The sequence below is a fragment of the Numenius arquata genome, chromosome Z (assembly GCF_964106895.1).
Source record: "Numenius arquata chromosome Z, bNumArq3.hap1.1, whole genome shotgun sequence".
In the NCBI taxonomy this organism is placed as follows: domain Eukaryota; kingdom Metazoa; phylum Chordata; class Aves; order Charadriiformes; family Scolopacidae; genus Numenius; species Numenius arquata.
The window spans coordinates 41,380,025-41,633,692 of record NC_133616.1 but is presented as its reverse complement, the minus strand read 5'-3'; the positions used below and the strand labels follow the sequence as shown (position 1 = coordinate 41,633,692).

The following is a 253,668-nucleotide window of genomic DNA, read 5'->3' as shown; positions in this document are numbered from 1 at the left end:
TTTAATTTTTTAGAACTACACTGAATGAATTTGCAACTAGTCAATCATTTTTAAAGCAACTTAACCTATGTTTATTAGTATTTACTACAAAATTGCATTTGTGTTCAAAGAAAATTGTTAGTGGGGTGGGAATTATTTATCCACCAAAGAAATAAAAGACGATTCTTTTTTTTTTTTGTCGTCCATGTGCTAGCACAGCAAACACGGTCACCATGAATACTGTAAAAACAAAGAAGCACTTAGCAGATTCTAGAAGTCGTGTAATTCCCGTGTATGGCTTGCCATTGGCAAAGGGTGTACACCTTTCCCAGACTTCAGTGTTAGTTACAGGGTCACAGCACATTTGAATATCAAATTCAGAAGAACAAAACAAAAAATACTCTCTACTTCTTGATTGAATTTCCATCCTCCCTGGACTAGCATTCGAGTAAATTACTTGCATTTGTCATTTTTACTAGTTAGTGCTGAAATTCTGTCATGTAAGTGCCTTGGCACTGCCTTCATAAGCCAACCCTCACTGTTGCTTAACCTCAGGATAAGCACCATTTTTTGTGGCACAGGAGATCTAATGGCAAATACCACAGTTCTAGGACTAGTGGTGGCCCTCTGAATGGCATCTGTTGACCTTGGGTCTTTGCTTACTTCTTTGTTGGGGTAGAAATCTAAACATCTAGTCCCGAGTCCAGGATTTGAGGGCTGCAATTCACTCTGATTATCCAAGGAGTCTGGAGATCAGTACTAGCAGATCTGCTACAATTTCACAGTGAGCGAGCCAGGAAGCTGATAGCTTTACAGAAGTGTAGTCCATTCTGTTTACAGAGAAAACATGTTGCAAAAAAACACACCTGCTAATGAGTCATCCACAAAAGCCCCTGACCGTCACTGTACACAACAGGCTCCTCATAAGACTCTTAACAATTTATACTTACCAAATTCCAAGACAAAAGGTATTTTCTAATTTCTGATGGAACTGTAGGGACTGCTTGGATGAGTGTTCCCACTTTAAGTACCAAAACAACTCAGTGCCTATGAAAAATTAATTAAACGTGCTGTTATGGAGGTTATTTCACGCCTTGCCCTCATTTCTCGTACTTTTTTCACAAATTTTACCCGTGCTCAGTGGGCACAAGTCAATGTTTAGTAATTTTAAGATTTCACCAGTAAGTTGTAAGAATATGGTATGTCAGTCACTTTTCCAAAACAAAACTGAAGGTGGTCAGGTAGGAGGATGATGGAAAATCATGTCAGAAATATGGAGGAGATTTTCTTCCTGGCAGAAAAATTAACTATATAAGCCACCAAAGATGCTAAAGATGTAGGAGTTAAAGAAGCACCTATTTCTCATAAATACATCAAGATAGGTGTTTTTTGGTAAACTCAGCAATCCAGACTTTGATAAAATTTGCTATTTAAAAGCTTCTTTCTTAAGAAAGACCACATTTTTTCAGTGGATTCCTCTTTTTCCTCCCCCTGTAAGCCTTGCACACTATGAGTAATCACACACCAAAAGGTGCATTATTTCTTTCTGTCTTGCATACGGCTAAAACCATCTGATAGTATCTGTGGCTGTTCAGGTCAATTCACTGAACTTTTAAAGATAAAAATATTTCCAAAAGGAGAATGTCTAATTTGACAATGATTGGTATCACGATAACCAGACTCTTAGTGTAGTTTTATGACAGTAATTAAAGTATACACTCTACAGAGCTTCAGGGAAGTATTTCAGTAACCCTGTTAAAGAATATCTTCATGCCGAGCACCTGTGCATCATCTACCCCTAACACTGCTCTCACAGACACCACATATCCTCTATCAGGCTATGTCTTCTGATTATCTGTCCTTCTCAATTCTTCCAACCCTTTGAAAACAAATCTCAAGTTTCTGAATGCCACCTTATCAATATATTTTGCCTACTGAGACTAGCAGAAAGCAGGTGTTGCAGAATTTAAATGAGTCAAATGCATGGATACAGACCCTGGGAGAAGGCCATAAACTGCATTCACAATGCTTTGGTTTGTTGACTTTAGAGATTTTAAGACTGCTGTTGGACAGACAGACAGTGAAAGACTTACTGGCATGAAAAATTTCCAGAAACTGAAAGCCTACAATTCTGAATAGAAAAAGTGGCAGACTTGATTACAGTTTAACTTAATATTTTCCTTCCAAGGAATATAAAAACATCACTTTTCAGTACAGATCTATAATTTTAAGAAGTTCTACCTAACGGGGGCCTACAAGAAAGATTCAGTCTCTATTTATTTCAGCTATCTTTATTTGATTATTTGAAATACTCTACCTTTATTCACAATCCCAATTTTATATTTTAACAGTAGCTTACAGAGCTCTTAATCTAATATGGTTTACAACTTATATATGTTGATTTTTGTAACCTGGCTTATATGTGATGGAGTGGCTTACAGGAATGGAGCAGATATATCTGATTACAACCTCTACAGTAAAAAGTGTACATAAACCAGGCTGCTCAGCATTCTTAGTTGAACACACCTTTTCTCTGTCTTTAGTACCTGATAACTGAAAGCTTTGAGGATCTAAAATGAACCAATGCATTAAATAAAAAAAAAAGCCAAAGCTGGCAGAATTAGACAGGGAGGGAGGGAGGAAAGATACTATAAACCATTGAATTAAACAAGAATACAAGTAACTAATCTTAAATCTCCTGGTGGTAATGTATTAGAAGATTGTGTTCGGGGGAAGATGAACATATCTAGTAAGAAACCTTAATTTCTTTTTCTAAAAATTATATGCAGGAACTTTCAAAACAGAAAATCTGCACACAATCTAAAGCAGCCTTTTTAAAAATTGAATTCTGATGAAGAATATTAGTTATCAGACTAGAAGGCAGTTACTGTTAAGTTACCTGTAATAAAAAAATGATTAGAATCATTTAGGTTGGAAAAGACCCTGAAGATCATCAAGTCCAAACATTAACCTAATACTGCCATGGCCACCATTAAACCATGTCTCTAAGCACCACGTCTAGGTGTCTTTTAAATTTCTCCAGTGATGGTGACTCAACCACTTCCCTGGGCAGCCTGTTCCAATGCTTGATAGCCCTTTCAGTGAGTAAGTTTTTCTTAATATCCAATCAAAACTTCCCCTGGCTCAACTTGAGGCCATTTCCTCTTGTCCTATCACTTGTTACTTGGGAGAAAAGACCAACCCCCACCTCGCTACAACCTCCTTTCAGGTAGTTGTAGAGAGCAACAAGGTCTCCCCTCAGCATCCTTCTCTCCAGGCTGAACAACCCCAGCTCCCTGCACTTATTATGGGCAGGAGAGGAGAGTTCCTGGAAGTAATCTACATACCTGATACCTCAAAAGTGACAAATTACCAAAGCTAGGAAAAATTATGAGTGAGGTATAGAATAAAAATAAGCACAGAGTATGGCAAAGAAAAAACACAATTTTTGAGAAATTTATTAGATAAAGGAAAAAAGATTCAGTAACAGGACAGACTTGGCTAAAAGTTCACCTTAACTCAGTAGCAAAGGGAAGGGAAAGAAAATGCAGCACATAGAAAAAATGAAAAAGCTAGTCATAAATCACAGCAATTCAAAGGTAGGGACTACAGAAAATGTTAAAAGGAGGTTTAAATACCAATGGTGCTTAAGGACAAGGCGACTCTAAAGCCACAGATATTTTAAACTACATTAGAATATATTAGCAGTGTTATAGATCCTACGTGATTTCACACAAATGGTAAAACATGAGGATGAAGAAATTATGAAGCAGACATACCAGATGCTGATATCTGGTATATGTCTGAAGGGAACATAACGAGATGCTGTCACATGAGCATGATTAAAATACTTTTTAATCCATTAGTAACTACGGATAATTGTGAATAATACTGAGCAGGAATTAAAACAGGCCTGATAACTTTCAGCCAAAAATTCTGAGGAGGTCTTGTTCCGTTTGATGTGAAATTTTAATAAATCATGAACTCCAAGAGAAATACCAGAAGACTGGAACAGTGCTGCTCTTTTGCTACTATCAGCTGTAGTTTAATTAATTAAACGCTGCCAGCAGTCAGCACAAGTAAACACCTGGATAAATTTCCAAACACATTTGCCTGAATGTTACTGAATGCTTTATGATAAACTGAAGAACAGGATGAGAAGTGATATAATCAGGCTTCCCGTTCCAGCTCTGACATAGACACGGTGTGATCAGTGGAAATGGATTCATTATTCTCTTGCCTTTCAGATAGGGGCGGTGGAGCACAATGAGTAAAACCAGTCCATCCAAACAGGCTTTTGTGGGAGGTAATGCATTAATTTTAGTGAAGTTTAGACTACACGATAGAAGATAATATAAAAATGCAAAACTTTATTTTATTTGCCAGCAGCAGAAACATGTATTCTTTTTTCCAAAACATCTTTTAATCCGATATGTTTCTAAGACCCGCTTTGAACCTGCAGTTACTTCATGTGTTTTTATCAGTGCTGTAAAATGCTTGAACCTGACAGAATTTGAAGACTGCTGTTAGGGCTCATTGCTGTAACAGGACATGGTGTGTTTAATTTCTCCATAGATATTGAAACATTTATGTAACATTAATTCTAATTAGTAGTTTTAATAGTAAAAATACAGGATTTTTTCCTCATACAACAGAGTTGTGGGCTTGTAGTTAAATGTACATTAGCTTCTTTATTCCTGCACCCCATAAGCCTTTACAAAACACATCAGTAAATCTTAACAGCAGCACACACGTGTGGGGTAACTCAGGAGAATTTTCCTATAGGGTCAAACCTTTAGGATTTAGGAGAGGAGTCTTTCTCTTATCCTCCTGCTTACAAGAATGATAATCTGAAAATTCCTTTGCCTCCTTGTTTGCTCATCTTCCTTATCATCTTTTTATTTCTTTCATGAGATAAGGTACACCAGCAGTTTTGTTTTACTCTCATAATTTTTTGTTTGTTTGTAGTGTTAGGATAGTGGGTAACTTCACATTACAAAAATGAGATTAACCTACCATGCAATTAAATTAGCAAAATCTGGCTATGATAAATCTCAGGCATCTGTTAGAAAGAAACCTGAGCTGCTGCTGTTGGTTGTTTTCAAAGTACTCCTACTGCAAGGACCAGTTTTTACTTTTGAGAATTAGGCTGGTTTGTGATTTTCATCCAATTAATTGTTGACTTTCTAAGTACTACTTTAATTGGTATCCTTTAATCCAGGAATCTCTGATGAAGGGTAAGAGTATATTAAATAATGTGTACTTGGAAGGTGGTTGAATCTGGGATATTTTTCACTGCACCAGTATTTGGGGTCATTGAACCTGTCAAACTTGTTTGGGCCCGTAAAAAAGTTTCTCTGAGTCTACTCCTTTTAAGGAGTGCAGCTACTGTGATTTACTAAGCAATGACATGCACAAAGTACACAGAGTGCCAAAGAAAATAAACAAGTCAGCTGGAGTGAAACTTAATCACTGTGTAAAATAACAAAACAAATAGAAACTAAACCACCCACCCTAAAGAGAAAGCCACACACGAATGTTAGTGCAAACTTTAGTTTATTTTAATGTCCCAATTTTGAAATATGCCCAATATTTAGAGTCTGTTTCTCTTTGAATCTCTGTATCCTACATAGCTGTTTACTCCTAAGAAAAGTGGATATAAACCACTACCAAATAAAAAATCTGTATCCATTTTTCACAGGTTAAAATGACCATGGCCTGTGAAGGCCCAGAAAAAAAAACGGATTTCTCATTTTTTCAGTATTTCTTGAGTGAATGACAGCAGGATGTCCCATGGTCTTTTGCCACTGTTCCCTCTCATGGTAGGTAAGAACATATTCTTAGAAATAGCTAAGAAAAAGTGTGTAAGTAATTTAGGAGTAAAACTGAAATATTATTGGTATCAAATATTCTGCCTTTAAGTTCTCTCACCATACCAACAATACCCAAAAAGCCACTGAGAGCCATCAAAAAAACCCCACTTTTAAAAATAGCAAAACTGATGTCACTTACCTCATTGAACCTACAATGATAAGAGTTTTGCTCATGTTTTTTCTGGTGTGATCTGCCCCCGCTTCTATACCCATTACCTTTTTTATTCAACAAGCTACTTCCATATAAAGCACACAACAAAATACAAGGTTATGAAACATAAGTTCCTTCTACTGTAGCTGTTCTCCAGGTTCCTACCTCTACCCAAAACCACAATATCCACTCTCTTCCTAGTTTTCACAGAGCACTGTCTCTTGGTCTTTTAATTGGTACCCTCCTGATTTGAAGACGATTTGAAGATGATGCTCACTCTTATGGAAGCATAACAACGAAAACCTCATCAGCAGAAAAGAGCAGCATATGATTTTGTGTGCCTTTGCTCATGAAGAATAACAATGCGCAGGCAGAAGAAAGAGGAAAGTACCTGTAGCTGGTTTATGCTTTTGTTACAAGATACTCACTGAAAACGACTTCTGGCTGTCCTCCATGAGGTCAAACATAACTACCACCCCACTTAAGAAAAATGACTGATTTTAAACTTTTCCCAACTGTTTGTGAGCAGAGCTTTTTCAGCTACTTTTCATGTAACTTGGGCGATCAGACATTTGAATTCTAAGCATTTTTACATCACAACAGATTTTTTAAAATCTCAAACCTGCCCTTATCAAAACATGCACTTTTAGCTGGGGGCAGAATTTTCACCACTGATGGTTATTTATATTGTAACCAGCTCTCAAGAAAAGCTGTACTGACACCAACCTTTTATGTACCCCTCAGTTTTTGGCAGCCTTCTCAAGAGTGTTGGGACTTCATACACCTGCGTCTGTGGGAGTGGGCACGTCTGGTTAATGGTGGATCAGCCAGAGGCGTTAAAGGGAAATGTGCTGGATGCTAATAGCTGGTCTAGAACATGTCTCAGTCTTACTATACTGCACAGCCTCTTGGAGTATAACTTAACAATAAAACCTGGAGGCTGCTACAGACAGAAGTGGATGCCAGGTACTTTGAGTGGTTGTATTTCTCTTCAGCTGCACCACGAGAGATGTAACAGCATTTCAGATAAACAAAGTCCTCAGGAGCTCGTTAGAAAATATTGATAGCCTTGTAATCTGCACAATTCTATTACTCAGCTACAGGATAATCAAACCGTAAGCAGTGCGACTTTTTTCAAGACTGCAACAAGTTAGCTGGAAAGATAGCACTGGTGATTGGAAGAAAGCTTAAGCAAATCTTGTAAATGTTAGTTCCAGGCATAAATTGCCCGAAGGATTTCCTACATTATACTAACTTGTTCCTAGATGAAGAAATAGGTGAAATACAGTATAATATGTAATATTTAGGGAACTCCACAGTCACTGAGAAATTGTTTAGAACTTGACTGCATTATGGCACAGCCCTCCCTTATCTAGAAGCCTCACCCTGCTCCCGTAAGAGATGGGAATCTGTGCAGCTTCCCCTCCTCTCCCTTCCTTTGGCTGTAGCATTATGACGCGCTTTTTTTGTTGTTGTCATTGCTGTTAAAGAATCACTGATGAGGGAATTGGGACTCTCCTTCATTGAAAAAAGATTTTTTATTGACACTTCTTAAGTGAACTGATATAATTCTGTGGAACCATGGAGGAAAAACTCATATAGTACAATCCTAAAAACTCTTCTGTAGGTATTTATTTTTTGCTTTTGAATAATGCTAATAAAGGTAAGAGATATACAGTAAAAATAAATGTGGTCTTTGAATCTTTGCCTTGAGAGCCAATTGTAATGTGGGACCAGAGATATGATATGAATTTTCAAAGTTGTTAGCGTAGTGGGAATTATACTGCTGTGCACACCTTTGTGTAGCTCACCAAAAAACCCCGATTCTGAAACTTATCTCAAGCTGTATGTACTGGTCATCAAATACTATTAGACAAGGCAAATATTTACTTGCACTAGCAATGAATAACATTCTTCAGAGAATAGCCACATTTGTATGAAACTCCAGGATCCGCAAACTCAGAGGATCCTGACTCCTTTAAAACCTGCCTGCATTCTTTCTCATGCCAGGAAGGTATTCTAAAAAGTTACCACCACTAAAATGTACAAAAATATCTAGCTTTCAAATTATGAAGCAACTGCTTTATAATTACTTACTCGTATATTTAATTGGTAAAGGTGGAGACAATTGTTTTCCATGGACCTAGAAATACTAAGCTTTGATTTTAAAAAATATTTTACATTCACAGTATAAATACACGCAACTGCCTATGGGGAAGAAATCAACAAATCAACCACTTAAGCTTGTTTAAATAAATATTTGCTTATCTTTATATTTTCTAATGGTTTCACCTATCACTGTTGCATAAACTTTGAGTCAAAAGCTTGTTGCTTGTTATTAAACGCATTTAAAACTCTGCAAGTTCAAAAGTTCAAGTATTCATTACAAGGTTTGTTTTATTTAGAATAAACCAGTAGAGAAAAAAATGGTAGGATGATGACAGAGTAAAGAATTAAACTCTAAGGACACTTTGAACACATGCACAGAGAAAGTGAACTGAGAAAAAAACTTCGTTTAATTTTTAATGCATATATAGTGTTAATATAAATCTTGAGGATCGAGCTTTGATGTAATAAGTGTTTCTTTCCCCCTACTACCCTTACAAAAAACCCCACAAAAAAAAAAAACACAACCCAGAAAAAAGTTTTTCTACACCTGAAATAAACTTGAAAGAAGCTTTTAAAATCATGTTATTTTGCAGACCTTCAGTAGAGTTGCAAGGTCATAAATATCATATTCTCCACTGTTTGAAAACTTGTAAATGAGTCTCAAACTCTGGGACGTGGATTATGAGGTAGTGTTACACTAGCAGGTGTGTTCTAAAACAGCTATGGAGATGATTCTGTCCGGAGAACAGAAAAAGCCGAATTGAAACAAATCCTGATGCCATGGGATCTGTAGCCTGAAGGAGTTCTCACCTCAGCATAGAGTTATAGTTATAATTTTAGCAAAAGTGACTATGTAGCTATTTCTCTTGGCAGTACAGTAGCCGAGCAGCTTGCTCGCAGTTCTGTGCCCTCGAAGGAGATTGTGATAATTATTTTGTAATAAGTCAGTGTTTTCTATATAAAGGAATAGCAAACATGCCTCTTGTAATACTGCTGCTAATTGCTGCGGACCTGTATTACCACAGACCTTGAACTACTTGTAGCCAGCCGAAGCAAAGCAACTGTTGCCTTACTGTGAGATATGGTAGGCTCCCAGCACATGGATAAGGCACCTGGAACAGCCTCCTGGGAGTGCTTCACAGCTGCTCTGAAGGATGCTAGTTTGACTACTGCCTGCATGATTTGGATGTGAAAGACTTTTCAAGACTACATTCCTTACAAAATGCAAGCCAGTAAGTTAAATGCTAGATTCGACTACGTAAGCAAGGAGTGCAATACAGCTAATTCCACAAAAAACCTCCGAAATGAAATCCAGCCGACAGCCAAAGGCAGGCATGTCCCCCCTCCCTATCACAGCTTCCATCCCTGTGGCGTGGCAAAGGTGTTAGGTGGGAAAAGGGAAAGGAAGCCCCAGACACGGCACTTCACAATAGGGGTCGCCCCTCTGCCCTCGGGCAGCCCCCTCCGCCGGCACCCCCCCACCCCCGCGCCCCCCGGAGAGCCGATGCTCCGCGGTGACAGCTCGCCGTCCCCTTCCCCTCCGGCCTCCTAACCTTCGCCAAAGGGTGTGTGCCGTTTGGAAGCTGGTTCATTTATTTTTTTGCTTTGGTTTGGTTTTGTGGGGTTTGCGGGTTTCGGCTTTTTCATGGTTTGTCGGTTTTGGGTTTGGTTTTGGTTTTCTTTTTTGGTTTGTTTTTTTTTGTTTTGTTTTGTTTTTTTTTTTTAAGTTATTTCGGGGGGTTTTGCGTGCGTATGAGGTTTTTTTTTTTTTTCCTGTTGTTTCGTTTTTAAGTTTTGCCGGCTACCCTTCGCTGCCTGCCCCCCCGGGAACCAGCCGCGGCCCGCAGCCTGTCCCTTCCCGGCCCCCGCCCCGGGCTGCCGGCGCTGCGGGAGGGGGGTCGCTCCCGCCCCGCTCCGCTCCGGCCGCGCCTGCGGGAGGAGGCGGCACCTGCCCGCCCCGGCCCCGCGGCCCCTCCGGCGGCGGCAGGGGAGGCGGCAGCCCCTCGCCGCGGCGGGGACGGCTTTTCCTCCGCACCCCTCCGGCGGCGGGAGCCGGTGGCCATGGCGGGCTGCTGCCTCTCCGCCGAGGAGAAGGAGTCGCAGCGCATCAGCGCCGAGATCGAGCGGCAGCTGCGCCGGGACAAGCGGGACGCCCGCCGGGAGCTGAAGCTGCTGCTGCTGGGTGAGTGAGCGGTGGGGGCGGGCTGCCTCCCGCGTCCCCTGCCCCGGGGCGGGGAGACACCTCGGCCGCTGGCGCGGAGGTCTCCTGCAGGTGCGGGTGTGAAGTTTCAGCCGTCGCTACCCCTTGCAGGGCTGGGGAGGAGCGGCACGGCAGATTTTCACAGTCCTGCGTGGGTAGGGTCGCTGCCTGGCTGGTTTTCTTGCGAGAGAAACCCAAATCAAACCCAAACGCACCCCGGCACTCGTGAGGAGGCTGCAGCATGGTGTCGGTGGTGCTGTGGCAGGGCATGGTGAGTGAAAGATAACTGCAAGCTCAGGAAATGAGATTTACACGCCTTATTCCAATGAGTGGCCAGTCCCGTGTCTGGGAGAGCAGTGTGGCTCTTGGCACTGGTGTCCCCAGCTCCGTGTTGAAGGCCTCCTGGTGAAGAGCGGGTAGAAGCAGTACCAGCCTGCCTGGCCCTGCTCGCTTGCCTCTGTCTGGAGCGTCTCTTCTATCCGGAGCATCATTTCCTACATCAGCCGCTTGACTTCTTCAATGAGTGCTGTTTCATTGGTGGTAATTCAGCTTGGCGGAGGTGTCGGTGAGAGCAGATGAGGTTGGCAGCTTTAAGCCTTTCTAGCTGCTGCTGCAGCTCCACGCAGATGCCAGACACACCTACAGCAGAGTTCCTGCTGTCTTTACACCAGCTGGGGCGGGAAACTCAGCCCACAGCAGTGGCTGAAAGAAAACAAGAAACTTGAAACCATCTGGTACAAAATCTTAAACTGAGGCGCAGCAGCCTCAGCTTAAGAAAGTTTTATTTCTCTGAGGCAGCTGTTTGTGGCTAAAGAGCTTGATGCAGAAGCTCTTAGGCATTAAAGCTCCCAGTGTGGGAACAGCTTTTCTTGCTATAACCTGTGGCAGAGGAGAAGTCTTCTGTAGTGGAGTGAGTTGGTGAGCTAGTGCTACCGTGTACTAGTCCTGTCGCTCCCTTGCTAGAGATCTGCCTTCATCTCAGCTGCAGACGGGTCGAGGTATTGCAGCTTGTGTAACTTAGCTCACCAAATAACCAACCAGGCTTCAAACAGTAAGTTTTTAGGAAGACTGAACAAAACTGTAGATCAGAAACTAAGTTTAAACAGGCTTCTTTCAATGCTGAATTACAAAATACTGTTAACATGAAACATTTTAAAAAATGAAAACCCAGAATACTGACTTGCCCTCAGTGCCATTTGTCTGGTTTGCTATTGCCTTTGCCTATTACCTGTGTAAAAAATCTGTGGTTGACTGATGCAACAGTCTAAACTGGTAGCTGTTGGATTTCAGATTTTGGCGTGAATATTTATAAGAAACAATAATTGTCTGTTAAAAACTCCTCTAGTGCAATGTTTTATCTGTGCTGCTGACGTCTTGAAAGATTGTGAAGTAACTTTTCTTCCAATTTGCTTTTCTTCAGCATAATGCTCTACCTTTATGCAATTTAAATGTTATAATCTTTAATTTTTCTTTCTTCTCTGTTTACTTTTGGGATATCATATACTGTTGCAATGTTGCTTTGCTTTAACTGAAAACAGTGCGAATGTTTTTCTATATTCATTTACTGTTTTTACCAAGAAATTAGGTGAGCATGAGAACAGTTCACTTTTTGTTTTGAAAAACATGGAACCAACAAAGAAAACTCCATAAACCAAAAAACTTACATTATCACTCTAAGACTGCTAACCTGTTGAAGAAGCAGTATGCTTTCAAAGAAGAGACCTTTCAAAAGCACTAATTTGTGGCAGTACTCATGGGTCTTAGGGGAATACCAAGACTTTTTTGAAACTATACATTGCAATAAACAAACTAAAAATTCATTCTCATGTAGGCTAATTTAGCAGTTCCTTTAGTTTTTTACATGACAAGAAAAAAAAGTGGTGATTCTGGATTACTATCCATCCAGCAATGTTTTGTCATCAAAAACCAGATCTTCAAGGAATGATGTAGAAATGGCATAAACATGGCTTCTCTCCTTTCCCCAGCCTGTATTCTCAGCTTCCAACTGCTCCTGTCTCAGCTGCTCCAGCTGCTCCTCTCTCTGGAGCTTGGGTGTGTGAACAGAAGCACTGGATTGAACCATGAACTTCCTTACAGGTAGATGAAGCGCTTTCTGGCATTCATTGCAGTAGCAAGACACCTCTTTGGACCTTTTATTTCCTTAAAAGAAGCCATTACATTTCTACAGGAAGCACAAATTAATCTCTCTGAGAACAGAAAAGTTCTAGATGTGTCAGCACGGTTAATTTTTCTGATGGCAGTGGGCATGCTTACATTAAATGATATGGTAAAATACAACTTATTATTTTTGAGTAGTGGCGTAGGAATAAGAAACCTGTCTATGATGAATCCAATTTGAATTTGCACAAGTCAGAAGGGTACAGAGGAAGGAAATACCAATCTAGTGAAAGTAGAGTCCATCTTACCAAAGTCCTTAGTAGATCTGTCCGTATTAATCTAAACCAGCAGACTATATAAATTAATCCAAAATAAACATCTTTGGATTTAATCTAAGATCAAAGAGGCAAGACTGAGCATCTAGAGCAAATGGCATTTTTTTTCTCAGCATGCTAATAGCTTTTGCATGTTGGTTTGTCAGTTTTCTGCTGTAGCCCTCACTGGGTTGTAAATACCAGAAACATTTTAATGGAAGATATTTTGAAAGCGGCTTTATGCATCGTTTTTATTACTGTCAGTAACCGGATCTGTCTGTGGTGAATGAAAGGCTGGTGAAAACCTTAAGGGCTGAGAGAGACCTGAGTTACTCAGTGAGCGTGACTGTACCCACGTGGGTGTTGGAGGACAGTGTCAAGGCTTCAGCCTGTGCAACTCCTTAATTCATTGCAAATACAGACACGTGAAAAACTGCTCCTGTGCCTCAGCTCCTCACTGTTAATGGCAATAATGGCTCTTGGTTTATCTGGCCGGTATATGTGCACTAGAGGAGTGCTTATATCCTAAGGCATGAGGGCGTATCTGATGGTGATTGCTTGCTTTTCTGCAGCCTCCCTCCTCCATGCTGTCTGCCTGCCTTTGTCAGATGTATTTACTGTATCTGTGTTGCCTTCTGTGAACAGATTTTATAAAAAACTGAGAAATCCCTCTGCTTATCTGCCTGGTAAATTTGTTCTTTTTCTTATCTGTTGGAAGATTAATACCAAGAAGATACAGTGTAAAACTAATCTAGCTTGAATAGACATGAAGAGAGGAGGCTGTTTAGTCTGAAAAAAAATATTTTGACATGAATGTGGTTAATTCTTGTTCATTTTGTTTTAGTAGTTTGCTAACACAGGATTCACAAAATTGACTCTAGTCGATTGAACAAGTGCTGGTTCTGGCTTGAGATTCTGATTGTGTACTGCAGTTTCTAAGAGTAAATGACATAATCCATTTCTTTAGAAGCTAATCAGCGCAAACACTTGATACAAATCACTTTAAGTAGCCACAAGCTTCATTATGATGGGTAGTTGTAGAATATTTATAAACTGTTTGGATTGTGCAGACTAGCGGCATGAAGTCCAGAGATATGTAAGCATATGTAAGAACAGTTCTACCAGTGTACAAATACATCTTCATTCTTAATTATTTCTGAATCACATTACAGATAATTGGATCAAGGTAGCATCTTCTTTTAAATTAGAAAAGCTCAGTGTGCTTTAATATTGAGAACCTGATTTTGCAGGGCTGAAGGTAGACTGGTCCCTGGATGAACATGCTGAGTAGCAAAACCAATCATAATTTAAAGCAACTAACTCTTTGCTCAGATTTTTACCCATCAGTATGCATGTCAAGACAGTAATTTTATTTGAGAAAGGTATGTTGAAGCTGTCAAATGATAATTTATGAATTCTCCCCATGTACCTTTAATAAAGACACTGCTCTTTAAATAGAACAGTTTAAATCTTTCTCTTGACATTATCATTATGTGGTTTTAAAAGTTTTAAGGATTGTATTAAGGAAACATTCCTTTGGAAGTTTAGCAAAATGATCATTAAATGCCAGTGCTTTGTGCAAAAAACGATTTTTTGTCTTCACTGGGTATTAGTTGAAAATACAAGTTATTTTCCAAATCTAGTATGCTCTGTGCTTCATTTTGGGAGAATTTAACTGTTGTGTTTCTACACAGAAGAGATGGGGAGGGACTCTTTATGAGGGAGTGGAGCGATAGGACAAGGGGTAATGGTTTTAAACTGAAAGAGGGGAGATTTAGATTAGATATTGGGAAGAAATTCTTTACTGTGAGGGTGCTGAGACACTGGAACAGGTCACCCAGAGAAGTTGTGGAAGCCCCGTCCCTGGACGTGTTCAAGACAAGGCTGGATGGGGCATTGAGCAACCTGCTCTAGTGGGAGGTGTCCCTGCCCATGGCAGGGGGGTTGGAACTAGATGATTGCTGTCCAGTGGGACCTGGACAGGCTGAAGAGCTGGGCAGAGAGGAGCCTGCTGAACTTCAATAAAGGCAAGTGTAGGGTGCTGCACCTGCGGAGAAATAACCCCATGCACCAGTACAGGTTGGGTGCTGACTTGCTGGAGAGCACCACTGAGGAGAAAGACCTAGGGATGACTATGAGCCAGCAATGTGCCTTTGTGGCCAAGAAGGCCAATGGCATCCTAGGGTGCATCAAGAAGAGTGGGACCAGCAGGTCGAGAGAGGTTATCCTCCCCCTCTACTCTGCCCTGTTGAGGTGCCATCTGGAGTACAGTGTCCAGTTCTGGGCTCCCCAGTTCAAGAAGGACAGGCAACTGCTGGAGAGGGTACAGCAGAGGGCTACGAAGATGATTAGGGGCCTGGAGCATCTCCGTTACGAGGAGAGGCTGAGGGACTTGAGTCTTTTTAGTCTGGAGAAGAGAAGACTGAGTGGGCATCTGATCAAAAGAGGGGTAATGGGTACAAGTTATTCCTGGGGAGATTCTGATCGGACACAAGAGGAAAATGTTCCACAATGAGAACAATCAGCCATTGGAATAATCTCGCCAGGGAAGTGGTGGATTCCCCTTTATTGGACACTTTTAAGATTCAGCTGGAGAGGGTGCTGGCCCATCTTGTCTAGACTGTGCTTTTGCCAAGAAGGTTGGACCAGATGATCGTTGAGGTCCCTTCCAACCTGCTATTCTATGATTCTGTGATCTTCTGCTGGTAATAGTGGTGACTGTATGTGTATTTTAAAAGAAGCTTTTTCAAATATATTTACACTGATTCTATTTAACCTGCAATTTTATCAGTCCAAGCCAGTAGTTATGAAAAAAAACGTAATAGGAATGAAGTTCTGCAGCTTTGGTAGGAATCAATTCCTTCTGTGTGAAAACACATTCTGTATTTTTTATTTCACTAGAGGCAAAAATTGTGTGAATGATAATGTGGGAGATGATGGTTTCCTTCATATGACATATTCACTTATTTCCAGGCTTTCAAGCACTGATGATCTTTCTGCAGACAGAGTTCTTGGCACATAATGCAGGATTCTGTCTTGAAAACTATCCTTTCCATATGATTAGGATTATAGAAAGTTTTCTACAACAGTAGCGTGGGTAAGCAGATCTTTGCAAAAACCTTTGTGCACAGTGACACTGCTGTTCTTTATGGTTATCTTCTCTTATTGTTATGGAATTTCAATGTGATTATGTTAGGAAGTTGGATTTAGCTTAGAGAATTATTGTTCAAAGCAGTATTCCAACTTTCTAAGAGAAAAGGTCATGTATACTTGTAATGAATACTAAATATGAGTTAATAAAACTTTATTAAAGTTCAGGAATACATTGAGATATTTGGTGGGTTGACCCTGGCTGGATGCCAGGTGCCAACCAAAGCCCCTCCATCACTCCCCTCCTTAAATGGACAGGGAAGAGAAAATGGAATGAAAGGGTTTGTGGGTCGAGATAAGGGTGGGGAGAAGTTGCTCACCAATTACCGTCACAGGCAAAACAGGCTTCACTTGGAGGAAATTAATTTATTACCAATCAAATCAGAGTAGAATAATGAGAAATATAAATTAAATCTTAAAACACCTTTCCCCCACCCCTCCCTTCTTCCTGGGCTCAACTTCACTCCCAATTTCTTTACCTCCTCCCATGAGCGGTGCAGGGGGACGGGGAATAGGAGTTGAGGTCAGTTCATCACACATTATCTCTGCCAATCCTTCCTCCTTAGGGAGAGGACTCCTCACACTCTTCCCCTGCTCTGGCATGGGGTCCCTCCCATGGGAGACAGTCCTCCATGAACTTCTCCAATGTGGGCCCCTCCCACAGGCTTCAGTTCTTCAAGAAATGTTCCAGTGTGGGTCTTTTCCAGGGTGCAGTTCTTCAGGAGCAGACTACTCCAGCATGGGTCCACCATGGAGTCACAAGTCCTGCCAGCAAACCTGCTCCTCTGTGTGGGTTTCTCTGTCCCTGGGTCCACAGCTCCTGCTGGGACCCTGCTCCAGCATGGGCTTCCCATGGCACCACAGTCTCCTTCAGGCATCCACCTGCTCCATGATGGGGTACCCCCCACAGGCTGCAGGTGGGTATCTGCTCCACCTCCATGGACTGCAGAGGAACAACCTGCCTCACCGCGGTCTTCTCTATGGGCTGCAGAGGAATCACTGCTCCGGCTCCTGGAGCACTTCCTCCCCGTCCTTCTCCATTAACCTTGGTGTCTGCAGAGTTGTTTCTTTCACATATTCTCACTCCTTTCTCCAGCTGCTATTGCACAGCAGGTTTTTTCCCCTTCTTAAATATGTTATCCCAGAGGTGCTACCACTATCCCTGATAGGCTCAGCTTTGGCCAGTGGGGGGTCCCTCTTGGAGCCGACTGGCATTGGGTCTATCAGATATTGGGGAAGCTTTTGGCAGCTTCCCACAGAAGGCACCCGTTTACCCCTCTGCTCTGAAAACCTCGCCACGCAAATTCAATACGGAAGCTTGTTGGGTTCCTCAATAGTAATGCTCCTCAGTACTGAAATAACCTTTTCTACTACGAAGGTATTAATTTAACACCACCTTTTTATTTCTCAATGTTGAGCTGGTGCTGAAATAGCTTATTGGAGATACCTTCATTTGCTGTCTTCAAACTGAAGGTACTCTATGGAAAAAAAGCATTCTTGTAAAATAACATTTAAATATAAAGGAAGAATTGGTTTCCAGATGTATTATGTACTTGCAATGTTTTATGGTTCCACTGCTAGCCTCAGGGCTCCTGTAGTTAATTTCTTTTAAATGTGATTACTTTTCCTAGTGCTTGTATTTGTGCCCATCTTTTGCTCAGAAAGCATTAGAACTTTATGCAGAGCATCTTGGAAATATCTGAAGTTAGCCACTGGTTGGGAATTGCATGGAACACTAACTGAAAAGCAAAACGCTGCAAGTAAATAAAAGTATGTGTCACAAAATAAGCCTTCTATTTTTTTTAAAAAACTTACAAGTAAATACTTTTTATACCTAAATATTTCCAAGTTAATTGTGCCAAGTGCTTATCCTTTATCCTTTATTTTAAAAAGCATGTGAGTTCCCAACCTGATATATTTCCTTTGGTAGGAAAGGCAAATAATTCATTTCAGCCCTTAGGACATATTCATTTCACAATTCCTAGCTTTGTGTTTTAAATGAAAATGTGTTTTGTATAAAAACTTGGCGTTCATTACCCAAGCAGGAAGCTTTTATGCTAAACTTTGTTTTATTGTTACTTCATAATCTGAAAGCCACGTGTCAGCCTATGTTTGTCCTGAGGTTGCACCTTCTGTGACACTGTGCTATGTAACCTCCGAGTAGGAGCTGGTACCTCTTACTTTACAGTAGGCACACAGGGGTCCTGATTTCCAGCTGGAATTCTCAAATGCTAGCATAATGGATGTCAAGACAAGGAGTTTGCAGGCCTATGTTGGGGAGGAGTTCCTGCCAATCCCATAGTGAAGAGTTGCCAGACCTTCATTCTGCATGTGTATTAGTGTACTGTAGGTTTTCCTTTCTTCCCCCCCCCCCCTTTTTCCTTTGGTAACTTTTGCTCTGTCAAGCCTTTTAAATTCTTTCCTGGTGCTTTACGTGCAAGTTCGTGCCATCTGCATGTGTACCGTAACCTCACAGCACAGCTGTGTTGGCAGGTTACTGTTAAAATGGCACTTGAAAAGTCCAGTTCTTATTGGTAAGAGGAAGAAGAATGAGCAAATGTGCTGCTTAGAACTACGAGCTGACCTGAGCACTGGCAGTCTGTCGCCAGGATTAAATTGGTCATAATTTCCCATGCAAAAGAATTGAGGGCCTATGAAATTTCAGGATGGCAGTTTATCTGGGGTAGAGCTGCCTACCATCCTGTTACTGCATGAGACAGAGAGATTTCAAATGTTTGTTCTTGTTTTGAAATTGTTTACATGCTGAAGTGCCATATATGTGAGTTAAAGGCCGTTCTAAGGATTTAGGAGTATGTCTTCTATATAATGCCAGTAGGCCCAGTGAAACTTTGGCGAATTTAGATGTTCAGGTGACAGCAAAGCTTTTTTTCCTTCAGAGTGCATTTTTAAAAGTGAATCATAAAATGAGTATGTTTCTAAAGGGCAGCAGTTTCTTACAAAACTGTTTTTCATTTCAACATAAAATAGTCTGTTAATGTACTCAGTGCAAAGTATGCTATTTAGTACTTTTAAACTTAATGCAGGAGAAATTTCTGTTCATGAGATGGACTTATCTCCGTAAAATCAGAAAAAATTACTTTTAAATTTGATGTTGTTTTATTTTGTGCTATTGTGTCTGGTTTTATTCTTGCTTTTTATCAATGCAGTCTTCAACAATGTTTAATTTGGTAATACCTCATACTTTAAATACTGAAGTTCTCATTAGCTAATTGTTTTAATGCCTAGATGTTTGAAAATCCCAGTTCAAGCACCAGGAATGATAAACAAGGGATCTTTTGGGGATTGCATGTTACTTGAGTTTTTCATTGGCTATGGGGAGAAACAGCTGGTTCTCTGAAATGCAGGCTAAACAGAGCAACCTGCTTAGTATTTGCAATCTTTTTGTCATGTATGTAAACTATTTCACACTTTTGAGCTTGTATCTGAGGTAAAGGTATACATATTAAATACAAAACAGTATTTCTGGTATATAGAGGATTGGTAGAAGTGTGATGATAATGGAAAAGGAATGGTGGTACCGTATTTCGCTGGCATGTTTCAAACCTTGATTCAGATGTTTTTGAATTACGATCTGTGAAAACAGATGAGATAGGGAGATTGTGTATTGATACTATTAGCATCTAACATAAAGAATATGTAGTAGTCTGATCACAGAGGTCTAATATTTTGCTGCTTTGGAGCAGATATGTCTCTTATTACCTTCTGAGGAAAATGCTGTGTGTATGACCAAGTACTGTTGTGTGAGTTTATTTTTTAATTATTATTTTCTGGAAGAGCTACTGGGTGTTTTGGAGCTCAGCACTTTTCTGCTAGTGACATTTGCTGTAATCAGGCTCTGGTTTTGAACATTTGACAGTTTTCATTACAGCCAGTCTCAAGGAGATCAGTAAGTAAATTTTATCCTAACTGTGTGATTTATGTAAGTACATATCTAGCATCTGTTAAAGCAGTTGAATGGCTTCTATGCTCAGTCCAAAGCTGAGTATGCAATGACTTAGAGTGCAATCCCTAACTAATATCTATTTTACGTAGTAATTTACCATTGCTAGGAGTAATTGTGTGGCTATATGCTGGCATGAAGTACGTATTTTATCACTTTTTGCTTAGTGAAACTCATCTGTCCAGGAGTTACCTGTGTTCACGTGTGCAGTTCAGGGACTTGTGTGGAGGTATTTTTTCGAGCTCACGTATTGCAAATATTTAATTCTGGGTAAAATAATATTCTCGGTCTGGAGTGGGATTTTGTAGTTGTTTCTTAAGTGCTATACATGATGTATATTGAAAAGGTTAGCTATAGACTTGTTATATGTAAGGGCCTGTATGGGTCTGGGGGCTCTATTTTTTTCACTGCAAATTGTAAACTCTAGATCTGAGTTACAGTCATTTCCTTAGGAGGATTAAAACTCTGTGTTTCAGGAACATTGATTTATTATCCTCTCTTTCTCTTTGGTAAGATCCATCCAGCTATGCTCAGTTTAATACAACAGGCACAGGAAAGCAAATATTAACAGGCTGACATATGTTTATATTCTCTGGGAGCCAGAGTAACAAAAGATAATTCTTACTATAAGTTCTTTTACTCATTTTTTGGGGAGGAATGGGGGCTTCTACTGCTTTGCCCTTTGGGTTCAACCGTTAATAATAACTGTTTTGTTTTCAGGTTACAGTGGTTTTGATTAAGCACGTGACCCCAGATCTTGTGTATTTTTTTGCCAGTTTACATGGGTGTAAATTACTGTATTTCAAATGGATTTATATTATTGTATTTACATGTCACTGGGTACACTTACCTGTCTTAAAGTCCCTTAAGAAATTTGTAATGGTTTGTTCTTATACTTACAATCTTTTGAGAAGTTCTTTGGCCTCCTGAGTGCCCCTGAAAAGCAGCTCTCTTTCATAATATAGCTGTATTTCTTGGCTAAGGTGTAAGTTTGCACAACACTCAGTACTAATCTTAGTATTCACATAATAAATACAAGTGAGGGATTTCATGAGGACTTTCAGCTATTAAAATTAAGCTCAAGAAAGGTTCAGTACCAGTAGATGGTTTTTGACTTCTGCTTAGGTTCTTAGCATTAAACTCTTACTCTATTTTTTAGTTATGCCCTACAAGATCCTGGCTTTTTTGAGGTTTGGCAACAGTTGTAGGTTCAAAGCCTAAGTCTGAACTTAAAAGTTAGAACTGAGGACGCATTGGATAACTATATGTTTGGTGTTCACAGCTGAGGAGAACGGTGTAAGTATAAGGGACGCTTAAGCCTGAAGGAAAGATGCTAACTGTTAAGTGTGTACAAGTGTTATATAATTTGACATCTTAATTTAGTGATCAAACTTGCCATTGTGACAGTACCTGCTGGGATGTAAATCTAATATGGTCTATGAAATGGTGAGGGATATTATGGTCATAAGTGGTCGCAGATGGTTGGACGGGCATGTACCAGCATGTGGTTCCGGTGCCCTGGAGAAACCAGAGTCATAGTCAAGGCACTGTAATAGCAAGTTATTGTGGCTTATGTCAGATCCACTGCAAAAGCTCTGGTTTTGACACCTACATGCCCATTGAAGGACTGCATGGCATTATTCAGTGAAGACTAGCTGGGAATTGACTGCATCTAGTAAGGGATACCATTCAGGATCTGATCTGCTGCAGTACTGTACTGGGACCTGGTTCTTTAGGTGCAGTGATCCGGTCCTCTGGGGCTGGGAAGATATTTTGGTCTCAAATCAGAGATTTTGGATGTAGGGACAGAAGATTTGAGAATCATATCTCTTAGAGTCAAATTTATTTTTTTAACAGCTCCCTGAAACAGCAAAACCAGGAAAGACAGGATTATCACCAGCCTGAATTAATTCACCTTTTCTGGATCAACGGGCCAAGGGGATGAGGTTTAATAAGGCCAAGTGCCGGGTTCTGCATTTCGGTCACAACAACCCCAAGCAACGCTACAGGCTTGGGGAAGAGCGGCTGGAGAGCTGCCCGGCAGAAAAGGACCTGGGGGTGTTGGTGGACAGCCGGCTGAACATGAGCCAGCAGTGTGCCCAGGTGGCCAAGAAGGCCAACGGCATCCTGGCCTGTATCAGGAATAGCGTGGCCAGCAGGAGTAGGGCAGTGATGGTGCCTCTGTACTCGGCGCTGGTGAGGCCTCACCTGGAGTGCTGTGTGTAGTTCTGGGCCCCTCACTACAGGAAGGACATTGAAGTGCTGGAGCGTGTCCAGAGGAGAGCCACCAAGCTGGTGAGGGGTCTGGAGAACAAGTCATATGAGGAGAGGCTGAGGGAACTGGGCATGTTTAGTTTGGAGAAGAGGAGGCTGAGGGGAGACCTCATTGCCCTCTAGAACTACCTGAAAGGAAACTGTAGAGAGGCGGGGGTTGGCCTCTTCTCCCAAGGGAATAACGACAGGACCAGAGGAAATGGTATGAAGCTGCGGCAAGGGAGGTTTAGATTAGATATTAGGAAGAATTACTTTACTGAAAGAGTGGTCAAGCACTGGAACAGCCTGCGCAGGGAGGTGGTGGAGTCGCCATCCCTGGAGGTATTTAAGAAACGTGTAGACGTGGCTCTTCAGGGCTTGCTCTAGTGCCCGGGATTGTGGTTTGTGGTGGGGTGTTGTGTGTGAGGTTGTGGGTGTGGGGTTTAGTTGGTGGGTGCTTTTTTTTTTTTTTTTTTTTTTGGGGGGGGGGGGGTTGTTGTTTGTTTGGTTTTGTGTGTTGTGTTTTTTTGTTTGTTTGTGGTTTGTTTTTTTTTTTTTTTTTTAATGTGGTTGGACTCGATGATCTCAAGGGTCCCTTCCAACCGCTAAGATTCTGTGATTCTGTGATTCTTTGCCTTGCTAAGCTATAGAATTTTAGTAAGGTGTAGGTCTGATTCAGATGATTTTCCTAGGAAAGCACACAGAAATGAAGGGAGTACAAAAAAGGCACCTGCATATGCACAAACTGTATGTATTGTGTGTACGCATCTGCATACGTACACACGCACCTCAAACAATGGGTGTTGGTCTTGGGAACATCTCACCTTAAAACTGTGTATTTAGATCTAAAGTAATTAACTTCAAGAATGTCCTACACTTTTTTACAGTGGTTGGAGAGCTTGCTTGTGTATAGCAAATAAATTGCCACATGGAAACCACAAACAGGCTCGTGCCGCTTTTGTGTCTTCTGATGCCAAAGCTTGAACTGCAATAAGGAGGTTACCAGGTTTCTTGTGTGGTAGCAACCTCACCTCTGGAAGTCATGCCTGGCTAGCGCCTGAATGGCAGGTTATTAGTTGAGGCATGCTGGCGTCCAAAAATGACTCCGCTACTTCTGAGTACAGGGTAGTAAGTTAAAACTGTTCCAGTGTGTGCGCTTGCTGGAAGGAGTCTCTGCTCTCTTGGTATGTTCTCACCAGGTTCAATGACCTGCAGCAGCAACAACTTGCTAACTGAGGAAATGGGATTCTTTGAAGCAGCTATGGATAGAACAAGGGGCTGCTGCAGATGAAATGGGAAGAATACCATCATCTACTTTTCTTGGGTATTTAAAAATAACTTCAGAATAATTGCCCTATATTTCTTCACCCTTGTAAACGGCAAGCAACATTTTTAAATTCTTGAATGGAAAATAAAAAGACTAGAAACTTTTATTGCTGTTTGTTAAAAATCAGGAAAAAAATACTACTTTTGAAAGCAGATTTTGCTAGGATTTATTATTACTGGTTGCTAAAGCTTTCTATAACTCAGTGCAAAGACAACGCTCATCATCTTGTGCTTGCAATGGAAGATTGTCATGGTGTACAAAGCTCACAGTTGTAAATAGTGGCTGTCATCCTATGATGTTAAAGTTTGAAGTTATATAAGGTAACCTTCAGAGCTTGCCTATATCTATATTAATGTGGTGTGAGTATGGATTTTTCCTTTTTCACCTCCTCTTTTCCAATAACATTTAAAAAAGAAAGCTGTGGGGCTGCTGAATTCAGGGAGAACCGAAAAAGTGGAGGATGAGGACAGTCTATATAATTGGCAGTTAAGATTAGTATGTGGGGGCTTGGGGATTTTGTTTGTTTTGTTTGTGCTTTGACTAGACACTAAGTTTGTTTCTAGCAATCCATAGTCTTACTGGCAGATTCCAAAATGCCTACCTGCTATCTTTTCTGATATCAAGTCAGTACTTTTATCCTTTTTTTGACCATCAGTAACTACATAGTACTGCTAATCAAAGAAATCTGTAGGAGAGTAGTGGAAGATCTGCAATCTGTGGTCCAAAAACCTACACTAGATTTGGGTGGTATGCAGAACTGGATACGCAGCAGCTGTGATTTGATCCCAATCAGCCCCTGAGGTGACTGTTTCCATTTAGTCACTACTCCTCTGGGCAAGATCCTGTTCTGTCCATCTCTCAGAGCTGTGCAGGACTGGTGGGGTTCAGGTTCTTCTCTTGTCCTCTTTGTGACCCAAATAGCCTTTCCAAGCTCAATGTTATTTTGGGTGAACGGAAGTCTTATACAAGGTGCCCCTGCCTCTGGGGACAGTGTTTCAGTCAACTTCCAAATTCTCCCTACCCCACTGCTATGTTCTTTTGGGCTGTGTTTTTATCCACCCCTCTGTAGAATCACAGAGTCTTGGAGACTGTATTGTCCATGCCCCTGATCAAAGCAGGGCCACCTGGAGCAGGCTACTCAGGACTGTGTCCAGTTAGGTTTTGAATATCCTCCAAAGACAGAGACAACCACCCTGGACAGACTGGTTGCATGTTCAGTCACTTTAACATGAAAAAAAGTTTTTTTCTTGGGTTTAAACAGAATTTCTTGTATTCCAGTATATCTTCACTGCCTCTTGTCCTGTCATTGGGCACTGCTAGAAGAGTCTAGCTTCATCTTCTTTACTCTCACCATCTGATATTTATACACACTGATGAGACCCCCCTGAGACTACTCTTCCCTAGGGGAAACAGCCCCCGCTCTCTCAGCCTCTCCTCATGTGAGATATGCTTCATTTTAGGGGACCTCCACTGGACGTAAACTTCAGTATGTCTCTCCGTTTTAATGGGGAGCCCAGACCTGGACCCTGCACTCCATACGTGTCTCATCAGTGCTGATTAGAGCAGAAGAATCACCTCCCATGGCCTGCTGGCCACACTCCTCCTAATGCAGCTCAGGAGGCTGTTGGTTCATGTTCGACTCCGTGTCCACCAGGACCCCAAGGGGGTCGTGCTGCTTTTCAGAGGGGTGTTCAGAGGGGTGTCGTGCTGCTTTTCAGGGGGGTGTTCCTTCCCGTTTGCCTTTGCTGAACTTCATGAGAACAGGTCTGGTTCTCCGGCCTGTTGAAGTACCCCTGAATGGCAGCACAGCCATCTAGTGCATTTCCAAGTTGTAGATCTCTCAAAGATATAAGGTAGTTATGTTTAGAAGACAGAGCTTATTTCAGGTAAACCTCAACAAGCATGAGTTCCGTGCCATCCCATTTAGTGCTGGTAAATGTAACAATTTAGAGGCACTTTTCCCTTTTCTTGAAGTTCTGCCCTTCCTTGCAGTCACCATTGCCAAACATACTTGTGAGAAGTAACCTAATAATGCTTAGTAAATAATATTATGCTTACTAAGTAGTATTCAGCATAATTTTCTACAGTTAGACTACTTTTTGTTAATTTGTTTTCCTGTTCTGCTTTGAAGTTGAATTTCAAAACTGTGTATGATCAGGAAGCATCTTTGCCACAAGCTGCCTGTCTCATATTAAACTTCTCCCCTGAATATAAGATGTTGCTTTAAATCTAACTACTAAATTAACTAAAAGATAGTTCTTTAAATAGTTCTTGTGTCCTGGAACATGAAGATCAAGTGTATTTAACCTTTGGTTATAAGTGAAGTTGCAGCATTTCTTCCTATGAGATGCTCTGATATGTTGGATACTGGGGGAGCATAGAGTTTGAAAAATAGAGGTGAAATGTCATATATAAGCCCACAAAATTAAAGCTCCCTTTAAGTGGATTTCTTAGCTCAAAATACAGTATTATGTTATTCAATGACAGGAGGAAAATTCTTGTTTGCATTGTCAAAAAGTTAGACCCAGTCCCTCCGCAGATCAAACTGTTTTTTCATGGGTTTCTATAATTTATTCCATTTCAGTTGGTTGGATTCTGGCAAAACCTAGGCAAAAACAGTTTTGGGTGTTTTTTTTTAAGGAAAGCTTATTTTACAAAATATTCTATTAAAAACTCTAAAGCCTTTTGAAAATCCTGTTACATGATCCTGATCACAAATGATTAGTTGTTTACTTAGCATCTCTGGTGACTGCAGATGACATGTGAGTATAGTCAAGTTCTCCAGAGTGTCCCATTCTTTGGCAAATTTGCAATGTAAGGGGTTTCCTGCTCTTTTTAGTTTACACTTTTTGCAAGACATGCGCTCTTAACATATGCTGTTGCCAAGTACCATACAGGAGTTGCCTAGTTCAAGATGTTTGATGATGCTACAGACTTAAGGAGTTGCTGCATGCTTTCTGCTTCCTCGACCCTAAAGGATTTGGAGTTACTTTGGCTCTAGGATGTCAAGTGAGAGGAGAGGATGGCTGGAATGGGATTTTGTCCTTGGTGATGCCTAGGTAGCAGAACTGGTCGTTAAGATTGAAAGACTGAAATTCAGATGGTGTTTGCATTTGTCATTCAAAGACTGTGTCAGTAAACATTGCTCAGTACAATTTAATGATTCAAAGCTATGGGAGATCAAAAAACTGTTAATATGTGTGGAATCCCCTTTAAGAAAGTTATTTCACAGCCAAAAGTGTTTGTCCACTTTGTATCTGTGCATATAAGGTGGAAAAGTTAGAAGAAATGTTTTGAGAACAATTTTGTTTGTACTTTAAAGATTATTTGGTTTCAGCTTAACATTTTGGATGATAAATTCATTGCTTATCAGCAAATTGATAAGCAATCTAGTAAAGTTCTTTGGCTTTTTATAAATACTTAAGTACTCTCTTCCTGAAATGGGAATTTGTATCTTTTCTCAGTTGTATGTAAGTACCCATAACAGAGTCCTGTGTTCCCTGCACAGGACCACGATGGGAGCCGGTGTTCTCTCTTTTTGGAAGCAAATGAAAACATAACTGTGGCAACAGCAAATTAGTGTCCTTGTGTTCAGCAGCACAAAGTGGTAATGTAAGGTCTGACTAATTAAGGATAATATCAGAAAATGCTTTAGAAAAACAATTTGCACTTTGTGTATTTGAGCAATATATTATTACTGTACAGGGTGGGAGACTACTTGTGATTTAAAGGGAAGTCAAGAATAATTAGTGTTAAATTTTTTTTTAAATGATTTCAGACAAGTGTCTAAGTTTCATATAAAGTCAAGAGAACTTAGGGTGCAAAATTGCTCAGATCTTTCAGAAGCTCTATGGGGAGATCTTTCAGATCTCAGATTTCAGATCTTTCTCTCCTCTATGGGGAGAAAAAAGAAAGTGGTAGTTTGACTGTTAAGTTTTGGTGGGAAAGTTCTATTTAAATCAAGTGCTTACTGTATCAACCTATACATGTTTGTAAGATGACCTGGCAAAACTTTTGTGTAGTTCTGAGGAAGTGTTGTTAGATTAGGGTTTAGACTACACCTCAAATTAATCTTTTGATAAAGCTCAAAATCTGTGAATGCGGAGTGCTGCTGATCTCCCACTTCTGCTTTTTGTCTTGTGAGTAACTTGGGCTTTTGGTTTTGTCCCACGTCTCACAGGTCTTGTCCAGATATTTCCACACCTCCTCTTGGGTTTGTGCCAAATACACATGCAAAAAGCTGAAGTTCAGCTCTGTGGTCACCATTCACATGACACTGAAGTGGTTTGTATTTCACTGGTGGTCTAACTTTAAGACAATGAGGATGCCGGCTGTGTGAGAAGTTTTAACTGTCCTTACATAGTGAAGCAGAAGTGCATTATGGCTTCTGATTTCAAATCTGGTTTCCAAATTCTCTCCTGTCTTCACAGCTGGTTTAATTAATGTGGAGAATGTAAGCAGTGAACGTGACATGTGAGCGTCTTGAATTCATTTCACCTTGGTTTTGGAAAGATCTGCTCCCAGCCCTACTGGAAGGACACAGAGGAGCTCTTCTGGCAAATCTAAGGCTACGTACGGATACACAGTGTTTAGCTGCTGACTACATAAAGTTTCTTTCAGATTCTAGCTAGACTTCCTGGTGTGGTGGGTTTTTGTTTTAATCTTTTTATTTGTAAGCACCTTTTTTACAACAGCATAAATATCATCAGCAGTTGAAATTAAGAATGCTTGTCATATGCTGTCACTCCTACTTTGCATATTTGTCATCTGTAGCTGTAGCTATGTAAAGAACAACTTTCTCTCCTGCCATGTTAAAAAAATTATTGATGCGTTGTTGCCATCTTTTCCTTGTAGCTAAAAGGAGCCATTATCATGGTTCTCATAATTCTTTAGTGCAAGTTTGTGTTTCCTGTAATATTGGATTCCTTCTAGGCTTTTCTCTCTGTCTTTAGTTTTAAAATAGTCTGTCAGAGTAGGGAAAGTAAGAAACAAGGAGATAAAAGACTGAACACGTATTCAAAATTGCTGTGTGATGTGGATGGGGATGGAAGGAGATGCACATGACATTTTAGTGGTGGTAACTTCCAGGTGTCCTAGGAGCAGGGAGCTACTGCCACACTGGTTCGCTAGACACAGTGGACCTTAAATTCCTCTTGGCTCTTACGGATGCAGTAGCAGAGGTTGGCCTTGCCAAGTGGCAAAGTTTTGCTGATCAGCTTTACTTGCTGTGTTTCTATACAATGCAGAAAGTGGGTGTTGCTGTCACTGAACTTGTAGAAAGAAAGTGTCGGGATGAGAGCTTTTTTTGGGGAAAAAAATAGTAAGGGGGCATTGCATGTGCTAAGCAAATTGGAAAGTGGTGGTATGAAGAGCAGTCATATGTTTACCAGCTTTAATAACTTGTGTGCCCTGTTAGTTCTAAATGATTTTAAAATGTTCAGAAGTTGCTAAGTAGCTGCTGTGACAGCCTAAGTTTTTAACTTAAAAAGTCGTGTGTATTCACTGTCCTTAACAAGTACAAGCATACGACTTAGCAGCACTGGGGTCATTCCCTCCACCCTTGCCTTTCCATATACCATGGGAGTCACTCCTTGAGCACCGACACTCAGTTTTGACATGGCTGTTGTGACAATGCAGGGAAGGAGTTCCGTTTGTCTAAGCAAAGCCACACATCAGTTGTATTGGTTTTTAGAGGCTTCTGCCGTTAGAAGTCAGGTGTGGATTTCAGGAGCTACATTAACAACAGCGTTAGTTGTTAACGGGTTTTTTTCTACTGTTATTGAGAGTCATAGAATCATAGAATTGTCTAGGTTGGAAGGGACCTTTAAGATCATCTAGTCCAACCATCAACCTAACTCTGATAAAAAAGCAAAACAAAACGACAAAACAAAACAAAAAGTCAGTTTCAAAGTGTTGGGATGAACATTTGGGAAGAAAAGGTTTGTCCTACCACTGAATGTAAGAAATAGTTTTCTTTGTAGCGGTTATCAAGGCTAACTCTGTACAGAGAGTAGAAGAGATGAAACTCAAGGGATGAGTCTGGTTGACATTTAGTCATTTATGGTAGATGAGGCACTTAACTAGTTTGTTTTGGCACTTGCATTTGCACTGGTCCTGTTCCTTCCGCTAACAACTAACAGAGTATAGTCTAGCAAGACAAGAACGTGTATTTGGAGTCCTTGCTGTCTGACGGATTTTGTCAGTTTTAAACAAGCTTTTTCTCATGTTTAATTTTTGTTCCTGCTTGTTACAGTACTTCCTATTACACACACAACACCAAGAATATAAACTGTTACTGGCATAATCCGGGACATCCTGCACCAGCAAAAGATTTTCCATTTGGAAGCTATTTCACTGTTTCCTTTTATTAAGTAGAAAAAGGGACTTTTAAAAAAAATTTAAAGAATATACTAAGTTTGAATTAAGAGAATGCATTTCCATGCTGAAAGCTGGTTGTTATCTATTGTGAGGATTGAGAAATCCCAGAAAATAGGGAAATTTGGTACAAGGAAAAGATATGAGTGTACCTTTTGTTCTGCTTCCTTAAACATGCATTTGTTCCATCAGATACATAGTCCCAGTTTAGCGTAATGGAACGTGAAGCCTGGATTAACTCTGAAGTGCTTGTAGCCCACAGAGATTTGCTTACAAATCTCTTACAAGCACAGCCACTTCTTCATTGTCAGCTGAGGGAAATGAAACATACGGCACCCATCAAAAACACAGCTTGCAGGCTTGTCTGGACCAGCCTGCTTCCCTGAAGAAAGGGAAGAAAGACAACGGTACCTGGGAGGAAGCTGTGGCAGGATTAGGAAACTAAATAGCAGTGTAGGACGGTTACATGATTTCTTGTAGTTTACGTTGGTGTTACGATGATTAAAAGGAGTATACTTCAGTTTGCTAAAGTCAAAAGGTAGAATTTGCTGACTTTTCAAGGAGGATTCAATTCAGTGTGAATATTGGAGATAAAAACAGCTAGCAGATTTAGCTTTTCCAGGAATACCAGTACAAGTACATTTAGAAGTTAATAAACTTCATCAAAGAAGAAACTGAATGATTTTTATTGTCTAGTAGGTGAAAAGCACAAGTTAACAATCATGGGATGAATTTGGGAGAAAGAGGAAAGGTGAGGGAAAACCTCAGAAACTTCAGTATGTGTCACTCAAATTAGTTCCTCGATATTATTTCTATTGATTGTTATTGTGCAGTAATATCTTAATCATGAAGGATAATTTAGAAATAAGCGAGACTATTGCAAAGTGGAGAAGCATTGCTGTGCCACTGTACGCAATTGTCTCAGGCTTACCGATTCTCTGCGTGCTTGCCTCTGTAAAACTTTTCATTATAAACTATGGCAGCTTGACCTTCATTAGCATTTTCATTAAGCTATTCAATAAAGCGGCATTTAAATTATCTTATTCACTTAGGAATTTTCCATTTTTTTAAAAAATATGAAGAATATTCAAGCGTCGGAACAGGCTGCCCAGGGAAGTGGTTGAGTTGCCATCCCTGGAGGTATTTAAAAGACGTGTAGGTGGGATGCCGAGGGACATGGTTTAGTGGTAACTTGGCTGTGCTAGTTGGACTTGACGATCTTAAAGGTCTATTCCAAACAAAACGATTCTATGATGCTAATATTTAAAAATTAAAAACTACTGGTTGGTGTTGGTAATCTCCTTAGATTACTACTGTTGGGTTTTTTTCACTTTTTCACTAGTTTTTCTGCATTGTGTAGGAAATTATTCTACTATAGTGTAACTGCCAGCTTTACAGTGTTTTGGGGATTTTTGTTTGGTTTGTTTTTCCTGTGACTAAAGCCAGCTGTAGTCCATCCAGTAAAGAGTGAGAGAACTTTTCCAGTTCTGTTCTGGGGCTCAACACAGACTATTTCCACATCCCCACCGTATTTTTGCCTCTCACAGAAGTGATGAGACTTGTTGGTTTTGGCTGGGTAGTTTTCTTCTGTCCACTTTCTCATTTAATCTCTGGGAGAGAGAGGGAGATGCATAAACATACAGAGATGAAAAAATAAGTGCCCACTTATCTTTCTAGCCTGTACATTTGAACCTGCTGTGCACAAATGCCTTAGGCTTTTCAGCACAGAGATCGCTTGGTGCCAGAAAGAATGAAAGCTGGTTGCCGTGAGCCAGGTGGCACAGCAAGTTTTGAAGGTTTGAGGATCAGCTGTCACAGCAGAGTTCTGCTGCCTCAGTGAGCCACCCATGTGTGTCAAAGGCAGGATGTGGCCTTTTATGGAGGGAGGTTGCTGTAAAGGGACACGCACGTCTTGGGGTTTGTTATTATTGTGATTTAACCCCAGCTGGCAACTAGGACCACGCAGCCACTTGCTTACTTCTGCCCCTCCCCAGTGGAATGGGAGAGAATTAGAAAAATGAGGAAAACTCATGGGATGAGATATAGACGGTTTAATAAGTAAAGCAAAAGCCATGCACACAAGCAAAGCAAAGCAAGGAATTTATTCAACTGCTTTCCATGGGCAGGCATGTGTTCAGCCATCCCCAGGAAAGCAGGGCTCCATCACGTGTAATGGTTATTTGGGAAGACAAATGCCATCACTCTGAATATCCCCTCCTTCTTCCTTCCCCCAGCTTTATACATGACATCATATGTTTTGGAATATCCCTTTGGTCAGTTGGGGTCAGCTGTCCAGGCTGTGTCTCCTCCCAACTTCTTGTGCACCCCCAGCCTACTGCCTGGTGGGATGGTGTGAGGAGCAGAAAAGGCCTTGACTACTTAGCAACAACTAAAAACATTAGTGTATGATCAACGTTATTTTCATCCTACATCCAAAGCTTAGCACTATACCGGTAAGAAAGTTAACTCTATCCTAGCTGAAACCAGGACAGTTATGAAAGAACATCTCATGCCTTAGCATGTTCTGTGTACCACAGCTAGAAATGAGTGTGTGTACTGGCTTCCAGTAACATGTTTACTGGGAATTTTAATACGATTCTAAATTTGATCATAGTATGGGCACCTTTCTAAGGCGTTAATAGCAAATTTTGTATGTTTTTCTAATCACCCAAACCTCTTATCTCAAACACACCTTTTTTTTTTTTTTTTTTTCCTGGGCATGTGATATTTGTAAACAAGCACATCCTGAGGCTCAGTACATTAATGTTGTAAGGTTACCTTTGCTGAAGTCAGTCACCTGCAATGTGCCCAGGAATTGTAGCCACAGCACTAAAAGCACTTGGCAGTAAGCACTGGGGAAGTGTTATGGAAAGTCTGTCTTTGGTTTGTGTGTATGTTGCAGTCAGTTTAAAGTCAGTGTTTGGAACATATGAATGTTTCCTGAAACAGCTGCTGTTACAGTGATGAAAAAGCTTTGTATAAATGTGTGCATGTATATAGTTTATTTCCTATTTTATAACATCAAGCTCAGTTGCTCTTGTTACTTTTGTCTAGTAGTGAGGTTTTACTGTTCACTAACTGCAGCGTTCACTGTTTTATGGGTTAATCTGGAAAAGGTACTTGAACTAAAACAGTAAGATATTAAAGTAAGGTATTGAGCTGAAACAGGACACTGATGCAGAGAAAGACTCAAGAATGATAGATCAGTCATTGCCTTTCTCAGCTGTCTCACAGTAAGTTACAAGGTGGGGTTACTGACAATTGTATTTTGCAGGCAAATTTTGCCTCAACTTTGGTGTCTTTCTGGTGCAAATACAGTGTAAATTTGCCTCATCCTTCTGTTCAATAAATGAAGTTGCCAAAAGCTGGGTTACGATGTGGACTAATGGACATGGCTCATAAACCTAGAGAGATGGCCTTGAGTAGCTAACTTGAGTTTGAAGTGGGTGGCCTCTGTTCTGAAGGAAAGTATTTGGGGAATATTCACTGTCAATAAATTATGAGGAATGTGAGACTGTTGTGATTGATAAATGAAACAATTTACACACACACACACCCTCTCCCCTCCTTCCCCCACCATCTGCTGGTGTAATTCCTGAATGTGGTATTAATTGTGGCATAAGTTTAAAACTTGCGAACTAGCTACACCAGTGAATTTGGATCTTAATGGAATTATTAAGTTCAGAATGAAGAGTAAGGAAAGGGACAGATGATTCTGTCTTACTTGAAAGGGAAAGGAGCTCAGCTGCAGAGAGTATTTAGGAATCTTCATTCCTATATAAATCTGTTAGGACTAAGGTAAGTTGTGCACTTACAGCTTTAGTATGATGGTATTTTTCTGGGGTTTAGTTCCACTAGCTTCAGTGAGTTACTTCTGAGTCCTGTTGGCGCAGGAGAAAGAACTGAGCTGAAAGGTTATGGCCTTGTGGAATAAGCTTTACACATTTGTCTCACTGGAAGATTTCAGCTGTTACAGTTTCAGACTCAGCTTTGCGTTTGTTGGATATATAACTTTTTCACAGCTACAGAAATTTTCTAGAGCTTTGCTTTCAGTTCTCTGTCTCTAAAAACAGTTTGTGGTTTGTTTGTTTTGTTTTGTTGTTTTTTTAAACTTTTATCTTTCATTTTTTATAAATGAGTTGTATGCTTTGTGTAGAATCTCCTTATGTAAATGGGTATCAAGTTCAATTTTTTGGAAGTGCATAAGATGAATGATCTTACTGATATGAGAACATTACCCAAGGAAAGCATGATTAAATGACAGCTGGACAGTTTGAAGTAGTCTTATGTTTGCATGCCCTGGCTCTCAGTGGGGACCTCAGCCACCCTGATATAAGCTGGAGGGACAACACTGCATGGCATAAGCAATTTAGGAGGTTCCTGGAGAGTATTGGTGACAAATTCCTGACGCAAGTGACAGAGGAACCAACAAAGAGAAGTGGTCTGCTGGACCTCATATTCAAAAACAAGGAAAGACATGTTGGTGATGTGGAGGTGGAAGGCAGCCTTGCCTGCAGTGACGATGGAGCGGAGCAGAGTGGAGGGAGCAGCGCAAAAATCGAGATCACAACCCTGGACATCAGAAGATCAGACTTTGGCCTCTTCAGGGATCTGCTTGAAAGAGTGACGTGGGATAAGGAGTTGAAGGGGAGGGGGATGCAAGAAAAATGGTTGATACTAAAGGATCACCTTCAAGCTCAAGAACAGTCCATCCCAACAAACAGGAAGTCAAGCAACAAGCCAGAAGGGCTGCATGGGTGGATAAGGAGCTCTTAGCAACACTCAGATGTAAAAAGAGACTATATAGAAGGTGGAAGGATGGACAGGTAACTGGGGAGGTATATAGAGATGCCGTCTGAGAATGCAGGAATGAGGTTAGGAAAGCCAAAGCCCGAGTGGAGTTGGGTCTAACTGGTGGATATCAAAGGCAACAGTAAAGGTTTCTATAAGAACATAAGGAGCAAAAGGAAGACTAGGGAACATGTGGGCCCATTGCTGCATGGGGCAGAGGCCCTGGTGACACAGGACGTGGAAAAGGCTGAGGTACCAAATGCCACCTTTGCCTCAGTCTTTACTAATAAAGACATCAGAAAAGTCTTCAGAAATCTAAGGACCTGGAGAGCAGGCAGAAAGTGTGGAGCAAGGAAGAGTTACCCTTGGTGGAAGAGGATCAGGTTAGAGAAGAATTAAGCAAACTGCACATAAATCCCTGGGCCGTGGTGATTCAGTAAGGTTTTTGACCCTGTCTGTCATAAGATCCTCCCAGAGAAGCTGATAAAGTATGGACTGGATGAGCTGGCAGTGAGGGTGAATTGAAAACTGACTGAGTGGCCAGGTGCAGAGGGGGGTGATCAGTGGCACAAAGTCTAGTTGGAGGCCAGTAACTAGTGGTGTACCCCAGGGATCAATACTGGGTCCAATCCTGTTTAACATCTTAATATATGATCTGGATGATGGGCCAGCATGTACCATTAGCAAGGTTGCTGATGGCACCAAGCTGGGAGGAGTAGGTGATAAACCAGAGGGTCGTGCTGCCATCCAGACCCCTAGGACCTCAACAGGCTGGAGAAATGGGCTGACAGGAATCTCATGCAATAAACAGAGGGAAGTGCAAAGTGCTGCACCTGGGGAGGAACAACCTCAGGCACCAGTTACTGTGGGCGGGCTGGCTGGGTGGCTGGAAAGCAACTTGGCAGAAATGGCTTCGGGGTCCTGGCGAACACCAAGTTGAAGTCAAGCCAGCAGTGCGCCATTGCAGCAACAAAGGCTAATTGTATCCTGGGCTGCACTAGGAGGAGTGTTGCCACCAGGTGGAGGGAGGTGAAGAGTCTGGAGTGACTTAGAATAATGGAATGAAGACTAACTTGATCCTGAGCTTTTAGAGCACAAAAGACCAGAATGAGCTAGGGAACTTCTGCTTTACATAATTGTTCCTCACTCAAAATTTATGTATTTAAGCTTTTTTTGGTTTTCTAAGAATCCTGCAATTGAATGGCTTACTTGCAGTTATATTGTCACTTCCACCTTTGTATTTAGTAGCAGAAATAACATTGAAATAGTGAGTTATGTAGGTGCCAAATAAGTGGTGCCAGTGCAGAAGCAGACGTTCAGCTATATGCATAGCACTAGTCCATATGGAATTATAAATAATTTTTAAAAAGTACTTTTTTTTCTCTACAGAGCTTTTGATGGTGATTATTAAATACGTTTGGAGTCTCTTCCTCTGTTAATATAACTTCAGAAATTGCAAAACTCTTATTCTTAATCATGTTCCCTGTCATCAACGGGGGAAAAGTCACCAGAATGTGCTTTCAACATGTGGGATTTTAGAATGAATGAGAGCTGTTTCCCTGGTAACAGATGTGGAAGATGGTTCTGAATCCTACAGAATATGAATGGAGTACCTGAAGTACTGGAGTTTGTTGGAGTTGTTTTTTTGGTTGTTTCCTTCCCAGCCCCCATCCCCACCAAATTTGTTTCTTTATACATTTATGGTGGGGTTTTTTTGTATTGTTGGTTACTAAAAAGCGCCAGATAATACTTCAAAATATTCCTTGCCACAGATCTCAGGAATGCTCATGGGTAAATGAACAAGAGAAGTGAAAACACATTTTATTTTTGGGTTACATTCGTACTGGAAGAAAACAAGAACTAACCATGTATGAGTCGTAGAGATGAAATCTGCTTTGGCTTTTCCCCAGGTCATTAAAAACACTGTCTTGTCCCTGCCTCATAGTAGTGGATATGGTTGTGACTTTGTTTTCTTGTAACGGTGTGCATTACATTGTGAAGCTAATTTCAGCATTTAATATGATACTTCCATGAAAGTAGTTAACAGAATGGGCAGAGTAATCCTTAAAGATTGCTGAATGACTCTAAATATTTTCCCTTCTGCTAACCTCAAAAATTTCCTTTCTCTTCTGCATAATTTTTCTGTGTCTGTTGTTTTGAAAAATGTAAGCTTTTGTTACTCTAGCCTTATAAATTTTCAGTAAATCAGGTTTATTTACTTGAAAGCCATTTTTGTTATGCCCACATTTGCTCACTAGCACCATTTAGTTCTGTAAATCAAAGTGTTAATCCTGCAGTTATAGGAAGATGTTTCCTTCTGTCAGTTGAACAAGCCTAACAACTGCAATACAAATATTGCAGATCCTATTTAAATAGAGTTCCATTTTTAATGCAAGCAACAAATCTAGTTTAATTACTAAATGTTGGTATCTTTGTTCTCATAATTATTTCTGCCTATGTAAAGAGAGTCAGAAATGTGGCCTGTCATGGAGGCTTGAGAGCAGAGGCTTGAGGCTACAGATTTTTGCAGAGCTGGTAAGTCAGCTATAGCTATAAACATGATTCTGTCAGTGAGCCTTTCCAGTGACCACTCATAATGTGAGAAGTTTAATACTAGATTCTGCTCTAAAGGTGGCATCAAACACTACTTTTACGACTCTGTTCCTTACCTTTTTGTTTTACTTGTGGCATTTTGACTTCATTGTGTTTATCATGCTTGACAATAGGGACAATTGGGAAGGTAATACCAACTTCTCTTGCTTCTGCTGGGACTACAGGACTTGCTCATGCAAATATCCAGTGACTTAGCCGTTAGCAGCACCACAGCTGTTGAGTGAGACCAAGCTGCCAGGACAAGAGTGAAACCTGTTGTCATGCAGCAACAGTTAAAATATATTTGCTTACTAACTGACCTACATTTATTCAGGTATGGCATGGGCAGATCTATACTATAGATGAAGGTACCATTGCCATTTGAGAGCCGATAATGGTGAAGAGCAACTGGCACCCAGGATTTACAGTAGGCTTTATCACCTCTGCCGAAGCTGCTGTTCCGCTGTTCTTAATGGTGCTAGGATTAGCAAAACTAGTTAGTTAGCTTTGCTCTGTCCTTAGCAGTTGCAGCCTTCTAGCTTTGTTATGGCTGTATTCGCAGTCTGCTCATTGACTTAAGTTGCACATACAAAGTCCTTATGAGAATGAGAGCATAGACTTGTGTTGTTTGGGGTTTGTTTGGATTTTTCTTTGTTTTTCAATACCTTGTTTCCTCCATAAAGAATTGAGATATTAGACTTGGAAAGAAAAGCTGTCAGGCAAAGGAAGAGTTAAGGACAGAAGAGACAATGGCCAAAACAGATATAATGTTTTCTTCCTTGAATTAACTGGCAAAATTCCAATATTTCTTCTTATTGAGAAAGTGGATTGGGTGTGTAACACTTACCTATGTAAGTCAGTACATAGTCAGTAGTTGGAAGCAGAAAAAAAATGAATGCTTGAAGGAAGATAAATACGTGACCATTAACTACTGAATTTACATCTCACCTTTTGAGAATAGTCTGTCTCTTGGCCTAGTTGGTAGAACATGTATTCCATATTTTGGCAGTAACGATTCAACAGATCATTTCCTGAAGGTGAATGTGGTAAATGTATTCCGGGCAAGTGCTTACCACAAATGTCACTAAGGAGTAAAGTACACTTTGCTTGGGTTTTTGGGGTGCTTTTTTTTTTGTTTCCTTGCACACAGATAATCTTTTTAAACTTGTAATAAAAGAATTCTAGCACCTTGGAGGTATATAGCCATGTTTTAAAGTGCCCCATTCTCTATTGCTTCTAGGATGAATGGCATTAAGAAGTGATTATGTACCTCCAAGGTATATAATACATCCACATTTTATTGTTGTTTTCTACACTTTCTGTACTACCTGCTCTTTATTACCCTATTACCATTTTTATTATTTGTAATATAAAAACTATACTCCATTTTCTTAAGCCCCATTGCCTGAAGTCTTAAAACACAAGTTCCAATTTGCATGTCTCCATTTGTTTTCCAACTATTTTAATTAAAAAGATACTCAATCCAAATCTGATCATGCATGCACTTCCATCCTGAAATGCAGTTATCTTTGGCTTAATATCTCGCAAGTGTGCATGTTGACATGACTACTCCATATTCAGCCTTTTTCAAAGCCCTGCCACTTTTTAAACATGCTTTAAAATGATGCTCTGTCAAGATGTGCTTCAAAAGCCTCGTTTCATGTTAAGCTAATGAGCCCTGAAGATTTTTTTAGATTGCTTATTGAGAATGGAGAAACAAAGAGCATGCATTACTGGATTTGTACAGAGACTCTGTATTCTGGGTTTATGACAAGAGGCACAGCTAGGCACATAAGGAGTTGCTGGAAGGAAGAATACAGAAGGAAGGCTGTGCCCTCTACTTAAGGTCAGGGTAGGGATCACAAAGCTTTTAAATCAACTAGGGTTCAGGGTTATGAGACGTTAGGGGGTAAAGCAGGATGGCTCTGTTTGTTATTTGTGTATTTCATACCACTTTATAAATTACTTCAATAGGCAACTTTTGTTTTCTGTAGGTTGATACAGATTAAATAAATCAGATAATAATAAAACATTAATCTTAAATTTCTTAAAATATTAAATTGGGTACAGGAAGGGAAGAACTCTAGCTTGGATTACAGATGATGATCTCTTCAAACTTGGCTCCATCTACCATTGGTGTTTGTGGGGCTTGGAAAAAAGCATTTCATTAAAAGTCAAAATTAGATTTTTTAAAATTTAATTTCACAGCATTGTTACATATCCCTGGCAGTGAAGTTAACAGTTGCACAATGGTTTTTCTTTAACTCAAACTTTAGTAGAGGGTACTGTTGTAATGTGATAGCACTGTTTATTCTGAGTTATATAAAAACTTAGGCTAGAAATTCAGCCTGGATTAATCAGAGGGTTTTCCTCTGAAGTATAAGGGTTCCATTGGCAGTGAAAAAAGTTGGTGGTGGGGTTTTGTTTTGTTTTTAAACTGGATTGAATTTGAATTGTATTTATGTTGACTTCTTAAAGCTGACATGCCAGGACTGCCTTTCTGACAGTTGTGATATATAATGTAACATCAGCATTTTACTAAAACAAGTTCTTCCAGGAATTTGTTTTGCATGTATTCTAGCATATATCTATGTTCCATCTCTCTCAAGTAAACCAATACAATGCCAAAATTAAAGAAATCCCAAACAATTGTTGAAGGAACACCTATATTAATCTTTTTTTACAGGAAAAATATTAAATATTTCTTATTACTTGATTAAAAAGCAATACATAATACATAAACATACTCAAATGCAGAACACTTGCCTAGGTTACCTGGGTTTTGCTTGCTATTATGGTTAATGGTTGGAGCCCTGCAGCTGCATGGTCTTACATTAAAGTGATACTGTGGTGTGCAATGGTACTGAAATACGGTATGATGAGGTGAGGACTCACAGTGTTTTCCTGCTTTGTTGTATCTGAAGATGTTATGTTCAGAGGAACTCTTTCCTCTTTGTGCTGATATGTTTTCGACACCTAGTGGTACCAGGTGTAAATTACTGAAAGTTTGTTAATGGGAATACCGTTTTACCAGCAGTAAATTCTTAGTGGAGAAATGAAGCAAATCCTATAGCTCAGCCCGAATGGCTGTTAAACTTCTCAAAAAATTCAAGTGAAGGTTTTAAGAAGAAAGTATAACAGGTATTTTTTGCTCCTGTATTGTCCTTCAGTTGGGGAAGAACAAGAAGAGGCTTTCTGTGACACTTTTATATAAAAGCTCTGTGGGATAGGAATGGATGTGTTCAGTCACATCACACTAATGCTGAATAACAGGAAATAACGGAGAAAATTAAAGGTATCGTGGAAAAGGGAAATTTTTCTGCTCAGTGTTAGTCAAGTTACTAAGGATAACTGAAGGTTGCTGGAGCATATCATGACAGTAGGCAGTGAAATGGCCAATCAAGTTAATTGTAGGTCACTATAAAGTAATGCAGAGGAAAAACAACTAGCACATGCTCTCTCTCTCTTTTAATTACTTACAATACAGATAACACCATGATGCCACTTCATAAATCTAAGTTTTGGCAGCACCTTAGTATTTGAAGTTTTGGAACTCTAGTTATATCTCAGAGGTAAAAAAAACTGAGAAAGCTTCAACAAGGGTCAAAGGGATGATCAAGCTATGGAGAATCTTCCACCTGAGAACTGAATTGACCTGGTTAGGACTGTTCAACTTAGAAGAAGTACAGCTGAAGGCGAATATGTGTGGTGGATTGACCTTGGATGACCTCCAGGTGCCCACCAAGCTTCTCTATCACTTCCCCTTCTTAACAGGACAGAGGAGAAAATATGATGAAAAAAAAATCACGGGTCAAGATAAGCACAGGGTGATCACTTACCCATTACCATCACGGGCAAAATGGACTCAACTTAGGGAAATTGATTTAACTTATTGCTAATCAATAACAGAAGGACAGTAAGAAATAAGAAGAAATCTTTAAACTCCTTCCCCCCACCCCTCCCTTCTTTCCAGGCTCAACTTCACCCCCTACTCTTCTACCTCCTCACCCTGAGCAGCACAGGGCATGGGGAATGGGAGTTGTGGTCAGATCGTAACACTTCATCTCTGTTCTTCCTCCCTCCTCATGCTCTTCCCCTCCTCTGACATGGGGTCCCTCTTACAGGACAGTCCTTCACAAACTTCTCCAACATCAGTCCTTTCCAACCGCCACAGTTCTTCAGGAAACTGCACCAGCGTGGGACCACTTCCATGGTGTGCAGTCCTTCAGGAACAGACTGCTCCAGCGTGGGTTCCCCATGGCCATAGGTTCTGCCAGCAGCCTACTTCTGCATGAGCTCTCTGTGGGTTGACACTTCCCTCAAGGCATGTCCGACCACTCTGGCAGGGGGTCCTTCATGGGCCACAGTGTGGATATCTGCTCCACCGTAGTCCTCCATGGGCTGCAGGGACACAACCTGTTCCATCATGGTCTTCTCCGTGGGCTTCAGGGGATCTCTGCTCCAAAGTAGAGGTCAGAGGTGCCTGGAGCACCTTCTCCCCACCTCCTTCCCTGGTGTCTGCAGGGCTGTTTCTTTCATGTTTTCTCACTCCTCTCTCACAGAGAGAGGAGGCACAGCTGTTGCACAGCTTTTCTTACCCTTTCTTAAATATGTAACCACAGAGGTGCTACCAGCATTGCTGATGAGCTCAGCTTTGGCCAGTGACAGGGTTCCTCTTTGAGCTGGTGAAACTGGCTCTGTCTGACGTGGGGGAAGCTTCCGGCATTTCCTCAGACAAGCCACTACTTCCGCAACTCCCCATGCCCCTGTGTAACAACACCTTGACATGTAAACCCAATACAATATGATAGAGGTTCCTAAATCAAGAGGTTGCAGAGAAGGATGGGGGGGAAGATTTTCTGAATACAAGAAACAGAAATAAAGCTGGTGGATCCATGCTCAGAACAAAGGACGTATCGTGAGTGATAGAGCTCCGAAACACCTTATGTGTCGAGGATGCAAAAAATTTCCATGACTTTAAGGTGCCCAAGTACTACCAAGTAGGTGGTATTCAGCTAATGAGCTTCTAAGCTAGGTCCTAACTTTTAAAATGCAGGGAGGGTTCTGTAGGGGAGGTGTCATATATTCTGGCCCTTCTTTTTACTCTTTTCTTGGCTGCTACTTACAAACTTGGTTGGAGATGGGACACTGCCTGAATGGACCCTTGATATGTGTCAGTGCAGACGTTTTTCTGTTGTAAGGAAAGAATAGAGGAACAAGGCTCATGTTCTGAAAAATGTTAGGAAATACATTGTTACATCCTGTAAATGGGCTTATGGCAATATGTATACGCAAAATGTTAGATGAATGGTGTAAGTTAATATATAAGTTTATAACATCTATTTCTTAGGGTTTTTTTTTAATAGAATCAGTAATTCCCAGAGTAGCTGACAGTAATGAATGCATTTTTCATAATTTCAGTTAACATGTTTTCAATCAGTATTTATATAAGAATTAGTAGAAATGTGAAACTAAGTGATGTGGCCTAATGATAAAATTCTTCCTCAAGTTTAGGATTAGGGCAGGCTTTATTGTTAAGGTGTAAAAGGTACATAAACTTTGTGCTAAGTTCTCAGTCTTGAGGAATTTGATACTCACACAAACAAAATGCCTTTCTTTCGTACTCGCATACCTTGCTAGTTTTGTAATTTGACTTCTACCTACAGGATGCTTAGATTAAACATTGTAGGATCTATTATGATAGGATACTTATATATATCTTTTACCAAAAAATCCTCCCAAACCCAGCAATACAAATATTTTGGCTAAAACAATATAGATTATGGAGAATGGAAAATTTAGAAATGATAGTACCGTTAATGGTGACCCTTATGCATGCTGAGATAAGGTGCACATCCTTCTATGTTTATTCACAAATATTCTCAACTGCCAGGATTTGCAAATACAATCTTTTTGTCTCTGTCCTCTTTCTCTCTCTTCCAGGCACAGGAGAAAGTGGCAAGAGTACGTTCATTAAACAAATGAGGATTATTCATGGATCAGGTTACACAGAAGAAGACAGGAAAGGCTTCACAAAACTGGTTTACCAAAACATATTTACTGCCATGCAAGCAATGATCAGAGCCATGGATACTCTCAAGATACGGTACACATCCAAAGAAAATGAGGTAAGGCAGTACAAAGAAAATTCTGGTTTCAGCCTATGAAATTTCAGTTTGTACACAAATTTTCTGAGTTGTAACCTTTTACAGGTAGAACCTTAAAAATCTCTATGTCTTGTGGGGAGTTTGGTGCCCCACTGTCTGATTCTTCAGAAAAACGGGGAGTTCCTAGTGGAAAAAGGAGCTGGCTAGAAAGGGAGAATTTTCAAAGTTGCAAGCTGGTAATAAGTACCAAAAAAAAAAAAAAAAAAGTTTTTTTTGGAATCTAAGTTGTAGCATTAGCCTATGCATGACAGGAGCCTGGTTTGTCAATAGAGATCCAGAATGAGGAATTTTGGGTCTATGAGGAAAACATCAGATCTGCTTGATGCTGGTATGCTTTGAAACATACCACCTGCAGCCCTTTTATGGATTTGGTAACAAGCTTTATGTACTTACTAATTTGAAAATGTAGAATGTCTTCTACAGCTGTTTTTTAGCTTCAATTATGTTTTTTGTTTCAGTGCTTATGATTATACAACTATACACAAAAATTCTACTTTGGTTAAATCAGTTGCATCCTTTGCATCCATCTCTTGCATCAGTTGCTCAAATATAATGAAGAATATGTAAGCAAATTATTGGGTGATATTTGTTTAAATTAAGAGGGATCTCCAGTTGGCTAAATTTGAGGTTTAAGATAGGGAAGACTGTGTGGGAACTGTCAAGGCAGAAATAATTTGTAGAATTTATGGGTTTATTAAGTACCATGTGAAGAAAATACAGTTTGATAGCCTACTTTTCATTCAAAAAATATGATTGCATATGAACAATATAAAAAAATTATAATCAGAATATTTATTATTTAAGTTGGTTTGTGTTATTTATTCTCCTTAGAGTTATAGAGAAAAGGGACAGAAAACATTTAAAATAAAGGTCTGGGAAATTAAAATTATTTTATTTTTTATCACAAAAGAACAGATGGTGTCAGCAAAAACAAATTTTGGACTTCAGAGATCCGAGTTATTAGGGTAGTTCTTTTCTACATAAGAAAAATATTCTGAGGGTTAATAAGTTGTTGTTTGTGAAACACCTGTAGATGCGTAAGAAGGTGGCAGCTACAGAAACAGCGAATGTGATTATGAATATCCTTCGTCCTAATTCAGATGTGTATATTTTGATGAAAAAAGATGGTAATCAAAATCTACTTGAAGAAATACATTTGCACTGCCTCTTACTGAGTTTTGTTTGGCTTTTTTTCTTTCTATTAAGAACAAAATATGAAGACTTAATTAGCAGCAAAGTTTTTTTCATTCTGGGTTCTGAGAGCTGAGCTAGATATGTTCCCATAACACGCTATTCTGACTAAATTGTGTTCTTGATGATAGCTGTGCTGCCAGTGTCTTTCAGATTCAGAAGATTATAATGCTGTTTTACAGTTGTTGGAGAGAGGCAGAATTTGGTCTTATACTGCTTTATTAAAGGGAACAAAGTGCTAAGCGGTAAGAACACGGTTTGGCACGCTCAGCTTCAGTGGCATTTAGAAAGCAAAGTCATTTTTGCTTACACACAGAGAAACTCTTGAGAGACAACATGAAAATAACCATACATCGCTCCAATCACTTTGCAGAGGAAAACTGCATTTTAATCTTTCGTTTAGGTGATGAATATAATGCAAAGTACTATAAATCTTGTAATTGCCTTTCATTAAAGGATCTTAAGCCTGTAATGAAAAAACGTTGACAACAGCAGTAATAACCAGAGGAGTTGTGATTCTGCTGCCATAATTGTATTGCAAAGGTGTGTCTAATGTCTCCACATTTCAGTATGCCCATCTTGATGGCATGCCTTCTTTTACCTGAAAAATTTGTTTCCCACTGGCCCTTTTATTATTTTTTGTTTGTTTGTTTGTTTGTTTTTCTTCTATCCAGTTTGTGCCTTGATCAGGGCAGGTTTTCTTCTCTGTGGGCCCTGGAATTCTCTGGCTGCCAAATATCTTCCTTTAATGTTTTTGTAGTGAAGAACAGATCGTTCCGCACTGAGTGTCTCTTCCCTGTAAGTGTGACGTGTGTGAAAATGAAAATCCGTAACTCATACGTGGACAGAATGTCCAAAAAGGCCCCTAAATCTTCTTAATGTTTGCAAATAAAAGCACATTTTGTAGAAGGTTTTTAAAGAGGTTTCTTATTGCTGTAGTCAATTGCAAGTATTTAAGTAAATGGTCTGACTTTCTATAAATGCTGCATTGAGATAGGAAAGGGTTTTGTTTTGTACTGATTTGAAGTTGCTTGGATGAAACATCTATCTATATAGTCATGCCTGACCTTTAACTTTATCTGAGCAGGCAATTTTTATCCTAATTTCAGATGGTGTGTTCTTTGGGATACTTTGTCTCATCCTCAATTTGAAGTTGGAAGATATCGTAGCATATTTTGAGTATATTTTAAGAATAAATCCTGCAGGTGTTTAGGAACCTAGTAATACAAGGAATTATTATAGTACTTTCTAAACCCCACAGTTTGGAATGGATTGTTTCTTTTTTCTTTTTTCCCCACTCCCCTCCTTTTTTCCTGTTATAACCACTCTATAGATTTGGTACTAGAGGTAAACTAGATGGCAGGGTGGAAGAAGTAATATTTATTATCTATATGTCACTTTTCTCAATGTCATAGAGTGGAAATTGTTACACTGAGTGTTGATTAAGTAGCCAGTTCCAATATAACATGATTTGCAGTCTCTGAGGATAGTCTTTTTCTGTGAGGGCTTGAATCAACTACTGTTACAAACACTTCTTCTTTCTGTATGATAATAGAGACTGCCAAACAAAAAGCAAGATGAAAGTTAATGGCAGCCTTTCTCTTCTCTGAAAATTAGAAATTTCAAATTATTTGCCTTTTTTTTTTTTTCTTTTAAAGTATGCGCTCATCCCAGTGGGAAGACCCTTTTATATAGCTGTGCAGGGTGAGGATCATAGAATAGGAATTCAGTCCTGTTGTTGTGGGTTGGTTTGTTTTTTAAAATATCCTGTTAAGACGAAAATGCATATGTTTGCAATTAACAACAGATCTTTTTAGCAGTCTGAATAATTACTTTTTTTCCTAAGGAGAAAAACAGAATACTATGTAAAAATGCATTTCAGAAAGAGGTCATCATGTTGCATCTCATTTATTGCTTTCAGTAAGTAGTAATCTAATGTCCTTCTGTCTTTTAAAGTTGCCCCGGCACGAGTGTGTGTCAGCAAAACTACTATTTTTCTGAATGAAAGAAGTACTACAATGCCAGATGAAATTTATGAGATAGGTAATTAACTTATGCCAGAAAAGGGGAATGCAAAAAGAGAAGTACAATAAGATGAGATTTGGGAATTACTGAAGGAAGTCATGTAGGTAGGACAAATGGAAAACACAGTGAAGAGTAATTATTGGTTGATTTCTTTGCATGTTTGCGTTTGAAGATGTGGAAAGTGACACAACATTGTTCTTTCTTCGCTTCATTTTCTTTAACGTTAGCAGAGAAGCCACTCAGCAGGTGCTTTATTTTAAGAGTAGTCTGATGTTATTAACACTACTTTTTGCTTTTAAAGTACTTTTTTATTACAATCAAATTTAACTTTAAAGATACAGTACTTTGATAACAGATTTTCGTTGTGCTAGTGTTAATGCAGATGAAAAAGGGCTAGAATTTATAGGCAGTCTCAATGTATTTTTAGCAGTTTATTTTATAGAGACACTAATTCAAAACATTCCAAAACATATTGCATCCTTCTTGGTAATAACCATGTTAAATTATGGGCCAATGCACACAATCTGGGCCTAGGCAACCCTAAATAGAGGATTCAATTTGATTTTCCAAGGAAATGAAACTTTTGTGACCAGACTAATCATGTCTGTCTTTGGACCTTCGGTCTGATTTCGGTTGAATTCCACACAGATATTGAAGTTAGAAAACTAGAATTCTTGGCTTCAGAGAGTTCAGTGCTCCTAGGCAGTTTAAAATAGAGAAAGGAGAAAGCTTCTCCAAGTAACCCAACTGAAGTCAAAGTAGAGTCAAGAGAGGAGAGGCTCTTTTCAGAGTACCTGTGGGAGAAACTGGTGTTCACTCAGTCAAAAAATATGATTTAGCTGCCCGTGCATGAGCATGTAGCATCATATTCTTAGAGATTTGGGCACTCAACATCAGACCTTCTGCTTCCTCTCTGGAAGGGCATAGGTTATTCTTGGTATTTTTTGTTTTGTAAGGTTATTTTTGAGTGAGAACGTGGACTCATTCTAGAGCAAGGAGATTAATTACCCACTTTGAGGGATTAAAGTTGTGTGCTGCTTTACATGAGCAAATATGAAACATGTTACTGAATTAACTGCTCTCCAAGTGGAAGACAGGAAGGATATTTTTCCACTTCTTAGATGACAACCTTCCCTGCCACACATGGGATGTGCATGTGCTCAGTTGGGACTGTGTGCATGTTTGTCGACATTAGAATATGTGGGGCTTATTGAGACTGTGTGGGAAGTTTTTGTTTGCTTGTTTTGGTTTTGTTTTGTTTTGTTTTGTTTTATGGTCACATTCGTCGGAATGCCTTATTGTATTTAAAAATTGCCAGACCCCTAATGGGACTGTTTCCAGTAATGCCACTGCCCTGAATGGTGGAGTTCTTATTGTGGTATGTCATAGTAAAAGTCTGTGCTTATAAACAATAACGCTAGTTACTTACCATTGTTAAGAGACCTATGGCAGTGATGTAAAGGCCTGTAAACATATGGACCATGGCTTCCTTTTACTTTAAAACCTTACAAGTTTTTCTACTATGCCATCTTGTTGATGAGAGTGAATCTATTTCATTTACTTATCCCTGCCAATCCTAGAGAGGTTGTTTGCGTCATTGTTTGCTTTGCTCCATTGAATTTAAGTAAACGTGACTGCCTAGGTTTAGAGTTGTTTTTTGTTTCTTCCGCTTCTTCTTTGGTAAATTCAGAACCATGCACTGCTGGCAGACTTCCTTCCTAAATAGCTTCTAGACAGACCTAGATGCAAAAGCAATATTGAGACACTTTTGCCTTTTTTCTTAGCATGCAAGCTCCAGCTACACACTTCCCTATTTTCTAGTGAAATTGCTGTATTCATTTGTTCTTCCAAATAACTGGCTGTTGGTTAGAAATCTTCAGCTATTTCTTTGCTGTTTAAAGTCTCAGAACTGTCAGAAATCTAACAGAGTTTTCCTTCTAAGTTATTCACGAATTCATTCCAAGTTTTGTGTTGTCTTCTGCTTGTTTAGTTCAAGGTGGAGGGTTTTTGCTTTGTTTTGTGTTTTGGGGAGCTTTTGGGTTTTTTTCCTTTCTGTCAGTAAAATCTTATGTTTGCATTTTATGTATTTCCATTTTGCTTTTGGTCTTTCGCATTAGGGGAGATGGTTTAGCATACCAGAAACAGAGCTAACCTTTCAAATTCTTGCTGCTAATTATAACTGCCTTGTGGATGTTTTTGGAAAAAAAAAATGTAAAAAACTCTAACTGGAGCGATATCACAAGCAGAAGAACAGAAAGGAGAAAAAACTACATCTTAAAAAGCATATACATTTAGGTTTCTGGCAGAGAAGTGAATGGTGGGAGAAAGACTGTCGGTATGTTCTGGATTTTTAAGAAAGTTTGGGCTGAGCTGACTTTAATTTAATTGGAGTCTCTAAACTGAGTTGCAATTGTGATAGTGGTGATTTTTAATTTCTTAGGTCTCCTGATCTTTGAGGTGGGTGCGTAATTCCTTCTTTAGAAGGAATATATTTTCTCTTAAAACACTAGCAAGTGCACCTGTACTTAAAATTCTGTTGTTTTTAAGAAAAGTAAAAACTGGTGGATATTGTGTTCACGGTGAGAAAATTTAAAAGTTTTCTGACCAATAATAGGGCCTATGTTTTCATAAATACAAAAGTTTGGCCAGAGGTATGCCAGGAGATCTGCCAAAATCAGGTACTTCTCAGAGTTGATACTTTGTTACACTTTTTCCAAAAACTGTCGTTTCTGTATCTTCTGGAATTCATTGAAGCGTTTTCTGTTGACCTGGCCCTTCATTTAAAATGTGCTAATTTTATAGTTACTGTTTCTATGCAGCATTTAACATAACACACAAAAGTATACAGGCACACAGTCTGATTTTAGTGCATTATGAATGTTTGGGCGGAAACTCTTCAGCCAGCACTGAATTCATTGCATGTAGTTCTCACTTCACAATGTCATAAATTTTACTGGCATAAGTAATACATATAGATAAGAAGTGATCTGATCATGAAAAGGAAGGACAGTGGTGATGGGAGAGAATAATTAAGGATATAGAGCTTGTAAGTGAAGACTCCAGTCTTACTTTTGTACTTTGAAGTGACAGATTGCCTCTAAGGGCAAATACTAGAAGGATACGTACAAGTGGTTAAGATTTTTTGGCTTTTCAGAGCAGACTAATGGTCTGCAGACCAAATATCTTTTCTGTTCCCCATATTCCTTCCTTCATAACAACTGAATAATTCCATTGCCGCCTCTGTGGCTGCAAAAGCATTATTTATTGGCAACTGAAACCAAGGGAAGCTTGGTAAATAAGTCTGCTAATGCTGCAGAAGATGGAGCAGAGTCCAGTTATTCTCTTTGCTGTGGGCTAGAAGAGATTAAAAGTGACAAAACTTTGCTATGGAGGCTGAAACAAGGTCATTGTATAAACACTGCTGCGGCTGAATATGTTTTCCCACCTGGCTTCTTTGTCAAAACTTGCTACTTCTGCATCAGAGTCAGGATGGAAGCATACGACTCCTACTCCATCACCCATGTTCAATCTGGCAACTTCATATCCGTAGTTGTCACAACAAAATTAGCCAGAGTTCATCTCTCGGAGCCCTTGGTCAGCAGAATGAGGAAAAAATTACTGTGAATCAGAAAGCAACAATAAATTGTCATTTTTTTAATGATTGATTTGTCAAAAGCCCTAAGAAAATAATGCTTAAACAACACAAAAGTCTGCCTTTTCAGATTTGGCATGAGGAGCAAGAGGTTTAATCAGTCCTGAGAGGAAGATACTTGAAAATGTGTGTTGCAGCTGGAGGCTTTTGATATCTGCACACAACTGGCTGTATAAAAGACATGTTCTCTATGTGAAAGGCTGTGTGACTGGTTTTGCTGACAACTTTTTCCAGTTCATGACGTTTTCTTGTGTGGTCTTCCTCACATATTTCTCTTTTTATTAAGAGAGAAATGAGTGAGTGCGCACAGTTGAAAACCCCTAATTCTTAGAAGAATGGCATACTATTTTATAGAAATATTTACTGGAATCTGGGACTAACTCCTTGGAATGGAAAATTTGAGGATTTTTTTTTTAATGGAAAGTTTAATGGGTATTTTTCTAAAGGAAAACTGGCAAATTTCTACTTTGCTGCAATTAAATCTCTTAATGAACAAGAAGACAAATAAATTAATGGCAGATGAAAAGACCAATTAGTAGCAACTCAGCCAAAATCACTTAAATCAGCATCTGCTGTCATGTTAAAAATGAAAAAGCCACTTCAGAAAGAGAAGCGGCTAGAAAACTCCTCTAGGCCTGCTCTTTCCTTAGTGCTAAAGTCTGTGACACATTTTGTGGATTTATGATCTGCCGACAAAATTATGCCTTGGAATGAATTTGCCACAATGCAGAAGTGTTTTTAGTGTTAGTCTATTTCCTAGCAAACCCCGTGATGTCTTTTTTTTTTATTCTTTTTTTTTTGTTTGTTTTCCTTATGCGTATTGAAACGTGATGCATATTGTTCTTTGCATGAATTTAACTTATATATTCTCACACTGTATGAAGCGGTCCTAAGGACCATCGTATTGCTGCTGGTCAGCAAGCCTTTGTATCTGACCGTCTTTCTTGGAAGGATACAGAGCACTTTTGGGGGCAGAATATGCTACCCTGTTGCTGAACATCTCTTTGCATGCTGTCAGTTGTTTTTTCTTGCAAGACATTTCCCCAGTTCCACGTTTGTCTGGGAGATTGATTTAGAGACATGGAGAAATGCCTGCTGCTGCCTGGAGGCCGCACTGCCAAAGTGACAAGGAGACTTTGCTAGTCTAGTGGGGTTATCACTGTTACCTGTTTGCAAGAGCTGGACAACTCTGAATAGGTGTTGTGCTCAGTAACTGCCAAGTGGAGTCTACAAAGGTCGTCTTTGGTTGTGTAAAGTACAGATTTCAATGTTTTTGACTTTTAAACCGGTATTTATTTATTCATCCATAGAGCAACAAGAATACAATAAATTAAAGCCAAATGGATTTTTGTGTGCAAACCTTGTTTGCTCTGCTTCATCAGTATTAATTTACCAGGGAGTTTCTGTTTGAAGCTGTGACTGCATGGTAGGCCATACAATAAAAAACATGAAGTAGTTGCATGCTTTGTGGCTGGCATGTTTCTTTCTTGTTCTTGCTGTGATTTTGTATGTGTTTGTGCTGTTGGTATTTCTTCTTTTTTCCTCTTATCTCTTAGTCATTAACAAAAAATTATCTTAGCTTTCTAGACGAGTCTGAAATTTCTAATACTTTGAAGAATTTTTGTAGTTTGCAATAGTTTCTGAAAATGTTGGCTGAAACATCTTTTGAAAATTCTTGGGAATTGGTAAGTACTCTTTTAAAACAGAAATCTAAGTCTAAGTGTCCAAGGAAACTGAAAAGACAAGAAAGTCTAAGAAAGCATAAGTAATAATATGGATTGTTCAGTTGAGTACAGTGTAACAAATTGATTGTATGAACTAATGACTAATGGCCAACACTTTAAAAAGGATGCCAAAAAATCATGTGCATTGCCAAAACTCTCCTGAGAGAGGAGCTCCAGTAACATAAGCCATTAATGGCATTATTAATGGAAGAGTACTGATACTAACTGCTAAGCACTCACAGTACTTATTTGTCTACATCGTCGCAGTGAAAACACTCTGACCATCTTGCAAGCCTTCTGCCAGATGTTCTAGATGGCAGCTACTCTGGCAGAATTTCACATAAACAGTTGCATTTGCACACCAGTGTCTGAGGTATTTCAGCACTTCAAACCATGTGCGCTAACATGAACTAAAGCCTGTCTCTGGGAAAAAGTTGATGCGTTGGGCAGCTGATGGCTAATGGAATAAGAGACAGTGGTCAGAAAAAGAGGAAGGTTGACACCGAAGGTCTCTTCCAATCTCAACCATTCTGAACTCTACAGGGGTGGTGGTGGACAGGCTGGAGAGAGGATATGGTCTTTGGAGGAGCGTGCGAAGAGGTAGTCTGGAAAGTAGGTAGGGAGAAAGAGATCAGGAGGGGATCTACAACTTTAGTGAGTGCCGTCATCTAATCTCATCTCATCTCGTCAGTTACCCGAGAGGTCCTTTTAGTATTTGCAGACCTGACCTCCATAGCTGTAAGCCACAAAATTGTGTGTCCTGTGTTAATTGTGTGGCAAAGCCAAGACTATCTAGCATTGAGTTTGTTAGTCTTAAAGAGACTAGTAAAGAGATTTACCAAAATACTAGGCTCTTCTCCTTGCTCTTTGGTTTGTTTCTTTTGCTTCTACTTAAAGGGACAACTGTTTGATGAGCAGAAACAGGGAGAAGTTAATTATACAGGGCTACAGACACTGTGGGTGTCACAAAAAGAAAGTTGTGAAAGGTAAAAACCTATTTCTGCTTTAGTAGTAGAACAATTTAATTATTAGTAGAAAGACTACACTGACAAGACTTTTTTTGTTTTGTCTTTTCCCCCAAGTCAAGAAAAGTAGAAAAACTACTGGAATTTTTCAAGGATAAACACTGTGACCACAGGGAATGTTAAAGTTTTCTTGTACAAAAAGAAATGGTTGGGGCAAGGGATCAGAAAACAGCTGGGGAAGCTTAAGTGTAGGAGTGTAGGAGACCCAAAGAACAGGGGACAAAGAATGAACTAGAAAAAGGAGTAGGAATTCCAGAAGTAAATAAAGGTTAATATTGTATAAGGTAAAATTTTATTCCTAGTTGTCCTTTGTTAAATTCCTGAGTGTCTCCTTTTCCTTTTGATGCTAGATACACACTTGTAATTCCCCTGCTGTGCTGGCTTCTGCTCTGTGTTCCTGCTAGGAACAAATTAAATTAAATACATGGAACATAACACGCCCTGTGCTGAATTCCAAAAGATAACCTCTCTTGAAAGTATCTCAAAAGCTGACTGCTATTTTTCTGTTATGCCATGCAAATATGCCCTGAAAGTGCTTGGCACAAAGTTGCATTATAGAATAACATAGTGGACTGGAGAGATGGTACTGCGATTATCTGGTCTGATTTCCTGCACAACACAGACCATAGGACTTCCTTGCATTCCAGCTTGGCTGTTTTTCTAAAAGTTATGCTCCAATTCAAATAAAGTAAGAATAACTGTAATAGTAAATTCACTTCAATTATTTGTAAAGTATTCTAGTGATAGGTTACACTCATAGGAGTGGATGGAAAAGGCGCCTTGTTCTGTTCCCTGCCAACCTTCCACTTTTGGCATGTGGATATTGTTACATATTTGCTAGTTATCTTGAAAAGTCATCTGTGACTTTCTGTTCTACACTTCGAGTGATTGAGTTACTTGTGCTTATTCTCTTTGATCCCTTGATAGTTCCAGTTTTCTCATGAAGGCACATATTAGGCATGACTCCAGTCCTTTAATCAGGACCAGTTCCAAGCTTCTTCGTGGTGTAGGCTAAAGATCAAAAGGCGGGGTGGCTAAGCTAGCTTTTCCCCAAGTCTCGATGTGACGTGGTGCCTGGCTTGGAGGGGCACAAGGCAGTTGGGAAACTTTGCTCTCTGCTTTGGTTGGGAGCTCTACATTAAAATAGGTACAGCCACAGTGGAGTGCAGGCCAGTGATTTCTGCTGCTTCTGTCAGCCTAGCATCCTAGGCAGCAGTGTCCGTTGTGGAGGTACAAGTTGTCTTGAATGGTAAAAGAATGCCATTGTCACAGTTTTTCTATGAGCACTCTCCCGGGTGTTTGGATAGTAAAGATGAGGGTCAGCAAGAAAGAATTGCATGAGATAAATAAAAAAGCAAAGGAAATTTGTGTCAAGAGAGGTTAAGTGGTGCATATAGGGAAAAGAAATCCGTATTTCACACAAAGTGACAAACTCTGTTGCTGCTCAAGAGTGATGTTCTGCGGTCTTAATAGATCATTCCATGAAAATGTCAATTCAGCACTCGGTAGCAGTCAAAAAAGAAAGTTAAGAAATTTAAGAAAGAAATGGAGACCTCTGTGTCACTGTATAACCCTCTGCTTGCCCAAGCCCTAATTATTGTGTGCAGTTCCAGTTCCCCGTTGCTAAAAACATACAGTAGGCCTGGAAAAGGATGAACAAAGTTATGATATAGTTACTATGAAGACAAGTCAGTAAAGACTGGAAAAGAGGCAGGTCAGGGGTGGTTAGAGTGGTCTACGAAACCTGGAGTAGCATAGTGAGTGTTAGAAAAGGTTGAGCTAGTCTTCATTTCTTCAACATCAAGAACTGTGGGGCATAAAATGAAGCCTGAAAGCAGAAAAAGGTGGTTCTTCACAGAAAATTAGTCAAGTTTTGGAATTCCTTGCTGATTGCAGGCAGCATGTAGGTTCATGGGCTCAAGCAATCACAGTCAAGTTCATGGAAAGGAACTTTCCTGAGTGTTATTAAATACATAGAAACCACATATAGATCATACCCTCACTGAACTGGAAGTGGTTGGATTCTGGAAGATATACATGAAAGGGAAATACCATGTGTGCTTGTAGTCTTCCCTGGATGTCCCATTTGGTCACAGGTTTAGAACTCCAGAACGTATTTGGAATTCCTACAGTGGTTGTATCCATGTCAAAAATTGAGATCAATTTCTCTGGTACTGCTATTGTTGTGCTCTTTGATTTTTCTACCAAGAGTCACACTAGCCTTTGTAATCTCAGTGTGGCATTGGAAATTTATGCTCAGCTGTCTACATAATCTGATTTCCAAGTCTGTTTGAATTGTTTCTCCCTAGAATAGAGTTCTGTCTCTTCTCCCCGTCTCCCAGATCGTTGAATTTTCATTTGTTTATACTGAAGTGGACACTGTTTGCTTGCATGCCATAGACAAATAATCTGAATGCTGTCAGTGAAATAATATCTGTTTGTTTTACTGCTGTCTTAAGTTTTGTGTCATGTGTAATCTTGATTAGTTGTCCAAACAGAATGGAACTGTGAAAAGAAACATAAGAGCAGAAATGTTGAAAAATATATTGTCTGTTTAAACATGGTACTTCTTTGTGAATAAAAATTTTAAAATTGGTTTTAACTAGGGGTTTCAAGTGAAATGTGGTTTCAGTAGACTGTAATTTACTATGTGTACTAAATTATAGGAGTTGGAGTTTTTTTCCCATCAAAGGTATGTATAGTATGAAATTTTGTCTATTTCTATTGAAAGTGTGTATGAAATTTCTCAAGTACATCTACAACGGAAGTATCCATACAAACTTAATTTCATCCTCATATGTATTCCAGCAAAATGAAACACTTCATTAAACAAACATATATTTTTCCTTAAGAATACTTGTCACATTCAAGCTATACATGACTTCAGTTTCCATTACTGGTTGTGGAGTGTTGTTTTTTTAACGCTGTAATTATAGGCATTGGTATTCACCCATATTACTTAAAAAAATATGGAAGAAAATTAATCCAAACCATAATAGGCAAACATTTGATTAAAGATCTCAGGACTTCGTTTATCTTGTATTCTCTGCAGACAATTTGGAGTACTGCTGGGCTAAAGCAAGTGTAGGTTGATAACTTAGTTGATATGCTTCAGCTGAGCAGCTGGGGCTTTTTTACATGTTAAGATCTCGTGAGACTCCTCATAAAGAGCAGAGATTGCTGAAAGTTCTGGCCAGTGTTTTGTTTCTCAAGAAGATTAGTTTTACCATGTACTTACTGTAGAGCTTTCATGGAAAGCCTGAAGCAAGTGTTGACACTAGTGTTTTACTTTGAATGAAGACAAAGTATTATTCATTGGAAAAAGAGCACCAGGATCATTAATGCAGCACACTAGTTGACGTGTCAGAGAGAACTGGGTGGTTCTAATGCTGCTTGTTAATGTTGATTTTCACATCAGAAGTCTCTTTGTAAGCTGAAGAAATTCAGACGTCCAGAATTTAGTTCAGAGAAGAAAGCTGGAATTTGAGTAACAGCAGCTTCTCTTACTTCAGGAATGACAGGCCTATTACTTCCTGTGCAACTGTAGACTGGCAGTGAATTTGGTATTCTTAAAGGCCAAGAAATACTCGGCTGGGGGAAAAAAGTTTGATTATTTGCAATGATTTTTGCAACTACTTCTTTAATGATATGAGGAAAAAGGACTTCTGATGGCCTAAGTTTGTAGTTTTGTAATTTATGCTTGTAATTTGATACATTTGGGTTTAGTCTTTCCTAATGCAGAAAAGCTTATGCAACTAAATATGTGAGGCTTTTGACTCTACAGTTGCATATGTTTGGAATCCACACTCGGAAGTGCAGCTTTGTGGTGTTGCTAGTGTTTACACCATAATTAATTAAAAGTTAGCAAAATCATAAACCTTCCTCATCTTTTACATCCATTATTCCTCCTGTAAAGATCTACTAGTTTAGGAAACAAACTAATTAATTACTTCTGCATGGAACAATATTTTACAACCTATCAGTTTGATACCAGAAACATTTTCATGAGTTAAGCTGTATATAATAGTAAGTCTATGCTGAAGATTCTTCTATATTCACAAGTATTCAGAAACAGGGAGGGGCGTTCCATAGAAACAGATAATGTGTGAAGAAAAAAAGACCTTGATTATGTTTAGATAATTTTTAAGGTGATGAAATAACTAGAATTGATTTGCATGTATGTAGAACTAGGAAGTAAATTCTAAAATAAGAATAAGCAGACTAAGCTACTTTGTTATTTTTTTAGTCTTGGTTTGTCTTTTCTCTCTGTGTATAATTACATTCTACTATCTGTAGACCATTAATTACTTTTTTCTTTTGCAACCTTCCATCATAGAATATTCTTGTGATGAACTGAGGAAGAAAATTACAGGTATACAATGACTTAAATTAAGCCTATGATTAGGATATATTTCATAGTTATTTAATATATGCCTGACCCTGCTAACACTGAAATATATTTCTTAACAGGCTTTATGCCTAAAGTTGACATTTGTTGAGCCTGAAGTATTTTATAGGTATTGGAAAACCTGATTCTGAGACACTGTACAAAAAATGGATTTTAAAATTGCTGACTGTTTTATACTTCCCAATTTTGTTGTTTGAAGCAGTTCATCTAACAACTGTATTATTCCTTTCATAAAGCCTTAGCTATACCACTCTATCCCTCACAAAAAAACCCAAACAACAACAACAACAAAAAGAAAAAAACACGAGGAGGATTTTAAATCTAAATAAACATAGATGTCAGGGTTGGAAATCCTGTCAAGCTTCAGTGGGTGTTAAAGATAATTATTATTTGTGCTTTTATTATCTCTTGCAACATGCCTTTTTAAATAACATGAGGAAATGAGTAGAAGTAACAAGCAGATGATCCTGTACATATATACATGTGCCTTGTGCTTCAGATACAAATTCTTTTCAAATCTCTTAATAATTCTGAAAATGTTTCTTAGGAGAGGGGTTGCTCCTTATTTACTGGTTGCTGGGTTTCTCGCCTCCATCATTTACATGAGTTGTGGAAATTTTGTCTCCAGTGTCTACACAGAGGCTGTTTTGAATTCCTTGGACTGCTCTTTGGACAGTCTCCATTAGTGGAAGTCACTCCTCCTTTCATGCCTCTCAAAATCACAATGATAGTGGATGAAGGGATAGAAGAAATACTTTACTCCCAGTATTAATAGTGGGAAGACAGTAGTAGTTGAAAGGACCAAAACCACCCATATTGATAGTCTGGCTCTGTGTTTGTGAATATATTCATTGTCTTCAGTGAGTTTAATTACGGTAGAAAGCCATATTCAAAATATGAATCATTTAAGAGATTTTAGTGATATTTTGTGGTTTTCTTAAAGTTTTACCATTTGGAAGTCAAATTATTATGAGATCTTTGGTTTTGTTGTGTAGCTGTCATGCTGTATAGAATACTTGTCTCAACTCTGATAAAAAAGACCAAATTTTAAAACTGATATTAAAAATGCAGCCACTGCTTTAGGTACAGCTTCTGATTTGTGAAAGTGGGCTTGGCAGCAGTGGAAACAGCAAATCCCTTTGCAAATCAGACATGCACTTTCAAGCTGAAGTACTGCATCCAGTTTTAGGTTCCTCAGTACAAGCTAGAGATTGAGAAACTGGAAAAAGTCCAATGAAGGGCAACCAGGATGGTCAGGGACCTGAAACAGGTGACATAGGAGGGGAGACTGAGGGAGCAGAGTTAATCGGAAACTGAAGGAGGATCTACTCACGAGTCTTCAGCTCCCCAAAAGAATGCATGTGGTTGTAGAGAAGATGGAGGCACGTTCTTCCCAGAGGTGTACAGTGAATGGACAAGAGGCAAAAGTTACAAGCTGTAGTGAGGTGGATACTCATTGAAAATATGGGACAAATCTTCACAGCGAGAGCAGTTAAGTACAGGAATGGTGTGCCCAGAGAAGCTGTAGAATCTCCCATCCTAGAAGAAAACCTCAAAACTTGCCTGGAGAAGACACTGAAGAACCTCATCCAATTTTAAGGTAGTCTTTTTTTGGGCAGGGATCTGAGCTGGTGACATCTGACAACCCCTTCCAACCAGTGTTGTTTGATAACTATATGCAATGGTTTCTCTTTCAGGCTCCTTGATGCACTGGGACACATGGTGCTAGAAAGCATTTGACTCCCCCAGGTATAGGTATTTAGTCTTCAGCTTCCACAAAATGTATCGAAAGTGTGGTCATTTGCTTTCCTAATCTTTGTAATGAGTGTTGACCACATAAAACCATAATCAAGAATAAATGAAAGGGAAGATGAGAAGTAAGATTACAACCTCTTGTTTAATAGGTCCTAGTATGGACATGATGTTTCTGTGCAACCTCTTTGATTAGATTTTTAACTTGCCTGGTTTACTGCTTCCTTCCTAACTTATCTGTGCATTGTTGCCTTCATGATGTCAATCAAACACATAGGCTTTTAGATTACAGTTGTGCTTTGTACATAGCTTGGAGTTGGATTTCACTCTCCAGTTACAAACTCAGAAGAAGAAAATGTAAATCCAAACTAACTGAGAGACTTTTTGAGCTGATAAATGCAAACAGTATATATTCCAGTTTTCCTACCTGAAAAGTTCCTTATTCAGAAGTGAAGAAGAGACTTTTTAAAAAATAATGTTTAGAGCATCTTTGTATTTGAAGTGGAAACTTTTTTTGAGGCTTAATTTTGCAAGCTAGAATTCTTAACTGGGGAAAATCCTACAATATTTTGTGGTAATGTGACACCACTATTCTATTATACATGTCAATTGGAATACAAGCAAGTGCAGGGTGATTAAAAATTTGCAAGAGAATTCCACTTTAAAAGTAATTTCATTTGGAACTGTATGCATCTAAAACTTCTTTACACTTATTATTTTGCAGGGATTTCTCCTGAAAGGTTTCTGGCTTTCTTCCTTGTGAGTAAACTTCTGTGTGGTCTGGGAAAGCAGCTCAAGGACACTGAGGATAAGATAATAGTTTCCATTATAACTTTGTAGCTTTGAAGGAAATTGAACTGTTTTCCACAGAAACTAAGTGGTCAATCAAGCAGAGGCAGCTGAATTCCGCTAAAGATCATAAATCCTGTTCTGCCAAATAAAACCAAAAGTCCAGCCAGTCCCACTAGTGAGCCTTAGGGCCCACTATTGAGCTTTTAGGGAAAGTCTGTAAGGAATAGGGTGTGGTTAAACTGATCGCTAACAATGAGTCTTTCCAGTGCCTGGATGCAGTATGAAATAGAGACCAGAATCAAGACATTCTTAGTTCCACTAATGAATGACCCTCTTGAGTTTTTTGGTCATTATTTTTTAGGGTTTTTTGGTTGGTTGATTTTTGTTTGATATGTCGGTTTATTTTTGCAGTTTCTCAACGCTGTGAAATTCTTCTGCATTTACTCACTGTCAATTTTAGCTTTGCCTGTCCTAATACATTTTGAGTTATCTCCAGGCTCTGTAACCTCAGTGAAGGTATAATCGTTTGTGGATTATTTGTGGAATGGAGTAACAGATACCTGATCAAATCTGCTGCTGCTGAACCCTCTCCTCTGTGAAGATGGATCATCTAACTCCTCTGTTATTTTTTTGTCTTTTAGGTGCTTCTTGATCCACAAAATTACTCTCTTATCCTTTGTCTGTGATAAATGCTGTTAGAGCTAGTAAGTTATTTAATGAAAATGTATCCAAGTATATTAATATTAGCTGTATCATGCTTCCTAATGTATTTGATGGCTTTCTTAAAGAGCTCTGATAGGCTTGTGTGCAAGGACTCCTTTTATGAAAGCCTTTTTCTCTGTGCTTTAGAGGACTCTACCACACTACAAGAAAAAATACCTGCTGAAAACTGTCATGGAAGCAGATGCCAGTGAAGAAAAGCCATCAAAGGATGAATTCTTCCAATTGTATTATATGCAGTAGGCCTTTTGTGCATGAAGAAGTGTGTCTTTTTCCTTAATGTGAAGAATTGTGATTTGGACTGAAATCATTAATGCAGACTTAATTCCTGTATAAAGCATTAATGCAGGCTTAATTCCTGTATAAAGCATTTCAGCACTCATCTGTTTTGATGTTTATCTGCCTTTGTTTCAGGGACAACTTAAAGACATCATAATGAGCAAGGTATCCTAAACAATTGAGCCTCTCTTGTTGGTGGTGTGGGACTTTGAGTAGAATAATATACAGTGATGACATTCAGAAGTGCCTAGTACACATCAAAGCAGAGATTAAACTTTAGGTCTCCGTTCTTCAAGTAAGCACTCTAACCTCCACATTAGGAGATGGGAGGATTGTCTGTTTTGCCTCTTTTGTTTCTGCTTAAATACCTTTGACTTTGAAAAACTATTTCTATGCTTTTTAGACTGTCACCTGCAGAAGGCCGATGTAGATTCCTAGGCTTCACAAAATACTTGCAGCTAGAGTGACGCTTGTAAGTACTGTCCCACTAGAAGTTCTGTGACTTCAGCAAAAGATATGGGAAGTATCCATCTCTCAACTAAGCCATCTGCTTTGCTGGAGAGGAAGGAGATGGATTCACATCACGGAAAAGCGAAATTCAGTGCGAAATTCAGTCAAAGATTACTGTTGGATGAAACAGTGTGAGAACTCATTTAAGGCGAGTTGTGTACAGCCTTATTTACTAGAGTGTTGTGGATTTTTCTATTTTACCACTATCATGGCTCTCAGTTGGAAAGTATTATGGTGACGTGTTCTTATTCTTAAAGAAAAATTGAGTTACCAATAAGTAATAAATGAGGGTCCATGAAGTGCAGCTATTTGTCCAGCAGAATTCTTTTAAAGCTTGTAAGGCATTTTCACTTTTAACAAGTTTTTATATCTAAAGCAGTAGAGGCACACAGGATGAGGAAGGGGTCTGGACTGTAGACATCAAATCTTTTAAGTATAGAAAAAATTAAATTGTATACACTGAAAATATTGATTGACATGGTGAAAACATGGTATTCTTCTCCTGTTCTCATAAAAGTAAAAAACTTTCTTGACCTATACTTCCATGGCACTTATTTTGCTGACATATGTAACAGGTTATTTAGACACAAGAAGAAGCTTATACTGTTCTATGTTTGTAAATACAAGCAATAATTTATAAATACTGACCTCTATCTCTATTACAAGCAATATTGAATTCATGTTAACATATAACACTAAAGGGAAAAAATTTACTATGTGATATCAGAGGGAAGCATAGAAATTATGGAAGCTCTTCGGGTATTTTCTTTGTCAAATGTTTTCTGAACAGTTTGCTGGGAAGGTTTGCAACACAAAAACACAGATCATCTGTTCTCTCCACAGACCTATGTCACAACTAAATTAGAGCCTGTACCTAGGATTCACAAGACCTGTGAGAAGGCTGATTTCTGTGAGAAATAAACACTCATTTACTGCATCTCCTGTCCCAATGTATATAGAGCATTTGGAATAATTTACCAACAGCAGTACCTCAGAACATACAATCTAAAATGTCCATTCTTGTAAAGTAACAGTCATCTTCAGGAGAGAGGAAAATGGGTTTCCAACATTCCTTGTCAAAGTAAATAATCAACAAACTGGGCAGGCATTTAAGATGCATCTTCTGTCTTGTTATTAAGAGCCCAGATTTTTCAATCAGTACATCAGCTTTGATGCTCAATTGACAGTATTTCATAATACCTACTATTTTTCTGAGGAGATATAAAACTGTCAAGGTGTTAGTGAAGAAAGCAGGTTTCTGTTTGCTTGAGTCTATACACTTGGATTATTTTTTATTTAAAAAAAGAATAAAGATTGTGATAGGAATCTAAATGTGAGAGCAAGGCTCCATTATCCAGTGCCACTGCCGATAAAGGCAGCTGAAAGAGGAATTAGTTGTGCAGCTGGGACTTGTGCCATAGCCTGAGGTCTCTTCAGTTAGAGTGTCTCACTCTAACAAGGAAATGACAGTGAATCTCATTCCTTTCCTTTTGCCTTTCAAAAGTCAAAACTAAAATGCAGAGTGGTCTGCTTTCCCCTATTTGAGCAGGTGACGGGAAAGACCAGGCTTTGGTGTCTCTGGATTTTAAAAATCTCATTGAAGAGTAATGAACAGGAAATGGCTTTCATGAAAATGTGGAATTAATTTCCTAAATAAGGTTCATTGGGTCTATTCATTACTTAAACCGATGATTTAGTAAATGAAACAGAGGCTAAGAATGCAAAGTCTTGAGGAGAGAAATTGTATTAACCAAAGTCTAACATAAGAGTCTCCATATTCCTGTTTGAGAATACAGGGATATTCTTGAATATAGAAAAATAATGGTAACATTTGCATTTTGGAGTCGTCTTCACTTGCTTTTTTGCTTGGTACTGGAATGAATAGTGCATCTGGTACCCTACAGAAGTTGAAGGGGTTAAGGAGGAAGCATTTCAGACTGGTATAGGACTGAAGCCATGCTCACGTGGGCTGCGTTGTGAGGTGTCCGAAGTGTCTTCAGAATATAATTTCTCTGGGCAGGGACATGTTATGTTTGGCAGCATTCACCTATCATACGACGTGATGTACCCTTACAATGCTACATAAGATAATAGCCAAGGAATTCATTTAGCAAGGAAAATAGACAGCTGAGCAGCTCGGCTCCGTGGGAAAGCATGCACTTCCAAGGACATTGTCCTTAAAAACAGTCCTTAGTAATGGGTGAACATCAAAAGACTTGGAGTTCATTTTAGTTCAGATAGCACCAGCATCTAAACTAATTATTTCTACAAATACGGGCTGAAAATCTGGTAAAGCAGATTGTTAGATATTGTTAGATATCTGGTACTTCCTGTGTTTATATTTCTTTAGAAATTGAAGTCCTGCATTACTTCATAATGATGGTCGATTTATTCTTTCAGAAAAGATGATGGGAGAAGTTTGCAAGAACCAGCCTAGTATGTAGTGGAGTATATCTAAAATGTTAATCCTAAAGACTAAAATGTTAAAAATAATCTCATAAACTAAGATATGTTTTGGGGTATCATCTAACATATTTAGACTATTGCCAGTTGTGGCCTAAATGTTCTTATAGATGCACTTCATTTAAATAATTATTTAATATTTTCCTGTATACTGAATTAACAAGAGTATTTAATATGTGGTGTTTTCACTAAGAAGTGATATCTTCATTTTAATGCATTTCATGTGATGCCCTTAGTCATAACTGAGTTTTTAAAAAAAGAAAAAACCCAAATCCATCAAGACCCCTTGTCTTTGAATATATTGAGAGCTAGACTCGGAGACAAGGAAAGGTAAAACTCAGAGCTGTCTTTTATTACTTAGAATGGTTATATCAGTCTTGTTCTCAGCAGTTTTTTCACTGTTATGCAAATAATCATACTCAGTGCTATTTGATGAAGCTGTTATACATCTTAATGAAGGAGACTCAAAAATAGCTGTCCACAATTCAAATTCATTTCCGCAAACAGTTTGTATCCTGTAAGTACAATAGTAAGGCTGCAAGTGAAATCTTGAGGTGTAGTGTGGCCTGTCAAGTACTTAAAAAACGTCCAGCTGTTTTGTTTTTTTTTTAAATACATAAATTGTAGGTAGTGGTAGGTGAATGTTCTATGTCATTATTAAGTACTGAGTGATTATCGACATGCAGCCTTGTGCCCTGAAAGGAATCAGTGGAACTGTACTATATTTGCCTCTTTTGTTCCAGTACCTTGTTGCAGAAACTTAAGATGGCCATAAATGTAATTTTCTCCAGATGCTCTTCACATGGAGTCTCCAAGGATATGATATGTTTCTTGTTATTTTCAAGTTTGACGTTCTATGTGCCTTAAGAATGAGACAGTATGTGATTTCATTCAAGGTACCTGCATGGGTATTCAATGTGTGGGTGCATTCAAGGTACGTGGCATGTGATGCCACGTCTTTTCTTTATTCAGGTCAGGATTTGTTTGGTCAGAAGTAATGAAGTCAGAAGTAAAGTTCACTAGGGATGGAAAACTATATAGAATCCAACTGACGCAATCTTATTCCAGGAAAGCAATTTGTTTTCAGGAGGGGCTTAATTTATTGGCAATCTTGGTACTTCAGATGTGCGGAGATCAACCTGCTGCTTTTTCTAGAGCTGTTTGAGAAGAGACAAGTAATAGTTCCTATTTTTCATGTATATTATCTTTTTTTATGGGACAGTTCTGGGAAAGAAAGACATTCTTTACTTTCAGAAGCTCCTGGTTCTATCATAAAGTCTAAATCATCTGGATTTTGTCTCCAGCTGCCTGGGAGCCAGAACCTCTATACACTAATTTAAGAAGTTGGAGCAAGAATGCAGGAACACTGAATTGCTCAGTTCTTCCAGTTTTGGCGTACTGTAAATGTTCAGAGGAGTTGTTCATAATTATTCACTGCATAACTTCTTTTGCATGATGCGTTCTCATTCTCTGTAATATAAGAATTTTCTCTTTCCAAGAGGATGAGGTATTTTCTCGTAGAACCGCAAAAAATAAATTAGAGGAAATTAATTTCGCAGTATCAGTGTTTACTCCCTCAGAACTTTCATATCTTAATAGATGGAAAGTGCATGGTTTTGACAGGGGGACAGAATCCAGTGAACTTGCACCAAACTCTAGATTTTGGACATCCACATTGTTGTCTTTTTTGTTGTCTTTTTTTTTTTTTTGTCATTTTTTTTTCTGTGTGTGTATGTGTGTCTTCAGTTGGTTGGAGAACCTCTTTGTGATCCCAGTAGCTCATACATACATAATAGTCACATCTTAAAAACCCATTTATGTGTCTTTTGTTCTACATTTGCCAGTTTCCACTGTGAAAATTCCAGTGTTTTAAATCGGTGCACCTCAGAAGTAAGAAACTTTAGGCAAGTTCTGTCTTAAAACTCGTTTTCTTGGACTAATACTTGAATTTGTTGCTTTGCCAGAAGATCCTTCTGTTTCATCTTAATGCTTGCGTTTTGATTTGTTTTCTTTCCTGACTCTGAATTCACTAATTGAGACTCTTCCTCAGCCTAGGAAATCTCAAAGTAGTCTGTATCAATTGGAGTCTCACCTTTCCTGTCACTTGAAAGGTTTGCTGTACACTCAGGGCTCTACACACAGAACAGAGATTCAGTCTTTCGGATCTGTGAACCTCATTACTTCCAAGTAGGAAACCAAGGCATCGATGAATTTCCTATCTGTAGCCAGCTCCATTTTTGTGTTTTGTTTTGATTTGAGGTGAACGTTACTTAATCACCTTTTTTTTCCCCTGAATTTGCTTCCTTCCTTTCAGGAATCAACACATATTGCACCTCTAGAGAACTTTATTCATGCTTTTCCTGAGTCACTATAAATCTGAAAGAACTCCATTACAGTCACTGGTGGAATATGTGTACAAACCAATCCAGTATCAAAATCCCCCAGTAACTTTCTCCCTAATTTGAACACATATAAAGTGAGTATCGTGATTTGGAAACTTATTTTTTTGTTCATGGATCACTTTTTAATGTATTGTGACTAATTCATAAGGCTTTTCTATTGTTTTATAAGGCTGGAATAAATTTAGTAAGTATTAAGTCTGGTTTCTTAAGCAAGAAGTATACGGTGATCACACTATGTGCACAGTGGCCTTTCATCACCCCTTGTAACTTAAACCCATTGACGTGTGTTAGCCAAAGTTACAGAGAAGAGAGATTTTAAGGGTAATTAGGTTGTGGCAAGTTTTGTGATAAAGGTGGCTGGATAAAGGAGGAAATTGTTGCGAGTATATTGGTGTAGGAAAAAGAGGTGGCAAGAAAGTATTTGGCAGAAGAATATGTACAAGGCGTATGTGCCTGTGTCTGACCACTGAAGAAGTATGAACGCTCCATCACTTCAGAACCCAGAGGCACAGTTTGTTAGCTTTTGTGTGCTTAGAGCTTATTTAACCTTTGGAACAATGATAGAGATTAATTCACATCTTCACACTAAAGTTGGTTGCCTTTTCTCATAATATACTGTGAGTAAATCAGAAGCTATGTTCAGGATTAGCTGGATTAAATTCTGTAGCCCGAATTAGTCTATGTTCCAGTGTTAGATAATCAGAATGATTTATTCAGGAAAAGAGACAATTTCTGTTGTGGATATATATTCATGTATTATTTGAAGGGGATGCAAATTTAGTTTAATTCATATTTTTAAGCACTGCTGGGAAATGCAGGGAGAAAAGTAATGCCGTTAATTTATCATGCCAGTTGACTCAACAGTGATACTTTACTGCATTACTTACTATATATGGTTGTTCTGGGCTGTTCTTTTTTATTAGCATTTGAAACAGCACTGGTTGAAATCTGTGTAACTGCTGGCATTTAGGAGGTCCAGTGTGAGTAGAAGAAAAGTAAGAATAGGGAAATGTGTTCACTCTAAATTTTATTTATATTCCCTGTTTTTCTGGAAGTCATGCTTACACCAGCAAATCCTGAAGGAAAACAAGTTAATGTTATTTCTAAAGAACTCTAGTGAAAACAGGATACAGGCATATGAAATGTGTTCTTTTTATCATTGGCTAATATAAGTGATTGAATTAAACTATAGATTTTTGCATCACAGACAAGTAGACAAATTTTCCTGAATAGAACCTGTTCCTCAAATAGCTGGCATCTTCGGGACATAATCTCTGCTCAAAATCACTGGAAAGGGAGCAATTGGAAGACAGAGAATAGAATATCTCAGGGTATCAGAGACATTTGTGAGGGTAAAGACTATGGAGTAAACATTTCAAATATTTGTGTGCAATATTAATAGATAATATTAGTGCATTACCCACATGTGAAAACACAATGGCATTGTACGGTATAGGCCTTTCAGTAAGATTTACACTTTTTCTCTGTTTCTCGTAAAAGCTGCATTCTTGAAAAAGAATATGGCATTATGAAATGAATTATTTCTATCTTTTGTTCATTTCTCTTTCTCATAATCTGGTAAATTCTTCTGATCACATCGTATCAAAGAGGGAATTATTTTTTTAAAAATGTAACTATTTCAGCTAGGTTGAAATGCAATTAACTGATGTGAAGTCAGAGTTCCACTTGATATCTCCACATTTCCACTGTTGCAACAACACATCATCAGCAGGGTAAAACTAACCTGACTCAAGGAGAATGTCTTGTGAGAATGCCAGTGTTTGCCATTTGTGAATGACAGGAAACACCCTTTTTGTGCTGTTGCAGTACTATTGTATTTAGAGCTGACTAGACCAGAAAATGATGAAAATCCAACAGATCTGAGGAATTGCAAAGAGTCGAGTGTTATTTCTGAAACCTGGTAGAAGACTAAAACCCCCTAATTCTCCATAAAAAAGGGCAATAAGCAATCCCATAAGTCCACTTAATGAATTAGACAAGCTGACTAAAAGCAAGGAGAAATGAGGTGATTGTATAAAGGATGTATCAAAGCCTGAATGGATGGTGCAGAAATCTATTTGGTACCTCAGTGCTCAGATTTATGGGGCTATAAATAATGAGGTTGCACTGAATGACAGGAAATGTTTTATAGCAATTTTGGTCTTACTTGAACAAATATAGTGGGCTGTATTTAGGAACAAAGAATGTTGATCTGACTATTTTTCAAAACAGAATTAGGGCTAAGAATAGATGACTGGTTGAATATGATGTTCTTATATATTGCTGTAACAAAGAGAAATGCTTCATTTTTGTATGCACAATGAGGGGAACACATGCAGCAGAGAGAAGGTATTACCCTGCTAAATGTTTGTCTGAACTGTCATGCTGCTACAGAAAATTTGCTTTCAGTTCTGCCACTAACACAGGAATTAAAAAAAAATATGAAGGATTGATCTATTTATATAAAGCATACCTTATATTCATATTATATACTGCTTATTATATACTGATTGAGGAAATGCAATGTTTGTCCTACTAGAACAGAAGAACAAAATTGAACTGCTTTGACTGCCCAAATGGCATCTCCGTTGCATTAAATATTCACATAAAGATATAATAACTTATATGAAGAACATATATATCAAGCTGAAATCATGTGCATAAGCAGTAAAACGACTGCTGTTGTTATCTGTGATAGGAAGTCAGGCTTAGGTAAGTATGCATGCTTTCAGAGGAAAAACCTGACGTGAGCAAAGTGTGCTTTTAGGAAAAAAGCTTATCAAAACAAACAGACCTCCCCCACAGTATATTTTAAATTTTGTTATATGTTTTGAGTACTGATTTTTAGCTTAGTTACAATATGCCGTTCTCTTTATTAAGAGCATAAGCATTGCCTGTTAGTACTTACCTAACATTTCTGAGAATTTTTGCCCACGCGTAACCACATCCCTGAAAACACAGGAGTGGAGTTTGCAAATGCATTTCTCACCCAATATAGAACCATAGAATCATTTGGGTTGGAAAAGACCCTTAGGATCATCAAGTTCAACCATTAAGCTAACACTAGCAAGTAAGTCCACCACTAAACCATGTTCCTGAATGCCACATCTTTTAAAATACCTCCGGGGATGATCTTTTAAGTACCTCCAGGGATAGTGATTCCACCACTTCCCTGGACAGCTTGTTCCAGTGCTTGACAACACTTTCAGTGAAAACATTTTTCCTGATATCGAATCTAAATCTCCTCTGGTGCAACTTGAGCATGATTCCTCTTGTCCTATTACTTGTTACTTGGGAGAAGAGACTGACCCCCCACGTCGCTGTGGCCTCCTTTCAGATAGTTGTAGAGAGTGATGAAGTTTCCCCTCAGCCTCCTTTTCTCCAGGCTAAACAACCCCAATTCCCCCACCTGCTCCCATAAGGCTTGTGCTCCAGACCCCTCACCAGCTTTGTTGCCCTTCTCTGGACACACTCCAGCACCTCAATGTCTTTTTTGGAGTGAGGGACCCAAAACTGAACACAGTATTTGAGGTGGGGCCTCCCCAGTGCTGAGTACAGAGTATGATCACTTCCCCAGTCCTGCTGGCCACGCTGTTCCTGATGCAGGCCAGGATGCTGTTGGCCTTTTTGGCCACCTGGTGACAGTAACACACTACCAGTAACACACTGCTGGCTGTCAGCCAACACCCCCAGGTCCTTTCCCACCAGGCAGCTCTCCAGCCACTCCTCCCCAAGCCTGTAGCGCTGCATGGGGTTGTTGTGGCCCAAGTGCAGGACCCGGCACTTGGCCTTTTTGAACCTTATCCCATTGGCCTCATCCCATCGATCCAGCCTGTCCAGATCCCTCTGCAAAGCCTTTCTACCCTCTACAACTCTGACCAACTTGGTGTCATCTGCAAACTTACTGAGGGTGCACTCAATCCGCTCGTCCAGGTCATTGATAAAGATACTAACCAGAACTGGCCCAAATACCAAGCCCTGTGTATGTCCTAGCTGAGAACCAGCCCTAATCTTGTTTGAGTATCTTGCTTCCAATTACTAAGTGGTTTAGTTAGTCCAAACACTTTTTAAAAGCAAATCTTTTTTGGTACCAATGTTGTTATTGCCATCTCATTGCCAGTATATTAAAATAAATACATTAAGTAAAATATGAAAGAATTGAAAGTATTTGATTGTTATTGTTCTTAGAAAGGCAAATGAAAAATTTTGATTTCATGACTCTTTGTAGTGTCAGAAAGATTACCCAAAATTGTCAATATGTTTGTGAGACATTTCCACAGTAAGCATGAGCTAAAAATACTGTGCAAAATTACTGATTGCGTAACTGATTTTTTTTTTATATGTACATATATACGCGTGAAAGTGTGATCAATGACCACAGGTAAACATACGCAGATAGCCAGGATATAGGGTAGATTTCCTTGTTTTTACTTCCTAGAACAGTGATGAGAGGCTTAACTTACTTCCAAGAATATTGGTCTCACAATCCAAAGATGGGACATAAAAAATAAAAACATCCCCTTGAATTCCAATGATCACAGGTTAAAGAAATAGTCTGCGACTGTAACTTCTTGTTTTGATCAGTAATAAAATACCAGATCTTAAAGGTCTGAATGGTCTAGGAAAAACTATTACTAGCTGATACTCCATTTGCAAAAAAAAAAGAACTAATGTAAGAACAATCTCTAAAGAGAAGAAAACTATTTTTTTCTTACTTGGAGAGAATCTCAAGAGTTAATTTATCTATGACCTCCTGCACAGCAACATCAGCTCCATTGATTTAAATTTAGATACTCATTTACTTGTTCTTAAAGATCTCCAGTAATGCAGGCTGCCTTGCACGCTCTCTTCCAGGGCTTATCATGACCATTTTGTCCTAACTGCTATGATCAGACAGAGGGGGTTCTTCTTCCTCTATTACAGTGGCAGCAGTTCTCCTTTTCTTTCTTTCTTTCTTTTTTTTTTTTTTTCTTTTATAAAGGCAGTTCCTGTCTTTTCTCATATTGAATTAAATAACTCTGCCCTTTTATGTGTTGCTACTTTGATTTATGGCCTTTGGACACTCTGATAGCCCACAACATTTATGAAGTGTGTGTTGAGAAGCAAAAGTAGTATACTGTCACTTGTGGCCTTGTTGTGTTAAACAAAATGTAGGCTGTAATGGGCTCTTGCTCTTTTCATACATCTCATGTGCTGTCATATGTCTCTCTGTTACTTTGTTTTGTTTTGCTTTGGAAAACTGTATTTCTAATTTTTATTCAGCTTGGTAGCCTCCTCAACTCCCACAGCATTGCAAAATTTCTTAGGTTTTTTTTGTGCTCAAAAGAAATTTCCAGGAAAATTGCAGAAATTGCTAGTAGCAGTGGCAAGTGGTCCATTGGACCTTTCTGTTGCAGCTGGCACCTGGAACCTAGGACACAGGGTGTCAGAATGACACCTTCAGAAGGGAGTCACCAACAACTAACATCTTTGATTCCCTCTTGGTGGTTGTGAATCTCAAAGCCCTCATGCTATGCAGATTGTCATTATTGATCTTGAAAGTTGTATTTCTTTTTATGAGATAAATACTGCAAAGGAAAGGGAAAAATGGGAAAATAATTTTAAGGAAACGAGCAATACCCTTGCCCCCAACCACAGTTCTTATTTTTAAGAAAAAGAAACTTGGCCTGCTGTGTAAGCCCTGAGAAAAATTACATATGATTTTAACTTCGAACTTGATAACATTACTAGCACGGTAAAAGGGAAACTTCTGCCTTATCTTACAAACAAGTGGTCATTACATTACGAGGAAGCAGTGTTGCATCTGTGAGTCTGCAGTCTTTCTGTCTCCAGCAAGACTAAAGTTTTTAACATTTAACACTGCATACATTTTCTGTGAAGATGAAAATTAAAAGTTAACGTGTAAAACCTACTTGGATTAATAGACCACTGGAAAATTTTGTTAGATGAGAGGCATTTTAGTTCCTTGGTAGAGGGGCTCTCTCTCTTTCTAAACTCCTCTTCCTTCAAAATAAAGGAAAAAAAGTGTAATATTTTTCTCCCATGTAAATATATGCTAGCTACTAAATGCTTTAATAAAAGGGAAATCGTTTTCCTTTAATAAAAGGAAAATCAGGAAAATATCTTCCTCCCTCACCCGCCTTTTTTTTTAAGCCATGCTGTGGCTTAGTAAATGTAGGAAAGAATACACATTCATCTCACTCTTGCACACAGTCCTCTAAAACCATTCCTGATGGCAGCTGATGGCAATGGGTAGCCAGGAAAGAAAGAAAACAAAAAATCATAAAATATTAAAACCACCGTTTCAAATGGAGATCATTAAATCAAGCTGTGACCCAAATATTTTAGCAGTGTCCCAAGCAATGATTTCTGTCTACTTGAGAGTGGAAAAATGAACCAAGAAATAAAGGACGTCACTTGGTTATATCTGGGGACGTTACACTGATATTTTTTGTTTCTCCTTTACCCCTGTAAACTAGACGTGTCGGAAAATTAGGTTTGGAATCCGCAAATTACATATATCTGTATTTGTACCTGTGTATTTATATGTCTAGTTGTGTATTTATGTGTGTACATGCTTACTTTTAGTGCATGTGTATGTAATACTGCAGAAACAACACTTTTGTGTTTGAAGTTGCCCAACATTTACATGTGAGGGTGCATTCTCACACATAATTCAACAAAAGGCATAAAGATTAACTGCAAACTGTTTCATTTTGTGAAGAAGAAAGCAAATGTCTTGTGATTCTCTTATGTTTTTTTTTTTAAGAGTAACGCATTAAATTTTATGTAAGACCTGACTGCAAGGTTGTGTTTTCAAGCAGGTCTTTGCCAAAAATTTTGTGTTGCCAATTACTATCTGGGTGGTGGCTTGGCCTGGTATTTTTACAATTGCACTTAGTCTTGCTTTGCTTACTGCTAGCTGGTGTACTGTTTACTCTTCCTGCTGTTATCATAGATGAGGGACTAATAATGATTAAAAACTTAGAGAAAACATTTACTACAGCCTATGGGTGGTAGACAGAATAGGCTCAGAAAAATACAATCAAAGCTTATGGTAAGTGGTTGATGCACAACCAGGATGGCATCAGTTCATTATTTTCATTTTCAAAAATTTAATATTCAGCTTAATCTGCTGTTGCTATCCAGCTGTCCAGGTAGCTTTTCATAACCATGGAACAATGCGCTATTAAAGCTGTGTAATGAGAAGCTGCAAAATAAGGAATATTTCTTTATCTTTAGAATATAATGTCCTAACTCTAAATGCTTGAGTCATTTAGTTCCCCTGCTATTTTCACCTTCCTTAATTTTCCTCTTCCAAAATATTATGTCACTTAGCAATTGACACCAACCCTCATATACTTAACTTTTGTCTCTTTCTCTGATGGTCATTAGGAGATACTGGCAATAGCAGCAGTGTATATATTTTATGTACAGTTCAGCTAGTTGTTTGCTTCCTCTTCCTTAGTTTTAAGGGTGGTTTGTTCATATTCAGTTCCTTCTGTACTCAAAATATGTAAACAAAGCAATCATCAGTAATTGTGTAGCTAATTTTGGAGTCTCTTAGTGTGTACTTTACCTCAGTAATAAAGGTTGAGATATAAAAAATACTATACCTCAACCAGGGGAGCTATATGCAGTGCTTGTAATTCAGCAAAACTTGGTAGCCTAAGTGTTTGCATCTGCATTTGGGCTTGCTTTTGGTTCCAATTCAAAGAATTTTCAAAAACAGCAACAAGAAGCCAACAACTGAAATTAAAATAACTTCTTAGTAAAACTTAAAATGCTATTTGTTACCGGTAACTTCTACTAAAATTATATATGGCCTAGGGTTAGCAGCTTCCTATCCCCATTTTAGTGAATTATAAAATCTTAGGGGGGTGTTGTGGGGTTTTTTTTCCCTGTTTTATGCATTCTCTTTTATTTCTTTAGATACAAAGACAGCCTGTTCATTACACCATTAGCTGATGGGACTGTTTAAAAAAAAATTAGATTAAAACGAATACAAACATGGTATTAGTAAAACACAATGACTTCCAAAATATATTACAATGTGCTCCCAAAAAGTTCAATTATGGACCTGACAATAGTATGAAGAGGCAAGTACGTAATTGCATATTTCTACATACTCTGTAGTGAGATACAATCTGTATTTCAGTCGCACTGTAAAAGTAAAAATGGTTAGAGATGTAAAACATGTTCAGTGATACTCACAAAACTATTCACATAGTATAAAAACTTAAACTCCTGCTGTAGCTAAATATCTCTTGATAAATATCTTTCTGAAGTGGTATACAACCTCACTGGCTGTTTTCGTAACATCCCAATACTGAGTAACCGCTTGGTTTCACTTCCTTTGATCCTCTGTTTGCTGTGAAGACCCTGATGTAGCTTCCAAGTACAACTTCTATTGAAGCATTTGGTAGTTTGTTTTGGCTAGCCAAACGAGGAATGACCTGGGGTACGTAAGTGAAGTGCACAGACCATAAAATATAAATGTTTAGAAAAATAGGAGCTTCATTCTCACAGCACTTTGAAAACTAATAACTCCACTTTCGGTAGTTATTGCTCCAAAACAGACTGCTCTTCTCAGAAGGCTTTTTTAAGGAGTAATAACTGAGGTTATAGGTGAAGAAATAAGTATATATATAAATTCAGGCCTTACAAATACAAAGAGCTTCATAATGTGACAAATAGAGCCATTTTTATCTTCTAGTTAACGTTCAGTTTCCTAAGAAATGGGACAGAGCTGCAAGGTGTCAAATCAAATACAATTTTTTTCTAAGTGTGGAGATTCAGAACCTCCGAAAAGACGTGTTACTGAAAAAATCAATTCTATGCATCGCATGTAACAGCTGGAGATAAAATTTATTCACATAGGTAAAAAAAGGACAATCGTCATTTGTGGTGTTACCCATTTCTTGTCTGGGAAAGATTTATCCTTACTACAAGTTGGATTTAATATTACACTCATTCAGCTGGCATTTGTGCATGTTTCTTGGCACTTTCACAAAAGATGAGGAAGCTGCTTTTACCCAGTGGTATTATTGTGTTAAGGGAAAAAGGCATATTCAAGAGCCCTCCTGATAATTTTGTTTCTTTTTAGTATATCTTTTTGGTGAAAACACATTAACAACTGAACCTTGAAATATTGCTTGTTACACAACATCAGTTGCCCTTTAATTGCAGCATTAAGTTTGATTTCCAGTGGAGAATAATGTAATAGATTTTTAAGAGGCCAATAGATTTTTAGTATTCTAAGCAGCTTAGACACAGGTTTTGAATGTATTTGCCAAACAATTTTGCTGTTCTCTTTGTTATACATGATCAGTTTTCTTTCCAGGATAATGAGGTTTGGTTTTTTGGTTTTGCTTTGTGCTGTGGTGTTTGTTGGTTGGTTTTTTTAATGGAACAAGTGTATTCTCCGACATCTGTTGTACTCAAAATTACTTACCCTTTTTTTATCATCTGTATTTTTTTCTCTGCATGCACCATGTCATCAAGAAGCAGAGGCTACTTAAAAAAAAATCATCCTGAAGTAAAGTAACTTCAGAATAGGGATTTTGAATGTAAATACGTTACAGCACTTCTAATGTAACTTTTGCTGTCCCTGCTTATACCATGTTTAGAGAGAGCATAATGTGCTATACATATTTTAATTAAGAGTGAATTCTGGAACTCATTTGTTACTTGTATTTCATTAAAAAAAAATTATGCCAATAACTGACATTGTTAACATATGCTTGTGCTGTTTTGCATTTCCCTTCTTTGTTCCTTGGTTCAGTCTGTAATGATTGCAGATTTGGGTTGGGTTTTTTCCTTCTCATGTGAGCGAGCCCTTTCTCTGCTTTCTTTAAAGCACCTTCTGCTCATGTATTACAGTGCTGCATATTGCCACAATGTCTCTTGGGCTAACTTCTTAGTGGTAAGTGTGTGGTAAGTGAGAATTCTATAAAAAAATGCTTTGAGGAAAATGAAAACTAAATTTCTGGTGTTCTTCCAAGTTGCACAGGAAAGTTTTAAAATATGACCTGGTCCACTTGAAACACTGAGGTCTACTTCTTGGCAAAATGCCATTTTAAAGTTTCATGATATTTAATCTACTTTCATGGTATGCTGTTGGCAATGCCCAAAAATATTTGTTAAAATGTAAACTTACATTATTACTAAGTGCTAACAAGATTTAATAGCCCTTTTCTAGAATTCCTGGTGGTGGGACTCTACAGCAAAATAGTAAAAGCCCTGTGAGTCTTGTAGGGCATCTTGCATCATTCAGTTACCATTTATAGCGTTTAACCAGAGGAAGAAAAAATGACATTTAAGCAGATGTCAAACTAAATTAAAGAGCTATAACCGGTTAGAAAATTTATTTAGCTTTCACAGTTTGTGACAGATTCAAAGGCCATTTATTTGCAATAATTAGTAAAAATCCTTCAGTGGGTTAGATACAATTTAACAAACAAACAAAAGAAAGTCCTAACTAGCAGAACTTTTTCTTGTTATGTACTGGAAGAACTGTGTGTAGAGTTTGGAGGCTTACTTAATTTTGCTATGGCTTGCAAATTTTCAGTTCAGTTGCAATTAATATTTGTTTTGACCATGAATACAATATAGAATATTTGCAACTAAGCTATAGCTAATATCAATGTTTGACAATCAGTATTACTTAAAGCTAGATGTAAAACAAACAATCAATTTCCAATTATAATCCTATTTTACATTGATATATTTAATCATGTCAACACAATTTTGTAGAAAAATCATTTACTTCAATCATTACAGTAGTCAGAGGCTGAAATAGCTGTCATTGCTGGTTGTGACTTATGATGAATGTTTGGTGTTAGTAACAAATTGTCACACACACTCACATGCACGTGCGCAAATGCACACAGACTCAAACAAAATCCCATGACACCTGCCTTGCAGTTAAAATGCAGATATTTCCCAGTATGAAACATACTCCTGCTGCCCAGTTTGAAGGACTTCCTGTTGCTTCTAATGACATCTTAGAGCGTGGTTTCAAGTTTAATCCCCTTTTCCGTCAGATCCTGGCTGGATTATTGGACACTGTCTCCTAAGATGACTGATTACTCTTTTATCATGAGGAATGCATTTTAAGGAACTGAAATTTTCTGTATCTTGCTTTCATTTCATATTATCCACCCATAATTCATACCAAAGTTATCGTGCCTGTTTACTGAGGATGAGGAAAACACACCCATAGAATAATACTAAAATCACTTGGTGCTTTAAGTAATTTTTCTCTTCATTGTAGGATTTTTTTTCTTTGAATTATGAGCATGAGACTAGCTGTCAGTGTTGAACTCTATTTGTTATATAATATGAAATGAAAGATTAATCTGAATTATTTTCCCCAAAAGGATTATTTCCTAATGTCATATAGCACTTGGCCACATAAGGGGACTGAGGTTTGTAGGTGTAGACATTTACAAAATACTTCTTTTCACAAGGACCTCATACCAAAGCTGGTTTTGCAGCTACAAATGAAGGCCTCTTAGGCATGTGCAAAGTTTTAGCATGGAATGAAGCCCAAGTCAACCCCAGTCAAAATGCTGTGTATTTGCATGTCGGTGCTCTTTCTTTTCTCTAGAAAAGGGTATCTGTTCTATGGCTTTAGTGAATTGAAGGAACAGTTACTCATAATCCAAATTATTCTGCACATCTTTCAACAGATAATATTGAAAAGATGGAGAAATGTTACTGCCAGGACTCAGGGTCTCTAACCTCTTGCCTCATATACAGTGCATAAATCACAGGTAAAATCACAGGTATACATCAAGTATAAATCACAGGTAAAGCTCTTCCTACATTGTTCTAGATCAGCATGAACATTTGATTTAATAGATACAGAACAAAAAATATTATTCAATAGACAATATTACCTGTCTCGCTAAATTTTACACAGCATAACAATGTGAGATGAAGAACCAATATGGATTACATTGCATCTGTAAAGAATCTACAAGAAATGCTAAAAGGAAAGTTTATACCATGATGCATTTTAAACTATTTTACATTGATTAACAACTCACAGTGTAGCAATAATTATAACAGTTAGGTTTAAAGCTTGTAGGTACTATTTGAAAAAAAAAAAGTTTTAATAAAAATGAGAAGACTTGGCATTTGGTTTATGTTACATAATACCTGTAAAATTGAAGATAATTCCAATCATGGAGAATTTCCCCAGACATTATGACTGCATTGTAAGTCTTTAATATGAAAACTCAGAAGAGTAGTATATTCACAGCATTTTAGAGACTTACAATATTTAAAACTAATTTCAACTGAGCAAGGAGAAATTGGTTTTGAGGCATTAGGCTCTATGATACATACTTTTGCAGTTGCCCGTGATAACTTAAAGACCCCATAACTACAGAAAACTACTGTTTTCTAGCTGATCTTTTTCTTGTTTTGCATGACTAGATTAACAGGTCTATCAGTATTTGGATTTTCCAGTTCAGACCAAAGTTCTGCCCTGAATCCAAACCAGATCTTTATGCAGTGTTACTGCTTTTTACTCTCCCAGGCTTAAAATAAGGGGTCAGGAGGAAACCTTATTTCATTTTAAAGAAGATGTAAGTTAAAATCTAGATGATATCTAGGAATGTACTGGAAAAAGGTTTATTTCAATATTAAATTCATTTTAGAACAATATTTTTCCAGATCACTGAAGGTATTGGCAAACCGGTATATACTCAGTTGAACAGAAGAGAACATAGAATTGGTCGGGTTAGAAGGGTCATTTAAAGATCATCTGGTCCCACCTCCCTGTCCATGGGCAGGGACACCTTTCATTGGGTCAGGATTCTCAAAGCCCCATCCAATCTGACCTTCGACACTTCCAGGGATGAGGTATCCACAGCTTATGTCCAAGCTAAATCATTGCCCCTTGTCCTTTTACTACAGGCCCAGGTACAAGATCTTTCTCCGTCTTTCTTATAAGCTCCCTTTAAGTATCAAAAGGACACAATAAGGTCTCCTAGAGCTTTCTCTTCTCCAGGCTAAACAACCCCAACTCTCTCAGGTTTTCCTCATAGGAGAGGTGTTCCAGCCTTCTGATCATTTTTGTGGCCTGCCTCTGGACCCACTCCATCAGGTCCGTAACTTTCTTGTACTGGGCACCCCAGAGCTGGACTCGGCACTCTAGGTGGGGTCTCACCAGAGCGGAGTAGAGGAGCAGAATCACCTCACTAAACCTGCTGGCCACACTTCTTTTGATGCAGCCGAAGGTGCAATCAACTTCTGGGCTGTGCGCACAAATTGTCAGCTCACGTCCAGCTTTTTGTCCACCAGTACCTCCAAGTACTTCACCAGTATTAGAACTGCTCTCAATCCATTCATCCCCGAGCCTATATTGATGTTGGGGATTGCCTCAACCCAGGTGCAGGACCTTGCAGTTGGCCTTGTTGAACTTCATGAGGTTTGCACAGGCCCACTTCTCGAACCTGTCCAGGTCCCTCTGGATGGCATCCTTTCCCTCAGGCGAATCAACTATACCACTCACTGCAGAACGATAGATTCTTGTGTATCCCTTAAAAGCAAATCTTTGGTTTATCTTTGCAATACCTCTTACACTTAACAGCAGAGAGCAAAGAAAAATTCTTTCTTACCACAGAGTAATACCTTGCCTGTGTTCACTGAGACAGGTATTAAGCAGAAAATGGCTTGTAGGAACTTGATGCCTGCTTGATGACTGTTTATGCTAGGTCAGCCTCTGCTTTGTCCTGAAACAAACTAAACTAAGAAACAAACCAAAAGTATTTTTACTAAAGAAATTGTCTAGAATTTTAGAAACATTACCACTGTTATAAATTAGTATTAATATTTAGACAGTTTAAAAATAGTAGCTTCAGAGCTTCTTCTGATTTTTATCAAGGTCCGATTTTAAAAAGCAAAATCACACCTAGATAACAGTAAGCAAGACTAACTTGGTTAAAACATTCAGCAGCAGTCATTTGACTTGAAAAATTAAATGCATTCAAGGATTAAAACTGTTTATTTTCTCCTAGGTTCCTTTCTGATGCTTAGTCTCATGGATGGGAAGAGTATAATAAAGAAAGGGGAGAGTGTGTATTGCATGCCAATGACAATCCTTTCTCACAATAGCATAATCATTTAATTAATTAGGAGAGCGCTCAGATGATCAAAGAAGTGGAAGTGGATAAAGTGACAGTGCTAGGAAGAAATCAAGTTGAAGCAATCAAGAAGCTCTGGGAAGACCCAGGAATTCAAGAATGCTATGACAGACGGAGGGAATTTCAGCTCTCAGACTCCGCCAAGTAGTAAGTACACTGCCTAATTACAAGGATAAGCCAGATTTCATGAAGTTAATCATAGAATCATTTAGGTTGGAAAAGACCCTTGAGATCATCAAGCCCAACCATTAGCTAACACTACCAAGTCCACCACTACACCATATCCTTAAGTAGCACATCTACAGGTCTTTTAAATACCTCCAGGGATGGTGTCTCAACCACTTCCCTGGGAAGCGTGTTCCAATGCTTGACTACATGTTTGGTGAAGAAATTTTTCTTAATATCCATTCTAAACCTCAGTTGTTGCTTGGGAGAAGAGACCAACCCCCACCTCACTAAAGCCTCCTTTCAGGTAGTTGCAGACAGTGCTAAGGTCTCCCCTCAGCCTCCTTTTCTCCAGGCTAAACAACCCCAATTCCCTCACCTGCTCCTCATAAGGCTTGTTCTCCAGACCCCTCACCAGCTTTGTTGCCCTTCTCTGGACACGCTCCAGCCCCTCAGTGTCTTTCTTGGAGTGGGAGGCCGAAAACTGAACACAGCATTCAAGGTGGGGCCTCACCAGCGCCAAGTACAGGGGGATGATCACTTCCCTAGTCCTATTTACCACGCTGTTCCTGATATAGGCCAGGATGCTACTGGCCTTCTTGGCCACCTGGGCACACTGCTGGCTCATAATGAAGAGATAGGTTCACTCTGATTTTTTTACTTATACCTGTGCTTCTGTTGGCCTGTGGTACACAACACATTTTAAGCTGGAGTGATGAAACAAACTAATGTTAGGCTTTCTGAACATACTGGAATGATCATCCCTCCCAGTTCTGAGGTCAACACAGCTGGTACATAACTGAGCTTCCCTTGGGGGAAATCATGAAAAACAGCTGTACAAAATATATTGACAACAAGCAGGCAGGTCAGACTGTCTAGCTGTTAATGTGAAAAGTTTAGGATATAAATAAGAAGTCTAAAATCAAATAAATAAGTCTCTCCGCCAATTTTCAAGGAACTAATTGTGAAAAAAATTATTTTTTCATGAGAACAGAAAGCTTACATTTCTGCATCTGCCAAGATTGAGAATTAACAGGGTTAAAATTCAGCAAGGAACATTTAGATTAGGCATTTGTGGTAAACTTTAACTTAGAATGGTTACACATAGGCAATCTGTTCCTATGTATCCGTTCCGGAGCGTTGTCGTTCTTGACAGATGTTTGTCTGCCTTATTCTTGAATAGTCCTATATTGCAGAAGAATTATGCCACTTAATGGTCTACTTTAGCCTAATTTTCTAAGAAATCAGCCACAATTTAAAATCAGTTTTATTTTAAATATTATTAAATCTTCCTTTTACTATTAATTACAATTGAGAGCTCGTAACAACTTGCTACATTGTTGGAGAGAAGGCATTTTCTTAAGAGCAATATTTTTTGAGTAAGTGGTAACATTAAGTATGAGTATTTTTGATTTTGGAGCTCAAATGTGAGGGATCTTCGGGCAGCAAGGGGATAACACATCGACAGCCTCCCTCTTCCACCAGAGGAAAAGGAGAGAATTAGAGCTTAAATAAAAGGAAGATTTGTGCTACAAACACGTTGTATGGTTTGGAAAACACACTTTTTGCGTGCCTTGTTAGGATTTTGGATGATCTAATGTTGCCTTCTAGTGGTGGGAGGAATGATTGCAGAGAGTAATATCAGGCATGGGTTCTTTGTTCCTTGCTCACACACCGCTCATTTATTGAGGCACAGGAGTATCATCCTAGAATTTAATCCCAGCCATGAAAAGCACAAGAACCTTGTGAAACTAAGGAGGGTAAAGTTAAGAATGACTGCATGGGCAGACAAGAAACTACATGCAACATCTTTTATATTAAAAATATGTAAGTTTGAAGCATTCATGTTTGCAATGCTTTCTATTAATTACTTTTCTGAATTCTGTCTAGCAACCTTTCACATTTGCGTGCAGTATTATCCTCACGGATGAAGTGGCAGGGGACAGAGTACTTTTGGTAAACATTATGGCTAGGACTCATATTTATACTTGTGTTCAAATCTTAATTCTGATGTTTATTTTGGGGTAATAGCAAAGATTATTCAAATAAAATTAATAATTTTGGGTGTGGGCTGATTGTCTATAGAACATTCAGGCATCATCTCTCTTGACTAGTAGTATTCTGTCTGAAAGTTACATGCAGGTCTCAGTTAAAGTAAAGGGTTTTATTGCTTTAAGTCAGCAGCAATTGTGCTAAGGCCATGCACAACTCAATTTCTGTTTAGCTGCTTTTGTGGGAACACTTCTGTGATTGCTGGTTAGTACTTCGATTTTGAATCTGTGTTATTAATTTATGATAGTGCATTAATCTTGTTTCTGTTGTATATTTTACTTTTCAGTTATCTTACTGACCTTGATCGTATTGCTATGCCCTCATTTGTGCCAACTCAGCAAGATATTCTTAGAGTCCGAGTGCCAACTACAGGAATTACCGAATATCCTTTTGATTTAGAAAATATTATATTTAGGTAAGACTGCCTAACAAATGATTCAATGTATAGTTATTGAAGTAGTTGCTGCTTTTGCATTCAATGAGTTTTGTATGTATTTCCAGCCCTTTTAGTCTCCAAAGTTAATAGAGTAACTTGAGTGGTTTCAAAACATTTCTTTTGAAATTTACCTTACACGAAAAAAGCTTTTAAATACAAGGAGCCCAATTACTGTGTATACTGAACTGGTAGTTACGCTGTTAGAAGCCTTAGACAAGGGAGTGCAGAGGCAAGGTATTTGTAATAACATGAGTGCTTGTGTTGGAATGTAGTTTAATTCCATTCAGAGCCAACAGTTTCTGCCTCCTGACTGTTTGGAAGAGAGGGCCCTAATAGATATGCTAAAGCCCTCAAGTGAGTTTACAGCTTTCAGTTAGACCAAGTTAGGGAAGGAAGTTGGAGACACTGAGGGAAGGATGAGGGTAAAAAAAGGTGAAGGGTCACCACTACAGATACTTCCATTCTTCCTGCCATATAATATACCCCAACAAAATTTATGTTCAGTGGAATCGAGAGAAAGAAACAAAGTTGAAAAAAAATCTGAGAAGCACCTTAAAATGATCTTATCTGCTACTAGACAAGCTATTGCAACAGGTGAAGTTACTGATTTTCTGAGGGAAAGCAGTTCTTTTTTTTTTTTTTAATTTCAAAATTGCAGAATTCACAGTGGCATGATTATAGATGTTCTTCCACCAAACCACCCACATCATCATGAGCAAACACCTGCCTTCAGTTACAACACAGAACCAGAATCCGCTCTGATAACACACGGTCAAACCAGCCTAACTGTGAATTTATTGTTTGTTTGTTGTTTTTCTCCTGGAAATGGAATGTTCTAGGGAACACTTTGACCTGGATAAAATGTGAGGGACTTACTTAACTGTCTGGAAAACCATAGGAGTTTGATGTGGAACTAAGATATTTGTGAGCATTTTGATTGTTCTGAGTAGAATCATAGAATTGCCTAGGTTGGAAGGGAACTTTCAGATCATCTAGTCCAAAAATCAGCCTAACACAGACAAAAAACATCAGTAAACGATATCTCTAAGCGCCAGGTCTACCCATCATTTAAATACCTTCATGGTTGGTGACTCAACCACTTCCCTGGGCAGCCTGTTCCAATGTTTAATAACCCTTTCAGTGTAAAAGTTTTTCTTAATATCCAATCAAAACCTCCCCTGGCACAACTTCAGGCCGTTTACTTGGGAGAAGCAACGAACCCCCACCTCGCTAAAGCCTCCTTTCAGGTAGTTGCAGACAGTGCTAAGGTCTCCCCTCAGCCTCCTTTTCTCCAGGCTAAACAACCCCAATTCCCCCACCTGCTCCTCATAAGGCTTGTGCTCCAGACCCCTCACCAGCTTTGTTGCCCTTCTCTGGACACACTCCAGCACCTCAATGTCTTTTTTGGAGTGGGAGGCCCAAAACTGAACACAGTATTTGAGGTGGGGCCTCCCCAGTGCTGAGTACAGAGTATGATCGCTTCCCCAGTCCTGCTGGCCACGCTGTTCCTGATGCAGGCCAGGATGCTGTTGGCCTTTTTGGCCACCTGGGCACACTGCTGGCTCATATTCAGGTGGCTGTCAGCCAACACCCCCAGGTCCTTTTCCACCAGGCAGCTCTCCAGCCACTCCTCCCCAAGCCTGTAGCGCTGCATGGGGTTGTTGTGGCCCAAGTGCAGGACCCGGCACTTGGCCTTATTGAACCTCATCCCACTGGCCTCATCCCATTGATCTAGCCTGTCCAGATCCCTCTGCAAAGCCTTTCTACGCTCCAGAATATCAACACTCCCACCCAACTTGGTGTCGTCTGAAAACTTACCAAGGGTGCACTCAATCCCCTTGTCCAGATCACTGATAAAGATGTTTAAGAGAACCAGCCCCAAATACCAAGCCCTGGGGGACACCACTTGTGACCGGCCACCAGCTGGATTTAACTCCATTCACCACCACTCTCTGGGCCCGGCCCTCCAGCCAGTTTTTAACCCAGCGGAGAGTACTCCTATCCAAGCCATGGGCAGCCAGTTTCTCCAGGAAGATACTGTGGGAGACTGTATCAAAGGCCTTACTAAAGATCTGTTCCTTGACCTTCCCAGGCACCAACGTCAGACTGACAGGTCTGGGACCTCCCCAGTTTGCCAGGACTGCTGATAGATAATGGAAAGTGGCTCAGTGAGCACTTCCGCCAGCTCCCTCAGTACCCCTCTGGTGGATCCCCTCCAGTCCCATAGACTTGTGTATGTCTAGGTGTTCTAGCAGATCACTCACCATCTCGCTTTGGATTACGGGGGCTTCATTCTGCTCCCCGCCCCTATCTGCTAGCTCAGGGGTCTGGGTACTCAGAGAACAACTGTCTCTACTACTGAAGACTGAGGCAAAGAAGGCATTAAGTACCTCAGCCTTCTCCTCATCCTTTGTCACTATGCACCGCCTTCATCTGGTAAAGGATGGAGATTCTCCTTACTCATCCTTTTGATACTAATATATTTGTAGAAACTCTTTTTAATGTTATTAACATCCAAAGCCGAAGTTCCAGTTGGGCTTTGGCCCTTCTAATTTTCTCCCCACATAGCCTTACAACATATTTGTAGCCTTCCTGAATGGCCTGCCCCTTCTTCCAAAGGCCATAAACTCTCCTTTTTTCCCCTGAGCTATAACCGTATCTCTCTGTTCAGCCAGGCCGGTCGTTTCCCTCAATGGCTTGAGGACAGCCTGCATCTGCGCCTTTAAGACTGCCTCCCCTTAAGGCTGGGAGGGGACACAGCCAGGCAGATGACCTGAACTAACCAAAGACATATTTTGTGCCATATAACATCATGCTTAGTGTAAAAGTGAAAAGAGAGGGCTTTAGTGAGGTTGGCTGTATATTTCTTGGGAACTGGTTGGGCACCAGTTTACTCATGGAAGATGGTGAGTGGTTGCTTTTGCATCACTTGTTTTGTTTTCTTTATCTGTTCTTCCACTTATCCTTCACTTATTAAACAATGTATTTAATTCTTAACCCCCAATTTTTCTTGCTTTTACTCTTTCTTTCCTCCATCCACCCATGGTAGTGAGTGAGCTGCTGCATTGTGCTTAGCTGCCCACTGGGATTAACCCAAAACAACACTAAAAAACAGTGGAAGTTGTAGCACTGCAGTAAGTGGATCAAGTTTAAATATCAAACAGAAGAAGATACAATGCTAAAATACTTTTCACAGTTCAAGCTTATCTCAAGTAGGCGATTTATTATAAGACCTTTGGATATACCTAAAGTATCTTACGAGAATGACTAATATGTTGACTGTATTTCTGTTTAACAGGATGGTGGATGTAGGTGGCCAAAGGTCAGAAAGAAGGAAGTGGATCCATTGTTTTGAAAGTGTTACTTCCATCATATTCTTAGTTGCATTAAGTGAATATGATCAAGTCTTGGCAGAATGTGACAATGAGGTAAGGAGTGGGGTACATAAGGTACAGAAAAAGATGTAAGCTTTTTAAGAAAGACAGCAGAAAAACAAACATAAACATTTGCAAATACTAGAATTACATTAAGAAACTGATCAAGCAGTCCCAAAGTTGTAATATTTAGGCAGCCTGCCTGTAAAAGTGAAGTCTACCTTAAAAGACAAAACATGATTTTAAAATGTTTTAAATCACTTAAGCCATATCAAATGTTTGAGAATTTGAGTATCAGGAATATCTCTACCTACCTTAGTCATCTGTAATTACATTTTTGTTTCTTTGTTTTTTAAGTCTCTGATGCTTCAGAATTAACCTGTGCATTAAGGACAATTAAAACAAAGTAACTTAAAATTTACCTCCTTTCCAAGGTTAGAAAAAATAAGATGAGTTCTCCTGTCTGTTCTAGAGTACCATTGTCATCAGTAGCCGGGTGTTGTAGAGAATGATGCAAAAAAACCCCAGTAGGTAATTAGGGAAAAGCATATTAGTGGAACTGCACTTTTGGTAATGGTTGCTTTATATGCTGGAGTATGAGGACTCCTTCAAACATCCTTCAAAAAGCCTTAATACCATTTGAACTCTGAAGTCCCAAAGCCCTTATAGATCACTTGATCAAGATCTGGTTGAACTGTGAAAAGTATACCCTACTTTACCTGCTGAAGTGCCATAGCATCCATTGTAGTTGAGAAAGTTTTCAGTTTCCTGTCATCTGTTGATGCATGAACAACTTTGGTAACTGTAATTGTCTTTTTCCTTTCAGTATCTTGAACATTTTGTTATAGTCACTTTGGTCATTGGGAAGTAAATAATAATCTGACTGCCATCACAAGCTTACCCCCAGGAACTCCAAACAGCAATCTCTGAATGTGGTGTTCCTTAGATCTTTCTTGAAATGGACAGACTTTATTATTAGTATAGATGAGTACATATGCTCTTGTCCTTTAGCTCTGTTACAGTGTGTGAATATCAGATATTTGACCTGATACACCCTGCTTCAGCTCTCACTGAGGTCAGAAGACGCTTTCATAGAGCAGCAGTCCATGGCTGCTCACTAACTCATACAAGAATTCAAATAATTTCTATTGTTAAGGCTTACCTTGATTTCACATGCCATCGTGCCATTCATAGCAGTGATCCAAAACCCAGTGATTAACGGATATAGAACATGAAAAGTAATGATCAACCAGTGCATTGCAATTGCATTTAATAAAAATAATATTTTTTTAAAAAGCTTTTAAAAAAAACCCAAACCTTTATGATCTCTAGCTGATGTGATTTCTATATGCTAATGACTAGAGAGTGTAACTTGATATTAATTTTTGTTGTTGTAGAATCGAATGGAAGAAAGCAAGGCCTTATTTAAAACTATCATTACATATCCCTGGTTTCTGAATTCTTCAGTCATTTTGTTTTTAAATAAAAAAGATCTTCTAGAAGAGAAAATCATGTATTCCCATCTAATTAGTTACTTTCCAGAATACACAGGTAAGCATTTATCCCACACTATCTTCAGAAAGCTAAAAGTCATAGTTAAACCAATTAGTTTTTCCTCATTAAATTGAACACAGAAAGGGAAATTGTGCAATATATTTGATTTCTATGCTTTTCTACTCGATCCTTTAAAATATAAATTTAAGTTACTCAGTTTTACTGGAACTTTTTTTTGTCACTGGAGCATTGTGGACAGTCTTAAGAGATTTCTTGCAGCCATTCTATTACCATTAGAGTGGCACAATCACTATTTATTTATGAGAGGAAGCATGATTTTCATCCTCAATCTCAGGAGATGAGATATTGGGAGGAACTTGGGGAATACAGCTATTAATCCAGCTCCTTATATAGTAAAAACCCATAGTATAGTTTTGCATTCATTATTACAATTTGTTATCTATATAAAAGTCCAAAGTTAAAAAGCAGCCTGAATAGCTTTCCTTCACAAATGTTACTGGTACTTAAAGTAGTCAAAAGAATGATGAAAATAAACATAGATATATTATATTACCTAATACAGTATTATATTCTGCAAGATATGTATCATGTTGAACTCTACAATTACTCATGAAAAGAGTTATGATGATTTAATAGCTACAGAGAAAACACCCATCCTTCTCTTGGCCAAACAGAATCCCATTTACTCTATGTGTTTTAGAAAATTTAATTTCTCTCATCATCTTTGACATACTACAATAGTGTAGCAAATAGGATCATTTCAGTTGCGTAGGTTTCTATAAAAAATTACTTTGACCTGTAAGTTTACCACTGAAAAAAGCACACTCCACACATTTTAGAAAGCAGTGTTGTAACAGCTGTTGCTTCACTAGCACGTGAATGAGAAAATGCCAACAAGGGAGTATGCCTTTATGGCAATTTGACATATAAATATTAAATTAGCCTCTTAAGATACTGTCCATATATTTCTTCCTTGACCCAGCTTTTAACTATTCAAAACCACTAACTGTGCTTTTGACTAGGACCTAAACAAGATGTCAAAGCTGCCAGAGACTTCATTTTGAAGCTGTATCAGGATCAGAACCCGGACAAGGAGAAAGTAATCTATTCCCACTTCACTTGTGCCACAGACACAGAAAATATTCGCTTCGTCTTCGCTGCTGTCAAGGACACAATCCTGCAATTAAACCTGAGGGAGTTCAACCTGGTTTAAAGAAAAAACATGGTTGCAGCCACAAAGTGTAGCTTACTCATAGCACAGCTTATGTTGATAAAAAAAAAAGGTGTCTTTTCAAATACCATTTACAGAAACAGGAGGAGGATTTATATTTACCGAAGAAGTATGGATTAAGAGAACTTTAAAGAATGAGTTTCAAAGCTTACCTTTTAAGCTATACATTTTAAATGTTGTGTTCATATTTCCCATATTAGTTTTGTGAGTTATTTTTTGGCAGCTGTGAGAAATCACAGAATCACAGAATATTTTTGGTCAGATGGGACCTTTGAGATCATCAAGTCTAACCAACAAACAAACAAACAAAAAAACCAACAACAACAAAAACAAACAAAACAAAACAAAACAAAACAAAAAAAAACACCCCCAAAAAATCCCAGAACACCAACACCAAAACCAAACCAAAACAAACGCCCACAACCACACCCCACCCCACCCACAAACAGACGCAAACCAACTATCTCGGGCACTAGAGCATGCCCTGAAGTGCCATGTCTACACGTTCCTTAAATACCTCCAGGGATGGCGACTCCACCACCTTCCTGGGCAGGCTGTTCCAGTGCCTGACCACCCTCTCAGTAAAGTAATTCTGCCTAATACCTAATCTAAACCTCCCCTGCCGCAACTTCAGACCATTTCCTCTGGTCCTGTCATTATTCCCTTGGGAGAAGAGGCCAACACCCACCTCTCTACAGCCTCCTTTCAGGTAGTTGTAGAGGGAAATGAGGTCCCCCCTCAGCCTCCTCTTCTCCAAACTAAACATGCCCAGTTCCCTCAGCCTCTCCTCATGTGACTTGTTCTCTAGACCCCTCACCAGCTTGGTGGCTCTCCCCTGGACACGCTCCAGCAGCTCAATGTCCTTCCTGTAGTGAGGGGCCCAGAACTGAACACAGCACTCCAGGTGAGGCCTCACCAGGGCCGAGTACAGAGGCACCATCACTTCCCTACTCCTGCTGGCCATGCTGTTCCTGATACAGATCAGGATGCCGTTGGCCTTCTTGGCCACCTGGGCACACTGCTGGCTCGTGTTAAGCCAGCTGTCCACCAACACCCCCAGGTCCTTTTCTGCTGGGCAGCTTTCCAGCCACTCTTCCCCAAGCCTGTAGCGTTGCCTGGGGTTGTTGTCACCGAAATGCAGGACCCGGCACTTGGCCTTACTAAACCTCATCCCATTGGCCTTGGCCCATTGATCCAACCTGTCCAGGTCCCTCTGTAGAGCCTGCCGACCCTCAAGCAGATCAACACTCCCACATAGTTTGGTGTCATCTGCAAACTTACTGAGGGTGCACTCAATCCCCTTATCCAGATCATCAATAAAGATATTAAACAAGACCGGCCCCAAAACTGAGCCCTGAGGGACACCACTGGTGACCAGCCGCCAACTGGATTTCACCTCATTAATCACAACTCTCTGGGCACGGCCATCCAGCCAGTTTTTTTACCCAGTGAAGAGTACACTTGTCTATGCCATGATTCGCCAGCTTCTCCAGGAGAATGCTGTGGGGGACGGTGTCAAAGGCCTTACCAAAGTCCAGGTAGACAACGTCCACAGCCTTCCCTGCATCGAGAAGGTGGGTCACATGGTCATAGAAAGAGATCAAGTTGGTTAAGTAGGACCTCCCTTTCGTAAACCCATGCTGGCTGGCCCTGATCCCTCGGCTGCCCTGCACTTGCCGTGAGAGCTTACTCAAGATGATCCTCTCCATGATCTTTCCCGGTACCAAGGTCAGACTGACAGGCCTATAGTTTCCTGCATCATCCTTCCGGCCCGTCTTGTAGATGGGTGTCACATTGGCCACCCTCCATCCTTATCTTCCAGCCCAGGAGGCTGTACACCCTGGGGGCAGCTGGTCCAACTATTGAAGACAGAGGCAAAGAAGGCATTAAGTATCTCAGCCTTCTCGTCTTTGGTCGCAATGTTTCCCCCCGCATCCAGTAAGGGATGGAGATTCTCCCTGACTCTCTTTCTGTTGACGTATTTATAAAAACTTTTTTTGTTGTCCTTTATATTGATGGCCAGGTTGAATTCCAGCTGAGCTTTTGCCTTCCTAATTTTTTCTCTGTATAACCTAACAAGATCTCTGTACTCTTCCTGAGTTGCTTGTCCCTTCTTCCAAAGGTGATAAACCTTCCTTTTTTCCCTGAGTCCTATCAAAAGCTCTTTGTTCATCCAGGCCGGCCATTTTCCCCTCCCTTTAATTTTGTGCCTCATGGGAACAGCCTGCTCTTGGGCCTTTAGGATTTCCTTCTTGAAGAGCGTCCAGCCTTCCTGGACCCCTTTGCCCCACAGGATTATCTCCCAAGGGACCCTCCCAACCAGGGTTCTAAACAGGCTAAAGTCCACCCTCCGGAAGTCCAAGGTGGAGGTTTTGCTAACCCCTTCCTTACCTCACTAAGAATTGAAAACTTGACCATTTCATGATCGCTAAGACCAAGATGGCCTCCGACCTCCACATCTCCCACTAGTCCTTCTATGTTTGTGAAAAGTAGGTCTACCGAGGCACCTCCCCTGGTAGGCTCTCCTACCAGTTGTGTCAGGAAGTTATCTTCCATACACTCAAGGAACCACCTAGACTGCCTGCTCTCTGCTGTGTTATATTTCCAGCAGATATCCGGTAGGTTGAAGTCCCCAACCAGAACAAGGGCTGGCGATTGAGAGACTTCAGCCAGCCTCTTATAGAATACTTCATCAACCTGCTCATCCTGGTTGGGTGGTCTATAGCAGACTCCCAACACAAAATCCCCCTTGTGAGCCTTCCCCTTCATCCTTACCCACAAACGCTCAACTGGAATCTAGCTCCATAGAGTCAAAACACTCCCGAATGTACAGAGCCACACCCCCGCCTCTCCTTCCTTGCCTATTCCTTCCGAAAAGCTTATAGCCACTCATCGCAGTATTCCAGTCGTGACTGTCATCCCACCACGTTTCCGTGATGGCGACTACATCATAGCTGTCCTGCTGCACCATGGCTTCCAGCTCATCCTGTTTGTTGCCCATGCTACGTGCATTAGCATAGATGCACTTGAGCTGGGCTCCTGATTTCACCGCCATCCTTGGCCCTTTACCCCCAGGCTCATTACCAGTGGGCCTGGTTTTATCCCCTTCCCCCTCCACCTCTAGTTTAAAGCTCTGTCCATAAGCTTTGTTAACTCCTGGCCTAGTACCCTTTTCCCCTTTCGGGATAGGGTTTTCCCATTGTTTGTAATCAGAAATTTCTAAATGTCTATACCTTTTCTCAAATGAGATGACAGAGTGAGAGTCCTCACTAACCCAGCATCCTTCAAGCCTTGGCGTGCTTCCCTTGGGTTTAATCCTGACAGGCCCAGTTAGTTCCCTATCCCCCCTCATATGTAGTTTAAAGCCCCACCAATGAGCCCTGCTAACTCCTGCCCCAAAATTCTTTTCCCCCTCTGGGACAGGTGCATCCCACCTGCCCCCAGCAGGCCAGGTGTCTCATATAGCTGCCTATGCTCAAAAAACCCAAACCCCTGCCGATAACACCAGTCCCAGAGCCACAAGTTGACCTGTTGCCTCTTCCTATTGATTTCCTCATTCATGGTTGCCACTGAAGGGATAGAGGAGAACACAACTTGTGTTCCTGATCCCTTAAGCAGCCGTCCCAAGGCTTTAAAATCTCTTTTAATTGATTTTGGCCTCCTTCTACCCACTTCCTCACGACCCACCTGAAATACTAACAGGGGGTAATAATCAGAGTGGTTTACCAGGGCAGGAAGTTTTTCCAACATGTCCCTAACCCGTGCCCCGGGGAGGCAGCAGACTTCCCTGTGAAGTGGGTCAGGGCGGCATATTGGTCCCTCTGCCCCCCTCAGTAGAGAGTCACCCACAACGATGACCCGTCTGCTTTTCCTTTTGGAGCTAGTAGTGATGCCGGGTCTGTGGTGACTTGTTCTTTCTGACTTCTCCAGCCTGGGTGTACCGTCCTCCTCTCCAACAGCCAGTTCCTCCTGCAGGACTCCATACCTGTTCTGCAAGGGTAACTGGGGAGCTGGGAGGGACCGGGAGGGGACTAGCCTGCTTCCCCAAGCAGGGACCTGTTCCCATTCCCCCTCTTCTCTGAGATCTCCTCCTATTGCTTGGTGACAAGAGGGGAGGGTGTTCTCTGATTTATGTGGGGCCTCAACCTGTTCCCTTACTCTCAGGGAGCGGGCCCACCAGTCAATCTCTCTCTCACACTCCCTGATACTCCTCAGCCTCTCCGCTTCATCCTTCAGCTCGGCCACCAGGCTGAGCAGATCATTCACCTGTTCACATCCGATACAGGTGTTGTCTCCCCTACCCTCCATCGCAAGAGCCAGGCCCCGGCACTCTCTGCAGCCAGAGGCCTGGACTCCCACATGTTTGCGTGGGGCCTCTGTCTGGGTGCCCACAGCTTTTCTAACAAGTCTTCGACCGGGTAGCAACCATGGCTGGATCTCTACAAGCAACTGACACCTTGCGACTCGAAGGTCAGTTGGGACGAGCCCCCTAGTCCTCTGGTCACTTAGAGGGATTGAACTTACCTCGTACACTGGCAGAGGCTCAGCGCCCTGCCGTACAGACTGCACCCGCTGGGTCACACAGACAAGCACCGGGTGCTCGCTCTGTGCCCTGTGGCCAGGGACTAGTCCCTGCCCTCCCCGAGGCTTCTTATACCCTGGAGGCTTGGTGAAGTGGGGGTGGTGGTGGCTCCGCGCAGGCTCCCTCAGCAGCACCTGCCACCAGCTGTCAGCCCGGGGGCTTGTCCCGGCTTCAAAAAGCCCCAAAAAGAGCTTCTCGTCAGCCTTTTTGCTACAGATCCCTCCCCAGCGCAGTCGTACCTGCCTTGAAGCTGGTCTCCGTGGCATTATAAATAAGTATGTTTAGAAGAATGTACATAACTGTTGCTGTCCCGCTGGTATTTTCTTAAGATTTTCCTTTTTTTGTTTTCCTTTTTTAAATTTTATTTAGCATTTACAGTCATAGCTTATAAAATTTGAAACAGCGGTGTCTTAAAAATTACAAGTTAATGTTATTTTAGGCTGCTAGACATATTTTTGTTCTGAACAATGTATTTGAAAATGTATTATACTTTTTAGAAGCATCTCTTTAGAAGCCCTGATAGGCCAAACAAAAGTTAATTCCAGAAATTGGAATACAATATTCTAGAATACAAAAGATTCATTATCAGTAACCTTTGCATATCACTGCCTTTTTGTTCAAGTGCCTTACAAAAATAAAATACCTTTAACAGTAAAGGAATGACAGATTACGATCTTGGAGGCAGTCCATGGAGTTTATTCGTTTTTGAAGGGGAAAAGCGTTTCTCAAACAGGCAGGCATTTAGCAAATGTTCTGTGTTCACTGTCACAGGAGCTCGGAGATCATCCACAGCTGCCTGCAATAAACTAGGCCTTAAATTACTCCAAGTCACTAACATAACTTGCTTTTTTTTGCACTTTTCATTTTCCTGTGATTGAGCTTCACAGGGAGTTTTGCATGGATTTCTCCTCTAGAAGATTTCCAGACATTTTCCCATCTCCTCTGCTCCCTGCCCGCCTACAAACCTCTCTAAAGATGCCAGCACCACTAATAGGCCAGCCAGTTCTTCTTTACTGGGTCAAAAACTCTCAGACAAAATAATAAAGATACTAGGGCAATCTTGAAACCTTTTTTACCCATGCAAACTTCGTGGTAGTCACTGGCACTTGATAGCTGACCCAGCAACACTGGTAAGGAGAGTCTTTTAGTAGAACAGTTTGCTATTAGCAGCAGTTCAGTCCAAAAGATGTGTTGAGATTCTCCTGTATTTAAACATATGAAAATTCCATTTTTCCCAGAAGAAATATCACAGCAATAGTTTTTACTGTCGCCATGAAATAGCTACCTCTATGCAGTTATATCAAGTTATATTGATTTTTCAGCTCGAGTAGTGCTTCTGTGTATTCAGCCAGGTTGATAGCGCTCACAGTTCAGCCCCGTGAAAAGCACACCCCGACCTTCCACTGCCCATAAAAAATGTTTATTCTTTCACATAATGAAGAGCACAGTTCCCTTTTGTCCAGCTACCCAGGAAAAGTATGTTCAGAGCTGGTTTTGGTTGCTAAGGCAGAAACAGCCTGTAGCATTTGATTCATTTGTTACTTCTTTAGTGTTGGAACAAGCAGTAGGAGCCTGTTCTTACCCTGCTTTAGCATTTTTCTGGGAGGGGACGCTGACCGATAGGTTGTGCCCGCAGTAGGGGATGGGGGCAATCAGCACCCAGGGAACAGCGCAGTCGGTACACCCTGGGATGAGGAACAGGGCACAGTGCCGCAGCCGAGGGGGACTGACAGAAAGCATGGAATAAACGAGCACATCTGCGCCTGTGACATCCAGGTCCCCCATGTGTCATCTTTGCCCTCCCTCAGAAGTACTGACATCGTGACAAGTCCTCAGACCTGCTGTCCTAAACTAACCACAGTTGCTCAAAAAATAATTCAAAAGCATTTCTTGTCATAAAATCTGTAGAAATTGGAGGTTTACATTACTTAAGAACTTCCAGTCACGTGAAAAGATGATGGCAAACATACTTTCTCTAGGGCAGCAGATGTGGTGGAGGAAAGCATACAAAATGCCCAAACCTTTGAACTGCTCGATCCAGTTTTGAGCCCCTTATGGAAAAATGACTGCTGGAACTCTTCACAGTTTCGTATCCTGAGTCAAGATTTGCTGTCTATGTGAGAAGTACATTGGCACCTTGAATTTGGGAGCCTGGCTTTGCTGGAACACAAGCTCTGCAGACTGAGAGTTACCATTTTACCGGGCCCGTCAGTACAAGAATGCTTTTCTTCCACACTCCACAACTCAACATTTAAAAACGCTCACAAGGGCAGTTACCAAGACTAACTTCTGCACATAGTTCTCGATCTGCTTCATGCAATAAGGAATGAAAACCTACAAAGATAAAAAACTGAGAGACATCCAGCAAAAAGAGAATTTGGTTTTTCTCCCTTTTTGCCAATTACTCTTCTACCTCTTAATGCCTGTTCTGGCAGTCACCTTTATTTCAGCCTTTGATATGCTGGTCCATAGAAAAGGAGTTAATAAACATTAATAGCATGGACATTCTTTTACTCCTTGCAGGAGAAGACTTAAAAGCCAAGTTACTCCTCCCTTGAAGTATTACAAGAATAAGAATTCTTGTTCCAGATTTGCCCTGAAAATAATCAAAACCTTTTTATAAAAAAGTCCTGTGTCTGCTTTGAATGGAATTTTAGATCCTTCAATCCCACTTGCAGTCACAAAAGAAAAAATTGTGACCAAGATGTTGTTGCATTTCTTAGGTCAAATAACAAGGCTCAGGCTCCTAGGTGACTAGATGACCTTTAAAGGTCCCTTCCAACCCAAACTATTGTATGATTCTGTGCATATACTGAAAATTCCAGAGTAATCCACCAGCAAGAATAACAACAGGCAAGTATTAGCTGAGTAATAGAGTTACAGGCAAGAAGAAAGGTGTCAGCTATCTGCTAATTTGTTCAGCTATAGAAAGAAAAGAATAAGGCATTAAAAAATTGCATAACCACACTATGACAATTTGCATTTCAAGAGATGATGATAAACACTAATGTTTTCTGTACGAAAATGTGAAATGCTTTGTAAAATTTTGATCTGCATAATGAAACAATTATTGTAATACACATGAAAAGCAAATCTAAGTCAGAATCACTTTGCATTGTATCTGAGACAATTACAAATACACAATGCATATTAAGAAGTATTTTTCACCAACAGTTCCCACATTTAATAGCCCTGTTCTTTTGAAATACATGGTGTCAATTCCTTTAAAAAAATGGGAAAAAAAAACCCCACCCTTCACCGTATTGCATTAATTTCCATAATAATTGCACACAATAGCAAAACAGGTCCTTCGCCCAGTCTGGTTTTAGTAACACATTTAAGCATAGAAACTGAGACTCTTCCTCGACAAAAGTTACAGAAAAATTGATCAGCATAGGAATAAAAAATCAAAACCAAACCTTGGTAATTAACTGTTAGGAACTTCAGACACTTTTATCCTTAGTTCCTGGGAAGTAAACATTTTGTTGGTGTTGGTTGCTTCTTTAGTTTTTGTTGCACCTTCAGTAAAGATTAGTCACTGCAGATGGAAAGGGATCAACTGGGTGAATTTAATGCTGGAAGAAGGTGCTATGGAATTGTATGATTTGCTGAAGAAACACTGCGCACTCTTGCTTACACAATACTTGCATGATTCCAAGCAATGCAGTTTATGTAGTTCTTTTCTGGAATTCAAATGTGAAATGCTCAAGAAGGGGCAAAAAAAAAAAAAAAAAATCTTCTGATTAGTTTTGTGGAATATTCTTGAAGCTAATACACTATCAGGAAATACATACAAATCTATTTAAATGTCATATGGATACAGAGCAATTTACGAACAAGCCACAAGACTTAACAATCCTCTTAAGTGATGTATTCAAACTGTTTAACATCAGCAAAGTAATTAGGAAACCTGGGATTTGTAGTTCAAATTCAAGAATATGCTGTAGTATGAAATTTTAACTACCATTACACAGGAATATTAATCTTTTATTGACTAGTGTGTGATATTTGATATTTGCAGATAGATGGTTAAAAGTAACTGAGAAGGAACAAAAGGCCTTGGTGATTTGTTCGATATGTGAGTGTGTTTTGTGATGTGCTAACGATAATTTATAGCTAATCGCATAAGTCCAAAAATTTTTTTGGAAAAAAAGAGGATTTCATAAGAATCTGGCTATCTGGCAACATCATCTATGTTTTTTCAATGCGGCAACAGGAGAAAAAAAATACTTTAAAGGGAGCTTACATATGTAAATCCAGTTATTAAAAACTTGTCCTTATAATAAACCAAAGGTAAAAACCGAAGTCTGTATTCTGCTTTCACTGAGATGGGCAACAGAAGCCTGACCTTCTGTTCCCAGAGACAGGATATGACTTAATTTGTCAATTTCTACCCACAAAATTCTAAGTAATCGTACTAACCTGTTAACTGAAGCAGTATATAAAGAAAAAAAATTAATCACATTCCAGTCAAATAAAATTCAGTTTCACTTTATTCAAGGAGAAGAAGAGGTCGGGGCTGGGGAGGAGCATGGAAACCAGACGAGCCATGTCATGCAAAGCCATGCAGCTGAACAAAGAGAGGTGCAAATAGTTTGACTTAACAATTGTTTTAGCAATCGATCCGGCATCTTTGATTGTATGTTTGGTTTGTCATTGATTTCTTAGAGGTCATTCTAACCCTTAACAAACTACTGCTGAGAACCCAACTGACATTTCTCAAAGGTATTAAGTTTAGGTAAGTCATCTAGAAGAGAAGCTATTCTTCAGTACATCAGTAAAGGCCATGGTATACTTTTAAACGCAATGGTGGGCAGACCCAAATGCCTACATTCTAATTTTTATTGAGATCCCCTTGTCTAATTGCATATAAATTTTTAATAAAAATTAATATATCTATTCTGACTTCTTGTTAAAAAAAAATTCATATTGCAATAAGGAATGAGGCACAGCAGAGTGAGCATCTCAAACAACTTGCAGTAATCCAGAAAACTACACAATGGCATAAGTCTGAATACCCTTCTCACTGCAGGCTGATGTATAATTAAAACAGGGAGAACTGGTGTCTGCCAAGAAATGGCAAAATTCATTCACGACAGTATGGAGAAAGCATAAGGAAAGAACAAGGGAAAAAAGATACGATTTACTGACTGGAAAAAAATGAAACCACAGAAAATCTTGTTATCATTACGAGTGGAGACAAGGAGGGAGGTAGGGGAAAGGTGCCACATTGGCTTTTGAACACTTCCAGTGTTTTAGTTCTTGTGTTAAGGCTTTTAATTAGCACAGAAGATCAAAATATTTTACACTCTCTAGGAAAAATGCAATTTTGCATGAATTGCTATGTTTTCCAAAGCATGAGCTTAACCACAGACACGCACATTTAAAATAAATCCTTCAACACTGATGGTTAACTTGCTCAAGTATTACTGAAGAGCCAGCTGAGATTTGAGAATTGGAGTTCGTTGGCAAAATAAATGTAAGAAAGTTAATAACTGGAGATAATATTAATTGAAATACAGGCCCTGTGAAGAGAAAATATTTAGAATAGGGTAAACTGAAAACCTATACAAATGGGACTGTACAAAGTATTGCAAGAGGTACTAGAAATGACAGTTGCATCAGGTACTCAGTAAATACTGGGGATGGTATTTCCTGTGCAACCTGCTCTAGGTGGACCTGCTTTGGGAGGGGGGTTGGAAGAGGAGAGGTCCCTTCCAACCCCATATCATCCTGTGATTCTGTGATAGAAACAGAGAGGAGACGCCACAGTAATAAAGACTCAAGATCATGATGAAGCTATTAATTGAACTATCATGCCTAAGAAGAAAAGTGATAGATGAAAAACAAATTACAGATACAGAATGATACTAAGTGTACCTCATAACACTACTTATCTAAGGCAAAGTATTCTATTAGTTTGGCATGATTATAACCTGAGTTAATACTCTTGGTACGTGCTTGGTGTACAAACAAGTGGAGTAACAAAGTCAGTGTCTTAGTTTGGAATCCTCTTATAATCTCTTCATTCAATGTACAATTTATGGGAAAAATTTAAAAGATTACACGTATTTTGTAACCCGCTAAATGGTTACTCAACACCAAAGGCAAGACTTTCAGTAAATTAAAGAACTGCAACTGTAGGTTAGCATGCTAGCCATTTTAGATTTTACAATAATGCAACAATTTGGATACCTCAGGCCCCACAAGCAATGTCAGAATTGTATCCTCTAGCTATACATATTCCAAACAATTCTTTGGAAACAATATTTTGGCAGCAAGTACTTACTATATGTACCAGATATTTTGAAGATTTTGATACAGGAATTTCTGGAAACCTTCATGTAATACTGTACTGTTTCCTGTACTTTTTATATCAACTGCAGTAAACAGCCATTCAATAATACTATGACTACTAAATCTAAGAAATAAGCAGAATTACACATTCAAGTTCTCCCTATTAAAGTTCTGTCTGGATACGAAACACAAAAGACTTTCATTAGGTAAGAAAAGTTGATAAAAGCAACTGTGAAATACTATATATATTATTTAATATAAATTTGACTTTATTAGTCACTTGCTTAGGACACAATATTGTGTAATCCAAGGCATTTATTTTTGGTATGCAACAGTGCACTTATAACCCCATAAACTCCTTTAGTTGCAAGACTGTTAATAACACTTATTTAAAATAATAGGCTTTAATTAATACTTTTAGTGCAGAGATATATTAATTCTCCCCATCATACATTTTTGTAAACTGTTATATTTTTTCTGTGAATATTGATAGAGGTGCTACGACGTTTCCTTGAGTAGAATATAAAAAAAGTTTACACTAAAAGTGATACTGTACTGTAAATTCATCGTGATCTGGTCCATTCATTTACAAAAAGAAAATAATATTGTTAACTAAGTAGCCGCTCCTGTGATCATCTAAATTAGACTTCTCTGGTCAGCAGCCTCCTTATTATAATTTGAGTTGTAAGACTAGCGATTAAGTTAACATTTCCCTTGATAAAGAAATTTGAATTTCAACACAGCCTCTAGTCATATGAAAATTAAGACAGAAACAAAATTTTCACAATCAAATCAAAACTGGAAGATTTGCTCTGAGTAGTGTCACAAGAATTATTCCAGAGTTCAATTTCAGTATCAAAAGTAATGGTAAAACAAATTCTTTTTACACTGTATTTATAAAAAAAAATGAAATCTGGAATTCTTACATTAAAAAAAACCAAACAAAACAAGCCAAAACGTGGCAGAAATTTTTTGATTGCTCGGGGTGTTTTTTTTTTAACGACGTCATCTATTTTTGTGATAGAGCCATAGACTGTTGTGACCACAGTAAATAATTTCATAAATGTTTCTTCCCTCATGTTTTTGCTTTTGTTGCTGATATTCAAATAGTTCTCCTTTTTACAGAGGAATTAAAAGGTAGCTGTTCAGTGTTCTTCGTATCTTCGTGCTTCTCCATTCATTACAATTTTGGCTGATTCTCTCTCACTTCTTCCAGTTTAGAAAGGATCCACTGTGTGAAGGAAAAGGAAAAAATAAAAATGTTTCCTTGGTAAAAACCGTACAAAGCAGCTGAAAATTAGATTGGGTTGGCTGGACACTTCACTACCTGCTCTCTTCCTAAATGAGTTTTTAAACACAGTGCTTAAAATTCTACTGTAGATTATAAACCCCTGGTTTTCTCACATGAAAATGGAGCCATTTAAGTACCAATATCTGACATTGAATATCATAGCTGATGAAACTGGCTAGGTTGAAATTTCAGTTTCCTGTTCTGCATTTCAAAGAATATTTTTAAAAATTTATGACATCATTTTGGCCACGTCGTTATTAATGCTCTGCGTTAATCTACAACTCCAAACAAATCACAGATGACAACAGAGAAGAGGATAGGAGAATACAGAGGACAAGAACAGGTTGCAGCAATGTGATAATACAGTTACTCAGAAAGAAGTTTTCTTTAACTGTATTTTGTTTCTTTTCAGGAATTTCAAATTCATATGTTTACTGAACATGGAAGGGAAATCAATTTTCCAAGAGTCTAAAAAAAAAAAGCAGGGGGGCAGGAGAGGGCAACAGGGCAGTGACATGGAAATCTAGAGTAAGAGATGAAGTTACACAAAGGGATTGGCATGCGAAAGCTGCATAATGCTTGCAAGAAAGATGAGTGGATTATTACAAATCAGATTCTGTTACTGGATCAGGTTCTACATTACAGATCTTTAGGATCCCCTCCTCCCTATCACAAATTCATCCCCTCAAGGAAACCAGCACTTCTGTTTACCAGGAGGCTGAAGGTTTGAAAGAAGAATTGGCTGTTCAAGAAATTACTCTTCACGTCAGAATATGGCACTTCTCACAGATGGAACAACCCTGTAGTGTCCACTAGACTGACACAATGTTCACAAAACAGTGTCACTGAAATGACCTCATACCTTTTTTACTGTAAAAGCTGCAAGTTCATTTTCACTGTTCCTAAAGCACTTCCCTCAGTGTCACCTCTCTATATACACAAGCGTTAAGTGTCACGTTCGCTGAAGTGAGACATAGGCCTAAACAGCCTGGAAGTGACTCTCAAAAACTTACTTTTTGTAGGACAGCCCCTAAGGCCCTGATGACAATTTCTAAGTGAATCTGTTCAGTATTCCTTCTCTAAGATAAAACCACATCTCTTACCAAGCCTGTCTGACAGTGACCTTTCCCCTCATATTCACATTCCTGTTGGTTTGGTGAGGTTCACGGCCCTTTATAGGAAAATATGCAAACCAACATTTTTGTGAAAAGTGCACACAACCTTTTCAGCTTTTGTTTCCTTGCTTAAGACTTACAGCGTACATAATATGATGCGCTAATTTGATTTTTGGAATTGTTACCAATTTAGCTGGTACATAGATAGGATTCCCTTCTCACACAGACTAATGGACCTCAACAATGCCACTGCCCCACTACAGCCAAAAAGGAAAAAAAATAGAGCAACTCGGTACCTCCAAAGAGTGCAGACAAGACAAATTCAACATGGGGCCCTCAAATACCTTGACAGTATTTGTAATGCTTTTTGAGGTAAGAGTCAAATGGTATCAACTGATAACTAACCTCAGCTGAGTGAAATGACACTTGTGAAGACAAAAACAACTTAAATTGATGAGAAGATGCGAAAGCAACTTAAACTAAGATAAGAATGGAACTTTTGCACACTGTTTCAAAGTGTGATCCCAGGGCACTATATCACACTGGTATGAATATTTACAAGACAAATTTATTGTCTGTGAAAATAATTAGCTACGCTAATAAAAACAAGGCAGCAACCCGGGTACCTCATAGTTCTGGTAGCAGACCTGAACTGCTCCTACTTTTTGTTGTAGTCAAAACTAGTGAAGTCATAAAGAAGAGATCATATAGAATAATGTATATAATAATAGTAGCAATACTGTATATCAAACTATTTGTCTTACTATTCTGGATTTTCATCATTCTTCAGCCAAAACCGTATTTTGAGGAACAGAGGAATGACACCCTCCACCTCCCCCCCAATCCCTCAGAATAAAACTATGAGTAATTAACAAATATTTTTCGTTCTATTAAAACGTACTATTTTAGTTCACATTCTTGATTGTTTAGTTTTTGTTAGCAGTACTGCTAAATCAGCCATTTGACAGAGATTTATAACTCCAAAGTTTTATCTAAGGAAAAGTTTGGTGTTGGAATTGAGTATTTTTGAAATTCAGTACTGAATAGATCATTGGCATTTCCATCTGTGTAATTGCTGTGCAGAAATACTGAATTTTAAGTATACATAGTAGTTTCAGGTTAGAATATTTGTTTCCCTTTTTAAGCCAAATTTAGCACAGTAATTGTAATAGTATTGTAATATTTTGACTTTACCTTAGCATCCTCTGGACTTTTAAAATTAATAATTTTTCCAAATTCTTTGGCATGGAACACAGACTTAACTCGTTCCTAAAAAAAGAACCAGTAATTCAAAATTGAAGTTAGTTTCTTCAAACTTTACGACTAAGTTATTTACCATTAAGGCAGTTATATGGTTCAGACAGTCATGTGTACCCATTACGCTAATCTAAGTATGTTCACATCGCATGCACACACCCTGAGAAACTTCCTTTTCTGCATGAAAGCACAGCGAAGTGGAATACTTCAGCAATAATAGACTTCCTTTTTACCACGGAGACCCTGGAGACTGGACTATAAGAGTGTGTAGGAATGGAAGGCAGATAATGGAGCATGAGGGGTAACAAAATCCAGTACTCCCTAAGGTTGTAATTTTTCATTCATTACCTGGGTGGATATTCCACCAATACTGACTTGCAAGTAGGGATCTTAGGTAGTCAAAATAGCAATCTAGGCTTCACAAATAGAACACAAGCAGTGCTTTGCAAAATACAGTTTTCAACCTCAGATTTCAGTAAAGGGCATACTGCAGACATGTGAATGGACTCTGAAATGACTGCTGTGTAGGGGTAAAGATGGGTATGTTATTCAGCATTGTCTGAAATGGCAGAAACTCTAATAATAATTTCATCCTGTAAAAGTTCACTTGCAGTCAGAAATCCAGTTTGGAGGATTCCAAACCAATCTGGCTCTGCCTTTCATGCTCTCTGCAATAGAAACAAATAATCTAAGTGAAAAACTGAATGACTTTGTACACTGTCAAGACTGTCCTGACAACCAAGATGTGTAATTACACACATGAAGCTTATTAAAAACAGAGACAAACTAAAACACTAGCAGGTAAATTTACTGTTTGAAATTAAATTCAGTTACCATCTCAACAAGAATTTAAGATATTATTTTTTTAAGGAACTTTGTAAGTACACTTGTTCATCAGTGGTCATCTTTTTCCTTGTGTCCACTGCCAGTTTACCCAGGAAAGTAAGTTTAGGGATTTTTTTTTTTAAAGGAAAAATTTCAACTAAGAGCAATAGTCTTCAACTTGCATTGAAAGGGATAAGCATATATCATTACAGTTTTTATGAGGATATTAATACCTTATTATACTTTTGGAAGAATTTTATTACTAGCAAATGGAAAAAAAAATCCTTGAAGCATAGCACATGCAAATGTATTGCTCTGATATATCTGAATCTTTGGGATTGCAGTAAGGGAGAAGTCCACATATTGGCACTCCAGTGATAGTCCAATCAGAGCCAGTGTGTAAAAAAAGTATTCTGCAATCTTCTGAGAGAGTTTTGTCGTATCACCATTTTTCAAACTATGAATACACCACAAACTGGTGCATACCAACAAAAATTTCCCAGGTCTCAAGGAATAAATTAATCTGCAAACACCAAGTCACCATTCTACTTAGAACAGTCAGAAGCTAGTTATCTGAGGAGTTTGCCCATGTCAAATTTCAACTCCCTTCTCTGAGTGCATCTCAGTTAGAAGACGGATCAAGAATTCAAAGGAGAGAGATCAGGAATTCAATGTTTCAATTTCTAAACAGTAACACAAAAAGGAAACAAACCATGGTTATGTTAACATACCTTGGCTTCAATGCGTAATCTTCTGCCATCGACGATAAAGGGTTCTTTGGTAAATTCATCATAACTGTATTGCCATTCACATGTCAGCTGTCCAAAAGTCCCTTTTGTCACAAATAACACACCACTAGGCACCAGAAAATAAAATTAATAATTTAAAAATTCATATAAAAATATTTAAAGGTTATCAAGTTATCCTAGCTCTAGCAAAGTCATTCATTGTTCCAAAATAGTTATCATCTAATGATATATAACAATCATACAGCATATTTTCCAAAAGAATGAACTTTGAACCTTCCTCTAACTTCTTTAAAATGCTGTGTTTCATAGCAAAACCATAACACTACTTCTAGCTGTATTTTTACAAAAGGTTGTACAGGCTTTCTATTTGAGAACAATGCCTGTTACTCCACTATTAGAAATTACTGACTTGTTCCTACATTATCCTTTTTCCCTTCAATATGCAAATTTATAAGTGAATCCCACAGTTCCATTGACTACAGCCTAAACCAGACTTACAATGAATCTTTGTCAGCTAAATAAATCATAAACCCAACATTTCTTTTCTCATTTCAAATAGAGAAATTACTGTGACACTGAAAATAGCATACTCCTGTGCTGAACAATGCCACTGTTGAACAAGATTAATGGCACACTAACCATGCCTTCCCCATTATTTTACCTACAAACATAATGACAGACATGTCAAAGTGTACTTACTGATCAACAATTATCAAGACATGCACATTTTGATGATATTTTAAGTGCTTATTATTCAGAGTCAAAACTGTTTACCTTTTAGTTACCATTAACAGATCTGTACTGTTGACCATAGCATGTGCAATATATCTGAGTTTCGCAAATCTTCCATTTTCAATTTTCTAAAAAAAAAAAAAAAAAGTTTTACAGCTTTGAATATGCTAGTATAAATTCACGTATTAATTTTCTGCTTAAAATCTACTTATCCTCCAAAAGTATAAATTATAACAAAGCACATAGCACATACTTTTAAATAAAAGGCAACTTTGATAAAGTCAGAATATGACTAACAGATCTGTGACAGCTAATATTCATAGTTACTTAGAATTACCCAGATTGCTGTTAATGCAGCTATGCAAATAAAAATCAATCCTAACCAAAACTGGCAAGGAACAATATAATTTCTCAAAACATTTCAGGACTCAGTTTTCTACATATTTCTAGTACACACCAAACTTCTGCTAACTAAGACAGTTCTGATACAACAAAAGAAATAAGGATTCATTTCCTAATTTATGTCAAGTCACCTCCAAAACATTGGAGTCATTAATTCTGAGAATACATCTATACTTAACTGTATATAAGAACACACTATCATGTAGACAGTGGACCTAATAATGCACTTGAGATAATGCTTAGCATTTCTCCATATTCTTTTGCTTCCCCCTGAACTTACTTAATCTTTTGCCACGAATATGTAGCAGAATATCCTTCAATGGACAATAAATTTTAAATACTGATCACAGCAGATGAATAAAAACACAGGCTCTGTAAATTTAACATGACTTGGCAACCATTGGATTTCTGACTTTCTGAGCAATGAGTGATTACATTAGTGATCAAATTAAGATTGCTGCATCTTAGCTGGGAATAGCAACATGACTGCTTGCATACGTCCCATCTATTACAAACTAGAAGCAAAAAAAGATTATTATAAATCAATAATAAACCCTTAACTACAATAATAAATAAACCCTTAACTACAAACATATTGATTCAGATACGTATGCCAATATTTAAAAACATGTAGGTTAGTTCTCAACGCAGTTAAAAGAGCAAAACCATTTAATGAGTATTCATCACCACAGTAAAACAACAAAGACATTTAATTAGGTGTGCCCTACAACTTCAAATCTGGCTGCATGGATAACTCCACTTGCCCAAACTTTTTTTTTTTTTTTAAATGATACATTTCCTCAAAGATGCTGATTCTTTAGTGACTAAAATGCAAGAACATTTGAGTAATAGGCCCCCAAAAGACAGCTTTCCAGAAAGCTCTCAGAAAGTTCAGATTATTTTTCTCTCCCCAACTCTGTTGGGCTACAAAACCACAGCTATTGATCATATGTCTACTTATACGCAAGTCACTGCTTGAATTTCATTCTGCAAGACCTGGTGTCAGGGGCAGGATGAACACAGCAAGAACAGCAGCATAAGAAATGAAGAATTAAGGGCTTGGAAAACAGATTTTTAAGTTGATTTTTTTTATTCTTGGAAACTCATTCAAGCTTTGTCCAGGGATTGCCATGCCTCCGATTTGAGTCTCTCCCTGCCTCTCATACTTGGGTCAAAGCTCCTACGTCATAACTAAAAAAAAAAAAAAAAAATATATATAAAAAAAAAAAATCCTCTCCCAAGGTAGCCTCTACAATGTTCCAGCACACGACACATTGGATCATTAGAAGACAGATGAGGCTGTATGGCCAGACAGCATAAACAGGATACCTGACCCAGATACCAGGCTACCCGTCTAAGTTCTATGTCCTGATGGATTTTCAACGTTAGTGGCTTGGTAAGAAAGACACGAAAAGGGAAGAGAAGGCTGACAGGAACTTACAGAAAAAAATCTCTGTGGAAAGAGCAAGGGTGGTTCAGTAGCAGCAGCAAATACACATCATTTCATTTAATCTGCAAGACTGTGACAGATCTAGCAATTTCTCTTACTGATTAAACACATCATAAATATTGCAAAATATGACCAGTATCTCTCTCCTATTAGAAGCAATTATAGGGGAGAAGCATTTAGCAATTTAGCCTTGTTAGGATGGAGAGGATCTCTAGTCTTTCTCCTGCATCAAAGAATATAAATTTCTTAGGCTTCGCATCGCTTTGAGGTAAGGCTCTCAGTACAGAAGTTAATATCCCTTAAGTGGTACTTAAGAGAGCAGTTACCTCTCTGTCTTTTCATTAGCTCGCTAGTTAATTTTAAACAAGTCATGTCACCCCACTGTAATTACTTAGTTTACTGATAATGAATTGCGAATTATGAAAATTACTATGGAAATACAGTACTTAGCTATCACACAGTTGCAAAGCTAAACAAAAGCTATTTAAACATCCACCAAATTCCACAACAAGGATTTCATTCTACTAAGACACATAAACAAGTGATTTGCTCAGCACAAAGATGTTGTTAAGCATGTGGTATGCACTGAGCTAACTACTCCTCATTGTCAAATGCTATGAGTCAAAGATCATAAACTCAAGTTATCTATGTTCTATAGTTTTGTAAACAGACATAAATTGCAAAATAAAGCACAGGAAAAGGCTGCACAGTCCATTTGCAAAGGTAACACATATCTATGCCAACGCTAAGTAGTAACTACTTCTAGATTTTCTGCCTTTAGGTTTTTCTACCCTTCGTTTACAATCTCTATCTCTTTTAGCATTTGACTTGCTATTCACAGAATCACATGGGGTTGGAAGGGACCTCCGGAGATCATCTAGTCCAACACCCCTGCCAAAGCAGGTCCTCCTAGAGCAGGTTGCACAGGAACATGTCCAGGCAGGTTTTGAATGTCTCCAGAGGAGGAGACTCCACCACCTCTCTGGGCAGCCTATTCCATTACCAAGACACTACTGTGCCCTGCTACCAAAGCGCCTTATACAACTCAAACATAAGTGGATATATATAGTTGATCCCCCAATATAGATGCATAAATACATTTATTAAATTTTATAGTACATAGCTATTGTTTGGAGAAAGTATCTTGGACTCCTGTTTGTTGATGCAAAACTATGAAAGTTAACATCAATCAATCATTGTTTTTTCTTACAGTTTCACCACTTTAAGAAAACAAATACTAATTTTTAAAACACAACTTCTGTATTTCAAGTTAAAAAAGGTTTAATAACCTGATTACTTTAGTATATGTTATGGTTCATTGACTAAACATGGAAATTGAATGAATCTACTGAAAAAAAGACACTCCAGCAGCTGTAAAATGTGAACTAATCCAAGCACAAAACCTCTACTTTGCAAATTATTCTTACCTGTAGTAAAAATGCCTAGATGCCACTGCAATAATCTAACAGATGTTATCATTTGTGCAGAGATGGATATGCAAATATGCTCACTGTCTTAAAAGCGGCATCTCTGCATTTGGAAAGATGCCCAACCACACCACATGATCTTAATTTACTGAGAAGCAAGCACAGATACTTTTGACAAAGTTAGAAATGAAACAGAGCAGAGTTTAAGTAATTGAGATAAAATTTAAAATCCATGATCCTTTTGGTTATAGTTCTAAAAAATACTAGTATTATGTGTGATACAAAAGTTCAATCCTGCTTGAACTCATCTCAAATGAAATGACATGTAAAAAAAAAATATAGTAAAGAACATTCCTACTTAAAAAGTGGTTATAAATCTGCTATTCTTCTCTCTTGATGTTCAGATTAACTTGAAATTTTCAGCTGGATTTTAGATTGCTGATTACTGTCCAAATGTGTGAATTCTGAAAGGAATTCACTGCTGTTGCTAGAACGTCCAATATAGAACGTATCTTTCAGCTCAAATTATAAGGTGACTTCGTCAAAAGCTGTAGAATTGTTATTTTCAGGAGGCTAACCTGGTATAATTACGCAGCCAATCTTCCCCATAGAAATATTTAATCATTCTAAGCAGTACCTAGGTCACTTGTTCAATCTAGCTCAAGTGTGAAAAGGGGAAAAATTGTTAAATAAAGAAAAAAAAAGGAACGTATAAAACATTCGTTTTGGTTGCCACACAAAATTCTCTCATCTTTACTAATAAAGAACTAACCTTAATCCTTTACTGCCTACTCCCTCATTCCAGTTACCCTAATGCGCAGTGTCATTCTACAAAAAGCAAAGCTTTTGTCCACGATGTGTTAGTACCTGAATTCAAGATTCCATTCAGTGATGCTGAATAACAAGTCTGAAATCAACATGGTTCTGTTCAAACCAACAATTTGTGGTCAAGGTTAACATTTCAATCTAAGGCCACAGTATGCAGGACAGTAAAAATTAGGTCAGAAGCTTTCTTTCAGAACATTAAGTTTCTGCTTCACAACGGGAATATAATTTGGCTATGCTGACTAGCAGAAACATCTTGATAAATTTTTGATCTGAATACCAAGAGACTATTTGATGAGCTGAATGGAGAAAACATACTGATCTATATTTTCATTCTAATGACCACATCTAGATGGTTTTTTGTCTTTTCCTGCCAATACAACCAAAGTTCTTTGATTTGTAGCATCTGAAGTGATTACTGTAACAGCAGGGAAATGGAAAATATTCCAATTTTCTTTTCTGTATTCTCTGTCAGCAAACAAGCCGGTGTATGCTTTGCCTAGGACACTTTTAGTTTTTACTTGCTTTTCCACCAGATATTAGCATTTATGCTTCAATCACAAACAAGCTAAAATGAAACAGCCACACAAGCTTCTATGTTGTTCTGAAACAACTGGTGTTAGCGAGTCTAAATCTATGTTAGCTTCCTCTAAGTATACACAAGACTTCTATTCGGGGATGGGCAATGGCTACGTCCAAACATTGCACATTTAAGTGGTAAGGATCCTGCTCTTTCCTTTAACGTAGACACAACTGGTTTTCTAAAGGACAACATAACGACAGCTGTGACTCAAGTAAGGGAGCAGCAAGCTAGATAGCACGCCTGAATGAATGCCTGGAAAGAGTCAGGACAACGACAAATAAAAATGAAGATACTCTGAACTTTGGAAAGAATTTCTCCCTATAATTCTGTGACATGAAATGTCAGTTTTAGAGTACTTCCCAGTATGGACATTTTTGTTTTGATTTGAACCCAAGCCCAAGGTGGGTGATGGAAGGAGAGAAAGTAGGAGCAAGACACACTTTTCCCACTCCTCAGATGTTCTTCCTGGCAGGCTGAAGTTTGAATACTAAGAAACAAGGGTCTTCTCAACCCAATCCAACATTCTGCCACCTGATCTGAAGCTTATCTCATGACCAAAAAAGCTCATAACTCAAAGCTAAACACCTCCAATACAGTAGGACACAGTACTGAAGCACAGCTTTGAAGGATTGCCTTCCTGTCAAGCTTACATCCACTGCAGCAGAGTGGGCAACAACCTTACACAGCACTGTAAAAGAGCCCCCACAAACTCACACACTATAAAGGCAAATTAAAAATACAAAAAGGTTTTGAATTTATTTTGGTTGCGGGTAGGCACTGAGCTGTGACACAAAGAACTCCACTAATAATAACAAAGATATAAACAGTCTATTAAATGATCCCAGTAACTGTCTACAGTATTGCTCTACACTGACTTAAATCTACAGAGCGCCTTGAGAAATCAAAAAGACCAAAGAACCCTGATCAAAAGGAATGTACCATATAACATCAAAGATAAAGAACATAGCCAATTCTTAGCAGCTCGAGCTGAAAGGACGGCACTTAATCCTGGAGTTCTCAGCACAGGACTGGACTTCAAATTCAATTCACCAGTGAATAATTGGAGGAAAAAAAATAGTGCAGCCAAAAGGTAAGCTATTAAAATACATTAAAGTGGAGGGGCAGGATAAAAAAAAGCATTTTAAAAGGTGGTCTATATTTTTTTACATGGTACTTTAAATCCCTAAAAAAAAAAAATCTCTAAATTTTTATTTTTATTTTTCCATTTTTGCTGGCTTAAAGAGCATCAGTTTCAGCTAGTTAACTATTATACTTTTCACAGGTTTTGGCTCCATGACTTAGAGAGAAATTAAATCCCAATATCCTTGGTGATACATTTTTTTGTTATCCTAAATCCAAATAATTTCTTTTCCTTATGTATATTCAGAGGAAGCTAGACTCAAGACAAACAAATAAAATACTTGTACAAAATGACATTTTTTATTAACGTAAAAGCTTAAAAAATATAACTACACTCCAAGAAAGAGATAAAATACTTAAAGGTATATAATCATATTTGCCAACTATACTGGCAAAGATCTTTACTGTTTTTTATTTATTTTTCAGTTCGCATTTTACAACCTTTCTATTTACCGAATAAAGAAAGAACTCTTTTTATAGTTATATTGAGGCAGAACTTAAATTAATTACACCTGACCGAGAAAGTACTACTATTCATGCTAAATTTTACTTCCACGTTCTGTAATGATTTGTAGAATTGTAAGTTAGGAAACTTAAAAAGTTAGGTCAATTTGACAGAAAAAAAGTATTATTACTAAAAATAAATTCTTGTTTTTGTGGAGATGCTTTTTCAGTCAAAAATGATTACATTTCTTTCTATAGCTGTTTTAAGAATGAAGAAAATACATGCTTTATTATAAAACTGAAATGAATTGTCTTGAGAGACAGCTCATTACAGAAGAAAAACAAGATTTTATAGGATAAAAAAAGAAATTTCAGTAAGAAGTCAAAAGGAAATAAGAAAATGTCAGGTAATATATTCAAAGTTCTCAAAAAACAGTGAATTTAATAAAATGCAGCAGTAACCTTTCCATAAAGTTGTACCTAACAATTTCCTCAAATTTTAGGCATGACGTGTCTTTTTCAAGATTGAAGTTCAAAATAATTTCCTACATTCTTCAGAGAAATACCTGAGATGCATTTGTATCTGAAATATTCAAAATCCTTCCCACAATGTTTCAGGCAGTAACACATCGCAATAGTCTTTCATCCACTTCTGCAAGACATCCTTCTGAGATGACAGTATTACAAAATAAGTAGCAATACATGATCTGTAGCAATCTTAAGTATCAGCAGTTTCAGCTAAAACAAGCTCTCAAGTTGAGTTTGTCCCCTCTTTTATCTGGGAGATTACTTGGCATCTATTCCTTGGCTTGTTGCCCAAGAGATCAGACTGCACAGCAGCTTTTGACGGCATAGAGCCAGAATAAGCAGTCTTACAGATTTTAATGGTTTTTCCTTCAGAATTTTGGTAACTGGAAGACAATAGACAATGAAGGACATGACATCACCTTTGGTAAATACACAAACATTTCAGAAGCTTTTATTGCTTTACAGCAATTCTAATTCTTCAGATGTTGGCAGAAGAGTTAGTTCTTACTACAGTACTTATTGATACATAAATATCTATTGCAAGACATCTTTAAAATGCAAAACTAAAACCTAAATTTAGCAACAAACCACAAACAAGAATGAGAAAACTGTGCAGGCATTCCAGTGAACACAGAATAATACAATTTTTAAAAAACCAAGTAACTTGTAAAGCTATATTATAGAATTTACAATACAGAACTATTGTGGTTCAATGTTGCTTGTTTGTGTTCTTTTCTTCCCCCATGTTTAGATAAATAAAAAACCTAAATACTTCAGCATGTTACATATGTTTTACTACACAGAGCCTTGTAGAAGTACTGGTATTTTCTCCAGTTGTCCGTGATTTTACACAGGATTTAGTTCTAGGGTGGATTTTTTACTTTTTTTTCTTGCTATGAAAATAAAAATACTGATTTAAGAGCCAAATAATTTATGGTCACAATCAAAAATAACTAAATAAACCGTTATTTCACACATCTAAGGATTCCAAAGGATACCCAAAATAGGTATGTAAAAATTACAGTAAAACAAATGATAAATGAAAAATTAAAGGTTTATGTTAAATGTTCCTTTTAAAAGAATAAATGTATTTTATCTTTTAAATACTTTTATAGGCCATTTAGTGTTTTTACATAATCTAGTTCCAGGAAACATGAGAAACAATGTTGGAACAGAACAGATGAATCCATTTTAGATATACTTTAGACGTGTTTATTGTTAAAAAGAAAAGCAGACAAAATACTTTTGAAATATGAAATAAAACAATCAGCATTTTAACACCAATAATGACTGTACAACTCAGTAAAGTTTTAGTAAACACATTTAATAGCATTCCATCTAGCAAATTATAAATAAAGCCTGTCAAACACATGTAAATGCAAAACCTTTAAACACATTTGATAGAAACACCTGGAAATAAACTCTTAAGTCACGGTATTACTATTTCTTCATATTATTCAATACTGTTTTCACCTAACATCCAATTTTAACTATAAGATGATTTTTATTATATACTTTGCTCCTTTGCCTAGCATTCACCATCATACAGTTTATTTCCCCACATTTTTTTTTGCACAGTTTTAAAAATAAGATTTAATATCAGACATCCCCAATTTCCCAGTGGGAATTATAGCAGCAACATTTAATACTTAAAGGTCAAAAAAAAGTGACAAAGGCCATGCATATCTGTTACAGTCCATATTATCCTAACTGTCATCATCATCACTACTACTGTGAGTCTTAGTCCATTCCCTGTAGGCCTGTCTTTTCTGAAAGCATGGTAAGGGAAGAAAAAAGCAGAAGAATTAGTGTAGAAGTATTATTTTGTCTGGCAAATGTTAATTAAAGCAAACTAAAACCCAAGAAAACAAATTCTGAAGTGACATCCTACTTTAGCACACAGTATGAGCACTCAAAATCACCTATATCCCATTTCCTTTATTCAGCATATACAATCTCTAAATCACTAAAAGAAGTGCATTCCAATCTAATCCAGTGATTCGCTGAAAATGTTACAACACAGTGACTGCAGTGGGGCCAGTCACCAGACCTGTATGCAAAAAGGGAGCATAATCTTTTTTGCCCTGTAAGATTATATGATGTTATTCAAACTCCTTCACACAGGGAACATGTGATACACTGAGTCTCATACAAAACACAGAAATAATCTGTAGATCCAGAAACATTAAGAACCAAAAACATTAGTACACTGTAGGGTAAGATAAGATTAAGATATCAAACATATTATATCAGAAATTAACATCTGAAAAAAAATTACGCAATTCATTACTTTGTTTTGACTGTCTACACAGAATTACAACCCTGTTTGGATCTTTCAAAGCATTTCTTCAAGAGTAGTTCTCCCTCTGAATCATCAGAAAAAAACCAAAATGCAAACACGCACAAATTTAAGAAGCAAAAGCAATGCAAAGTCATTAGAGGAGGCTGCACATTAGAGCTGACGCTGTTGCCTTGCTCATATTTGTTTTAGTGGTACACTTGCAAACAGAGAAGGGGATGTTTTAAATACCAAAAGGAAGATAAAGATTAGCAATAAGTTTATGCTGGTCATTAGCAGTAGCTTCTAACTATGCTCTAGTTAAGGCAATGCTGCTTTATAACAGTAGCTTTAAATTGGAGAGCTACCTCATTAGAAGGCAGGCAGAGGCATACTATTTGTTATCAAAGAACTTTCACAGTCTGCTGAATTAGATCACAAGTGAATGGTATGGCAAACATAGCCGAGATGTCCCAAATAGGACAATCCTCTTCTACCAGAAAACAAAAGACACACTAATACAATGCAGGAGAAACAGAAACTATCAGATTGGAACTCAAAATGAAACAAACAGTTGTGATAATTCTCAAAATGGTCTAAAAATCCTCTCCAAAGGCTACTTCGTATTTCATTCTTACTTACTTCTCCAAAAATGGTTATTTCTGTGTTACTTCTCCAACATTTCCCTGGCTCACTCTGAATCCTTCAATATGTATTTTAAAAATTCTGTTTACATTCATGCAATCACTAATTAATACTTTATTTCTTCTGTTTGAATATTTCTAAAATGCAGTTTTACTTCTAAAATGCAGAGAAAAAAACCAGAAACTCTGTAAGCTGCATAACAGTTGAAATTATTTCCACTTTGATTTCGGAGTCAAATTTGCTTAAATGGCAGCTGAATTATTTAACAGTAACTGCTGCTCAGCATATTCTTCATGCAAACACTATCCCACTTCAAAATTGTTTGTGTTCTTTAAAGAGTTGTAGTATCACATAAATACAGCTACTTTAAGTGTTTAAAATGCTGTTTTGCATAAAACTGAGATTAAAAAGTCACTGTTTAAAATGTGTACTATAAAATTACTGAAATAAGCACATTTGCATTTACCAGCATTATGTATCAAAAATAAAAGTTAAAGACATAAACCTTTTTAAGTATACATACAAACCTTTTTCTTCTTTCAAAATGCTCTACATCTTGCAAAAGCCTCTACGGATATACTAGTATAAATTATGCTGTCATTCTCAAAGGTTGTGTCACAGAAACTGAATCACCAAAGTGGTCATAAGCCCAGGAAATTAAATGAAACTTCTTGTTAGGCGAGGGATGGTAGGGAATTTAAGAAATGGGAAATTTTGTAAAATAATTATTTCAATATATGAATTAAAAGTTATGTCAAATTATCTTTGATTTTCTTCACCTGTAACATTTGACTTCCGGTTCCATCTCTTAATCTGTAAGGTCTAATAACTCCATCTTCACCAAAGAAGCGAGGTGGGCGTAGGCTTATCACATCTTCTGATGAATCTGCAACTCTGACAATAAAGCAGCAAATTTAAGGTATGTGTCAATATCTCTACTGAACCATAAAGGCTCTAAAATATTTTAAATACAAATTAAATTTAAGTACTCGTACAACAATTGTTGTCTATGTATGTACTTTTGCACATGAATAGACATTGAGCAGATATTCTATGAATCAGTAATAGTTTTTATTCAGAAATGTATTTCAGAGAATGATTATTAGAAAATCAGATGGCACACTGAGCACATGCCTGCAATACTTAATTAGTGCCTAAGTATAATTTTGAATTTTTGCAGTACAAAAGACAGCTGTGCCATACAGAACTTCTGCTCTGGTATTTTTCTTGCACTTCTCTGCTAAAGAACTTAAAAGTGGAAAACAAAAGAGACTGGCAATCTTGTGGCAGCAAAAGTGGTCCGGCTGACTAAGAATGGGGCCATTAAACACCTGTATTCAGAGGATGCTACTAAATGCCCTCTCAAAACACTTCCTCCTACTACTTTATACATTACGGTGTGAGATAATCTACAGCAACGGGTTTATTGAAATGAGACAATCACAGTATTCAATGTGCAGTCCTAACAGTTCTCATTCTGAACAACCAGGATAGATCCTGGCATGACCTGGTAGTCTTGGAACCCATCTCACATAACAGTAATAATTAAAAAGTCGATGCAGCTGAGAAGTCCTCTTTTCCTGTATATTCATAGATTCATAGATTGGTCCAGGCCGGAAGGGACCTCCAAAGGTCATCTAGTCCGACCTCCCCGCAGTCAGCAGGGACACCCCCAACTAGACCAGGTTGCCCAGGGCCTTGGCCTCCCTGACCTCATTCCTACACAGCCGGGCAACATCCCTATACTCTTCCCAGGTTGCCTGAGTAAAGGAAAGTAAGTAAAAGGAAAAAAAGTAGTAAAAGGAGTAAAAGGAAAAAAAGTCAGCAATTTCAGCAACTGAAGGAAGTCTGATTGTTGAGGCTTTTAAACTATTTTCTTTGGTAAAGCTAGAAATCCTGAGATTTGATGTTGTGTTTTTTAAATGCTATCAGTTGTGTATTTTTTAAATAGCCACCTATTTATTATATAAGCAACAATATGGACATTTTTTTATAGCTCATCTGTATTAATGACAAAGTTGAGAGATCTAGAAACATTGACACAAAGACTCAATACACTGATACAAAGACCCAATGTACTAATACTACTATTGTCTGTTTCGTACCATGTCATTCTTCACACTTATTTTACTTACTTTTTAATACCCTGGAATGTGCTGCTTGCCATGTCTATGATTCCTCCAGTAGGCCGAGCTACTGCTCCCACTAAGCCTTTTCCAACACCTTTGAAAAAACCAGCTGCTCCTTCTTTCTGAGCTCCTAAAAGGATAAAGTGCAGCAAATCATTACAAAACATTGGGGTTTTTCTTGCAGTCTTAGCAAACTTAATTCCCATTTAATCACAAATCTTTCTTGATATGCAACTACACAGTCTTCTCCACACAAAGTTCATGTAAACAACATTTAAACTAAAAGTCAGTAAAAATATAAAATCTTGATATGAAGTTTTATAACTCAAGATTTATAATGTCTCAAAGAGTTTACCATCATATGAACAGTCAATGCATCAGAAGACCTAAACCTACCTCTTATTGGTTTTGTAACTATTCCTGTTATACCACTGACAAAACCCTATGAAGAGAAACAAAAGATACATTACAAATATGCTTTCAGATTGTATTTTTCATTTTTTACATTTTTCGTATTACTTCATTAGTGAATAGCCTCAAAATACATGTGTGGAGTATTCTAAAATTCACTACAAGTTAACAGAATTAAAGGCACCTACTTCACAGTTTCTACCTTCTCTTCTACCCTCACATATTCTTCTTTATCACTCAATTGTGGCCATATATTTGCAAAACCAGAATTAAAATAAAGAGTAACAACTCTGGTGGCTATGGCAGCCTCCATATTTTTTACTCTTGCCTGCATAAAGATCATAAATATTTTTATAATTTTTTTCTCCTTACAGAAACTAATCCTTTTCCACCACGAGTGATACCCTCTCTCAGACCAGCGGGCTGTTTATTCATGGCTTCTCTCCTTTTCTGCTGGTAATCCTCATCCATAGTTATCGCAGCTACTCCTTTTGCCATAGCACCAGTGATTCTTGATGCAGCACCAGCTAATCCACCTATTGTAAAATAAAGTAAAATGCCAATGCAATTTATAAACACCTATATTGCTTACTATTAAGTATACTACTGTGATAAAGCTGAAACTTACCAACAGCTCCCCCTACTAGTGCTTTAAGTCCTAGTGCCATTCCTTCTATGAATTCTTCAGGACCCTGGATGGCTCCCTACAGGAAAAAAAGGATTCGTGTTAAGCTTCAAATAGTACTTGCATTACGTATTTTTAAATCTTACGTTTGCATTGGATTTTATATAAGACAAAGAGAGCAAGGCTGTAAGACCAAGAAAGAAAGTGTGAAAGTGCCCACGAGAGCACCTGAGAGAAAGACTGTTTTACAATACTATATCATTTCCTGAAGTCTGCTTATTTTAAGGCAAATGAGGAAAAAGACAATTTATTTTAAAATAAGAACCATAAGTAACAGTCTTTTGTGAATTAAGTTTAATGGCCTACTCTCTCCTTTTTATTTCACTTGAGTTTTCCGGTAACTCTTCCTAGGACTTTCACTTTCAATTTTCAATTCAAAATCTAAATTTAAAACCAAAAAAGGCATTAATATATCCACATTTTTCACTATAATTCATATCTATCTACTTGTGATGCATTTCATAAAAAGGCGGCAGAAATTTTTACCTGGTAAGGTTCATAGAAGAATGCTTCTACTCCTTCAGACAAGCCTCTTATGAATCCAAATGGATTACCCAAGACATCAAGGCCAAGTATAAGAACATACATCTGTTTAATAGCCTAAAATAAAAATAGTTATTAGTAAAAATATTTCAGAAATTACACTAAAACAAAGGCAAACAGTGTAGTATGCCCAGATCAAAAAAAGCGAAAGCAACACGAGTTTAATATAACAAACTTGATTATTGGAAAAAGTAGAAGTAGCTGTATTAAAAAGGATCTTACAGTGAGTAAATCAATAATATTGTCAGCCAAATAAACGTTACTTCTTACAAGCATTTGACAAATAATTGACATTAATGTTCATAAGATTTTATAAAGCAAGCACATTACCTACGTTTCTCTCATACTACAGGACAAAATTTGGTCCGTTTGCATATGTCGAGAAAATTTTGTTGACTGTGACTGCAAAACACTATAACTACATCTACATGACATGTAATTTGTTTTTAAAAAAAAAAAAAAAGGTTGAGCATCTCCTAGGAGACTGCAAATTTCCCTTCTGGGAAAAGGAAGGGCCAGAGAACAATAGATAACTTGTTTCCCAATTAAAACCCTGTACAGATTTTTTCTCCTTTAAAGATGGACCAATCACTAAATTAATACGTCCAAGGAATCCCTTATTATTAATGATGGATGGATAGAAGACAGCTAATTCTTTTATGCAAAAGCGTGCCTGCTGGATTCTCTCAGCTAGGTGACAGGACCTGAAGAGTACACAACGGCCAAAGGATCATAATTCATGTATTACTAATGTCTAAGAAAAAGCATTAACATTTTGATGCCAACTCTGCTCTTTCAGAGCTGCATTGTGCTTGCTTTCGCTATCCATTCCAGCAAGTTGTTTTGTCACGCCACTTTTCCTCTAGTCATAATTTGGAAACAGTACTTGCCCCCACTATAAAGGCAATAGAATCCAACTAATGAGTAATTGTTTTGTATGTGTTTATGTATTCAGCCTTTGTAAAAGCATACAAGGCTGAATTTTATTTATTTTCATAGAAACAAAGTGCACAGTAGCACTTTCAAAATATAAATTTACTGAAATAGTGAAATTTACTTATTCCAACCTGTTTTGAATAATGTCTTATAACTGCTGATTGGAGCTGCTGTGTAGTACAGAAGTGATAGCTGAGTTCAAAGAATGCCAACCTAAAAAAAAAAAAAAAAGAAAGAAAAAAATTAAGCCCTTATTATGCCGAGCGAAATAAAATCTAACATATGTAATATTGGTTTAATCTTTGGAAGCATTCTTTACAATCATATTTTCAACCTACTTAAAGACAACATCTTGTACATCTGTGAGGGTGGCCCCTATACTCTTCAGCAGGAGATTCAAGGACTGAAGTGGTATCAATTCATTCTTTCGTTCTTCTTTGTTACTATCTTCTCCACCCGTACTGAGTGAAAAGCTTAAGTGTAACTAAAGAATAAAAATGAGATTGAGAAATAAAATGGTTGGTTATTAGAAGTATTATATTTCTATCTTTATAATATTTTAGATTATTTAAAAATTGAGATAAGGCATTTCTAATCTTGACTGAAATCATACTGACTTCGTAACAGAAAACATAAATACACCACATAAGGCAATAAAAAGACTGTGACATTTAAAGTCAAACTGAATAACCGCAACTACTTTTAAGAAAACAAAAACTTGAAATTGCTTACTCATGTTTTCCATAAAGACTCCAGAATGTTTTAGCTATAATTTAGCTTATTAGCTTGTTCCCAAAACATTTTGTTTCTATAACTAATATCTAAAATTAAAGCAGACTGAAAATTACAACATAGCATGGTGTCCAAGGAAGAATGATAAACAAAAGAGTGAAAACAAATAATTATTAAAAAAAAGTTTTACAGGGGCTAAATAAACACTGGAACATGTATACAAGAAAAAACCCCATCTGTGCAGACCTGAATTAACCAACGTTTTCGTTTCACAGAACTTACGGTGACGGTCTCAAAACAGAAAAACTTTCAGGAAAATTGGTCGAGGGGCTCAATAGTGCACAAGTGTATTCAGCAGTTTTCAAAATCAGATGGAAAGAAGTTATGCCTGTTTCCGATTCTCTGAAGACACCACAATTTCATTAATTTATGGTATAACAGAGCTTAACTATAGCTCATTTCAAAGATCCATAGCTCATTTTGCAGAACCCATGTCCCTTAATTCACAGCTCTATAATGACTTCATAACTGTTAAAGACTAATCTTTTATTAGAACCCGAAGCCCATTTAGTCCACCCTATCCCCTCCATGTAATTTTTCTTGTCAAATATGAGAGAATTAATTAAAAAACGAGCTTTTGTTTACTTTGTTACAAAGTGTTCACTTTGCTATCTTAACACATGAAAGACATTTTATTTTTGTCAAGTCCTGAGCAGTTTTTGTAATAAAACCACTGGAGACATACCTATCAGCGTCTAAATGAAGATCCACTGAAACAGCTACTAAATATACTTGGAATGAGTTAGGCTAAGCTGTTTACATAAAGCTAGCCAAGCATTTGCTGGAATTACCTGCTCTAATAACAGACCGTTTCTAACACCTCATCAGATACCATAAAGAGTTAAACTCAAACTGTTCTGTGATCTATTTCTCATGGGATGGAGCAGAGATTCTCTTATTAAGAGCTGTCATAGAGCCTACAAAGTACCACCACGGCTTTAATGACATCAGCTAGGCAATAATCAAGACTGGTAAGCTACAAATGGATGAAGGTTATATTTGGACAAACAGGCTTTTGCTTCCATGTAAGTATGCACATAGTATGCAACAGCTGTACCTGACTGTTTATGGGAATGGGGAAATACTCCAGTTAAGTCTACTTCTGGGTAAAAACCAAAACTGCTTTTCCAGTGAGTATGTAACAATAAAGCAGAAAATGTCATTGCACAGTAATGCTAGCTGTATATGTTTTTCAGAAATGACCTTATTTCCCAACCTGCAACACAATGTCTGCACACAAACTATAGCATTTTGCAAGGATCTCTTAAATAATAAAAAGAATTACTGTATATAAAGTCATGGATAGGAATGAAATAATGAACTTCTAATGTAAATATTTAATAAATATTAATGTAAATCAAACATAAAGTTAGTGGTAACAATGAAAGCACTTATCCATTTTTAGCACCTTTTAATTTTATTTTTGACCACCTCTACCATGTTTCTTCACTTCCAGTGCCTACTATCTGCAGAAGACAACTCTTCAGTTAGAGAGCAAACACAGGTCGTAATGTGAAAAAGATATACCTTAATTGGAGAGATATGAAAGTATTCATACAAGCTGATTTGTGACGTATCCATTGATGACACACTCATCAGTTCTTCTTGAAGAGATTCAACATCCTTCTTGAAAAGTTCTAGCTGTGAATGCATTTTCAAAAATATATTACTTTAAAATTTAGGGTACATAAAACTACCATGCATTTGTCACTGAGATGCAATACATTGACTAATACTACTTATACCCTCCTGTTTTTTTTTTTTTTTTTAATTAGAGTCAACATTATAGAGGACTTTTAACTGGAGTTTGCTTCTTGTCTTTTTTTGTATGAAGAAGATGAAACACATGCATAAAAATACAATCCAACATACATCTATTTAATAGTAAAAACAAACCAATTTTTTTAAATGAAAGTTCATATACCAAACATTTTCAAGTAAAGTTTGGACAATTTCTACCTGTGTCAAACAAATGGCATACATATATACCCTTCTGAACCCATAATATAGTGCAAAACTTTTACGAAAAAATAGACTAAAGACTATTTTCTTTTATATAGAAACTAGACTTTTACAGACTCTGAGAAGACCTTCATCTAGCCCTTCTCCTTCAAAAGATAGAGTTCCTTTACAACAGTTTTTGAAGAATTGGCCCAGTATAAAAAACATTTTAAAATTTTTAAATAATAACAATTCTAAAGTTATAGTCAGAAAAGACTTAAGCAGTCAAAGAAATTGAAGTTGTAACTGAAAATAACGTGAGATGTCCTTTCAAAACAGTAAACCCAGGTACCACATTGCTACTTAAACAAGCAAAACAGCCAAGACACTTATAGTTAAGCACGGATCAAATCCTAAATTTATGCCCTACAATTCCATTAAAAATGACAGTGCAGAAGAGGGCCTCCTCTAATCTCTGGATTCAGTGATTCAGCTCACAATGCTGATCTGAAACCATTAATCTTTCCATCTGGGGAGGGGGAAAGAACGAATAAAATACAACGTATTTTTTCAACTACACAACCATGCATTGAAAATTAACATAATTCTTCAAGTTACCACAATAATCTAGAATTCACAGGTACACGTGGTATCAACAGATATAACAGACTGAAAGCCCTAGCACACTGCTGGGAACCACCAGATTAGACTACATATTCCTGCATATAAAAATACAGTGACGTTTCTGAAATAATTCTAAAGTAACATTATTAATGTTCATTAAACGACTGTCTTGTTTAAGGGACCCTTAAAATTTTCATATATTTCATAAGTCACAATTAGAATGTTCATTCTTACTATTTATATTTTTAAAGATGTTTAACAAAACTGGACTCATCCAGCCTTTAAAAAGATTACATTACTCAGTTTTGCTTCAGAAGTTTATAATATAATAAGAAAAGACTATCTAGCAATACATGTTTAGATCCTGATTTAGAGAAAGGTGCCTCTCACCAGAGAGGATGCCATTATTCAAGTTAAAATTTTACTTTAAATTTACATTACCACCAGGAGACAGGAGTTCTTATGTCAATAAGCAATTAACATGTTTTGTGAGTCTTTCCAAAATTGTGGTGCCACTAGCGCTCTGCAAAGAACCCTTAGGCTTCAATTTACAGCAACAGGAAAGAAGGACAGGAGTAGGAAGAATCAACTGGATCTTCAAGCCTGATAAGCCCAACCTCAAGGTAACTACGTAAGCGTTCTGTGAACTGGACAATACGTTTAGTTTTCTTTTAACACAGGCCAGAAAACAAGCTACACGCAACCCATCAAAATCAGAATCTTCTTTTTAAAATTCAAAGCAAAGAACTCCACATGCTTAAGAAACAAAAGTAGGAAATTAAAGGTATATTTAATACATTACACCATACAAGAGTAGCAAATTTACTTAGATAAAAATATCTACTGAACTACAACACACAGCAGATGTCTTACATTTATATATTCTGCTGTAAGCTTACAAAATTCTAACAAGATTCTTATCTTGCTTGAAATGTTATTCCTGAAATTAATTCTCTTGTTGTTCCACACTTCCTTCTAGTTTTCAGTTCATATTTACACTGGAGCAACTTTTTAATCTTTTCTCCTTGTTTTAGTGTAATCCCTGAGCAGTAAAACTTTTTAAATCTCTGATGTGTAGATATGGAGAACTAAAAGCAAAGTAAGTTGCCTTTCCAGCATACCCTTCACTGGCACAGTAAGACAATACCTTTTAATGATCCATTAAAAATGACATTTTTTCTCTACTCATCCAGGCAGATTTTTTATGCAAATATTTCTGGTTCATTTTCCACTAGCGGCGTTTTTGAGATACAGACAAAGCCAATACACTTTCTGCTAAATAATTTATCAGTTCATAGTGTGCTGACATTCAAATTTAAATACGCTCAACAAGAATAGCATGCTGAATATACACCGGAACTGCACTGTACCAATACAGCTTACCACCTTTTTCGGTTTTCTTTGGCAAATCCAAGACACTCTGGCTCCTCTGTTGCTTTATGGCTGTATCCGAAGTTTTCATTATTTCCCAGACTACCTTGCACTTCATGCTATTATATTTTATTTCTACTGTTACTATGTACAAACTCCTCTCATTCTCCCTGTACAGTAATTCAATTCCCTCCTACTGCCCTCTCCTCTCCACTTAGCATCAACATGCCAACTACATCATCTTCCAATTTTATAATTTTGCATAAAATTACTGAAGACACTTTTACTTTCCAATCAACTTCTCTCTCCATTATTTTTACATTCTCTTGCTCTCATAGGCAGGCAAGTTTCAGTGTTTTCCTGACCAAGATTTTTCCTAGATTTATTTTTATTTTTTAAAATAAGATACATTAAGGAAAAGAGTATTACTTTCATTTCCTTCCTGTCTTGGTTTCTTAATTAACTGATCTCTCAAGCATTAGTAATACCAAAGAGTCTACAACAGCATTAATTTCATTCTTTACAGAAGGTTTTGAAGCCTTCTTCGCATAGGATGCAAGATGAGGATAAAGGAAAGAGTTACCGTGGGCAACGGTAACTCTTAAAAACCTCACAGCTTCATATTAGTCCCAGACGCAGCAATTAACCAGTGTTACAGAAACAGAAGACCAAGTTGTTTTTTCTTTTTTTAAATACAAGTTGAATAATTACCAAATTTAAATCTATTAAACAACAAAAGCTTTCTACCTCTTGGTCACTTGGCACTTCAGTCTGAGTAAAGAATTCAACCAGTGCATACAGGAAGCCAAGATCTAACCTGAGATCCATCTCTTGAATCAACACTTTAAAATACCTACACATGAAACAAAAAACAATTGTTAGAAGTGTTTTATGAAAACGTGTAACACGTAAAACAACCTAGGGTACTTAGGCCACTTTCATATTGACTTTCAAGTACTTTTTTTTCTTTTTTTTTTGAGGGATTTGCCATTATTGGTGAAAAGAAGTCTTCCCATAGCGGTGCAAGATAAACACGTTTCCTGTAGCCAGAATTGTTTTAATCAGTAGCAGCATTTAACACTGTATATCGCACTGTTAAACAGACAGTTTTTTCTAAATTAGAAAAGACTAAAAATCTTCATAAAAAATCCTTGCTTTACTCTGCAATTACATGGATAATAAATGGGGCTCAGCTTTCATCTAAGTGCTCTGATCTTTCCAAGAATGAGTTGGTGTAAAATTATCTTGCATCACGTTTGCCTTTATAATAATTCTAATTTTAAAGCTTGATTAAATATAATCGATAGTAAAAGAGAATATGTCAAAATACTTACTTAATATGAGATATTTGTGAATGTCCTGCAGTTCTCATGACAATACTGACATCAGTAAAAGGTTTTGGTGCTATGAAGTTGTAAAATAAAAAGAGATCAGCACAAATTTTTATGTGATATACATACCTTTATATTTTTAATATGAAAATGTCATATATGTTCAGGATTTTCTCAATCCTGTAAAGTTGGATTATATAATGGATATGACTGGCAAACAACTAAATCAGGGAAAAGAGCAGGAGCAGAAAGGAACAGGAAGAGAAGGATGAAATGAAACATCAAAATTCTATTTCCCTGAGTTCTGAAAATGTACCATTTTCATTTCAAAGCAAATTAATATTGACATAATCTTAGAATTATATCATGTCCCTAGTCATGGAATAGGAATTTCCAATGGCTGATACAAAAACACAAACTAAAAAAACCTGGCAGATTTATGCATTCTAGCTTGAAATTGATCATGTTTGTATCATAAACAGCTGACAACTTATTAGCATCTGTACAAAATTACAAGCAGTATTCTTTGCCTCAAACCAGAACCTCTCCTGAGATTACTCTGGTGTTCAACTGATTTTGCTCTGAATGAGTCAATGAAAAACTACAGTTTATCACACAGTATACTGACATTGAGCTCTATGCTCCAAGCAATGGAGAAGTCAGAAAGCTACACACAGAACAGGCAAAATATAAATTTGCCATCTACAACACTTATAAATGTTGCCTCATATAGCAATTTTTATTTCAGACTGCCACCGGAATACATTTCTTTTCTGATTACTTAAGATTATTTCAGATAGGTCACTAGTCATCTATTGCATCCAAGCAAAGGAAAAAAACAAACAACATGATTAAGATAAATAGTTTATTTGGGGCAGCAGGAAAAAACTGGGTATCTAAAGGTGAAAAGTGAATCCTCATTGCCTCAGAACTCCAAATGTAAGTAATACAGAATTGGTGCAACAGATTCATTGCCATCAAGATAAGCAACACTTTTATCTTTTCTTACATTCAGCAGGCAACTCTCCTCCTATATTAGTCAGCATTAAGTTTCAGTTGTGGTCTGAATGCAACCGTTTTAAGCTTGATCCAAATGTAGCTGTTATGTTACGCTCTCCAAGAGCACGGAATTTGTGTGTCAAAAAGACATGCTTAATAAGTTATGATATTGAGGACTGAAAGAAATTTTGGGGTTTTTTTCTGACTGTTAACTGTCTAAATGGTTTTAAGTTTATCTTCTGTGTAGAGAAAACTGCTTCACCATCTCTCATATTAGTATTTGTGTTATCTGGAGTCAGTAAGCTTATACAGACTTCATCTGACAAAAGTGAAATGGTTAACTTCAGTACAAGCAAGTTATCTTGTCATTTTAGAAGTAAGGATTATGTTAAACTAGAACAACAAACCTGAATCCAGGGTGATGGACTTTGGAGGTTTAATAGGATAGAACACAAAGGGAAATATGGCTCCAGGAATCTGGTTTTGTATCTAATAGGGGTAAGGACAGGACAAGGTGCAGCACATTAGCTTTCAATAGTGAAATATTTTAACATCAGGACAAGCACAAGAATTATGAACGTTACCTGTAGCATTCCACCAATTCAAACGCAGAAAAAAGAAATGCTGTTGTGGTTAAAAATATTCCTATTTTCAAAATGAAATAATCCAATCCAAACAGTCTTGAAAAGCTACTCCAAGTTGGTGGTAATAATTGGTCCACTGAATTTTTGCACAGAATTTTTTTTTAAAAACATACGCAAGGCAACAAATTGTACCTATGTTTTTGTTGGTTGTAAAGAAAACCACCGGAAAATGCATGGAAGATGAATGGTAAATGTTTTTCCTGAACAGTCGCAGTTGTCTGCTTTTTTTTCCAGAAGCATTTAAGTAGTATTTCCAAAGATTGAGAACTGATGTAAAAGCTAATGAGTAAAATTAAATTTGAAACATGACAAATGCAAACAATTCTAAGAATAAATCCAAGTTTCCACAAAAATTGCTCTTTCTTAATAAACAACTTACTGCTTTTTGACAAGACTCACCTGTATCCTGTAAATTTGAATTCTGAAAGATTTCTGATGTGCAGATGAACTATATTCTACTTTTAAAGCTGGCAGATAATTCCTTCTGATAGGAATCTCATTTGGTTGCTGAATCTTCATGTTCATTCCATTAGGAGTTAAACATACCTATTGTATTATTAAAGCAAATTTAGTATGCTATGTGTTTCAAAAGACTGCTTTTTATAATATATTTTAATATTTACACTGTTCATTAACATTTTTAAGGTAGCTCAGCATTAAAAATTTTGTAGCTTTTAAATCACGTCATAACTCATTTATTTAAAAGAATCAGATTTTGTCATAAATTTCAATAGAAGTAAAAGTACAAAATACTGCATTATGTGGGGGATTACTAGTGATTAATAAACGGCTTTCTAGATAAAAGGCAGAGTAGTATAATATAACAGTCTATGACTGAGATAAAAATTGGCTCATTTACCTATCCCATGTTCATTTACCTACAACACAATTTTAATTAGTATCTAGAATTTATCTACAGACAAGGACAGCAGCATGTGGAGCATAATGTATTTCTACATTCCAGAATAACTTCTGGAATGATTTTTTCCTATGTATGTGGTTGAATGACACAATTTAATTATCCCACAATAAGGCAGCTGAAAATTATAAAATTTTGTGCTAAAACAAACCAACCAAACCATCCAAAATTAACACCCTGCCCATCTTCTTGGTATAACCAATGAAGCAAATGCAAGGCTTCTTACTGTAGCCTTATATATATTTAAACCCAGGACCTTTAAAAACATTTCACTTCAATTTCAAAGTTAGAGGCTAGCAACAAAAAGTCTACAGAAAGCTTTCACACTTGTATGTATTTTTTCCCAAAGATTTTTCTTCTAGACAGAGATAAAGAAGGGTTTTCAAATGGATTTGGTAAATCAATCATCTCATTTTTCACTGGAAGTTTCTACAAAGATAGCAAAACTGATATATTATGTTTTTCCTGTGTATACATGTAAACAACAGAATTAGATAACTATCAGTATTACCAAAACATTTGATTCCAACTCAATAATCTTATTTTCTGAAGGAGTCAGCTCACTGTAATCTTTGAATTCTTGTTCTAATTTATCAGTCTGCTTAACACTCATTGGTCTCCATCTCGACTTCTTCTTGGGTTTTGTCTCCCAAACCACATCAGAACTACAAAAACAAAACAAAGGACCAAGAGAGAAGGATTACCTATTTCAAAACAAGTTTTACCTACCGTAGTATGGCTTGTAATAGGTTATAACTCTGGAATGAGAAACCACATCATAAAGCACTACCGTAGTAAATGAAGTGATCAAATCACCCACTGCTTTCTCAGTACTAAGCAGAAGCCAGTCATAATTAATCTTCCCTAAGGGGCACTGGACTCTTCTCTGCTTGATTTCACTACTTCCGTGAGAAGCTCTTGTGCTAGATTTCACCTTACAGTCAAATTGAAGGCACAGGATAGGGCAAAACCCAACACTATGAGACAGGTGGAAGGTATTTCTCCTTTCCACAACTTACTCCATAGCCCACAATTACATAGCTTTCCAGACACAGCCCACTAATCCAATCCCGTTTAGCTACATCTGTGTCTGTGTTTGGATACATCAATGGCAGAACCACTGAAAAAAAAAAAAAAAAAAAAAGGTGAGCTAAAGGGCAAAACAACAGCTACAATATAGAGTACTACCCTGAAATTGATGGGAGCTTTCACTTTTTTTCCTCCCCATCCTGAATGTGCATGATCCCAGAACTAGCATGGCGAAACTTGTTTCTGCATCGAGTTAGATATAAAAAGTACGGAAAAGGCAGTTTGTAACAAGCCATTCGCAAGTGGGAACATTCCGAGTAACAGGGTTTTCTTCACCATACTCAAGGAACAATCTCTTATCCTCAGAAAGAGCTTTCAGGAGCGCCTCATCCACTCAGGGTTTAACAAGAAAACGGTAACAACTATAAACACTACTAAAAATACTGATTCAGTGAAATCCCAACACTAGTTTGAATGTAGGCAATTAGCTGCCACTTTTAACAGAGTGCTTCCGCTGTCTAAATAGTTATCAGAGCTCAGTTTCTCAGGTGAAGGCAAGGATTGGGATTTGTGAATGACAGATGTGAATACATGAAGTATATGTGTATGTGAAGTTTTTACTTGTTTACTTTGCAAGTGCCATGCAAAGAATTAATCAAGAGAAAACACCCTCACTCTAGCAACCTCATGGCTATGAATATACAGAAGTGTGTGGATTATGGGAATGAGCTACAAGTGTCCCTTGAGCATTCTGAAAAGCCCCTGTTTGTATACAATAGCACACATTTCTGAAGCATTGCATAGTTTCTTTTCTGCTTCCTTCTGAAATGTTATAGCAGAAAACCTAAAATATTAGAGCCTTGGAGTCACCATAATTTCTCTATGAAAACTACAATGAACTACAAGCTGCTACAGCATCAAAATTTTCAAGACAGAATTCAGGAACTTTTTTTTCAGTAATGAAGACAGAAAAATCCACTGACACAAACTACCCACAGACCTTACTCCTGAAAATTCTTATTATCAGTCCCCAAACTACATGGACAGGAAACACTTCTGTTCAAATTACTGGGAAGTTTGCCACACAGAGTTACAATTATGTGTTGCAAAAACACATACATCCAAATACAGAAAGCATATGCATTAATATAAAGCACAGTGAAAACCATTTTTTTTTTACGACAGGAAAACCTAATCATTTAGTTCTAAGTGCTCTTATCCAGACTTATTTTTCCTCTTCCATTTCACCCCAAAATGAAATTCAGTGATTGAAAATACCTGAATTTAAAGATTCTAGACTGTTACATACAAAATAAGTTACCTTGTAATTCCAATGTAGGACACCTCTTGCTTTGTATAATTATTAACCAACGAAATTCCAACATCTTGCAAAGACAGAACTATTTCTTGTTCTGCTAGTTCTGCTTTTACACTTTCGTATGCCAATTTAAATACATTCTCATCTTCAGTGATCAGGACAATACGCTGCAAACCCTCAAAAAATGACATCAAATAGACCACTTTCCTACAATCCAGCCTGAGTATGTCCATTTTGTCCTACAAATAAGAGAGGAAAAGTTTTTACAACTCTATTCATCATTCTAGTCCACAAGCAAATGCAAAAGTCTTAGCAATGTGAACAACAGTACAAGACATCTTTTAAAGGTACACGAAAACAATAAAATTTTTAATTATGAATTTTTACAGCAGTCTCTCTCACACACAGGCGCTTTTGAGCTGAAGACAATGCTTATTGGCACAAACTCCAGTAAACACATAACAGTATTGTTACTGTTCTGCAATTGAACCTCATATATGAGATTGCTGATCATACTCGTTACATATGCAATTTCATAAATACACTGATGAACAGGATAATAAACTAGACAGCGTTGAAAGGAGACTTAGATAATAAACGTACCTCTTTTGGGGTAATTTCCTCAGTTCTATTTCCACATTTCCATTTCAATTTTCTAGATCCTGCTGGATCTGCCCAAGTATACAATACTGCCTTATTTGGCTGAAGACAGTCCTCCATTTCACTGAGGGAGCTAGAACAAAGTAATATTAAATTAAAATGTCAATGAATATTTTCTGTCAATGACTTTTGCATTCTAGCATTTCAACAAAAACACTTCAATTATTTTTTCAAATAATGAAAAAGAGAACTTAAAACAACATTGTGCATGAAAAAATATGCACAAAACCATCTTAGCACAATAATAAAAACAGTATTTATACTTCAAAATGCATATATATACTTTAGAAATAAAGTATACACAGTAAAATCTAAATACTCATTTTCTTCCCCACTTGTGATTAACAAGGAAACATTAAGTAGAGGAAAAAAAAAATCAGACAGTGGTGTTTACAAGCTAAAAGGAAATTTCAGGATTTGTGCTGCCTAACTTCAATATTCCAAGAGAAGAAAAGTGTGTTCAAAATCTGTTGTTTAGTAAAGTTTTCCTCTGTATGATCTGCTGAAGGGAAAAAAGTTCAGTGTTTAGTATCTGCATACAGGGGGTACTTTCAGACAAACAGATTTTAAACTCTATTTCCCCCTCACATACAGTTAAACACTGGCAGACTTGTCTTCTGCAGTGCTCTGAAATGAGCCTACGACAGGAGGGGAAGTGGAGAGGGAGGTGCTGATCTCTTCTTGCTGGGATCTAGCAATAGGACATGTGGGAATGGTTCAAAGCTGCGCCAGGTGAGGTTCAGACTGCACATCAGGAAGCATTTCTTTACCAAGAGGGTGGTAAAACACCGGAACAGGCTCCCTAAAGAGGCTGTCAATGGCCCAAACCTGTCAGTGTTTCAGAGGCATTTGGACAACGCCTGTAATACCATGCTTTAACTCTTGGTCAGTCCTGAACCGGCCAGGCAGTTGGACTAGATCATCGTTGTAGATCCCTTCCAACCAAATATTCTATTCTATTCTGCATAGTTCATTACAAAAATTATACATATACTATTAAATTTACACTAAGGATGACCAAAAGCCAGCTAAAAAGATAAAAATTATTAATTTTTACAGATAAAAACTGGAGCAAACAACTGACTATTCTCCAGACAAAAGGAACGTACAGCTGCAAGCTTAATTTGACTAGCAGCTCTTCCACTTTTCAAGTAAAAATCTTTAAACAACACTTCTCTTATTGACTAAAAGGAAGAAAAATATTCTTCTCTGATTGACTAGAAGGAAAAAGATTCTAGTCTGATTGACAGAATAAAAAATCGTAGAGGCTGTTTGGCTTTTCAAAGGAACAGGTGAAAATGCTAGAGAGAAGCTTACACTTCTCAGCATTGCACAGTATCTGCATACAGCAGCAAAGCATTACAAAGACATTCCAGTTTGAGAATGGAACCAGCATAGCTGTGTGCAGATGCATAATGAAACGTTCACTGATTGCAGAAAATTCATATTTGTTAAAATAATTTTAGTTTTGGTCTGCTTGAGAAAATTTATGTAACTACCTATTTTTCAGTCCATTCCCTCATCTCTCCCATAACTTTTAAATCCATTCTTTCAGCTAATCATCAACTAAATATGATAGAACAGTAGAAGACTCAAATCTAGTTAAACTTACAACTCATTTGTTACTTATTCTGCACAGTCAGCTCCTACACAGATCCAGAAAAGCCAAGCACGTCCTTTGCCCCCACCAGGAATGTAAAGGAATGTAGAGGGCAAGGCCACAAAATTCACATTAAAAGAGACCAGAGAGCTTTTTTCAGTAACTTGTAGAAACAGGCACTAAGCACCACATAATGCTGCTCTGTTAACAATTCATTCTCTTCAATTTATAAAACAGGAGATTTTTGTAGTGCTCTGAAAAAATTAGACAGCCATTTCTTAAAAAATTGGCTTCTTCAGAAATAAGCACGCTTACAATACCTGAAATAACAGTTCATGTGTCTCCATGCAGACATCCACACTAAAACTTACATACCTTTGTCCATACTCAATAATTTCCTCTTTAGTATGGTTTATCAACAGAAATGGAGCTGCACCATCATGGTAATTAGAAAAGGTAATCACTGTAGAATGTTCAGTCAGGTTAACATCCACTGTAATTCCTCCAAGCTATCAGATGTAAAAATGATAAAGTAAATAACAGCGGAATGAATTTCTAGTGAAACATTTAATTTAAATACATTGGAAAACTTTTACAGTTATAAGATAAAAATGTCAACCAATCAACCAGTTTTAACCTATCTTTAAAATATTCCCCTGATCCTTGCTAAGTATCAGGCATTGCACTTAGCAATCAAAACTACAGAGAAGTCCTGTACTGTCAAAATTTAGGATGATAGTAAAGGAATCTTCCTTTAACCATTCATATGCATTACTGCCCTCCAAAACATTCTACTATTAAAAACACTCATGTATTTAAAAACTACTGCTAGATGAGAATATATGCAACAGAGAAGTAAATATAGTAGAATCAAAGTGACTTGTCAAAGTCACTTAGTGTTACTTTAGAACTAACGTAAAGACTTCCCAGCCTCAGCTAGAGAACACTAGCAAAACAATCTCTTTCAGCTTCTGTAGATCTGCTTTGCAGAGAAGCACTTAAAATGAAAACATCTACTTATACCTGTGTGTATAGAGAGCATGAGAATAATACACTTGCATATACAAAATCATTTCCCCAGGTAAGGTTTTGCAATCCTTCATTGATTGGGAAGACAAAGTTTTGAGAATGGAAATGAAACATTTTTCTTGTTTTACCTAATTTCCAAAGGCAACCATTTACCTTGTTGTCCAAATGCAGCAGCAGACAGTTTTCTTGCTTATCAAAATTTATCTTCTTTGGAGGGAGATCAGAATTTTCAACTCTAACAAGCAGTTTGTTGGCATCATTTTCAGGCCAAAAGGGAATGCACTAGAAAAATAATCAGGTATTTTAAAGTAAGAAAAACTACTTGTTAAATGGCATTCATTTTGGCCCAAAGTGGAACTTCTACTAAAATTATACCCAAAAGTGTACTGAGTTGGATCAGAAACTCTATTAAAAAACCTAAAAGTAACTACTTACCTGAACAAAATAAACTGAAATGAAGTCAGAAATAGTTCAGACTACGGTGAAGAAACTGTGTTAGGTAGCTAAAAGCAAAAACAGTAAGACTTAATTTTCACATGAAGAAGTAGATTTAAAATGGATAATGTATATGGAATCCAGAGTATAAAGCTGAGCATGGCTACAACACCTAAATGACCAAGCTTGTTACCAAAAAAATAAATAACCCAACCAAAAAACATTAACAGACCTCTTGCAAATAATCAATGACAAAAAGGGATATTAGCATAAATACACCCCATAGTAACTTGAGTATACAAGACATCAGCATACTAGCTGTTATTTTGAAATACTTTTTATATATAAACATATACACACAGACACACATATATGAGGGTATAAAACATAAATAAATAAAATATGAAGCATTAGGCAATTAAATTAAAGAGCACATTCTGCTATTCACATCCACAATTGAAATCACAGCCATTCTAAGTTTAAAAATTCCACAACCTCTATTCAATAGTTTACACCAAATTTACAAAATTACGAATTTACAAAATTTACCAAAATTACACCGAACTATTCAATAGTTTACACCAAATAGGCAAGACACGGAAGCAGGGAAGGAACAAGTTTTAACTGAAACTAATGAAAAGTTGCCAACTAATTAAGAGAGTCCTGCCATGGGAACAAGCTATGATTAACAATGACTATCAACCAAAAAGAGCCAAAGTCTGTCTAGATAGACCACTTTTACTGTATTTCAGACTGTCCACTTGCAACATCCAAAAGTTCAGGAGCATCTTTCTCCAACATACATTGAGAAATGAGATGTTTATATTTAATTGTGTCTGAATCCTAGAATTAAACCTTCAATGGTGAAAAACTAGTTCACCAACTTACCATGCCACTAAGTTCCCTTTCCCATTGTTTCTCACACCACAGGAAGCAGGAAGACAAAGGAAAAAAATATAGTTAAACAGCAAGATTGAAGGTGTTATCTACATCAACATGTATCCTACACAGGAAATTTAAATTGTGTTGTAAACTAGCATACAATACAGCAAGTAAGTCTCAACATGGAATTAAGAGAGCTCAAAGGAAATTCAAGGAGAATCCATCAATAGTAAATGAAAGTTTAAAATCAAAACCAAAATAAGTAAAAGAATTGGCTAAACAAGAAGTTACAGAATCAACCACAGAGAACTGAAAAATCGTCTTTAACAATACTCTTTAGCCCCAAAATGTGTCACAAAATGATGCTGTTTCCAAGTGTTTTGCCACATGCTTACTGAGTGCTTAACTAGGTATTATATTTATACAGCAATCTCCATTCCATAAGAGGATCTTTAATTTCTACTTAACAGTCTCATTTATAGTCTTGGACAATGTTTTCTTTCTTTCTTTTCCTGAGAATGTATGTTGGTCAATTGTCTCGCACTATACCTAACTCGAAGGACTGTCCTTGGCAGCCATTTCATACTAATCACTGTCCAACAACCTCTGTGTCCCGGTTTGAAGTAAAACCGAACCAATTTTCTGTTCTGTAACTTTACATCCTAGCTAGGCCTCCTCTAACTCTCTGAAATTAACGGCATATTGTGGAAAAAACTGCTCGTTCTCAGAATGATAAGCCCAATGTTTGTGCTCCATGCCAAGGAATGGTATGCAGGGAGGCCCTTGCTTATACTTATTGCTATAACAACCAAGGTCAGCCAATTTCGTTATTTGCCCCCTTAGAGGGTCGGAAATGGAAAAAACGTAGAGGGGTCACATTGGTGGGGAGGAGTGGACAGGACAGGTGACCCAAACCTGACCAACTGGGGTATTCCATCCCATCTGCCCCATGCTCAGTATAAAGGCTGAGGGATCAAAGGGTCAGCCCCCTTCCTGCGATGGCCGACGTCCAGAGAGGACTCTGTCTGTTCATCTGCCTTTGATCCCCATCCGTGTGTTCCTGACTCCAGAGCTGGAATCCAGTTCCCATTCGTCACTGAGTCCAGTCTGGGACTTCCCCAGTGCCTGCTGGTGATGTGACTGTCATCCTGGGAGCTTGTTACGGTTTTGTATATATTGTATCTATTTCATTATTTTCTTCTTTATTTTTATTTTAATATTAATTCTTCATTAAAGTAGTTTAGTTCATTCTAAACTTCTGATTCTCCTTATCTCTTTCTCCTCCTCTCTCCTCTTTTAGGAGGGGAAGGTGGGGGGGGAAGGGCCATCTGCCCGTCCGGTTTTGGCAAATTCAGCCGAAACCACGACACTCTGTTACAACCTTTGAAGAACAATGCATTTTTCTAAAAGTAGTAATTCAAATTTCTGATAGATTGACTGTTTTCCAGATAGGGAACATGTCCAAGAGGATCTATACAAGGATTGCTTTTTGTCCTGAGAAGACAGACTATCTGTAACTAAGAAAGACGAGTGGCTAGAAAAGAAAAGCAGAAGGAAGGACTCTGCTAATCTTAAAGTGACAAAAATAAAATGGGCGGAGACGGGAGCAAGCTGAGATATGACTTAACATTTCAACAAGCTTGTCATTTTTTTGCAGATAACCCAATGTAAAAGAGCAAAGTGAGAAGTACTCAAAAAAGTCACGGGCATTAATTAAAAAAAAAACCTCTCGGTTAGCTGGATAGCAGAGTTCAAGATCAGGAACAGATGGAAACTTGTTCCTGGAAATCTGACATGGATGCCCAAAGACAGATCAATAATGGCTGGACTTCACCTAGATTTAGAATAGACAAGAAACACACTGGATTGACCAACTGTGTTACAAATGAACAACCATGGCAGACTCAACTGTCACAACACAGATTTTTAGAGACATGAAACATGAAGTAGTAATAAAATCTGACTACGTTTTCTCAGAGTAAGAAGTTAGATATGAAGCATCCCATGCCACTACACATGAACCTTTGTCATTCCAAAGCTTTATCAACCAGCTAGATGAGGAATCATGTATGTAAAGAACATTAACTATGCAAAGTCAAAGGAAAGTATGGTTCAGAGGAACGTTAAGAATATTAGGAACAGGAAAAATGTGTAGGCTTATGGCAAACAGCCTATTCTTGAGTAAAAGCAAAGAAGCTTCCCTGAAAATAATGAAAAACATTATAGGAAGCTGAACCATCCTTAACACTTCCAGATCTAACATCATTGTGTACACTTAACAATCAATGGAACAGCAACAACAGAAAGCAAGCAGAGTAGTATCGATTTCATAAACTGAAATAATGGTATTTAAAGGGTATTTCTCTTCCATAATCATTAAAAATGTAATGCATGCTTAAAGAGAATGAGCACAGGTACCAAAAACATAACAAAAAGATCTGCTTATTAATCTGATTTATAATGTTCTTTTAACTTTGGTATTTTAGGTCGCAAGCATTTTTTGGTTACCATTTGGAGTATCTACAATGCTAAAGAAAAGCAAGAGGGCCTCCAACTGCACTATTTGGTAGGCTAAACTCTGTGTTTTGTGATATGCTGTCTTCAACTCACTGGAAGGGAAGGAGGGAGATTTCACTCTTCGCAGAAGGCAGTATGGATCACTTTCAGGTTTCATAGACTTCCAACACTATCCCAAACAGGCACTGCTTTTCCTACATGTCCTGAAGGAAGGCATGATGGCCTCAAAACACACACAAAACATAACTGTGGAATACTACAGTACAAACAGCCAAGGTGCACACCCAGTCTGCAACAGTCTAGACCTCTGCAGCATAGACAAAAGCCCAAACGCCATTTCAACACCACTTGGCCTGGGAACCAGTGATCCCTCTCTAGAAACGATACATTAAGCACTATAAAACAGCAGTGAGACTACGCCCAGAAGAACAGTTTGGAGCTGTCTGAACTGATCCACACAAGGGAATTTCTTCCTGTATTAAAAGGTGTCATGACATGTACCAAGTCAGCCAAACCACTCTGTTAGATACCACTGCAAAAACTGAAAAGAAGCTTCAGTGCCGCTGCACAGTGAGATAATACAGTAACAGCACAGGTCTTTTTCTCATACTATTTATGATACAGGGAACAGAGAAAACATTCCAATTACGAAGTAAACCACTTTACAGTATGTCCTAAAGCAACACTACGAAAAGGTAACAGGACACATAACCTACTGAAAAAGCACGATGTATTCAGACATTGTCCTTCAATGTTATCCATGGCTCATATTTTCCAACAGTGAGTATTCAAAACATTTTTTTTTTTTTTCCCTCCTTAGAGAAACAACTCGGAATAGATTCCGTTATAAGTTTACCTGTTGCAAAACAATAGGAATCCACTTTTCCTTGCCTTCTTCAGCTACTTCCAAAGTGTATTTGCTTCTATTTGAGATCATAAAAAATGGAGTGAAAGTTACAATTCTAGTAATATTAAAACTGCTGTTGTTTATAGTGACACCAACCTGTGAATAGAAAGACATTGTTAGAAGTATGCTGTTCTTTTCTTACCTCATTTATATTTCCTGAAAGTAATGAATTTGAAGGATAAATTTAACTCACTTGATATTCCTTTTTATGACTCTTGCATTTCACAGAACCATGACTTCCAACAGTGTCCAGTGAAAACTGGTCAGACAGTTCACTGTCAGTTACCATAAGTTGCACCTGTGAAGAAGCACTCTGAATTAATTTTCAGTTCACAGACACTGACAACATTTAAAAACATATATAAAGTATGCATATATATAAACATGAGTGCATACTGGAAATACTGGTGTTTTTATTAAAAGAGTCAAGACATAACAATTGCCAGTATCATCTCATAAAGGTATCTTCTACCACCTTTAGTTATAAGCTATGTGGAACAAGCATTTTAAGTGTAAGATACTTCAGAGGAAGCAACCACATAAGAATCCTTTCCAAAACTTATCACAACTAATCTCAAAGACAAATCAACAGAGTCTTGTAATCCCTCTCGTATCCTTCATCTGTCAGTAATATTCAGCATTAAAAAACTCACACAGCAGACTCAAGTGGTAAACTGCACCTTAACCTTAGCTTACTACCAACTCGGACCCAATCTACCAACCACCACTGCAAACATTCATTTTTCAAGTAGCATTCATTTGTCAAGTACCACAGCTTTATTTCTTACACAACTCTTACACCTAATTTAGAATAAAGACCTTTATTGATGCAGTTTAATGGAATAAAGGAAACTTTTTTTATTTAAGAAACAGTTCTCAGTGAACTCTATTTGTCTCAAAGATGAGGATCTCTTTCTTAACAATACCTTTGATAATGTAAATTTCCCATCTCAAGCACATCTGACATTACACTTAATTAAAATATTCTGTCTTCAGACAGAAATTCTAGGTTTCATGCCCTTTACAGAGCATAGCATAGTGTAAATAACATTCAAAGTGTAAAAATGCTTTCATACAGCAACATAAGGGAGTACAGAGCTGTCAGGTTTTTCAAAATGTAATACCTTATTATTTTGGAGGAAGTTTTTGGGCTGGAAAGAAAAAAGGAGCGGCTTCTTGTAATCTGGAGGATGCTTGCGGTGAATACCATCAGCTTTGTACTGCAACATTCGACCGGTTTTATTTACCATCCAATACGGACTGTGAATTGCTATAACCATCTGCCCAATTGCGTATGTCACGTGGACAGCAATATCCAGTTCAGTCTTATCCAACTCCGTGATGCAGTAAAATGTCGTAAAGCTGATTTCTGGTAGATTGCTTTTTATATGGTACTCACTTTTCCAATTTTGGTCAAGATAGTTAAGCAACTGTAAATCTAGCTTTGTTTGATCCAAGACTGCATTATGAATCTGGGCTGAACATCCCTCTTGTAGAGTGTCATATTTGTTCCCATCTCCCTTTAAAAAAAAAAAAACAAACAAAACCAGTGTATATTTACACGAGTCACTCAAAATTCATATCAACTTTTATTTTCTAGCTAGCTTTGAAAATTAACATGCAAGTTATATAAGCACTTTTAAATTTTGCATAACATGCTATTTAAATATGTTACATTCATAAAAGTCTACCTTACTACATTTTAAAGAAAAAAACCCCTATGCATGGTCATCGATATTTAACACCCAAAAAAAATCTGTCACCAAACTCAAATACATAAACATGCTTAAGTAACAGATTTCCTCAACTCAGTATTTTTTTCATTAAATTCAAATTCATAAGTGACATGCAGAAAAGAGCCTGTTACTTCCATACATTTGGTGGAGGCCACAGTCTTTAGCTGTAGTAATTGTGCGTTTGCAACAAAATTCTACGATTAAATTCCACTACTTGAGTTGAAACACTAAATATTAAGACCATCTGAAAAAAAAAGTTTTGTGTCTCTCTACTATTTCTATTATCCTAAGTCTACATTAGTAAGCAGTGGGACAAAACCATAGCAGATCCACAGAATGAAACATCTAGTGCTGAGAAACTAATGTCCACACTGTATGTTTTAGGTGTTTTACTTGAGACTGGCTCTCATCTGGCCCTGGAATGAATGCCTATTAACAGTCAAAGTGCACCTAATCATTTTATTTCATCTGAAAAGAATATAAAGTCTGGCACTAGTCTGCAATTCAAGCCAAAACCTGGCAAAAAGGCAGGCCTGTGAGAATTTGTTAAAAGCATGCTACTGCCAGAAGTCAGTGACAGCACATAAAATGCTACTGTAAGCTGACCCACTTATGTCACTTGAGGCAGTCATAATTCACAGGAACAGCTACACTGTTTAATTACACACAAACTGCACTTGAGCAACAGAAAGTGACTCTCTCACAGGGCTAAACTTGTACACTGTTTTACTTTGCATGTGTATCTAAAGAATGACTTGCTGCTAATTATTAATACCACCGCTTTTCACATTCTGGTACTATGTCATTTCTGTAGATACAGGCTTGCCCTTACAAGATCTGTACACTTCCTTCACAAATACTCTAAAAGAAGCCCTTTCTTTTAATATCCATTCATAAACACATTTCAAACAGTTGGTCAGCTTTCATATCATAGGTGTGAAACGCCACAAAAAAAAATAAACATTAAAGAATCACCTCTACAGAATAAGTTATTTGATAAGGAAGAAGATTGCGAAGAAGAACAGAAGGCCATAAATGAACAACATATGGAAAATCCCATTGATCTTCTGTACATGATGAAGATGTCACTGTGTCTTTTACAGGAACAATATTGATGATGAGTGAGTGGTTAGTTGACCTCACAGACTGGCATTTCCTTTGTAACAAACTGTCAACATTTTTCATAATGTCATCAAATGTAATTCCTTCACACATATCATATTCTCCATCCACTCCATTTTCATTGGCTAGTGGTTGCAAACTCAGTACGGATCTGTAAATGAAGATGTTTTATTAAACACTCAATATGAGATTGAATTCTTCAATCATGGAAAAGCACCATGAAACGCTAACATTCTAGTATTATTTGGATTTTGGAAGATTTGTCACAGTATTCATTGTCTGCCTTTACCTTGCTTAGAGGAGGAAGCAAAAGGTGGTCTCGACCCCGAAAGTTCATGGAATTGTACCAGCTGGGGTTTTTTGTTCAGTACCTCCACATACTTCCCTTGCAAAGAATGGACTGTTGGAGATTCTTATGAGGAGGCTACTGAATTCCCTTACAAGTCCTGCTACAATATTCCTGTTCCAACAATTCACTCCTATGACAGATCTGCAGGAAGTGTCTTTCTTTCCAGTCACATAAAGCATCAAGTTTATGGATTATTTTTGTAAAGCTTTAATCCAATCAGCTGCTCCTTGACTGAAGATTTTTGTTAGTAAACACTTCCTCACTGCCTAGTGGAACTCACACATATATGTGTACAATGAATCAGAATGTCACTAGACCTTACTAAATAAAATATAGTTAGAAATATTAACGAACTTACATTACCTACAGTAAAAAGTAACTCATTTAATGAAAGTGATACACAGCTGTCATCACAGTAAAAAATGGGGAGAGTGTTTGGGAAAAAACAGAAGGAAGAAGTCTCCGTAATCATAAAAAAAAACCCAATCAAAGCAAACATCTGCCTAAAAGTTGGTGACAGTTCAGCTAAATTGTACATACAAACTCACTGAAGTTTTAAGTGGTTATTAGCTTGAAGGTGCTAATAGCATATCTATGCTGGAAGCCAAGTCTTTCTAAGGTTGACAAGTCTTTTTCCATATCTGTGGTAGAATTTAAGTGTATTTCTTTAAATTTCTTACTTCAGAATCGCAAAAATCAAAAGAAGCCTTTTTTTAAAAAACAAAAAAAAAAGCCTGTAATACATCACTAGACGTCACTCCAACAAGAAAAAAAAGTCTGTGCTGTGTGGATAACAATCACTGTGTTCCAGAAGCACCCAGACTTGGATTCTTGAAGTAATGTAGCTAATTTAAGTGTTTCAGTAAAATGGGATTTCAAAAGACTTCCGATTCAAGAAGTAAGTAGTATTCTGTTTAACTTGGACTAGATGCTCTGAGAAGATCCTACCCAACAATGATAGTACAGTATTAGTTATGTTAGGTAGCAAAGGGAAAGAATTTTTTTTAGCCTAATTATATAGATACAGTAATCAAAAATGTATAAACATATTCCATGATAAAAGAACAATGTAGTAAAGTACCTGTAAGACGACAACGGTATGTTGAATTCATTTTCTGGTGAAGCAGCCCCTAAACATCTTCCTTCCTCAAAAATATTTAGCGGGATTGAAAAATGATTCCGTATCTACATGAAATAAAAATCCAGTGACATACATTAGAAAAAAATGGGAAGAAAGTGTTTTGAGCCTAGTAGAACACAGAATAAGAACTCTCTCATTGTTCATCTTACCCATTTACCATTCTAAGTCAGGTATTTAAAAAGAACTGTCTCTAATACCAGCAAATCTTAAATGATTTGGTTGTGCGTTTTAATGCTATATTTTAATTATGAAATTAATATACTAGCTGTAAAATTCTTTTTAAGGAGAAACATAAAGCCATGTAAAACCAAACATAAGTAAATCTGAACCATGTAATAACTTTGCAAAGAACTTTCTCCTAAAAATATAACAGATACACGAGTGTGTGGGTCAAAATCCATATGGCAGAAAAAACAAGGGAAGTCAAATAAGGTTTAAGGTTAAACCATCAATGGCCTTTATAATTTGGGGTTATATATGTTTCTTGTTCTTTGCAAACATTGTTTTTTTTTAAGTGAGGGTTAATTTAATGGCATTATTAGCTCTGGAAAAAAATTAAATTCAATTTAGGAAAGAATAAAACAGTAAATCTGGTCATTAACCAAGCCATAAACTACTCTGGGCAAAAGCAGCATGTCAAATGTAAACAGGGACAGTGTCACTACAGAACAGTAATATCTGGACCATCCCTGTGCTTATAAACTATATAATGTTCATCAAAAATACTATTCAATCAAAAAAGATATACGCTCAAAGGGCTCACTCTTCAGTTGACTTGGTACTAAATTTGAAATTCATTTATCAATAGTACAGGATGTAGAAAAAAGAAAATACGATATGATATCCTTGCAGAACCAGGCTAAGGTTAAGAGAGGTTTGATCACTTCACACAAAGCAAATAGTTCAACAAGACTGAAATTAGAGCCAGTACTAGAAAACATTACTGATTAATTATCCTGATCTAAAATCTGGTTCATTTCCATGCCCACTACCCATCTTTGTCACTTTGAAAAAGCTTTTTATTCTTGAAAATCTCTTCTAAATTACCTTATAATACACAACAACAAAGTTATATGTTAAAATTTTTTAAATATGCTTTTAAAAAATTTTTCTTTAAAGACCATAGGATCATTTTAATTCTCTAAAAATTTGAAATAATAATGAAATTATAATGCATGGGAATACAATAACCTGAACAGGAGAACGTATAGTTATCATCTTGCTTCCTTCAACGGTATCAATTTGGCAGACAATGGACCTTTCAACACCTGATTCCTCGTGTCTCACTCTGTAAATACATCGACCCACTTTTGTCAATGGAATCTTTTCCACAGTGGAATGATTATGTGGACCTAGAATTTACAAGATGAGAAATTAAAGACTCAAAGGGAGCATAAAGTTAAATTTGAAAGACAGAAATCTGCATTCAGTAGAATTTTCGGTATCATTCCATCCATTAAAATTTAAAGCAGATGAAAAAGTACAATCACCACTTTTAATATGCCAGTCTTTCAGTGTTAGTAGACAAACAGCCAAGATTCTTTTTTCACCGCAGGAAAAAAAGTAAATGAGTCCATCACTCAAATATTTAAGCAGGTTTTGCCACTGCAAATAAAATTAGTGCCTAAAGAGAAACATTTACAAGATGTAATGGCTTATTAACAAGGTACAGCGCATATATATTGAGAAAACAATTCAACTAATAAATCATATGAGCAAGACTGGTTTGAAAAATAGTTTTGAAAAACTGTCAATTGTTACAATAAATCAACTTAAATTGTTGACACATACACTATTAAAAATAGCTAAATTTTACTTTTAGCTTTAACTATTTACTTTATTTAAAACAATCTTTTCTTAAAAACATCGCCCTTAAGAGTCACTTCTATGAACACACGTATATACAGGCCTCAGAATTATTAAAAAAAATTAATATTTTGGGCAGCTTAATTTTGCATTAATGTGTGAATTCAAACAATATTTGATTGCAGTAAAACTATGAAATAAACATTAGTTACTGAAATAATTTATCATAGTAGAAAATTTACGCATCTAGAATCCAAAGAAACACTCCTTTCATGTTATGTAGTCCCCCAATATTTATTGACCTGTACAAGATGCGGTCTTAAGCATAATGCAGTATTTGCAAAACACAGAAGATGTATGAACTTTGGAACTTACAGATCTGAATGTAAAACCTCTTGCTACTCAGAGTGGTCATTGCTGTGAACTGGTCACTCTCATTTTTAGTTCTGACAAATTCCATATTTAAATTCTCTCCATCTCTTAAATGAAATATTTTTGCTCCAAATTCAACATTAAGGACACTAAAGGAATCACTAGGTGAGACAGTGATGGGAAGTCCTAAAGAATTTATTATCACAAATGGTGCTCGGTCTTTTTTGAAAATGTCTGAAGTTTGACTAGCTGCTTCAGCAAATGCCTAGAAAGCAAAGAATAGATATAAAACACAAATACACTGAATGAGACTTCATCAAGGCAACATGTGTAAACATTCATTAAAAAAATTCTGACACTGCATAGTTAAGTGATCTTTCTTACCGTGCCCAAGTTACTCAACATTTGCAGCCCACACTTGGAGAGGGTAATGTTCAGCTGATCTTTTGAGGAGACATTTATTACTGTTTTATATTCTGGAACTTTGTAGTTTTCTTCTTCTGCGTCTGATTCAACCAATGCTTTTTTAGCCTTCTTCTTCATCTGAAAGGAGATTTTTAAAGAATTCTTATCTGACCACTCCTTCTGTAAAAGCAAGTTTCACCTCAAGACTCTTTTTCTCTCCCTTTCCCACTTTTATGTACTACCACAGTTCTCTTTTTTTAGTTCATATTTTTGTTCTCAAATAAAAACAGAAGAGGGAGAGAATAAAGAATGCAAGGGGCAAAAGATTTATTTCAGAAGTCAATAAAATTCCAATAACAGTAACTAAATTTATGATTATTCAAAAATAAAGAACATACACTTATATACAAACTACTAACATATCCAGTAAATGCCATGTGAAAACATTCATCTTATCTAATAACACTGTGTAAAAACTATTATACATAATTGATTTCCTATTCTTACAACAGTAACCCCAAATTCAGTCTTTATATGTTTCCAAACCAAATACTTATTTCCGATGTTTTCATTTGTTTGAAGGAAAAAAACATAAGTCACATGACATACATTTTCCTGGCCTTCCTGGCATGATTCCTGGAAATCATGTATTTCCAAATGTTGTATTTCAAATCTGGTCAAGAAAATATAAGGTTGACTCACTATATTCTACCCTTCTCCTGCTTTAGGTCTTGTATCTTAAAAAATGCAATAAAAAAGAAAGGGAGGGGGGAAGCATCTCCTTTCCTAAGATAAACACATCTACTTTGAGACCAGAATCTAGACTATTTCCATATGAAAGACGGAAGTGAAGCGGTAAAAGCACTATTCCCATAGTACACTTTGTACTAATCAATAACAGGTATCAGTTTTTCCAATGTATTTCTGCTACAGATACTACTGTGGAACGAGATGAGTGGTCTTTCTAAAATTACTGAATTTACCATTAGCATATGACCGAACTTAGAGAAACTGATATAAAGCCACTATCATTATCTAGAGCAACCGGAATAAAAACTTCTTGCCACCTGAAATATAATATTATTTAAAATAATCTGTGAGTCTGAATCCCCACCTGTACAAGAGCTGTTTTCATTCACTAATTGGGAAAAAAAAAATCTCAGTAACCAACAAGAAGGAACAAAATTGTTAGCTTAGTCTTAGAAATAAAAAAAAACAAATGCACCTTTCAAGGTATTGAAAAGATTTGAGTTCAGCTTTGGAAAATATACCTTAATTTCAAGAATCCATGGCTTGAATAAATCAGTCTTCTCAACTTCTAGTGGCTCAAGCAAAGGTTCCCACACCCCAAACATTTCGTTAAAATAATGTACCTATCAAAATGCAGAAGTCAATTAGGAAATTACATACAACTGTTAAATCAATGAAAGCTCTTCTTCTGAAAACAGACTTAAAGTTCCAGGTTAATTAATTAATAATTACGATAAAATAGAAAATATTTATAATCAAGATTGCACTTTCAGCTCCCACCATCAGATGAAGCAAATGTGTTAGAGAAATAAATGAGGCAGCTAAGTCTCTACTGCAAAGACACACTTCCAAATAAGTGGTATAAGTTGTGTCACTTAAAATATAATTTTGGCTTAAACTGTAGGTACTGGAAGTATAAAGCACAATAAATAAGGAAGAATCTACCTACAACAACCACTGGCTTTTATGTCACTGATTTCCAAGTATGAGCTGGTTTGGACATCTCATGTACAATATTGGTACCATGGAGTATTTTATAGAAATGATACATGAATATATTCTACTGTAATCTTAAATTAAGATTGTCAAAAAGTTTTAGCCAGTTGCTACTTCAAAATTTAATACTGATGCAACAGGCCTTTGGAAACCTGTATGTAGCGTAAATTGTATATCACCAATTACTACTACAACGTAGATTGTATATTACCAATTACTACTACAACATAGAGTGTATATTACCAATTACTGCCATTCACACATTGCATCTAATGCATGACTTTCATTTTAACTACCTTAACATCTCAGTCCCATCCTTCTCCCACAACATGTGTCTGCAGGAGTTTAGTCACCAAATATATGGAATGTTTTTCTTTTCTTGTCTAAATAATGTAACAGATTAATTAAATCTTAATTTAGAAATTAATTCTTAATTAAGAAATTAATTTCTTAATATCTTAAGAAAAGTTTTCTTTCTTCTGTAGGATTCCTCACCTCTAGCTCCAGATGAGAACGTAGGTTGATTAGAGTACTCCAGTTTTTGACTTCTCCAAGAAATGAGGACTTGGCTAAAAGCATTGGTACAGTTCGGTGCCCAACCCCAGCTTCAAGTGTTAGAAAAACAGATTCCACGTTCATTTTCAATGACTCTCCTGTGGGAACCAGTTCAGCAGTTGGATTTGTATCTTCATTTTCATTTGACTCTTCAAGAAACCACATTTTTAGATTTTTTATATCTTTCTTATTCCACAAGTCTGGAGGAATTTGACTAATCTCTTCTTCTGTTGTTTCTGCAGTTTGATAGAAGGCTGATGTAATAGTAATTACGGTGTTTATGATTATTGGTGAAACCTACAAATAAGAAGTTGGAATAATCAGAAATGAGAAGCTAGTACAGGACACAGTCAGCTACTTTCAGACACAAAATTCTAATGAATATGTTACACTAACAAAACAATTCTGTTCTCTACAGGACTCTTACATTTTAAAACTCATTCCTTTCCACAAGCAATAGTTCAACCTATTCAGATTCAGCCCCTGCCTTTCTTCCAGATAGGAGCTTTCCAAACTACAACACCCAATGCTTCGTCTGAACACTTCAAAACTTATCTCTGCACATCAGGCCATTTTATAAAACACAGATTCCAAAACCAAAGCATTGTGACACAATTGTGAATTTTCAATTTTGTTTATTTGCACGCTAAGTAGGTAGGTGACCTGACAAAGAACAGAAACGATTCCCCACTTCAGTCATTCCTGGTTTTATTTTTTTTTAAGAAACATATCTCACAAGCAACCTCAAAGCCTTCTGAGCAGTAAGTAGTAGAGAACTAGAAACTAAAACCACAATAAAAGTCTACCTACTTTTATTGTTAGAGATTTAATCGTTAGATCAGCTGTCTGTGGATCAGTACCTGACTGTTTCATTTCAAAGAAGAAGTCACAAGGCTGTAATACCTACACAGAAGAGTAAAAGCGCATGTTAAATAGAGAAAAAAATCTTTTAAAAATCACACACTTTTAAATACTACAATACTACATATCAAAAGTACCAAAAGGAAAAGTTACCATTATTTGCTTCTTCAAAATTAAGAGTAATCTGAACACTAATAACATGTTCAAATGTAAAAAAAAAAAAAAAAAAAAAAAAAAAAGTATCAGAAGCAGCACCTCAGCCATTCTTAATCATTAAGAATCACATGTCAGTAGCTCCATTCTTTAGGTAACGCCTGCAGATGTCTTCAAATACACAGCATCATCAAGACTGTAACTTCTGAGGAAAACCAGACTTTTCAGGTAAGGGCAACATAGCAACAACAGATACGATTTCCAGCTTTATTTTACAAACTGTTCTTGCATACTCCCATTTGCCAAGGTTTGACAGAACCAAATCTAAGGTACACTATATGCAAAATAGATGTAGTTAGACTTTACTGATACTGAACTGACTGCACAATTTACTCTCCAGTCCTCATCTGAGAAGGTAAATCTTCCAAAAATGGTAATTTCAAACCATATTAATTTTGCAATCTTTCCTGATGTCCCTGTCCATATCTGAATCGGATGCTGAGGGCATAGAGGCACCCTGAATCAGTTTTACCACACTTTTCCCAAATGAGTTTGATCTAACAGAATATCTGTTCATATTATTTTATCCTCTGCTGCTCAAATTATCTTTTTTCTTCTTCTATGTTACAGCCAGGAATGAAAAATAACATATTCTTCTTTAGATCAAGATACATGTGAGAAATGTACAGAAAGAACCTCATCACTTGTGCTACTCTAAATACAGAGGCTAGGTTCCTGGGTATCTGAGGAAACCTGTTCATCAGGATGATGAATTTATCCACCACTAGTGTCCCCAAAGTTTAGGCAATATAAAATCTTCACATCAATACCAGCCTTCAGAAATCCTGTAATTTTCATATAACCTTGTATTTTACTTTTTCTTTCTTGAGTAAAGGCGGCCATGGAACATCATCTCAGTGTCATTTCTCTGACTGTTTTCCCAGATTGAAATTGTATTGTTTCCTGGAAACCTGGCTTCAGAGATTTCATTATGTACATGTTTTCAAAAGGGACAGTTATGCTGCTACCTGCAGACATCATCTTTTTTGACCTCTACTACTTTCTTGAGTGTGTTCTGAATCTTTCAAAGAAGGCACTGTTTTACAAGGTCCTCTGAGGTTTTTTCCCTCTTTATAGCACAAGTATCTTGTCAAATACAGGTCTTTTTCTCTGTTTCTACAGTGTGAGATAACAGATTCTGGCAGAAGATATTCCTGTAAGAGGTAAAGCTTGGTGAGAAGCCTGCTTATTGCTTTCTACAAAGCTAGCCACATTTATGCCACATTTGCCAGCTACAGAAACAGAAGTCAAGCAACTTCACATTGTGTTGTAGCTAGCAGTGCAACTGCATCACTTTCTCAACGACTAGATTGTTAACAGATTAATGCAATCAAAGACTGTCTACCCAAGGACTAAACTGAACTGCTATGAAAGTATCCGATAAGTAGATGAACTGCCAGTCCTTTATGCTTATAGCTTTCATCTTTCCTACGTAGCTCCATAAAGTAAGCAGGCATTAATGAAGAGCTGAAAAGACTTAATTCTTCAAAATTCATGTGCGGTCTGAGGACACAATTAACAATTGGATATACTGTCAAATTAAAGTTTTCCTCTGATACAACCATATCATTACAGAGTTAACATTACTGAGTTATAGTCTGCTGTAGAGACAGAAAAGCTGTAAGAAGCTCCAAGGGTCAATGCATTCCCACCTGGCCAGTAACTAACAAGCCTGATTCTGTTGCCAAAATATAAACAGGCATTTTTAATATAATGGATCTGTGGACCTTAACACAAAGGAATTTATGAACAGCATACCAGATCTATCTATTTCATAATACATACTTCCTATTCTGCCTATGATGCTTTGTTATTCACTTGCATAGCCGTTTAATGCAAAGTTTCAGATTGAAAGTATTCAAAATTTACTGCATTGCATTTGCAATAGTGTACACTCCTAAAATTCTATTTAGTTGGCTTACACAGGATATAAGAGATTATTAACATTTTACTCCTCTGGGGTCTTAATTTTAGCTTGTCATACAAAGCAAATCTCAAAGACATAGATCAAGGTGATGCTTTTGGCATATCAGACAAAGCAGAATAAAATCAAGAAAGTAAGTTAGCCATAAAATTTTACTCGTAAGTCTATAATACACATTCTAATGATGAAAGCTTCAGAAGTAACTTGCATTCTAGTCGTAGAAGTTACACAGCACCTTTTAAATACAAACGGGATGTTTGCAAACTCACCGTAGTAACATTTCCTTTCCTTTTTTCTGGTAGAAATGGGCACGCTTTCATTTGTATCTCTTTAACAGCAGCTGTCATGCTATATCTTTCAGGGCTTTTTTTAATGAAGACTTCACACTGTGTTGTAACCACCAATGCAGGAGCATCACTTCTTGTTAAATCAGCCACAAACACAATCTCTGGATTTTTAACAACAACGTTCATTTCCATTGTAGATACAGGCTGTGCAGGTGCTTCAAAAATATAAATGAAATCAGATTAATTGTTCAAAGACTCAATTGTCATTATTTACATCTCTCTCACAACTTACAGAGAGGTTCTAAAGATTTACTGGTAAGATCTAGCATAACTGATGTCAGAAAACCTGTAGATCTCTGCAACTGATTTATTCCTAGGCTCTTCACTGGAGATACAAAACCATTAAAGCTCTAATCATTTTCAGATACAGTAAGATTCCACAAACCTTCTTTGTCAAAATGAGAAGGACAACAGTATCACCACTGTTATTACCTCTGACACTAGTAAATATATCAGCTTCACTAAATATGTACATTAGCCAGCTATGATAGAGTCTTATGAAAATGCTGGACACATTATCTTCTGCTCCCTGGGGCAGCAAAACATTTTCCATCACATAATAATGCAGCATTTACTAACGCTTGATGTAACCATTTGCAGGACCAATATACTTTTATGTAAGACTTTCCAATTTGTTTAGACTTTAATCATCTACTAAACAATCACAGCAGGCCTAGCTGAGGTGGATATGTGGGGTACAGGAAAACTAAAACAGAAAAAAGGGCATTTGCTTTGCAGACCTAATGTGATCTTCCCAAGGCCTGGAAGCATAAATAGCCCATTTCCTGCTCTGATGATCTCATGGACTAATTTCTGATGTCAGGTATAGGGTGCTCTGCTCTAGGAAGGGAAAATTGGTCACTCAAGCTAAAAGCCTATTTCCTGATGTAGGAAGAAACATGCATCAATGGACAAGTGAAATGACAACATTTCTGGGCAGCAATATCTGAGAGGCCGAACTCATATTTAAGCATAATATAATATGCTCCATCCTTCTCAGGAAGGATGAAAATTATAATGGTGGTAATCATCATTTTAAACCTTCTTGAGACTGTGAAGATAGCCAAACAAACCTAGAGAGTGCAAGCTGTAATTGTACTTTCGCATTTTATTTTCTAATACATTTTTAAGTATTTCCTTTCTCTGGTAAGACAAAGCTTCATCATTTGGAAATAAAGACCAAGGGACATGAACCTATTTCCATGATGCAAAGAAACATCAGAGGTTAAAAGCAGCTGTTTGGTACACACAAACATAGGAAACTGAATAAAAGGAGTATTATAATTTGTAACATAGCATTTAAATACCAAAATTAAACATATTTAAATACAAATTTTTAAATATTTCCAGTAGGTACCTTGCTCCTTTAAAGGTAATGACTGTTTGAGGTTTCTCTGTGCAGCAGCACTTTCTGCATTAGCCTTAAGGAATATATCTGCAACAGTAAGTAGAAACTCCATGCTTGCACAAAGGTATATCTCTTGGACAATCACATCCAGAACAGTGCCATCTCTCCCCTGTTTATAGCTTATATCCACCATAACTTTCTTTTCAAATCCATGTTTCATTTCCACCATCCTGAAAGACCATTAAGGTGGAATTTAACCAGATAATAACAAACCAGCCACAAATACTGAAAAACACTCAAAATCCTCAATCCAGTTCCAATACATTAACAAGAGTGAATTTAAAAGCAACACAAAAAGATTTAAAACATGTCCAATAAAACCATTAACATAGTTTTGAAGTTTTATAGAATTTAACTGGTCTTACGTACATTAGCAGAGGTGTTCACAATTTTAACAAGGCAAACCATCACAATTCCTTGTTTACATATCAGAAGTATTATACTTTACTGAAGTTTGTTACTCTTCATGAAAAAAAAAATCTTATGTCTTACTTAGCCAGTGGCTTATTAAAGCTGAAAGTGTAATTTGTTTCTATCTGCATTTATTAATTTCATATTTAAAATTTGGTTTATTTCATATTTAATGTTTGTTTCTAGCATTTATATTGGTCTCATAAACATGTGGAACAAAACGCAAGTAAGACACGTAGGTGGTTCTTAAAGTACATGTTACTGTAAACTTACATCTAAACAATTGCAGTTTTAACAAAACACTAAAATGGAAAAATTTGGAGTTCTTTGTCAGATAATAAACAGTAATTTATGTCAAAATACAGACCTTGGTGTAGCCTTTTGGATTGATTGTCTTTTATCATCTAATGTACAGTTTGCCAGCTTGACTGAAGCATTCATTGAACCATCTGATAACATTTTGAGAGCAGCTGACATCAAAACTAACTTAAACTCTGCAAGCTTCAAAAGTTCATCTCTCTGATCCAAATTTGTAACCTGTTAAATCAAATGAAAATCTGCTGGTAGATTTGTTTAAAAGTAATGGAAATAATACACAGGTGTGATATACAGCTCCACTCTAACTGGTAAGATTTCTAATAATAATATATTAAATAAACCCACTAGTAATTCAGAAGACAAAAATCAGTAACATACAGACAAAAGTAAAAAAAGAAAGAAAGCTTTATCCTTCTACCATCTTGCTAAAGCAAGCTTACATTAGCGAGATGGAGACAATGTTTAAAAGAAAGTAGAATTGGTTTGTTTGCTGTTTAAAAATACATAGTATATGCAAAGACACCAAACAAGAAAGTTTTGCCTCTTATGACTATGTAGTGTTTAGCCAGATACTGGAAAATTTTTCAAAATATAAAATAACTATAAATTTAAAATAAATTACTACCAAACTTTTAATAAGAAGTTTCCTGAAAAGTTTTTTAAATTTAATCCAAGAAGAATAAAAATGCATTCATACTGTAATACAAATTTAAAATCTCTCTCCACAATTTCATTTATATACATGCGCGTGTCCACACATGCTTGTGTAACCAAAGAATAGGTTGCCTCCGTCTGCATTTTTTAATTCCCAAACTGTATTTTAAACTAACATAAGTTTTCGGCACATTTTTAATCAGATCACAGGAGATGGCATGTATTATGTGCTACCACTAACCATTCTCTTTGCTGTACTGTCTCCTGATTTAGTTTAAATAGCTCTTTATCATTTCAATCATGTTTACTACTATTGCTAGAAATCACTTTCTCTGCTCATAAATTAAACTATTTCTGTCAGAATTTCTAGGGCTTTAGGCAACTTAAAGCTGTTTCTTTCTCTTTGTAAAGAAAATTGTATTTACCTGTTTTGCATTTGGACTATACAATACTAAAGTCAGAGAGTCAAATCTGAAGTCCAGTTTTAGTGTTGTTTTTATTTTCATAGGTGAATGCAGTTCCACCACAGCTGATGTCACAACAGTTACACCTTTCAGAAATTAGAAAAACACTTAATATTAAAGAAAATTACCTGATTGCAAATAAGAAAAAAACCCAACAAACCAAAACCAAACTCCCCAAACCAGTGTCCTCATTAATGACTACAAAGACAACTTCCTCCACATGTAAATCCATCCACACTTTGGATATGTTTATCATGCTCGCTATAACTACTTCTGGGAAAATCACACAATGTTTGAGAAAATATAATTCTATACTTATACGTGCATTTTTAACCACCTTAAGACATAAATATAAAACTTCCTTTAATGTTATATGGTACTATGTGCAAGAATGTTACAAAGAATACAAGTTTATTTTCATCCTCATTTGTTCATGTTACCAGGTTTTTGCCAGTTTTCATATTTAATAGATTCTTTTCTTAACCCTATTTTTTTTTTTTCATTTTTTTTTTTTTAGTGTATTCTGAACAGTTTATGGGCAATGATGCATACTGAATAGGAACAACTTTTAGGGATGCCATCATTATAACAAGACAAACAGCTCTAAAACTAAACAGCAATGGAACCAGCATATGCAGGGAAACGAGTAACATAGCAACTTCCCAAAGCTGGGATGCTACCGAAACCAGCTGACAGCCTTTTAGGTGCTCACTGCATTACTGCAAGACAGTCCCTATGATAAAACAAGTCATGCTATAGAACTCACTGCAGTAGCCCAGTCGCTCCTATTCATTATCATTATTGTCGGGTATAGCTCAAACCGCCATGTCAAGATTACAGAGGTATACTGTTAAAAACGACTACATCTGGTATCCTTTCACTAAGGCAACTCCAAAAGAAATAATAAATTGACAGTAATACCTAAAAATGCTAGACCACACGTAATTTTAGAAAACATTACCTGCAGAGTGCTGTGAAGTACTATGCATATCACTACAATGGCTAGTCGTATCTTTCGGTTCTGGTAAAGATGTTGACACACCAGAGCTTCCACCTATATTTTCATTTAGTGTCCTCAATATTGTCGTAATGTCTTCCTGACTGAGAATTAGCTTAAAAAAAAAGATTGCTATTTAACTCAGAACAACTCAGTTTATGGAACTTTTGTTAACTAAAATCAAAGTTTACAAATAAACATATAAACAAAATTAATCTCATCTGATTCTCTGTTTAGGAGACTAAAGAACCAAGTAAAATGTTTTTCTCAAATCCACACAACCCCTTACAGTAAATTCTAGAAATTAGAAGTTGTTCACCTATTATTTTGGTTTTGTCCACAAACTGTCTTTACAAAGCTACAATTTAGAAATTGAATGTTAAAAGTTGTACACATACAGTTCGACATATAGTCGCCCAAAACATTATTCACATTCAGTCACAAGGTACTTTACAGTAATGTCTACTAGTTCTATTTCAAAATTGGGCAAACTGGTTTTGCTCATACAACTGACAAGCTTTACATTTTTTGCTGTTAAATTTAAATGAGCATGTGCACTTACTCATACTCAGGCTTGTCATAGGTATGATTACAGCAGGTGATGGCACTGCAAATGAGCAGACCAATAAATCCCAACTTTTTCCATTCCTTCTTTGAAAGACACTAACTGACAGGTCAAAGAAGGCTATAACAGCATACCCATTTCTAACTAGCAACAGTAATATATAGTACAAAGTCTGACTGCAGTATCATAGGTGAAATACGGAGCTTAGATTAGAACAGAAAGCTATTCACTTCCCTTTTCCCCATGAAATCAAACTATAACCTAAGGAAACTTGTATGGACAGAAAAAATTAATCAATTTTCCACATATATTTTAACAGCTGCTTTCAGAAATGAGCGCTTACATTCATAGGCTTGAGTCTGCCAGATATTTCAATATCAGGAACTTCATTATACCACGCAGCGGCTAAATTTCGTTCAACGGCTACTTCCAGATTGAGTGGCTGCAGCAACTGCACTTCAGTTTGCAACGAACCCTGCTCATAACACGATCTGTGAACAGAAACAAAATACTCCCAGATTGACATACTCCACATTGTAACAAGCACAAACACATTTCTGTCTTTTCCTCATCTTTTTGAATAGTACTGTAAAACAGTCTTCATACTACCCCAGTATCTCCAGTTAAAGCCTTACTCCACCAACTAGACAGCTTTTCTTGTCAGGAAGGGGACATACCAGGCACACAACATACTAACTTCTTGCAAGTCAGGACCTCTGTTTGAAAATCCTCTTTCCTTCCCTCTCTGCCTCCCAATTCCCTGCACCAAGGCCCATTGTCAAACACTGTTACAGCTACCTGACTTGATATCATTCCTGCTACGTATAGTTGAAAACCCCATCAAAATAGCCGTTTACAAATGGGTATTAAACTGTTCCAAAGTAGTGAATGATGTATAGGTCTATTATTCTACACAGTATTCCCTGAACAAGAATTTGCTTCTATTAAAAGATGAGTAGATTGCTATTTCTCCTAAACCATACATTTTAATTGCTTTTGCAAAATCTTTATTAATTTGCTGCTAGATTTCAAGATAATAGTGTATCCACCACCCCCAACCATTAACTAATTATTTTGATAACAATTTCTCAAAGCTCTGCAACTGAAGTATCCCTAAAGAAGTATATGAATTTAAAAAAAAACTTGACACTACATTACCTGTATAACTTTAGTTCACTCAATTTCACCGTCATAGAGTCAACAACAGGTGGGAGATTATACCGTGTTTTTGTTTTAGCAATAAAGAATTGGTTCTTCACAGTGATCAGACCAAGATCAGCCACCAGGACATTCGCAGACATTGCTGACTGTGGAACTATCACAACAGGTGCTTTAATATTGATATCCAGTGCCAAACGGGAACTACGTTCCGCTAGCTCTTTTACACCTGTTGCTGCTTTCTCTGCTGCTTGAACAGTTGCCTCAGTAACAGCTTCCTTGGCAGCTTGGAAGTTATTTATAAAAGCCTAGGAAAAGAATAAAGAACTTAGGAATTTTACTAAGAATTACACTACTTCAAAAACACTAAGAATCACAGCTTTTAAAATAGCAAACCATCTTGAGATACTACTTTTGCTAAGCAATTTTTCTGAATTCTTTAATAGGATGATCTCCCCTCAAAATAAGATAAAGCGTGTATATATATATGTGTGTGTATATATATAAAAAAATAAATTTCCATACTAAATATTTGGCAAATCAGATGGTAACAGCAACAACCGTGTAACATGACTTGTATGACTTAAATTTTATTTACTCTTATGGAGAGTAAAAGATAGATTTATTTAGCTGAATGTATGGAGAAGTCATTACTTTTCATGGTTTATTACTTATATTTCAGTCTTATAAACAATGAACAGCGTATATGTCTAAAAGCTACCACAAGCCATTTAAAGAAAAAAATTACTAACAATAATAGCAAAAATCATTGCTGAGCCACCCACTCCATAATAACAAACATATGGAGAAGAAAAGTAAATAGCCCAACCACCAATCCCAGTGAAGCTTTTACAACAGTACATAACAGTTCTTACACAAACAGGCACCACCCCATATGGGATGCTTTATTCTTTTCTAGCTCTGACAATGCTATCTGAATGTTAAGGAACAGTATCTGGAAAATTTAACTTACCAAAATAGATGAAACAAACTTGTTGACAAAAACTACTTGAATACACCCAACAGTTAGGTAAATACGATTGTCAACAACATCCATATTTGTATATGCAATGCCATCTGTAGCATTCACATATGATACCATTCTGAAGTTGAAGACTTCTTTTCCTGTGATGTAAAGAGCCTGAGAAAGAAAATAAAGTGTATGTCTCTTATAACATAAAACATAAAATAATAACATAAAAACTTATGCTGGAGAAACTGAATTCCAAAATAAGATGTAGTACCTCATACTTCTAAGGCATTTTTACTTCAAATATCTCAACAATAAATGAAAAGCCCCCAAAAAACCTTGAAATAGCTGAAAATATTCAGTTGGAATCTCAGCTTGAATAATTCTGTACAACAGAATCAGGAGCATAATAACCAGCTGAGCATCACAGTTGCACAAAATCAATGTTGGCCTAACAATCATGGGTTGTCAGGACAAAATCAGTCTGCCTATAGAGCTATAATGCTCACAGAAAATCCATAAAACAGTCTTTTTTTAAAAAAGATAATCATAAGTTAGAGCCCACAAAGTAATTTAGCATCTATATTCCATTCAGAAACCAATGATACATGCAAATGCATACCTTTTTATACAATGCTGCATCATCAGAATCCACGACAATTATGTTCTTTAATTTTGCAGTCACTTCTGTTGCTGTTTTCTTCATGATCACTTGGCTATCCAGACCTTAAAAAAAAAAAAAACACATACAAAATCTAGAGACTATTCTAGTACAAAGTTTTATGCCTTTGTGATTAAAGTTTTGTTCCTACCTTCAATGTGAATTTCAGCTATTCTATGTTTTTTCTCTCTAATAAAGATACGTAAACAGGACAAATCCGCACAGATATTAAGGTCGATAACATCTTCATACTTTGATTTTTTGGATGCTGTAGGAAATACAAAATAATAAAAATTACAGCTTTTCAAGGAGGAGGTGTAATATTTTTGTATCCCTTTGCCAAAGCCTAGTTTATATCAAGCCTGCAGCACTGGCAAAATGCACTGCACTCATACTAGCAAGCACAACACAAACAAATTGTATATATAGGATTGTATATACGAGTCCTCATGAGCTCCACAAACTGTGGTAGTCAACATCAGTATTTTACTAACTGCAAGAAATATATTTAATATGTATCTATACAGAAAAATTCAAAATTAGAGTTAGATTATTCAAGGACTAAGCAGTTTACTTCAAATAGTGGTAACATGATAGGTACACTAATACACTACCCTATCTGGTCTGTTGATTAGTCATCTGCAATCAGTGGTCTTGTTTACATACAACAGGTGACTTCTTATTAAATCTCCACCACCTACACTTTCTAAACTTCAGTTTTAAACATGAAAATACCACTAATACAACTAGACACTGAAGAGAAGGAGCAGTGGGTATCCTTCAAAATTAGTATGGGCAACTTAAGACCTACAAAAGATAAAAGCACAAATATAGTGCTTGTCAGAACAGAAGTGTCCAAGTATTTAGCTCATTTTTGGTTTTCTCAAAACTAAGTAAGAATAAAAACATTCTGTTTCATGTTAACAGAAATAACCTCTATTCATTTTGAGTAGACATGACTGACACCACACAGCATTATCCACAGGTACAGTGCTAAATACAGAAGTCAACAGATAAGGGACAACCAATAACAGTCCATTTTTTCTTAAAGTCAAACCTGAAGTAATGTTATAAGCTACTTCAAACAACAAAAGGAAATAGCGTATCTTGTATTCAGGGACTTTGACTCCTAAGTGGTAAATTCCTATAGGTAATCTATATACCAAGCTAAAAGCAGCAAAATTAAAAGTAATAAACATTCAATCCATTTTTTCCACAGCCTAGCTTTTGAGATGAGATGTTACCTTTATGTATTGCGTGTGAGTATGTTACAGCTTTCTCAACCCTCGCAATCAAACTATGGTTCCTTAAATACACTAGCTTCAGTCACATGATTTTATTGTATGTTGTTAACAGAAGACAAGTCATAGTAAATTAAACAATAACTACCCTCAGTCAAAGTTTAGTTTGCACAGTGGTACAGGAGTTGGGGAGGAGGAGGGAGGAGAATCACCTATGAAAGCTTTTTAGCTGTGTAAAGTCTAAATTGTTGCATGTTAATACATAGGAAACTGATTTTATCCTTTGCCTCCAAGATTTCTGGAAGATACCAAACAGTTCATCAGTGTTCAAGCATGTCCCAGTATAAATGAAGTCAAACAACCACCATGAATGAGAACAATCTCATGCAGAAAAAAAATAATTTAAAAAATAGTTAAATAGAAGAATTTTTTTTTCACAAAGCAATTTTTCCACCTTTTACTTCTCAGTTCTACTGTGCTATGAAGACTTACAAAACACCTTCAAAGAACAAGCTGAGGAACTAAACTTCTTAACAATCTGATGGAATAGTAAAAAATTATCAGCTGAAAGACAATGGCTGTGTGACATATTAATACTCTTCCCGCATCTCATCCCAACTGATGTCTTATCATTCCTCAGGCAAATGTTCTCTTTCATCTTCTTCCATCTCACCCCCAAAACCAGAGGCTACAAAGCTTAATTTCTGTCATTTTGTTAACAGCTGTTTGGCTCCAGACATAGTTACCTTTTCTTTCATAATGCTTTAAAAAAATTAACATCACTGATTTCATTTAAGTACATATGGGAGTATACACTAGACTTACAAACATATTTCTGTTTTGCCAGGCAGAAATATGTTTGTAAAGGCAGCACAAACTGACATTCTCAAAAACATCTCAGCAAATGTTGCAAATGTGATACTTGGGGTTTAAAGAAACCAAACCAGTACTGAAGTTTAACTTGAAATGCTTGTAAAAACTAACATCAGTGAATGCAGGCAGTCTCAGAAATATGCATCAGTGGGTTGGCTAAGTCAGTCATACAAGGGAACTACTGACATCAGTAACGCAGAGCAAGTATTATAATACTTCAGTTAGAAGTACCTAGAGAATTTTCCTCTACCACAATTTTTATGTGTTTTCTTTTTAGTTTTAGTAACTAGCTGGACCCTCAGCGTTTCATGATAAACAGCAAGCAACGATTGCAAAGATCTGAGAGATGTCCTTCTCAGAACAGAAACCAACGTCATAGGCATAATGTGAGCATTTAATAGACACAAGATCACAAAATGAGGCAATCTGTTTGTTTGCTCTTGCACATCATCAAGAAATAAGACCTGACAAATTCTTGGTTAGAGAATTATAAAACTGCATAGCAAACAAGTTATTCACAAGAGATCGATGTTTCTCAAATATAAGGCAGTAAAGTAACTGTAAGCAATCAAAAGTCTCAATTCATTCCAGAAGAAAAAAAAGAAAAAAAAAGGCAATTTATGGGGATTTTTTTTGCATATACTCAGTGGCTTGAATACACAGCAAAGGTATATCTTGACCAATACATCAGAAAACTGCACATGGAAAGAGATGAGATTAACCTTATTAGAGCAGAATAATTCCTTCAGGCTGGTATTGTTGGATAACTGACTGGCCTGCCCCCCTTTCAGGAAGCAACAGTGCTAATACTTTTGCAGGCCCACAAAAGCTAGGAACCCTAAATTTATACATAAATCCCAGATACCTGCAGCATACCAGGTACCTTTGATAAACATAAGGAGGCTCATCAGACTTCTCTCAAATTGCAGGAATTCATTATGTGACCCTAAAAACACAGTGATTGATATTAATGGATGCTATTACCCACTTTTTACAACAAATGACTGAAAACACTAAAGCCACCTTCCACTATGCAAGGACTTCCTATTTACTACACTTTAAGGTAAATCCAAATTCATGTGCCAGTTCATAAACCAAAAGCAGCAGTTCCAACAAATTATTCCTACAAAATTGGTGCCACACAGAATTTAGCCATTCAGCAAATTAGTAGATCCCTAGTAGATCATTCTTCTGGAATGCAAGAATGAAATGCAATAGTGTATATAAAGTCATTGAGACAGGCTTAAAAGATTTGAAAATACATCTGTTTTCTTCCTTGCTTAGATAAGTGAAGAGAGAGGAATGAGAAGAAGAAGAAAAAAAAAGGAATAAAGAAACTTACTTAATTTCTTAAGGACATCCTTCTTCTCCTCTGTTTTTTCATGGACCGGTTCTTCTGCAACTTTAGTTTCTTGTTTGGGTAGAAGATTATTCACATAGTTCATAGCATTCAGCAGAGCTTCAGTATGCAAATGAACATCTAGAGATGAAAAGTTCACCTAAAAGAACAAGTTATTTTTATGCAATATGCCTCTCAGCCCACAATGAGAAAGTAGTATTAAAAAAAGATATGATACCTTTATTTTCTGCAAAATGTTCCGATAGGCAGTTTTCAGTTCTGGTCCATTAATATCAGCCTATTACATCAGAAGTGCATGTAAAACAAAGAAACAAATCAGGAGAAGTTTGCAAATTTCATTAGAGGGAATTTATTTTAAAAACTACTACAACTTATGATGTACAAGTTAATCTGTTTAGGGAGCAGACAGACTTTGCACATGACAGTTAATATATTAAGGAATGAACAAGTAACGAAAAACCTTCAATTGCTCAATAGTACTGTACTGTTTAGGATTGGCTTACAATTCAAAAGCAAAGTCTGCTCTTTTCTTACCTTTATGTACTCTAGAGTGAGAAGATCATCTTCTACATTATCCAAAGTGGTAATTATGTAAACTGGCTTGTCATTATCATCTTTAAAAAACCCACAACAATAAAAAAAGATTACTTTTTTAAGAAAAGAAAACGAGAAGTTTTCTACAAGTCTTTCATCACCTATAGACTATAAACTATGCTACTAGCTGTCGTTACTTTTTAATCACAAAATCTATTCTGCAAACCTAAAACAGCTAGATGTCTCTAATAAAATCATCAGCACTAGAACATATACACCAAAGCATTGCTAAGAGTATGAGCTCTTGAGTTACTTCCCCCCCAGACCCTCAAATAATTTAGGAAGGAAGTCTTCTTCAGTTGACAAAAGAAAACCCTACAGGCTTTTTGAAGACAAACTCACAGTGTTATTTTTCCATAATTTTTTGATCAGACTACAAGTACTTACCCATATACTCTGGGCACAGCAGACAAACTTCACGAAGGAAAGCATTTGCAGTCATGTCAAATGTTCTCAATTTAAGCTCAGTGCCTAACCCTACAATATCAAGCTGCAGCACAGGTGTCTCAGTATTACCAGTAAGACGACATAATTTAATTAAGACCTAAAAGAACCCAAACAAAAAAACAAACAAAAAAAAAGGAAAAAAAAAGGTAGGGGATTACCTTAATATCAGTTTATATATTTTCATACAATTTACTGTGTAATATGCATTGATCATTTAACTTCATAAAGCAAAGGCCTAGAAAAAATGAACAGTCCAACAAGCAAAAGTGCTAGAATACTGTTTGCTGCTATTTTAACAAAAACTTCAAAAATGCACATGTGTAACACCAAAGTTACACTTACATGAACTAAATTATTTTTAAAAACAACTCTGCAAAGCATTTCATCATGTTCAGTGATGAACAGTTCAGTCAAAACTAGATACTCAGACAGCATGAAGAATTTACTGCTTTTACTGGAATTTCTTTGAACTCTCTGGGTAAGAGTTAAGATTCCCAAGCTGATTATCAGGCAAGAGGATTTCCTGCTTTTTCACCTATGCATGAGAAAATGTTGTTAAATAAATACCTAGCTGAGCTGCTGTTATCTGTCTTTCATAACCAAAGCAAAACAATGATATGTACTCTTCCTTTCCACATAATGCTCTCTACAAATAGGGAAAATCAAACCCAAGCCAAATAAGTATTTTTAAACTATAAAGCAAACAAACACAGTGAAGGTAATTCTTAACAGACACTCAATTGTACTTTTTTCTAGTTGATTGTAAGACAGCTTCCATTAAAGAATAATGTAAAATACAGCATCTGTCTTTAGAATTAAACAAGTTCTTAAACAAGGTCTTGTCATCACACAAAACCCAGTGCATTTCAATTTTATTTGTTTATGTTTTTTCTGTAAGGCGTAGTATATAATAAGATATGTGCAAGCTAGTTGTGAGGTGTTGAAGTAAGCCCTGTAAGCCCTACCCTAAAACAGAACTTGTAAAGTTAACTGAATTTGTATGGTTTATTTGTAGTTATACAGCGAGTACCAGCTGTCATAGCCATAAAGGTAACAACAACAGTGGTAAGAGGCCTTCTCTTTCATTAGGCCAACTGATGCAATCATAAACAGTGTCTAGCATTTGGATAAAAAACTCTTTTTTTCCCCCCAAGTCTGAAACAGCAAGAATAATGCATAAAATACGTCATATTGAACATGGTACAGATTTAGGTGTGAGGCCAACAGAGTCTGGGAAAAACTGCAGTGGAAAAATAGAGTGCTTGTTACAAGATGAAACATTAATGAAGTTTTACCAGTGACTACAGCCGTATCTGGAAAAAAAAGATGTCAAAAGCTACATCTTAAGCCAAAACAAAAACATAATGTGATTTTTGAGTGCCAGTTAAGTAAAGGAAATTTAGTGATAAAACGAGCTGGGAAAAAGTGTATAAACACAACAAACAGGGAAAAATTAGAGTTCAGATGTGCTTCAGAGAAATTAAAAAAAAAAGTAACTATACCTCAGCTACTTCAAACCTTAGCTGGAATTCTGTCATATTTTTCAAAGATTCTTGTTTACGTAGTTTTTTTCGCCTTGTACTGCTAGCTCGCTTGAGAGAATCAGATGTAGCTTCAAAAAACGGCATGTCTTCTACAGGGCTGCTTAGAGCATCATAAAATTCTTCTTCTGATTCTAAGGATTAATTCACAACAGCATTACATGTATACTTTAGACAGTCAGTATTTTACAGTACTATGACCTAGAATTTTTATGTCAACATCTATAAAAACTTAAGCATATGAGTATGGGAAAATCACCTAACACAATTAGCAACCAAAAAAGTCTATTTCTATAATTATCTCCGCTCCTGCCTCCACAACTTTTCAAGACGCTCTATCACGTCATCATAAATCAGTTCTTGTCAACTAACTCCTTCATTAGCATCCCCTCACTATTTGCTGTGCAAAAGACAGCACAAACCATGGCTCATTTTGCCTTGTACTAACAGATTAACTCTTCTGCTGGTATGACTGCTGCTGACTGTACAGCAGCCTTTGCCTCACTATCAGTGGCACTACTTTGGATCTCTCCCTGCTAAGGATCTTCCATTTCAGGAGAGACTCCTAAGGACTATCAAGCCTTTAATCCAGCTGACATTATTACAGAAGTATAACCAAGATGGTGCCATCTATTTGTCTTATAAGGCTCTTTCCCTTCACCTAAAAAGCAAAAGCAGTGAAGTTAAAGATAACTGTAGAAGTATCCTTCTCCTGACAAAACCAAACACGTGACATTAAGAGGTATTTTCTAAGGCTTAAAAGCACCCTTGAGTCTGGGGGGGGTGAAGACAGAAGAATAACATGAGTCACTTAAAATGATTGCACAGCTGCATATGTAGTATAAATTAAAAAACAGACTTGGTCCAATCTAAATATAGTTATTGCCTTCTCAAAGGAATTGTTGCCAGCGTTTGCTCTTAACTCACTCTAATTTTTAAGAATTGAAAGACACTTTCTCTCTGCCTTTGGGCACTTAAAGGAACTCATGCAAAAAAATAGACGAAGATGCACAGATACACATTTCTATACATAGTCTACACATACTGAATTTAAAGTGATAAAGCAGACGTAAAAATTAACTTCTCTGATAATTTTGCTAGTGTTTGCAAACCCCATATATCAACTTGAGAAAGAAGAAAAAGTATCCTGTTTCTCCAGTTGGGTGTTTTGGCATGACAAAGGTGATTGACATTGAAATAACATCAATATATTTGATTATTTTTCAAATGTGACTACTAGATGGAACATTGCAATCTAGGTAAGAACAGCAAGACAGTATTAAACATGACCAGTTTCTCCATAGCCAAACTTCTGTTTGATCTTGTAGAAGTCAAAATTATGTTTGTTTATAAAAACACAGTAGTTTCTAATAGTCATCATTTCAGTATTCTGTAATTTAAATAAATAGGAGGAGATAAAATCTAAGTAGGAGATAAAAACTTCACCAGAAGAAAACAATTAAAACTGTCATCAGGAGACTAAGTACATACTGAAGCAAAAAAAGACATACATATTACCTCAGATGATCTGAATAGAGATTTATAGTAATATATGTAGAGACAAAAAATAAACAAACTCATCCTACCAAACAAATATTTAACTGCTTTGCTTTCAGAAAACAAATGGCAAGAATAACCATACAGAATTTTACGGGTATGAGAAAATACACAAATATTTTGTACAGATTGAATTACAATAAGCTGCACAGAATGTAACACTACTCAACCTCCAAGAACTTGAAACAAAGCCACAAATGGTAACTTACTCTAAGAGAAACAAATTAATTCAATGAACTCAAAAACTTGACCTGTTTATTAAGCCAGATTTTAAAATGGATCATATTACCTGACTCAGCAAATGAATGAAGATCCAAAACAGGAAACACACCTTGTGATATATGTGATGCTGAGAGCACAGGGGATATTGCAGCCTGAAACAGGAGATACCAAAGAATTTTTTGCTTGAATTCATTGGTCATGCTATTGCTTGCACATACGCTGCATAGAAGTTTTAGAAGTTAAAGAAATTGGGTCTTATTTTTAGTGCAAATCATTACAGTTAAACACTCACGTTACTAAAATTAAAAGCAGGGGGAGAAATGAGGCATAAATCAGGTACTGCACATTCATCTAGCTATAGAGAGAATGCATCAGAAAACACATGAAGAGGTTCAAACACTCAACTTCACAGATCAAAAGATAGACAGAAACAGCACATCATATGAAAACTCGGAGAAAACAAAACCTAGTCCCTCACAGGATTACAGTATGGCAGCTTCAGAGAACAGTAGAAGATTAACTGTTCTTTATAAAAATGACATGATACTAGTGGCAGGTAGGAAAAAAAGAAACCAGAGCTAGAGAAAACATTAGAACAGGCAGAATTGTTTCTGAATTTCATAGAACCATAGAATCATTTAGGTTGGAAAAGACGCTTAGGATCATCAAATCCAACTGTTAACCCAACACTGCCAAGTCCACCGCTACACCATGTCACTAACTGCCATGTCTATGTGCCTTTTAAACACCTCCAGGGACAGTGACTCAGCCACTTTCCTGAGCAGCCTGTTCCAATGCTTTCAGTGAAGAAATTTTTCCTAGTATCCAATCTAAATCTCCCCTGGCAAAACTTCAGGCCATTTCCTCTTGTCCTATTGCTTGTTACTTGGGAGAAGAGACTGACCCCCCACCCCGGGCTACAGCCTCCTTTCAGGTAGTTGTAGAGAGCCATAAGGTCTCCCCTCAGCCTCCTTTTCTCCAGGGTAAACAACCCCAGCTCCTCCACCTGCTCCACTTAAGGCTTGTGCTCCAGACCCCTCACCAGCTTCATTGCCCTTCTCTGGACACACTCCAGCACCTCAATGTCTTTCTTGGAGTGAGGGACCCAAAACTGAACACAGTACTCAAGGTGGGTGGGGCCTCCCCAGTGCCGAGTACAGGGGGACAATCACTTCCCCAGTCCTGCTGGCCACACTGTTCCTGATGCAGGCCAGGATCCTGTTGGCCTTCTTGGATACCTGGACACACTGCTGGCTGTCTACCAACACCCCCAGGTCCTTTTCCATCAGGCAGCTTTCCAGCTGCTCTTCCCCAAGCCTGTAGCACTGTCTGGGGTTGTTGTGGCCCCAGTGCAGGACCCAGCACCTGGCCTTGTTGAACCTCATTTCTTTATATGTCTGGAAAAACAGATGCTAGTAGTATCTTTAATTGCGAGATGCATTTATGCACAACCCAGAGAAGTAACTGAAAATGTGTGAAATGTCACTATTTTGCCACTGGAGTGGACAACAGGACAAGAATCCTCACTCTAACTGGTATGATAGAATTAAATTCTCTTAGTGAAGGTAAGCAAATAGTTTATTCACCAAAGCCAGACTTCCCATCAAGCCTAGGAAAGTAGCCTCGGTGATTTGAGTTTATAAAGAATTCTCATCTGTATGTCCCACATATATATTTAGTATGTATGTGCCTTGCACAGCGTACTACGATAAAGAGAGATGTGTGCGTTGTCTGCACGCCCATTCTTCTTGTGTGCCTTTGGCCCTGGACTGCACAGATGACAGTAATTTTTGTTCAGCTTTTTTTTTCCCCGTTACTGGTACTTTCAAAGCCCAGTTTCAGACAATTATTCAATAACTCACAATATCTTACAGAAATTTAAGTATTACGGCAACAAAGAAACATTCATCTTTGAACGTTGTTTCCAAGGTTCCATTTTTCATCTCACTCTTCACAATTCAACAGTCTCTCTTCTCAGTCTCCAGCCTACGTAATTTGACTTTACTGCATGTATCAAAGTCTATGAGTGACAAATACACCAAGCCTCTAAGAGTCTTGTAACTGTGAAAATGTCTCATCTGTAACACTTTCACATTCTAAGAAGACATGAATAAGAAATTGTGAGACTTGACTTCACAGTACCAAATCATGAGAAATAAAGCCTTCCACACCGAAGAGGACAGACTCGTTGTACTAAGACACAAGGAAGTGCAGTGTGCAAAAACCTAGGAAGATCTGTTCTGATGAGTCTTCCGTTTTCACAGCCCAAGAACAATTCCTCCACTAACTCAAAACATAGGGAACAAAGTTCACATGCAGAGCTCTGAGAAAGGATTTCACATCCTTTTTGGTTCAGAAGTGATACGATGACAACAAAGCTCAGAAGAGTATCAGCCACAAGGATGAAAGTATGGGAGTGTATCTGCCACCACCAAAGCAGAAAATCCACCAAAATTAACTGAAATTAATACCAGCAATTAAAGTTTGTCAGGCTCTGCAGTAGATGAAAGCTTGAGCAAACAGGTTTAACTACAGGTTTCAATATGGATGCTGCATATAATGCAAATACAGTCACACTGGCTCAACAGTCTTTCCTCACCTCATCTTGCACATCACAAGTCATGTGCAGGTAATACTAACCACATCAAAGTCACTTAAAATATTTTAAATGTAATAGTTGAATTCTATAATTAAGTTCAAGTATAGTCAATATTATAAAGTACAGGATAATTAGCTCATATGTGCATATTTCATTTCTGTAAAACTAAATCCCATCACTTATCCTTGAAAAATGTCTGCAGTTAGTTGCACAAAACAGACTCTTTGACCTTGAGATTTCACATACGTCCAAATGATAGGACTGCTTTAAAGAAATATAAAACATAGCCAGATCACACAGACTAGAGTGATGTTAAAAATTAGCAATTTGGAGTTCATTTCCTAGTTTTGTTATCAAAAGGTAAAAAAAAATACTTTTCAGGAATAACAACAGTAAGATCATAATCCTCTGTCCCTAAGGAAGCATAAAACAGCGACCCAAACCATTTTCACTAAGGAAGCGGGAAGAGAACTCACTACACACTTCTAAACCTCAGAGATACAAGGCTGAACTGCCATCTACTTGGGTATGTTGTGTAACAAAAAGGAAAAGCTTGTAAGAGCAGTGTAGTCAGCTGAAATGAAGCTGCCACTTTTGCCAAGCCAACAGCATTCGGTCAACATTAGCCACAGATAGTGGGTTTCGGGTTTTTTTGTTTGTTTTTGAAAGTTAAACTCCTGTCTGACTACAATCCACATAGTACTTCAACTGTAAAAATTCCAATCTTTTCTTCACTAAACAAAATAGCTGAACCCAAACTCTGCAGCAGTCTGATACATGTGTAAATTTGAAGGTACAATTAAAGTAATCCTCAACAAAAGTGAATGTTTGTTAATCAAGATTAATATGAACTACAAAGTAGTTCCCAGAGTAGTAAAAGTTTGGGGTTTTTTTAATTTTAAATTCAACCACTGGATGACTATTTCATAATTACTAGCTAAAGATCACAATAAACTAACTAAATAACAAGCAAAATTTCTACAGCTTCAGAGAATTAGTAAGTTCTTCCAAGAGGTACTAAGTAAATCCTTTTTCTCTACTTTCTCATGCTCCTTTCAAAACTGCAATGTTAACAGCCAGAAGGTATTTTTCTGATAATTATTAATGAAATATTTTTTAAAAACCTTACCTCAGTTATTTTTGGAGGAGAACTGGCAGCAGGAGCACTTTCTGGCTTCGGAATGCTATCAATTAGCTCCAAGATACTGGTCAGCTTCTGGTCTGATATTTGGATAGAAAGTAAAGGCAGCTGTCCAGACAGTTTGAACCTGTTTTGTAAACAAAGTTATCTTAAAACTATTTCATTCAAACTTTACATTAGTTTTTGTGTGCATGTCTGTAACTTCTGCTGCGCTCAGAAGCGTTACTTTAACAGCAAATACCCAGTTACTAATGTAATTTTTATTTCCATTTGATATACTAACTTGTGGATCGGGACTGCCAATACTACTAATAACCACTTCTGATTTGGCTGCATAAAGTATATTTTCCTCACAATCAGGAATTTTTCCCTTTTGTTTGTATATTTAATTTAATTGCATCTAATAAATCATGTAACAGAGCCTTTACACAGTATTTTATGAATAAAAGGCGTTGGTGAGTAGATGCATAAGAATGTTTAGAACCCAGAACTTCAAGCAAAGTATACAAAATACTTCCTAGCAGTTATGTATATTTAAGCTGACTCTAGCAGTAGTCTAGATATTTAAACAAAGGAATAAATGGCATAGCTATAAAGGACGTAAAAGAATTACTCACATTTAACAGTTTTTAAAAATGAAAGCAGTAAAACAAATTTTAAGCCTGTTTGAATAGGCTTTGGCCAAAAAGAAGTAGAAGCACTTCAAACGTAGACACTGACTTTTTAAGACCTAAAATCCATTCCAGTTTTTCACAGAAGTGAGCAGAACAGAAGCAAGCAGAAGACTGACTCCAAGAACATTATTATGCTTTTACTACAACATCTAGTTGGAACAGATAAAGAGGTCTGTTCAATAAGCCAACCATCACCAACAATGGGCAGCAGCGGATGCTTAATACATGGGGTTTAAGGGACAAGATTTGCTATTTCCTCCCAGTTTTACTGTGCTTAACTCACAGCTCAATTTTCAAAGGAACATAAAATACAATACATTGGAGAAGACCAAAAAACCCCCAAATTTTTCCATCACCCTCAACTAACTTTGACACTACAAGAATAACTGGATAAACAGCTCCTCACACCTGAGCAAGACAACAACAGTTACACATGTTAAACTTTAAGAATAAAGTACCAAATTTTCTACAGTTTATTAATTTCTTCACATCCTTAAATTCTTAAGGAATTAATACTCAACTACTTTTGACTTATATTCTTAATTTCTTCTTCTTTTATTCCAGTTCTATCAGAGAGAAATTTAGACTGTTGCTGCTGTTACTGTTCTTTTATTTTAACGGAGAGGGGCAGAGTATATGTGTAGCTGCCGGGTCTGAAAGGACCTGTCCATCTACTGCTTGAGATACATACATACATGCATGTATGTATGTATATCCACATATAACCATAGAAATGAATTATATAACCATAGAAATGAAATTTCATTTTCCCTCCCTGGACTTTTGGACATAAAAAGACAGATTCCTGTGAGTTGTATTTACCTTATTTTCTCTACACCAGAGAAAAAGTAAGGTGGGAAAGAAGATGTTTTGTTAAGTCAGGCATCAAAATTCAGAATCTGGCCTCCCAGCTTTCCAGAAAGTGGCACCATCATACTACACAACCATTGATCTGTGCTCAGAATACATAGCATTTATGATGTACATTATTTTTAAAGGTTTTTTCTGACTAAGCAAATCCTAGATTGTTAGTAATTTTTTCTTTCATATAGTGCCTCTTGCTGATTGTAATGAACAATTTTCTGCTATAGCCTAGTTCTATTTTTATGCCATTAATTTTCTGAAGTGCCTAGATAAAATCTGAATGAAATAAGCATGTGTTAGCTTGCTGTAGCATATAAATATGATTCTTATTAATGACTTAAGAAACCAAACTATCTCATAATGCATTAATGTGTTAGTTTGCAAGTAATTCAAAACTGACCAGATTTATTTTTAGGTAATAGTGTCCTTATCAAACATTGGTGAAGATGTGCTTTCCATAAATACATGCAAAGTTAATCTTTGCCACTTTCATACAGTGATCTTTAACATCAAAGTTTCATCATTAATAACAACGTACATTTTTTTTGATTGAGTATAATTTCCATAACCAATAGGCATATTTAAAAAACTAAGTCCAAACTCAATGCTTTAAGAGCTGCTTCCCCAAAAAGTGATCTCTAAACAAGTAAGATGAGTAGCCTAAGTGAAAGAGAGGGAGTATGACAGCACGTTGCTTTTCAGAATATTTTTGTGATGTTTATAAAAGACTTTGTAAGTTGAGATTTTTTGCTCCTCAGTATTTCCAATGAGAAATGAAATGTAGCTATTAGAAAGACCTAATTAGAACGAGTATTAATATCTTTAATAAAAATCTTTACAAATATTATACATACTTATTTTATAACAATATAACATTCTATTGCCACTTCAATATCTGTCAACTCCTTGGGTTTATTCTCTCTTTTTCTTGACAAAGATATTTTACTTCCAAGATTCACACACGGCCAATGTAAAATAGCACAAGCATAATTAGATCCTTGTTTTTTTCCCCTAAAAAAAAAAAAACGTCATTTACCATAACATTTCAAAATATGAAAAAACACATACTTGGGCATTCTTGCATCTGTAACAACCATAGCCCTACTAAATTCCACTTTTACATCCAAGGGCTGCAAGATATGTTGAGATGAACATTTCAGCTTCCGAGCATCTTGCCAGTTCTCATCTAGAAAAGCAAAGAAAACCTACACTTTAAACACTGAAAGAGATTCCATCTCATTACACATATCACAGAATTAAAGTATCTGACATCAGTTAGTATATATTGTTAAAAATTCAGGTCCTACAATCTCTTTTACAGCTCTATCAATACATGTATATTATACAAGATCAGAACTTTAGACATAGAAGACCACTTAATAATTTCTACCGTTCACATCTAAACAGCTACACCATCCGTGCTGCAGAATTCTAAGGGTCTAATTCTTAACAAGCATGTTACTGGAAGTTTAGGCTCCAGATTATCCTCTGGAGTCAGAAGGTTAAGGATTAAGTGTTTGAGACTTCTCTGGTTCTGACTCTTTCTATATTGTTAGTTTCCAAACTATTAGTAAAAGTTTTCTTCAATAAGAGATTCCGACCCTTTCTTTACCCTCACAAAATCATCAAACCTACAACTACTCATAGATTCTGCTTTAAATTTGGAGGGAAACAAGGGAAAGGCAATGAAGTAAAATACCATAAATAAATTAATTACACTGATACTTATCATACAACAAATCAAATTAAATGTCTCCAAAAATAAGAAACTAAGGCTGTCCCTCATGAATCTGGCCTTGGAGACAAGGGGGAGGGTATGGAGAGAGGAAGTTTTTCCTCCAGTAGAGGAGGACCAGGTTCGGGACCACTTGGCCAAACTGGACATTCATAAGTCCATGGGCCCTGATGGGATGCACCCACGAGTGCTGAGAGAGCTGGCAGATGTTATCACTGGGCCACTCTCTATCGTCTTTGAAAGGTCATGGAGAACAGGAGAGGTGCCAGAAGACTGGAGGAAGGCCAACATCACTCCAGTCTTCAAAAAGGGCAAGAAGGAGGACCCTGGGAACTACAGACCAGTTAGTCTCACCTCCATCCCTGGGAAGGTAATGGAGAGACTCATTCTAGATGTCATCTCCAAACAAGTTGAAGAGTGGGGGGTTATTGGAAGTGGGCAACATGGGTTTACCAAGGCTAAATCATGTTTGACCAATCTGATAGCTTTCTACGATGCTGTAACTGGTTGGTTGGATGAGGGGAGGGCAGCAGATGTCATCTACCTTAACTTCAGCAAGGCTTTTGACACAGTCTCCCATAACATCCTCGTTGGGAAACTAAGGAAGGGTGGGATGGATGAGGGGACAGTGAGGTGGATTGAGAACTGGCTGTGTGACAGGACCCAAAGGGTAATGATTAATGGAGCAGGTTCAAGCTGGAGGCCTGTAACCAGTGGTGTCCCCCAGGGGTCAATACTTGGTCCAGTCCTGTTCAACATATTCATCAGCGACCTGGACGAGGGGACAGAGTGTATCCTCAGCAAGTTTGCTGATGATACCAAACTGGGAGGGGTGGCTGACACCCCGGAGGGCCATGCTGCCATCCAGCGAGACCTGGACAGGCTGGAGAGCTGGGCAGAGAAGAACCTAATGAGGTTCAACAAGGGCAAGTGTAGGGTCCTGCACCTGGGGAAGAAGAATGTTAGGCACCAATACAGGTTAGGTGTGGACCTGCTGGAGTCAAGTTCTGAAGAGAAACATCTGGGGGTCCTGGTAGACAGCAAAATGACAATGAGCAAGCAGTGTGCTCTTGTGGCCAGGAAGGCCAATGGAATCCTGGGCTGCATAGGGAAGAGTGTGACCAGTAGGTCGAGGGAGGTCCTTCTCCCCCTCTACTCTGCACTGGTGAGGCCACAACTGGAATACTGCATCCAGTCCTGGGCTCCCCAGTTCAAGAGGAATAGGGAACTACTGGAAAGAGTCCAGCGAAGGGCAACGAGGATGATTCAAGGATTGGAGCATCTCCCTTATTAGGAAAGGCTGAGAGAGCTGGGACTCTTTAGTCTGGAGAAGAGAAGGCTGAGGGGAGACCTTATTAATGCTTATAAGTATCTAAAGGGTGGGTTGAAGGAGGAGAGAGCCAGACTCTTTTCAGTGGTTGCCAGTGAGAGGACGAGGGGCAACGGGCACAAGTTGGAACACAGGAGGTTCCACTCAAATATGAGAAGAAACTTCTTCACAGTGAGGGTGACAGAGCGCTGGAACAGGCTGCCCAGGGAGGTTGTGGAGTCCCCTTCTTTGGAGATTTTCAAGACCCGCCTGGATGCAATCCTGAGTAACACGCTCTAACATGCTCTGGGCAATCCTGCTTCGGCAGAGGAGTTGGACTAGATGATCTTTATGGTCCCTTCCAACTCTAAAAATTCAGTGAAATTCAGTGAAAATTTAAGTTTCTTTACTTAGCAAATCTAAGCTTGGAAATCTAAGGCCTAAAGGTATGTTTTAGAAAATTGTAATGTTCATAGGACTGAGTTTAGAACATGAGTTTAAAGAAGCATGTTCCAAAGATTCTCCACTTCAGTTAAAAATATAAAAGGCACATAAACCACCAAAATACCTTTACTCACATAGAGAAAGATTACTTGCATGAATACTTACCATGTTTGCTGTACAGTAACTGTATACTGCTGAGCTGGACATCAAAACTGTCATAAGCTCTTGACATTATATCTTCAATAGTGCTTTGTCCTACTTTGAGTTCTGATAAATCAGAGCGACTTTTGCTTTTCATCTTAAAAACAGTCACAAAAAAGCATAAATCAATTTCAAAAATATAAAATATTCAAAGCACTAATCCTACAAATACTTGATCCTACCATGACAAAAGATTACATTTAAAATCCTCGTTATAAGGGCACAGAGTCTTACAAATATCACAGCAGAGGAGGTATCTAAAATTAGTAGCCTGTACCAAAACAAAAAATGGAGGATATTAAATTCCATTTCTTCTTCAAGGAAAGAAACAAAATAAAAAATGAATTAAAATCTATATAGATTTATACAATATATTTTTTATAGAATAATTACCTTTAAGAGGTGACTCATAACCCAAAGTATAAAGTCTCAAACCCTTTGTAATCAGTAGAATAACTGTTTGGGTTTTCTATATATATATAAATATTATATTAATATTGCATTAATCACCTCAGAAACATGAAATCTATTTTTGAATCCCACTGAATTTAGTTGTGCCATTACCCTGTTACATATTAGCCAAACAGAGTAAAAGGGAAAATGGGGTTTGGACCGTTCATCATCAATGTTCAATGTCTTTCCTTAAATATCAGTCAACATCCCTTTGACTCAGCTTTGGGATGCCCATACTTCTTTGGAATTTTTTATTTCTATGTGCCCTTTCTGTTATTCATCTCCAATGAAATGTGGCTGTCCTCATCCTTAAATGTCTAGTAATTTTGGATCAGTATCTGCTTTTGTCAGACCCAGATAATATTCAAGATAAGGTTCATAACTGTGAAACGTTTAAATACTAGTGTCAAAACCAGAGCACTTCTTTCTTCATTGCTACTGAACTATGACTACTTTTACATTAAAAATAACTTGCAGAAAATACAGAATTACCAAATTAATATTGCCTGTGTAAACTTAATTAAGTCTGCTTATTTATCTGCATTGATATACAGTTTTAATTTTAGCTGCCATTTTCCCCCTTGGGGCTTGACCTTATCCAGTACATAACTGAGGGAAAGAGGCTATTTGTTTTGTATTAAACATACTCATTCAATGAATGACCCATATCCCACTTAAGCATATGTCACTCAAAGTGAATACAGAATTATTATTCATATCCTGAGAGGCATTTAATTTTTTTCTTTTGGCATTGCCCAGTTCCTCCATCTTGCTTTCCAATTTCTATTAAAGAACAGAAACCAATGCAAGAGTCATATTCACTATGACAATTACTCATGCATTTCAGAAAAAAAAATCCCACAAACACATTTACTGGAGTCTGATTTTGAAACATATTCTTCTATGTATTATTCTGAGAGTAATTTCCTATGGCTGGAGTAGAGGAGGTGGACTGTTCTATTTTCCCCACTCCATTAGATCTTGGGTGCTAGATCAAGCACCCAACAAATATACAGATTGATTACTGAACTCTGCAAAGTGCCTACAAATAACCAGCACTCAGAAGCGTTGGTAAAATTATTAGTCACTGAAATAAGTGATCTGGCTGTAAGTCCAAATTATTTTAAATATCTACACAGCAGTCTTTTCCAATAATTCCACTTCCTGAAGCACCTGATATATTCTTTTTCAACAAGGCCAACTGCAAGGTCCTGCACTTGTGTTACGGTAACCCCCAGTATCAGTCAATACAGGCTGGGAGATGAATGGATTGAGAGCAGCCCTGAGGAGAAGGACTTGGGGGTACTGGTGGATGAAAAGCTGGACATGAGCTGGCAGCGTGCACTCACAGCCCAGAAAGCAAACCACTTCCTGGGCTGCACCAAAAGAAGCATGGCCAGCAGGTTGAGGGAGGTGATTCTTGCACCTCTGCTCCGCTCTGGTGAGACCCCACTTGCAGTACTGTATCCAGCTCTGGTGCCCCCAACATAAGAAGGACACGGACCTGTTGGAGAGAGTTCAGAAGAGGGCTGGAGCTATGAGGAAAGGCTGAGAATGTTGGGGTTGTTCAGCATGGAGAAGAGAAGGCCCCGGGGAGACCTTACTGCAGCCTTTCAATACATAAAGGGGGCTCTCAGAAAGACGGAGAGAGACTTTTTAGCAGGGCCTGTTGTGATAGGACAAGTAGGTAATAGTTTTAAACAAAAAGAGGGTAGATTCAGACTATATATAACGGAGGCTTTTTTTTTTTTTTTTAACAATGGGGGTGGTGAAAAACTGGCCCAGGTTGCCCCGAGAGGTGGTAGATGCCCCATCCCTGGAAACATTCAAGGTCAGGTTGGACGAGGCTCTGAGCAACCTGATCTAGTTGAAGATGAAGGAAGTTCTCATTGCAGGAAGTTGGACTAAACCTTTAAAGGTCCCTTCCAACCCAAACTGTTCTATGATTCTATCTGAAACCCACATGCTCAGGAAGTCAGTCTGTGGCATAAACACAGAAAACTTACTTCATGAAAGAGTCAAAAAGGTAATTTAATGATGCATTTAAAATTATAATTTAGCACTGTTTCTACATATTATTAGCCATCCTCTTAGTCATTGGTGAACTTGCTTTCTTGCAGGACAAATGATCTTGCATGTATACAGGCAATTAATTTTTTCTTTAACTTGTACTCTAGGTGAGAATGATTCTGCCACTTACTATCTGTTTAGATTGCTTTATCTGCCTTTCTAATAAGAATTTGCTTCAAAGCTTAAAATCTTGCTAAAGTGAAGTATCTCAAACACATCTCTAATTTTATCCAGGTTATTTTATAAATCCCCAATAAGTTTACTTTTCTCATTTCAAAGTAAACTGGATGACCGAAAGGTAACTGATAACAATAATAATAGTAATATTAAAGATAAGAAGACCATTTAATCATGTAAGTGAAAAGTTTACTATTTTATATTCTAAGGTAAAAAATTGTTAGACATTTTCCACATAGCAGTTCAAAGCATCGAGGGGACAATTATTTTTCTAAAAATTCTTTTCGGTTGAAAGAATCTACTGAGAAGAGTTCAATCATTTCTGCCTTGACTGGAAAGCAGTTTAAAACAAATACATAATACATAAACTGCAAGAGGAACCTTTACTTACCCATTACTACAAAATACGATCTAAGAAACTGGAAATCACATAAAAGCTGAACTATCATTTTCAGTAAGTTACTTCATTAGGTAAATACATACCTTAAGACTACCAAGATCCAGAAGTAGTAAATTTGACGTACGCTCATAGAATCCTGTTTGTGGAACAATGATGTATGAAGCCATGAGGTTAATTTTGAGATCCAGAACCTTCTGGGTTTCAATAACATACAACAAACCTGAAAAATAATATAATTAGTAAATATAAGTAATCCATACAGAAGCTATGGAATTCAAAGAAGCTATAAAAAGAAATTCAAGTCTAACTTTAAATGAGCTGTGAACGCTCGATAACTAACTTTATCTACAGGTACTGATGCTCTTCAGGTTTCTTCTGAACCAATAATTATAGGCAGTCTTTAATGAAGCACTATGTAAATGAAACAACAGCAAACAATGCTAGCGGACAAGTAGAGACAGTAACAACACATACAAACTGGAAAAAGTTTCATACTAAGCAAAGATGAAATGAGAAAAATTGGAACGTGTACTGCAACTTGGCAATTGCTGAGTTAACCCATTGAGCTCTGTAGATTCAGAATTTAACTGTTCTTACTGGGAGTATCCAACTGCACTGGCCAAACTGCTAGTGTTGTTACTACTGAGTTATTGAAGTTTACTCTGATTCTGCTGACAAGTATCTCCATCTTGAGATGCTGAAGAACAGCAAATATCAGGTCTTATAAAAATTCTGTTTAAAAATCATGCAATTAGTTGGGAAATTCAGACTGTTAGAACATTTTCAATCAAATTCTGGTTTTTTGCTCATCCGAAGAGGAATAAATGGTCTTGCTTCAAGTTAGCACTGCAAACTGCCTTAGGATCAAGCCACAACCCATTAAATATTGATCAGGTGCAACAAGATGATGATCACAGAACTAGAGACAATAAATTATGAAGATGACAACATGACACTGCAGCATACACACATTGGTAAGAAAGCAACTAAAACTGGTCCAGCATTATCAAAGGTTGTTCTGCCACATGACAGCTGGATTAGTTAATGAAGAACTGGACAACAACCACATTTCACAATTTGCAAGATAAAATAACTCGGATTAATAAAAAGATTAAGTGGCTTTTTTTCCAATTTTCAATGCCTAACTGTACTTCAGTGACACAGAAAGTTTTGAGAAAAGACTTTCTTTTTTCCTTCACCCAGGAACAGAATGTAGTTGAGTCCATAAACTGAATTCTGGGAAACTAGGCTTTTGTAATGTCTTTTAGTGGTGTTGAAAATCCTAACTATTTTGGTGTAGCAAGTTCCTTCACTTCTGCAGTTCACAGTTCCCCAATATTTTCCAGCTATCTTCTACTGCTTGAAAGAAAAGTGTTAAGAATTCTTTACTGAGTAGGACTGCAAGTCTAAACATACTAATTATATTGATACAATTCAATTTTTTTATTCTACCTCCGAGATTAGTGTAGTTCCCTGCAACAGAATATTCTGCAGATCAAATCTTCTTCCCCTGATAATTTGCTATCTCAGCCAAGATTTTACAAGCAATGCTCAGCATACTTTCAGGGATTTCCATCAGGCTTCTTGTTTGTGAGTGGAACAAGCTTTTAGATTACTATGGGCAACCCAGCATTTTTGTGAAGGTAAGAGTCATTAGCTGTACCTCTAAAGTAGTACTATGCTTAAATTATAATAGACGCATAACATGATTTCATATTTCCAGAAAAAAAATAAATCAAGATCAGAACCAGAGTACTTGGTGGAAATGAGCAGAGAAGCAAGCATATCGAATCTAAGCAAGTTTTATCAAAATAATCTCAGAAATTAACTGTGGTATCAATACATTGATTATTGCTGGAGAAGTTTCAGATAGAAAAGACAAGGATTTTCACCTAACTTTGACTGGTTAATCTGACATCAGTCCTTCATTAAACAGCTCAGTTAAAGAACTAATGAATAGAAATACAACTGATGCCCGATTTCATTCCTGATTCTAGCCTGATAAAAGCAAGCTACTAAATATATATCATGCTTGAGTTATCTGCATATCTGTAAGTTCTTTTACGTACTATCAGTGGGTATTCAGATTTTTTTAAATGTATGACTTAATGATTAATACATTACAAATTTAAAGAAGATTAAAGAAAACAAACATTCATTGACTATTTTTTTCCTTTTAAAAAAAATTATATGCGAAATCTCCCCTTAGCATCCTCTCCCATCCCCAGCCAGAGACAGGACACTGCACTGGACACACTTCAGATCTAGAAAGCTTCAGACATCCTTACTGAAACACTTTAATTCCACATATCTCAGTGTTAGTCTTAAAAGTGTTCACCATTTTCATTCATGTGTCAAAATAGAAGATCTCTAGAGATAAATAGCTAAGACGAAATGAAAACTAGAAGAATTACTTTAAAGTTGAGTAAGTGGAAGATAGATAAATATATTTTATATAACTTGATCTGAGTCAGTTGAGATTAAAATCAACATTCACCAAGGAATAAAGAAAATGGAAAACACCTATACAAAGGCAGATAGTGTCCTGAAAAGCCACAACCCTGGAAAGGATTCAGGGGTTTCATTAGAGGACCAATACCTCTATTCTTATCTGAATTATTTCAAGAGTATGAAACAATTTAGGCCATTTAGATACTCAGATGAACAAAGTAGAAAAGTTGGAAGTAATAAACTGTTTCTAAGTCTGCAGGGAGTACAACAAAATAAATACTGAAATACTACCTCAGGGCATGGAGCATATTTTACAAAGAAAGTTGAAGTTGAAAAAGATACAGACATAAAATTATTCAATACCTAGAACAAAGACTTTGTAACGAGATTGAAGAATTCAACTTACTTAGGTGTTGTGTTAGAAAGCTATGACTTGGATCCATGCATCTCCATATGGAAAGATACAGTATTTTCAGACTCCTAGAATCTAAAATTCACCTGAGTGTGCAATCAGCAGAGCATGCTGCACTTACCTGTTGATGTTTTTTCACGGAACTCTTCAAGTTTCATCAGAGTTGCTGATGTCAATTGTTCCAAATGCACATCTTTTGGAGGCCTGAAGAAATCCACTAAGCTGTTTATTGTTATCTGTTAATATAAAGCAAAAATAATATATGACAAATTTACAATGGAGTAAGATTTTTTCAAGATTTAACTTATTCATATATTTACTTACCGCATCATATACTATTTCCAGTGGCTGTGATTCAATTCTAAGCCTCTGATCTGCTTTCTCATCCAAAGGATTAGTCTCAAACATTATGCTTAAGAGTGAGGTACTCTCATCTGAATAGACTGTTCGAGAAGACAGGAGACAAGGTGTGCACTTTTCTCGGGACGTGCCTGTAACTTCAAGTGATGTAACTTTCGTTTCAAACCTGTAAAGAAAGGTAAACAGCACGTTCAGATGTAATACCCATCTGGCTAGGTATAATTAGATGGTACAAGTATGAGGAATGAGCTGAAAGAAAAAAACAAACCAAACCACACCACCACCACCACATCTCTACCTCAAATATAAATAGCTCTATCTAAAGATATAACACATATATCCATATGTTAATGTTTTCCATTTCATTACCTTGTGTCTATTAGCCACCCTTGAGTAAATAAGAAAGGGGTCCAAGTTATTCACTTCATACACTTTTCATGAGTGCAGTGCCAGGGCAGGGAAAGAGACATGCAAATGGGAATTCTGTAGTATGAGCTCAGTAATTAGATAACACAGTTTATACCGGGGAACGAGATACAACAGATAATGAAGGGTTCCAGTGCAGAGAAATAGAAGAAACACCACGAGAGGAGCACAACATTAACAGCCTCATCACTCTGAGGAAGTATTTTTTAGGTGATGGATTTTTTCTTTTTCAGTACTATCCACCTCTTTAACAGCTCTCAGTTGAAGATCTCTGTCTCCCAACACTCAAAGGAAACTGTTTCACTGTAAAAATGTAACATTTTCTTCCCATTTTCTCAGTATGATAGCATTATTAGGGCCATTTAGATGTACCAGGGAACAAACAAAAAAGCTGCAAGAAAATATTTTTTAAAAACTATGCATAAAGCTCAGCAAGATCTATCGCATCTTAATATCATACATAGAGTATGCTAATATGTCCCAAAGTAGAGGGGACAAGTTTTAAAACAGGAAGGCTACCCTCCCCCAGAATTTTTAAGTCATTACATTTGAAATTAAAATAAATTATTTCATATCTCTGCTTCTCATCACCTATTGCGAGAGCACAAAACCAAGCTAAAATTGTCAGTTTCAGCTTTCTTCTACTTATCTAAAAGCTCACTGAAAACTTAAGAAATTTTCAGTTATGTTAAAACCCTACAAGCGGTTACAAGATCACCTTGCTCAGAGAAGCTTCTAAAGGAGTAACAGTCACTTCTCAAAGCAAGAAACAAGTTAGTAATTGGATTGCTTGCATGTAACAATGATAAACAAAAAAAAAGGAGACAATCCGTATTGGCACAAAAAATTCTGAAGATGGAGAGAACTTAATCATGAAAATAGTATCCATTCACTTTCTCCCTTAGTTGCACAATGACTCTGCTCCCAAACTGCACAAGAAATGACAGTGAAAAATGGAAGTTAAATATCATAATAGAGTCTTAAAATTCCTATTAAATATCATCAGTGTTTCATGAGGAGCAAAAACATTTTGATAGAGAAAGTTCACCTTATTGCTTGTGCACCTGGTCGTTGGGTAAATACTGTACTCAAGCCAGTTAATGCAAATACTACCAGCTCAGGAGTTTGCTTGTTTTCCCTCAGTGATATAGACATGCTTAATAACTTCACAGAGAACTTCATGGCTTCATACTAGATATGCAGGAAAAACAACAACAACAGATTATAAAATATGGTAATATACATTTCAATACAGTTTACGAAGAGATGAAAACCACAAATATCAGTTTGATACTACTTTTCTAGTGCTATAAATAGCTTGTATCATAGCTGGTGTAAAAGTCATTCCCAAACAGTTACTACAAAGAGGCAGGGTTAGAGTAAGAGTAGACTGCACTTACAAACATACATCTTTGATGTCTCTACACCACATTTTGATATAAAGGGCCTCTGACATAGGGCTGGAAAGCAGTCCATTGTACCGTGCATGGTATCTCAAATAAAGATGACTCAGACTTTCTGAATCATTCAAAAATGTTGCTCTTCCTCACTACAGTCCTTCAATCACCTTTTTCCTTATATATTCACCTACTTTACTTCATCTACTTCATTCATATTTAAGATTTCAGTGAACCACTTAGTGCACTTTCTTTAAAAGTTTCTGAATATTATAAGACGATATATGAAGCATTTCATAATTTAAACAACAATACACTACTTATATGATTTTATTCTAGCTTGAATGAGGAAAATTTCATTCTGAACTTTTTCAGAATATCCAAAATAAATTCTATAACCACTCTTCTGAAACTACATCTAAAGGTGCTCTGTTCTGCACAAAGCCAGCATACAGTAATTTAATTAAAAAGTGTCAGAATAGTATTCAAATATAGAGACAGCTCTTCAAGTAATTTTAAAAGTGATTTCCTGTCATCTTTAGATTTTTATTAGTAGAGAAAGCTACCAATTTTTCGGTATCATAGTCGGTTATGACTTACTGATTTTGGAAGGGTTGGATCCACAGCTGTTTCACTGTATCCAATTGCTGCATAAAGTTTAGCCTTCTCTTCACATGTCATCAGCTCTTCAAGACCTGTGACATTGCAAAAGGTTAGTCAAACTCAATATAGGTATCTGAAAAATGAAAATACTGCCACACACTTTCCAGTGTTTGGTAGCTCTATAACGTACAGTAGATACTGTCAACATCGTCCTGAATTAGTAAAAGTAAAACCCCTGAGGTTTTGAGTCTTGAGTCTCCTAAAGCATGCTTTAAATGCAGTTATACCTTTATTCTGACCTACTCTGTTTCCTAGCTTGCTAAATCAAAAAGGTTGCTTCTATTATTACTTTCTATGTTTCACAACCTTTACTAGCTGCCCTGTACTTAAGCGAATCAAACTCTAACACACTGCATGACATGCCAGATTGTAAAATGAATGGAAGTAAAATTGTTTACACTCCATTAACTGCTACTGTTTTCTAGTACTTATTTTCTGTTCCCCAGTCTTCTCTGGAGATATTCAAAATCCGACTGGATGCATTCCTGTCCAGCCTGCTTTAGGTGAACCTGCTTTGGCAGGCAGGTTGGGCTAGGTGATCTCCAGAGGTCCCTTTCAACCCCTACAGTTCTGTGATACAAAGTACACCATGCAGACTAAATGCAAAAACTGTGGCAGGGGAAAGCACAAATTAAATACAGTTCAGAAAGACCTAGAGAAGGAATTTTAAGATAACTCTGTAACACATAATTAACAACTTCATCAGCAAAAAAACACTAAGAGAAAATGTAAATGTCAATAATTTGATAGTCCAAATATTAAACAAATCCAAAGCTCCATTGCTGGGGATATATCATTGTAATAAGTCTTTTTTAATAATAGAAAAAAAATACTAATAAATGAACATACTTGAACCCTTTACTTCTTGCTTTTGTTCATCCTTTTTTTCACCTGACCAGCTCCATATCCAACTAAACCAGCCACCAGAATTTTCATCATCTTGTTTCACTCCTGGTCTGTAGATTTTTAATCCAGCCTTAGTTGCCTGAAATTTAAAAAATACTCAGACAAGTCATTTTCTTCATGCTTCTTTCTTCATTTCTCCTAAGAAAAGTATAGATCCAAGACATGCTCTAACACATCAAAACATCACTAGACAGCCACTGAAGAGGCAATATGTTATTTTTTAGTTTTTCTTCTAATAACTTTATCAAGTACACAGTGCATCAACAGATCAATTCTCACTTCCATAAAATCAACCACCTTTATGAGCAAAAAGAGCAAGCAAAAGGTAGCCGATTTTAAGTCAACACATGTTTCTTAGCAGATTTTCTCTCTAGCTCTCACCACCAAAAAAAAGAAATCCACAACATTAGATACTGCACTACATTACAACAACGCACTTAAAAGGATTCATTAGAAATACATATGTAATCAATTAAATAGCCAATACAGACCAATTTTAAATGATGTTTATATTTTTCATTTCAAGGTAGATGTCTAAAGCAATAATAAATAAATAAATAACACTACTCTTGTAACAGAATATTTACTCTAAGGAATACAGAACACTATTCCTGGATCTGATGCACATAGCTAGAAGAGTGAGGAAGCCCTCCCTTGTCCCACATTCATTATTTCAACAACTAGGGGATGTCCTGTCTGATGCCAGTGATTATTCCAATATTGAGTCCTTACAGAAAGTGCAAACTACATCCAAACTTGACCACTGAAAGTTTGGCATAAGGGACAGCAAACGACCATCAAGCAATCTAAGAGACAGAAGAGTTCTCTAAACTATAGCGAACCACACAAACTAATTATTTTTCTTCATGACTAATATGATCTGAAAAGATACAAATACTTGCAGATAAGCCCTGAATTTAGAGACGCTCTAATGAATGTGACGCCCAAAGTGAGTCAGGGATCCCTTCTCAGCATTCAAAAACCCGAGATGTCTCTGCAACACAATTAGGGCAAACAGCTGGCTATAAATCAGAACTTTTCAGGGACTTGTCACATCTGTCCACCTACAGGCCAACGGAAGGCAGGATGTACCACAAAAACATAAAGGCTTCTGAACTGATAGTACTGGTTCACCGCAGAGAGATGACGCAGAACGTCAGCTAAACAACACAAGGCCTCAAATTTTGAACAAAATACTCCAAAGTCCTCTTTATAAAGGACTCCAAGTCATCAAGCAGATGTTACAGAGTAACAGTCCAAGGAAAGAATGGACAGAATTTTAGAGTTTTCTAGGATACCAAGGAGTTGGTGTTGAAAGAAAACTGCCATGGAGAAAAAGAAGTGATGCTTAAAGCTATTCTGATTTAGATGAATCATCTATAAAGTCTTCTCTAGACTAAAAAACCAAAATTTGTCAAGCTATCTGATATAGCTATCTTGGCTCACAGGAGCTGGTGTTTGGTACTTAGGGCACTAGTGATGAAGATTAAAAAGCGGTCTATGGTTTGGAATATAAAGTCCTTGCTACAAAGTTCCCAGAAAATGTGATGGTACTGTCTTCACAAATGTGAGCTCTCAGGAGCTTGATTTCAAATTCAACTATAAGGCATGTTTTTAAAAAACAAAAAAGCTTAACAAACAGTCGGGTCCTTTATCTGGCTTTACTCTACTCACGTCTAAAAGGGGCTCCTTTACATTTCTAGTAGACTTAAGTCCAACTGTCAGGATACCAAGCTAGTAAAAGATTTGCCTCTTACAAATCCTTTGAGACCTTTTGCAGATTTATGACCTGATACCAATAAGACAGATGGGTTCTGACAGACAGCTGGAGGTAGAACACCGTTTAGGATCACTGTAACATTTCTCATGAAAAGCACTTCAGTTAATGGGGAAGGACATGAACATGTCTTCTGGTTCTGTAGAAGTCTGAAAGTCTGAATAACGATAATAGAAGTATCCAAATATGGGTGTACATAGAGACAACTAGAAGGAAAAAATCACATTTATGGATTCCTGTTCAGAAGCACCATACCTATCACTGCAGCAATTGCTTTCAAACCATACTTAATATACTCCACCAAAAAAAAAAAAATCAAAAATCTTTCAAGCACTGCCATAAGAAATTATCAACATTCATGCACTTTAATTAACAATACATTATTTCAGATTCTAAACTTCACATTCTGCTTACGTTTAGTCACATTGATTATTAACGGACAGAGACCACTTCACAGATTTGAGAAAACCTACACAGATTTCACTTTAGTCTCCTGGAATGACGCTCAGAAACTACACTGACTAAGCAGTACACTAACCTAGGAAAACCAAGGTCAACAAATTAAGTATAACTACTCAAGTCATATTACCTTGCCTAATTGTGATTATCTACTTAAATGTATTCTGCATTTGCTGTATTCCAAGAAACATTTGCAAACAGTAACAAACGGTCAACATACTAACATAGAAGTGTTCAGCCTACATAATAGGGTATGGGGACAGAAAGGAATAAAGTAATAGTCTAGGCTGTTGCCATATTTTCCACAGTAGATCTTCCTCACCAAAAATGGAAAGAATTTTATCCCAGATTGGTTATTCTGAAGAAGCAGCATATGGAGCTATTTAATTTTTGCTTAATTACAAGCTGAAACTAACTATGCCTTATAATAACAATGTGAAATACAAGGGAAATACAAAGACTGTGTGTCTTTCTATTGTGTCTCTATTGTGTGATGCACAATTCAATCACTAGAACTAAAATGCGCATGCCTAAAATCTCCACAACTTCATGTTGCAATTATTCTTAGACTCACTTAAATGATGAAACTTTACCTCAACTTCTGCTTGTTGCCTTGCTAGAGTGATGTTAAAAATATCCAAAGCCTTTTCAAATTCCTAGAAAGGAGGTGAGAAATTATTTTTGACAGTTTCATTTGGTTAGATTTCACAGCTCAGTTTTACAGGAAATGACAATAAACAACTCTTTCAGTGCAACCCAAGTTAATTTGCTCAAGCTGAAAATTTAAAATAAACCTCAAAAAGAAAAGCACATCAGTTTTTCTTCTTTGCAGTTACTAATTTAAAATATTATCTAATATGATTGTTAACACTACTCGCAGAGAAAGGTATGGATGAAGTTGCAAGTCTGAAAATTTTATTTTAACTTAATACTGACTTAGGAAAATGCAAACATCTAAGTTTAAGAAAACAGTAAGACGAACAACACTTAAGCTTCTAATGAAAAACAGCTAACCTCCAAAAATTTTAAGATTTCTTCATTAGGTTTTTTTGATGTTATCTTTGTTTTATACATCTCTTTATAGTTCTTCACTTGTTTCCTATGGTGCCGAATGTGTTCCCATGACCACATTTGGAGCTTAGGTTGAACATTTACTTCAAGGATACCAGAAATAACATACTTCCACCTAAAAGCGAAGACAAATGAAGTACAAATTACTTTCTTTTAGTATACTGAAAAGACACCTAGAGCTGTACAGACTCCCACTAAATATGTCATGACTAAAGTCATGAAAGAGTGAAACCCCTTGTCTAATATCACACTTCTGATCAATAGAGGAAGCTAAGGATTTTCATTTTTTTTCTTTTCTACGAAGTTGACAGATTGCTATTTCCTAAAATTAAAAAGTAACCTTGTACAAAAAGCACGCACAAATATATACACGTGTGTGTGTGTGTGTGTGTGTGTGAGAATAATAAAAAAAATTTGTAAGGAATCTTCTGAAAAGAAACCAAATCTCTGCCACCTCTGTTGGAAATGTTTGCCTATTTTTACATGCTAGCTATGTTCTTGTAATACCACCCAACATATAATGGGGTCTCCTTCATTAAAACAGTTATGATATTAAAGTACTATCAGACTGATATTTCTGATAACGGTCTTTAAGACAGCAATTGCAGGCTTTCAAATATTGTGTCCTCACCATTGGTTTGAGGTCCTCACCAATTTTTGATTTATTTTTTTTAATACCCCTAGCTTAAGAAAAACAAACAAAAACAAAAGAGAAGACTTTGTTTCAGAAGGAAACAAATTCTAAACTCCTTAAGAAAGAAACGATCCCTTGGTAATTATTTCAAATTAATAACTAACAAATTATTTTCAAAGTTTGAGGTGGCCTACCATGTCTTGGCATTGTCGTGCAGCGGAACATCAGGTCTGTACTTCCTATATGGCAGATTTCGAGTCATCATATCAATAGACTCAAGAAGCTCCATAACACTGAAGTACTAAAATAAAGTAAAATAAAAAAAAAACACACCACAAAAACCAAATAAAAAAAAAAAAATCAAACTGGGTGTTACTGCCTTTCTGAGAACACGAATGAAGCTTTTCTTTAAAAAGAAAATAATTTACAAAGAAAAACAAGACTACTCTTGCAAACTAACTTTTTTACCACATTACATGTAACTTCAGAAAAACAGTTTATACCTGTGGCTTATTGAATTCAACAGTAATATCCTGTAAATTTACATCTAAATCCATTTTTGGTGATGAAAAGTCAACATCGGATCGAGGATTCATAAGTAGTTTGGCTTTAGCTGAAATTGGACGGAACACTAAAAAACAGAAGTTGATATAAAAACTCCAATTAAATAATTTAAGACTGCCATAAATGATACATAATGCTTATCAGCTCAGGTTATTATTACAAGCCAGAGTATTCATATAAAAATGCTAGACTTCAAAACATGCAAAAACATTCAAAATAATACAATCTATACTCAATTTCCAGTCTCATTCTGGCACCATTTGTGGAACATTTTCACAAAATTTTCTGTATGCAGTATTATATGGCAGATGTTTCAACTAATAGTTTATATTTGCAACAAATCTAATTTTTTTTGCTATAATATAAGCTATTTACAGTACAAGATAGTCTCAAACATAGCAAGCACTTCACTATAACTCTTATTCCACAAGGATTTTTTTTTCAAGTATTACTGATGTTTTACACTGCTCCATAAATTATACTCACAACAGTGGATAAAACCAAACATTGCCCATTTCTAAATCCAACCCCAAGTAAGCATAGAAAAAACCAATATGGAATAAAAGGAAAAATATTCTGAGCGAAAATGTTTTATTTATTGTACAATTTGGCAATATCAGCCATTCAAATAGCCTTCAGAAGCCATGTTTAGTTCAATTTTTCCATCTGTTTCACCAACTGATCCAACAATAAGAATTTGTATATTACTCGAATTTGTGTAAATCATACTTTTATCAAATAAAATTCTTCTGATTTCAATGGAAATACTGATAGTCCATCTACATACCAAATATTCTAAACTCACTGAAAAGTTCATACAAGTGGAAACAGACATTTTTGCAAGATGAAACCACGTTTACATCAATTTATCTTTGTTTCATTTGAAGCCCCGTATTTCTTTTGAAGCTTATTTTACTTTTATCTACACATTTTATGTGGTAGCATTTCTATTCATTTTCTCCCTGCATTTAGCTTCCTACATTCCATTTTTCATCCTTCCTACATGTACTATGTTTGCATTTAGATCAAATGACAGAAGCAGACTTTTTGCATACTACCTTTTATGTCTCAATCTAAAGAGTTGGTCTAAAAGAGCCAGAATTTTCATTTACCATGGACTATCAGCATAACATAATTCTTTAAATATCCGTGTCCCTGACGACACTGATGAATTTGAAAATTGTTAATCCTGAGTCCTGCAATTTTGCATACAACTATTTTGTTTGACTTCTATGTAAAGACTTAGACAACTGATGACATGTAAACTTATTTTCTTATAAAACGAGTCAAAGCTAGGAACTGAAAAATATAAATCAGAAGAAATTACTAAATAGGTCTCTGGCAGTCAAATAAAGAGACATAAATGGCTTCCTCTTCCAGGTAATGGTAGCAAAAAAACCCCGTAACACGAACAGTGCCCTTTTTAACTCTGGCTACGGTGAACTGAGGACTGAGTTGCCACAAGACAAGCCACTTCAAAGGCCATTCTGCCTTGTAAACAGTTACTAAACAATCACACAGATGCACATGGGAAATAAAAACCGTGTATCCTCCATACAATGAAAAGTAAGCAATCGCCATATTTGAATGGAGCCAATGCAACTTTCAGACTAAAGTAAGCAACACTCAAAGCAATACAACTTGCAACATGGCAACACTAAAGAAAATAAAAATGCTGATGTTTCAGAGTGGTGTGATTACTGTTTCCACCTCTAATGAAAAAAATACACTTTGCATAAGGCAAGTCACCTGAAAAACAATAATCTATTACTCAAACCAATCTGATTCACAAAACTTATATGACACACTTATTATTGCAAAACTTAAAATAAGGAATTATCAATGGATGTGAACAATAAGGATTTATCCATGACATTTCATTAGAATGACACATAACTCAAGACTTATATTTAACCAAAGCTTTTTAAAGCATTTTTAAAACCAAATGCTTTTTAAAGCATTTTAAATAATGCAGTATTCATTTTCAGGGAGACAGTTATTCCTACAAGAGAATTAAACTGCACTCCTTACAAAGATTTCTTCAGTAACAGCTAAAGTAGCAACCTCCGAGAGGCTTTAAAAATTAGAAGTAAAGTACACACACATATTACAAATACAAATAAAATACCACTTACCAAAATCATAGCCTTCTGGAATCACATTGTGGCTGGCAACTCCCTGTTTTAAGTTTACCTATACACACAGAGTTAAAAATAAGATGCATTTTTTATTTCACGATAGTTTTAAAATATAAAATATTAGCATTTACTACAGGTTTCAGATAATCCCTCTGTTACACAAATATTCATCGTTTTAAACACAGCAGGACTTGTATTTTTAGCGAATAAAAATCACCACACAGTAAGATGACCATATATTGTGTATAATTTTGTAACTGGCAAAAGACTTTTTTTTTTAAAACTTCCTCAGATGGGTATTGTACTTCTATTGCATAAAAACCTTAACATTTACTATTTTTCCTAAAAAAAGCAATTTGTAACAAGACAATTCTCCAGGACATTGACATAAGTGGAAGCAGAATTGAATGTGAAGTATGCTCTATGCTTCACAGTATGAACTAGAATACTAGATACATTATCTCATGCCTGCCTTACCAATGATTCCTCACAACCACGATGGTAGAACATCTCCGATTTCACATTCCAGTAAGCAAAAAGGTTATCCAGTCGTACAAGCTGAAAATACAAAAGAACATATGTATTAATAGCTACAAAATTGAGATTAATAATTTGGATTTCACAAAGTCTGGGTGAATAAAAATATTCAGAATGTTCCTGGCAGAATACACACTCTTATTTTAGAGCCTACACAGTTACATGTTTTCTTGATCTGACTTTCTGTGGGAGGAACTCGATTTCAGCTTGTTTAATTAACAATTCTTTCTTTAGCATACAGTTTACACTGTACCTTGTAGAACAACTTGGCAGTTTCATCGTGTAAACATGGATTCCAATTCTTATCTGAAGTCTGAAATGAGAATTAAAGAAAGTTATTCCAATATCTATATTGGAATACATATTCCAATATCCAATATTCCTATAGATACATCAGTGAAACAAACCAGCAAAAAGAGAGGAATATCATCAAAACTAAACTGCACTGAAATTAATGGGACACTATCTTCTGATTTAAGATTATTAAGCCATTATTTTAAGTGGAAGCTTGATAAGGCTACTTCCCCCAAAAACACATACATGTACGTGCAGTAACTGGCAAGGCTGCACACAGGAACCAAAAGATTCTTGAAAATTCTGGTTTCAGTATTGCAAACTGTTTTCCTTTACACGAATACTGTTTTTAGGCAGACTCTTTGGAAAGATTAAAACAAGGGACTAGAATTCTCTCAATTCTGAAAGTAGCATTTTAGTGCTACAGAAACACTGTATGTTATACTTTTTCAAGGCCAACATGCATTTCAAGAGTGACGCAATAAGAATACCAAAGCTTTTGTTCAGCATGCAAAATTGTTTAGGGAAAGGTGCTGTCAAAAACCTTTCAACGTGCTAGGAATAAGAACTGATAAGACAACAATTTCATTCAATAAAGTAATATTTACTTAGACATATTTTCTGTAAGATTATCAGTTACACATCAAAAGCTACTGAATCAGAGCAACTCAGCAGCATCAGCATACTGAGGCTACCAGGCAGTCTTCCAGAAGAAAAAAAGCATATACCGTCTATGATGACTACTATTAAGACTTTAAAGTGGAGCTTGCAGATCAAAGAACTGAGCTCCATCTTGAAATCAGATGCCATTCCCTTATTTTCTTTTTTTTCCCCCCTCCAAAAGATCAAGTAGTAACTTCCTTTTTTTGTGTTCATGGCAGCTTCAGTAAAATATTCACAGATTCTGAATAACCCAAATGCAGCAAAGTCTGGTACTTGACAACCAGAAAGTGCAGTAGGCAGCATAAGAATTTCCTCCAAAAGGTCTGTTTAAACACTAGGAATTTACCTTTAGTGGCACCCCCACAACGATATTTATGTTGGATCTGATAAACCAAGTAGTTATCATTGTGCATTACTCATGATTATAGGTATACTTTCATTAGACAGTCTGTTACCGGACAGCACAATAATATACCAATACATAACTTAACCTATCAGTATACATCAACATACTTTTTAGATGAAAAATGAAATTACCTGCAAACTTAGATTCTGAAGTGAAATCCCAAATGACAAGGGGTTATTCCGATTTGTGATCTAATAGAGCAGGGGAAAAATAAAAAAAATAAAAAAAAAAAAGATGTTACGCTCTAAATTTAGATTAAGAAGTAAATAGCCAACAACTAAAAAAATATATATAGAAAAGATCTGACAACCAAATCTTCTTTGTACCCAATCATATGCCTATAAATATCTTTATGCTTTGGTACGAGCTTTTTAGCAGTTTTCATTATTTTTTTCTTGAGACTACGAAATTCCCAAAAATTTACTAGGATTCTCTCAACGCAAGAAACAACTAGGAGAAAAGAAATCAGACAGGTTCCTAATTTCATGTTACAGTGCACAACCTCTTACGCTGAGATATATAAAAGTACTTACATCATCTTCATAGCGAATGTGGATGTTGGAAATTTTCACCTGAAGATTTTTGATGACCTGAGTGACTAGTTTTTCTACAAAAGTGTCTTGTTTCTCTTCTTTTACTTTATCTAAGTTAAAGGAAAGGAATTTAATATTTTGTTTGCATTAAAGTATTTTTAAAACTACATTACAGAAAACAGTAATCTAATAAAGCTTGTATGATAGATATTTAGGTTTCGGTTACATTACTGTTAACTGTATAAAACCATGTCCTTTCAGTATAATCTATAACATCCATAGCCTCAGACTAGACGATTTCAGCTTTATTACCTGCTGCATGAAGAATCAGGTTGCTCAAAAGTATGACTTGTACCCGCTGATATCAAGGTAGCCAATACATATTTCTTGAAAGTACCACAAGTTGAATTTAAGATGATAAAACTTAACATGTATCAAAGAAAAAATTAAACAGAATCTTTAAAAAGGTGAAACCATACAAGTTCTTTGCTACTGGAAACAAAGAAAAATTGTTCCTTATGAAAGAAGAGGAAAGAAAATGTCAGGCAACACGTGACACAAGCAAGCAATATTTCAAAAGTCTTATCTATATCAGATGACATGAATGCTTGAACGTTTTTATTTTCAGGATGCCTGTTCAGCAATGTTGATGTCCGCTACACCTAAAAATTCATTACTAATAGGGTTTTAAGCATCAAGAGGAGAACAGGAATCTAAAATACCTCATGTGAAAAATCCAGCACCTTTCTGGATTGAAATAAAGAAAGAAATAGCGTCACTTTCATTAGCTTTTCCCACTCTTACCTTGGTCAGCTATTTTCTGTTTTGCTTCCTCAATTCTTTGCAATTCCCTTTGTCTTGCTTCCAAGAGCTGCCTGGCTTCTTTTTCAGCATCATATTTTATGCCTAAATAAACAATGTAAAAAGGTACAATGCAAAAAACCTTACATATTTTGGAAGATGCTGTTTCAAAAGCAATAATTTTCATCTTTTGTTAATAGTTACGTATCAGTAAAAAATTAGGTGACTAAATGTAAACTCCTGAAAGACACCCCATAACCATTACCTAATTGTATGTGCTAGGAGTATCTACTAGGAATAAAGCTCATAAAAACAACATCAACCCATTCCAGACACTTGCAAAATCCCACCAATCTATATTCACTTTTGTCTCTACATTAACTTACTGGCTGTGGGCACAATAAGCAAATAAACTCCATCAAGAACTGCCTCAACAGGTTGAGTGTAAAGGTTTTGCCATGGAATCTGTAGGTTAAGTTGACCTACAAACACAAAAAAGTTGAAGCATACAGTTAAATAGTTGACTGGAAAAAGAAGACTTTAGAAAGATAATCAGCTAACTACAAAATCTCTGGACAATCATTATATTGGACAGAAGAAACAGTGCATCTGAGGCACACGTCCTCTGGGATATGTGTTTTACACAGCACACAAATGAACATGAGGCAAGTTTTTCCATAAGCAGAACTATTAAGTCTACAGTCCTCTCCTTACTCCCTTGAATTATATTCCTTCTTCCTAACAGCAACCATCTGTCCTTGCAAATCCACTGCAGCATCCTCATAAACAAGAAAAGCCTGGGCAGCTCATATGTCATCAGGCAGCTAAATACTCCCAAACCCAGAATTTTTAAAATACATATTTTTCTTTCTTTTTCTGTGGATGAGTGTCTTTAAGTAGTGAGCGTGTTTTGTGAACATGAGGATCCTGATGTTACAGCATCTCTCATTCTTCATACAAGCGCCAACTTTAAATCAGTCACAGGAAAATATATGTACTTCCAGGGTAGATTTAAGGGAAATACAATAGCTTTAGACTTCGTTTCCTTTAAGAAACCACTAACTTTTATAGGACAATGAACTTGCAATGAGAAAACTTTTCGTATTAGCAAAAACAGGGAAGGAGGATAGAAAGGGAAGTGCAAGACAAAATCAATTGTGGAGTCTTGCTAAGACAAGGGTTGAGATCCAGTCCTGCTCAGTTGCTCGTCTTTGCTGTGTTGGGTTCTTGTCTCATTAATATTGAAGTGATTAGACAAGACTCCTGTACCATCTCAGCTCAAGAAAAGAAGCTTCTTCTAATGTTAGAAGAGACAAACATCAGAGTGTACAAAGCATGCAAATCAAGGAAAGTAGGAAAATTACTTGCTTAGGATGCCTAGAACCACTTGCAAGGAAAAGTAGTATGTTCAGTAACTCCTGCATGGGTGTATGAGAAAATGTAACTTACCGATATGTCCTGCCTTAACTTTAAATGGCACATCCAGCTGACTCTGAAATAAAGCATTTTAGAACATTTAAGCTCATTTCAACTATTTCTGAGATGTTCCCGTTCAGGAAAAAAAAAGATGATGAAAACCTAACAACAAATTTACATTGCATCCACTGAAAAAAGCCCATTCAATACAATGCAACCAGCAAGCGTTTGGTTACTGATTTAGAATGTTAAGCCATGCTAGGCTAAATACATTCCCAAGAGCAGGTTTCTAGCTTCATGAGCTATAGAAGGAAAAGGTCTTTCAGTATTGCTTTCAACATAAACACATTCTTTCAGCAACTGCTGAGAGTTTTGCTTTTGAAAAGAAAACACAACTAAATGAACCCAGCATACACCTTCACCCTTAATCTCAAATTAGACAAGTCACACAAGTGCAGAGAAAACGAAACAGTAAGTTTCCACTTAAAAGATAGTTTATCCTAAAAAAAAAACAAAAAAAACCAAAAAAAAAAAAACCAAAAAAGCAAGTACAACCCCAAATATTGTTCAAGAATCATTTTTGCCACAGTTTTTTTTTTATTTTCACTAACTTACCAGTGCATTTTCTTTTATTTCAAGATTCTTTAGTGCTACGGCTCCTAAAAGCAAAGAAGCAGAAAATTAAAACTACAATAAGTGAACTAGTAGCGGTGCATGCTAAACATCCAAAGTTCGAGTCAGTGGTCCCTGACCTGTGGTTCTTCAACTCTTTACCGTGGAAGACATCCATGGCGTATACCTCAAATATCAATGACAAGTGATTAAGAACACACTTAATTCATGCTACAAAATAATAACTGAGATTTTCTCGTGCATGTCCATGGAAGAGAACCTAAGATTCCCCAAAGTAAAAATGCTGGAAACTACTGTCACTTTTTGTAAGGACCCATTTTGAAGTTACAAGTTTGCTTCTTTTTCCTCGACCATCTGCTTCCTATGCTTGTGGAAATCTAGCAACATTAAATTTGGTGTGAATTTTTAGCCTCCAAAAGGTCTTACATTTGCAAGTTATTTTTATAGGCTTTCAAAAGATCAAAGGAAGCATTTCAGTAAATATAATTTTTAAACTTTTTAGACAACAATAAATTCAGTACCCTGTAAACACAGAAAATTTAAATTGCAAGATCTGTTTTTACAACATACTCAACATCAGACACTTGCCATAACAAAGAAATGTTGGAAGGGACCAGGAGACTTATACGCTTCACATAGTCTGAAGCAACGTCTTCGGCAAATTCTACAAGGATGGAACGAACACCTACAACGGTTACCTTCAAATTACTTGCATAGTGTTAACACATGCACATGGAACAGACACCTGATACAGCTGAGCAGGGGCATAAATGAGGTTCAGGAAACCAGAAGCAGATTACAGGCCTGGAAAGGGAATACAACTTGAGATTGCAAATGAAGATTTGATTGACCCAATAATGCTTTCCTTTTTGGGGATGCAAATTAGAAATGGCCAAATATATCGGGAGACGGGAGCGCCAACTGCTTACTTCTGAATATGAATGCATATGCATACATGGGTATTTCTTGCAGTTAAACGGAGTTCTGATGGAATTGGACTACTGTTCAAAATACCACCAATTTTGGGAAACTGGACCCTCATCTCAAAAATGCATTCATTAGAACAAGTTGGCTTGAGTTGTTGAACTGCTGTGGAACAGCTGATCAGGAAAATTAATCCATGCATCTTTTAGTACTCACAAAATACTATAAATTTTTTAACGATTTATTTAATTTATTCACTGCAACAATCTATTATCGCTCTCCAGTAGAATTCTATACATCTGGCATGAGCAATCATCTGCCACTCTAGAGAAATACTATATGCTGAAGGAAGTTTTTTGAGAGCTTATGGTTCTGTTTTTAAGCCTTACAATACACACATATTGACAGGAGCATTCGAAAAGAAAAAAAAAAAAAAAATCAAAGAAAGCATTCCCAGTTGTAGTCTATAACTACTCTAGTAATTAGAACTAGTCTACAGAGCCTTTGTAGGTAATCACGGAATTGCTGGAGTTGGAAGGGACCTTCCAGAGATCATCTAGTCCAACTCCTCTGCCAAAGCAGGATTGCCTAGAGCACATTACTCAGGACTGCATCCAGGCAGGTCTTGAAAATCTCCAAAGAAGGGGACTCCACAACCTCCCTGAGAAGCCTGTTCCAGTGCTCTGTCACCCTCACCATAAAGAAGTTTTTTCTCATATTTGAATGGAACTTCCTATGTTCTAACTTGTGCCCGTTGCCCCTCGTCCTCTCACTGGCAACCACTGAAAAGAGTCCAGATCCACCCTCCCTCAAACCACCCTTTAGATACTTATAAGTATTAATAAGGTCTCCCCTCAGCCTTCTCTTCTCCAGACTAAAGAGTCCCAGCTCTCTCAGCCTTTCCTAATAAGGGAGATGCTCCAATCCTTGAATCATCTTTGTTGCCCTACGCTGGACTCTTTCCAGTAGTTCCCTGTCTCTCTTGAACTGGGGGGCCCAGAACTGGATGCAGTATTCCATTTGTGGCCTCACCAGTGCAGAGTAGAGGGGGAGAATGATCTCCCTCGACCTACTGGTCACACTCTTCCCTATGCAGCCCAGGATTCCATTGGCCCTCTTGGCTACAAGGGCACATTGCTGGCTCATGGATAGTTTACTATCCACCAGGACCCCCAGACCCTTTTCCTCAGAAGTGCTTTCCAGCAGGTCCATCCCTAACCTGGATTGGTGTCTGGCATTCTTCCTCCCCAGGTGCAGGACCCTACACTTGCCCTTGTTGAACCTCATTAGGTTCTTCTCTGCCCAGCTCTCCAGCCCGTCCAGGTCACGCTGGATGGCAGCACAATCCTCTGGAGTGTCAGCCACCCCTCCCAGTTTGGTATCATCAGCGAACTTGCTGAGGATACACTCTGTCCCCTCATCCAGGTCATTGATAAATATGTTGAACAAAACTGGACCCAGTATTGACACCTGGGGGACACCACTGGTTACAGGCCTCCAACTCAACCCTGCTCCATTAATTACAACCCTCTGAGTCATGTCACACAACCAGCTCTCAATCCACCTCACTGCCCCCTCATCCAGCCCACACTTCCTCAGTTTCCTAATGAGGATGTTACAGGAGACAGTGTCAAAATCCTTGCTGAAGTCAAGGTAGATGACATCTGCTGCTCTCCCTTCTTCCAGCCATCTAGTTATAACATCATAGAAGGCTATCAGATTGGTCAAGCACAATTTAGCCTTGGTAAATCCATGTTGACCACTTCCAACAACTCCCTGTTCTTCAACGTGTTTGGAGATGACATCCAGAACGAGTCCCTCCATTATTTTCCCAGGGACAGAGGTGAGACTAACTGGCCTGTAGTTTCCCAGGTCCTCCATCTTGCCCTTTTTGAAAACTGGAGTGATATGTGCTTTCCTCCAGTCCTCAGGTATTTCTCCTGTTCTCCATGACCTTTCAAAGATGATAGAGAGTGGCCCAGCAATAACATCTGCCAGTTCTCTCAGCACTCACGGGTGCATCCCATCTGGGCCCATGGACTTATGGATGTCCAGTTTGGCCAAGTGGTCTCTAACCCAGTCCTCCTCTACAGAGGGAAAATCTTCCTCTCTCCAGACCTCCCCCCTTGTCTCCAGGGTCTGGGATTCATGAAGGACAGTTCTAGCAGTGAAGACTGAAGCAAAGAAGGCATTCAGTAACTTTGCCTTCTCTGTGTCTTCCACCACTAGGGCACCCACCTCATTCATCAGCAGGCCTACCTTTTCCCGCTGGTACACTGAAAGAACCTCTTCTTGTTATCTTTAACTGTAGTGGCCAAGCTGAGTTCTGTGTGAGCTTTTGCCATTCTAATTTTTCCCCTGTGTAGCTTTGCTACATCTTGATATTCCTCCTAAGTTGCCAACCCCCTTTTCCAAAGACCATAAACTTTCCTTTTATTCCTGAGGTCCAGCCAAAGCTCTCTATTTAGCCAGGCTGGTCTTCTTCCCCATCAGCTCATTTTTTGGGACCTGGGGATGACCTTCTCCTGTGCTTTTGAGAGTTCCTCCTTGAAGCATGACCAGCCTTCCTGGGCACCTGCGCCCTTCAGGACTGTCTCCCAAGGGACACTCTCAAGCATGCTACTGAACAGGCCAAAGTCTGCCCTTCAGAGTCCAAGGTGGCAATTCTGTTGGCTCCCTGCCTTGCTTCTCCAAGAATTGAAAACTCTCTCTATCATTTCATGATCACTCTGCCCAAGACAACCTCCAACCTTTACACCCCCCACAAGACCTTCTCTGTCAACAAGGAGCAGGTCCAGTAGGGCGCTTTCCCTGGTTGGCTCCCTCACCGGCTGTGTTAGGAAGTTGTCTTCCAAACACTCCAGGACTGTTTCGTCTCTGCAGTGTTATATTTCCAGCAGACACTGGGGAAGTTGAAGTCCCCCACGAGAACAAGGGCGAGCGATTGCGAGATCTCTGCCAGCTGTTTATAGAATATTTCATCAATCTCTAGATCTTGGTTGGGGTGTCTATAACAGACTCCCACGATGGTGTCTGCCTTACTGGCCTTCCCCCTTGATTCTTACCCATAAACACTCAACACTGTCATTCACATTGTTGAGTTCTAGGCAATCAAATCTCTGTCCCTAACATAGAGGGCCACCCCCCGCCTCTCCTTCCATGCCTGTCCCTTCTGAAAAGGTGGCAGCCATCAATCGCAGCGCTCCAGTTGTGCGAGTCTTCCCACCACGCTTCTGTCATGGCAACTATATCATAGTTTTCCTGCTATATGATGGCCTCCAGCTCCTCCTGTTCGTTGCCCATGCTGCGTGCATTCGTATAGATGCACTTCAGCTGGGCTAATTGTCCTGCCGCTTTTTTGGGGGGACAAGCCCTAATTCCCACCCGACTATGCTCAGACCCTTCTGTAGTCGCCAACCTATCATTACCCCTCACATCTTTGCTACCACATGGATCACCATAGCCCACGTCCACTGAGATGAAGGACTGCAAGACGTTGCTAGTATTTTACCCACAAGCACTGGCATGCTGCTCCCAGGCTCCATTTTAGTAAGCCTGGTTTCATCCCCATCCCCCTTCAAACCTAGTTTAAAGCCCTTTTAACGAGCCCTGCTAATTTTTGACCCAGGATCTTTCTTCCCCTTTGGGTTAGGTTTTCCTCACCTGTTGACAGCATGCCTGGTGTCCTGCAGATCAACCCATGATCAAAGAAACCAAAGTCCTGCCAGTTGCACCAGTCTCGGAGCCAGGAGTTCATCTGCTGGCTCTTCCTGTTTATCTCCTCATCAATTCCTGCTACTGGTGGGATAGAGGAGAACACTACTTGTGCTCCTGATCCCTTAACCAGCTGTCCCAGGGTGAACAAGGTGAAAGTTTTATGTACCATTGTGTTGAATTCTACTCTACTCTCTCATAAAGCTGACCCTGCACAGACCATTTTAACACTCATTAGAGAAAGTTTCGTTACATCAGAGACACTAAAAAAAAAAAAAAAAAAAAAAAAGAGAGAGCATTTGCTTCTCCAAGAAGATATCACAAATTGTACCTGTATTCATGGCAAGTAACTCTAATGGTATCCAGAGCAAACGTTCAGGTTTGCAACCAAGCTACCATGCATGACATGCAATTTTTGCACATGACTTGAGCCATGGCAAAAACGTTCACAGGCAAACTCTCTAGGACTACATGACACACGAAGCAGTTTAACTGGGTTCAGTTTCTTCATTTTCACTGTCAGCTAAGCAAACGTCACTTCTCATTTATCAAGGATTTAGCATACGCCACATTTCAGCTGAGGCACAATAACTTAAGATGCAATAATTTGGCAGCCCTAATGCTTCTAAAAACAAGGTACTGCAAAGTGAGCAAGGATTATTATCTCAAGCACTTACATATAGTATTTCATGATGGAGAATTACAGCTCATTTTACCAGAACACATCGCAACGGCAGAGAATAAACATGGAATCGATACTGTTTCAAAAAAGAAGGCTTTGACAATTCTACATGAAAAGTTGGGATTGGGAAGTAGGGTAAATAATTCTTCACCATTTTTCCTATACCTATGATTTCACAATTAGTAAATTTAAAGGTTTTAGTTACAATCACTAGAAGAGACAAAAATTAGGAATACTTCAATCAATTCAATTTTAGTATAAAACTACTGATACACATTCACTAAAATATGACTCTACTTACAAAAACCTTGATTGAGGGTCTGACCACAGTGAATGGACTATCAAAGTACGCAAAAGGCTACTACTGAAGCACTATGTTTTGTATATTTATGCAACCTCTCTTTTTCCTTGAGAGAGAGTACAAGAAAGAGATTGACTAAGCACTCCTGCAAGTACACATGAACTATTTTCAAATTTACCACACTTCAGCTGGCAACCAATTCTAACACTCATGATTCAAAACGCAGTAATGTCAGTATTCTCTTTCATTGCCAAAATTTAGTCACGCTATCACACTCGGCTGTTTCACTTGTGATGAAACAATGAAACACAGCTCCAAGTGCAATTGCACTGAATTCTGACTGTTCTGCTAGGGGCAACAAAAAAAAAGAGAAAAAAAAAACCTTCACAAACAGAAGAAGGAAAATCGGGAACAGAGGCTTGACACAGGACATAACACAGCTACAGGATCTTACTGTCTTGGAGCACTGCCAATGGATTTTAATTGCAAGAATTCCAAAAATACATCAAGATTTGGTTATTTGATTTTGTTGGGCTTTCCTCCCCACTGGGGGCAACTGGATGTTTCTTTGTTTTGATGACAGAAATGCATCCAGATAAAACCCCATTTGATGGCTTAAAAATTATCCAAATAACCAACCTTGAAAACTGTATATACAAGTAGTTGGAATTGTATAAATATCCAGGGTTAAACACACAGGCTAACAGCCAAAATAATAGAAGCCAGAACATTTATAAATACCTATACCACAGTCTAGGATTTATTTGGAATATAGCATAAAGCAAATTCTTAGCTTTGCTGATCTCTGGATATTGTAAATAATTCAACAAAATCAAACATTTGTCAAAATTCTGGAATAAACAGATTTACCGTTTTAATTTTAGATACTCAAAATAACTTCATGAATTTGAGTGCATGAACCAACATCTACTACCAGGACTTACCTCACAAAAAGAGATCTAGAAAATAACACTCAGTAACTAACGTTTCACCAAAGAGGTCTAACTGAAATTTTGTTATGGATGTTAACAGAAGTTAAAGAGGGGGAAGAAAATTAATCCACATAAGAATCCTGCAGATTTAACTTATGTATTAATCATACCTCTGCTGTCTTGTAAACAAGAACGGGGGGCAGGAAGGTCAGATGAAAGAAAGACAGATGAAAGATGATAGGCATCAGAAACTGAAAAGACCTCAGCTGGTATCCGACCAGTATCCAACCCTCCTGCTCACATATTTTAACAGGTTTTCTGCTTTTTAGCAACTGCATTGTCAGCTTGCAAACCCATTTGATCACTTTATACAAACTGCTGCCTTTGCCAGTCATTTCCCATTTGCGTTTGTGCTGTTAATTATTCCTGTTTAAGCATACCTTCTGGAGACAAACTGTAAGTCTTTGAGGATCAGACTGCCTGCCAAATACCTCCTCTATAGACATCTATTGCAAAATAGGTCATGAAAGGCAACAGAAACTACTAGGTATTCGTCATCCCCCAGTCTGTTCTAATTACTAATATGTAATGGGGGGGATTGCACCTGCTATGCCTAGACAAGGCAAGGTATGCAAAAGTAGTCATCTTTTATTATAGTAACAGGTATAGCTGGAAAGAAAAAGAAAAAAAGTAAAAATTGCTTGTGCACTCACAAACTTGTGTCAACTATCCGCCCGTATCATCCTACCATAGCTGCCCCAAAAAGAGACACCAATTCAAATAACAAGTGATGTGAAGTAAGATACATTTGAGACATCACCCAGTAAGTAGGTGTGTCAACACAACAGAGAATTAAGTACTTTAAAGGGCAGTACAGAGGGTCTGACTGAGACACTGAATGAAAAGTTATTTAGATCCAGTCAAAAGAAAACAGGGACAACACGGACTTTGAAAGTTCAGTCTCTCACAGTGTTTGGAAACTTCAATGACACTTCACTTCCTCTCAAAGATAACTGTCAACATCTCACATTGCTTCAATCATCTCTTCAGGGTCCAGAGCATTTGAAAATATCTAACTTACCTAAATACTTATCTAGCCTGTTTATCTAAGCCAAATACTTACACATTTGTTAACATAGCTCATTGAAACTATCTTTGTAAGTGAAGACCAGAAGAGGTTTAAAACACTGTTCTTCCCAGCATCAGCCATTCAATAGCTTTCCCTGAGACCTACCTAACACAGTAGTTTTTTATTCTGCTTCATACCAATGGAGTTCTTAAGGGATATGACTTCCTTCCCTGTTACATTGTTTTCTGAGCCTTTGTTTCCAATATGGGCCTTACATGTTCAAATTACCTTTCTTACTTGCATAGGTTGTCATACATTCTCCTTTCTGCATTACCTATTTTAGGTCATTTGCAGCTCTCCGAGCCATGAGTCTGTTTCCAGACATTGCACTTTTCTTTAGTACTGAGACAGTCTGCATTTTTACCCTTCAATATGAGGGGCTTTTTAACAAGGAAAAAAAAAAAATTTAAACATTTCTGTGGTTATCACTGTGTTCGTGTATGTTGTTTAGAGCAGTGTCACCATGCAACTTTACTACACAGATTGAATCTGGATAGCTTTATATGGCATGCTGAATCCTCTCCTGCAAACTGAAATGAATGTTAAGCCTGTTAATTAAAAAGTCATTAATAAAAGCTCCCAAATTTACAGAAGCTGAAACTATATAAAGTTAGTTTTTATACATAGATCCAGAGGCCACCAACAGGTCACCAGTTTTAATCTAAAAAGGTTAGCTATAAAACATCACAAGGACGTAACTTGTTCCCTACAGCATCTAAAAAAACTCCCTTGGGTATTTAGTCATTCAGAGGTGAAAAAATATATGCCTCTTAAAATTTAAGATACAGATATATAGCACCTGTGCAGTGCTATAGCACCCAAAAAGCACAGGCCCTTTGTTACAGGCAGAAAAACTTTCCTTTTAATCACTACTAAAATATTGAATAGATTTAGGAGAATTTAATTTCAAAGCTACATGATCTATGTAAAATTTAGCAAGTTTATCATGTCAAAGAGAGACAAACACTGTATGAAAACACGTAGCTGTAATAGAAACGCTTTCAGAGCACGCAGACAAGCATGAAAAAGTATTAAGTTTACATAAAATATGAAGACAAAAAATAGTACTATTTTTCTAAAAAAAATAATTTAATTACACAATTTCAGTAATCAGGAAGCCAATAAAATTATGGGTAGACTTCAGATACATTGTGAGTGTAGGGCACTACTAATCAATGAAACCTCCATATAAAGACAGTGGTCTACTGCTATTACTACTAGTAGTTACTGAATTTTAAATAGAGGAATGCAATTTATGGTCCTCGAAGGTATTTGCAATGAAAGAAATCTTGCAGATGCACATGCCATTAAACAGTTTAAGTTGCAAATGCAGGTGAAAGCATCATGCAGTAGACCAGGAAAAAATAAACCTCTACAGGTGATGCTTCAACAATGCTACACAGCAGCTCTGGGCATCTCAGAGCAAGATGAAGCATCATATATCAATTTTCACACTAAGGAAGTAAATAGACTATGTAGAGAAAAGCTACAGTTAAGATGAATTTAACGTAAAGAAAAAATACACTAAAGCCTCTATAATATTAAAACTAATTGAAGAGGAAATAACAGAAAAATCCTGAAATCAAGTTCCACATATACAGAAAAAATACTGTAGCAGCTGAATATCAAAACTCTAAAGCAAAAATTAGTGAGATTTTTTTTTTTTTTTTTTTTTTTTAAAGTGTGAGAGCTAACGTGCATCTACTCTGGTAAGAGTTGCATCATGAAAGCATAAGCTGCAAGAGTAACCACAAGCAATCTACAGAGCTAGAAAAATAAGCTTTTACCTTTTTGTAATGTATAAACATTGCCCAAAACATTTACAGAATGTTCCATATTTTACATTAAATATTTCACTTGCCTTCCCTGAACAGAAAGAAGAAACTATGATAACTGAAGAACTTGCTAAGTACATGAATCAATTAGTTTGACATACTTTTGCTGGAAGATGCAGTAACTCTATCCTTCCAAATAAGACACACATTATCTGTAATAAATATATATTGGGCCATACTGATATAGATCAAGGACTAGTACTTTCTCTCCAGCCATTATACATGCTGTTGCAGCGTTAAGACTCCATATAGAGACTGAACTTTGCAAAGATCCTACAAATGCCTTGACTAACTGAAGGAAAATTATTGCAGAGATGAAACCAAATAAGGACGCCACTTCGGAAAAAAAGAAGCATGAAACAAAAATGTCCAAGATGAAAAAAACTCAAGGAGCAGCTTCCAAAATCCAATTCATATATATGAGTACCTAAGAATGGAATTGTAGGTAGGGAATACCTCGAGGATACTTCACACCTGCAGATGCATGAACACGCACGTAAACACAACCTGCACCTCTGTGTTTACTTTTGCTGATGCTGCAGACATCTGGAACGTACCTTCAACACCAAGCCAGGAGCGGTCACTGCACACGCATCTGTTAATTGTACCTGTCTCGCTCTTCTTACGCTACCTTACTTTGCCCAGACATAGTGGAAAGAGACACCTTTGTTGCTGTTTCCTTGTACATGCGTTACTAAAGGCATTTCAACAGAGCGCATTCAGAGTACTTTCCTCCCTTCAGAACTGGCATGCTTATTTACTTCTGCAGACTGTTGCTTACCTCGCATAGCACAATTGGTCACAGCCTCTGCAAACACCTGAGACAGTCTCTATTCCTGATTCTTTACGGCTGAAAGTGACAAATATCCTAGACCTACAGATGACAGCACCCATAAGGCAGGGCACCTCGCTGCTGTTGGCAGAGAGGCTACTGGCTCCCACCGGCACACCGCTGACACTGAAACGCTGTCAAAACCCAGGCGCTTATTTTCAGTTTCATATTCGGGGCAGGGAAGAAGGCGATAAGCCAGCTCGCTTTCGCTCGCACTCCCGGCTGGGCCAGGCTGCCGGCTCCAGCCGCCCCCCGGCCCTCCCCGAACTCCCCGCCAGTGCCACCAGCACCGCCCGGGCCCAAACACCCGACCCCTGCCCAGCCGAGGTACGTCTCCAGGCCGGAGAAGACGCCAAGGGCAGCTCTACCGGGAAAAATAAAACCCAAGCGGCCATTCACACACCCCAACCGCTTCGGACGGGTTTTGCGCAGCTCCTCCCGGCCCCGCCACCGCCCCCACTCCCGCCGCAACCGGCTGCTCCACGCCCCCCGCCGACAGCTCCTCCACAGCCCGCCCGCCCCCACGACTATTTTTAAGCTGCCGGGCAGGTGTAGCGGCGGGCAGGGCGGCCGGGCAGCCAGCCCAGCCCGGTGGCGGGCGCGGCCCAGCCCGGCTCGCCCCGGCAGGACGCCCGGGGGACACCGCCCCGGCCTCCTCCCTTGCGCAGGCGGCAGGGCGGCCCCAGGCCCGCCCGGCCGGCCGGGAAGCGCCGCGGGAGTGCTGAGGGCGGCAGCGGGCGGGCAGGCGAGCGGCTTCCCAGGGCGCCTGGGCCGAGCGGCCGGGTCAGGTGGCGGGTCCCCCCCGTACCTCCCCAGATGCCCAGCTTCAGCTGGGAGCTGTCCAGGTTCACCACGTAGTCGCCGAGGAAACGGTTCAGGACATCCACGACCAGCGACTCGAACACCATCCTGCCCCGCAGCCGCCGACCCGGCCGCGGCGGGGGCAGCAGCAGCAGCGCCCCAAGGCCGGCTCCTGCCCCTCCGCCACACACACTGCGGCGCCCCGCCCCGCCCCGCGGCCCGAGGGGGCGGGCCCCACGCGGCCCCGCCAGCCGCCGACGCGCAGCTCCTCCCACCGCCCCCCGCCCCCCGCCTCCCAACTCGCGCCACGCGCACGCGCCGTGGGCAGCTCTCCCCCGCGCAGGCGCAGTAGGTCCGTGCAGGCCGCGAGGGTGTGGGGGGGCGGTGGGCGGTTCGCCTGAGGTGGCGGGGGGTGGCAGGGGCCGGCTGGGGAGGGTGGCCGAGCCCCTTTACCTCGTACGATTTCCGAGGGAAATGCGGGGGTTACACTCGGGTTGGCCGCTTGTGTTTGTTCTTAAGATACCAATTAGCTCGTCCAAGGAGTTTAAATGTGGTAGCCATTACTTTTTTTTTTTTTTCAATCTTTGTTTTACCCACGCTAGGCAAGTGTAGAAATCGTTACATCCCTCAGCTATTTGGAAGTTGCTGAGGTATTACTAGCATAACGACTACACCAAGTTGAATTTAAGGTATTTGTCCAAAGAGCTCGACTCCCGTGCCATGTTGTGGCATGGGGGATGTGCTGAATCAGACTGAAAAATCTGGGTCAGGTTTGCCCTGAGCAGCGGGGAGCCGAGGCCTCGCCAGGCCCTTCTGCTAAACAGCCACAACATGCTGCTTGGGTGACGGCAGGAAGAACATGATGATCCTCCAGCTCATTCCCAGAGCTGCAACAGCTACGTTTGAAATCAGGTTAAACTGTTTTATTGATGAGCAAACCCTTTAGTTTTTATAGCGTGTGGTATTAGGTTTGCATGGCAAGTGTGGGGGGATGGAGGGATGCCTCTGTGAGGAGAGGCCAGGGCTGCCCTGGGCTGGACACAGCTGGTTCCAGCCAGCTCCAACCGACCCACTGACCGCAAGGCACATCTGGGGCCCTCAGTGATCTTTGTGGTAATACATGAGAGAGAGGAGTGAGAAAAACATGGGAGACACAGCCCTGCAGACACTGAGGGCAGTGGAAAAGGAGCGGGTTGAGGTGCTCCAGGTGCTGGAGCAGAGATTCCCCTGCAGCCCGTGGTGAAGACCATGGTGAGGCAGGCTGTCCCACTGCAGCCCGTGGAGGACCACAGTGGAGCACATATCCACCTGCAGCCTGTGGAGGACCCCACACCACAGCAGGTGGACATGCCCTGAGGGAAGCTGCAGCCTGGAGAGGACCCACACAAGAGCAGGTTTTCTGGCATGATCTGTGGCCTGTGGGGCACCCACACTGGAGCAGTCTGTGTTCCTTTCTGTCAGTGTCACCGAACCTTTGTATCTAATATAATAAATAATTTTTCTTAGAATGTCTTACCACTAGGGGGGATAAGAATGGGAAGACTGCCAGCGATGATACACTGTTTCATTCCTTTTTCTAGTAATAGAAGAATGCTGCCTACAGCTTCTGGCCTTCCCTTTCACTGTGGCATGTATTTGCCTACTTACCCACAGCCGACCACATCAGCAATGCCTCATCTCCCCCCAGCTTGCAGTAAGTGCACTTAACTGTTCTGAAATCAGGCTTTGGCATCATGCCAAGATTCTCCTCTGCCAGCCAGTTTTCCAAATTAACTTTCTCCTGTAAGTCTGCAGCTCCTTAGGGTGTGGGTAAAGCTTCTTTTTCTTATTCAAATATTCTGCAGAAGGCATTAACTCAGGGGAACAGAAGCGTCCTGGGTGAAGTAGAATTCGTATTGATCAGAGGGTTACAGTTTTCAATTTGCTACTGCTGCAATCTTGGTTCGCTATGATTTCCACTGCACAAAATATGGGTGAATCCTCCCCAGCAGTCAGCTAGGCTTGAAGCTCTCCACCTGAGAAAAACTGCTTGCTGTTGATGAACTGCTAGGCCTAGTGTAGGCGACCATGGATAAGCATATGGTTTCTACAAGCAGCCCTTATATAACTAGAAATCCATGACATTTGCAGACTGACAAAGGCAAGGGTGTTCAGTCCTTTTCCCCTCATCCCTCTTCGTGTCTGACAGCTTGCTACCACCACAAGGTGCAGTGTGATTTCAAGCCTAGTTGTAGCAGTAGCTGAGAATTTAGGAACAGGGTACATCAAAGAGTATCTGCAGAGATCTGTCCAGTCACATGAACTGAAATTTCTCCCTAGGATTTCCATGAAATCTGTCTCTAGATACACGACACAGTCACAACCACCTGGACAGCAGTTTTTCTACCTGAACTGCTGTTCTGTGTGTCCCTACAGTTCCCATGGAAATTCATTAGTAATCTCTGTGCTTTTCCCAATTTTATAATCAAAGGTCCTGATACCTTGATGGCACTTCACACCCACCACAAAACTGCTTAACATCTGGCTGAGTATTAGCAACCAGCTTTCTGGGCTCCCTGCTCATACCATTTCTTCAAGCTGAGCCTGGAGGCCGCAGTCTTCCCTATGCCAAAGGGGGACCCCTGTGTGAGCACTGCTCAGATCTCTACAGAAGTGACTCAACATCTCACAGGTCTGCCAGGATGGCAGGTCATCCTCATGGTACGCTGCCCTCTGTTACAGGACAATCACAGGCAGCCCTCTCAGTCACATATTGGACAAATTTGCTCAGAGAAAAAAAATGTAATAGGTGTTTCTGCTTGTTTTTATTCTCCTCAAGAACTTCTAATTTCTGGGGTCTAATGAAGTCATATTAACTTTAGGCATACTGCCATGATTCAATGTATCGTCATGTTCATAAATATGAAAATTCTTGTCCTTGTTTCTTCCATATTGCAGTTACTGCTTTAAAAATGGCCCTGGCTCAAAGAAGCATGAAAGGTGGTGAATAAAGCAGCATGGAGGATGAATCTCATTTGGTGTGTCCTCAAAACCAGAATTCTGTCAATCTTACAGGCATGTCAAAATTTGTGAACTATTTAATGAACTATTTTAGAATGTACTTATAACTGCAGTAAAACCACACATCACGGGGTTGCCTTCTTTCTAAACCTTTCAGAGCCGCAGGGTTTTGAATCTCCTTCTGAATCAGCTGAATCATGGTGGAACAATGTTTGCTCTACTTACACAACCTTTTCCTCAGGACAAGGTGAAATATGCGTAAGGCCTAAACTACTTCAGTTATACATGTAGCAATGTAGTAACTGCTGAAAAGTGTAGTAATCTTACTCAGTAAATCCATAGTACTGAGCCTAAACTGCTTAAACTCTTTGAAACTCAGAGACATAACCACTCCTGAATTTTCCGTGTGATCACGGTATGCAATAAAAACTCCAAGATCTGCTTATCAATAAAACATTTCAGCTTAATTTTAAAGCCAGTTCTTGCAGTTCTGGGAACCAGCTAGAGAGTGATTGTATTCTTCCTGCCATCATCAAAGAAATGCATTCAGCAGTTTGGCAAAACAGAAAGTTTAAGAGTCCAGTGGGCTGCTGAACACATTCACCGAGAAGACTCTGGTCTTCAAGTTTTTTCAGCAGATCCCTAGCAGTGTAAACTGTGGCTTTTCCCTTGCTAGTTGTGAATGCTCACTCGTGCTGAATTCTGCTGGCAGGAATTATCAGTTGCTCACACCAATACCATCAAATATGTATTTTTTTGGTGCTGAAGAGGCTGCAAAAGTCTGGCCCTATATGTGAATTGTTAATAGAAATAGAACACAAAGTAGAAGGTTCCTGCTTTAATCAAAGAAGTGCCATATGGCAAAAGCAGGGAAATTAACAACTTTGTGATATCAAGGGTGTCAACCCCAAAAATATTACATCCGCACTTTGTCACTCTTTTACTGTAAGCACATACAAATAAAAGAATACCTGTGCAGAGGAATTTAGGTGGAGAGTCATCCCAACTGGAAAAGTTAGAACAATATTTGTTTGCAGTGGCAGATCTATACTTGTATTAGAAAGCAAGTACCTCATGCTTTCTGCTTCACCTACAGACATTTCCTGCAAGATGAGTGATGAATCTCAGAGATTTGACAACAACATAACCTTGCATGTATATTTTTGTGTTGCATACAGCATGAAAACGTGTTTCTAAATCAGATTTATGACTACAATATTTGAACTCATAATACATGGATGTCATTATTTCTATTTCAAATGTTGTTTTTAAATATCACATCTGAAGTCCTTAAGTTCCTCATTCATCATTATTCTCTCTAACTGGCTGCATTACCCTATTACAGCTAACTTGCAATCCTTGTCTAGTAATTTCACTGTCACAAAAAAAAGCTGTAGTAGATCAGTTAAAACACTGAAACTCAATTAATTCCAAGAGGAGCACAACAATTTTTGCCTAAGACTGCGTCAGTTTTCATGGTAGTTCCTTTATTCAGAACATAAATTTTAAATGACAGACCTTTAGATCTCTTTTCATCATTCCATCAGAAAAGAAATCCTCATTAAAACCAAGAATTTTGCTGGCTTTAACAAGTGAGCTTTATTGCTTTTAGAATTTCCCTGGGATTAGGGACATGACTAAACTACAGCAAACATTTTTTTTGCTTTAAATGATTTATGATGAACATCCTCAACTACAATGACATGCATCCTAAGATTTGCACTACCTGAATTATATTGAGTAGCTAAGCTCAGCACACCTCTTTTGTCAAGCTGCACTGTATTCTCTTTTTGCAGTACTTTATTACACTGGAAGAAATTGAGAGATAATGCAGGAGCAGAAAGCAGCATAGGGCACAAACCCATAGATTTTATCAGATACTCAGGATTGCTGTCTGGAGACAAGCATTTTTCTGTAGAAGACGCAGATTTGCGTTGCAAAGTCTTGGTGGATGTTGTTTTGGAAGTACTACTCAGAAATGTGTCAGGACTAATAAACTGAACCAGTGAAGATCTGGAACGTGACTTCTTCATAAATGGAGAACAGCGTTACCTTTTTCTGTCATAATGGGCAGTACTTTCTTGTAAGCATATATTGTAGTTGTTACATGTTTCATGTGAACTTAGCAGTAGTGTCTGCAAATGGTTGTTTAAAACAGATTTGATATAGAGTTGCTTTGAAGTTTCTGCATTTTGTGTATTTATACTAATTGTAAAATCTATGTGGAATAAGGATTCCTTTCCTGTATGCGGATGTCCCAGGAATTCAAAAATACTGTGTTTTGACAATTGCTGTGCACTTTATCCATATGATCCAGTATGAGCTTTGCCATTAAGACTGATGTTTTCCATATTTCTGGCTTTATTTTGGTAGTTTGATAATTGAAAAATATTGGGTTTTTTGTTGCTGTTGTTATTGGTGGTGGTGGTAGTAGTATTGATTATGCTTTTCATTTCAGAATCGAGAAGGGAGACTTTGGAGAACAAAACTTTTTATTTCTTTTAATGAACATGGGATATTTCTGTAGAGATTAGATGTACTGGCCTGGTTCTTACAGTATCCATTGGTCTTGATAGTTTCGGAGGAATAAAGATCTGTGAATCTTTTCTAGAGTCAAGACATTCTTGGCAACTTGGACTTCCTTTTGTGTGAACCATCTTTGTTAGTTGAAATTATTTTATTTTCACCAGATGGGTGTATTGCAGTTTTTCATGATTTATTTTAATCAATATAAATATTTGAAGGAATATCTGGGTTGATAGGAGCCTGTTTTGAAATGATTTAAGGAAAACAAGAGAAACAGTTATGAAAAATCAGGAAAAACAGTGACTATTTAAAAGCTCTATTTTTTATTTCTTTGGGGTCTTTGAAGCAAATTGCACGAAGAAAAAAACCCAGCACATAATGTATAGTCAGCAGAAAATATTCTAAATGGAATTGTAGTCTAACACAGAGGTAGACAGACAAGGTTCTTCCAACATATTTGGCGTATTGGCAGATCTTCTAGTTGATTAAAAGAACTGATGAATTACTATACTCAACATTGTATGTACTTTCTTTATGCTTCATATAAATAAATATAATTTACACCAGATCTCAGAATTTGCATTTCATTTTAAATTGGGTAAATCACTCATAAGCAATGAAAAGCAACATGACGTAGAAAGAAAAATAAAATTGAAAATACTGTGTTTGCATTTACAAAGTAACACACATATTTCTTACCATCTGGAAATACTGATGTGGTGCTGTTGACAGGATAAATTTAAATCTGACACTGATCATATTTTGTTTTACGTCTTTGACTTTTTCTCGACTCATGGAAGTGGTTATCAGGCTGGCAAAAGGCAGCAGAAACAAAGCCCCAATTTCAGTCAAAACCAATAGACTGGTCCAAGAAATTATTGTTGATGGAAAAATTTTGTCTTAGTAAAAGGGTACCATCTTCCCTTTGAGCAGAATATGAAGATCACATAAGTTTCTAGTAGGCCAGGGTTTGCTTTCTTTTGGACAGGGATAATGGGATTAAACCCACATATACTTCTTGCAATTACAGGGGGATTTATAAGATATACATGTGTAGTATGTCATCTGTATTGATAGTGGCATGAGAAGTAGATATACACTCAGTTGAAGGTATGTTATATGCTTAGCTAGACTGTTAATATTTGCTTATAACCTGCATTATGGGATCTTCTGTTGTTTTTAAAACCAATATAGATTTGTTGAAATTAAAATGTCTTCCATTTCTCTTATTCTTAATGCCTACTCTTTCAAAAAAGGTGAAAACCTTTCTTCACTTGGGACAAGTTACATTATTATATTGAAATGACTTGAATCTAACCTTTAAATATTTTAATTTAAATGTAGTTTAAATTACATTAAATTACTACACTACTATTGGGGAAAAAATAAGTGTAGTTCATGCACTATTCATGATTTTTGTAGTTTTTCTGTGCTTCTTAGAGCAGACATATAGCCAGGTTTCTTAAGTGATGGAAGGAGACTCATTTTCCTTTGAAGGAATTGTGTAGAATTTGTTGCAAATTAAGAATCTACAGAAAGTGGCTAGACTGAAAGCAAGCCTGGAGAAAAAGATCTGAAAGGAGATTGAGACAATGTGGAGAGGCTTAATAGCCATATAGCTATTAAAAAAAAAAAACAAAAGCCATGCTGATGTACACTTCTGAACCTATGGATTACAGTTTCAGACAGACAAAACCAGACACATTTTGCAGTAGCATTTGTTTTTACTGTCTGTTTTTGAAAGATCAGCATTAGTGTCATTAATTGATCTTACTATCAGCAAAGCAAACAGAAGTGTTATCACTGATTCCAATAGAAATAGCATCGGGGCCCCAGCAGAGCAATTCTGAATGCCAGAAATATGAGTAATCTGTATTTGACACAACTAATTTACACAAGAGAAACCAACGTTGATAAAATTAGTCATAGGACACAGATGCTATTGACATTACTCGGGGTATACTACCTGCTATTTTGTATAACCTCTATTTGACACAAATGACAGCTAGATATAACTTCCTTAATTTTAAGAAATCACTTCACAGAACTCATAGGCCATCCTTGTCTTTTTCTTTACTCTTAGCCTCTGTGGTGAAGCACAGCCCCATTTGTTCAGCTGCAGTGTACGTTCCTGCTGTGCTGCAGAGGCAAATACCCACAGTATGCTGCATATCCCGCTCAACGTGTGGCACTTTGCTTCTATTTGTACGTGCTATGTAATTGTTGAACATATTATTTGTGGTTCAATTAAACACTAGGCTTCAATGAAGCCTACATTCCTATGCTGCATTCACACTTCTATTGCGCTACTGAACCTCAGTCAGATAATACAGCTGTGCTGTTGCAGCTGTATTGATGCAATGGTGAAGGTTAGTAGTAGTAGTAGTAGTAGTCAAATGGTAGCTTATACACTGGATTTAACCTGTAAGACTGTTTAGTCTGCTAAATAAATGTCTCTAGAGTTAATTTTAGTGTGGGGAAGTAGGAAGGGGGATGAGAGAAAGCAAGTGTGTGGAGTCAGATCTGAAGGTCAGTATGTGGCTAAATATTTTCTCATCTCTTTCAGTTGGCCAAATCAGAACTATGACTCCTTTTCATGACGTGTGCATTGCTGGGACTGTTTTGCAGTATCTGTATTTTTAAAATTTTCCTGTGTCATGGGTCAGTTGATAGGAATGCAGTCAAACCAAGAAAAGACCTTAAAAGGCAGGACTACTTATGAAAGAAAGAAAGAAAAAGAGTAGCAAAGTCCAAGTGCTAGTGGGAAGCCTTAACTGTAATGGAACCTCTGGATTCTGAACTTGGCACTTGGTTTTTTTCCTCACAGGAATGCAGGAATGGTGTGAATGAACAATTCAGCTGGTAATGTTAAGGACACCTGGAGTTATGGTTGGAGACCGTCTTTGTTACATGACGGACACAACACCACCTGGTGGGTATACGCAGATTTCTCAGCATAGCATTGGATTGATGGGCTCATGCATTTTCTGGTAGTAGATATTCAGCAAAAAATGAACATAAATAATTTTAACTTATTTTATGTTCCTTTTTAAATTAAGCACACAGAGCAAACTTAAATTCTCACAACACAAGGATAGTTACATTTCAGGTGGAATTGGCCTTTGGAAAGCACCCTCTGCAGAACAGTGATCACTTAGTAGAGAGTGGATGAGTTCTATATGGAAGAAGGTAGAGTGAGACTATGTGATCTTCCCATATTGTTTATAACCTCTAGGTACTAGAGGTAAAAGGCCAAGAAGAGAAGCTAGAACTTGTTGCTGAAGCCATTATTACAGGTTTTATGTCTATCTGCAGGGTAAGGAAGCCAAGTGGACAGTAAAACAAATTTATGGAAGTCCTAGGGATTAATGCCACATTTATGTCCACTTTTAAAAAACCATTGATATTTTAATCTGTGGAGAGGCCCTGTAGACAACTGTTGGCAAAATAGTTATGTAAAATAACGTTTGGATGTGGACTGTGACTGCCCCTGCTGCAATGGGGTGTGGATGGACTTGCCCATCCCTGCTTAGTCCAGGGGGATTGGAGCCATCCTTGCTATGTCTCATTTCCTGGTTTTTGTGCACCATTACTTGCTCTGCAGTTTTAAATTAAGGTGCTTGGACTTCGTGGCTCAAATGGCAAACCTGAAGCTAGTGGTTCCCCTGTATGAGCCTTTTCATAGGAAGAGGGTGTATGGGCACTTGTGCTTCAGTTAGAGGAGTGGTGAATCACTGTAGTTAAAATCCACATGACACTAGAGCTCAACTAATTTTAAAACACCTATCCCAGGTAGTCTAATTAAAGTCCATGGTGACTTTTATCGTGGTAACATTTATCATGAGAAAAGCGCTAGAATGTGAACTCACAGAAAAGCAGTTGATAACTTGTGGCTGGTAACTGTTTGTGAGGCCTGAAGTTATCACTGATGAAAAATAGGAGGGCCATGTGGGAAATATAGGGAAGAAACATGGAAAAGCAGATGCTCACCCACCTTCAAAGAATAAATTTTGCATGTGCATATTGTTTGAGTGTTGTCCTTACTACTTGATAGTGTAGCTGAAGCCACTTGCCCCTTGTGAAACAATGGCTAAACTGGTGTTAGGGAGTTTAAGGCTGTCCTTTATGTACAGTGACTTCTCCATATCATTATAGTAAGTCATTAAGTATTGTTAGCATGATTTTCCCTCTTGATTTGTGTCATTAAATGTTTTAGGTGTCAAAGTGAAAACTCAGAATGATTAATTATTTTTTTTCTTATGAAATGATGAACAAAAAGTTAGTGACCCCGTTTGTTTAGATAATCTTTGAATTCTTCCTAATATTGTCTAGTCCTGACTGTTGCACATGATTTGGTGACAAAGTATACTATTTTATTTATTTATTTGATCAGTAGTAACACTAGTTATCTGTTACAGCTGTAACACATCTGTATCTAGTAACAGTCATCAACACCCATGTACATCTTTGAATTACCTCTTCTTTAAACTTTTCACATATTGAAGAATGATTATTTTTATTATTTTACATCTCTTATCCTTTTTTTCTAATATTGTGACAATATTTCATTGCATGTCCAAATAAGGACCTAGGTATTCTCTTGTAAGAGAATTTATCAAGAATTTTCAGACCCTCTAAGTAGTGGAAAACCGTATTATCTGTTTATTCTCCATTTTAAGTCTTCAGAGAGATCTGTTTACACTGTTCAAAGAGGGCTGCTGATTCATAACAGACATTTCTAGGCTGCTTCTTGGTTTCTCCCTGATAGTATGATATAGAATTCTGTCTAGCAATTTCTTTACTTATTTTTCCTTGTACTGAATTGAGCTTATCTATATAGAGAACACTAAACCCGAGTAATTTTTTCAGTGAGAAAAAAATGTGTTATGAGGGCCAGAACTCAAATAATGGTCATCTGCTTGTGAAATTGTCTCCCTTCTCAGTTTTACTTCCACTGGGCAATCCTCTGTAGTTGGAAGAATAAATCTTAAAAAATGCCTAAAGTTTAGCTTGTTGTAGGTACCTGAAGTTGCTCAACTAGACTTTGTAAGTCTTAATCTATGTGCCTTGATGCCTGTTGAAAGACTCCTTCTCAAGCCATGGCCACAAGCTGGCCATACATTATTTGGGGAAGCATAGCAATAAGGAAGGGATGCTTAGGAATTGAATTGAAGTACTAGGGCACTAAATGTACTTTGAGGTTTTACCGTTTAAGCAGGTTGGCCAAAGGCAGGCAGCTTGCACTAGGCAGCAAGCAAGGCGGGCTGCCTCCCATGCTTAAGAGCCTTCCTGGTGAAATGCATTTAAACCACTTATACTTCAGGGAGTTTCTTGCATCACAGCAGGGAATCATAGAGTTTTAAAAGCTTAGACAACTGGGTAACAGTAATTTTGTGAATTTCAGTGGCATTTTGTAGAGTTACAGACATGTAGAGGAAGTTGCATAACAGGCTCTGAGCCAAATGATTTATTGAAAATTACATGTTCAAACTGAACAAGGCAGATCTGAAGTGATCACCATGTTAAAGAAAATGGCATGTTCATAAATGGTGGTATGATATTGTGCAAGCATTTTGGATTACAAAGCTTAGTTGTATGTCCAGGCTAATTAACCCTTTTTTCCTAGAAATGAAGGTCCTTGCCCAATTCTGGAACTAGCTTATTTGGAGCTAGCTTGCAAGCCCTTGTGCCATTGTTTTGTATTCACACTTGTCCTGCTGTTTTTAACCTCAGAATTTAGGGCCTCATCTCCCCTTTCATACTTCTGCAGAATTCTTGTTGATTTGTGCCTTGGAAGTTGCTTTAGAATTCCCCTGATTTCCCTCTCCACTTCTAGTACTGCATTAAGGTTGACTTTCAGTGTCCAAAAGCATAATGTGCTCCCAGGGTCAAAAAGGCTTAAGCTGAAAACCTATTTTAATCATCTTTTTTTGTTGTTGTTGACACATCTGGTTTTTATACAAACATAAAATTGCTATACAGCATAAAAATACAGCACATAATGCATCAGTAAGAATATACATGTGTATCATATAGGATATTATGTAATAAAACATAATGTCTGTCACTGGTATCTTACCAGTAACAAAAATCTCTTATTTTTAGTATCTATAAAAAATAACTGCATTATGACTATTTTGCCATAATTCCTTTTGTGGAAGAACTCAGTACTTCATGTATGCTTTTTGTAGAATTGACTTGTGAGATATGAACATTGCTATGAGATTGGAAAGTGTGGTATTTCATTTAATGTCTATCCCAAAGGAGTATTTCGGTTTGAAGAGAAGTCTTTTTTAAAATACGTTTGTGGATTTTTATAAAACCAGAAGATGGCAGTAAGAGTTGACTACAATTTCGTACCACTAAACCACTTCACACCTTCAGAGCAAATCCATATCCTTTGTAATGCAAGCACTTGCTTTGAATGTGATGTGTAGCAGAAAAGATTCGATTTACATTTGCATCAGCACCATTATTTTTGCACAGGAAAGTAAGAGGGCTAATCCATTTCAAACAGATTTATCCGTTTGAAAAGACTAATGCTGTGAGGGGCTGTCAGTGTGCTTATGCCAAACAAATAATGCAATGATCTGTCGATTACGTTTCCTGATAATACAAAACCACATATATAATGATGTTTTTCTTGCGTACTGCCATCTCTGAAGCTTTCTGCAGCACGTGTTTGGAAGATAGATGCTGTTTCTGAATGGGCATATCAACAGTTGAAAGTACGAATGATGATGGAAGAAGAAACCTTATATGTTGATTCCAGGGTAGTTCAGAGTGAGGGAAGTGCTTCCATGGAGATAGGTGTGAACACTTAAAACTGAGGTCCAATTCTCTTCAGTGTATCAGCCTGTTTCTAGTTCTGCAGGGTGGATGGGAACCCAGCTTGGGACTTGAGCAATGAACCAGCAAGTACAGGTGCAGGAAGTTTAATTATTGTATATAATGTCAATTTGCAGAAAGGCAGGAGTGACCGCAGACTATACTCTCTGCACATTTTTATTAGAGTAGCACACTTGTGCACAGCAACTCATTGGAATATTTTAAAATCCTTTCTGGAAATTACATACTGGACCACACACTAAGGCTAGCTTTGAATAGATAGCTCAACAGATCTTGAAGTTAAAGAGAGAAAAAGTGCTCTCTACTTAATATAAATTACAGTGGATCAGAGAGGAGCTGGGAGAAATATAATGAATCTCACACATCATTAAATAATAGTTTTGTGATATCAGCATCCTTCAAAGGGCTTAAATTTAAAGAGTTGTAGTGCAGATATTATGATGTAAGGTTTAAGTATCATCAAAAAATACCTGAAAGCCACTCATGATTTTAAAAGCCTTTTGCGTATTTTGCCTTATCTGGGCCTTTATAAGCCTGAAGGATCTTAATTTATTTAGTTTCTCCTCAGACAAACCATCCCATAACCTTGATTCTCCTCATTGTCTTTATTTTGTTTTTCCAGTTTATCTATTCAAGATTGTCCTGGTTTGGGCTGGGATAGGGTTAATTTTTTTCATAGTAGCTAGTATGAGGCTGTGTTTTGGATCTGTGCTGAAAACAGAGTTGATAATACAGGGATGTTTTACTTATTGATGAGCAGCGCTTACACAGCGTCAAGGCCTTTTCTGCTTCTTAGCCTTCCCCACCAGAGAGTGGGCTGGCGGCACCCAAGAAGTTGGGAGGGGACACAGCTGGGACAGCTGTCCAAAGGGAAGAAGAAGGAAGCGGGAGATATTTGGAATTATGGTGTTTTGTCTTCCCAAGTAACCGCTACCCGTGACAGAGCCCTGCTTTCCTGGAGATGGCTGAGCACCTGCCTGCCCATGGGAAGTGGTGAATGAATTCCTTGTTTTGCTTTGCCTGCGTGCGTAGCTTTTGCTTTATCTATTAAATTCTGTTTATCTGAACCTCCAAGTTTTCTCACTTTTACTCTTCTGATTCTGTCCTCCATCCCACCGGGGTAGAGGCAGGGGGGAGGGGGGGGGGGAGGGGGAGCTTATGAGGGGAGGATGAGAGGGGGAGCGGGCAAGTGAACAGCTGTGTGGTGCTTAGTCACTGGCTAGGGTTAAATTATGGCAAAGATGCAGGTGAGCCATGGTTTTTATACGGAGGTTTATTGATGTTTATTCAGTGACATAATGATGTTGCCTGATACTCTTTTCCAGTTAAATCATAACATTTGATTTGCTTATGTGTAGCTGCTGATAGTCCAACAGTCATACAGTGAGGGAAGGAAACGAAAGAAAAATACAACAATTGAACTGATAATGATATTCTTTTCATGTTGCAACTGCATGTTCAGGAACTCACTTTGCTACCTGTTAAATAGAGCAGCTGTGAAGATTTTTATTTTTTCTCTGTCCAATAGGAAAAGTAGTGAAAAAAAAAGGACAAAACGTGTGAACTCCAAGGTGAAGCAAGTGTCTGTAATAAATTTACAGGAATCAAAAGAAAAAAGACCAGATTTGCTGGATGTTTTATATAAGAAATATTCTGTGTTGCACTGATCAGGGGAATGTTGGTAACAATATTGTTCAGTGATCTGAATGCCATCCAGCTAGTAGAAGAACAGAATACAAAATTAGGGCTTTGAAAAGTGCAAATATCAGTGTGTCTTAAATGAAAGTATTGCCCATCAAAACTATAAGATTGAACAGCAAAGAAAATGAATTGTTATACCTACCTGTCTACTAGTCATTGAATGCTGCTGAAAACTGGATATGATTCATTTCTGAAATTAAATTCAGTTCAGGAAGTCTCACAGCCTTTTTAATCGATCCTGCAAAATTCTAATCACCTTTCTGGTTTAGTGACAAGTTTAGTGACAAGAAAAGTCAGGATTTAGACAACAAGTAGTTGTATAATTTTTTCTGCTAGATCAGCTGATTGGTTTGATCAATTGATTCTCTGGTTCATCGAGTGATTGGTGAATTCCACAAGAAACTTCACTAGTTTCCTCATATAAATAGGCTATAACAATGATCCTAAAATAAACTCTTTATCCTAAATCAGTATACGGGTTGAAGAACATGTTGTTCTTCCACAACATTTTATACACAGTGTAACTTGTCCTCCAAACAAGTCTACCTGGAGTCATAACTGGAAAAAATGTGAAAGAAGACAATTAACACTTTTAGTCATCTGCTACTGCAACTGGCTATAAATTAAATGTCTTGTTTTTAAAGCTAATGACAATATTCTTCATTGTTGCAGTGAAACAGTGAGTGCTTCCTTCAAAACAAAACATCTGAAAGAGTGGAAAGGTGCATTTTGAAAAGTCTGTGGCTCCTGTGAAATTCAAATTAGCATTTAATGCTTTGGTGGCTAACTCCACTGAAGAGTGAAGCATGTTACTTACACCGTGATGGGTTCTTGAAATCCACTCATTTACTTGAGATATTTTGTAGTGCTGTTCAATCAACAGGAGAAACCAGAGATTGGTAATTGAGAATGAATGTCAAGTAGTGTCAAGACTCCTCAATTCATAAAGCTGATAACTCTTTGCGTGATTGCATTTGTCTCTTTACAGCTGATACGGTCTCCTTCTTTACCAGTCTTTGACAGAAGAACACGTATTATTCAACTGCTGTCACAGCTACTCTAGTGCTGTGGTATTTGTTTCTGAGGATGAGCAACGCTGCAAAATCATATAAATGAAAAAATAAAAATTAGACCTTGATTTTGAAGGCATATTGTCTCTAATAAAAAATAATCACATAATAAATGCAAATCAGTGAATCATGAGAACTTCTGGATTGGTTTCTTGACTATATGAGTGATGAATTCTCATGTTTAGTAATGTTTCATAGTTTTTGTCTCTTACTTCTATTTTTGGTTTACTTTATCTATCATTACTATTAGCCTTCTCTTACACAGTCTTTCCTAATCCCATTCAAATTAATTTTTTAGTACACAGTAGAGTGTAAAGTCTCTTGAGAGCGATTCACTATTGTAATATCACAATTTCTTACTGGGTTGCTTAATCAGTAGGGGGATAATGATATACACCAGTGCACGACAGCTCTTGCTTTTTCTGTTATTCAGACATCTACACAGTAAACTGATTTTACCACAGCCTGAGAAAACTATACTTTTGAACATAATTTTTAAAAATGTTTTAAAATGTTCATGTTCCATTAAATGTATATCAATCACATTGAAATAAATTTATTGTCTCTATTAGAAAAGACTATAAGAGATTTGTGTTTTCACATAGCCTGAAGTACCAAAAAGTTAGAGAGCCCCTTTGGCCAATATTAAAACTCCACTGTATTTTCTTGATACCAAATTTCTCTCAGCGAGGAGGTACACTTTAAGAAACAGTACTATCATCTATACATTCACATTTTTTAACTCCTGCTTTTTTTTTCCAGCATGCCAAGTGCAAGAGGAAATCTCAAGTTTGCAGCCAAAATGTGTTTTAAAGCCTGGCCTTATTTTTGCCGGCTCTTAAAAAACACATTTTTCATTTTAAGTGCATTCCCATTGCCCACATCTCAACAAAGCTCTTTTGTAAGCCAGCAGACAATTACACTTACTGTACCAAAATTCATGTCATCACACAGAAGACTTCCTTCCGCAGCTACAGGCTGCCCAAGACCTGCAATACTTCTGCTTTTTATCTTCTCTTTTTATCTCTTCTTCGACTATCTTTCTTCATTTATTGTGTTGGACCTCTTTCCTCTTGGTATGCTATTAAATATTCAAGGATTCAAAAGCATGAGTGGAGCTGTCCTCTGTAAGTCTGTTCATTTATCTGCAGCTTCGGTGTGGGTGTCTCCTTCCAGGGAGGTGGATACAATACCAGTGCACAGCTTACAAATTGCAGTAACTGAACTTCAGGTAGATGTAAAACAGAGTTAAAAATAGTGTTATGACTCTTCTTGCTTCTCCAAACCAAATTCTTTTTACTTGTATTTTGTTAATTTTCATGTATTTCTAGAAAGGAAACAGAACTGGAAGGTTCAACTATTAATTTTGTAGGAGGATCATGGTGTGGTCAAACTACTGAAAGACACCATGAGAGAAGTTATGGTAATGGGAAATTCTTAATGAAAATCAGGCCTGAGGGCCTGATTCTTTCAAATCGCTTTTAATCCACAACACTTGTTTTTCAGACTTGTCAGTACTGTTATCCCAACACTTGTTGTTAGAAGATTGGTAGTAGTTTAATTGTAAAAAATTGATAGGATTAAATAATTGGCATTTGCTAGGTCCCTCAGCTACCTTTATTAGCTCTTCTGTATAGTTGTTTTTTACCCCCATTCTGTGTTTGCATGCATTCTTGGCACTTCCTGCAATCAGTTTGCTTACAAAAGGACCTTATTTGGTTCTGTATTCAGTTACAACCTCTAGTGAACCAACTTCGCACCAGCTGGTGCTGAAATACTTTCACTGGCATGGCCTTTAGGCTGCAGAATGTGTTCTTTCCCATCAGTGAAACCTTACAAATTAATATGCAATGATAAGCATGTAATAAATTTGATATGGATATATAAGGATATTTATTACCCCTTAAGTTTTCCAAAGTTTCAGCTTTTGTGATACTGTATAATATATCTGAGAGAGGAAAAAAACCATAATGATTTTACATAGGTCTTTGTTGTGTATTGTCGTGTATTTACTTTGGAAGTATTTAAGTAGGAGTTTCCTCTGTCTGGAATCTATCTGTTTCAAATGCAAAAATGTATTCTGTTACATCTCCAGTAAAAAAAAAAAAAAACCAACTCTGTAAATCCTGGAATTTCATGTTGAGAAATGTCTTCCAAATTAATTTATTTGGAATTCACAATTACTTTAATCTGTTTTCCTTACGACAAAAAGAAACACTTTTTTCATAAAATTGAAACATGTATCTGTATCTTCTAGCCTGAAACCAATGTCAACCCCCTACCTTTCTTCCCATGGCAAGAGTTCATTTAGCAGGCATAACCATTAAGTAAATTAATGCTGAAATTGACAATAAGAGCTCACAATTGTCAAGAAGTTTTTTTGGAACTTCAGGAATGAGAAAACCATATATGGTGGGTTGACCTTGGCTGGAGGCCAGGTGCCCACCAAAGCCGCTGTATCACTGCCCACCTCAACTGGACAAGGGAGAGAAAATACAATGAAAGGCTCGTGGGTCAAGATAAGGACAGGGAGGGATCACTCACCAATTACCACCAGGGGCAAAACTGACTTGACTCAGGGAAATTAATTTAATTTATTGCCAATCAAAAGTCAGACTAGAGTGATAAGAAATAAAACCAAATCTTAAATCACCTTCCCCCGACTCCTCCCTTCTTCCTGGGCTCAACTTCACTCCTGAATTCTCTACCTCCTCCCTGTGAGTGGTGCAAGGGGATGGTGAATGGGGATTGTGGTCAGTTCATCACATGTTGTCTCTGCTGCTCCTTCCTCCTTACACTCTTCCCCTCCTCCAGCATGGAATCGCACCCACAGGAGACAGTCCTCCATGAACTTCTCCGTTGTGGGTGTGGTGGGTTGACCAAGGCTGAATGCCAGCTGCCCACCAAGCTGCTTTGTCACTCCTCTCTTCAGCAAAACAGCGAGATGAGAAAAGAAGACGGAAGAAATTCATGGGTCAAGATAAAGGCAGTTTAACAAAGTAAAAGCAAAGGTCACATGTGGAAACAAAGGAAAAACAAAGATTTATTCTTTACTTCTCATCAACAGGGGATGTCCAACCACTTCCCAGGAAGTTGGCCTTCAGTATATGTAGTCGTTGCTCCAGAAGACAAATGTAATCATGAATGCCCCCTCTTCATTTCTCTTAGCTTTTATTGCTGAGCGAACGTCATATGGTATGGAATATCTATTTGGTCAGTTTGGTTCAGCTGTTCTGGCTATGTCTCCTCCTAAGATCTGCCTATCTCCAGCCTACTGGTGAGGGAGGAACGCAGGAGAGACAGCCTTGATGTTGTGTGAGCACTGCTCTGCGGTAGCCAAAACACTGGTGTGTTATCAACACCTTTATAGCTACCAATACAAAGCACAGCTCTATGAGGGTTGCTATGGGGGAAATTTACTGCATCTCAGCCAGACCAATGGGTCCTTCCCATGGGCTGCAGTTCTTCACAAGCTGCTTTGGTGTGGGTCTTTTCTGTGGGCTGCAGTCCTTCAGGAACAAACTGCTCCAGCATGAGTCCCCCATGGGGTCACCAGTCCTGCCAGCAAACCTGCTCCAGAGTGGCCTCCTCTCTCCATGGGCCTGCAGGTCCTGCCAGGAGCCTGCTCCAGTGTGGGCTTCCACAGCCTCCTTTGGGAATCCACATGCTCCAGCATGGGTCCTCCACAAGCTGCAGGTGGGTATCTGCTTTACTGTTAACCTCCATGGGCTGCAGGGGCACAGCCTGCCTCACCATGGTCTTCACCAAGGGCTGCAGGGGAATCTCTGCTCTGATGTCGGGAGCACCTCCTCCCCCTCCTTCTTCACTGACCTTGGTGTCCACAGAGTTGTTTCTGTCACATATTCTTACTCTTCTTTCAGCTGCTGTTGCACAGCAATTTCCCCCACCTTTTAAATACATTATCCCAGAGGTGCTACCGCTGTTGCTGATGGACTCAGCTTTGGCCAGTGGGGGGTCCCTCTTGGAGCTGGCTGGAACAGGCTCTATCAGACATGGGGGAAGCTTCTGACATCTTCTCACAGAATCCACCTCGTTAGCACTCCTGCTACCAAAACCTTGCCACACAAACCAAATACACAGTATTATAGATAACTTTGACATACTTAGATTGAAACGTGTCCTGGTCATGTTTCAGGAATATACAATCCAATACATATTTTTATGTACTTTGTAAGTACTCTTACATAACAATAAATTATAAATATCTGAAAATAAAACTTTACTAGTTCAGAGTTTTATTTCAACGTGTTGATATTTTGTTCATCTTTGTATAAATCTTTGTAAAATAAAATAGAATTTTTTTTATTTTTAATACAATATTAATAATTTCACAAGTGTATATATATATCTCAAGGGTGCATCACATGCCTTTTGAATTAAAAGTTGTTATTCATATATGAAAGTGAATGTAATGATGCTTAAATGGAAATTTGCCATGTATATTAACTAATTCCAAGCTGAACATTCACAGTACTATGTAAACAAAGAACACTGAGCTATGGCACTAGTGATACTAATTCACCATAGCAATTTGAGCAACTTTCGACTTTTTATTACAAAGTGAGAGAGTAAGTCAAAACTGAGGAAGACTTCAGCCGTTAAAAGTTGCTTGAAGCCCATTGAGCATGAGCCAGGCTGCTGAATAGTGTAGACAAGATAATGAACTGGAGATAAATGATCCCAAGCGGGCCCCTGCTGAGTGCCAGGAGAATATGTTTATTTGGTAGATTTATTATCTTAACATCTTTTTGCGGTGACCTCCAATTTAGAGAAAATACCTGAAACACTTATAATCTGTGTTGTTTTATTTGTAACTGCAGAACAGTGTTCTTATTACTCATCTGGAGCAGCCGTGATTAGTTGTCTCTTGAAGATGTGGAATCAATTTGCTAAATTCTACTTTCAGGTATGTAAAAGTAATTAAAACAGATTTCAACTAGGAATCTCAGTCAAATCTGTTCTTGGACAAGCAGTTAGGACAGGCCATTTATTTTCAAGGCAACAAACCCAGTAACTTTTGCAAAGGTTTTTTTTCGAGGCTTACTCCTCTTTTAATAGAAAAAAAACTTGCTTGCTGTTCATGTCTACACCTATATTATGGTTTGAGAGAACCCATAACAATCTATTGTCGTTAGACAATTATTCTATCACCCAATGACCCCTCCCCACCCGGAAAGGGGAATCAGGGAACACAAAGAAACACGAGGGTTGAAATATAAATAGATTTAATAGACTAAGACTAAATAATTAACAATAATACTAAAGAACCAGTATTAATCCCAATACTGATATAAGATATACAGGAATTATACTCAGCCGACTATATCAGTAGGAAGCTGTGCACTCCCAGCAGTGGATAGCAAGTATTGCACACTGCGAGCGCAATGGCTTCAGGAGGAAGGGAAGGCCTCAGGGCTCTGGCACCGGGGCAAGGAGTTGTCTGGACCCGCCGCCATCAGGGAGAGAGCCCGCTACGCAGCAAACTTTTCTAATTTATATTGGGTGTGACGTTCATGGTATGAAATACTCCTGTTGGCCAGCCTGCGTCAAATGCCCAGGCCTCGCTCCTCCTTGTCCCTGCACCTGGCAAGGCTCCCAAACACTAACCTTGAGTCCCACAGAGCCTGGCTGGCTATAAAGTAAATATTTTCACAAATTCAGACACCAGAGTCTTCTAAAAGTGCAATTTTCCCCAGCATTAGAAGAAAAGTTAGTCCTGTGTCTCTCAACCCAGGACAACCTACTATTCTGATAAAGAAATACAGGAAGTTGTAAAGAGTTGCTTAATGGAGATCATAAAGGCTTTCATTCAGAATTAACAGGTGGTGTTATGCTTGAATTGTTGTAAAGTTGTGGTGTCACTGGCTGCGTTAAGGCTCGTTCATCAGAGGCTGTGCTGAGGCAGAAGCTCCTTTACTTCACTTTTCATAGTGTAAGTAATACTCAGAAGAACATTTCAGATTTGAACATCAATTCCCTATATTTTTCTTTTAACTCCATAAGCACCTCGATGTCCACGGCCTTATAGCATTTTCCACTCTCAGGCAGCTCCTATGTGTACATCACCTTTCTCTTCACTTCCCAGAAAAGTTTTCTTCCCAGAAGTGGGATTCTTGGCAAAAAAAAATTGTGGTTAGGCCTTTTACTAGTGAACGGTTCATCAGCAAGAGAGCTGGTCTTGAAAGTCTTGAACGGGTCCAAGAGATATTTTTTTTTTTTTTTTTTTAAATTTTAAAGCTCAAAAAGGGGTAATGCAAAGATTTGCCCTTTGAGAGCATCTCTGCAGAAAATGACCTGAGGGTCCTGGTGGACACCAGGTTGAACACAAGCCAACAGCCTGCAGAGCTGCAACAGGCACAGTGCTACCAGCAGGCTGGTGAGTTACATCAGGAGTGCTGGGTGCAGCCCTGGTATCCCCAGTAAAGGAAAGATACAGACATACTGGAGTGAATCCAGTGCAGGGCCACGAAGGTTATAAAGTGACTGGGGCATCTTTCATATGAGGAGAAGCTGAGTGAGCTGGGACTCTGCGGCTGGGAGAGAAGGCTCAGGAAGATCTTATCCATGTGTGTAGATACTGGATGGGAGGGAATGAAGAAGAGGGAGCTAGACTCTTCTTACTGGTGCCCACTGACAGGACAAGGGGCAATGGGCACAAGTTAAAAAACATGGAATTTCATCTGAAATTTTATACATTTTTATGTTGTGTTATGTTTTATGTTTTTATGTAACCCAAACACTGCAGAGGTTGCCCTGAGAGATCGTGGAGTTTTCTTCTGTGGAGATACTCAAAATCCAACTGGACGTGGTCCTGGGCAACCTGCTCTAGGTGACCCTACTTGAGCAGAGGGTTGCACAAGATGATCAGCAAGATCTTTCCTCCCTCAATGATTCTGTGATTCTCTGATTCTGAGTAGTTTCTGGGAAAGGCAGGAACAATAAGCTTTTTTCCTTGCTTATGTGCAGAGTGTGTGTGTGCTGCTATTGTTTTGGAACACAACAATATAAGCTTAGCTACTAACTTCTCTGTGTAGTAGTGATATATGTATTTATGAGGGTCTGGTTTGGTGATGAGAAGAAAGGAAGAGGAGAAGAACAATGAAAAGGAAGATGTATTTTTAGTTCATTTTTTGTTTATTCTGCACAAGACCATCATCAGTTTTTATCAATATGACACACATTTCAGTAAATTAATGATATTCAACAAGTTCATATGAACCTGTACATACTAAACAATTAATACGCTTTAATATTTAAATGAGAAATTGTTATTTTATGCGGCACTTAACATGTATTCATAAATAATCATGCATACAAACATATTAAGTCACTTAGAACTGTAATTAGTAATTTTCAAGTCTGGCAACCTGCAGGATTCAATTGGAATACACCATTTGGCCTACTTGGCCTTAATAAAACTTTTGAAGAAGGGGCAGCATGTCCTTTTTAATCTGCTGCTCAATGGCTAGTAGTAAATAAATGAACATGAGATTGGTGGGTATGACAAATTAATATGCACACTGACAACTTACAAACACAGCATTGCTTGGGGAATTACTATATGAATATATACAAGCAATTATATGTTTTAAATTATTTATTTCATTTTCCAAATAATATACCAGTGAAGTGGAAATTGATAAAAACGAGAATACAAATACAATATTATATCAACTTTTTACTGAACTTATTAACTGGAGGCCTTCTTAATGAGGAAATTAATGAATGAAGCAGTTCATTATGGCTAAGCATTCTTTGTGGTCGTTAAGAATTTGTCAGCATAGACCTGTCATAGTCAGTTTAATTATGATTAATATCTTATCTTGAATTCCATCTCCATTCATATCCGAGAAACAAATGCAAGCGCTATTACATGATCAAAGTTCATCAAATAGGGTGAGTTGCTGATGACCTTATATTTTATTCATCTTCACATTCATATTTATCAGTTTTTACAAGAACTAAAGTCAATCTTACAATATTTTTTAAAAAATAAATACATTTATTCATGGTGTGCTATAAAACCTCTTGTTCTTCTTAGAAGCAGGATCCTCTGTTCAAGATGAAATATCTCAGCAGCTTTATTACCCTTTCTCAAATGCAGTTACCACTATTTTATGGTAATTTGAATAAGGAGAATGACTATCTTAGTCTCTAAGATTTACTGTAAGTAAGACTCACTAGACTGTGTAATTTAAACTGTTTTCATTTAGTGAAAGCTGTCATAAACATCAGTGCAAATTGTACTTTGGCTGTAATCAAGGTTTAGTCTGTTAGTTGTATGGGGTTTTTCTGTGCATGTGTCCGTGAATTGATGTGTGGGGACTATGGTTTAATTAGTGTTTCTAAGGGCCTGACAGCCATCACTGGCCCATAATTCCCACTATTTGACCCTATATTGCACCATTTAAGTTTTGTCCACACTGATAGTTCAGTCTGCAATAGTCCACACACTGTCCTTGTCTGTGTTTTATGGGTTACATCAATATTCTTTTATTTTCTTAACAAAATAACAAAAAAATATTATGTGGTCAAACTCTACATCTGTAATTCCTCTTTCCTTTTTTTGAGTACCTTGGCTAATTTCAGCCAAGCTTCCACTTTTCCAGAGAGTTATAGGTCTCAAAAGTATGAAATTTCTTCAGCATTCGTGAAGGCTGGTGGCTGAATGAAAAACTGAGTGAAGATATGGGAGTGATGGGGTTTAGAGAATATAGAATACAAATCTGTAGTGCCCCAGCTTTAATGTGTCTAGTGCTCACACAAAAAAAAACTTTGTTTTGTCTTACAGAGTTTCAAACCAATTTTTTTTGCCATTTCTAAGAAAGAGACCAGGGCAAAATACGATGTTTTAATCTCTGCTAAGGAATTTAATGTAATGTTTTTTGAAGTAGAGGTGATTCTTGATTAAAGTTTCTGAAAATGCCAGTGTTATCACATGACAGCTAACCTTTTAAAGTGTATTTATTTTCATCCACTGCACTAATAGCATGTCCCATAAATGTTCTATGGTAACAGTTTGGGCTTGCTAAACCTCATCCTCATTAGCTGCAGAAGTTAGACAGGAGTTAGGCAGATCTTCAGGAGGAGAAGGGGTGGTTGCTAAGTGAGGAAAGGAGATTTCCAGGGCAGAGGACTAAATTCCATCCTATTCTCTTTTCTGGAGCCTCTGAGATGACACTGGACAAAACCATTAAGGCAGCATCTTAATTGATGGCCATTCACTACGGGTTCCTTACATTTGAGGTACATAGGGAAAATTTTGTTAAAATTTGGGTCAGCTGAGAACATGTGGGATGATTTGGAAACACTAAAATAAAAAATTTTCATCTAATTCTCATACGTATTAGTATAAGTCAACAGTAATACGAATACAAAAATATAGTCTTCTAGACCCCTTGGAAGAGCCAGACTCTAAATATAAGGGGAAGTGGGATCGGTAACTTCATTTTTCTGTAACTTTTAATCACTCTTAAATTGTTACCATAATGAAAATGGATACTATCCCATCATTCTCTTTAACCAGAACAACCTTTTTGGTGTCACTATTTAAGAAATGGGACTTAATTTATCTAATTGAAAACTGCTTTACCTAAATTTACCTACATCAGAAGAATCTTTTTCTGTCACAAGCATTTACAGTGTTTTTCATGGGTTTATGATGTGTTCTTCAACACCAAAATATTGTGAGTTCAGTTCAACTTGAACCAACTGTGTGAGTTGGGGGTGGGCAGGTGGGGAGCCCAAAAGCTTGTTAAACCCAACAAATCACTCTTTCCTGTGGATTTTTTTTTTCCATAGAAGTGAAGATTTTTAATTTTTCCAAACATTTGAAGACTATCTCATTTCACTTCAAATCCTTAGTATAACCAGAGACAAGTGTACCTCATATAACTCTGTACCTCATATAAGTGTACCTCTTACAAGTCTGTGAAATCTGAATAGTCTGTGTGAGTGACAGATTTGAAACACCACATTTTAATTATGATTTCCCATTGGTATTTGGGGTCATATGTTTAAGAGTGTATGATGTACTTAAAAGTTATGTCTTCCAGCAGTCTCCACTACTGACTTCATGAGTCTGCCCTTTTGAAAATCACCCTCTATCATATTTATGATGTTGTCTTACTTAAACCGGGTACTAATCTAAGTCTGCTGAAGGCTTGATTGTACTCCTGTGACTGTTACAGCAGTGAATCCCATGGGGACAGCATGGGTTTGAGCAAAGATTTCTGTGCTGTATTAGTGACTTTGTAATTCACTTCCAGGTCATATTTAAGTTACTCTCTCCCTCAGTATTTCCGAGGTACTCTCTTTCTACAGCTGTCTCTTCTCATTCATATTTATTATCACAAGATCATCCTCCTATGTTGTCTTTCTTTAGTTTCTGCACAACAGCGTGGCTAACCTCTGCTTAAAGAAGTTTAAAATCTCATCCTAAATTCTCTATGCTTGCTTCCACTCATTATAGCAATTCTCAAACCTCTCTTTGCTTACTCTTTTCCTGTATAAATCCCATTTGCTTCCACTCTGTTAGTGCTCAGAAGCACTTATATTCAACACATTTTTATATTACAATTCTTTCTAGTCACAAATGTGTCTTCTTGTATGCATGATTCAAGCTCCCTGTTACAACCCATGAGAATTCCACCTTATCCACATTCAGGTTACCTCTAAAACTCACACTGGTTGTTTGGTTTATAGCAATTTTTAATACATTTTAATTTTATATATTTTATAATTATATAGATATCCTTCTATTTGTATAAATGATATACAACTTGTCTATTATTATTCCCCTTCTGATCTCTCTCTGTATGTAACAGACTCTTCAGATCAAGGCTGTCCTAGGTATTCAATTGACATTATTCATCCTATTGCTGGAGGAATTTTAATGACAAAGTAAATTAACTATCTAATCACACCACCACCACTCTACTTTTATGTAAATATGAAAAATATTATGCTAAGAAGCGTTTTCAAAAGATAAACAAAAATAATTAGGTCATGCACCTTTTTTCTGTTTGTGAATTCATGTAAGATCTCGTTTGTAACAGCTTGTAGAAAAAAGTCTGTCTCTAATGTTAGTCATGGACAGTTCAAAGAATATACAGGCCTGAAGGTGATTCCAAGTTAGAAAGAAATAATTTCCTGGGATCAGATTCATTGTTGCTGACATTTACTGTAGCCACTTATACTTGTGCAAGATAAGCATGAACCGGCACCTAAGTAAAGCTCTACATTCACTTTCGTTCATGACCATTTGTAACGTATTTTTTCCTGGGATAAATTGCTTTAAAAGGTCACGAATTAACACCCTGAAAAGTTTAGATTACCTTCAGTGACTAGTACTGGCTTACTATGTTGACAGTGTTTTCATTCTGAAGTCACTTTCTGTGTAACTGGTAGAAGAACAGAGATAACTGAGTTTAAGGGGGGGCTCCACAGCTACAGCTGCAGAGGCAAGATTTATTACATTGGCAGAACTATTGGAAGTGACAATTCCTATATGTTTTACAGGTATACTGATACTTGGACATAGGTGATTTTTCACCTCATAAATAAATAGTACAGAGTGAGAATGATAAACATGGCTGGATAACTGCAACCACTCAAACAGGACCCCTATTTGCTCGGTATTTATTGGGATTATGACTTATCTCTGCATTGCTCTGGTTTTAGCATCTTGATATTGATTTTTGTGTACACTGAAAGAAAAGGAGCAGAGAAAGGTATAAGTATTTCAGTATTATTTAAATACACATAGGTAGGAATAGTTTCGCAGAAGAGTGTATATGCCTGAGTAGAATCCAGAGCCCTGTATATAGGTGTTCAGCATCCCTACAGAAAATATGTGCTTCCAAATGGAATACATCAAAGTTCCTTCAATGTGATGCCTAACATAGCCCGTGATGAGTGAGTGTTAAGCTCCATTCCTTTATTCTGTGGCTGGAGGCGATGTAAGTCCGTGGTATCACACGGCAACTCATATGATATAGCATTCACTCAGGCTCCATGAGACCTAGTTCAATTCCTGTGTAAGGTGAGCGAAACCTCCCATCTTCCCGGAGCATGCTGTTAATTAGCTGTCCTACACCACATACAGCATTCAGATGTTTCCTGTGTAGCTAAAATGATGTTGGCTGGGAATTAGACTGGCCAGATGCAGAGACACAGCAAGCGCTCAGTCCTAGCCCCTGCCATCTTCAAGGACTTCGCTCCTTTTTTATTATGCACATAGATACTGAAACCCCAAACCCTTTCCCCACTAGGCAAAAGATTCCCAAACTCAGTCATGTTGTTAACAACATCTCCTAGCAGCCAGGGCATATGGCAGAAACATAAGACCTTGTTGAGGCCAAGAAAAAAGTGACAAATTCACCCATTAAGTGGAAAAGGGGGCAGCTCCGTGGAGGCACCAGCAGTTCCTGGTTACACTGCTCTGCTCAGGGGAAAACTCAGCAGATGGGCACCTTTCTGCCATCTCCTCTCCCATTTACTCCATGTGTCACAGAGACCGGCCTCTGGGCCACTCTAAACTGGTCCTTAGCCACTATCAGTACACGTATCACAGTGTGCCAGTACCTGCAGAATTTTTGGTTTTGCTGTTTGATCAAATTCTCGCATGAAATCACTATACTATACATTACAATGAAATAAACTGTATCTCCATACACAGTGTTTCTATTATTTTCATAACAGGATGTTGAATAGTCTAATTAGTATAATGTTGATGCTAATGTTTTCCTATACCTATTAAGAAGAGCTAGCTTTACTCCTTATTCTGAGTGGCTAATCTACTTTAATATGCTTGATCCCTGGGCAATTGTGACCGTGTGCCAGAGATGCAAAACATAGCATTTCTGCATGTAGAACTGGAAGATCCACAGTTTTTCACAAAAGAGGACACTGATACAACTCCTGGTTAAGTCAGTGGGACTTCTGTTTTTGATGTCAGTAGGAACAATAGCTATGACATTTCCTTGCCTGGATCTTTATTTATTCTCACTGTTGTCAGAGCTTCTGTTCCAAAAGACATAGAATCAGTTGTACAGACTGGCACAGATGGGCCAGTGCTCCAATCTAAACATTTTTACATCTAAAAGACACAGTAGTAAAAAGACTGCAGATACTGACACAGCACAGATTGCATTTAGGCAGCCATTCCTCAATTTTAGACAGATTTTTTTTAAGCTTCCTTCATTGTTCAATATTTGTTTTATGATCATCAGGAAGGTAGTTGTGGAAGCCTGTAATGTTACTCATGGGGATGCAGTCAGAACCATAACCCAATAATAAACGTAAATTAGGGTATAACTCATTTTAACCTCACACTAGAAAGCAGAAAAAAAAGCCAGAGAATGTGTCTCTTGAAATAAACTTCAATAGCTATAAAAAAGACTGTAAAAGGGGAAATAATGTCTAATTGAAAGAGCCTATGGATAACGTTTATTTGTGCTGGCAATGTGAAGTAGATGTCAAGCACTGGAGAGAAAAAAATTATATGAAGAAATGAGATTTTCTGCTACAAACCCATTAACTGTCAGTGTGGAGCCTTAGTCTGCATAATATTTAAACACATGATAAAAACAGAGTTTTGGTACTGGAATGGTGAGAAGGGGTAGTAGGAGCAGGATTATAAAAATTCCAATAATGGGTACTTTTTTGAAGTATCTTCTCTCAGGTTAATGAGATTATAAATATGATGCATATCAAATTGCATTTTAAAGAGAAACAAGTTTTAGATTTGTGGTTATAAAGATAGACTTTGAACTTTGGCAGTTCATAGTTTCAAGAGTTTAGGCGTTTTGTACAGCTTGAATTAGCAGTACTTTGCCTCGGACCAAGTATATATACTGGTAAGGCAATAGACAAAATGGAAGGTTTATCCTGTATATTGTGTTTTGATGAAAGTAGGAGTCCAAATTGCTCTGCTCGTGGTTCATGGCAATGATCACTGAGCATAAAGATCCCTGAATCGGTAAGGTATGTATGTTCTACTTTTGGATACTCCCTTTTTGTTTTAGTGTATCCATTCCATTACGGGACAAAAAGACCTGTCTATGTAACTTTCACCTTGACAGGCTGTTTTGTGCCATGTCTTGTGTTTCTGCAGCACATCTCTCTTCTGCAAACAAACGCACGCACACACAGAGTTTTGCTTTGTTTATGAGGAACACAAATCTACTATTTCTGTAGACGTTGACACAAAATTCTTACATTATAAAATTCAGGAGAAAATAATGTGTGTAATTTGTTTGTGGATAATTTGGGGTTAGTTGTTTTGTGGAAAACTAAATTATCAGCTTTGCAAAGTAAATTATACAGAAATTACACCTCAAAATCCCTCAGTTAGGAGTTTCAACAACGTGTTTTTTTTTCATTGCTGCATTAAAGGGAAAATAATTCATTCCAGAACTGTTGTTCCACCACTAGCTTGGTGGAATTTTTCAACAGAGGCGTTTGCATACAGGGTCAATCTCTGCTTTTATGCTGTCTCCTTGCTGCAGTTGCAAGAGGAGGGTTTTACAAATGTTGTGTACGTTTACCCGTGTAATTGTCGTCAGATAGTCTCCATGCTGCAAAGCAGTCTTCCATACCACCTATAAAGGTTGTTATTTTAACTGCAACTGTTCTGGATTCTGGATTAAAGACAAAATACCATGTTCATGTGTGCTATTTGTCTCATGCAGTTTACCTGATTAGTTGCTCTTAAAGTAAGTGTATTACAAATACTCATTCTTCAAGGCAAGTGAAAAGGGTAGTCTGTAATTTCAGCAATGCCACTGGGAATATATTTGACCTCGCACCTCCAATCCTGACATTGTTTAACCATGTCCCACAACTAGTGAATTTCAATTATTTGTTCAGAGGAGCCATTCATAATTGCCTGGTGTAAGCCTGCCTTTAGGATGCAAAGCAGAAAACAATGAAAATGCTACACTGGCGAATTAGAACAGCAGCACTTAAATGTATAAATTAAATGGGCCTCTTTTCACAGCTTTCTCTTTCTATTCTGAGAGGCCTCAGTCTGGTGACATCAAAGACAGGATTATGTGAGAAGATAAAAACTTGATCTAATGATGTCCATGTTTGAAGTCATGAAAGTCCTCTTCTCTCCAAGCCAAAATAACCCTCCTTATAACACAATGAGCTAGGGTCCAGGTGCAGGGCGGGAAGTTTTCAGCAAGGCACCAGGGATATCTCAGAGAAGCCAAAGAGTGGTACATTAAGCCATAATCTTGCCAAATGTACTAAAAGATTGTATCTAGCCTTTGGAAGGTTTGTGCTGTTGATTAATTTGTTAGGTCTTTCTTTTAATTGAAGAATGCTATTATGCACATGGCTGCATTGGCCTTTAATGAGAGTTTAACCTGTTTCACTTACTTATACGGAAATGCACATTGTGATACATGAGGAAGAAACAGGGAATGCTAAAACAGTGTAATCTAAGAGTATACTGTGATCACATGTGGTAAGCTTCTGTGCATGTTATGATCCATTTCTGATGTATCTGAGACACTGCCTACTGATTACAGGAAGATTTAGAATGCATGCAAAACAGTGGGCTTTTTATACTTTGAAACTTTTTCCTCTCAGTAAGGGAGTCTTCTTACATTCAAATATTCTCTCATGTGGTGAAATGATCTGTTCTGAGTGTCTAAAAATTGTCTGAGACCAACGCAAATTTTCAGCTTGTAAAGATGTACAGCTTCAGCGCTTCATAAAGAAGACTTTTGTTTTAATGTGAGCATCACCAAAACACATGCCCTTAAAAGTTCTTGCTTGTAAAATAGTGAAACAACTATTATGGGCTTGGATAGTCTCTCAATGGGGCAAAGCAAGTGTTTCTGCCTAGCTTAAAATGCATGGTAATTGCTGTGAGATTTTATAAACATCAGATACCAGTGAGAATGTTTGCAATTTGTACAACCTGTGATCCTGCTATATGGTCATCTCTTTGCCTTGCACTTTTAGCCTATGACATATATTCACCAACAGAAGAGATACAGAGATAGCAGTCTTTCAGGTCACAACATGGGCAATCAGATGCAACAACCCACTTGAAAAATACGGTATTAATTTACAGTGTGTCTGATATTCTCCACCACCTCAATTCCAGCAGTGGACAATTGGCAATAATTTTATCATACTCAATTCTACTCCAGTGTAGGGAGAAGATTTTGCAGTGGTGTGTTTACAATAACTTTAGAATAATATTACTACTGCTTATTTACCTTATGTACATGCTTCCAAACAAATAGCTATGCTTTTACAAAAGTATTGGAACAAATATCTTTCACTAAATTTGAATTATGATGGCAAATTGAATACTATTATTCAACAATCTGATTTTATACTGGCTATATATGTATGATCCATGTAGCTACATATTTTGATGGCTATAAAGTAGTTTAATTTCTTGCTTTTATAGTTGTATCCAAGTACAAATAATTTCTAACTGCCAATTCCCAAACTCCCTGCCTAGCTATATCTATTAACTTGTAAGGTCATCTCTCCTTTCTCCTACTGAGTTTAAGTCATTAAATGCATTCTGCCCTTTTCATTTGTAAAAGGTTTAGAATGGGATACTCTGCTGAATGGAAAGCTTTATTAGTGCAAGATTCATGGAAGAGCCATCAGTAGCATCTTTGTTAAATTAGTCCCTGACAGACAGTGTAGTTTTGAATGTTTCTTCATGATGCAGGACACACAAATTAGTGCTAATTCTACATGCAGGTGGTATATTAATTAGATTTCACCAGGATACATAAACCATCAGAATATGTGTTTTCCAATGGTCTTACTGCTATGACATAACATGTATGTCAAGTCAGTCTTACAGGTGGATATTTTCTTCCGGTCTAGCTTTCAGGCAGCACAGTGATGCTAAAGTGATTGGATAAGTACAAAGAAAGGTTTTCATTACTTCATGACGGTGGGAAGACCCTCATAGAATATTTTCAAGATTTTAAAGGGGGAGCAACTTTAATCCTGCAAGAGGCCCTTGAGGCTTCTTTTAGCATTTGCAGCTCTGGGTGGTCCCGCTGAATCCTTTGTGGTCATTAGGGTCCCCCTAAGCATTTTGGTGGCAATGCAATTCGTGGAAATTCTTGGGATGAGGGCCTATTAGAATATTTAACAAGCTCTCAGCATCCTTTACCGCTTCTATGCAGTTTGCATCTCCCCATCTTCTGTATTTTTTCTCTGCTAGATATGGGAGAAGAAGGGTTTGGTCAGCAAAATATTTGAGAATAAATAGGGACTTGCAGAACCAAGAAGAACTGGGTAGTGTCCATGCTAGAGCTGAAAGCAGTTGCCTAATTGGTTAGGTGCAAAACAACAAAAAGCTGACAGCCATCCATATATCCATACTTGGGGCTAGATGCTGCCATCTGCCAGCATCGAGACCTCAAGGCACAGTGACGCAGTTCTTCCAAGGAGCCAAAGCTTCATAGCCCTTGGAAAAGGGATAATGCTAATTAGAAACCACAGAGCTCAAAGGGATGAGGAAACCTGATTAGCTAGCTTAGCTCAGTAAGAAAATTAAAATATTTGGCTCAGATAAGGCTCAAAGGAAACAGGAAATTTGTCTGAATTCAGACTGCCTCTGAGGCAATGCTGGGACTCAAAGCTTATTTTCATGAAAGTGCAAGTGGATTTTACTGCTTTCTTCCAAGGAGGACAGGTACCAGAAACTACCCTAGAGTTTTATCAATGCAATGTGTTATTTCATAAGCCTTGAGTTGTTTTCATCTGCACATGAATTGAATTAAAAGGAAATTATCAAAATGAAAGGCTTTCCCATGAAAGAAGAGGAGAGGAGAGGAGAGGAGAGGAGAGGAGAGGAGAGGAGAGGAGAGGAGAGGAGAGGAGAGGAGAGGAGAGGAGAGGAGAGGAGAGGAGAGGAGAGGAGAGGAGAGGAGAGGAGAGGAGAGGAGAGGAGAGGAGAGGAGAGGAGAGGAGAGGAGAGGAGAGGAGAGGAGAGGAGAGGAGAGGAGAGGAGAGGAGAGGAGAGGAGAGGAGAGGAGAGGAGAGGAGCCTTTTTCCCTTCTACATCTACTTCTAGCTAGTTCAACATCTAGCGTGAAAAAAAACTTGATTTTGACTGGACCGTCTGATTTTCTGAGTGTGTAGACTGAAAAAAAATGCTCTTCATTTCTCATCTGGCTTGCGAGTTCCTAAGAAATGAAAATGTTATGGCTTTGATTTTTTTTTTTACCTATTCCTTTGCTATGATGGTCGGTGCCTTTCACTAAGGAGATCCTGCAGTGTTTTCACCATTTGGCCTGGTGGGCTCGACAGTAGTGTTCCTATAAGCATAGCAAAAGCACTGAAAATTTTGGGACCCCATAGAGAAGTCTCTGAATGTCCTGGCTATATTGGGTCAAAGTAATTTAATCCTTTCCATTCATTATATCCACCAGAAAGACCTGAGTAGAAACCATGTGAATCTATCCTTCCTCTCAGCCTTTTGTGAATACTTGGGCAATTATTACCTGGATGTCAGTATCCTGATTAAATATTTAATGGGGAATTTTAAAATCAAAGAAATATCAAAAGTAAAACTTCTTCAGCAGCAGCAACAAAGATGAATTTTGTGAGGCATCTTCAATATGCCCTAGTTAGTTTTGATTGAGTAAAAACCATTGAACATCCCTTTCATATTTATATTTCATGTAAGAGGACAAAATTTATGTCTGCACAGCTTGTGCATCTTACTCCATTAATAAACCAATTCATGCACAATTGTAATTCCATTGACATGTATTTTTATTATGTTGAACTTTCAAAATGACCTTCCAAAATTTTGGGATTGAAGTATTACATTTCACCAAACATTGGCTGTCTTGGGAACTTTCTCCACAAATTTCCAGTATTCTTGCATTAGATTCTTGGTGTAATTTTTGGTGTTTTAAATCTGATGTTTTCCTTTCAACAGCACTGTTGGAAAAAAATGTAAGTGAAGGAAAATTGAAATAATTTGAAGCAAATTCTTCTTACTGACCCTGTAATATTTTTGGTAACGCTTATCAATAAGAACAGGTATCTCACAGACAACTAGGATGTTCCCACCTGTACGATGAAATTTATTTATTTCAGGCTGCATTGGTACAGGTTTATTGACTTTAGTATTTCCTTTCTAAGTGATGAAAAAGTTCCAGAGATTTTGTTTTCCTTGACTGAATCATGTGACAGGAAATGATGCTATGGTGTTATGAATTGAAGAAAAGGCACATGACAATCCCAAACAGGGATTGTTGACACCAGGATGAAAAAGTTCGGATTGAAAGGACATATAAAAGCTTTCCTGTTATTCAAAGGAACAGGAGAAGAGAGCAAAACCTTAGTAGAGGTCTTGCAGCTGCCCTCCACACCAAATTTTTTGTTCTAGAAAGGTATGCCCTTACCAGCCAGTAGTGACCAGTCCCTTCCTGCCATCTCCTGCCACGAATTAAAAAAAATTCCCATTCCTGTGACTTCCAGAAAACTGCTGGTAGTCACAAGATGCCTCTCTGATGGCAGCAAATCACTACCACTAGTGTGGTGCCACTTGTCTTCACAGCCATCTAAATACGGAGCATTTGCAGGTGACAATTTTAATTTCCAGCAAATCAGAGGAATGTGGTTGAGTTCAGCAGTTTTCTGATTCCTGGTTGGGAGGAATGTGTGTTTGTGTTCCTTTTCAGGCATGATTAGGAAAACTAAATCTGTTGACAGCAGGCTTAACATCCCTACAAAAAATTTTCTCACTGAAGGAATTGTAGAGTGTCACTAGCTGAAAAAATTGCATAACAACATACCATCTGCTAAGCTACTATTTCTTCCCAATGAATAGAGAATTGATTACCAAATTTCCTACTCCAGGACAATTTAGGAGGAATTCACTGTCAAACTGGGACAACATGAATAGTAGGGCAGACGCTTTTCAGTTTGGTACCATGGAGCTGAAGACATAATCAGAAATTAATAAAACTCAGTGTAGTGAATAAAAAAGTACTATGCAAGGAAGGAAGAAAAGGGTGTGACATATGTATGCTGAAGGTAATAGGAATCCATGAGAACTTCCCATTTCTTTCTTGGCTTTCATTCATACTCCTGCATACTCAATGAGTTTTCTACCCATTTGTTAGAAAAGGGAATCCTCTGAGTTGCTTGTACCTGGCAAGCCTCCTCAGATACCTTTGTTACAAGACCTAAAATGCATAAAATTACATGTCATGTTATTTAATTTCATGTTATTTCAGTGCATAGTCAGCCCTCGTGTGAGGTTCTAGACCTCCTCTACTTATACTGATGATTTGCCAGGCACTGTGATACCAAACTCTTTACTGAAGCTCTGTAAAATATTCAGTTGATTGCACTACTTTTATTTTCACTAAAAATCAGTTACCAGGAAAAGCATCAAGCTATTCTGTCACAGCTTGCATTTGATGCATGCAAGTTGCATTTACCCCGTTTTATGCTTATATTTGTTATTTTTTCCTTCACATTTCCTTGTCCTTCAAAATAAAATAAGCCTAATAGGCTGATGTTTTTCCATATATTTTCCTTTTGTTTATGTCTGGAGGTTTGCAGATAAAACACACTGGTGACACAGAGATGCATTCTCAAAGCAAAGATTATATTCAAATGTAAAATCTGGAGCAATATGCATTTGACTGCCAATTTTAAGCCCATGTTTTCAACTGGTTTGTTTGTTTGTTTCCAGCACTGAAGTTGCTGAGTAAATTGGGGCATTTGGAGTTTTTTAAAAAGCTTATAAACATATCTAATGTAAAGATACCAGAGGGTCACTAAGGGTCTCAATTCACTTGTTATCTATTTCACTGGTTTAACTGGTGTAACTTCATTTTGAAGATGTATCATATTCATCCTTTTATGGTTTTGTCTCTATCTCTGTTGCAAATATTTGTAGAAGAAGCAATTAACTGATTTTCTTTCTCAGTCTCTTCCCAGCAGTCCTATTTATCTTTAAAAACTGTATATTATAAGAATCAGCCAGCAATGTACCATGTTAAATTGCATTTTCTTCCAAACTCACATGTAGCAGGAAAGATTTTTATAAGCAGTCAGTAACAATCAGTTAAACAAGATGTAAGCACCTACCAGTTGCAGCCATACATTTTATTAAGCATATGAAGTATCACAATAATTTGCATATTTACTAATCTGTTATGGTTCAAATTCATACCAATCACAGTTAAAAGACCACATGGGGATTAAGAAACTCTAATTTCAAGCCTTAGGAGAGGATAAATCCAAATCACATATCCTACATAAAACAACATATTACTAAAACACAAATGGCTACTACAATGACATTAATAAGTTCTCTTACACTTTTCCCAGCAAAATATCGTTTTCCAGTAGCAATTCTATGGTGCAAGCAGTACATGAAAATACATTTTTCCCCTTTCTTTCTGCACTTTTATCCAGAACTAATCATTGGTTGAGTTTCGTATTATTCAGATCATCATGAAAGGAAGACCTGATCCACACTGGGAGTTTGTTGTGTAGTATAGGGAGTTAAAAGCCTTTTTTTGTTCAATTGAAGACTGATAATGAATAAAAATTAGCAGCCCTTACCAGTAAAAGAACCTAATAATTTATCCACTGAGTAACACTGATGCTCAGCCAAAACCCCTTTTGACAGTTAGGGGCAGTGATCAGTTGATAAAGAATATCAAGTTGTTTTTACTTTTTCAAAAAACTGCTTTAAGATGACTCTCTGACTTAAGAAATGGGGCATGCCTGGTCCTTGTGGTATTTCAAAGGGCTGTTAATGTCCATTGTTCATTGATTATTTTAATGAGTGATATATAATGCAGTGTGGGCTTGCGTTTTTCCCCCAGATGTTTTGCCTTAAAAACAGATTTTTTGTATCTCATTGAAAATGAGTACCTCTCCCAGTGTAGATTAAGCATCCATATGAAGTCTAGAGAAATATTACAGGATTCTGTGGTATATTGTGGATGTCAAGTGCATTAAAACTTGTATTTTAAAGCTCAGCATGGGGGTTATTTCTTCATGTGTCAGAATTTTATTATTTCCTCCTTCAGAAAGCAGTTTCTTTTCACTGGTCCTATAATCAGAGAAGGAGGTATAGAAAAAAGTAATACACTGACAACTCTGTCAATGCCTAACACAGCATGGATGCCTCGGACATGCATGACATAGACTTGCCCTGTATGCTAGTACGAGAACACAGACATTTGGAGTTGTGTCTCCATCTTAGAGAGGATTCATATCCGTACCCATACTCAGTCTACTCTATTAGTTATGCTGGCATAATATAAAAAGGGGTCTCAGTCTTTTTTGCTGAAACTTTCTAATTGTTAAAACTAATTTCACCAGGAAATAAGCAAATTAATCCAGTCAGTGGGGCACTCTCCTTGGACAGAGGAAGTATTTTTCATATAGTATTTCACATATGAAACATGTGCAGTTAGCCTTCAGAGTTTGGATTCTTTGCATCTGCATCTCTGCATGCATCCATGGTGTCTACTCTCATGTGTCATACACTGAAATAACTTTAAAGAATTGCTTTGGTTTAGGACATTTGTCCAGGAATAGAAGTCACAGACCCTGGTCCTCTCTCTGATTATAGGTCAGCCCAAATGTTCATCTAGCTCAGTGTCCTGTCTTTAACAGTAAGCAAACAAGAGATGCTCAAGAAAGAGTAGGACAGGAAAAGCATGTAATGCTTTTAGAAATAGATTACTAGCATACCAAATCTGAGCAAGAGGTAGCAACTTCTTGTGGAACAGCCCTCAGTGTATTTATCTTCCATGAATGTCCCAGTAGTTTGTCAAACCCATGTACAATTTTAACACCCTCAACAGCCTGCAACAGTGAATTGCAGTATTTAATTATGTGCTGTGTGAAGTATCCCCTCTTTCAGTTTGCTTTGAACCCTTTTGATGACTCCCTGTTCTGGTATTAAGAGAAAGAATGAGCAAGCGTGCTTTAGTCACCTTCTCCAGGTCTCATGATCGTGTGAACTTATGTCATACATCTTTGTATATGCTTGCTTTCCATGCTGAAGAGTCTTAGACTGTTGAATTGCTACTTGTGCAGAAGACATAACTTTGATTATCCCATCTGATCTCTCTACATCCTGCCAGTTTTAATACATCTGTTTTCAGGTGTGAGGAACTCACAGAACTTCCTGATGCATTACAGTTTACTTGGGATTTAAACAGGGACATGGTATTTTCTGTTATGTTCTCTGTTCCATTCCTAGTAAATTTGCTTTTTTCAGAGCTAATAACTATTAAGCCAATATTTTCATAGAGCTGTCTACCATAACTTCCCAAGTATCCTAAGTTCAGGACCTATTGTTATGTATATAAAATCAGGATTATTTTCCCCATGCATATCAGTTTGCATATATCAACAATGAATTCCACTTTCCATTTTATTACCCTGTGTCTCAGTGTGGATATCTTTTGGCAACTCCAAATTTGTCAGCTATTCTTTTTTATTAGTCTGAACGACTTAAAATTAGAAAACATTTGTTACTTCCCTGTCCTGTAACTCACCTTTTACATACTACAATTACGAATTTCCAGGATACCCAACACCAGTCTGTGTGGTACTCTGCTGTGAAAATTTGCTGTTTATTCCTATCCTTCCTTCCCTCTCTTCTTCCATTATGTGTTTTTTCCAATGTCTGTTGGACTCTGCCTTTGGAGAAAAGCACCCAGGTCCTGTGGCTTATTTGACATTTCATGAAGTTTACATTTGTTTTTGCAACAAAATGGCATAACTTCACCAAAAAGCATAACTCTTCTCCATGTGCCATTTTTCACCTGACCAGTTTTGGTATAGGGATGTGATTTTGAATCCATTTGAGCTGAAGTGATCTTGAATTTAGATTTCCTTCAGAGGTTCTGAGAAGAGTGCTCTAACCATTCAGTGTCCCTGCATGGGCAGTGCCAGTGACCACATTGCATGAGCAAAGAGGGAAGACCAGTGATCCTTTAAACAAACGAGTAACATGCTTAAATATGTATGGGGCCTGTAGGCAGTAGGGTTTGGTATTTCACATATAGATGTCTAAAATCATACCTGGTTTATCTAACTAAAGCTAGTTAATCTAACCATATGTTCAGCAAAACTCTAGAAGCCCGTTTCAAAACTGAGACTGTCACAGATTTCAAGCACTTACAGGGATGCCTATATTTTAAAACAGGCCTTATGGATAACTATTTAATATAAAGTATTAAAAAAAAAAAAAAGAAAGAAAGAAAGAAAGAAAATCTGATCCCCCAAACACCCGCAGCAAAATTCCATGCAGATTTGGCAGATCAGTTTCTGGCCGGAGAGACTACAGGATTAAACCAATGCAGTCTAGGATGTCAGTTGTAACACTGGTAGTTAAATAGTAGCAGGTATCACCGAGCTCAGAATATATCCTCTGAAACACTGCTGTCAGACCACAAAACAGATTAATTCTAGATGTCTGGCTGCATTTGCTTTTCTTTCTTGACTTGCATGCCCTATGGACTCATAATAAACAAAGCGATGCCTCAGTTAGGAGTAGTTTCCCGTAGGTAGAAATAATACTCACTACAATAGCTAACCACAATAAATTAAAGCGTACTGGGGTGGGATCAATGCCGTTTCTTAGGCCTCCATTCTTCTAACACTAACTTTTGCTTCACTACCTTTGGCAGTCTAATGATATGAAGATTAAGCTTGCTTGTCCTTCTTGCATCTGTTTCTTCTGTTTACAACGATCCTGCCTGCACCCACTCAGAAAAGGCAGAACACATATGTGCTTTAATCTGAAGGCAAACAGCTTCTGCATGAGGTGTACTGGTATAGTAGGCAGACAAAATCCTGTAGTTAGCGCAAGACTGTTTTCCTGTTTGATTTGTCAAGCGAAAATCTTACCCTTTACGAGGGTGAAATCTTACCCGTCACCATTTCTACTTGGAGGAAAGGCTACTGTTTCACTTCCCTGAATCTTGTACCATCATCTGTTTTTAAGCAGCATTGGGATTGGTTTTATTTATATATTGGGATTATTGGTTGTTGATACAAAATTTGTGTAACGTTGCAAAGGCTATGTTTAGAGATGGAGACCATAGAAATAAGGAAAAAAATGTATAAACGAGTTAGAAAATATTTCTCAATTAATTAATTTTCCCTTCCCCTCTGACAGTCTGAAAGTATCAGGTTCTAACCCCCTATATTTTTCATTGTACAAGCTACAGAAAAGGGCACCGTCTTTTGGTCATACAACGCGTAGGCAGCTGCCCTGGAAGTTACACTAAACCCCCTGGGCAAGTGACCCGTGGCCTAAACTTCCCGCTAGCCTAAGCTGCCGAGGACGAGAACAGCCTCAAACTGCAAACTCTGCGTATTTACCCGGCAAATCGCTGTCTGAGCCATCACTCCCAGAGCGCTGAGTGAGGGTCGGACCCTCAGCCCCACCTCGGCTGCAGCTAGCCACCTTCTACCGTCGCGACACCCCCCTGCGCCGGGCTCTGTCGCGACATCTGCCCCGGCTGCCCAGGCGCCGCCGGCTCCCTGCCCGAGGCCGCCGAGTGTTTCCCGGACCGGCCCCATTCACCAAAACAAATGAAGGTTTTCCGAGATGAAATTTAGAAGGTTACCCAGAATCTTAAGACTGCACAAAATCCTCTGAGTAATTCCCAGGAGGATTACCTCTTCTGCTCCGGATTTCCCATGCCTCTTGCCCATTAGATCGATGTGAGGGGAAAACTCAGCTTCCTTAAGATGCTTCTCCGAAAGAAGCAGCCACATCGAGAGCAGGGGAATATATTTAAAAATATCGAGCTATATAGAACTAGTGCTATTCGTGATTTATTTGGGGGACTACTTTCTCTAAAAGTAACTAGTTTTTAGCAGCAGAAATATTGACTTGGCTCCCTGTCTGAAATGGAATACAGCGGAGTAAAGAAAATGTGAAGCACTTTTTCTTTTCTTTTCTTTTTTTTTTTTTTTTAAATTTTTCTTTTTTTTTTCTTTTTTTTTTTTTGGGGGGGGGGGGGTGGGGGAGTGGGGGGGGTATCTGATTACTGCTTGGTTTATCTGGCTGCAAAACTTCTGAGGAAATTCCCCTTCCAGTTCCGTTTTCAAACCGTGATACCGATCCGTGCCTCATTAGCATAACATTATTAGTACTATTTTTTCAGCGCTAGGGATGTTATAATTTTAGTAGTTGAACTGTAACCCCCCTCTAGAGCAGAGAGAACAGCTGAAAATTCAACAGTCCCAGTTGAACTTAAAGTGGTCGAATCGACCTCTTGAGTCGAATCGCGTGGGGAAAACTTTGGGCAGCCGGCGCTCGAGGCCAAATGTATTTGCTTTTCCTAACGATATTTTCTCCGGCTGGAGGTCCACCCAGACGGGCCAGCCTGATACAGGGTGCCCTTCCCCAGGGGCTGGGACAGCGACCCGGCGACTCGGGGCACGCCAGGTCCGCCAGCCATCAGGCCGGTAAATCCCAGACAGCGGCTGGGATCCGGCACCCACTGAAACCAGTGCCAAAACCCCAATTACCTCCAGTGGGATTGGGATCCGAGCCGGTGCCCTCTCCTCAGACCCGACCGCCGGCGCTTCGCCCTGGAGCTGCGGGTGGCGACGACTCAAAGCGTCTCCGCAGCAGGCGATTTACCTGTAAGAGGTTTCTTTCCCTTTCCTCCCCTTGCTCTGCCGCCAAGTAAACTTTGGGGTACTTCTGTCAGTTTGGGGGGGAAGGAGGGGATGGGGGGAGGAGGAGTGCGAACCTACGCTACGAGCACGCGTTTCTTCACCGGTGTGAAAGGCGAGTATTTTAAACAGCAGCAGAAGCAAATGAATAGATGGGCTTTAATGAGCATTGGTGTACAGCAGGGCAGACAGGGTACGGCAGCAATCACTCACAAACCAGCCGGGACTCATCAGCCAGTGCGTCGCTCTCTGACTTCTGAACCCCCTGCTCCACACAGACCTCTCGTCTGTTGGAAGGCTGTTTTCAGTAAAGGGCCTTTCCCGAATAATTTTTTTAACCGTTTTTCTGTTGGTTTCGCCCTCCCCCCTCCCACCCTCCCGTAGATTTCAGTGTTCACACTCACGTGGAAGAAACGCCAAGCAACACATACAAAATAGCGGCATCTGTGAGCGGTGAAAGGTGATGTGAAAAGTACAGTATACGAATCGCCGGGCTGGTTTTATTTTCATGAGAAACTAGGGAATTCGGACACTCGATCACAGCTTGAGAGGCCAGGTCACACTTCAGTCCCTGCTAAGGTATTGCCCCCCGATGTGAAATGTTGGGAGGGACTGTAAGTATGAGGGGGAAGGACAAGTAATCGTTAATTAAAGGAGCCCTTCGCCGTCAGTGCCGTTGTCATTTAAATTCCCACTATTTAATCGAGCTATTTAAAGCTTACTCTTTAAACAGCGAGCATTACACGTTCCGAGGCCCCGCAGCTCGCCGGGGTCCAAGGTAACAGCTTTGCTCACCTCCTTCGGAGGAAGATCTACAGGACGGCGGGGCAGAGGTTTCCTGTCCCTCAGGGGAGTGAGAGGAGCAGAGTTCAGAGGGGGTTTTACCTTCCTCCTCCCCCCACAGCCGGCAGACTTCAGCCCCTCTTCACCGGACCCCGAGTTCCGTGGGACCCCCGGGCCGACAGCCCCGGGCGGGGGGCTCAGCAGGGAGCACACGGGCTGCGGGGCCACCCCGTGGCGCAGGTTGTCGGGGTGGCGGGGAGACCTTCCCTCCCGATCCCTTCCTCCGAGCCAGCCCCTTTGGCCCCGGCTGTGACTTTTCACATCACCTCTCCGCCAGTAATGATATTTAACCACGATAAAAGCTCTTACCTGCGACCTGGCTCTCAAATAATCTGATTGTACACGACATAAATACATATACCAGCAGGGATATAGTTATGAGATCGATCGAGTTTCCGTGCCGCACGCGTGCCCTGGACCCCCGCATCCTCTCCCCGGGGAGCCTGGGGGGCTCTCTCCCCCCGACCCCCTGCCCTTTAGGAGTGCACCAGGACGGAGTGGAGGGAGCCCTTCCCCTCGGGGCCCGCGTTGCTCCCGGTCTGTTCCAGCAGCGAAGCAGCGGCCGGCGAAGCGGCGGGGCAGATCTGCGAGGCGGCGACCGTCAGAGCGGGGATGGCCGAGGCAGCGGGCATCGCCGGCGCCGGCTTGATGGGCACCGGGACGGCGGGCATGGTCTGTGCCGGCGGGTGGCAGAGAGCCTTCACGGGCATCCCGAAGGGTCCGTAGTCGGGGGACACGGGCACGCCGGCCACGGAGTCCATCACCCCCACGTGCGGCCACATGGAGCTCACCACGCTGCTGAGTTGGCTGGGCACCGGGTAGCCCAGGTGGTGCATCACCGAGGCCAGCGGCAGCCCGCCGGCCTGCAGCACGCCCTTGTAATCTCTGCCGATGATGTTCTCGATGGCGAAGGGATGCTTGAAGCCCGAGGGCTGGCTGCTCCCGTAGGGCGAGAACTGCGGCAGCCTCCCCACGGCAGCGGCTGCCGCGGCGGCGGCCACGGCCGCCTCGGAGCCCGCCAGACCCGGCACCTTGCCCGGGGGAGGCGGCGGCGGCGGCGGTGGCGGGTGGGGATGGAAGTAGTGCACCATGTGCGGGCCGGGCGCCGGGGGCTTGCCGGGGCCGCCGCCGCCCGCCCCGCCGCCCGGCCCGCCGCCGCCGGGCAGGTGATGCTCGGGGCGCAGGACCTTGAAGCGCTTGCGGCGGCGGAGGAAGCTGCCGTTTTCAAACATGTCCCCGCAGTCCGGATGCAGTGCCCAGAAGCTGCCCTTGCCCGGCTGGTCGGGGCGGCGCGGGATCTTGATGAAGCAGTCGTTGAAGGAGAGATTGTGGCGGAGGGAGTTCTGCCAGCGCTGCGTGTGCTCCCGGTAGTAAGGGAAACGCTCCATGATGAACTTGTAGATGTCGCTCAGGGGCAGCATCTTTTCGGCCGAGTGCTGGATGGCCATGGCCGTCAGGGAGATGTAGGAGTAGGGCGGCTTCTGGTCGCTGTAGGAACTCTTCCCCGGCCTGGGCATCGCCGCCCCGCCGCAGCCCTCCCGCGGCCGCCCCGCACCGCCGCGCCGGGCTCCGCTCTACCCCGCGAACGGCGGGCTCAGGATACCGGGCACGGCTCGGCTCTGCCCCGCCGCCGCCTCTACATCCTGGGCGCCACCCGCCCGGCCCACGCGCGATCGCGACTGCCCTGGGG

At 38.0% G+C, this 253,668-nt stretch overlaps 3 protein-coding genes across 4 annotated transcripts; 1 reads left to right on the top strand and 2 right to left on the bottom strand.

Moving 5' to 3' along the window:
- The first annotated feature begins 10,173 nt into the window (after positions 1-10,173).
- Positions 10,174-89,214, top strand: LOC141477568 (guanine nucleotide-binding protein subunit alpha-14). The gene is made up of 7 exons (XM_074166780.1): positions 10,174-10,294; positions 43,137-43,321; positions 80,452-80,606; positions 82,963-83,091; positions 86,411-86,540; positions 87,884-88,037; positions 89,024-89,214. Exons 1-7 carry the CDS (start codon positions 10,174-10,176, stop codon positions 89,212-89,214), a joined length of 1,065 nt encoding a protein of 354 aa, XP_074022881.1.
- Positions 89,215-98,295: 9,081 nt separating this feature from the next.
- VPS13A (vacuolar protein sorting 13 homolog A) lies at positions 98,296-209,483 on the bottom strand. Its single transcript, XM_074165882.1, has 72 exons — positions 209,288-209,483; positions 198,113-198,156; positions 197,531-197,573; positions 196,468-196,563; positions 196,085-196,186; positions 195,281-195,390; positions 194,879-194,938; positions 193,638-193,697; positions 193,325-193,405; positions 192,845-192,902; positions 190,649-190,776; positions 190,340-190,446; positions 189,455-189,626; positions 189,034-189,096; positions 186,148-186,283; positions 185,236-185,330; positions 184,287-184,429; positions 182,777-182,978; positions 182,574-182,688; positions 179,673-179,809; positions 176,454-176,586; positions 173,869-173,986; positions 171,251-171,389; positions 167,590-167,674; positions 165,705-165,877; positions 164,143-164,299; positions 163,696-163,775; positions 163,379-163,438; positions 163,144-163,300; positions 159,839-159,955; positions 159,649-159,752; positions 159,030-159,197; positions 158,057-158,364; positions 157,242-157,389; positions 156,298-156,448; positions 155,298-155,422; positions 154,268-154,437; positions 153,439-153,659; positions 152,004-152,236; positions 149,547-149,639; positions 148,677-149,033; positions 147,707-147,808; positions 146,415-146,573; positions 146,034-146,295; positions 145,044-145,204; positions 143,793-143,896; positions 142,216-142,513; positions 140,629-141,024; positions 139,698-139,802; positions 139,454-139,600; positions 134,917-135,045; positions 134,110-134,243; positions 132,078-132,207; positions 131,478-131,713; positions 129,639-129,792; positions 128,608-128,754; positions 127,972-128,053; positions 126,569-126,638; positions 125,982-126,087; positions 122,826-122,939; positions 120,845-120,990; positions 120,638-120,719; positions 119,514-119,627; positions 118,971-119,046; positions 118,715-118,878; positions 118,328-118,373; positions 117,938-118,061; positions 116,582-116,696; positions 106,123-106,208; positions 105,331-105,454; positions 103,712-103,786; positions 98,296-101,342 (listed from the first exon to the last, which is right to left on the bottom strand). The coding sequence occupies exons 1-72, from the start codon at positions 209,385-209,387 to the stop codon at positions 101,292-101,294; spliced, it is 9,588 nt and encodes a 3,195-aa protein (XP_074021983.1). The 5' UTR covers positions 209,388-209,483; the 3' UTR covers positions 98,296-101,291.
- Positions 209,484-252,454: 42,971 nt separating this feature from the next.
- On the bottom strand, positions 252,455-253,495 carry FOXB2 (forkhead box B2). 2 transcript variants are annotated; one of them, XM_074166619.1, is made up of 2 exons: positions 253,138-253,495; positions 252,455-253,023 (listed from the first exon to the last, which is right to left on the bottom strand). In XM_074166619.1, exons 1-2 carry the CDS (start codon positions 253,493-253,495, stop codon positions 252,455-252,457), a joined length of 927 nt encoding a protein of 308 aa, XP_074022720.1. The 2 variants fall into 2 exon arrangements, with proteins under 2 accessions (XP_074022720.1, XP_074022719.1); XM_074166618.1 differs by having other exon boundaries at positions 252,455-253,495.
- Between the last annotated feature and the right edge of the window lie 173 nt (positions 253,496-253,668).

What these genes read in the sequence shown, in the direction of transcription:
- FOXB2 (XM_074166618.1), bottom strand. Translation starts at nt 253,495, where the DNA reads ATGCCCAGGCCGGGGAAGAGTTCCTACAGCGACCAGAAGCCGCCCTAC.
- LOC141477568 (XM_074166780.1), top strand. Translation starts at nt 10,174, where the DNA reads ATGGCGGGCTGCTGCCTCTCCGCCGAGGAGAAGGAGTCGCAGCGCATC. An exon ending in GCTGAAGCTGCTGCTGCTGG is followed by an intron (nt 10,295 to 43,136) that starts GTGAGTGAGCGG and finishes TCTCTCTTCCAG; the next exon opens with GCACAGGAGAAAGTGGCAAG. An exon ending in CTCTCAGACTCCGCCAAGTA is followed by an intron (nt 80,607 to 82,962) that starts GTAAGTACACTG and finishes TTTACTTTTCAG; the next exon opens with TTATCTTACTGACCTTGATC.
- VPS13A (XM_074165882.1), bottom strand. Translation starts at nt 209,387, where the DNA reads ATGGTGTTCGAGTCGCTGGTCGTGGATGTCCTGAACCGTTTCCTCGGC. An exon ending in CACGACAATGCCAAGACATG is followed by an intron (nt 189,627 to 190,339) that starts GTAGGCCACCTC and finishes CTTCGCTTTTAG; the next exon opens with GTGGAAGTATGTTATTTCTG. An exon ending in TTCAAATTTACAGGATACAG is followed by an intron (nt 128,054 to 128,607) that starts GTGAGTCTTGTC and finishes TACCCCTATTAG; the next exon opens with ATACAAAACCAGATTCCTGG.